The sequence below is a fragment of the Acomys minous genome (assembly GCF_964271855.1).
Source record: "Acomys minous genome assembly, chromosome: 2".
Classification (NCBI taxonomy): Eukaryota; Metazoa; Chordata; class Mammalia; order Rodentia; family Muridae; genus Acomys; species Acomys minous.
Window position 1 is genome coordinate 69,473,172 of NC_140484.1, and position 288,358 is coordinate 69,761,529.

Sequence of the window (288,358 nt, forward strand, 5' to 3'; positions counted from 1 at the left end):
GGATCTCCTAGAACTGGAGTTGCAGGTCGCTGTGAGCCGCCATGTTGGTGCTGGGACCTGACTCCAGGTCCTGTGGAAGAGCAGCTGGTGCTCTTAACCACTGAGCCGTCACTCCAGCTCAAGTAAGCGCTTTAATAACTATTTGCTGGAGTAAAATGATATCCCTCTTCCAGACACTGAAGCCCTTGGTGGCCAGTGGTGCTGCCATCTACTTTATTATTGGCCCATTGTCATTGGCAACTTGGCAACTTGGCTTGCAGTCACTGTGGGAACAAACCTCTGGGTGTGGCTGTCAGGCTGTTCCCAGAAAGGTTTAACTAAGAAAAAAAAAGTCTCAGGCTGAAAGTAGGTGGGACCATCCGTGGTGTGGTCTAAGATGAAAAAGAGAGCTGAGTGGTGGTATTCTGGTATATTCTACCTCCCTTTTCTCTCTCTCTCTCTCTCTCTCTCTCTCTCTCTCTCTCTCTCTCTCTCTCCCTCTTCTCTCCTCCCCTCCCTCTCTCTGCTTCCAGACTGCATATGTCATGTGAGCAGCGGTCTCCTGCTCCAGATGACATGACTTCCCTGCTATGATGCGCCGTACCATCAAATTATGAGCCAGCTGAGTGTGGAGCTCCCTTAAATTTCTTTTTGCCAGATATTTTATCACAGTAAAACTGAGAGAAATGACTAATATAGAGTCAACAGAACAATTCGGACAGTAAGTACAGTTAGAGACGTACCTAGGAAGTGCGCAGGGCTTACTGTGGTGCTGGGGGAGTTTGAAGGCTCTTTGCAGGAGAGGACCACGAGTACTAAACACAAGCAACAGGCAGAAGGATTGCTTTCTTAGCTAAGCCTCTTCTTTGTTGTCTATGGTGCTCAGTGCAGTTAGTGAGCTGGCAGGACAATGTGCAAGCTTCGGCTCTCAAGGGAAGTAAGTCTAGAAGGTGATTCATCCCACTGTTACGACCCAGATGCCCTTTAGTGGGGAACTCCTTTTAAATGTTGGTAGTCTATTAATCAGTTAGTAAGATTAATTTGTTATGCCTCCAGTATATAGTTATTGAGTGTCTTTCATGGGCTCAGGTGCCGTTCTAAGTGGTGAGGGTGTAGCACTGAACAAAAGAGATGTTCCTACCTAGGAGCCTTCATGTGGGAACGACATGATGACATGAGTTTGCAAATAGGGTACCAATGAACAGATGGAAAATAATTTAGGGCAAAACAGAGAATCCACAGGGGCCGCCATCCTGTACAGAGTGGTCGGAAAAGGTCTTTCTACGGAAGCAAGATAAAAAAGGGAGTCTTGAATAAAGAAAGGGCAAGGCATTGCATCTTCTGTAAAAACATCTTCTAGGTGAGCAGAGAGTGCAAAGGCTCAAGAGTAGGAGGCTTCTCTGAGTGGGGAGCAGAAAGACCAGTGATGTCGAGGGTGGGGTAGATGGGGGGGGGAGGTACGGTCCTTTGTGATAAACATGCTTGAAATGGCAACGTAAGCTAATGCAAGACAAGTTAAAGTATGTATGTATGTATGTGCGGGTTTAATGGAAGCAGCTTTCTGGCCATGCAGGGGTAGGGGGAGAGGGAGAGAGACCGGGGAGGAGAAGAAGAAGAGGAGGAGAAAAGCAGAAAGAGAAAGAGAGCAAGAGAAGAGAGCGAGGGAACCAAAAATGTCCGGATTATATAGTGAAGGGAGAGGCAAAGGCCCTGCGCCCAGCTGGGAAGTTCAGGGTAGAGAGCTGGGTATCCCAGCCGTGCCAAGCAGCAGGTAGGGACCAAAGATGATGGGAGAACGTGGGAGGCAAGGTTCACTTCGGTACGTTAAATATGTACCTCAGCCACTTGTCTACCCAGCACTTTGTACCTGTAAACAACGGGCTGCAGAGCGACTTCTCTGTGGCCATGTTTACAAAGCCAAACGTTTCAACATTAAATAGTCCCTCGCACTGGGGTATCAAAAAAGCTGCTTAATTGTCCCAGTTTTGTTTGCTTGATAAAGTTCTACCTGTCCTTCGGAGAGCATAAGCCAAGTGAAGACTATGCGTGACAAAGACTTGTCTAAAACAAAACAACAAACAAAAAAGAGTGAGAGAAAGAAAAAACAAAAGCGAGGGGACACATGCATCCTAACACATGAGCAAAACACAACAAAGTAACACAAGATAGGAGAGCGGAGTGACACCTCCACACAATAGCAACTTCACTAACAGAAGCCGAGTTTCTGAGACGCCTGAGATGCCAGGAAAGGATTTCAGAGTTCTTCTTGTTTAAAAAAAAAAAAATCAGTGAGGTGCTGGAGAGATGGCTTAGTCCTTAGGATTACTTCCTGTTCTTGCAGAGGATCTGTTCCCAAAACCCACACAGAGCTGGGCTTGCCCCTGTAACTCCAGTTCCAGGGGTTCTGACACCCTCTTCTGGTCTCCACAGGAACTGCATGCACATGCTCGTGGTAAGCAGAACTATATGCTAGCAAAACACCCATACTTATTCAATAAAAATAAGTAAGCTCTTAAATGAAATATTAAATGACCATAATCGCAAAGAGGACTCAGACGAACAGCTGGATGAAGCCATAAAGTCAATTCAGGATCTAGGTAAGAAACACAGTGGATGAGGTGAGCCTTGAATGGAATGGTGAGGGGCAGGGGAAGAAAATTCAAAACAGAAAAAAAAAATCATCATGAAAACTGAGCTATGGTTTCTGTCATAGATTCTTTCCTGTTGTTATGATGGAATACCCCATAGACCAGGCTGGTCTCGAACTCACAGACAGCCACCTGCCTCTGCCTCCCAGGTGCTGGGATTAAAGACTTGCGCCTGGTGAAAGGGCCTATCCAATTCATAGTTCATGGTACAGTTCGCCAAGGTGGAGACAGCTGGCCTCATTGCTCCCACATCATTGGGGAGAGGGCAGTGAACTAGTGCGCCCAGCTCACTTTCCCTTTTGATTCAGTCCAGGATACCAAGCCCATAGGAGGTTGGCGGTCCCTATTCAGTCAACATAATCAGAATATTTCCTCCATGACATTGGCAGAAGCCATCTTCCAGGTGACTATAGATTGGGTCATATGAACAATTAACACAGACTGCCACAGTCCAACTTCCTTAAAACTATACATTCTAGCTGCGCGTTAGTGGTGCTAGGAATTGACCAGAACCTTAGTATCTTACACATGCCCTTACACACAACAGTGTGTCCATCTGAAAAAGCCACAGGAGGGAAACATACTGCTGTGTTAAGACTTATTACTACTGGTGATGTCATGGATTTATAAATTTCTTTTTGCTTATCTGTGTATCCTAATTCTAGACCAACAGCATGAGCTATTTTGTACTTTAGTCTTTTAAAATACAAAAGATAGGTTCTTGGAACTGTGTCTTTATCTTTCCCCCACTCTCTAGGCTGGGGCCATCCTTACGACAGTGTGAGCATTTGTGTGCTAGAGTCACACCTTGGTCCCTGGGGCCAGCCTCTTAGCCCTGGCTATGACACACGTAGGTGTGAGAATCCACGGTAGAGACTTCAGTCACACTCTGACTCACCATGTCCCTGCATGTCCCATACCCAGCTGGTGCTGTGACAGTTTTCTCTGAGTCACCACTTCGACATTAGCTTCCTCTTTGATGCCACAGCCACAGTAAGAGCTCAGGTTTTACCCGGTTAGCCCAACTGATGCCTCCTACTGGCTGACTGGACTTCCCGCACAGCTACTGTCATGTCCTCACCACCCTCCCAAGCATACCTCGTAACCTTCCTAAAGTCACACACCAGAAAGTCCTCAAAAGCACTCTATTGTTTCTAATTTCATGTTTTCATTGTGTGTATCTGTGCTCATCTATGTATGGCTCTGTGCACGTGAGCGCAGTGCTCACAAAGGGTGGTGGGTCCCCTGGAGCTGTAGGTACAGGCTGTCACCTGTGAGCCACCCGCTACTCTGACTCCCCAGGTCTGGGATTGCAGGTGGTACTAGTAACAGGAGTCAGGTCCTCTGCCAGAGCCATACTCACACGTAGCCACTGAGCCATCTCTCCAGCTCCAGCACCTATTCTTTGGTCCTTCTCTCCCTCCCTCCGTCCTCCCTCTCTCTCTCTGCCCCATCTCTACCTTGGCAAGCTGAATTTTCAGAAAAGATCTATAGGTCCCTGTCAGGTCATGGTCCTCCCTCATACTGGGTGAAAATACCACACCCATCCCCAAACTCTGTTCACTGCCCACCCTTCCCAAGGCCTCTTCCACCCTTCCCCGAGACAATCTCATCCATTTCCCAAAGCCCGGTGTACACTCTGCTTTATGGTTTATCTCACTATTAAGTTCATAATAACTTGCTTTGTGTGAGTTCTGTACCAAGTGTCCTCCGTGCATAATGGCATTTAACTCATTGTTTTCTTCACTTTTCACATGATAAAACTGATACTCATAAGCTGGGAGATGGCTCACTAGATCAAGGGCTTGCTGAGTCAACACAGGAATCTGAGTTCAGATCCTCGGCACACACATAAAAGAGCTGGGAGCAGTTGCATACCCCTGTAACCTCAGACCTTGGGAGGCAGAGACAGAGAGCTCTCTGGGGCTTGCTTCCCAGCCAGCCTAGCTGAACCAGGCTAGACTATAGGACCTTGTCTCAAAAATGGGGAGGAGAGTGGTAACTCCTGACATTGATTTCTGGCACATTCACACACACACAACACACACACAGAGGCACACATGTGCACACACACGTACACACTTGCAGGCACACACATGCACATACACACACACACACACACACACACACACACACACACACACACACACACACACCCTGACTGGAACTCAGATTGCTTGAGTACATGTAGCTGATCACTCACAGAATCTGGGCTTGAGCCAAAGGCCTTACCTGCTCTGCCCTTCAGCCCACCCGTCACCACCCTCTCCACCTCCCTAATGTCTCTCCCCTCTCATGAGTTAAGTCTTCACAGTCAGAAAGAAGCATCAAGTCCTTCACATCTGATTACACTATTTGCTGTTGTTGCTTAAAATTTCATCTCCCTGCAGAGTGGCAAGATTGTGGATGTGGGGACGTAAATAGGTACAACCGCTTTCAGGAACAATTTGGCAGCATTTTACATACCTTATCCTCAGCAGCTGAGCTCCAAGGTATTTGTCTAAAAGAAATCTAATCACTCTCCCTCAAAATGCTTAGTACAAGACGGTTCCTAGTTTATTCATGATAGCCCCAAACTGGAAACAACCCAAATAGCAATCAACAAAACAGGGCGCAGTACCAATGACAACAAATACAGAATGGATGAATCTCACAAATGCATGTTAAGCAAGAAAACCCCAGAAAATGGGTATTGGTGTACAGTTCTATTTCCATAAGGACCAAACATGCAGACGGTTCCTGGGAGGAGGTCAGACACTGCAAGGACGTGCAAGCAAAGGTTAGGAAGAGCCGCAAGACTGGCTGCAAGGGTGTTTTCAATCGGAAAGTTACACAAGCTGAACCCCAGCCACATAAGCATTCCCTGTGTGTTAGAAGCCGAGGCCATCACTCACTTACACACTTCTACGTCTCCTGCTACTCGTGTGTGTTGTTGATATCCCAAATCTACTCATGATCAAATGCTACCCTATTTAGCACCACCTGTGTTTTTACAAAATGAAAGGGAGCTGTTCCTGTGGGAATCGATGCTCATAGCTTTATCGGCAGCATGTTCTGTCCTTCCTGTGAAATCCCAGGGCCGGTTAGATTCTGTCCAGGGTGCTGACAATCTCTGAGAGTCCTGAGCTTTCACCTCAATTCTTTCTCTAACTCTGTTCCTTTCTATCCACATTAGGGATGTCTCCTGTGGTCCGCCAGTCTAAATCGTAACAGACTGAACAGTAGAGAGTTCTACAAGCTAATGAGTTTTCAAAAATCAAAATCAGCATTGTAATGAAGACTAATATGGCCCCCTCTCCCATAGTGGACCGAGGGCTTGTGGGAAGAGGTTGAAGCCAGGGGAACAATGGAAATGTGATGGGGGAGGGGTGCAGAGAGATGGCTCGGCAGCTAAGAGCACTGGCTGCTCTTCCAAAGGTCCAGAGTTCAATCCAATGCCCTCTTCTGTCATGAAGACGTATGTGCAAACAGAGTACAAATAAATAAATATTTAAAGAAAAAGAAATGTGAAAGAGAAGTCTTCTCAGTTGCTTGAGGGTTATTGCAAAAGTCATTGGTTCATTAGTGTATTAGGTGAGTGGTTTGATTTTATATTGGTTTGCCGTGTTTGTGATTTATGGGGCAAACTGCAGTTTTTAGGAATAGTTCTTGTTATATTGTCTTCAAGGAGTCTTTTTAAAAATCACTTTTCCACACATACATCTACATGAGGATCTTCTGTTGTTAACCTCATCAGTGTCCTCACCTGGGGCTAGGGCTTGTTGCACGTAAACTCCATTTTGCTCCTGACAGCTGCCACATATTGGTTTAATGAATCTAAGCTTAGATTAGGATTTCTCACCTAGAACTGTAATTGCCCTTATATTTTATTCTTTTAGATACATATATCTTGGTTACCTGGTTCTGAGATTCCCCCTTGTCACCATTTTATAAAGGAGTAGTTACATCCCAATCCCCTTAATGACATGGAACGCAGGTGTCATCTAGGATGAAGAGCCTACTGACAGTCTTCATCTGTCACTGAGGCTTTTCTTTGTACACTTCCATTTGACTTAATTGCTTCAGTCCCCTGATGAGAGTGTCCATCTTTATGCAATTAATATCTACCATTTCTGTAGACCCTTCCACACGTGTACCATGGTTTTTAAACACATATCTGAAAGTCTTGACATTCTGATAAAGCTTGAGTATGTCTGTCAATTGCTTTGTGCTGCAATGGCGCTGTGTACACATCCCATAATCTATGGCTATGCAGAAGAGCAGAGACAATGGTAAACAGTTATATATATCCAAAAAACAGGTGACTCATCCTTTGCTGGCATTAGTGTCTATGCGATCAGTAACTGATCCTGGCTAAGGTCTACTGTGTCATTTTTTTTTTTAACTTCAGTGGGTTCCAGGTTTTAAAGTTCCCTAAAGGACAGCATTTTAGGAGCATGTATCAGAGAGGAGAGGTTTCTGCCCAAGTTTGTCACTGTCTGTGCCAGGCTTTTCTGGTTTGCTATTCATTAATGGGCTCATCTCTAGGGGTGCTGTGTGACCTTTCCTGGGGTGATATGAATGGTAGTTGTTAATTCCACAGGGCAAGAATAAGACCACTACCACAAATTGTTAGCAAAATTTGAAGCAAGCTTTATGAAATACTGGTCAGGAAGACGGACACTGGCCAGGCCCATACCCAGGATTCCCAGAGAATGACTACAAATTGTATTAGGCAAACCCACAAGGCTGTGCCTATCTTCATCCAATCAGGGACAAGCATACATCGTTTCATATGCCCTGCCTGCCTACTTACACCTACATCAAGCACATCCTGTGCAGTTGGGCAACCAACCTTGTTTACAGAAGCAAAAACACGTGGCTTGTTATCTTATGTGAACAACAGCCCCCAGCATTCCAGGAAGCTATCTGTCCCCGGGCCAACTGGGGCTTCCGGATGTTTTTGTTTTATAGATCTCGTAAGCAACAGGAATTTAAACTTAAAACTTAAGTTCAGCCCTCACATAGTCCATTTGCCCCAAGTAGGGCAGCAAGAACAGATCAAAGCAACGATTCTAGCTGAGTCTAGCTGGTGAAGCAATGAGTTAGTTAGGGTAAGGGGTTACTGGGGGCAACGGAAGGGAAGGTGTGTCATGAGATGGAAAGTGTTCAGACAAGGCAGGGACCACCCCAAAGCAGCAGATCTGAGAATGTCCTAGCTGGAGCCCAGGAGAATGCTGTCTTTTTGTTTGTTTGTTTGTTTGTGGGTTTTTTTGGGTTTGTTTTTTTTTTTTTTTTTTTTGGTTTTTTGTTTTGTTTTGTTTTTTGAGTCAGGGTTTCTCTGTGAAGCCTTGGCTATTCTGGACTTGCTTTGTAGACCAGGCTGGCCTCGAGCTCACATCAATCCGCCTGCTTCTGCCTCCTAAGTGCTGGGATTAAAGGTGTGCGCCACCACGCCTGGCTATAGCGCTGTCTTTTTATTGTCTCCTAAATGGGCTCCTCTGTTTGGAGGCTGTGCATATGCTATAGGATGTGTATATCCATAGACACACACACACACACACACACACACACACACACACACACACACACACACAGATAGAGAAGGCCCCTGTACCGACCCATTCCCCTCCCCACGTAGCTCTCCAGTTTCTGACATAAGTCTTTTAAAAGGCCCCAGACTAACAGCTTAATGGTACCCTATTCCTAGGACCCCCTGACACTCTAGCTCACTTGGACGGCTCGTTCATTCATCCAGGTTCTTAGACATTTGTGTGTGAGCTTCTGCTTTCTCTCCTCTGGAAGGTGAAAGTTTGTATGTCTGTCTTCTCTGGAGACCCTGCTCTGAAGTGGATTTGACTGCTTTTCAGCCCCTGGCTTGGCTCCAGGAACTTAGAATTGCCTAGCCCTGCTGTCTCCCCCTCCCCTGTCATTTGGTACATCTTTCTACCTCCTAAATGGAAGTTGATTGCACAATATCATTTTAATTCAAGATCAAGCAGGACAAAGCAAGCAAGAGACAGCCTAATTTCCATTTTACAAATGAATTACAAGTATTGTAAACTCACATTTGCATTTGTGTAAACATGTCATCTCAATAATAACACACCAGGTTCCCCCTCACCTTTAGAAGGCTGGTAACCTCTCCTTCATAGCTTAAAGCTGAATGTTCAACAAGGCTTTAAAGTCTCACCTCACCTCACGCTTTTTCTGCAGCGTCGATGTTCAAATTGTACTTTCATTTGGAGATTAACCTGTAGTTGAGCTCCCGGCATAACATCCAAGTATTAATTTAATATCTTCTTTGCCATTTTAATTTAAGGTTCCCACGAGCTTGGAGAGGTAAGGAAGAAGCAAAGGAGCCACTCTTGCAAGGATTCAGGCTTTGCATTCTGGTCACTTTCCTTGCCAGAGGTGAAGGTACTGCAGGAAGCAGATAAAGTTCAGAGCCACTAGGAAAGAGGCAAGTTCCAAAACATGGGATCAGAAGTGTTTGTAAATGGCTCCTGAGAGAAAAATGTTCTCCCTACCACTTGTAGAGCAAGTTCTGTTAAATTTGATTCAAAGCTGCATCTGCACATGTTTTAACTGTGGCAAAAGGGTTGATCTATACACAGCGAACTGTGGCTTTTTTTCTTTCTTCCCATTTTCTTCCCTTCTTTATTTCATGCACGCATGCATGAGTGCACACACACACACACACACACACACACACACACACACACACACACACACACACACATTCACACACACTCCTGTGCGTATGTATGCATTAACCGTTAAATGAAAATGGGCTATGACTTTGAGAAACAGCAAGAGGGTTCATGGAAGAGGCTTTAGCGGGGAAAGGGAAAGGAGGTGATGATGTAATTATAATTTCTAAAAATAAAAAAAGATTTAAAAATGTAAATTATTGTAGGAGAGGACTCTAGGGTGAGTGGCCGAAGGTGGCAGACCTTAGTGTACAGACATATTCTAGATTGATGTCCTCTGAGAAAGAGTGTCAGGTCCAAAGCACCCTTTCCTCAGAGTGGCAGTGCTGGTGACACCATCCCAAACAGAAGGACACTGGCCAGATAAACAAAAGGGCTGTTATCAGGTAAACAAGCCTAGAGGATTCTGGTTAGAGGAAAGGTGGTCTCATAGGGTTCCTGCTTATCAGGAACCTCCTTAACCTTCCCCAAAGGTCAGCTTCCTCTGGGCAAGGGTGGCCCAGATCCCCATCCCGCTGACTGCCACGTTAATCTGCTTTCTTTTCTGCCATGTTGGTCTTGTCTCTGCAACCCACTCTCCCCCACAGGTTAGCCCTGGCAGTTTGATTCCCAGCAAATCTTCCTTTCTGCCCGTGGAATAGTCTAGTTCAATAGTTTCTTAGCGCCACTGTTTATAAAGAGCACCTTTACAGGAGGAATGGATGCTCTGGACCACACCTGGAGCACTCTGGGGAAGACTCGAGGTAGTTACAATCGGGCTGGATTGGTTGGAAGCCAAGGTCATTCTCTAATCACCTTTGCTGCCTCCGAGCAAGTAGCTAACCTTTGTTGTCAAAGAGCAAAGCACAGCGAAGCCCCAGCTTCTGCAGGATGTTGTTGACCATGGAGATGATGTCTGGTGGGTGGGTGGATGTCTGGATGGAGGGACGAGGAGGTATCATTCAGGAAACCAATGCCTCCGTCACATTTCTCATCTTTGTAAGAAAACATGGCTAAATATGGAACCCACCCGCCTGGAGATGGTTAAGGTGGTAATCATAAGTTGTATATCCCAACAATTGCCAGTGTACCCATTTCCCCATTGCATGCACCAGCAGGAACACTTCCTTCTTCAGGACAAGCAGAGCTGTGGACTTGGGTCCAGAAACATCTGAGCATATTCGCACTGGTCCCAAGCACGTGCTGATCTTCATTCCCTGTGGCACGTTGACTCTGCCTTGACCAAAGTCTCAGTTCATCGCATATAGCTCAGAAACACCCTGGCACAGTGGGGCGGGGGGAGGTTTGATTGATGCAACAGCAACTGGCAAACAAGTGCTGGTCTCCATCCCCTGTAGCATGTTGACTCTGCCTTCACCAAAGTCTCACTTCCTCTCATATGGCTCAGAAACACCCTGGCACAGTAGGGTTAGGTTTAATGGATGCAACAGCAACTGGCAAACAAAACTGTATACCACAAGCTACTAGCACTCTGTTCCTACCTACCGCAGAACTGGCTGCACCCCATGACAGTTCTATTCTCTTGCCCAGAAATCTCAGGGTCATTAGTGCCTGGTTTTATTGTGTGGCGGGCTACTGAACTGTAGTTACGCCATCTTATAAGAGTATTCCTAAGAATGCTCTAAATGCTAAAACTACGTTGGGTAAATTGGTTTCTGGACCCGCCATAAATTCCTATACATTGTATCCCTGGTTAACTGTCTGACCACTTAACTGTTGTTTCTCCATCTCCGAAAACAATGCTTGCTTGCTGCAGATGCTCATAGCTGCCTTTCTGTATATGTTACAATTGTAGTTTATATCTTTAAAAACTTGAACTGGAGGCCGAGGCTGCTTCCCATACTTTGCCTGGGACAGTCCTGGCAGTGGTAAGTAATGGCTACGTGTGACCATTCTATGGGTATTTTTTTTTTCTCTTCTGGTGCCCCATAACCATTGTTTTTCCAGGGTGAAGTGAAAATATCAGAGAAGGGATGCAAAGCACAGATGCTGGGCCAGATGTTGACTGCTGGTGGCCAGGTGGCAGTGCAGGTGCTGGGTTCTAGGACTGTTTACCACTATCCTGCTATCTCCCCTGTTTTAAGCCTAGAGGATCTGAAAAAAGGAGCAACCTCAATGCTCCATCTTCTTGGAAATGTAATTTGGTCTACTTGGTCCCTGCATACCCAGAGAGCCCTGTCATCTTCAACAAGTGCGCTAAAGACCCAGGGTACTGGGTTGACAGCCTGGTCAGTAAAGTGCTTGCCACACAAATATGAGGAGTTGAATTTGGATTCCCAGTACCCATACAAGACAGGCACAGGTACAGGCACAATGGTGTGTGTGTCTTTGTAACCCTAGAACCAGACAGGCTGATCTCTGGGGCTCACCAGTCAGCCAGCTTTGCACTCCAGGGTTAATGAGCAACCCTCTCTCCAAAATAAATAAATAAATAAATAAATAAATAAATAAATAAATAAATAAATAAATAGCTGGGCTTGGGATTGCTTAGTGAGAGAGCACTTGCCTAGAATGTGCAAAGTCCTTGGTTTAATCCCCGGAACTCTGCCTGCCCCCAATAAAAAACGTGTAAGGCAATTCAGGAAGACCCCTGATAGTACTATCTGGTCTCCACAAAGGTATGCACACATGATAAAACAATAATATTCTCTTGCTTCTTTCCATCCACAGAGCACAGGCTGTGACTTCCGCTCAGGAAGGGCTTCCTGACAAGGCCCAGGTCCCACCTGCTGCTGCCCAGAGGTTTCTGGGTTCTGACTCCTTAGTAACTGTGAGTGAGACCCCAATCACAAACACTGAATAGATGGAGACAGTGACTCTCAAACGATGATTTATTCCCTACAACAGCCCCAGTGAGTCATAACCCTCCTCTGGCTGCCATGGCTGTGGCAGAGGCTTTCTGCCACCGCAGGGACACCCAGAGTTCACTGCTAGCCATTACTCCCTCTACTGGGATTTATAATTAGTCACTGGGACTACAGTGACAATGGCATGGGAAAAACAGTCCCAAGGTTAAGAGTTGCCAGGAAGAAAGAGTCTTGGCTGGGATGCCAAGGACTCTGTGGTGAGGGAGTCGTTGGGTGGCAGGAAAAGATCAAAGCTGGGTGTGCCACTGGGCACAGATGGCAGAAGTCCTGGTTAGAGGAGGAGAGGGATCCAGGACAAATGGGAAACTGAGGCCCCAACACTTCAAACTAAGGTTTCTTCTGCTCTTGTGATGAAAGATTGGCTGAGGTGTGTGTGTGTGGTATTCTGTAGTATGGATTTCATTTTCAGTGACACCTTTCATCCTTATAGAATTCCAAAGTTAAAAAGACTCTCCACTGGATATGCTGGTATACTCCTGAGATACTCAGGAGACTGAGGCAGGGGTATCACAAGTTAGGGACCAGTCTGGGCTACACAGAAAGACCTCATCTCACAATAAACTGAAGGCTTGAGGATGTAGATCACTAGTAGATCTCTGCACTGGGAAGAGACAGAAGTGAGGAAACTAGCATTTTGAAGCAGAGAAGAGAGGGCTTTTCCTTAGGGCAGAAGACGTATCCCACCTCTGGTTACTCAGATGAACATACATTGAGTGGGCTTGGGGAAGAGAGGCCAGGAGAAGGGTGAACTCCCAAACCAGGCTGTTTCCAGACAACTGAGTGAGCTTCTGCCCAGGTCTAGTGCCCAGTAACCACAGATCACAGAGAAAGATCTGAGTAATCTCTCACCATGAGCTTACCTATGAGGCGAGTTCAACAGATGTTTAGAAACACACGCATAAGCCAAAAGGTGTGGGAAGGGTCTACTCAGGACTGAGCTAGTACTTGAGGTGCGAACTGGACCGTGAGAGGATAGATTAATGTGCAAGAAGTAAAAATAGCTTGGGCATAGCTAGCGGACACAATGTTACTGAAGGGGCCGTGGGAGGAGTTGGAGGGGAAGGTACATACAGGGTCAGATGGAGTAAGGGAAGGATGCCATCCTAGTTACTTTCCTATTTCTGTGCTAAGACGCCATGACCAAGGCGACTTATAGAAGAAAGAGCAGATTGGGGGCTGACATTCTCAGGGGGTGAGTTTATGACCATCATGGCAGGAAAGATGGCAGCAGACAGGCATGCAAGGCTCTGGAGCAGTAGCTGAGAGCTCACACCTCGAGACACAGCCAGGAGACAGAGAAAGACTTGGAATGGCATGGGCTTTTGAAACCTCGAAGCCTGGTCCCGTTGACACACCCCCCTCCCCCTCCAACAAGGCCACGCATCCTAGCCTTTCTCAAATAGTCCCACTAACTGCAGACCAAGCATTCAAGTATACGAGCCTAAAGGGCCCATTATCATTCAAACCACCACAGGAGGCTCCTGAGAAAGTGGGTGCTCTGGGGTGGTCTTAGAACGATGTTCTAGCAACTCCAGGTGGCCTGACTAGGGTTGAGAGGAGACAGGAGGCTAAGGTATTGTGTAGGAAGCAGGAAGCTCGGGTCAGAGGCAGATGGAGGGAGAGACAGAGCTGGCCCAGGACAATGAGCCTACAGGACATAGTCTATAGACGTGGAGACAAAAACCATTGGCTGCTGTCTTAGTCAGGGTCGCTAGTGCTGTGATGAGACACCATGACCAAAAGCAACTTGGGGAGGAAAAGGCTTATTTGGCTTCTGCTTCCTGAGTCCACTGAAGGAAGCCAAGACAGGAATTCAACTCGGGCAGGGAACCTGAGGCAGGAGCTGGTACAGAAGCTCCGGAGGGAGCCGTTTACGGACTTGCTTCTCGGGCTCACCAGCTTGCTCCTCTATACAAGCAGGGCCACCAATCCAGGGGTAGCACTGTCCCCAGTGGGCTGGGTCCTCCCACATCAATCTTTAATCGGGAGAATGCCTCAAATACTTGCCCACAGGCCATTCGGAGGGAGCCATCTTCTCAATTGCAGTTGCCTCCTCTCGAGTGACTCTATTTTGTGTCAGGCTGACGTAAAGCTGGCCAGCACAGCTGCCAGTGTTATGGGGTAAGGGATGGGGATGAGTTGCAAACAAGAGCCTACGCAGGTGCCAGGGCTAGCCCAAGAAGTGTGATGTGTGAGCCACCACAGACGCAGGGAAGTTGGGGAGGAAAGGACGGGGGGGGGGGGGGGGGGAAGGAGCTCTTTTTAACCTTCTAGCACTACAGTTCTCAGCTAGGCTGAGGAGATGGCTCAGTGGATGTGTGCACCGCACACCATAAATTCTGATCATCTATCTAATATGATCACGTCAGCTTCCTGATGACTAGGTCTGCTTATATAGTTTTCTTCAGCCCTTACTTTCGGCCTGAGGCTCTTCTCTAGTTTCTGCATGTGAATGCACGCGTGCGCACGCTCACTCAGTCACTCATGAACGCAGGAAGCACACACCACATACATATCAGGATTAAAAACCTATGTCAACAAAAATCTTTTTTTATTATTTTATTTTTTTTTATGTGCATTGGTGTTGTGCCTGCATGTATGTCCGTGTGAGGGTGTCAGATCTTGGAGTTACAGACAGTTGTGAGCTGCCCATGTGGGTGCTGGGAGTTGAACCTGGGTCCTTTGGAAGAGTAGTCAGTGCTCTTAACCACTGAGCCATCTCTCCAGCCCAACAAAAATTTTAAAACAAGGGTTTACAGCAGCTTTGTTTATAATAGCCAAAACTCAGTGTTCACAGATATATGAAAAACTGTACTATATTGATTCGATGGGGTACAATCCACTAGTAAAAGTAATGCGAGTCAGAGAACTGAAAATACATAGGATCATGTAGACTTCCCTCATGGATTAAGTAAAGGAAAGTTGACATTAAGAATGCATGCCATTAACTTCACTTATATGAGATTTTCATAGCAGCAAAGCTTATCAGTGTTGATGGAAATTAGATTGTTGGTTGCCTGTAGGGTAAAGACGCACTCTTAAGGGGGGTATAAATGACATTTGGGGGGATTAAAATGCTTTAGATTGAAGCAGCAGCTAGACAGATGTATACATTTGTCAAAACGTTATCAACTGTGCACTTAAAATCTGCATTTTATCGGTGTAAATTACACCTCAATAAAGTTGATTTAATAAATCCTCCTCCTACTGAACAGCCTACAGCATGATTATAGCTTCCAAAGAGAAGACAGATGTAATGGTGACATGCCGCCTAGGCAGCCAGCAGCGGCGTGGCGAGCCTCCTCCTCTCAGGCAAGCAGCACCCTGTAGGGCATATTAGAAGAGAACCGCACTTTAAAGAAATGGAGTGACTTGCAAGTGCCTGCAGTTAGAGAACAGACTTTGAAAGGGAAAGTCTGCCTCCGAGATATTCCAGCCTTTAGCCACAGGGGAAGGAAGGCAGGAGCACCCGCTGAGCTGCAATAGTCTGAGAGCCCCATTGTTCTCGGAAACAGGAGCCCAAGTGTCAACGGCAGCAAGCGTGGGCCAGAGATACTGCCTCCCGCAGCAACAGCCTGAGGTGTTCTTGTCCGAGGTTTTTATTCAAGCAAAGCTGGATCTTTGAATTCACCACAGAGAATAATTTCAGAGGCTGCAGTTTGTAGCAGAGCTAGGGTTTACTAAGTGGGGATTTTTAGACCAGAATTAAGTAAAGGGTTTAACAAAGGAGACGTGCTTAGGAAAGAGGACACGCCCAAGAACCAGACCTGAGAAAGTGGGTGTGGGCTCCCCAGAGGGAGTCGCTCTTCTCCGAGATGTTGGTGGGTTCTGACGTTTTTTTTTTGTTTTTAAGGGGCTGCTAGGAATTTGAATAAAATCACAGAGAGGCTCTTGAGGTGAAGCTAGGGCTATAAAAGCTAAGGCAACGACCTCCACCCCCGCCCCTCAGGAGAGTTGTCAGGAGATGGTTTCACCATAAACCAAGTTGGAGGTAGAGTCTGTGTTTGTAAGCCTTTTAGAAGGTATCTGGGAAAGGAGCGGGCCGCAGAGGCCCAGGCTTCTGTCAGGATCCATTGTCATTTTAACATTCTCATTTGAAAATATCTTTATATAAAAGAAATGTTGACTCCCAGCTGGCTGGTGTGCTACAACCAGACTCTGAGGTGAGGCCTCCTTTTCCTTCCTGTGCCCCATCTCTCCTCAGGAACAAATGGAACAGTTTCTTTAGTGAACAGTTGCTGATTTACACTGGCTATCACTGTTAGCCGTGATCCCTAGGCAAGAGAGAGGTGGGGGAACGTGTACCCGAACCAGCATTACCAGCGTCGGGGAAAGGAAAGGCTGGATTGGGAGTCACAGCTGGCGCAGCTTCTTCATAGGCAGTTAACGTCAATCCACTTTTCCCTCACAACCCCAGGTCCAGACATTTTCTAGCTGCATTCAATCCGTCTTCAGCTAAAGAGCCAAGTGTGTCAATACACACCTGGGGGGCCCCCATGGGACTTATTAAACCGGGATTCTGAGAGTCGGGAGTTGCTAAACCCCCACTAATTGCTACAAATTCCATCACAAATTCCATCCTTTCTGATGGAATGCAGCTCTTTTCTGTTCCTTCTGTGGTCTCAGAGAAGCCTCTACAGTCCGCCTCAGCTGCGTCTCAGACTTGCCGCCTGTAAGCAGGGGTGCAGTGAAACCCCTAAACCAGATTGCCCCCACCCCAACCCCTGGTGAAAAGGAGAGCTTTACTGGGAATAGGAAACCACTGTGTCTTTAACACTCAGCTGGAGAGAGCCTTAGTCCAGAGCTGCCATGACTACCTCTTGGGAGGCAGAGAGAATAGCCAGAAGGCTGGGAAGCCTTGCTAGTTACAAAGGAGAGAGAGGGATAGCTTCAGGGAGGAAGGTGAGGCAGCCAGAATAGCCTGGAAGTTTAGAGTATCAGTGTGTGTGGGGGGGGGGGGCGGACTTGGATATGTGCCACAGGTGTGTGCTAATAGAGAATTAGAGGCCCCATTTGCCTGAGGTAGTGGGAGAGATAAGAAAATTTCCTGGTAGACAAGACAGAAACCCATTTCATAAGTTCCGAGGAGTGCTGTTTCTCCGTCTCTCTGTTTGCCCTGTCAGAATCCAGCCTGAGCTGAGGGCAGACTCGTCACGTTGGACGTTGTCAGTGGCGCTGGCATTTTGGGGGTTGTGGGGAGTTGGAATCTAACACTGCCCATCCAGGTAGTTTCCCTATGCTCAGCAGAAGCTTCCAGAGGCCTCCTATGCTGATGTTATATGGAACTCCTGCTCAGTTCGAGGACAGGGAACCCAGCCCAGAAATGAAACCAGAACTTTCCCAGTTATTGGTACGTATGTACATGAGTGTTTTGCCTGCATGTATGCCTGTGCCTGCCAGAAGAAGGGGCTAGATCCTTGACACTTGCGTTAGTGACAGCTGTGAGCCACCATGTGGGTACTAGGAAACAGAACCCAGGTCCTCTGCAAGAGCACCAGGAGCTCTTAACTGCTGAGCCATCTCTCTAAGCTAAAAGACCAAAGCCAGCATTTGCAGCTCTATCTGCAGTGATTAATAGTTACCATGTGACTCCATTTGATTGCTGCTTAGTACGAGCTGCTTCTTGTTGCTCCAGGGCCTTCCCTCAGGCTCGCTACCATGCTTCCTACAAACTTTTTACACCATGCCAGAGAACTTTCAGGTTCTTCCTCCCACCTTGTACAAGACACATGTTGACACTCCAGTGACCCACGCATTTGATGAAGATGCAGCCCCAGGAACAAAATGTACACTGGTCAGAGTTTATACACCGAGGAAGCCTGACACAAACGAGATAAAGCCAGAGCAGAAGCCAGAGCAGAACTCGCTGGCCAGGTGGATGGACAGAGAGGACAGACAGCTAGGGCGTTTCTGGCCAGGAAGTTGAGCAAACAATACAGTTAAGGGAAACTGTAGGCTTGGGATTGAGGGCAACCGCTGGCTACAGACGACTACCTACATGACAATGTTGACCCATGGTTTCCCCAGCCCCTGTCAATCACTCTGACTGGCCTTTCTTGTATGTCCTGGGGTTTCTGCTTTAAAACTACACAGCTTAGAGCCTGAGCCTTTGAGGGACACTGAAGTGCTATTCGTTTGCTTAGCCCCCTCCCTCTCTAGCGCCCTAACCTACAAAGCTATCTCAGTTTCCACAAATCTCAGCCTCTCTCCTCAGCTTGTCAAGACTTCTCTGTTTGCCTTGCCAGGGATGCCTCTCTTTGCACTGAGGTCATCAAAGTGCATGCACATTCTACTTGTTTTCTTCCTGATCTACAGGAAATGCGAACTTGCAGCTAACTGCCATCACAGAGGAGACCTGGTCCCCTGCCCACCATGTCTTCCCTACCCCAGAAACCAAACAAATTTCTCTTCCTTTAAATGACGTATGTCAGATATTGTCTCTTAGTAACTAATACAGTGGTCATGTCATGTGGCTGGCCTTGTTATTTCTTCTCTCAAGAATGATGGTCACCAAGCACCATTCTGTAAACTGTAATCTGTACTGGGCAAATGCATCTGATACCGGTTACTTGGTTGTGGACAGAAATGGAAGTTCTCAGTGCCGTTGTTTCTAGATGTGTGTGTCCCATTGTTGCTGCCGTCATTGTGTTGACAGGAAACGGGCAGTTAAATGGAAAACAGGACCTGGACAATGGGGTGGAGTGGAGATTGCAGCTGGATGGGGAGACTAAGAAAGAAGCCCACCATGAGGGAGAGCAGGGAAGATTCATAGGCAGGGTATGCTCTCATCTTCCTCAAGTAGAACCCTACCCAATATCAAGGCAGAGCCAGCTGGTCCTTGGTACTGATGGGTGACATAAGTGCTAAAAAGATATAATTTGGTCTCTCAGTTCAAGGTGATCTAATCCGTTAAAGCTGAGAAGGGAAGGGATCATATTGTCATATGGCATCTACAAATTGTATGAGTGTGTTCTCTCTCTCTCTCCCTCTCTCTCTCTCTCTCTCTCTCTCTCTCTCTGTGTGTGTGTGTGTGTGTGTGTGTGTGTGTGTGTGTGTGTGTGTGTGTTGTATGCTTAGAACCTAGGGAAAATATACTCAGGCCAGCTTATTTGTTAAATAAAGGTTAGCAGCTGGGGCTGGGGAGCTAGCTCAGCCAGGGAAGTGCTTGCCATGGAAGCTTGAGGAACTGGCTGAACTGACACGTTCCATCTGAAAAAACAAGGGGACCTGCTGACAAAACCAAGGTGGCCAGTGTCCTGAGGAACAGCGGTGAAGGTTGATCTCTCTCTAACTTAACCCTCCACACATAGGTGCACTCTCATACATGCATTCCCGAACACACATGCAAAGAGAGGCATCCTCAGCAAACAGAGCAGTTTTGACTAGCTGAGGAGAGAGGCTGGGATTTATGGAAACCCAGATAGCTTTGCAGGGTAGGGTGCTAGAGAGGGAGGAGCTATGCAAATGAGTAGCACATCAATGTCCCTCAAAGGCTCGGGTTCTAAGCTGTGTAGTTTTAGAGCATAAATCCCAGGACTGGGCTAGAACTCTACCTGCAGCTGTGAGGTGTACGGGCCTCAGCATGCACACCTGGCCGGTCGGTGTTCACTTTTAACCAGCCAGCAGGAGAGACTGTGTTAAATTCCTAGGCCCTGTAGCAAAGGCTTTATGAAGGTCATTATATTGTGGTGAGACTGAATACTGGAATAAGGCTACTGTAGATAGACAGAGTTTAAGAACAAGCCCCAAAGAATGAACTTGATCATCCAATAACTTAACTAGCAGCCCAAATCCAATTCTGTTTAAAGGTGTCAAAATCTAGATGCTCAATAAAGTAACATTTTTTTCAGGGTCTAGGATACACCCTGAGGGGAAAGGAGGGCCAGGAGGCAGAAACAAAGGCTGTGATTCTCAGTCCCGGATTTATTTTTGTCCTTTATCCAATCCTCCTCCTTTTAATTAGCAATTGATTTGAGCTATGTCAGCCTGTCTCAATATGAAGTTACTCTGTTTATTCCCAGCTGATGTTCTTGACATCCAATTAACTAAACATTTACTAAAGCTCCTCAGATGCCTGCTGACAGCCACTACCTTGAAAGAGCCAAGAACCTGGGTATGCCTGGATGAGATGAGGTGTAGCTCTCCATGACGCTCGGGCCTCATTCATACCAGATGATTCCTTCCACAGAGGTCATTTGCCCATTTCCTCATCAGCCGCTGTGCTCCCAAGCCGTGCTCCCCCATTTACCTACCGTGGCTACAGAGCAAAAGAAAGAAAGCTACATACTGACGACCCCCCCCCCCCACACACACAAAAGACAAGAAAGGACAGTGAGCTTCATTTGAATGGTGCTCTGGTTTCCTTGTGATCCATGGGGAACTGTGCTAAATTCCTTCCTCTTCTTTAGTGAGCACATTAAAAAGTGTCCTGAAATTCATTCAATAGCTATGATTTTTTTACTCACAGTAAACAACCCAGCAGGGCTTGCAGAAGGCAGCGTCACATGGCCGGAGAACAGACCGCTCTATGACCAGGAGAATGTAGGATGTGAACCCCATTGGAACCTCTGAGTGGTAGACCGGGGACATATAATGTGCTAAGTTTTATTTTTAAAAGTCCAATTCAAATTGTGCGCACACATACCCACACACACCACAAACAGGTACACACTAAGCCCCACCAAAACACACATGTATACCACCCTTTCCACAAAGACAAACCCCCCTCACACATGCAAATGCATATGCAAACGTACATACAAAAACACAAGCTACACACACACACACACACATGCATGCACACATGCACACATTCTCCACCTCCCAACACACAAATATACATTGCACATTATGTGTAGCCAAGTAACAAAGAGTCTGGGTCACTCTGACTTTGCTGGCACCAAGTTGCAGGACCATACAATAGCTACAGATGTTATTATGCTGTGTACCCAGAGTTTAGTTGCCCCTTCAGACCTCTTACTCATCACTGTGTGGGTGGCAGTGCTGTGGCCCACAATGACCCTGTACCATCTGAGAACCCACAGCTTTTCTACCATCCCGGTGTCTTATCCAGGGCTGGCAGCACAGGCCTTCATGCAGGTGCTAACTAGAAGGGAGCTGGAGTTGTTTGCTGGATGACAAGGGGAAAAGCTGGTGATTTAATTCTGCCCACTCTTTTTCCCTGGGATTTATGAAAGGAAGCAGTGGCCTCCTCCCGAGAGAGCAAGGCATTATCCAGGCAAGTGTTAGCTTGTAGCTGCCACTGTTTCTGTCTCCCCAGGACTCCCCTATGCCTGAGAAGCATTTGTTTTCCCAGTGGCTTAAGCTTCTTCAGGCAGGCCACTAAGGCCGCTGTTCTGTCTACTGGAGTCAACAGGAAGCACAGAATCCAGTTCTGTAGCAAGCTTAGCATCTCCCCAGATGTCTGACTTCCTCTGTCGACATGGCATCTGTGTGTTTGGTCTCTGCCAGCACGGCTCCAGGCAGGAACTCCCCACCTCATTGGAAAGCCCGTTTCTCTAAGAAGAAAGCTTTAAAATGAACCAAGTCTTTCTTTTCTACTTCTTGGTTCTTTCTTTCCTTTCACTGGATAAGAAACAAGTCGATTGGGGTTTCTACAAAGTGGCATTGGACCTGCCACACCCTGCTCCAGTCCCACGCTCCAGCCCAGCCACTCACCACTGGACTGTGATATTGACAGAAAATTCTGATCAACTAGGTTTTTTTGTTGTTATTGTTGTTTTGTTTTGCTTTTTTTCTCCTTTTTTTTTTTTTTTTTTTGCTTTTTCCTTCCTTCTTCCCTCTTTCACTCCCCTCCCTCCCCGTCCCTCCAGCCCTTTCTCCTTTGCTTTCTTCACTCTCTCCTTTGTTTCCCCCACCTTCCAGAATGTTCCTCTCCTTCCTTTTGCACCACCTTCCGTCCTTCCTTTATCTCAAAATACACACAGTTTGGAAATACTGTTCAGGAGTACTAGCATGCAACTCTATGAGTCCCTTAGGTGTCTTTGGAAGTTCTTGGATGCAATTTGCTCCTAGTGAGGGTTTATTTTTGCTTCATAAAATGGAATTTTAAGTCCTGCTTTCCTACAGAGTTGGGTGAAGAGTGTGCTGTGGCATGGTTGTTGCATTCATTGTCGGAATTGACCGCAGTCACCGCACCTCAACTTTCCATTTCATGCACCTCAACAACTTTCCATTTCACAGCACAGCTATTTCTTTTGTGCACAAATTGGATCCAAGGCTCAAGACAGCTACTTGATTGCATGCAGATGACAAACGTGTCCGTTTAAAGCATCCGACAGAGTAACCGACAGGAGGAAAAGCATTCCATTGTCATGACACTTTCTGGCTAGTGTCTCAGGCCCGCACATTGTGTAATGGGCTGACGTCACCTCTGAAGGCACACAAAGTCCAAGGCTTCTCCTCGATGAGTTGGGTTACTTCTCGTTTCATCATTGGGTGTAGGAATCCACATGCCTTCCTGTTTGCCAACAGGTGGACGTGTCACTAGACAGGAAGTGCTCTAGTCAGCTTTCCACTGCTGTGATAAACACTATGGCCAACTTTGTGAAGAAAGGGCTTACTTTAGCTTATTTGTTATGTGCCCATCATTGAAGGAGACCAAGGCACACGCTTTAAGTGGAAAACACGGAGAGAGGGAGAGATGCGGCTTTTTGGCTTGTTTCCCTGGTTTACCCAGCTGGGAAATTCTTCAGTCGAGGTTCCCTCTTCTCAGGTGACTCTCGTCTGTGTCCAGTTGACAACTTACCCAGCACAAGAGACAGCTGCTGCAAGTCTTTCTGAGTAGCTTTGAACGGAAATAATTTACAAGTGGGATTTAAAGTGCCTCACCATTGTGCCATTGACAGTGTATTAACTGGCCGCCTTACAGTACTTCACATCTCCTCCCTCGGATTCCATCACAGGAAAAGTGGGTTTAAATGTACATTTATTTATTTATTTATTTATTTATTTATTTATTTATTTATCAGATACTTGGGGGAAATGGGACTTCCATGTCCCTATACTTTCCAAAATGACATAATGAGCACCAATGACAGGGTAACATCACAGCCGTGAGCCACCAGAGGAAATTGCCGTGGCAGCCCAGCTGTGTGCGCACAGATTCTCTCCCTGATGAAGGCAGGCTCCGGAATGCAAACCAGCGAGCAGTGGCACTTAGCATTCAGCCTGCATCAGCCAGACTGAAAGCAGTGTGCTAACGAGGGAGAGAGCTCAATGCCATGAAGCGCCCGCTCTACAGGGTCTCAAACGAGCTGGTCGCACTGAGCACCACTGAGCGTGCTGCTAGCTTGAGGGCTGGAGGTAGACACAGGAGCCGAAAAGACCGGGAGGTATGGAGCTGTGGAGCGGCCAGTTGGGGTAGGTTCCCAGAGGAGGACATGAACACACTCCTGCCTCAAGGACCCAAAGCTGAAAGAAGTGCTGGCTCAGCTCAGCCCCATGGGATGAAAGATCTAACTAAATCTGACCCAAGAAAACAAAGAATTGCATCAGTTCAAACAGCTGAGGAGCCAAGGTCATAGCTGGCCAGTGGCACAGCTGGGTCCGGGAAACACAAATGAAGCCATATGTTCCTTCTGAGCGCTGACTTCCTTGCAGCAGGCTTCATCCACAGCTGAGAGATTTTTTTTCCGCTAGTGAAGAGGGCTGCAGCTTTTCCCATTCTGGCCTCTGGAACTGAGTCTTAGCAGCATAACCAATCACCAAAGTCAAAGGGATGTGATCTGATTGGTTGGCTTGGCTAGGTCACATGTTTACCTCTGAGGGTGAGGTGAAGTCTGGTCTGCAGTTACTGTCTGGGCACTGGGGGCAAAAATCATTAATTTCCCCTAAGAAAAGCTGCCTTTTGTCAAGGAAAAAAGACTGAGGACAGGAAAAAACATCACAGTCACCTTAGACCAACCAATTGAGGAAGTAAAGACAGCCTATGCATGGCTTGGGACTTGTCAATGTAGCACTAACCCGTGGCTTAGTCACCTTTCCAAATGAACCCTCACAGTCTGAGGACTCCCTGAGACACGAGGGCTCTGTTTCTGCCAGCTGTCATTGTCACAATGGCCGTTGTCGAGATAGCACATGATTATCAAGAACAAACATGGATGAATTTGACATCATTGTCAGTCAGATGTCTTGGGGGGGGGCCCATAATCCCTAATTGCATACAGGGGTTGTCATTAGTTATAGCTTTTATTTATCTCTAAATTATGTGTATATGTCTGTTGGTGGGCTTGTATATGTATGGGTACAGGTACCCACAGAATCCAGAAGAGGGCATGGGCACCTTGGATCTGGAATTCCATGAGCCTTTGCGGGGAAGTGAACTCTGAAAGAGCACTCTTACCCGTTGACCCATCTCTCAGCCCTGCCTTTAGTTTTCTTTTTGTTGTTGTTGTTTTTGTTTTTTGACATCTTCTAAGTGTTTGTGTTTTTCTCACATGCTATGAGCGTGAAGCCACTGTTACAGCTTCCAGTGTGAATTTGAAAAGTTGAAGACAGCTCAAGCTGCAGGCTTTATTAGACATGTCAAGGTCACCGTTTCCCAGTTTCTTGATTCTGATGATGTTCTCTGTACAACCAGGAGAGGGCATTCTGAGCGCCATGGGTATCAAATGGAAGCTTTTTTAATCATGAGTTCACCGAAGACGCCATAGCACGGCAGTGTCTCCCTGCTGCAGTTTCTGAGTTAGTCTGATGACTCACAGCCGTTCTCCCTCTGAGAAGCTTTCAGGACGTAAGGCCTCACTATATGGTAATCTCAAGTGGCAGAAGAATAGGAATCGCGTTCACAAACCAGAGGAATCTGGTGACCAGTGTCAAGCAGAAAAGACCAGACCTGGCCATCACTCACGTCTCAAATGCCTCCAATGAGCGATCATGGACGAGAGATGTCCCCGAAGGCTCCAGTCCTCCAGTGACGCCTCCTCTCTTCTGCTCTCAGTGGTGTGGGGGGTGTTTACTCCAGCAAGATCCCTGCAACCTCTCTGGAGGCTATTGCAGCTGAGAAAGAGTTAAATGAAAAGGGAAGACCATCCTGAGTGTAGACATGCTGTGCTGTCTCTGGGAGAAGGTCATGGGCAAGAAGAAAGCGAGTGAGGCACCAGCACTCATCTCTGCTTCCTGACCATTGACGCAATGTGACCCATTGCCTCACACTCCTGCCTCCGTGCCCTCCCCATCCTGGTGGACTTCACTCTGAGCCCAAACAAGTGCCTCAGTCTGGGAGTCACTTTTGTCAGGCATTTATTTGGCCACAGCAAGGAGAAAAGTAATCCTACAAGGTCTTTGTGAGCTGTGACGAAAATGTTCTGAGTATCTAACTCAAACCCAGCCTTATCTTCTCTACGGCACAAGACTTCATGTGGACCCCCAGATCCTTCTCTTTGAAGTGTAAAATTGCTGAGTTGTTAACTAAATTTTGAAACACGGCTTTCGCTCACCTTTGATCACTGGATTACTGTTCACACACCAAAGACACTAGAGCCCTATCAAATACTATTGTCTATGGGGTTTTGAGAAGAGAACCTCAGAAACCACCAATTTATTTATTTCCAGGTTACTTTATTTTCTTTAAATCCAGTGAACTTTGACCTACAGTCCCCACCCAAATTCCACGGGCCTGTCAAGAAATTCAGGCTCACTGACTTGGGGTTCTGTCTGTACCTTCAGTGAAAGCCATATACAAAGGACATACTAGGATTTGGACATCCTAGTGCTTCCATTCTTTGGTGTTTTACTCACTCCCAGTGATGGCTGGCTTTGTCAACTTGATACAGCCCAGAGTGCAGCATCTGTTTGTGTCACTAATGTCCCTCCATGCTCAAACCAGAGCTAATTGTGAGCTTGGCTGCTTCTGTCTCTGTGCTCCTCCAGCAAATCTAGAGTGATGATAGCTACTGTTGGTTGTCAATTTGACACAATTCAGACTCACCTGAGGTAGAGGCTTTCTGAGAAATCATCTCGAGTATGTGACCCATGCAGAGAATTATCTTGATTCTGTTAACTGAGGTGGGAAGATACACCCACTGTGGGCGGCACCGTTCCCTAGGCTGAGAATTCTAAACTGTGTAAGAAGATAAAGGGAGATGGGCACTGGTGAGCTATGCCCAAGTACTTCACGTTTCCACTGCCTTGAGTTCCCCACACAATGATATCAGGAATCTGGGATTGTGTGGCTCAAATGAGTCCTTTCCTTCTTATGGCAGGGTGTTTATCACAGCAGCAGGAAAGAAACTAAGGCACTCGGCATCATCCCTTCCATGACCTCAGCACACCTGCTGGCCTCATCCCAGCCCAGCTAGGGCTAAGCAGCTGAGGGCCTGGGTTGGGAGGCCTAGAGAGTAGGTCAGTGAAGCTATCTCTGACAGAACTCTCCTCCTCCTTCAGCAGCAAGTGAAACAGAACCAAAATGCCAATAAATTGTCCTGACATCCATGGATCCACTAATGAGGGTTCAGAATTATTTTCCCATCTTCGAGCTATCCGAGGTTTAATAAAAGGCATGGATATAAAAAATAGTTTAAAAAATTTCAAAGGTCTTTCTTACTGAAACGACAAATTTGAGAGGTTCCTCCTTTCTGTCCCTGGATAATGAGATGCATCAAACATACTTCAAGGGATCTTTCTCTCTCCCAAGGGCTCTTTGGTCCACAAAGGAGCTGGGTGTTCAGTGTCAGGGAGGCTGATGAAGTTCCAGAGCAGCCTGCCTAACCTGAAGACACACACACAGAAGGAGATACACTTTCAGAAAGAGATAAATGACCATACAAATCACAGAAACACAGAAATACACAGATTATCAGGGAAAAAAAAATACCGAGCAAACCAATGAAGCTGAAATTGGGAAGGAAGAAGCTGTGTCAAATCTTGCATTTCATATTCTATCTGTCATGCTGCAAACTTAGCTAATTTTGCATTAATGCAGTCGCTACGCCATTTAAATGCTTTAGAGTAGCGATTCTTAACCTTTGGGTCTCAATCCCTTTGGTGGTCAAATGACGCTTTCATAGGGGTCACCCAAGATTATCAGAAAACACAGATATTTACACCATGATTTATAACCTAGCAAAATTACAGCTATGAAGTAGCAGCGAAAATAATTTTATGGTTGGGGGGGGTCACCGCAAGATAAGGAGAGGTATTAAAAGGTCACAGCATTAGGAAGGTTGAGAACCACTGCCATAAAAGAAAGACAGGTTCACTTACAGGCCTATTAAAGGCAGTCAGTCACTCAAAGAAATGTGTTTTAGTTCTGTAGCCACTCTCAATGTCCTGACACATCTTCATGAGCACCTGCTGTGCTGAAGACTTTGATCTCTCACCATCCTCCTTTTCTTAAAAATCTAGAATGACCTCTTCTTTACTGGGTCCTTCTGGAAAATGGTCCTGGGTTTGTAGGTGGGTTTGCTGTTGTGAGGTTTGTGTGTGTGTGTGTGTGTGTGTGTGTGTGTGCACGCACGCGTGTATAAAACAACAACAATTTTAGAAGAGAAGGGCATGAATTTGAAAAGAGGAATGGGGAAGGGGTAGAAAGGGGAAAGGAGGGCTGGAGAGATGGGTCAGTGGTTAAGAGTGCTGCCTGCTCTTCCAAAGGTCCTGAGTTCAATTCCCAGCACCCACATGGTGGTTCACAACCATCTGTAATGTTATCTTCTGGCCTGCAGGTGTACATGTAGGCAGAACACTGTATACATAATAATAAATAAATAAATCTTTAAAAAAAAAAAAAGAAAGGGGAAAGTAAGGAAAAGGGAGAGGTGGAAATGATATAAAAACTACTCACATATGAAACTCTCAAAAATTTCAAATTACAAAAACTCACATACATCATCCTCTAGGACAGGAGAACTGAAAGAGGAAAGCACAGCTGGGCAGAGAATGAGGTCATCACGCCTTCGGAAGGCGAACTCCGACTTCCTGTCTCTGCTCTCACAGGGGTTCTGTGTGCAGACACCGGCGTTCTGATGAAATATATGTGTTTAGCTTCAGAATTTCCTTGGAATTGGATGGCCCAGGTAGGAGGCTGTGGTGGTTTGAACGAGAATGGCCTCCCGAGGCTCATATATTTGAATGCTTGGTCCCCAGTTGGTGGAACTGTTTGGGAAGGTTTAGGAGGCGTGGCCTTGTTTAAGGCGAGGTGTCTTTGGAGGGGTCAGTGGGATTTGAGGTTTCAAAAGCCCATGCTATTCCCAGTTAGCACTCTCTCTGCCCCATACTTGTAAGGATGTAAGCTATCAGCTGCTGTCTCAGCACCATGCCTGCCTCCCTCCCACTGTGGCCTCCACCAAGATGGTCATGAACTCACACGCTGAAACTCTAAGTTTGCAAATTACAAACACTTTTTTTTAATAGGTTGTCACAGCAATAGAAAAGAACTGGACAGAACTCTATGCAGCAGTTAAATGTGTAACTTCTGAGGAGAGACTGTTGGATTCAAACCTGTGTCCTTAACTCCACTGTTGTGTATGACAGTCAAGTTTCTGAATCCCTCTGTGCTGCCCACCTTGTCCACTGTTATACCAGAGATAACAATAGCACTTTTTTCCCCACGCTGACCTGAGTATGACAGGTCACTCTGTGAGGTCCTTGAGGTAGCCTGGACATGGAGAAGGTGTCAGAGTGTAGCAGCTGCTGTTGTTGTCACTTCCCATTCAGCTCAGAAGGCTTCAAGAGAAGTAACACCCCAAAGCCCCACACTGGAGAGTCAGTCAACTCTGATGCCCCTGAGAAGTCCTGTGCTGTTCCTTTGTCCTAGTTACCAAGCCCCCTCCCTTTCAGGAGGATGGGTATCTACTGAAGGGAGCCAGGTGTACGTGGACAAAGCACGGCATGTCCACCACCATGGACTGCATTGGACTGGTGAACTTTCCAGAACACAGCATGATGTGAGGCTGTGGTGGACAAAAAGCAGCTACCAGAGTCCAACCTCACTTCTCCTACTGTCTCTGGGGCACCACTCTTTCCCAGCTGTGGCTTGTATTGGCAGGTCCTGGGTGGTTCACAGAACTGGAGCCACATCAGAGCACCCTCCCCAGGAGGACTTGGAAGGACCCTGGAATTAGGCCAGTGTGTTCATCTTCTCTAGAATGCGGCCTATATTGAGATAGTCCAACTCTGTTCCAACATCCACGGCCAAGACTGGTTGATCTGGGCCAGACTCCTGACTTCTTTGAACACACAGGAGATGTGGCCACACCAGGCTTGACTTCCTGTCTGGGAAAGTCATCCTGGAGCTATGGTGTCTAAGCACCACTTTCCCCAGGCGTGTGCTTGCTGGTGCTCCAGTGCCCATGAATCCTGATATCCCTGGCCACCTTATTCACTGTGGTGCTTTCCCAGTCTCCTGGGATGCCTAATCTGTGACTGCATCCTCTAATAGGTGCTCTGAGCAGGTTACCCAGTAGAGGAGGAAGTCTTATGGTTCATAGCTTCCCAGGTGAACCCCGACTCTCAACCTGAACCCCTCTGGAGAGACTGAGCTAGTGCAGTCACCCCTCATATTCAGAACAGGCCAGGGCATGGGGCAAAAGTGTCCCTCTCCAACCTACCTTTTTTGCGCATCATGATGTTATAGTTCCTTCACATTAATAGGGTGTGAAATTAAACATATGGATCTACAAAAAGCCTTTTGTGAGCTGGCTTAGGCCATTAATTACTTCTCCTAAGGATCTGGCGGTGTGCTTCGTGCTATTACGTCCTTTGCAATTTTAATTACATTCTAATCAAAGCTTTTACAAGGCCTATTTTAGGGCTTTCAGTTTAATTATCGACATTAACAATATTCTGTTGTTGCTTTACAGAGCCCTTCTGGCCATTTATCTTTAAATGTTAAGTATTTAAATAAATGGACACCTCATGGTCCAGAATTTTAAGTGGCCGTCCACTGAAGGATAATTTTCTCTCTTTCTTTCTCACTGCTATTGCAGAACCATGTTAAAGCTAGAATCAAATGCAGCTCAGGGACCCAGTTTTCAAACAGTAGCACTTTCTCTAGCATTCTTATTCTTACCTTTGGTTTTGACAAGCCTAGAATTTTAATTTCAATCCAGATATTAGTTTTTAAGTGTCATGGGAATTATATCTCTGGGTTTAAAATTGTGTTTTATGAACTACAATGATTTTATTGTGAAGTGTCTCATATTCATTTTTCTTTTAAGGCACTTACATATCATTCATTATGTGTGTGTGTTCACGGTGTGTGTGTGAGTGAGTGTGTGTGTGTGTGAGTGAGTGTGTGTGAGTGAGTGTGTGAGTGAGTATGAGTATATGTGTGTGAGTGTGCATGTGTGAGTGCGTATGTGAGTGCGTGAGTGTGAGTGAGTGTGTGTGTGAGTGAGTGTGTGTGTGAGTGAGTGTGTGTATGTGAGTGAATGTGTGAGTGAGTATGAGTGTGTGTGAGTGTGCATGTGTGAGTGAGTATGAGTGTGTGAGTGAGTATGTGAGTGCGTGAGTGTGTGTGAGTGTGTGTGTGTGTGTGTGCGCGCGCGCGCGCACGTGTGTGTATTCCATGGAGCATGAGTGCTGAGCAAGGACAGCTTCTGGGAGCTGCTTCTCTCCTCCAACCAAATAGGTCCTGGGGATCAAACTCTGGTTGACAGACTTGACAGGAAGCACCTTCACCCATGGGCTCTCTCAGGCCCTCAGCTTCACTTTCAAGATTGCTTGTGAACGTAGCTGCTATAATTTTTTTTTTTTTTTTTTTTTTTTTTTTTGGAATCTAAGCTTTGGACTGGATTGGAAGTCCACTTAGGCCTTACCCTGCCTCACCCCACCATTGAGCAAGCATGTGGCTCTGAGCCAAAACCACAGCTGGCGAGAAGAACAGCTGGAGAGGACCACACTGGGGGCCGGGGAGCAGGTGGTACATGAGCTCCACGTGAAACTGGTAACAGAAATGTTATGGTGATGGCTCTACCTGGACCGCTCATCCCAGAGCTGCTTGGCTGATGATTTAGACAGTCGCATGAGCCTCTCAAAACGCAGTCTGTTACATTAACTGCCAAAGTGTGACATTCTGCAGACAGCAAAGACGCATCACCTCACACAGCCACCAGGCCCAGCAATCTGGAAATGCAGAGGGGATGTTCTCAGCTTTGAAAAGAACAAGCTGGCTGGGAGCTGTACTCAGCCTGGAAGAGATGTTACTAGCTGGCTGCCTTTGACAACGTGAAGAGCCCAGGAGAGGCAGTGGTCCCCTTTCTTTTCCTGCTCCTTCTCCCAGGGCCTGCCCTGTTGATGCTTCCTCCTGGCCCACAATTGGACCATGCTGCCATCAAAGACCCCTTAGGACAGAGCTCTGTAACATGCAATCCCAGAGGAGCAAGACACCTCAGCATCAGTTCTTACTCCCACCTCTTCCCTAAGGGAAGTCACAGAGAGCTGACTTGCTCACCTGAGAGACACCTCACTCTGTCCTCTGTGACTTCTTCACAAGGGTAGAATTACATTCAGAACTGGCCCCCCAGCCTCGCCTGCAAGGTGGCAAAAATGCCGTACCCAGGGCCTGTGAGGTGACCTCCTCCCACAGGCAGCCCCTTGCTTCCAAGCCGAGAACAATCCAGGGACAGAGACTGTTTGGAGCCTCACTGTGAAACCCGTCATGGCGCCTAATAACTTTTGCTGCACTGGCAGCCCGCACCACACGTCTTCTGGGTGGGAGACTTTATTGTATTTTACAACATGAACAGAGAGCAGGGTGGGTGCTACAGCAAACACCTCAGGTAAGGGACCCACTGGATGAGCAAGCGTGCCCACCCCACCCTTACACCCTCCTTCCTTGCGCATGGGTCTCTCAGAGACTGATCCTCGTGTCCCAACCTTACAAATCGAAAGTGTTGAAAGGAGACACGGAGAGCGGCAAGAACACCATCCACGGACCGGAAGCTGGGGGCGGGACTTGAGAGTAACTGATGAGAATCACATCACAGAAAATCCTTCCCACTGGGTTATGACATCAGGGCAGAAGAATAATGAATGAGCCAGGGGCTCAGTGTTCATCCTTCTTAGACACCCGTCATACGGGGCCCTCGGTGATCCCCTCCAGAGGCAAGCTGGGCGCGCTGTCGGCTGTAGGCCTTTCCTCCTTCTTCAGTGAAGCGGGCACTCGGAGGCTAACATATGGTTTGTGGCACGCTGTGTTAGCCAGAGGAGGATAATGCTGTCGGTAGCAAATATAGGCAAAAATGAGGCCGATCACCCCGCCAACAAAAGAATCTAGGCAGGAGGAAGGAAGAGGGGGAAATGGTTATTTTTCCTTCACGTGCCCAGCCCAGGTTTCCAGAGAGTTCTCTGCCCACTTGCCTTAGGTGCTGGATTGCTTTTACTCTCTCCACCCCAACCCCCACCCCACATCCCAGGAAGCCCTCTGCTGGAGGTACAAATCATGGCGGTCTCTGAAAAGCGCCATCATTTCTAGCACTTAAATGCCGAAAACTAAGGACTCAGGCTGGTGAAATAGCTCAGCATGGAAAATACTCGTTGAGATGCCCGGTGGCCTGAGTTCTAGCCCCAGAATCTACATAAAGGTTAATGGAGAGAAGATTCCACAGAAGATTCCAGAAGATTCTCTGACTTACATGTGTGCCTCACTCCCATCCAAAGCCCCCAACAGATAATCATTTAAAAAAAAAAGTCAAGGACTTGCTCTTCACTCCGCCCCCTTCTTTAACTCACACCTGAGTATCGCATGAGCTCAGACTTGTATTCTAGATTTTTCAGAGTAACTGATCTCTGGAAGAAGTATCCTAGCCATTGCTCTCACATCTGAATACTCCCAGGGAGGCTGACAATTAGTTTTCCTGGTCCAGTCTTGCTGGAGCCTTTCGATCTCACTGGTGAGTCACAGAGACACCAGCAGGTGTTCCTGCTCTCAGCCTCCCAGTAAGTGATTTCTCAGGGGGGGAAACAAGCCCTCAGAGGCGCATGGTGAATAAAACTGTTAGCGTGGTCCCTGAGACTCCGCCAACTCTTTAGCGCTCTGTAAAAAAGGAGCCTGACCCTTCCAATGAGCCAGTGCTGGTAGAGGATAGATGGGGCTGGATAACTCACCTGCAGGAAAAGACAGGCCCTTTGACCAAACAGGGCGTTGAGCTGCTCAATAGAGACCCCATGAAGATGGCCTACCCATCAGCCCTCAGTGTGTGGTGTGCATGCCCAAATTGTTTCTACAGGTTAGTTCTCCCAAAACATCCTGACACAGTGGGGACCTCCCAAAAAAAAAAAAATCTGGAACTCATAGCGTAGTAACTGCCATGCTCAGCTGGGAGGAAAAGGTTTATTTCAGGTTATAGTTTCAGTCCATCACCAAAGGAAGCCACGGAAGGAACTGGAAGCAGAAACCACAGAAGAACATTGCTTGGTGGCTCAAAGACCTGTGCTTGGCTAGCTTTCTTATACAGCCCAGGACCACCCGCCTAGGGAATAGTGTCACCCAGAGTGGGCCGGGTAGTTCTTCATCAATTAACACTCAAAATATCCCCCACTTTTACATGAATGCAGGTTACTGTGATCTGGGAAATCCTTTCATTTTAGATTACTCTGGGGTCAGTTGGCAGATACAACTGACTAGGACTTGGGGGGCTGGAACACTGTCACTCTGAGCCTGTAGCCTATGCTGGTCCAGGGGCTGTGCAAACCCTGACAGGATAATCATGAGGCTTTCTGAGGTCCCAGCCTTCAAAATGCAACAGGCCTGTGGGATATGCCCACCCTGGGTCAGACAAGGAATAACTGTTTCCACACTTCCCAGGAAGCCAGGCACTGTGCAGCCCCTCAGTTGAAGTCAAGTTAATTGTCTTTTGTTTCCTGGGAGGCCATATTGAGCCATTGTCAAAGCCTTGTACTTTTCCAGAAAATGAACCTCTCTGCATAGCTGCATGTGGTCTTGTTATACTTTGACCTATCAGAATAAAAATTTTTAATTCCCATTTTTAATTTATTTGGTACATGGATGTACATGTGATGCATGTACACACATGCACGCCACAGTTAGGGTGGGTCAGACAACAACTTTCAGAACTGGGTTCTCTCCTTCCACTATGTGGGATCTGAAGATTAAACTCAGGCCGTCAGGCTCGGCAGCGAGTACCTTAATCTACTGAGCACTCTTCCTGGCTCTATCAGAATTTTAAGGATGGGCACAACATGTTGTTTGTTAGAAGCCATAAACCAACCAGTGCTACCTTCAACATTTACAGTAGGCAAAGAGGCAAATATAATCTCCTGTATTTGAAATTATTCCAAACAAACCCAGCAATTTATTTCATGTAATTTTTTACATGTACTTTTTAGATATAATTTTTTTACATGTAATTTTTAGCTCATGTATTGTATTGATCTACAATAGTGAAATGGAAAACAAAAATAAGGGTGCTTGTGAATTCTGGAAATTTCCATGGCACAGCATGACGTCAGGGGCATGTAGCCCAGTGCCCAGCCGTTGCTCCGATGACCAGAGTCTGGAGTCTGGACACATCATCTGGTGACCCTCCTTCAAGTGCAAATAAATAGAACTGTTCTTCTTCTCAATGGGACTGCCACTGTTCCCAATAACCAGAAGGCCCTGTGCCAATCAGAGTTGCTCATGTGGCTCTGCCACTGACTCCAGCCATGTCCCCATCCACTCACAGTCTTTCTGCCTGTTCCTGCTTTCTTTCCTGGTCGCAGTTTCCATCCTGGGGTCAGAATAGGATCCTTCTCACTCCCTCTCCTCTTCAACCCCTTTTTGTAAGTCAGCACTTAACTCAGTATCCTTGCACAGTGATGCCCAGATGGACACCCTAGCAACCCTCCCCACTCCTGTGCAAGTCTAGTGACAATCTTTGCAAGTGTGGATGCACCTGCTAGACTCAGAACTCTACGGGGACAGGGGCTGTGTGTCTTGTTGGCTGCTGACCCCTCAACACTTGGTCAATATCTTGCTGCTAATAGCAGAATTAAGATTGCTGAGGGAGACGAATGCACAGTTAAGTCAAGGGTCAGAGTTGACTGTTGTTCTGTCTACCCTTACGTGAGCCCTCACCCTTGCAGTTCTCTGTCAGCCCATTGGTTACGTCTGAGTTTGGAAAAAAAAAGCACACGGCCATGAAGAGACCTTCCTGTGTGAGAGTTCTGGAAATGTGACCCCTGTGGTGGCTTCCTGAGTGGGGAAGGATAACTTAAGAACAAGTGATTCTGGAAGGACAAAGCAAGATGCAGAGGAACGGTAACTGCTTCAAATCGGCTGCAGATGGACAGAGTGGGGCTCCCTGCGGTCTGACATAAAGGCCAGGGACACATACAAGTGTCTGCTTGGTCCTGGTGAACAGCCGTGAGCATGGGAAATGGCCTGAGAAATGCTAGTGAAATTAGGAGGCCACAGGCTTCAGGAAGTAGATCATCCTCATCCATCCCCAGGGCCCAGTGGGAACACCTGGACATGGCAATGCACCTGTCATCTCCTCTCACCCTCATCACGTCACCTGAGCCCTGGCTGCCTTATCCCTCACATGGAGATTCTCAGCACTCTCCTCATCGGCCATGACAATAATTTCATGCTGCTATTACCAGAGTTGATGCCACAGCGCGCGCACAGCGGGGCCTGAAAGCCGCCACGCTCAGCCTGCTCCTCTCACATCTTACTCCAGTTCTTACAGAGGTTTCTTGAGTCTTTTTCATCTTTCTTCCCACACAGAGAGCAATAGGCGAGAGATGTAGCCCCAGGAACATGGCCCTGTTTTTACAGCATTTTATTTTATTTTTTTTAATGAAGTATTATCTTAACAAAATATTAATTACGTGTGTGTGTGTGTGTGTGTGTGTGTGTGTGTGTGTGTGTGTGTAAGTTAGAAGATTTTTTTTCTCTTCTACCATCATGTATATCCTAGAGAATAAACGTAATTGTCAGCCTAGGCATCAGGCCTGAGCCATCTCACCAGTCCGTTGTAGTGTTTTAAATAAACTTGGAAAACATGTGTCACCAAAGAACCTGTAAAGCAGCGTATACTGTGAATTCTTGACCAGGGCTTGAAGGCACAGTTAGCCTCATGGAATGAAGCAGCCGCTCGAATGGAGAGTTTCCTGTGTGATCTCTGGACACCAGTGCATAAAACACGTTACAACCCTTTCTAGTTCAAGGTCTTTGAGCTGCACCATCATATCGTTTTATTATCTTGTCTAAGCTCAGGGAACAGTCCCACAGGGTGTTATTTTTATGGGCATCTAAAATAAACCACAAAACCTAACCTGTACTTGAGCCATTGACCATCAAACAGACCAAAGAGCTAAGTCTACAAATGACACCGTCTGGCTTCTCTAATGGCTCAGAACTTCAAGAGGAGGGCCAGTGACATCTAACAGCTCCAGGCATGCTTCCTGGGCTCACTGATGTAGCAGTATGTAAGGGAATGGTGATGCCAAGCTAGTCCCTATTTGATGGAGCACGTGAAAGGCCAAGAGGGCTGGGAAGCATGTGGTCTTATCCAAGGTACCTTTGAAGCAAGTCCCTCGGGGAGGAAGGTGTGAACAAAAGATAACTTCCTTTATGAGGGAGCTTGTCATCAAGGGCTCAGGTGGGCTATAGCTGTTTTAATTAAGCTACACTTACATCCTGTTGCACAGGCATGCAGGTCTTCATTGGGAGAAAAAGCCACTTAGGAATGACTTCACCTCAAGTATGGTGGTGTGCTTCTAAAAGACCCAAAAAGGAAGTGACTGGATCTTCGTGTCCCTGGCATCTAAATGCTACTGTCTCCTTAAGTAGCACTGGTGTCAATCTTTCAACACATGTGCTTATTATATGTGTATCAGGGTTTAGGAATTGGAGTTGGATTTCTGACATCAGGCCAAATGAAGCAGAGGAGGCTCTGCTGCCCAGAGTTTACAGCTCCAAGGGCAGGACGGAGACTATGTAATGGTGGCTTAGCAGTGAGCTGCAGTTTGTCATAAGCACCATGAAGGAGAAGTGAGGGTCTGAGAGCTGGTTCAGCAGTGTGGCCTGGGCTAACCTGAGGGTGTGACCCGAAGGCTGATACCTAAGACTGAGCAAACATTACACAGGGGAAGTAGAGGCAAGAAGGGCACCTGCAGTTTTCTAGGAAGAAGGAAGAAAATGCATAAAGCTGCCAAGAAAGGGTGTAAGAGGGCTTGTCAGACTGAGAAATTGATAGTCGAGTCATCTAATAAAAGGGTTATAGGACATAGATCATCCATCTGGTTGGCACAAGGAACATTTCTCATATTCCTGTACAGCTCTGGTGAGCCCTCAACATGGACCAGAGTCCCACTTCCCCTCTTGGGTATCATCTGTGCATCTTGCAGCCTCACACCTTCCATCCTGTTTGGTATCCCATTTCCAAGTCTGTCTGCCTACTAGTGGCATGTACGATCCTAGACAGCTTGCCCGTGTCCATTGCCCCAGAACTTAGTAGTTTCTATTTTGTAAATGTTTGGAAAACAGATATACTGAACAACATCTACAAAATACACTACACGTCAACACCACCCAGCCACAGAAGGCCGTGCATTCCATGGCACCAAATACAGGCAAACCCAGAGACAGAAAGTCAACCAGTGTTGCCAGGAGCAGGGAAGGGTGGCTGCTGGTAGGTTTATGATGGCTGCACTCTCTTGAATATGCAGATAGAACCCACTACACTGTGCACTCCAAAGGGGAGAGCTCTGCAGTACCAAATTAGAGCTCAGTGAAGCCTTTAAAAAATAAAATAAAAACAGAGGGAGGGAACTGACACCAGATGGTTTCCAATGGGACCAGAAACTGTGACTTTGAATCCAGCAACCTGACAACTGAATTGTTCCTTTAAGATGCGCACAAACTCATCCTCATGCTATGAGGTCAAAGGACAGAAAATTACTTCACCAGGTCTTTCACAACCAATATGCCAAGCTATGCTCACCTGCTCTCATAAAACAACAGCATGCACAAGGACTTCCTAATGTGTGTTGGAAGGTTCCCAAGGAAGAGCATATCCGTTCCGGTCACTATGGCTACATCCAACATCATTGAGTTCACTTGACTTGGGAGTTTATGTGCCTTGGGCTTCATGACCCAAGATTCTGGGGCAAAATGGCAAAATTCAACTCTGGAAAAGTGAACAATTGCATCTGATCTTTTTGTTTGTCTGTTATTTTTATTCTTTCTCTAACTAGTGGGATTCCTGCCTCTGTGACTGAGTTTCTAGAAAATAATTTATATGATGCCAACCTACCTAGGACACAATAGGCTAGAAGCATGGCCGCCATATTGCTTTACTGAGCCAGCAGGCACAATGAGGCATGACAATGAATATTTTGAAATGCAGATTTAAAATTTTCACTTTTAAGAGGAAAGAGCTTATAGAAAAATGTGGCTTATTACCTTAAAATTAGTTGGATGAGCTCAAAAGAACTCAGAGTATCTGTGTCACCTGCTATATCCCAGATATATTGGTTTTTGATCCTTAGGGTCTAGTTAATCCCAAGGCATTGATGGAAGGCAGAATTATCTGTAGGGGGAAACTGCTTCTTGCATAGTGTCAGCTACTCAGCCACTGATTGGGATGTTGTCATGCAAGGTGAAACAAGCTAAGTTAATTACATCTGGATATGCAGTCTAACTTAAAACCCTTTCCTTGCAGTGAGTAGGAGAGTGAAAGGGGGACTCTGTGGAGTTGCTCTGTTCTCTTGAAGCCCACAACTTCTGGACCCAATAGCAACATTCCTACCTCATTTGGGCTCCTAGATACTTCCATTCTCTGTTAGCATGTGACAATGAATCTGTGTCTCATGCACAACTGGGACATTTCCGTGGGTCTCCAGATGACTTTCCCTACTGTCCTGGTATAGCTTGGCTGACAATGTTACCCGTGCTAAGAATAAACACACTAGCAGGAGAGAAGCATGCTCTAGGCTGTGTGCACATTTGTAATCCCAGTACTAAGGCCATTGAGGCAGGCAGATCTTGAGTTTGAGGCTATCCTGGGTTACAAGATGAGTTCTAGGGTAGCCTGAACTCATAGCAAGGGTAGCTCAAAAAGGACAAAACAGAAAACAAAGGAGCAGTTAAGTCAAAATCCTTCACTTATTTATCACATATTTATTGGCCAGACTGATGTCCTTTTAAACTTTCTGTCAAGTTCCTGAGCCTCATACACAGCAAGACATTATTAGGGAACTGGGTCTTGAGGCTTTGAATTCACTGTGCCACCAAAGATGGCCTTGGACTTCTGATCCTCCGGCCATTGCTTCCTGAATGTTGGGATTACAGGTGTGTACCATCACACGCAGTGTTTAAGCAGTCCTGGGGCTAGAACCTGGGGCCCCAACTAGCTACATCGACAGCAGGAAATGAATTCTCTCTAGAAGTAGTAACTAATGAGATCCATGGGGTTGGCCTTAACCCAGTATGACTGTTATCTTCATAAAGAGGGGACAGACAAAGGCAGAGGGAATTGATGAGAAAAGATGCAGGGAGCACACCATGGGGGACAGAGGCAGAGCCTGGAACTCTGCTTCCACAAGCCAAGGAACAATTTGGGAGAGACAAGAAAGAGTCCTTCTGTGGGTCTCCGGGAGAGCTGTCCTGATGGTCCCTTGTCCGGTCTCCAGAATAGTAAGACAATATATTTCTGTCATTCTAAACACCTGGTATTTTAGCAAGTCTACGAAACTCCCTCAGTAGATAGCATGTGCCAGGCAAACATCTCCGGCTATGTTGGAGGGGTCAGCTAGTTACACAGATCTGCTCATTTACATATCATAGGTAGTATTTCCAAAGTCCCTCTTCCTCCCCTTGTTCTCGTGGGCAGGAACAGACAATTGTCAGTATGCATTGCATTAATTTTTAACAGGGAGCAGATGAGTCAGGGTAGAGGTGTGGGACATGAGTGACATGATGAGTTGACATTGTTAAGTGTATACCATTGTGATGTGTGGGACAGGGCTGGAGAAGGGCTAAGGACCACTGTGTGCCCACATCAAGGAGACGAGCATTGCAGGCACACGAAGAAGCCAGTGCAAAGGCCCTGTGGAGAAATAGGAGGTGAGTGTCCAGGAACAGCAAGAAGCCACATGGACAGGCAGGTCTGAAGGATGGGATTTTTTGCAGGGTATAGGCTCTGATGTTGAAGGAACAGAGCATCGATGGAAGATGCCTGCAGGAATTCATGGACAAGCCCACAGTCCTGAAGGCTCACTGGCTGCAGCCAAGGGACAAGGAAGAAGACCAGCTGGAAGCATTGGATCAGCGTGGGGGAGAGGAATCGAATTCCAGAAATATATTGAACATGAAACTCGACAGAAAGGAAGCGGAGAAGAGATGCGATCCCCAAGTAAATGAGACAAAATGTCCATGGACCTCAGGAGCAAGCAACATCCTTCCTCAGGGAAACTCACAATGGGCCAGCCAAGTACAGAAAGATGTAAAAGGCCCAGTTGAGGAAGAAGACTCCTGTGAGCCAAGTTCTCCCTGCTTGGTGGGCTCTGCATGGAGAGGGGCATCATGGGGCTCCAGACTGCTCCCACTCTCCGAGCACCAAGATGGGCCTGGGGCTCATCATGGGCAGCTGTGCTCTGCGGCCCTAAGCAGGATGGAATGTTGTGAGTTCAGCCATGCCACACAGGTAGCCAAGGGAGGGGAGATACACTCACTGGGATGACGGATACTTAAAGGGAGGGCCAAATTTTGTTCAGCCAAGAGCTGGTAGGTTTCAAGTGGCAACAACCATATAGTTCTAAGAACTCCTTTTCAAAACCCTTCATTTAGAAAATCAAAGAATTGTTTCTGATAGCCTAAGAGAGGCCTGGTGAAGAGAGAGAGAGAGAGAGAGAGAGAGAGAGAGAGAGAGAGAGAGAGAGGGAGGGAGGGAGGGAGGGAGGGAGGGAGGGAGGGAGGGAGAGAGAGAGAGAGAGAGAGAGAGAGAGAGAGAGAGAGAGAGAGAGAAAGAGAGAGAGAACCTGCACAAGTGCTAATACACCCGGGGATGGAGCAAATCACATGTGCTTACCAGTCCTAGCTCTGGTTCTTCCCTGGCCAGGAACCACAAACTCACAAGAGTGAGAAAAGGCAGAAGCTGGCTTACAGCAGGGACTGTCCTTCTCTGTGCCAATTTTCTCCAGCACGGGGATTCTACACGTTTCAGAGTTCACGTGTTTTGCGTTCATGGCTAATCACAAAGGTGAACCCTGTTGCCAGGCATTGGTCTTTGCCCTGGCACCGCCTGTGAATCTCTCTGCCTTCCAAATGATCTGGAAGCAGCAGCCTAGCACAAAGACAAAGGGAGCATCAGCCACACAGAGCTGTAGTATTGACTGAGCCAGCTCTCCTTCTGGGGAAGTTTCAGCTAAGTATTTGATGTGTAGTTCCATCTATGTCTATGCCCCCATATTCTCCATATTTAGTAAAAAAAAAATCAGAATTGTATATTTAGAGTGGGCTAGGGAGGTTAAAATAACAGAAAACACCCATGAAAACTAACAAAGCAATCCATGTGAGATTATGGGATATTGATTAGACATGCATGTGTAATGAAGTTCAGTTGTATTTCCATATTGACATCATTGTTTAAATCACATTGACATGGAATCACAAAATCCCATAATAGTAATGTTGTTAACTAACATTAATAGTGAGAAGGACCTGGGCTTTGGTGATGCCTCTGGGGTTTGACTGATGGTCCCCGCCCATGGTCACTGGGCAGCTCAATTCACCACAGAGAAACAAGCAATTTGTCTCAATCAGGCATCCTGCCTCCAACATCCACCTACACTGCAATCAAAGGCCTCGCTGTGATGTGTTTGCTAGGCTGAAAACCTTAGAGGCCTTCTCCATTTCCTCCCTAAACAACTGAGTACTGAATAAATACAACTTCTCACTCTTTCCTTATGGCTACATTACTCTGCCACAGAGAAAACGGCAACAAGTCAGGTGAGGGCCAGAGATGGTTGAAAAGGTTCACACCTCACAGCTTACATTGTCAGTACAAGATCATTAAACAAAGATGAATTGGAAAATACATAAATTCTAATAAGTTCCAATTTTTTTTTTAAATTTTGGCACAGGTTCATACATCTTGGGATGAGCGTGAACTCATTGTACAATCAAGGCTGATCTTGCACTGCAGGTCATCCTGCCTCTGCCTCCCTAGTGCTAGAATTCTAAGTGTGAACCACACACCCAGTTTATGTAATCCTGCAGACGGAACCTAGTAAACTTCAGTTATACTGGGCAAGCATTCTACAAATGAGCTACATCTCTAGCCTCTTGAAGGTCTTCATTATTTCCTAAGTCCAAAATAGGCAAATAAAAGTGGCAACTCAGTATTATTTGCTTATAAACAGATCATGTTGCAAAAATCCATCTGCCACCAAGTCAGTGGTTTAGGAAACACTTCACATCCCTCATCAGGAACAGGGACACTGCTGGTTTGCTTAGTGCATTTGCGTTTGCCAATGACATCTGGGTTCATTATTACAATTGCTTTGTGAAATATTCAGATACTATCGTTCTATGGTCAAAGGAGAAAGTGCAGTTCCCTGGGACACAGGAGACACAATCCACTCAGGGCCGTTTCATCCATACTGTTTTGCTGGGAAATACCTTGACCTCTAATCCTGTAGGCAACAAAGGAGGCAGGAAAACACTGCTACAGCCAACACTGCAGTGAAGCCGTGGCCCTGTTGCTCTTGGCTCAGGTACTCAGTTCCTCCTGTCTTCTTATAATGTGGTTTTCATGACACCAAGAACATCACTCAACTTGGTGGTAAAAATAAAGAACGAGGGAGGGCCTGCAGCTACAGCTCTGTGGTCCTTTCCGTTCCTTACCTCCTCCCTTCAGGGGCCACTGCATGCTTCAGCATCTCTTCCATACACTCTACACCTTTTAACTCCAAAATGCTATTTCAGATACATGATTCCTAAGACATGAGCTCCAGGATGGTTGGGCAGAAGCTGGGAGGGAGCAGGAGGAACAGGTTCTTTACTGGTGACTCTCAGAAGTGACCAGGAAAGACAGGCTTGATTGTCAGATGTGCAGACACCTGGGTACCACACCAAACTCCACCCTAATCGCAGACACAGGTCTAGGACTAAGTGGATGGGATGGGGCTGTTAAGGTGGTGTGGGGATGCTATTGTGGGAAGCGCTACCATAGATCCTACTGTTCCTAGAAGCCACACCTACTGCAGCAGTCACTTCTGTCTCTGTTCCCTATCTACTGTGGCAGGTGGTGATTTTCTTCCAGGCCAACCGTGAGCTGCACCTTATTGGCAGAGACATGGGGAGGTCAGTCACACTCCAGGAACAAACTTCTCACCTGTTTGTGGTTTAGGTTGAACGACTTTCCTAGGACTGATGCATAGAAGCAAGATTTACGCCTACCTTGAGACAGAGTAAGTCTCATGTCTGCCTTGTAATAGAGGCAAGCCTTGTCTCAGCCTTGTGATAGAGGCAAGCCCCACTCCAGCCTTATTGTGGCTACCAAAAATATTAGTGCCATGGGCCCCTCAGCTGGACATACCCTGGCACTGCCTCTGTGGTGAGAAATATGTCCTTGGGGACTGGATTTGCAATGGGAAAGGTGCCCATAACAACTTAGCACTGAGATCGAAGACCCACCCAGGAGAGAATTCACATCTGGGTCTGAAGCCAGGGTGACTACAGCGAAGACCTGATATCCTGGAAGGACTTGAGTAGTCTTCTTGAAAACAGAGGAGAAGAAAGAACTTCTCAGTAAGGACAAGATGGACACCAGGACTAGTGTTCTTGACTTGACGACAGCTATGTGTTTTATGACCATATCTCGCCTGGTTTCTGGCAATAGAACCTGAGTTCTTTCTGGTTCAGTGAATGTCCAGCATCCACCCCTGGAAGCAGGAATAGCCATTGTGAGGACTGACCAGGGACTCACCTTGCCAATGATGCTTGTAGTCACACATGCGGGACAGGGCGATCATCATGGCACAGTACAAGGGCAAGATGGCGGCACAGAGCCGCCAGCTCTTCCCCCGCCCACTCTCTGTGAAGCAGTGCAGCTTGCCAGCCAGGTAGAACGTTGTGAAACCAAGGCCCGAGAAGGCAACTGCCAAAGAGAGAAAGCAGGCATTACCCAGCCAGTGAGGAGTAGCAGGAATTTTGTGTATCTCAGGCTTCCTGTCTGATATCATCATGCCCCAAGGCCAAGGCCAAGAGGAACCAGGTACCATGTAGACAATCTGTTCTCCTGCCACAACAATTCGGGAATAAACTATCAACCATGAAAATGACTCTCTAGGTCTGCATGTGCCCAAAGCCTATTCTGTGTCATTATCACTTCACTTGCTCGCTCACTCATTAAACCTTGTTCAACAAAGGTTTAATGATTCTTGTGATGGGTAATCTTGGTAAACTTGACACACATGGGAAAATGCAACCTCAATTAAGAAACTGCCTTCATCAGATTGACCCACAAGCATGCCTTTAGGGCTGTTTCTTGATTGCTAATTGAAGTAGGAGTGCCTAGCCCACTTTGGGCAGTAATCATCTCTAGACATGAAAGGCTGAGCTATTTAAGAAAGGTAGCTGAACATAAGTCAGGGAGCAAACCAATAATGAGGCTCCTGCTTCAAGCTCCTTGGCTCCCCCAATGATGGACTGTAACCTATATGGTGAAATAAACCTTTTACTCCCCAAGTTGCTTTTTATTTCCAGGGTGGCTTATCACAGCACGCGCACACACACACACACACACACACACACACACACACACACACACACAAAACGCTAGAACAGATATCCAGGATATGCTAGGCAGACAAACACTAAATGAGGGAAGGAAAAGATGAGGCCACCATCTCTGCTCTCACAGGGCTTAGGGGCTAATAGAAGGACATGGCCATTCTGAGAGATTATTTTAAAATGTGTTACACTCAATAAGAAAAAAAAAAATGCACCCAGGGGTAAAAATTAGTAAGAACTTCTTAGATTAGAAGGGTCAGAATGTTGAGGCCTGATCTTTGGGTAGCATAACTATAGATATTTTTATGTCAGGCCCCCACTAGCCACAGCATCTCAGCTCATTGCTGATGTAAAAGAATCTCTTTACAAGGTCGGATTGACCATAAACTGTGTTTATGTTCAGTGAGAAACTCTGTGGCCTCATTGTTCCCAGAAACTCCCCAACCACAAGCCCAGCTGCCCCCCAACTGCCAGACACACTTTCAAGGTCAGCTAGAACTTCTTGTTAGCAAAGTAACGAGTCAGAGGTGACCACCCTGTTCCACCCTCCACAGTTTTCACTTTTAAATATGCAATACAACTTCCACTCAGGGACAGGGCTCAGATCCAGAACTGGCTGCCTCCATGAGCTCAGAAAATAAAGCTTTCATTTGAATCTTCTGTGTCTGAAGTGAGTTTTCTCAGCTTCCACCCTGAACCCAACAAGGACAAGTAGGAAGACTGAGATGACCTCTGGGTTTTCGTAGAGACAAAATATACAATGGCAGCCTCTGCTAGGATGATGTCAGCAGATACCAAACAGGAGTGGACTTGCTGGAAAAGCCCTTCATGGCAAACACCTTAAATTATTTTTGAAATATAAAGTTACTGTATCTTAGAAATGCAAAGGCTTAAAAACCATGGAGCTTGGATATAGCATACATCAACCCCAAGCTTTCATCCATTTGTGACAATATGAATGGACCTGGTAGACACAATATTAAGGAAAATATTAAGGAAAATAAATGTGTCCCAGAAAGACTGTTCTAGTTTTGTTTCTGTTGCTATCATGACGTCCTAAAAAAAAAAGCAACTTGAGGAAGAAAAGGTTTATTTACTCAAGGTTCTGGGTGACAAGTCCATTACTGTGGAGAAGTCAAGGCAGGAGAGCAAAGCATTAGATGTATAGCCCAGAGTGGAGAGAATAGATGCACGGAACCTTGCTTTCCTGATCTCAGGTAGCTTTCTCCTCTCACATACTGTTCAGGATGCCCTGCTTATGGAGTGGTGCTGCCCACCAGGAGCTGGATCTTCTTTCATAAGTTACCTATTAAGACAATCTCCCACATTCATACACACAGGCCAACCTATCCTGTAAACCTTTTCTCTAAGAATCTCTTTCCAGCCGGGTGTGGTAGTACATGCCTATAAATGCCAGCACTCAGGGAGGTAGAGGCAGTAGAACTGCTGTGAGTTTGAGGCTAGCCTGGTCCACAAAGAAAGTCCAGGATAGCCAAGGCTACACAACGAAATCGAGAGTTAAAGCTAATAAACACAAAGAAAAACACCAGATGTTTTCACTCATGCAGGATCTAAAATTCTGATCTCACAGCAGAGAGTAAAACAGTGGTCACTAGCTTCTAGAATAAATAATAGAAATAGAGAGAGTTTGGGTTAAAGGCATCAAAACAGCTTAGTAGGAAGGCGTAGTTCTAATGCTCTATAGCATAGCAGAATTTCTATAGCCTATGGCATCTGTTGTGTATTTCAGGATGAACAGAAGTATATGAAGGTTCCTACACAAAATGGTAAGTGTTTGAGGAGATGGAAACGCTACCTACCCTGACTTGATCATTCTGCATTGTTTACAAGTATCAAACTAACACACTCAACCCTATAAATAGGTACAAATATCACAAATATTAAAACTTCTAAAAAGAATTGATGCTGGAAAAAAAACCCACAGTTTATCTCAGTGAGACTTAAGCCTCCTGAGTGCTTAGAACAGCCATGGACACACACACAGTCTCCTTTAATAGATAGGAAACCTAAAACAGAAATCACTGGTATCTAAGTCCAATTGCCTGACAGTCTACCTGTAGTGGTCTGGCATGGTCCCTGGATTAGGTGCGTTTGTTCTTGGGTGCTGTCCTCTGTGCTGTACCTGGATGTCCCAAGGTTATAATGGCTGCCACGACTGAGTGCAGAGGCTTTCCTTGAGGCCAGGTGCTGCAGCTGCTCACCTTCTCCAGAGGGCAGACTTACCAAACCTTCGTCTTGACTGGAAGGTCTGTCTAAAGGTGAGAGCTTCTACACACACAGCCCACACAGTGACATTGTTTTGTTTTAATTTTATTAATTTATTCAAATTATAACTAAATTGTTATCCCATAACTTTTATCCTCCTGTTCCTCCCTCCATCCTTCTTTCACCCTATTCCCCTCCCCTATGTCTAAGGCCGAGGGGGACCTCCTTCCCCACTATATGGTCATGGGCTATCAAGTCTCATCTTGGTAGCCTGCTTTTTTTTCTTCCAGTGCCATCAGGCCTCCCCACCAAGGGGAGGTGGTCAAATATGGGACATCAGAGTTTCTAATGGATGGAACTAGAAATGATCATCCTGAGTGAGTTAACCCAGAAGCAAAAGACTCACACGGTATATACTCACTTATAATTGGACACTAGACCAAAAGGCATGTCCCACAAAAGTCTTCACTTACTAGGAGATTGGGATAGATGTGAGGACATCCTACTGAGACTCTAGGTAAGAGAAATACAGGAGATAGGGAAATAGAAGGACCCAGAGGGTCCTAGAAATCTACATGAAGAACATCTTGACGGATGGATCGGGGCACAGGGGGGTGTGCTCAAACTATTGCACTAACTAAGGACAATACAAGTAGTAAACATCGAACCCCTACTCTTATCTAGCCAATGGCCAGGACATTCTTCACAGTTATGTGGAGAGCAGGACTGACTCTGACACACAGTGACTTTGGGAGAACAGGTCTGACAAATACTTTGTCAGTACACCACCAAGTCCAAGGGATGAAGCGTGAGCATCATGACAGAGTTTCTTATAAATACAGGCTATTAGGCTGGCTCCAGACCCATGAGTGAGGGCTGGCTTTTTACAGTACTGCCAAAAAGGATCTGTATTGCACACTGCAGTGTGAGAAGCCCTGACCTAAAACCCATCCATTATCCTTTTAAGGGGTCTTTAGGTCAATCTCAAGGAGGTAGCATCAACCCTGAGGGGGGACTGGAGCATGCTCTGTGCAGAGTTGTTTACAAAAGTGGAAAATGATTCATCAGAGGCATAAACAACCAAGCTGGGACACCTCCAAAAGTCAGGGGGGTGGGAGGCAATATGAAAACTCAGGTCATGTAACAGTGTTGGATGAAAAGAAGAGACCTCAACAGTAGGCTCCAGGCCAGCATAGCTGTAGTGTATAACAGGATTTCCAAAACATCTCTGAAAGTTATATAGCTACATGAAAGAGTTATGAGTATGAACTTACACCAAAGTAGGTGCCAAAGCAAACAAAGTAGGTCTCCCTCAGCCGCCAAAGCAAACAAGGTCACAGTGGATTTCCACTGCCTTTTAAGTAGACGTTAAACTTGCTTGTTCTTAGGTACCCAAATGAAGCAAAAGTCAGGAAACACAACTGGGAGGTGCAGGTGTGCACTGGACTCTTTCTCATTATCACCAGCATTCCAACAGCATTACACATACTGAATAGAGGATGTGAGGCACGGCACTGCCCAGCACGGCACGCTAGCATGATAGGAGGATATTACGTGATTTCCATAGTGTTCTAAAGGGGAACTATTTGGGTACCATCCAAGCTGGCTCAATGGCTTCTTAGTTCTCACCCACATGCACTAGACTCCATCCTTTTCTGTTTGTTTACATTCTCTCTTGAGGTGTAGGAGTGGGAAGGCTGGACAGCTTGTTCCTATTGCCTCTGGCCTCATCCTGAACTCTTACAGGAAGAACAAAATAGTCTTTATTGGAGCACGATGGCTTAGCAAGTCTATCCACCTAACTACCCTCAGTACGAGGAGGAGCAAAGTAGTACATCCCTGGTGTTCTAATAGGCGATGGACAGCAGTCTCCAGAATCAGAGAGGCGACTGCCCAGAGCAATGCCAAATTGTCTTCTTGCAGGAAGATGGAGTATTTAAAAAGCTAAGGAACACTGGGTGGATGAGGAGGGGGAGAAATGTGTATACAGCCCATATAAGACTGTCTTGAAGACTTCAACACAGATGAGTCATCAGCTCCGGCTACCAGTTGTAACCTGCACTTTGGTACCTTCAGGAGATGGAGAAGAAAGGAGCTGCCTGGGTACCAGCGAGATCCCCAGCCTCCACCTGACTTCTGCCACCCAGGAGAACTCACGGGAGTCCTTCTGGCATCAAGGGCTTTGCATCATTCCCTGGGTTGCAGGAAAGCCCTCTCTCCTGCCCAGTGGGAGGCAGCACCAGGGCACAGCCTCTCCCAAGCACAGAGACTTCTGCCTCTGCAGGGGAGAATTTCCTTTGTAAAGATGGAGTGCAATTGCCCGGAGGCCGGGGAACTTTGACACATGCTACTGGCTCTATGGACAGTATTTTAAAGGTGCTGTATGCTCTTACTTTTCTACATGACAATATAAAGCTTCAATTTCATGCCAAACCATATGCTTGTCACTTTCTTGCTGACATTTATACAGTTACTGAACTGATGTAACGTTTTCTGACAACGGACTTTGGAGGGACTTCCTTCTCGCCTGGCAGACACAACTGAGCATCAGGCATCTCTGGTCCTTCGCATCTTTGCCTTTTCATTAGCCACTGAGTCTGAATTAGACCCACCAAGCTATGGTTATATAACTATCACTCCTTATGAGACAAGGGGTTCGAGACCAGGATGCAATGTTCCATAAAGCTCTCTGCTCTGACACCCTGAATCCTAGATTCAAATTCAATGAGGACAGCAAGTAAACAAGAAAGTCACCAAAGACAGAACTTCCAACTCTTAACCATACTACACCCTACTTTCTTCTCAAACTAACATACTGCTGGGGGCTCTTCATCCCACCTTGGAACTAGTCAGAGGATGTGTGTTTGAAGTGAGAGTCTGTTCTGTGTCTATCTTTAAATGCATCACTACTTTAACCTGATTAAGAAACAAACCTGGGACTATAATGTAGCAAGGCCGGCAGAGTGCTTGCCTAGCATGCATGAGGCCCTGGGTTGACCTCATAAGCCAGGCATAGAAGCATAAACAGGCAGTGATGGTGGGAGACAGAAAGGTCAGAAGCTCAAGGTCAGGTTCAGGTGCCTAGTGAGAATTTAAAGCCACCCTGGAAATCAGAAGACCCTGTCTTAAAAGAGAAAGGGAGGGAGAAAAGGAGAACCCAACTTAAACAGAGAAAACGGGCTTTCAAATATACAGCCAGTGCTCTGTCCATTTTGGAAGATGGGATTATAAGAGAGATAAATATGTATGTTAGCATTGCCAAGAATAGAAATATTAGCAGACCATTCCCCACCCCCACCCCAGAAAAACCCCAAACCAGTGAAATGAGGGGATTCCAAGAACCTGCTTTTTCAGGGCAACAAACTTTCTCACAGGTGTTCCAAAACTTGGAACACACACCCATGTACAGGCGCGCACACAGCCCTTTGCCACAGTTGGGAAGGAAGTGGGCATGGTGATCTGTGAGAAAAGCACTGTGCTTTTTGCTCTCGGAGTCTGCAGGCTTCTTGGCTGGAAACAGTTGACTGTAAATTGACATGAGGATCTCCTTGATGACGGCAAAGATGCTTTTGGCTAGGAAGAAGGCGAAGGTGAGTTTCTCTCCTTGTTTCAAGAACATGGGCGCTCACTTGTTTTCAATGACATGAGCAAGGGAATGGTCCAGGAGGTGTCTGGGAGGACGGGGCACCCAGGGACACGACAGCCTGCCTCCCCACTGATACTGGGTAGCAATCACTTGTTCCTTTCCCTGAAACCCAGATGAGTGAACAGAGACTTGCAGCTCTTCTCTGGCAAAGGAGAGTCCATTTACTGAGCCGCTTAGGTGCATAATGTGGTTTGCCTTTCCTCCTCAGCTGCCTCTTAAACCAGCTCTCATTTTAAAGATAGACAAAGGGAGAAAACTGGCACCGAAGAAGATTCTTCAAAAAAAATAATTTTGCTCTTCTTGTAAGTAGGAAGAACAACCCTAAACTTCAGCTGGAAGCTCAAAGACCCCAGATAGTCAAAGATACCCTGTGTAAATAGAACAATCCTGGGGAGGGGGTGTCTCACGATACCTGAGTCAAACTTATGTTACAGAGCAGTAACAACAAAACCAGCATGGTGTTGGAGCAAAAATGGACACACTAGTGAATGGAATAGAACAGAGGTTCCAGAATGTAACACACACACACACACACACACACACACACACACACACACACACAGCTAGCTACAGCCACCAAGATCTTTGACAAAAGTGTCAAAAACTTGCACTGAGGGAAAAAAAAAGTCTCTATAAAAAATGTTGCAGGAAAGCTGTTATCTACACACAGAAGATTAGTACGAGATTTTCATCAATCACCCATATACACTTTTCTCATAGAGGAAAGCACTTCAACACACAGGTACAGGCAAGCACTTTCTGAAGACACCAGGAGCTTGGGAAATATCAGCAAGCTTTGATAACGTGACATTAAAAAGCTTCTGCATACCTAAGGGAGCAGCTGAGTTCTGTCACGCCTACAGAATGGGAGAAACTCATCGCTGGCCACACCATCTGAAGAGGGTTAATAACTAGGCTACATGGTGACCTCAAAGTCTACCTCCCTCCAAGCCACAAACAACCCAATTGATAAATGGATAGAAATGAACAGACAGTCCCCCAGAGTACACACGGCTAAGAAGTGCCCTGAGATTCTCTCTCACCCCAGTAAGAATGCCTATCACAAAGAAAACAAACAATGCAAAAACTGGTGAGGGCGTGAGGGAAGTGGCACTCCCCTTATAGTGCTAGTAGGAAATTAATCAAGCCACTGTGGAAATTGGTGTGGAAGTTCCTCAAAAACCTAAATATAGGTCTATCAAATGTCCCAGCTTTCCTACTTTTGGTATACGTCTGAAGGACCCCTTAAAGTCATCCTATCATAAAGATGCCTTCACAGTCATGTTTAATGAGGCTCAGTTCACAATAGCAGAGCTATGGCATCTGCCTGGGTGTCCACAGACAGAGAAATGGGTAAAGAAAATGTGGTTTTGATACACAATGGGGGCTTTATTCATCACTAAAGAAGAAAGAAGTCATTTTCTGGAAAATGGATGTAACCAGAGATCATCATATTAAATAAAACAAGCCAGACTCAGAAAGAGAAACATTACATGTTTTCTCTCATTTGTGGATGTTAGATCTCGTATAGATGCATCAAAGTGTGTGTGTGTGTGTGTGTGTGTGTGTCTGTGTGTGTGTGTGTCTGTGTGTGTGTGTGTCTGTGTGTGTCTGTGTAGTGACAAAGCAGATAGGCTACCAGGAGAAGGAAGGAGAGGGTGAGGGAGGAAGAAGAAAGAGAGCATGAGGGGGTAAGGTCCATTCTCATGACATCCTTGAGAGAGATTGTCTTTATGAAACCACGGGCAAGGAAAATAAGAAACAAAAAACAGAGACGATGGCCAGTGGGAATTTGACTTAAGTAAAACTCTGGGGAAGTGAAATATAAGAACCAATTAAATCATTATATGTCACCATGCTCAAGATGCCATTGATTTTAAGATTTATCATTGTTTTGTTTTTGTGCCACATAAAGAAGAAATACTGACATTTGCTTTCTTATCTCATTGACTGCAAGATGTGCTCAAACCTCAGCTAATTAAAACTGTCTTGTAACTAAAGGAACAAACGAGACAAGCATCAAGAAGGAATCATCTTGCCTTTCCTGTTGTATTTTTAACTTTTGCTAATAATAATAAATTTCCCGGGCAAGCATCACTCCTGGCACTGGAGATAGAACTGAGCTTTCATGGGGCAATCTTCATGAATTTTCCATCTGACCCAAAGAGCAGGGGTTTCCTGCCCTAAGAGGAAGAAGGGCATCCACTGGGTATCTAAACGGCAATGCAGCTGGACAGGACCATGCAAAGCCAGGGGCACAGGTGACAAGCATGCTGTCACTGCCTTACAAGGAGCAGTGTGATGCTGGGAGTCAAGGACCTGGTGTCCTTACCTTGGCTACCTTCCTAGAGCTGCACGGTCCTGTTCAGGACACTGCTGTTCCTCTCTAGGCTTCAGTAATGAGAGGCCGGGTGTGTGCACACTCACGAACACACCGACTATGCAAATAATGTAATAAAAAAACCTTGAATGTGCTGTCCTGACACTTATGAGAAATGTCTCCATTTTAAATCACAAACAACTAACCAAAAATCAATACAGCGTACGCTAAATAAAATCCATCCATGAGCAAACACGGCTGGGTCTTGGGCTGCCGCCCTGAGATCTCACTCTGGTCCTGCTTCCAATGTTAACAGTCTTTGGAGAGAGAGAGAGACCTCTGAGCCTAAGCTTTGGTCCTACTCTTCCTACTGAAGAAAGAATCACTCGATAGACCCCAGGTCAGTTTCCTTAAGGCAATAGGGGCCCCAAGTGAAGTTAAGTAGGTGAAAGGGGACTAACAGTGCACTTGTGCCAGGGAACAGTGTGAGTAACAGAGGAGGAACGGGTTTTCATGGGTGGTGGGTGTGTGCAGTACCCAGGTATGACCATGGACTCCTGCATGAGCTTGCCTGTTGGCGCCTTCATGTCCACATTTGCACAGCAGGCTTAGTGATGCTATGTGAGGACCAGAGAACGGAAACTTCAAATCCCGCACAAGGCTTGGCATCTGACGCATGCTCTTTTCTTCTCACTGGCTACGGCATCCATTGTCCACTCTGGGGAGCCCCATTCTGAGAGAGAAGTCTTAATAGAACCTCCTTTGGCAGCCCCCCCCCAGGCTCTCAGGAGATGTTAGCAAATTTAACAAACGTGGAAACAGGAAGAGAACAGGCAATGGAGGAGTTTGTCCTCCTCTCTTTGCAGGAAGCCCGTGGCTCTCAGATGAGAGGGCCAGGCGTGCTGTGTCAAGGGAATCATTTCAGGCTCCTTGGAAATAAATTCTATGTATTGGGGCCTACATTAAACACAACCAAATTCTCTCTCTGTCTCTGTCTCTCTGTCTCTGTCTCTCTCTCTGTCTCTGTCTCTTTCTCTGTCTCTCCCTCCGTCCCTCCCTCTCTCTCTCTCTCTCTCTCTCTCTCTCTCTCTCTCTCTCTCTCTCTCTCTCTCTCTCTGCCCCCCTCTCTCATCCGCATCTCCCTCTGCCCCTTCCCCCACCCCATGACTTTTTTGGGCGCCGAGGTCTTATGTAGTCTAAGCTGCCTCAAACTATGCATCCATAAACAACTTTGAAGCCCTGAACTTGTCTTTATCTCCCAAGTGCTGAGGTTACAGGTGTGTGCCACCATGCCTGCCTTCTGTGACTAGTTTATCAATCTGTAGTTTTAATTCCCTAGTTTCTTGACTAGAGGAGACACCAAAGACCTGGCTTCTGCCCTGGTTAAGTTATGCTGAAGAAAGGGGAACAGAAACAACACAAGAAATTAAATGGAAGAAAGGCCTGGAGGCAGGGCAAAGGCTAAGGATGAGCTTGGCTGCCTGGAGTCCAGGCTTGAACGCGTTCAGCCTTGCAGAGAGTTGCTTCCCAGTCTGGGCACAGGCAGAATGGCCAACAGCTTCCTGCAGAATCACTTAGTCTACCATCACGAGCCTTTTGTGCCTGGGCTTATTGTCACTTGTGCCATGTTCATGTTCGGTTGGTACCCCTAGGAGGCTTGCATTTTTCTGGGCTGGGGGGTGGGGGGTGGGGACGACAATGGGAGGCAGTGGATCTGAGGAGAAGAAAGATAGTGGTGGCATCTACAAGGAGGGAAGAGAGAGGAAGCTGCAGTCAGGATGTATTGTATAAAAGAAGAATAAATAAGACGGTTTTTAAAAGATGCAACAAAAAAAAATGGTGTGCTGTGCAGAAACTGTGAGCCATATGCTAGTGCGAAGGTGGTGAGCCGGGCCCTAAGCATCCTGGGGAAGGCAGGCTGAGCCTGGGACTGCTGAAGCCACTCTCATCCTGTCCTGTCCTGCTCTGTCCTGCCCTGTCCAAAGAGGTGCAGACAACTATCCTGGACCACGGACAAAGGCAGAGTCAAGTGGACTGGTGGATACACCCTTGCCGACTTCCTGTGATACAATGTACTTGGTACTTTGCTAAGTTCGTGCGGCTTCTACTGTACTCAAGCTCATCAGCAAGCTGCTTCACCTTCCTGTGCCTTAGACCAGACAATCCCATGATCCTTTGTTTCCTGTAGCTCCCTCTGACCTATGAATGAGAGAGTTCACCTGGTTCCTTGAGTCTGGCCCAGATTCTGAGCAGTCATCTCTGGAAAACAGAGAGGACCTTGCTCTTTTAGAAGCTCAGAGGGATTCACTATAGCAGACAACAAAGACTCTCTCGTTCTCTCCTTCTCTCTCTCTCTCTCTCTCTCTCTCTCTCTCTCTCTCTCTCTCTCTCTCTCTCTCTCTCTCTCCTCACTCTCCGTGTGTCTCTCTCTGTTTACACACACATTCACACACACACACACCCTTTTCTAGAGGGTGAGATGTGATCAGGAATGCACTCCAGACTCAGCTCCCTCCCTCTCCTAGTTGTCTGGAGCTCCTGCCTTTGCCAGCCTGACTCCGAACTTCCTCCCCTCTGTTGGGTACATCCTTATCTTCTTCTTTTGCTAAACTTCTACTTATCCTCAGGTCCGCACGCTTTCTTTCAATGTCTGAGGCTGCTAAGAATCTAACAAGCACACACACGGGAGCTGGAGAGGTCACTCGGTGGTTAAGAGCAGTGGAAGAGACCTTGGTAACACAAAGACGACTGAGGGCAGATGGTACCCATTCCGTTGTCAGTGTTCTAGAGGCCCCAGACCTGGAAACAGGAAAGATCCAGAAGAGGAAGCCCAAGCAGAGGACTTGGAATTGAGGATTTTGTAGTCCCCAACCCGCCCCAGGGATCATGGGGAAAAAAATGCTTATGAGGATTCTCTCTGAGCTGTGGGTGAGGAGGTGGAAAGGTGGGAAGTGGCTCTGTATATCAGAACACCCCCATCTACAGCAGGTCTAAAGCCCCAGAACAACTGTTCCCTTTTCAGCCTGCATGATGTGTCACCATGATTTGAAGTGTAATATAAGACCAAGCCTTCAAAGGGGAGAGATTACCTTTCCCATTATGCCTTGAGGGGAGCTGATAAGAGCCTGGGCAGGATTCCCGCAAAGATAATATTTTAATGGAAGATGCTTTCATCCCACTTCCAAAGGCCTTGGCATAACATAAATTTGACAATGGGGTCTGAATAGTAATGTGCATGCTTGGAAATGGCTAAAAGGCAGTAGATTTTGACTTGCTCCGTGTGCTTATCTGATTTCTTCTACTTGGATGGGGGAGCTTTGGCTACAGAAGTTTATAGTGACACAGTGGCTGCCATTGCCCGGCACCCTCTAAAGATAGCTTCCACCTACACAGCTTTATGGGATGAAATAGTGAGACAAGAAATAGCATCTTTCTGGCAGTAAGGGCAGGGCTCATAATGGATCATGAACCAATCACACAGCACAGGCCTAATCATGTTACCTCTCCCCTAAATAGATAACTCTCTGGCTGGACAAAGGAGCAGGCATAGAATGTGTGGACTCCTCACTGGCTAAACTCTTGGTACATTCAAAAGTGACCAGTGTCAATTAAGATGACCTCTGTCTCCATTCAGTTCCTACCATAGACCCATAACAAACTACCAGGCACGGCAACGTGGCTGAATTTCTCTCTTGAAACACTACCCACTATCATGGGTTTTTCCTCACTTTTCCTTAATAAAATCTGCACACACTCTGCTTGCTACCTGACTGTGTTTCCTTACCTTCTGGGGCATGGGACCATGAGCTCAGGAGCCATGACTGAGGGTAGCTTTGCTGACCACAATAGTCTGTTACAGACTAGTACACCACAGAGTGGAGAATGGCTCTGTCACTCTCAAAGAACCCACATCGGCAGTATTTGCTGCGTGATTTGTTTGGGAGAACAAGCCTTAGTCCCTGGAGCTCTCAGCCTACCTGGGAAGGGGTCAAAGTAAACTTTGCATGGAGATGTGCTTCCCCTGTGAGGTAAGGCCAAGAGAGACGTCTGCGATGGGTGCTGGCCAGGAACCCAAGCGCATCTCCTAAGCACGGTATCGTGGAAAGAGTCTTGGGCATGGTAGGTTGCTCATACTTAATTTCAGCACTCAGAAGGCTGAGGTTGGAAGAATGGCTTGAGTTTAAGGTCAGCCTGGGATACACAATGCGTTTCAGGCCAGTTTAAGTTTCATACTTTATCTTTTTTAAAAAAAGTGCATAGTGTATAAATGAAAGAGGAAAGGAGCTGGACTCGAAGCCACTCTGTTGTTGTTGTTGTTGTTGTTGTTGTTGTTGTTGTTGTTGTTGAGGAAAATAGTTGCAAGCATTCCCCAGGAATGGTCTAACTTATATGGTAGCATCTGGAGACTCCCCAAACTTCCCTGTGTTTTTTCCTATGAACATAATCTTAGGATACCCAAACTTCAGCCATGATCATCTCTCATATTCTAAGAGAAATATGTCAGAGATATATGCCTCTGTCACAGGAACTATGACCATGTCAGAGACCCTGACGTCTCTGGCCTATGTAAAGGATGCCTCCTCTATTGCTTGCACCTAAATTTAAATAGATGAATATTTTGTTTATATAAAAACTGTGAGATTGTTTTTTAAGTCTGCAGGAGCATGTTAATTTGGGGAAAGAAAACATTTTGTGCTGTCATCTCCATGACCTTCGAAGATGATGGCTAATTGATCAAGGGATTTTATCCAGAAAGCCAGCTTCAGGTCCCAAAGCTCAGAAGATACTCAGAAGATACAAACTGAAATCCACTGCTGGCTTCTCTTAAACTATCTACTCTGAGCTAGCCTTGTCTCCCAAGAGTTTGAAGACTTGAGTTTGAAATCTGCCTCAAGCAGCATGGTATCTCTCACAGAGATCTTGTCTATTAGCCAAATGTGGAATTTGTGGGAAGGCACTTTGCAAGCAGAACCCAGCACGCAGCTGTAAGGTGCAGTCATTTGTAGAACTTAGGAAACAAAAGACCTAGAAATATTGACTGTAGATCTGGGCTCGAACTCAGACCTCTTCTAAGCTAACTTAAAACACAGAAGCTTACCAGGCATGGTGGCACCCACCTTTAGTCCCAGAACTCAAGAGGCAGAGACAATTTGGATCACTGTGAGTTCGAGGCCAGCCTGGTCTACAAAGCGAGTCCAGGGCAGCCAAGGCTACACAGAGAAACCCTGTCTCGAAAAAAAAAAAAAAAACTAGTAACAAACAAACAAAACCCTCACCGATGCTTTTTCTCCATCATCTCTACTATTGCCTTGTCACTTTAGAGCGCAGGTTAAACAACTCTTAGGTCCTCTCGCCCTTATCTGTGCCTCTCTTTATCTTTAAATTGGTTTCCTTTTCTTTTTCCCAGCATAGACATAGCCAACAATTCCCAAACTCAGGACTTCAGATCTTATAATTGAAGGTGTAAAATAACAACAACAATAATTATTATGAATATTATTAGAAATAAGAAACAATTGTGTTATTTAAATATAAAAATACTAAACACATGATTATTATTATAGTTATTATGATTATTGTGTTTAAAACAGTCAAATGTTGATATAAAATTTTTTAAAAATACCCTTAGGTACATCACTGCATTGAAAGAAGAATCAATGCAACCAAGAGAACGAAGAGATGGAAGGAAAGAGTCAGGCCAGGGTGTGCCTGAGTATCATGCATGAAGGCTCCTGCTCTGTGCCCATGGACACGGGTACATCCACACGGGGGTGTGGGGGCGGAGTCAGCATCTCAGGATACTCAGGGCAGAGACTGTGCTACAAGAGAACTGAGTAAGCCACGGGACCCTAAGATGATACAACCTTCCCAAGAAGAAGGACAGCATAGGCCTTTTCCACCTCCATCTGGGCTGCGAGGACAGATGTGAGAACCGCCAGGCAACTTTCATGGGCTTGCTGCGTAGTTTATGCTTCTCATATGGGCTCTACGTGTCTTTAAGTGGAGAATTAACTTCGAGTGGTCCTGAGGAGGCCGCTATGATGCAGTTGGCAAGTCACTGAAGAAATGACTCAATGGAGAAGAAACAGGACTCAGGTCTATAGCATCTAAGGGCATCTCCAAACACTGAAAGACATGTTCAAACAGCCAAGCAAATCCCAAGTGAGACATGGGAAAGAAAACCTAGGCCTAGAAGTATAATAATAAAACCTCAGGACAAAAATAAATTAAATTAAAATGTTAAAAAAAACACCCAGCAAAGAAGAGAAGAAAGATTTGGTATGAAGCAGCAACAAGACTTATAGATAGATAACTACAAATGGACCCCAAACTAAACATTAAAAGATAATAAAATAATATTCTTAAGATTTGGGGAGACAAACTGTCAAACTAGAATCCTACACCGAATAAAGCTGTCTTCTAACAATGAACGCAAATAAAATTTAGAAAGTTAAAACCACTTTTTTCCAGAAAAAAAGTAAAGAAATTAAATTTTTATTTAAATAATTTATTCAAATTACATCTTGACTATTGTCCCCTCATTTGTATCTTCCTGTTCCCCGCCCCCTTTCACTCTTTCCCTTCCCCTAGGCCTGTGACAGAAGGGGACCTCCTCCCCCATCCTATGATCACAGTCTACCAGGTCTCATCCTGGTAGCCTGTTTCCCTTCCTCTGAGTGCCACCCAGCCTCCCCAGCAAGGGGAAGTGGTCAAATAGAGGGCACCAGAGTTCATGTCAGAGGCAGTCCCCGTTCTCCACAGTTGTGTGTAGAGTGGGGACAGACTCTGAAAAATAAGGAAATTTAAAGCATGTATTTTATGTGGGAAGTAGTAGAAAGGCTGAGATGGAAGAAGAAAAGTAAAGCTATTGACAACTATTCCTGTGTTGTTGGATCTGTTGGAAAGATGGGAAAACTAAAATCAGGCTTAGAATTAAAACACCAGACAAAATTAGTAAATTATATTATATCCATCAGACCCAAAGCATTTTTTGCCTTTATACTGCTCAGAGAAAAGTTACTCACTCAAGACTTTGTTAACCGTGTGTATTAACATGAAAGTTTAGAAAAATTTCAAAGGTAAAAAAGGAAAATATATACACAAGTGTGAAAATAGTATAAATAGAAGAAAGAAATAGATAAAAGATACTACAAATAGAGTACTATGTCAATAAAGGCTAGAAATACAATCAAAATTACTTTCTTAAAATTGAAATACATAAAGCAGGGTATATACAATAGAAAATTACTAGACAAATATTAATAACCACTAGACATCTGGAATCAACATTAACATAATATTATTACTTTTTATTAACATCACTATTTTATAATGATAATTATAGTCTTGAAACCACACGGACATGTTTGCATCTGATTTTGTGCTTACATCTCACTATTAGTTAAGCATCTCTGAGAAATAGTGATAAAATGCTGTGGAACAACACAGTTCAGGAGCAAATGCAGAGCTAGAAATATCATCAAGTGCTCAACAAAGTGCAGCTACCCACTGGGCCGCCAGGCAAGTCAGACCACGGTGTAAAGGACATCCATGTTCAAGTCTCTCACCCTGCACCTCCTTTCGCTGTGACAGCTCCATCTTTACAGGGCATGCCCGCTCTTGTGTGCCAGTGGGAACAAGACACTAACAGCCAGAAACTGCTGGGTTTGGTTTTTCAGAGACAAATCCATACTATAATTACAGCGCCTTTAAGTTGCGTTTTTATGATGATAGTGATTTGGTTAACCAGAAAACAGAAACCATGATCCTCCAGAGAAAGCAGAGAAGGAAGCCAACCGGAACAGCAGCTCATTATTCAAGTGCAATGAACTTCAACTAATGCTTAATTATGAGAGGCACAGGGAAGATCAGAGGAGAAAGAGACACGAGACACGGCGTCTCCCGAGGCACTTGATTGATTCCTCAGACTACAGAATTCAGCCTGCTGCAAATTCTGAGCACACAGGCTCTGCCAGAAAGGGCCCGGGGAGCACACACGGCTTGTGGTGTAAATAAAGGCAAAGTAAATTAAACTAGGTGCGCTGCCTGGTGCAGGTCTCAGATGAGAACATATTTCAGGTCACTACTATTATGCTTTTCCAATGAAGCTGTTTTTAATGTTGATTTATTTTGGAGGGTGGGGTGGAGCGGGGAACACTTGTTGAGCTCAGGGGCTGGCCAGCTAGTAGAAGTTGATTCTCTCTACTTCCACCACACAGGTTCCGGAGAGCGAACTTAGATTCTCAGGCCTTTACTGGGTAAGCCATATTCCTGCCCCAAGCACAGCTATTTCTTAAGGTGACAACAAAGACTTCATTCCATCTCCTCCCCATGACCTGTGACTCTGTCACTGAGATTTGGCATCAGAAAAAAATAAAACCTCAACCGAAGACTTTGATTATTTCTTTAAAAAAAAAAAGATAAATACCAATGAAATGTACTCTACACACATTAAAATAAAATTATTTTGGCATAATGTTATTTTGAGGAAGAAAACAGCAGAATGAATCATCAATGGGAGATTTGGTTGATGTCAATGTCCTGACGTAAACTCAGCTGGCCCTCCTCGTCAGTGGCTTTTGCATCTGTAGAGTCATACAACCAGATGAGAAACATTTGGGAAAATATAGCATTTGTACTGAACACAGATAGACCCTCTTCCTCTCATTTTCCCCTAAGCAATAAAGCAGAATGGTTGCTTATATATCATTTATATTGTTCTCATTATTCCAGGGGATCACATTGGAAGTTTGAAGCTCATGTGAAAATGTACACAAGTGACATGAAAATAGGATGCCATTTTATACAGAGGACTTGAGCCTCCAAAGATTCCCTGTGTGTAGGAGGTATTGAAACCAATCCTCACAAAGACTGAGTGATGACTGTGTAAGCTCAGTAGGTATTTATACAAAATATTACCTCCCTGTTTGGAGCCTAACTTCACTATTTACTGGCCATGTGACTTTGAACAGGATACTTAATCCTTAATTTTCACCTGCAAAATGGGTAAAAATGTCTATGTCCCTGTGAGATTTAAATAAGATAATGCTTGTCAAAAACTCACTGTATGCTAGGCACACCACAAGGGCTCAGTAAAGTGTGGCTAAAACATAGTTGGAAACATCTGTACACAGTTTAATATTCTCAGTAGGAGACTGGACTTACCCATGGCCTCTTTGATTGCAAGTGGCAAACTTACCTTTCAAGTCCACTGCTTTGCACCCCGCCCATGACACCTGAAACACCCAGCTCTAAACAGACGCACGGGGAAGAGACAATTTAGTGTAAGCTTAACTTTTCCATTCCCACTGTGACTTTGAAAAGTCACTATGAAAAAGAGAAAATCAAACATGAGAAAAATTTTAAAAATGCCAACCAGAGACCTGTCAGATTTATGCCGTCTGTAGGACTGGAAGATGTGCTTCCCAGGACACTGAGAGAAAGTTTCATCGGTGTGATAAAACAACAACAACAACAACAACCAAGTATTTCCAAGAATCTTTGCAAAACATAGACACCAGAGAAATGCTTGGTGAATGAATGGAGGAAAATTCTTCATTGGTTTATTGGAAAAATATTATTTAAGGGAGAAAACAAATGAACTATGGATGTTAAGGAGCCAAACTGTCGCTGTCAGTCTCTGGTAATGTCCTCAGAGAAAAGTGTGTAATCTCCTAATGGCTCTCGTCCTTCCGCTAAAGCAGAGAGCAGATGGACAGCCCTTCCGGCCACAAGTCACAAGGCTGAGAAAACAACAGATTCAGACATAACAGCACCTATAGTTTGGTCTCCCAGGAGACCGAGCCAGCTAGGCTCCCGTGTAGTGTGACGCCTCCTTCTGTTGTGCTTCTTCTGTCCTTCCCAAATGAAACTTCTATAGGACGTGTGTCACCTCGATGGCCTCTGGACCCTCCAGCACTTCCTTTAGTGCTTGGCACCAGGGAGGCAATTGAACAACTTCTGCAGAGTGGATGAGGCTCCGTGTAACCTGGTAACTGGCTGAGCAGCTAGCCGGAGGATGCGCAGATGCCACACTGCTCGGGGGCTTCTGCCATTCTCCATTCAGAGTGCTTCCATATGACTGAAGGGAGAATGAAAAGCCAGGTGCTGAGCAGAGTCCCAGCGATGCTGATGAGAAGTCAATGCCCTTTGTAGCTAAGCAAGTCCCTGTGCTCTCCTCACAAGGCAGAGAAAATTAAAGTGTGATTCTAGCACAATGAAGGGAAGCCTAGTGGGGCCAGCCCACCACTAGAGAGCCTCTCCATCCTTCATACATATCAGGCGCAGAACAAGGAGAAACAGTTTCTGCTCTGCCTCCTGGGTACACATGTTCCTCCTGTCACTTCTTCAGAGGCATTGCCTGCTGGAGTTGGCTATTTGCTTGCCCTGTGTTGGTATTTTCTCTGCTTTCTTTCTATTGTACTGCCTAGATCTACCCCTGTATTTCACCTGTATGCTTGGGAGATTGTCAGCATACCTCACACCCCCCCAAGGCAGGTTTGGGATGAAAATGATGTAGTCTAGGGTGGTAAGTTTCCATTGTCTGAAGAATTACCTAGGGAGGGCCTCAGTGGTATACTGTCCACATCAGGTGAGCTTGTGGGCATGGTATCTCTATTGCATTAATTGACGTGGGAAGACTGGCCTAAAATGGGCAGCATAGCACCGTCCGTTGGCCTTCATTCTGTAGAATTGTGGCGAAATCAAGAAGAGGAGTGGTATATAGGCATTCGTTTCTCTCCAACTCTTGATTGTGGCTATAACTAGCTGCTTTAAGCTCTTTCTGACTTAAATGCCCAGCGTTGATAGACTGTAACCTGGAACTGAAAGATAAAAATAAATCCTTTCTCTTCTAAGCTCCTTTTAGCCAGGGTATTTTATTACAGCAACATAAAATGAAAGGAATATATAGACCTATGCTGTCTGTCCAAGGAACGGCTGTCCCGTACCTTGTGGTGGAAACCCAGTACAAGAAGTCAGAATCTTTCCAGCCACAACTAAAGAGTTCTATCTACTTGGAACAAAGGAGAAATAAGAAGTCCTCGGGAGTGCGAAGAAAGTCACCTGCTGGGGTCTGAATGGTTATGTTCTGCTAAAATGTCTGCGTCTCACGCATCTCTCACCATCCTTTTAGAGCTAATTCTGTTTCATCTGGAGAATTCTAGTGGCCTCCTCCATGCCACTCCAGATGTGGAATGCCAGCAGTTCTGCTACTATTTTCTTTGACTTTATGAACTTCTGCATATTTCTCAAAACGAGCAGCCTTCCTTCTTTATTGCCGTGTGAGGTGCTTGCCGTGTGCGGCTTGTTGTGCACGTGGGATGTTGCTGTAGCAAAGTGCTGTAAAGTGTAACTTACAAACAATAGACATTTGTTTCTTACATTCCTAGAAACTGAGGAATCCAGGACCAAGTCAGGACCAAGTCAGACTGTAGGACTAGTGAGGGTGCTTTCTTAGTTCCGAGATGGCTCTTTCTTGCTACATCCTCTCATGGTACATATGGCAAAGCGACAAGGTAGCTCCCCCGGAGCTTCTTCTAGAAGGGTGTTAGTTCATTCGTGAGTGCTGCCTTTGTACCTGTCTCTTAAAGTCCACTTCCTTAGACCATCCTACTTGTGATTACTTTAAAAAAATATTTTATTAATTTATTCATATTACATCTCAATTGTTAGCCCATCCCTTGTATCCTCCCATTCCTCCCTCCCGCTGTCCCCCTACTCCCCTCCCCTATGTCTGTGACTGAGGGGGACTTCTTCCCCCTGTATATACTCATAGGGTATCAAGTCTCTTCTTGGTAGCCTGCTATCCTTCCTCTGAGTGCCACCAGGCCTCCCTATCAAGGGGATGTGGTCAAAATTGGGGCACCAGAGTTCATGTGAAAGTCAGTCTCCACTCTCTATTCAACTGTGGAGACTGTCCTGACCATTGGCAAGATCTGGGTAGGGGTTTGAAGTTTACTGTCTGTATTGTCCTTGGCTGGTGCCATAGTTTGAGCAGGACCCCTGGGCTCAGATCCGCCCATCATAATGTTCTTCTTGTATATTTCTAGGAACCTCTGGATCCTTCTATTAGCCCATTCTCCCATGCTTCTCTCACCTAAAGTCCCCTCTGACCCACTTTCCTGGTAAGTGAAGACTTTCATGGGACATGTCCATTGGGCTAGTGTCTAGATATAAGTGAGTATATACCATTTGACTCTTTCTGCTTCTGGGTGAACTCACTCATTATGATCATTTCTAGTTCAGTCCATTTGTCCACAAATTTTGGGAATTCCTTGTTTTTTGTGATTACTTTTTTAACACATGAATCAGGGCCCAGGGACTATATCAATAGTCATATTAAAATATCCAGGAATGAGGGAGAACTGAGCAAGGGTGAAAGGTTCCCCCCTCCTAGGACTTGGCAGGGAAAGATGACACAAAGCAGGTTATTGTTAGAAGTGGCTTGTGCCATGCCATCTTTGGCTTTCCCACACCATCTCCTAACTGCAAGAATGAGACTGCCAGTCAGGAAACAAAAACTTGGGAGAATTTCATTACTTTGACCCTGTGTACAGATTATGTGTCCCACAGGTGCACAGTGTTGTGACCAGCTGCAGAAAACCCAACACCTCTGTCCCTTCTTGGTTAGAGTGAGCAATAAAAAAAAAATCAACCAACAGGGACCATCTGAGAGAGCACCCAGTTCCTTCACTGTATCCTTTCCGAGAGACCTCTCCCTGCCTCCATTCCATCAGCTCCAGTCTTGTCTGCCTACCTCTTGAAAAGATGTTGAAATTAGCGTATGATGTGCCTTTCCCATATAACTAATGCAGACCTACAACTTTGAGGAGATGAGTCTCAGGGACAGCAGTTGGTCTATGCACTGCTGTGCCAAAGTAGGTCATAGATTCACTTGTGAGGCCAGTTAAAATGCTCCATCTGGTCTACCAGCCAGACTGCTTTTCTGCAAATGAGCACAGTATTGTGCACATGTGGAACACAGTATCTGCACATTGAGCTGAAACAACAGAATTCCCTAGAGACTCCTCAAGACACCCTTTTTGACGGCCAGGGGAGGTGGAATAAAAATTTCAATACTTCAATATCAAGACAGAGTTCATGTTTCCACTCGGAGAAAGGTGACAGCCTCAATATTTCCACTGCATAAAGCAGCTATGATCCATTAATGAAAAGTCATCCTTATTAGTTACTTTTTCTGTTGCTGCGAAAAAATATCCTGACAAGAAACCACTAAAGGAAGAAAGAAAGAGTTTAAAGTTGAAGTCCATGCTGGTGGGCCTGTCACAACAAGGGGGAGCTAGGAGCAGCTGCTTACAATGCATCCACAGTCAAGAAGCATAAAGAATTCTTATGTTGAGTACACTTTGTTCTTCCACAGTCCAGAATCCCAGTGCAAGGAATGATGCCACTTATGTGAGTGGGTCTTCCCACCTCACTTAACCTAACCAAGATCATTCCCTCACGGGCATGCTCAGAGGACTGTCTCCCAGAGGACTCTAGATCTCAAGTTGACAAATGAGATTAACCACTGTACCATCCTGTACTATAGGCAGCAAAACATTGAGTCTGGAGGAAGTGCTTTAGCTTTGAGCCCCCGGGTGATGCAAAATTGTCAGTGTCTAGGGACACTGAGTCTTCTGGGATTTTTAGGAAGTTCATAAAACACACAAACAATATACACCATCCAATTATCACAGTTACAGAACCAACACCTGGAACTGTAGGGTGAGAGTTATGAGGTCACTGAGATGACAAGTATTTGTTTAGATCTTCTCCCTTCCTGGCTAGTATGCTTGATTCTAGGAAACAAATATCAGACTTGGTTATAGGCCCAAAGGATTTAGAGATAGAAATCATTATCAACATTGTCAAGTATCAATAAAGAAACAAAATAGGCTCTTGGAAGAGAGGATGCTGGGTAGAAACAAGTGAGGGGCCCATCCACCCTATATACATGACCATCAAGGAAAGGCTATGTAAAGAGTACTAGAAAGAGTGGCCAAACAAGGATATCAGTATGGATCCGTGAAGAGGAAATACAGAACATAGTTAAGGTAGCACCAGATGCTAGTGTAGGGCTTGGGCACAGAGCTGAGAGGCACTGCAGTGCTTAGATATGCGGATCCCTAACTTCAATCCCTATGAAGAAAAAAAAAAAGGCTTCCGGTGTAGCTGGAAGGAAACAGTATGCAGGGCTAGAATTTTATAGGGCCTTTAGCAAGTCATAGTAAGTCATTCAAATTTTATTCAAAATCAGTTTTAAAGGATAGCAGGAAATGAACTGAATATGTATGAATGTCTGGGAGGTAGTTAGGAGCCATAGAGCTTCGGTATCTCTAGTTCCTTTGGAGGCTTCCACAGTACTTTCTGGTGCCATGAAAGTTAGTCCACGGGGAGGAAGTATTCAGATAGAGTGCAGCTTTAAGGTCTCTGGGGCCTTTATCTGAACTGCATGTGTCTTCAGCAATAGGAGCAGTACCTTCCCACTCTGGGGAGCAACCAAGGGCCACGGCAATAGGCTCTATGTTTTGGGAGCTCCTTGAACAACTCTGGGCAAAAACTTGAAGGAGGGCACTGCTTATGTCTGATATTGGGTTTTTGCTAGGTGGTCTCCAGCTCTTGGAGGACAGATCATCAGCCCAGGTGAGAAAGGTTCATGAAAACTATATCTGGATATTTATAAGAAGAATTATGTGTATTATGGGCTTTGGAAAATAGTGAATAGTGTGATTCCTTGTTGCCTTTTCAGACAGCCTTATTGTTATTTTGCCACCTTTTTTCTTCTTTATTTACTTTCCTTCCCCACCCTAAAGAGCCATCTCTTTCCCCATTTCCTCTATCAGATAATTTCATACACTGTATTTTGATTATCATTATCCCTCTTCCCCAACGCCTCCCAGGTCCACTCTCTTTTCCCTTGCCACCTGATTTTTTAAAGCCCTATTAGTGCTGGTGTGTGTGTGTGTGTGTGTGTGTGTGTGTGTGTGTGTGTGTGTCCACTTACTGAAACTTGTTCAACCCATTCGTTCAAATTTTTATTTATATTTACTTTTTAAAAATTTATATGTGTGTGTACCTGCGTGTGTGCATGTGCATGGCACACAGGCAGGTGTCAAGGAGGCAACAGAGTCTCTGGAACTAGTAGGCAGCTGTGAGTCACCCACCTCATGGATGCTGGGAACTGAACCCAGGTCCATGGCAAGAGCAGCAAGTTCTCTGAGGTGAGGAGTCATCTCTGCAGCCCCAGTGTTTTCCTTGTAATTGTTCCTTATTCTCTTGTTGATAAGCACTGGTATTGTTTCTGGTTTGGGCTTATTAGAAAAGCAACTACTATTTCATTTTTACAATTTGTACCAATTATTTTGTGGACACAGGCTTCTATTTCTCTTGGTAAATACTTAGGAAATGGACCTGCTGGGCAACCAGACAAGTATGTGACTGAATTTTATAAGAAACTGGAGACCAATTTCCAACTTGGTCGTTTGACTTGGTAATTCCCCTCGCAGTGTCTGAGAGTTCCACTCCAGGGCATGTCCAACACGTGATGCAGTCATTTGCTTTAATCTAGCTTTGTTGGGAAAGCCTGTCGTATATAGGTTTACGTTGCATTTCTCTGTGAGTCAATAACAGCACCTGCTCACGTACTTCCCTGCAGTGGCCTTGCTCTGTGGGCAGTCTTCTGCCCACAGTTTTATTGTATTGGCTTTTTTCTGTACTGGGCATTTTATCATCTTGCGTGTTCCACCTCTCAGTCCTACCTCCACATCCCTAGCCCCTGGCTTCTCTGTTACAGTCACTGATCAGTGAGAAGCTACTGAACCTCAGTTATCTACAAGAGCAGTAAGTGTTCTTAACTACTGAGCCACTCCCCAAACCTGCCCCCTCCCCATTTTCCATTTTAAATCAACTGTTTAAGTGTAGAATAAATTCAAACTCTTTTTTTGCTAGACCCAACTTACTACCTTATTTAAGAATTTTGTCTCTGTCCTTTAGTTTTGTTATCAGGGTTGTTTTTATGACCTATTTGTTTCGTCTTAGAAAACGAGTTGAGAAGTGATTCCTTCTCTATTTTGAGTGATATTTATATAAATTCATTACATGTATGCATGAAATTCAAGTTTCAGTATTCCCATGGAACATCATCTAAATTAACCCTTCAAATATAACATCAGCTGGTCATTATGTCCATGCCATTATGAGGTTCAATCACAGAGTGTTAAAATAAAGATATTGGCATAATTGGAAGGCCAATGATATTCTTCTTATGATAATACTATAAAGTATTTCTATACTTGCTTGAAGATGAAAAAAATCAAGGCTGAGATTATCAAAATCCTCAAAGCTACTTTCGACTCACACTTCAACCTTCCACATTTTAATGCCTGTAAATTTTCCACTACAGGCAATGCCTGAGCAGCCTACAGGTGGAGGGGACTACACCTCATGGACCTGAGCAGCCTACAGGTAGAAGGGGACTACACCTCATGGACCTGAGCAGCCTACAGGCAGAAGGGGACTACACCTCATGGACCTGAGCAGCCTACAGGCAGAAGGGGACTACACCTCATGGACCTGAGCAGCCTACAGGTGGAGGGGACTACACCTCATGGACTTGAGCAGCCTACAGGTGGAAGGGACTACACCTCATGGACCTGAGCAGCCTACAGGCAGAAGGGGACTACACCTCATGGACCTGAGCAGCCTACAGGTAGAAGGGGACTACACCTCATGGACCTGACCGGCCTACAGGTAGAAGGGGACTACAGCTCATGGATCTGAGCAGCCTACAGGTAGAAGGGAACTACACCTTATGGACCTGACCGGCCTACAGGTAGAAGGGGACTACACCTCATGGACCTGAGCGGCCTACAGGCAGAAGGGGACTACACCTCATGGACCTGAGCAGCCTACAGGCAGAAGGGGACTACACCTCATGGACCTGAGCAGCCTACAGGTGGAGGGGACTACACCTCATGGACCTGACCGGCCTACAGGTAGAAGGGGACTACACCTCATGGACCTGAGCAGCCTACAGGCAGAAGGGGACTACACCTCATGGACCTGAGCAGCCTACAGGCAGAAGGGGACTACACCTCATGGACCTGAGCAGCCTACAGGTGGAGGGGACTACACCTCATGGACTTGAGCAGCCTACAGGTGGAAGGGACTACACCTCATGGACCTGAGCAGCCTACAGGCAGAAGGGGACTACACCTCATGGACCTGAGCAGCCTACAGGTAGAAGGGGACTACACCTCATGGACCTGACCGGCCTACAGGTAGAAGGGGACTACAGCTCATGGATCTGAGCAGCCTACAGGTAGAAGGGAACTACACCTTATGGACCTGACCGGCCTACAGGTAGAAGGGGACTACACCTCATGGACCTGAGCGGCCTACAGGTGGAAGGGGACTACACCTCATGGACCTGACCGGCCTACAGGTAGAAGGGGACTACAGCTCATGGACCTGAGCAGCCTACAGGCAGAAGGGGACTACACCTCATGGACCTGAGCAGCTTACAGGTAGAAGGGGACTACACCTCATGGACCTGACCAACCTACAGGTAGAAGGGGACTACAGCTCATGGACCTGAGCAGCCTACAGGTGGAAGGGGACTACACCTCATGGACCTGAGCAGCCTACAGGTGGAGGGGACTACACCTCATGGACCTGAGCAGCCTACAGGTGGAAGGGACTACACCTCATGGACCTGAGCAGCCTACAGGTGGAAGGGACTACACCTCATGGACCTGAGCAGCCTACAGGCAGAAGGGGACTACACCTCATGGACCTGAGCAGCCTACAGGTAGAAGGGGACTACACCTCATGGACCTGAGCAGCCTACAGGTGGAAGGGGACTACACCTCATGGACCTGACCGGCCTACAGGTAGAAGGGGACTACAGCTCATGGATCTGACCGGCCTACAGGTAGAAGGGGACTACAGCTCATGGATCTGAGCAGCCTACAGGTAGAAGGGGACTACACCTCATGGATCTGACCGGCCTACAGGTAGAAGGGGACTACACCTCATGGACCTGAGCAGCCTACAGGCAGAAGGGGACTACACCTCATGGACCTGAGCAGCCTACAGGTGGAAGGGGACTACACCTCATGGACCTGACCGGCCTACAGGTAGAAGGGGACTACAGCTCATGGACCTGAACAGCCTACAGGTAGAAGGGGACTACACCTCATGGACCTGAGCAGCCTACAGGTAGAAGGGGACTACAGCTCATGGACCTGACCGGCCTACAGGTAGAAGGGGACTACAGCTCATGGACCTAAGCAGCCTACAGGTAGAAGGGGACTACACCTCATGGATCTGACCGGCCTACAGGTAGAAGGGGACTACAGCTCATGGATCTGAGCAGCCTACAGGTAGAAGGAGACTACACCTCATGGACCTGAGCAGCCTACAGTGGGAAAGAGGAATACAGAAGAAGAAAAGATGCTGTGCTGGACAGATTCATGTCAATATAATACAAGCTAAAATCATCTAAGAGGAGGAGCTTTGATGAAGAAAATGCCTCTGTATCATCTGGCAAGCCTGTATGACATTTTCTTAATTAGTGATTGATGGAGGGAGAACCCAGCCCACTGTGTGTGGAGCCATCCCTTGGCTGGTGGCCCTTGGTTCTGTAAGGAAGCTGACTGAGTTAGCTATGAGGAGCAAGCCAGTAAGCAGCACCGTTCCATGGCTTCTGCAGCAGCTCCCGCCTCCAGGTTCCTGCCCTGTTTGAGTTTCTGCCCTGACTTCCTTCAGTGATGGGCTGTGATGTGGAAGTGTAAGCTGAATAAACCCTCTCCTCCCTCAGTTGCTTTCAATCATGGTCTTCCATCACAGCAAGAGTAACCTTAATTAAGACAGACAGTCTTGGTCTTTCCATGTGTGTCAAGAAGGGTCTCCAGGTGTTCAACAAAATACAGTTGGTGACAGAAAGTAGCTCCTTGATCAACTGTAGATAGATGAGATAGATCCACATTGAGTGACTGGAAACCTGTCCCACTGGGACTTCCCTGCACATGGTCAGCTGCTTCTTTCAAAAGCTTAGAAGCCCCACTTTTCATTCCAAAGGTGTGACTGAAGACCGTGATGAGTCTCCATGGCTGGCACAAAGTGTGCTGTGTCTAGCTAAACCACAGCACTACTAATTCCCAGACCCTTCTTTGAATGGCTTTTAGTCCTTCTTAGTCCAGAAACACGAGGGCTAGACCACACATTTGTTTGGGGCCTATCCTTATTGTGTGCCTCTTATCTTAGAAAGAAAGCCCTTTTCTTTTTATTTTCCTTCCTCACCATTTAAAAAATAATTTTACAGTTAACAAAAGACTGATATTTCAGGGACATCTACTTTAGGAAAAAAATACTCTGTTAAGTATCCCTGATTCTTAGTAAAATATTGGACACACACGTTGGACTTATCCCTGGTAAATTTATATTGCTCATTCCATTTGCTAATTCTATGCAGTAAAAACAATCAATAAAATTAAAATTAATCAATAAAATAATATTAATCATCAAAATAAAATAATAAAAATCAATAAAACAATCATCGGCCTGTGTTTTAATTCTTTGGTGCGTTCATATTTGCAACGGATGGAAGACGACATTCGAATCTCTAACACTCTCATCAGGACCACTCTAGAAGGGAGGTGACCTAGATGATACAGAATTCTAATGAGGACCTTGATAACCACAGAAGAATTCCAGCAAGACTGGAAACAGGAGCCCATCCTTGACAGAGGTGTAGGTTGTGGATTTATTTTTCTCAACACTTTCTGTACCAGTCAAGGTGAGCTCTGGAGCATGACTAGGAAGGTACTGCCTGGGGAAGGTGGAGGCTGAGCTGCGGCCTGAAGGGTTTGCATGCAGGAGAATATAAACTTTCTCTTCTCAAAAGAAACAGAAAGGGAGCTCAAACTGGCTCAGGTTCAATCCCCAGGTTGGAATTCCCCCTTGCATTATTGAAGTAAATTGATGAGTTATTGTGAACGGGGCAGATTCTTGGGGGCTGAGGCCACAGCGGCAAGCTTAGGACTTCCTGGGTTATGGTGGGAGCTGACGAGGATTGCACAGCAGGCAGAGGGGGCTGGTGAGGTGCAGGATCCAGGTCAGCTTTTCATTGTCAAGAGGGTTGAAATGAGAAGCTGGAGGACAGCCAAGCCTACCTACCCTCCTTTATGATGCATGGTTACTTCTAGCACAGAGCAAGGAACAAAAGCAGCAATCTGAAGCCACTTCTCCTCCTCAGCATGGCAGCAATATAAGGTCCTGATCAGCCCTGGGGGATGCATCGCCACAGCTCAGGGAATCCCAGTTGAAGTAAGTAAAGGTTTCTTTTAGCTTTGCTTTGGTTTGGTTTTAGTCAAGTTTGTAATCAGCTCCTCCTTCATGATCACGCTGTCTCTTCCACTTCTGTGTCACCCCTCTGCCCTGCTCATCAAAGCTCTCCTGGACCCATCCTCCCCTCCATGGGTAGCATCATATGAAGCCGCCCAAATTCGGGAGAAGACCTTGGGTGGGGCCTTCTTCTGAGGTTAGGACTGTGGGGATAAAATGAACAGAGGCTAGAAGCATGTAACATTGTCCCAAGAGGGAAAACAGAAAGCCTCACCCCTTAAGACCTAGACTTTGTGTGACTTTCCAAAATCTGGTGAAGATTAGTGATCACCAGACATCACTCTCATCAGACTAAACTACCATCCCAATGGAGGTCTCCTTTCAGCCACCACCTAGGACTGAAGTCCCTGGAAGACCAGGTAAAGTTATAAGCAGGTGGACTGGGAGCTGACCACGTGGCAGGTGTTCACGCCTTAAATGGTAGTTTCTAAAGATTTGCCGCAGTGTCTAGCTACTGTTTTAAGATGATCTACATGCTCTGGCCTCTGCTCCATCTCCAGGGCAATCTGTGTCACTGCCCTCTGTGTGCACCAGGGGGAGGGGAAGGTGCTTGGAGGGTCGCCCACTCATAAGCACTCTTGGTCTGGTCTCACCTCACTCTTCAGAAACTACTGTTCTAGATGTCTCTGACTGCATGAATCCATAATTATGAATGATGCATTTTCCCAACTAGTGTACTTTGGTATTATAATTAAGTGGCCATTTGCATAAATATTTATTTAATACCCATTGTTATCCATCACAGCTGCTAAGGAAGGTTGTTTAGGATGTCCACTGTCCATGGGTGCCCAGTGCAAGAGGGAGGCCTGTTTCTCATCACTTGGCTCAGTGCCCAGTGCTGCATTTGCTGGAAGGAAGGGACACATTTGCTCACATGCTATAGGGCACCTTCTGTGCTCACACTGGTCCTACCCCATGAACTCTGTGAAAGTGTAGACTGTGGGAGTTTTGCACCACTGTCTCCTTCTGCATCAAACCCAAGCCAAGTACATAGAAAATATTTAATAACCATATGTGGAATAAATGTTCTCCCTGTATGCATGTGTGCAGTGTGTGTGTGTGTGTGTGTGTGTGTGTGTGTGTGTATGTGTGTGTGTTGTGTGCGTGCATGTGGTGTGCGTACACACACACATATGTGAAAGCCAGATATTGATGTTCAGATGTCTTACTCAACTGTTTCTCTATTAATTTGTTTGTTTCGGATGCAAGGTCTCTCCCTGAACCTGGAGCTTGTTTGTACTAGACTGGCTAGCAAGGAAGTTCCCAGGATCCACCTGGCTCCACCCTGCCCCCAGTACTGGGATTACAGACACAGGCTGCCACATCTAGTTCTTTTGTGAGTGCTACAGATCTGATTCCAGGCCCTCAGTTTGATGAAACAAGCACATTGCCCAACAAGCCACCCCCCCCCAAGGCCAATTGAATGCTTTTAAAATAGTTTTCAGAGTATTGGGAGTATTACCAAAGACAGGAACTAAGCAATGGGTTCAGAGGACAGAGGCACAGGGAGAAGTAGGCAGTGGACATCAGATCTCTGTCTTAACTGTACTCATCAAATGCCACTCAGTTTTCCTCCTCTTCAATAGAAGGTGCTCCCGAGTAACAATCAAATAAGCCCAAGGAAAGCCAGGATCAATCTCCTCCCCTACTGGTCTCCCCCCCCCATACACACACAAGAAGAAAGTCTTGGTTCATTCCTCATGATCCAGAAAGCTGGGATGCTCATCATCCTATGAGAAAGAATAGCCTGTAAGGGTCTAGGTTACTAGCTGTGCGTAGCCTGGAAGCCACTGAAGACTTTGAGTTGAAGAGCTAGCTTCAATAGTCATCCTGGGATGTAAAGGCCTTCAAAAATATGAATCAACTTTCCCTCTACATCTCCCATGCTAAGACTGATGATGGCAGAAGATCGAAGTGGTAGTTTCTGGCTTCTCTGAAGACTCAGTTATGTCATGTGAATATGTTTTCATTTTGGTCCCAAGTATGGGATATAGGAGTGCTTTTCCACCATTGAAGACAGCCTTGTGACATTTGTTAGCAGAAAACAGACCAATGAGAGGGCATGTGATGTTTTGCTGGAAGCTGTCTTGTGAGAGGGTGATGTTGTCTTGCTCAAGGGGCGTGGCTTTTTCCAGCTACAAACACTACCTTTGTGGACTCTGAGAGGAGGCATATAGAAGCCCATGAACAATGAGACAACACTTTTTTGCAGTGCTACACCTTACAATGATTTACATCAATTCACTGGTCTTTGTATTTTGACACTTCACTTTACAGAAAGAAATGCTCCAGAGAACAGCTTGTGGTACTCTGGCTGGGTCTGGCCACTTCCACTGACTTGTTCCGATTCGGTGGAGTTTTGCTGTTTCTGCTGGATCTTGGTGCTGCTGCTACTGCTTTGTGTTGCTCTTTGGTGTTTGTTATTTTATTGGACAGCTGCTATCCTGACAACACAGAGTGGAATAGCCCTAAGGAATTACCTCTAAAAAGGTCTGCATGCCCTGCCCCTATCGGCCTTCATTCTCCCTACCTCTGGTTGGTGGGCTAGGAGGAAAGTAGACACATTTAAGAACCCTAAATAAAGTAGATTTTTAAAAAAAATCTAAACCTACCTTGGATAAAGGTGCAGCTTTGCATTAAATAACTGGAGTCCAAAAGCTGATGGAAGGAAAGATACATCGGTCCGAATCATCCTAAGATGTCCTGAGTTGGCTATGGAAGGATCTGTTTCATTTACCTTTGGCAGATGGAACTCCCTGACCATGCTGACTGTGGCTGCCATCCAAAAGAGTTTACATTTTCCAAGTAGCTGCCAAAACTGTAAAAAGTGTTCCCTAAAACTACTGTGAGTCATAGTGAAGCAAGCTTGGAAAGGAGTGGTCGATTTGGTGGCCATGGAAATATATGTGTGCCAATGAGTTCTACTCAAAAGAGAAAATAAAGTACTCTTCTATGGAAATTTATTCTAAATTTGAATGAGGAATACATGTGCATGCACGCACGTCTGCACACACACACACACACACACACACACACGTACGCACAGAGACAGAGATGGAGGCAGATAGAGACAGAGACAGAGAGTGACAGAGAGAGAGTCATTCATCTCAGAAATAGCTCTATTTCCAAACAAGGTAATTATGGAATGTGGTCGGTCTGGATATCTACCTTTTTAATTATTTTTCAGCCTTACTGAGGTATGATTGACAACAAAATTCTATATATTCAAGATGTATATTGTGGGTTAGATCTTAAATGACCCCCCTGAACCTTCATGTGTTGGTGCCCTGGTACCTCAATGAATGGCACCAATGATGATTAATCTTGATTGAATGATGATCATCAACTTGATTAGATTGAGAGACACTTAGGACATTAGCATTAGATCAGCACACTTTTGGGTGGGTCTGTGATGTGTGATAGTGTTTTCAGAAATGACTTGAATATGGCACAGAAAACTGAAACCAGAAGATACACTCCACACCTGGGCAGCACAGTTCAATAGGCTGGGGGTTTGGAGGGAATCAAAAGAAGTGGGAAGCCCACCAGTATGGGCCAATTTAACTCTTTAGCAAGTGTATCTACTGCTGCTGTATAACACACATTCATGCGCGCGTGCACACACACACACGCACATGTACATGTACATACAGACAAATATACATGCATGTGCGCGTGCACCTCTAGAGACCCTGAACTAAAAAATCGGTGGTAGAAACTACAGGAGGTAATAGAGGCTTTGGGGGTTTTGTCCTTAAAACTCCATTCCACCACCACCAGCAACCTCTAAATCAGGTAAGCACCTTGTCTTTACCACGTGTCTCCTGTCATGAGCCTCAGCATGTTTCATCATAAGCCCAAACAAATCCAGCCAAATGACAATGTCACAACATATTGAAATGTCAGCAAGAAACAGAAACACAAAAGAGAACCATATGGAAAAATTAGAGTTGAAAATACAATAGCCGAAATGAAGAGTTCACCAGAGTGTTCAGATCAGATACATGAAAAGTCAGAATTAGTACATTCATAGATATTGAATATAGATTGTATCATCCAAAGAAGAACAGGGGAAAATTAACAAAATTAAAGCGAGAGAAATGAGAGGCATCCAAGCCTACCAATATATGTGCAGTGGGAGCCCCTGATGACGAAGTGGGAAAAAAAAGGAACAGGAAAGTTATGTAAAGAAGAAATGGCTAAAAACATCTCCATGTCAATGAAACACATTAATGCAGACATCTAAGAAACTTGACAAACTACAAACAGATAAAAATAAATAATACTCATAGAGATAAATCTTAACAAAATAAGGAAAGACAAAGATAAGGATATACTGAAAGTTGGCAAGGGAAAAATTACTTGTCACATACAAGGGAACTTACAGGAACAATAGCTGCTGCTTAAAACAGTCCCAGGAGGAAGCAGCACCACAGATTCCCACTGCTCAAAGAAAACAACTGTCAACCGAGCCAGGAAAATTAACTTTCAAATATGAAGGTAAACAAACTACAGATATACTCAGAGAAATTAAGTAATTCACGCTTTTTTTAATGCAAAAGGGAGTCCTCATGATGAAATGAGTAATTTTAAGTAGTAATTTAAATACTCACAAAAACAAAACACTCTTAAAGAAAATACATATGTAGATCTTTGTATTGTTTAAACTTTTTTTTTTAGACAATTGTGGGGAACAGTATGTGATGGACTTGTATTTCCTGAACCATGCTCCAGAACAAATCTTCCTGCTTTGAGGTGTTTTTTTATCACCTCAGCACTAACAACAACAACAACAACAACAACAACAACAACAACAACAATAACAACAGGGGAAATAATAAAGGAAATGCAAAGAAAAAACCACAAGCAGACACCTGTTTACACCCCCTAGGACAGCCATAGTATATCCCAAAAGATGGCGTGTGGCTAGTGGTAAAGATAAAGAGTTTTGGAGACTTCATTTACTTCTGGTGGAAATTTAAAATAGAGCAGCTGCTGTGGAAAACCGGAGTGCAGCGTCTCAGGGATAAGCACAGGGCTTCTGTGTGGTCCCTTGCCCCATATGTAGTTATTAGCCCACCCCAAGAAACCTGAAAGTACCCATCCCCACAAATTTATACACATATTTACGCAGTGTTATTTCTAACAGCCCAAACCTAACAACAGCCCATGGGTCCATCAGTTGATAAGCAGAGAAATAAGCTGTGCCATACGTCCATACAATAAAGCATTATAGAGCTGTGGAGTGCTCGGCTTCTGATGGAATATCGACAATACCACCCCGCCCCTTCCCCGCACCGCACACACAGATGAGGGTGTGGAAAGACAGACACAGCCAGTGGTAGGAGAGGCCTATAATAATATCTTCCAGACACAGCAGGGCAGCTGCACAGGTGGACTCCCAGGATAGCATGTGCAAGATCACACGAGATCTGTGCAAGATCAACCCAGACGAAACCCAGAACTAAGGTGGGGAGGGAGACATAAAGTCAGCCTCCAGCTGAGGGACAATTGGCCATTGATAGCCGTTGGGAGAGGGAGAGTCAGTTTCCTTTCAGATTGACCTTGTCTGGTGGATGGTCACAAAGTCAAGAATATATGGGCAGCACAAACAGGACTTGATAGGTTTAAAAAAAAAACACACAAAACAGTGAGAGCACCAAGTTTTGTGAGTAGAGAAAATGGGGTGGCTCTGGGGCAAGCTTGGGGGTGAAATGATCAAAATATATTATATGAAATTCTCAACAAATCATAAAACATTTTAAAATGAATTACTTATTCATGCTGCAACATTAATGGACCCTGAAAACATTACACTACATAAGATATGGCAGTTATACAGAACTGCATATTATATGACTTAACTTATTTGACTTGCTCAGAATAGACAACTATAGACCAGGCATTGACTGCCTCCATGGCTAGTGAGAGATGGACAAGTAGGAGTTAATGGGCTCAGGCTTTCTCTTATGGACAACGGAAGTGTCCTAGGCTGTGACTGAGCCCATAAAAACCCTGTGAATGAACCATCATAAACTACAAGCTATAAACATATACCACAAAAATATTTTAATGGTTGAACTGTATCGTAAGTAAATTTCATTTCGGTAAAAATATTCAAAGACTAGTTTTTCAAAAAGGCACAAGCTGTTTATAACAAAACTATAAAAAATATTACAGAGGAATAGAGCTTTAAAAATAAATGGAGAAATAGACTGTTTATGGAGCAGAACATTGGCTAGTGAAGAGACGGCCACTTTCCCTCAGGACAGTCTATTGACTCTACACAGTCTCCTGCCTATCCCTGGCAGGCTTCAGAGAAACATATGAGCCCATTCTAAAGTATGTGGAGAAGAAAGAGCTTGTGGTTGCCAAAGGCAATCTTGATAAAAAAAAAAAAAACCAGAGATGAAGGGCTTAAATCGCCTGACTTCAACGGTGAGATCAGTCTACAGGGAAGAGCACGGACTCTCAGACAGCATACACACTGCAGAAACAGAGCCACTCTTTAGCCTAGTAACTATGAACCTTTGCAGAGGCTCTAAAGCAATCTTAAGGAGGATGGAAGTCCTTTCAAGAAAGGAAGCTAAAAAAAATTATATCTCAATATGGATACAGATGAGCTTCAAACTCTACCTCACATTATGAACAAAATTGATTTGAGAAAAGCTTCTGAGTAAAAGCGACACTCATCTAGTTTTCTTTGAGAGATTTACTTTTAATCATGTGTGTTCGTGCCATGTGCTCACCACATGTGTGGGTGCCCAGAGAGTTCGGAAGAAGGCATCAGATGTCCTGGAGCTAGAGTTACAGAGAGCTGCCTGACACGGGTGTTAGGAGCAGGCACTCTTAACCACTAAGCCATCTCTCCAGGCCCAACAATAAGATTTTAAAAGGAAATGATGAAGGTATCTTTGCAACTTCAGGGTAGCAATGGATCTTCTACCCAGTACACAGTAATAATAATGAAAGAAACTCATATAATCAAATTCGAAGATGACCTTTCATCAAAAGGCACCATCAAGAAAACTAATGAGCAAACAAGCATCTCCGTCACAACAGGAGAAAATATCACAAGGCATTTGTTTATCTGGCAAAAAGTTGGGGGGGGGGGGAGAGGTAGAAACAGAATGTGGGAAACACTACCAACTAACCATGAATAAAGAGAGAAAATGAGCTTAAGCAGATGATATGAAAATAGGAAGATATGTGAAGAGTCAGCATGCAAAAGATGAGGCTACACAGTGTCATCAGTCTTAAGGGAAATGCCAAGGGAACCCTTCAAGAGGTACCACTGCAAACTCACCAAGTTGGCTAGAATTAAAAAGACTAAGAACGCCAAACGTCAGTGTGATGTGGAAGATCTAGAGATATCTTACAGTGCCAGTGAGCAAGTAAACTGAGGCAAATGTTTTTGGAACAGGAGTCAGAAGCTTCTTCTTTTGTTAAAAAAAAAAAAACAAACCCAGATAACTTTTGACCTGGAAGTGTTACTCACAGACATTTAAAAAACACATAAAACAGCAACACGAATCAATGAAAAGAGCCTCCTAAGAACTGGAGAAATCCTTGATGCTATCAAGAATGGAATGAACAAGCCGCTTTGTAGTGCTCAATAGGGTGACCAAAGAAATGTGGATGGATTAGACGACATTACACTGATCAAAATCTCCCATGCACCCAAGAAAGCATGTTGTATGATTCCCTGTGATACTGAGGCTTTTTGCTTTTTTGTTTGTTTGTTTTGAGACAAGGTTTTTCTGTGTAGCCCTGGCTGTCCTGCAACTTGCTCTGTAGACCAGGCTGGCTGTGAACTCAGAGATCCAACTGCATCTGCCTCCTGAGTGCTAGGATCAGCCTTCGTATATGAAGTTTAAATAGACAAAGCTAAACTGCTGTTCAAAAAAAGAGAAAAAGAAAGATGGTACAGGAGAGCTGGGGACTGGCTGCAAACAAGAATAACAGAGTACTGGTCAGATCTTTACCTCCATGACCAATATCAGGGAGAAAGCTTTTAAAAAGAGGAAAGACATACTTCTGCTCAGGCTTTCAGAGGTTTCCTGTTCACAGTCCCTTTGGCTCCATTGTTCCTTGGTTATAGTGAGGAAGAATTGCTCATGTCATGGTGGTCAAGCAACAGAGAGAGTCTCTCAGAGGATGTCTATGTTGGGCTAATATCCACTTATAAGTGGGTATATACCATGAGTGTCTTTCTGGGTCTAGGGTACCTCACTCAGGATGGTCTTTTAGTTCCATCCAATTGCCTGGGAATTTCAAGATTTCCTTGTTACAGCTGAATGGTATTCCATTGTTTAAATGTACCACAGTTTCTTTATCCATTCTTTGGTTGAGGGACATCTAGGCTGTTTCCAGATTCTGGCTATTGGGCAGATGCTGGGACTCACAGCTGGACTCTGGATAGAGTGCTGAGAGTTGTATGGAAGAGCTGGGAGATGGGAGGACCTGGAGGGGTCAGGAGCTCCACAGGGAAGTAGATCTGGACCCAGAGGGCCTGCACAAACTGATGCACCAACCAAAGATAATGCATGCAGAGAACCGAGGCATCCCTCTCATTCATATACAGCCAACAGGCAGCTCATTTTGTATAGTTGGAGGGGGCACCTGGACTGCCTCTGACATGAACTCTGTTGCCCGCGATTTGATCACTTCCCCTTGGCTCGGAGGCCTTGCAGACACACAGAGTAAAGGGATGCAGGGTATCCTGATGAGACCTGATAGGCTGTGGTTAGATGGTGGGAGGGGGAGCCCCCTCCCCCGCCAGAGGTCTAGGGGAGGGGAATAGGGCAGAAGAAGGAGGGAGGGTGGGAACAGAAAGATACAAGCAAGAGGATGACAATCAGGATACAATAGGAATAAATTATAATAAAGGAAAAATTAAAATTAAAATAAAAAAGATGCAGAGAGGGAATATGCCTGTGACTGTGGGCTTCCAGCTTCCATGCTTGTCCCATCCATGTCACTCACATTCATGGCAGGCCTTCCCCCATGTGGTCAGTGGCCTCTGGAGACCCTCAGCAACACCACAGCTGTGTTTAACCAGTCTCCTAGGTACTTACCAAGCCAGACAAGTTGATGAGGCAGGCTGTTACGACCGGGGCATGGGGACTCCTTAAGCACTGTGGTGGCTTGAATGAAAATGCCCCCCATAGGGAGTAGCATTATTGGAGATATGGCCTTGGAGGAGGAAGAAGTGTTTCACAGGGGGCGGGCTCTAAGGGCTGAGATGCTCAAGTCAGGCACAGTGCCACACTCTCTTCCTGTGCCCTGCCACATCCGGATGTAGAACTCTCAGCTCCCTCTTCAGCACTGTGTCTGCCCGCAGGCCACCATGATTCCTGCCATGATGACAATGGACTGAACCTCTGAACTGTAAGCAGTCCAATTAAGTGTTTCCTGATAAAAGTTGTCGTGGTTATGGTGTCTCTTCACGGCAATAGAAACCCTAATTAAGGCACTCACTTCTCACTTACATGTGTGAAACTTTTATGATAAAATGTTGTAAGAATAAAAGAAAGTGGAAGAGAAGAGGGAGGAAGGGAGAGAAGGAAATAGGGGAGGAGGTGAACACGTGGATACAGGAATCAGATGGAATCATAAATCTGACTTTGGTCAGTTTTGGTCCAGTCAGTTCTTTGAGATGGATTATTTTGAATCAATTAAGTAATGACCATTTAAAGTATTATACCTACTCAGAGCAGGGACTTGGGGGAATGGGTGAGTTTAACACATGAACAACCAGCATCTTCCCTTTCCTACCTTAGTGCCCTAGCCCAGGTTTTGCAGCTGGGACTGGACTAGACTGACATTTTATTCTGCAAGGCACACAGACATACACACCAACACACACATGTACACATAGGCATTCAAATGTACACACATACATATGCTCACAGACAGACACACACACTTATACAGACACAGAAATATACACAGAGAGAAACATTGACACAAACACAGATGACACACATTCACACAAACATACACATGTGTACACAGACCCAGACACAAATGTACGTAGACACATAGAAATATAAACACACCCAAATGAACACAGATACATAAACACATACACACAGATAAACATAGACACATAGATGACACACAGACATGCTGGCACACATATAAACAGACACACAGACACACAAACACATAGGCGCACACAGATACAGAGAAACACAATTGCATACACACACAGATACACAGCAAAATACATGTGCACACTTATATATACACACATACCAGACCAAACTGTCTCCAGACATTGTTACATGCCATCGTGTAGGGACAAAGGGCCCTTTTAAGAATGACTGCTCTAGAATGTACATTCCTGATGGAGATGCCATCCCTTTAGGGAATGACAATTGGCTCCTGGGAAGATGGAGAGTCTTATGCATTAAATATCATTGGAGGGGAACCGTGAGGAACTCTTGCCAAGTTTGATGATGTCTTTTGACATGTTGGTGACACTGAGAGCTTTTATCCTTAAAAGATATATAATCCGTGGCATTAAAATTTCATAGTGGGACTTAAAGAAAGTCTAACCAGCTCCATGGGGGCGGGGACTATGATAAACAGAGACCCATTGCTCCACAGACAGAGTGATGCTTGCCATATTAGGAGTTAGATGCTTGCCTAGCATGTGTGCGCAGGCCCGAAGCCCTACGTTTAATTCCTAGTACAGAACTGAGCTTTCTCTCCCTCTAAATGTTTATGTTTGCCTGCTCAAAGCAAGCCACCCAGTATGGAGGAGATTCTTCTCATGAGTAGAAGCATGTGACTAAATAAACACAGATGCTCCTCAGAATCTTCCCAGTTGTTCTGGGATGGAGGATAATAACGTGAGTGGGGGAGAAGACAACTATGAAGGGCTTGTGCTATGCGTGTCTGCTGATGTTCCTTGAACGACAACAAAAATGGAAGCTTTAGCGTTTACGCTACAAGACAAATCATATAACATGTGACCTCAAATCACCAGCAATTTATCCTGGTTGAGCCACTGACCTGTGTAGCTCATGCCCTTTAATTCAATACTCAAAGAAGCAATTGTCAAGTTTTCTGTCCACCAACAGAAACCCATGATAGCAACTGTGTTTCATAGAAGAAGGAGGCACAACAACTGCGTCTTGCCATCCCCCTCCCTCTCCCACTTCCTCTTTCTCCATGCAAAAGCCAGCCTCGCCATTTAAGCAGCAGCTGCTTTATGACATTGAATATTCATGCTTGATGGAGTTCAACCTGGCATGGATGAGATCTTGCGATGATTTCCCAAGTTGTAGCTAAAACCTGTTTAGATCCTATTGCCAAGAGCAAATACCAGACGCTCAGCTTGAGAAGGCAGACATGCTAGGGTACACTCTGCTTTCAAGGACTTTGATGTCAGAAACATCACTGAGGCTGAACAAGAGCCCGACAAGAAGTGGGTCATCTACACTGAAGGGCACTGGAGCATCGTGATGGTGTTTCTGACTTCAAAATGGTAAAGAAGTGGAGCAACAGGATGCTGGCTAACTTTATGTCAGTGTGGCGCATCGTAGTTTGCCAGTCACCACTTTGTCCAACCCACTCTAAAAATTGCTGTGTCTTGGGGAAGTGACAAAGTTTTTTTTACAACCAGCTGACTTTAAACATTCAAACCTCATGTCACACAGTGAGCAGGCCTCATGCTATACGTTGTAAACCTTAAGGTGGAAGACTGGGGTTTCCTCAATAAGAAAAAAATTGTCTTCTGAAGCATCACATGGAGGGTTGAGAACTCAGCTCGGGATTCAGTCATTTGCTACCATGTTTGAGGACAGCACAATTTCCAGCTCAGACATGGAGCTCAGCAGTAAAGCACTTGTCTGGTGTGCACAAAGTTTTGGGTTTAATGCTCAGTACTGTATAAACCAGGTAAACTGTATTACCAGCTCTTCTGAGGTGGAGGCCAGAGGATCAGCAAAGTTGTTTTTGGCTATACATGTATACATGCACATACAGTTAATATGCACGCAAGCACACACATACTCAGCCTGGGTTCAAGTCAGCCTGGGCTACAAGAGTCTCTGTTATTGAAAAAAAATCAATGCTAGTTAGTAACCTTGTCTGAGCATTCACCCTGATGATCTGTCCTATATATTTTGGATTGAAGATGGTAACATCCAGTTTTCCTTGAAGTTCTAACCTGCCAGCCTGCCCTACTTAGACTTGCCAAACTCTCGCTGTCTCGTGAGCCAATTCCTTCAAATAAATGTCTTGAGAGAAGAGAGAGAAGGACATTCTAATAGTTCTGTGCCTCTGGAGAACCCTAAAAAATCCAAACAGAACTTAGATTCCATCTGGCAGTGCCTGAGCTCTACCTCAGCAAAGAAGAAAAAGGGAGCAAAACAGCTGCTGATTTACCAAGCTGAAGACAGCTCATTCTTCCCACCTACAGAGAATAGAAAAGACAAGAAGCAAACCTTTCAACCTATGGGACCCTGAAGACTTTGGAGCCACTGGCATCAGGTCCAGCGAAAGGCAGATGAGCCATGTCATCAGAAACAGGCAAGCAGAGGGTTCCTGTAAGAAGCCATGTTTCCCGCTCTCCACTCTGTGAAGCCTGGAGCTCACCCACAACCTAACACTAGATGCTTTGCACTTTGGGAAAAGAGGAAAGTGGAGGGTCCCATGGATGACTAACTGAAAATATGGTGATAGGCAAAAGTGTAGCGGGTAATCCAAGGACCACCATGGCCTCCTGAACAGCATCTGGGCTCTGGTTCACACCTCTGGAAGAAACTGGAGAGCCTTCTCTGAGGAGGTAAGAGACTCCAGGTGAAGGCCAGATGCTAATAAGCAGGGTCACCCACTAAGCCCAGGTCCCTCCAGTCACTCTCAGCAAAGTCCAGTTAATAATGTGCCTTGTCCAGTTAGCTTTACCCATCCATCCTTAAGCTAGAAGACAGGGCTAAGAATACCAGCTGTTAGAACAAAGCAGCACATGAGGACACAGAGAAGGTAGGGAGGAACTCACAGACAGAGGAATAAAGAACATGTATTTATTCCTCTGTCTGTGAGGAGAAGAGCAAGGCATTACATCTATTAAAACTCCAAAATTTTAGAAAGCTCCTAGAAATTAAAAATAGGAAAAATAATATAATGAAGATTCTATAGAATTCTATGTGAGTCCATGCTTTTTAAATCCCCAGGAGGTGATTATTAAGCAGACAAAAGGCAGACAACAGGAGAGAAGAGATAATGATAGACTCAACATCTCTCTATCAGACCTAGAAAAGAAACAGGGGGTACATAAATAGGAGTGACAAAGTCCCCAATTAAAAAGGTACATCCAGTGACCAGGACAATGAACACAGAGATAAAGTCCAGTGAGGCATGTCATTGCGGTTTCAGATGCCCAGAGGTACAGAATGGGCCTTTACAAAGTTGACAGAGAGAGGGGAAAAAAAGAAAAAAAGAAAAAAGTAAGTGTTCTTTTCTTTAAGCTAGGATCTCATGTGGCTCAGACTTGCCTTAAACTCCCTATGAAGCATTGGTTGACCTTGAACTTATGCCTCTACCTCCTGATTCCTGGGATGCGACACCACACCCAGTTAATTCAGTGCCGGACTCTGTGTGTGCTACAGTCCTAGCCTGCAAACCAAAGCCAAAGAGAGCACTTCTGCCACACAGCTGCCCTCAGGCACACTGCAACCTGGAGAATCTCGTAGGAATGACTGATAACCTAGACTTCCACACTAAGAGCATAAAAGTCTCAAGACCTGTGACTCATGTTACTCTCCAGTGAGAAACTACAGAAGTTTCCCTCCTGGAGGCTGTCCCCCCAACTCCCACCACTAGAGTTTGCTGCCCTCATGCTCAAGGAGGACACAGAGTCAAGTTTGTCCTTGCTCTCCCCACCCAGTGCTTAACCCAGCACCCAACTAAACATTCAGGGCCCACAAAGTCAATTATAGTCAATATGCCTTTATACCTTCTCTGCCATAAAATTGTACCCCATAAACAAGAGTTGCCCCATTTTATATGGTGCCATAGCTGCTTAAAAGCAAGAACTCCAGGGCCTGATGCAAATCAGTGGTACAGCACTTGCTTCGCAGTACTGAGGCTTTATATTCCATCCCAGCACCACTTAAAAAACGAACAAATAAACAACAACCAAGAGCATCCACTTGTACGTCTGAGTGCACTGGTCTTGCTTTAGATGTTTGCTTGCTAAAAGGGTTGACCTGTATCCTAGTTTGCTTCCCATCACTGTGGTAAATACCATGACTAAAAGCAACTCAGAAAAGAACCAGTCTAGTGGGCTTAAACTTCCATATCACAGCCCATCCCTGAGGGAAGTCAGGGAGGAAACTTAAGGCAGGATCCTGGAAACAGGAGCTGAATCAGAAGCCATGGAGGAGTGCTGCTTACTAGATTGCTCCCCGTGGCTTGCTCAGCCCATTTCCTTATGGCACCCAGGACCACCCACCAAGGATTGGCACTGCCCCAGTAGTAGGCCAGACTCTCCCACATATATCATTAATCAAGAAAAGACTTAACAGATTTGCCTCCAGGCCCATCTTGTGGAGGCATTTTCTCAAAAATTCCCCTCTTCCCAGATGACCCAAGCTTGTATCAAGTTTACAAAACAAAAGCTAACCAGCCCAGCTGGTTTAAGACGAGAGCTTCGCTATGTCATCTATACTACCTTTAACCCCATGATTCCTTCTGTCTCTGCCTCCCTTCCTCTGCCATTATAAGTATCCCGCCTTAGTAGTGCTTTGTGATACTGCTGCTTTGCAGTATCGGTTCCGTCAAGGCTGTTGATCTTTCTCCACAAAGGACAGACCACAACTATAATTCCATGGGCCCCATGTCCTTTTCACAGCTATTCAGCTCTGCCATTGGAAAGCGAAGGACACCACAGACAACAAGCAGATAAAGGGGCATGTGTGACTGTAGACGGGGGCAGTGGCTGGAAGGGCCTCGTGTGATGACACCTAGATGCTATTGTTCTCATCAGATGTAGGAAGGAGTTCCTGACTCCCACCGTTTTTGCAGGACAGATGTTTCTTTATAGCTTGACAGTGCCATGATTTGTTATCTCCTATCTCATATATATATATATATATATATATATATATATATATATATATCCTAGAAGTTTAATACCCAATAAAAATTCCTTATTCCAAGCACTCTCATATTCAGCTCCTGGAGAGAGCGCAAAGCTAACTCTTCTTTAACTCCTAAGTTGAAAGCCACTTGCTCTATGCAATTGTGGGCTCTACTTTTCCAGTCAAGGATGCTAAGGCTGTCTCGCAGAGCAAATCCCCAGAGAATGCTGCTACAGGGCTTTGTTGCTTGCTGCCTGGGCACAGCACACTGGAGCCATTCCGCTACTTAAGGGAGATTCAGACCAAGCTCTTTTGTTTTCAAAACAAATTGATATCTGTTCTTAAGTTTGAAGAAAAACTGAGTGTTCTAAGGGATAAAGTGAGGATATGGATTACATCCAGCCACCAGCGACCTGTGAGCAGAGGAGCCTGGCCCACGTCTCCTTAGCCTGAGATATGCCTCATCCAGACATTCAAATCTAGACCAAAAAGTTAATCCGTTTAAGGAACATAGAGTATTTGTAACAAAACGAGTGTCCGCTGAAGTCCCGCTTTCTCAGGAGCAAAAAGTCACACCAATCATGAGGTGTCCTAACAGTGACAATAAGAATCCTACCACACAACATTGATGAGCTTCTTACTGGATAAGGCGGCTCCCTTCATGCTAACACTGTCTTGTCCCAAGTTGGGGAAAGAGCACAGATGAAAACAACATCTTCAAAACCCAGAGGCTGCGTCGGACAGCCTGTCTGCCAACAAGAACAATCGTTGACGTCTTAAGGAGCATCTGAGGCAAGAGGTAGCAACAGCTTCTGCCCTGAAGCCTGCCGAACACAGGTTCCTGCAGCCAGCCACCTACAAGAGGCAGCCTGTGAGAGAGCCAGCTTCTTGGTGGTGGAGGGGAGAACTCACACCTAAAATGAACATTTGCTTAAGGCTTGGCCACTAATCTCTGAGGTCCATAGTCTGCCAGCTTGAGGTTTTCACATGAGAGCTACTTCCTGCCCAAGTTCAACTGAAGCAGCAGACACTAACCTGGGAGCGTGTCCTCAGTCAAATTATTCTAAAAGCCAGGGTTAACATTTTCTTATTTGAGGAGAGGTTTCCTTTTCTAGTCATCTTAAAATTTTAAAGCCCTTTAAAACTCAGAACTTGCAGGGAGTCCTTGAGATGCTCAGTCAGTAAGAGGCTTGCCTGGCAAGCATGAGAGCCGAGTTAGGATCCCTGGGTCCGCATCCCAGAACAAAGAAAGCTGGGTATGGGGAAGCGCACGCTGAATGCCAGTCCAGCCAGGCAGAGACAGGTGGATCTCTGAAGCCTGTGCACCAACCAGCCTCGCCCACTCAGTGAGGTCCAGATTCAGTGAGAGATGCTGCCTCGAAGCATAGGGCGAAGGGTAACTAAGGAAGATACTCCATGCCAACCATTAGCCTCGACACGTGCAGCACTCACACATGAATATATACATACACCCATGTGTATGTACACACAGAACACACATATGCAAGAAACAACACAACACCAAAGACAGAGGACATGAGTAAACCTACCTACAGTAAAATAGGCAGAGAACCTTAGGAGCTAACCCTCACCTTTAATAGTATCCCAGAGCCCCCACAACATTACAGCCTTAGAACCCTTGACGATAAGGGCATAATAAGTTACTATAGCAGAAAGCCCTCCTGCTGGCACCTAACCCCCCCCCCCCAAAAACATGTGCTCAATTTTAAGTGTGACTTGAGAAAAATAAGATTGGAAGGAAACGCTCTCGAGTTCTGACTGAAGACACGAACAACCTTGGGTCATATCTTCTTCTACCACCATGCCCCTGCTGTAGGCAGCTCAGTGGCATTATAATAAGGCAGTGCATGGCGGCTCTGGGGCCAACTCTTTTGTACTTATGGCTCTGGCTCTCTGTTTGTGCACTTCCTAGGCTGCTGAGAAAGGCTATCACTAATTTGGTAACATTAACATGTACTCGTTCCCTTAGAGCTTTGGAGACCAGGTGTCATAAATTGAGACTGAAGACATCAGCAGGCCACGCCCCCTCTTGGCTCTACAGAAGAAGCAGTCCTTCAGCACCTTCCAGCTCTGGTAGATCCGTGTTTTCCCTTGCTGCCTGTGGCTGCCTCACTCCGCCCTGCTGTGTCTTCACTTAGCCTTCTCCTCATCTCCATCTCTAACCCGCTCTGCTTGTCTACTACAAGAACATCTGTCACTGAGTTTTAGAATACGCTAACTTCAAGAATTTTTCTTAATAGTCTTAACTTGTGGGTTTGTTTTCGTTTGGTAGTTAAACACTAACTTTTTTTTTTTAAAGCAAAAGCATGCATAGAGAATGGTTACTGCAACCAATCTATTTAACATATCCAATTGTGTGTGTGTGTGTGTGTGTGTGTGTGTGTGTGTGTGTGTGTGTGTGTGTGTGTTGAGAATTCCTGAAGTAACTCTCTTAGCAAATTTCCAATACTTGTTATGGTATTAATAATAACTACAACATTTTAAAAAATAAAGTCATATTTGTAAGTTATACAGACTACGATACTAGGGCCCCGATCTATTTAGGGTAAAGAGTTCAGTGTCCCACTTACTATAATCTTCAGAGCTGTAGAGAAGAAAATGAGGCTTTTATTTAACTGACATGGAGTGTGAACACTCCATGCACTAAAAGGCCGAAAACACCATCTCGCCAGAGGCTGCCTTCCTCAGACGAGTAACTGTTCCCGCTGGAGCCTCCCTGTCCTGTATGTAGAAAGAGATCAGCCCCAACTCGGCAGGCTGCAGTACTGCAACAAGAGTTGAGAATCATCCCCTCAAAGTGCCCCCCCCTTGCCACGCCTGTAGCTTGTTGACAGACCCTAGTTTCCAGTATCTCTGGGCAAAGTGATCATACACAGAAGCTTTCTGACGCTTCTCAGTTCAGCCACCACCTAGTAAGGTGCATCTTTGGCACAGGATTTGGAAAAAGAAATCCCATTAAGATAAGAGGCTTGCCGAAAGTAAATATCGATTAGACCTATGGGGAGCCAAGGACTGCATGGTCTGACAGGAGCCTTTTCCCAAGTGTGCTTGGTCACCTGCAGACGTAGACAATCTCCAATTACCCCAAGAGTCATAACATCACTGACAACCTGCTACACCCGTGGGGCTCCTGGAGCTGTGTTTTGTCTTATTGATCTTTGGATCCCTAGCACCAACCCCTGGTGTCTGAGTCGTTCCTTAAACACCGCTGGAGGGAACGGAAACACCAGCTCTGTGAGTACATAATAACAGGGAGAGCTGCGGTTGTCAGTCCAGATTCCAAGTGCCTTATACGTGAGGGATTAAATAAAGCAGTGACCCTCCACCTTCTGGCTTGAAGGGCGCTCCAGAAATGTTAGTCATTATTACTGTCGGCTTTAATCCTCACTCCCGCGGAGAACGGAGGCATTCCTATTTCTATTGAGCACAGTGGGACCTGAGGCTCACAAAGATGAAATTAAAGCGCAAAGACCTGGAAGAGGCAGGATGTGGCACAATTCAGAGATCTGTGTGGGTTTCTCCTGCTATGCTATACTGCTGCTGGGTAAAGCTGACCTAGGCTCCGGCATCTGGATCTTGGCTCTGGCATCTATAGCAAGACAATTTATTGATGTGTGAGAACGTATCTATTTTCATGCGTACTGTGCATATGCATACATGATATACATTTGTTCATATGCATAACATCTTAATTTTTAAAAATACTAGACACAATGCCGAATTGAACATCTGGTCCCCAGGAGCTTGGTAAATTCCCTTCGCACTGTCAATTTCTTGAATCACACCATCCAGGGGTGAAATGTCACATGCCACACTCTTCCAAGCTCACAAAAAGCAACCTGGACAACACAGGGTAAAAATCTGGAGCCTTGGTCACAGGCTTTCATGACTTCCTTCATAACACTATTTTTCCTGAGCCATCTGTCCATCCCACAGTGAAGGAAACTGCACCGTGCTAACACTCAAGTACTGAAACCATTCTCTCCGCTTAAACACCCCAAGAGAGTGAGCGGGAGAACAAAAATGTCCCCGCCTTGAACTTACAGGAAGAATGGATGCTGGGGAAGCTTTTGCGGCCCTCGGACACCAGGTCAGGGTCACCTGTGCAGTGCATCTCTGAGTTCATCACCCCATCTGGAAAGCAGCGGTAAAAGAAATCGGGGCGAGGTCTACAAAAGACACCATGGACATTTTCAATATACAACGCTGCCATCACAGTGAGCCCCAAGCTGATCCCTCCAACCCCACAGCCCCCACCCCTCTGAAAGCCCCCTTTGTCACCAACAGGAGATCCCCACCCCCACCCTGAGAGCCCCTCGGAAAAACACAGATGCGGGGGAAATGCTCGGGCTTTGGGGTTAGAATGCTCTGAATGGGAGGTAGTTTTGCAGCCTAAGGGTGGTCTCAGCCTTCCCTAGCCTCATTTCCACATCTGTAAATGGGAGAAATCAATACATGGCCAAAGGTGAGGTCTTGAGCATTAGGTAGTGGACTTCCTGGAGGCATCTAAGCGTGCTACTAGCAGAACAGAGAGGACTTCCTGTCCTGATCTGCCAGTCTATAACCTGCTCCCATGTTCTGAGAATCCAACCCATGACATTCCTACATGCCAAGTTTTGGTGGGCAGTTGTCTTTGCTCAAGTATCTGCCCTCAACCTGGCTGGGAAACTCAAGAACTCAGCCACACAGTGTGACAAGTTCAGTGACCCAGGCTGGTGTCTCTGGTTTACAGCAGGAGTGAGACAGAGATCTCAAGAGGGAAGAAGGGTGACCCTGGCCCGGAAGCCAAGCCTTCCAGAGCAACTACAGCTAATATTAACTTATTTTGGGGTGTAGATCCAGTGCCAGGCACTGTGCAGCCACCATGCATATAGTGCCTATGAGAATCCTGGAAGCAGGGCTAGGGTGCTGAAGGAGATGACACTGCTGGCACGGTCACTCATGGTAATAAGTGGCAAACATCAGTGTGGTTCACTTCACCACTTCACACTTTACCACACGTCTGAATGCTCTGCTCAAGTAGGGATTCTAATGCAGATGTGTGTGCCAGTCCACTATTCCATAACAAGTCAACTAATATTGCTGTATGCAAACCATGGGTAGGCTTGCTACTGCTGTAAACACACCTCCCTTTCACCATGCATATCGGGTCACAGTTGTCACATATGGACTCAAACACTGATCCTCCTTGCTCTGGAATCTAAGTAAGGTGGCTCTGTGACCGATCGGTTCTGCTGCTCTGCTGTCTTTCCCACACCTAGCCTGTGTTTCTCCAATGTGGTTGTCCATCTACTCAACCAGGACCTCAGGGCGTGAGTCCCAAGAATCAGCACTTTATCTGGGCCCCAAGTGCACTAAGCATGGAGATTCAGAGGGACATCCCAGTAGAGGCTCTTTCATTAGTCAAGTTTTATCCACCGTCCAGTCCTTGCTGCCTAGCCCAGCACCCTGCGCTAAGCCGATAATCTATGAATCCTGGGGTTGTAAATGGAATCTCACTTGTCCAAAGCCAGGAGCTGGTATTAGGAGCTCAAGTGAGCTGTAGTACTGAGGCCTTCGGGCTTCTCACCTCTGTAGAGATTGACTCTACCAGAGAAACCAGAGGAGAGGGAAAAAGCAAATAGGGATTAGAGATCATTTTTCACGAGCAGTAAGGGAAGTGTGTCGCAAAGCCAGATCTGAAATGCCAACCCATACATCTCATTCCAAAGAGAACAATACATAAGTGATCTTATTAATTTGTTAAAGGCCAAAACTGACAAATGAATAAGCCTGCCCAGAGCCTGGTATAGCAGTGGATGGTTCTGGAAATGCCAGCAGCAGGCTTTGGCCAAAAGAAAGTGTGGTCAGCCAGACAGTGGACACTCTCTTACGAGTGAACTCCTCTCTCAAGTAACGTGTTCGTAATTTAAAGGAGAGAAGAGATCTGAACTGAAGGTCAGAAGTCTCAGAAGAGCAAAATTTTAGGGGAAAATCAGACACACTGGAGTCTGCCCCGCCCAGTGTCCTCTGGCCGTGGTGGCCATACAGATAAACTTTGTGGTATAAACCATCATTTGTTTCTTTTTGGAACTTACCTTCCCACTATCAATTTAATAGTGTTTGTGCAGACTCCATTCAAAGCAAGAGCCAAGGACACCGCTATAAAACAAAACCAACAGACAGAAAAAAAAAAGTTGGATCTCAAATTAAAAATCGTCACTGTGACCACCATCACTACCATCACTTCCATTATCACCATCACCATTAGCACCATCATCACCATCATCACCATCACTACCATCACTTCCATTATCACCATCACCATTATCACCATCACTACCATCACTTTCATTATCACCATCACCATTAGCACCATCATCACCATCATCACCATCACTACCATCACTTCCATTATCACCATCACCATTAGCACCATCATCACCATCATCACCATCACTACCATCACTTCCATTATCATCATCACCGTCATCACCATCATCACAATCACTACCATCACTTCCATTATCATCATCACCATCATCACCATCATCACAATCACTACCATCACTTCCATTATCATCACCATTATTACCATCAACCACAACAATCATTGTCAGAACTACTATATCATCATCATCATCATCATCATCATCATCATCATCATCATCGTCATCACCTACAATTAGACTTAGTTTATGACCGTGGAGTTGTTAAATATTACTTTAGAAACAGAAAGGGAAGGTTTGTTCCTAGGGCAATATATGATTGGGGCAGGATTATGGAGGCTGTCCCATAAAATCCCACATTCCTATGATGTGAAATTTATCTTTCCTTCTTGACCAGAATTTTCAGTCTCACAAACAAGCCCATCTATCACTTTCCAGCCTGGTATAAACAGATTTAATACAACAGCATGTAGAATTTCTTTTACTGGGAGCAAGACCCATAACTTTTATTTCTTCCTGGCAACCTCCTCAGATGTAATTCCAGTCAGAGAAGCTGCCAGAATCTTTCTGAAGAGAAGGGCAGCCTCACCGGGCCTGTCTCATCGCTGACCCACCGCTGGCCAACAGCTGTCCATCACTGTTTCCGACATGGTGGAGAGTCCAGGAGGTGACTTTTGTCATCTAAACCAGTGAGAACTTCTGGAATACATATTGAAAATATACAGCCTGGGGCCCTTATTCAAGCGGCCTGGAAACCTCCTGGATAAGGGACAGACCAAACAAAAGGGGCGGCAACATGAGCCACCATCTCTTCCCTACAAAAACCTGGACCCTCTCTCCTTACAGTTTGTTATGGAGACTTAGGAGGCACAGTCATCATCATCAATGGGATGAAGGTCAAATAGCTGGCATAAGCCCAGAAGCCCAGGGAGGCCCTCCTTCTGCTTCGTTGAGTAATAAAACATGTAAGCTACCATTTCTCTTTGGCAAATATTAACTGCTTGATGCCAGCCCAGATTTATATAAGATGCGAGCAGTGGAGGGGCATTTTCGGGAAGAACCTTCCTTGAGTGATCCATTATCATTAAGGGAGACGGATGAGTCGTTCTCCAAGCAGAAAGTGCTGTGATGTAGCCATCACAGTCCCTGGGGCACATACTACCAAGACGAAGAGAGGACCACCTGCTTTTAGCAAGTTGTAAGAAATGGAAAGACTTGGGGAAGGCTGGGGTGGATACTTAGGAAAAGGAGAAACTAAACACCTGAGTGGGGATGGGAGGTTCCTGGCCACATACAAATGGAGGGGGAAAGAAGGGACAGATGGAGAGATGAGCCTGAGTCCGTACCGTGGAACTGCCATCAAAATGTCAAGTGTGTGACCCAGTGCATAGATTGGATCTGAGTCTAAGCAAACATGGGAGGATCCAACAACTACAGTCTTTCCACACAGATTTCCCTGCATGAAGTGCCAGCATCCTTCCCTTCCACAAGCTCAGAGCAGAGGTTGAGAGGCCTTCTCGTGGAATAATTCTCTGAGGGTCTTGACAAGGAACAAACTGAGAGATAGCACGGAAATGATGGTGGTAGCCTTTTCCCAGTTAAGGTTGGCCCCACTGTGCTTTCTAGGAGAGCTCTGCTCACTCTCATCGTGGGGGCATGGCCTCAGTGCACATAAGCCATCTGTGAGCAGGTGTCACTGGCTGATCTCTCACTGTCCCACATTAATCTTAGTGAACTCCATATACGGCTCCATTGAACCAGAGCCCAGGGCCCATCACCTACACACTCCGGGGCTGAATGGGCTTTGCCATAGCACAGTACAGCGTCTTTGCAAAGGTTTGAAGTAAGTGAGCTACAAAAACCAACGACCAGCAAATGCACTGAATGATCCAAACGCCTGAAAGAGACAGAGGAGGATAAGAAACAGGAGTGATGACATTTGGGTGCGTGGGAGTTGCCTCAGCATTCTGGACATACCCGGGGCTGATTAATTATTATCTGAATGGTAAAAATGTGACAGGGTGCTGCTGAGAAGGCGTTAAAGTGACAGGGTACTGATGCAGGGACCTCTCATGAGGAATCTTCTCTCACCATCCTCACCCTCTAGGAAGATGCTTAGCGGCTGGACAGGCAAGAGAATGCATGGCCCCAGGCAAGAGTTCTTCCTGACTTACAAGAACCACACAGGTTTAGCTCATATGGTGTTTTAACAGCATCTGACAGCACCGTTTTGACGGATGGATCAGAAACACAAACAAGATGGCCTGAAAAAGAAATTCTAAGTGGCACATCCTGTGAGTTGACTTGCTAGGGCCTGGTATTGAGGATACTGTAGGATATGAGCATGCCAGAAGATTAGAGAGCTTTCACTGTTATTTTTTTTTTTATAGTTTTAGGCAGTCCAGCACTCCAGTCTTTCAATAACATAATTCCTGGCTATTCTATAGCCTGAATGCCTATCAGTTAGATGTGGCAGGGGGCAAACACTGCCGTTCTTGTATGTCTACAGCGGAGTGGAATACTTGAGACTAAGGTGCAAGTGCCTGGCTTAAAATTTTCTAAAGACCCTGATGGGCACAACAACCAAACTTCCCCCTTCCTAAAAGAGTTCTGAATTCCAGGCTTAGTGAGAAATCACCTAGTTTTCTGACCTTGGTGTTTAAAGTCACCTTTGCTAGCTCCAAACCTTCTTTGCAAGCCCCATGCACACTGCTTGGCTTTTCATCATTTTCAGGACAGGAACTCATTGATTTAGGCAAACAGAACAGCCAATAACTCCTTCTTAGTTACCGTATAGGAGGCAGAGTATGGTGCTCAATTTTGAAGCATCACTCTAAGGGAGATTTAGCAGAGAATGAAATGTCTGGAGGAGGTATCCAGGCACTGCTTACAGGCATCACAGGAACGCACCTCCATGGCCAGCAGCAAATTATAGCCACAACCACGACAGACCATTCTTACCCACTGTCATTTATCTTGGAACTCTATGTGAGGGAGCTACTACAGTATAAAGTCAGGTGAAGGGATTTTTAAGCCATCAAAGAGGGCCCAATAGGATGCTTCAAGGACCACAGTAACTGCCATTCAAATATTGCCTTGTCACTAAAGGCAGATATGGGAAGATACCAATGCCCTCCCTCAGCCTCCATGAACACACTTAAAAAGTTCTGTCATCACAACCAAAGACCAAGGCCATGCAACCAAACCCTCGGTCTACAGGTTAGCAGTCCGGAGAATACACCTGACCAGAGAGATGAGTGTGTCACCGCATGCTGGCCAGAGCCATCGCTTTGCTTTCAGCCTGGAGAAGCAACTGAGTCAAAGTCTCCACTGAGGAGACTAGAACCAAGAAACGGAGTGAAAGTCATGGGGAGTCATTAGAGGTGAGCAGTCAGATGTGTACGTGTAGGGAAAAAGCGCCACCATGAGTCTAAGCCCTACAGGAAGCCAAGGTCTGGAGGAGGAGAAACCAAGTCTAGGCAGGAGCAGAGACAGGAAGTAGAGGGGGATGAGGGAGGGCGTATTTCAGACAGAGTTGATCATGAGCTCTCTCCCCACTGCAGCCCCGTGGGGGGGGCACTGCTGTGTTGTCTCCTCCTTTTCTTGGAGTTGATAAGATTGCTTATTTTAGCTCTGTCTTTAAACCCATTATTTACTTGAGCTAATTTGAAAGGGGGAACTTAACATTATTCTTTCCAACTAGACAGACCTGACTAAATCTTGCTTATGTAAAACCAGCCTCTACTGTTCTTCACTCTTCAGACACACTCTCCCTCATTCGTACCCCCTCACTAAGAAAGGAGAGGAGGGTCCTGCTACGTTTTCATTGCTAAAGCCTAGTAATTAACAAACCACATCCCTCAGTGAGCAAGCTCAGTTTCCAGACTTCCACCCCATAGGATGGCAAGCCCACAGAACATGCTAAACCCGAGCTTGGGGGTGAAGGTGTATGTAACTTATTTAAAGCACATACATGTTAAAAAGCCATCCAGTTTGGTTTTCCAGAGGATTAAAAGGCTAGAGATCCAAAGATTCAATTACCTTGGTTGCTAAAATAGTAAGATTCACACACACACACACACACACACACACACACACACACACACACACACATACTCTCTCTCTCTGTCAGCTTCCCCCTCCTGTGTGTGTGTCTGTCTGTCTGTCTCTGTCTCTGTCTCTATCTGTCTCTGTCTCTCTGTCTCTGTCTCTGTCTGTCTCTGTCTTTCTCTGTCTCTCTTTTTGTCTATCTCCGTGAGTGTGTGTGTGTGTGTGTGTGTGTGTGTGTGTGTGTGTGCTTATCTTATTTTTTCACAGTTTAATTTTGATCAAAAGAAAAAAATCAGTTGGCTGCAAATGAGATTTTTTCCAAATTATCAAATTATCTACTTAAGATCATCCACAGCCCCTAAAGGATGAACCATGAATACTCTACCTAAGAAGGCTTCCTTAATTTCAGTCTTGTCTGTCCGCCGGATAATTTTCACCACACAAATAACAGCCAAGGGTGTGAGGAAAGAAATTGCCTGGAAGAAACAACAAATAATCCCGTATGAGGACACTGATTTCCTTCAGACATGACAAGTCATAATTAGTCCCAGTTAACTTCAACTCACCAGTCACACGACTTTATTGAACTGACCTTAAACAAAGAAGGGCAATTTGTCTATATGGAGGGAAAACACAGACTGGGAAACTGGAGGTCTGATTGCAGCTTCTAATTGGTTTGTAATTGCCAGGAGCCACATTTAAAGTGGGAGTTTTTAAATGAGTAAAGAATAGTGTCTAATTATGATAGTTCATCAGCACCAGTAACACCCTGGATTTCCACCAACCAACCTCCTTCCCCCCCCCCCCCCCGGTGTGGGGGGCGCAGGTGGTGGGGCATGGCTGTAGACTCCCTAGCAACATGAGAAGGTGGGCTTTCCTACTGAGAGCCAATCAGCTCATTTCCTTTTGGAGTTCTTCTGTCAAATATCCTTTTTTTTTCCCTTCAGGTTAGAAGTGAGTCCCTTTATACAAAATTTTCCCTCCCAACTTCGGAAGATCTAGAATCATCTGGAAGCCAGACCTCTGGATAGGTTTGTGAGGGAGCTCCTAGATAGGGTTAATTCAGGTAGGAAGACCCAACCTAACTGTGGAGAGGGTCCACGAGAGAGTGACAAAGAGAAAGGCAGAATACCAGCACCCCTCTCCTCTCTTTCTCTGCTTCTGGACTCAGATGCAACAAGGCCATCCACCGCCCACTTCTACTTACATGACTCCTCACCATGATGGACTGCGTCCCCTCAAACTGTAAGCCCAGATAAAAATCCCTTCAGTTGCTCCTTGTCAGGTATTTGGTTATGGCAACAAGGAAAGTAACTAAGGCCTCATCTGCCCCCTTTCCTTCACACAGATGCTCAGTAGAATGACCCTGGTGGGGACCACATGCAACCAGACTCATCATAAAGAACTCTGAGGCAGTTCATGCATTAGGAGTAGTTAAAGCTTATGACGGCTCTCAGATGACTTCTCGGGTTCAGTGATGGGCCTGGGGAAGAAAACAGCTTATGAGTTTACAAGGGTAATCTTCTTAGGCTAGTTCTCTGCCTCCAATATGGAGTCTCTAACCTTGCTTTCCAAAATTAATAAGGTAGTTTTAATTACTGCTGCCACCAAGAGGGAAAAGCATTTGTTTCACTCTTGTGAAGCATCTCAGAATAACAATATCTGGATGGACGTTGCACACACAAATTAGTAAGTGATGAAAAAGGGGGTGATGACCATGGGCCATTTATGTCCCTACTTAGGAGTTCTTTAACTGTGCTCAGATGAGACGTCACTTTTTGCAGAGGGACTTCCTGATGTGATGAAGTCATGGATGGAAGTCATGCAAATCACCATGACCTTTCAAAGTGGCCTCGTCCCATTTCAGCCACATTAGTTTGGGGACTCCTCTTTGGTTTCTGCTACAGAGAGTGCAATGAAAATTTTGGAAGTTTCACTTCTTTAGAAGCACAGAAATATTATAAGAATATGTTTTCATTTTAGTCCCAGGTGTGGGGGTATGGAAATGCTTCACAGCAGCTGATGATGATTTGCCTCGTGCTCTGGCAGGAACATGATTTTGCCAGCTGCAGATAGTTTCTGCAATTGTGTGACATCTGGAATTCTAGGGACTTTTGAGAGGGTATACAAACGCTAGGGCCCCAAGAGGTGTGGTGTGGGCTGTTGGCTGAGGTTTGTGAAGTAGTCACACAAACAGAAGAAACAAGAAATTAGATATCCTGGTGGTGAAGATCAATCTTGCTCCAAGGAGCTCAATGCTCCTAATAAGCAGGAAGTAGTCTAACGATGATGTCACCCCTTTTCTGACCCCCGACTTTATTCAGGGATCTCTTTCCCTTCTCTCTATCCTTTTTTCTCTCTTATCTAGTGTTATGGGGTTGAGAGGGTAGAAAGTAGGGGTGGAGAAGAGTGGAGGAAAGAGGAATTCACAAAGTAGCAACATCCAGTTACAACCGATAGCTTACGAGACACCAGAAAACCTTCCTTTTTATTTGTCATCATGTCTTTGTGACCATGAGTGACAGTAACTGGCTTGGGGTTGTCCCCTTATCATCTATGGTTCTGAATGACATGGGCTATTTGAAAATCAGCTCATCAAGTCATTTGGAAGGCAACTGCTCATATCTGTATAACTGCGGGGCTTGCTGACATACTTGTATGACCCGTCTGGAGACTGAGGATAGTTCTTTTAACAAGTATCTCAAAGAGTCATGATACTGGTGATTGAGAAACACATCTTTACATTCAGATGCTGAAAACCAATGTCTAGAGTACCTCCAAGACCACAGGTGAGGCTCAAGGACCCATTTTGTCTCCAAATGCAAACATCAAGTTCACCAGCCTAGCTGTTTGCCATCCCTTAAAGCTCTATGTATAGTTCATACCATATGCTCCTGAAGAGGAGAAAGCAACTCTCCAGAGAGTGACCTTTAAGGGCACCACTACCAAGCCAAACCTTAAGAGAATAACAAGATAGAACAGAAGAAAATGTTAACAGACAACCCCAACCAACATGCTCCTACATGTGTAAGCAGAAATAAAACTCCAAATGAAATACGAGTGGGAAAGACTTTCCCATGAGACCTCAAAGGCTGGTAAAAGGGGATTTTAGAGCAGGATGTTTTGGCCCAAGTAGAGGATAGAGTGTCAAGTGAGAAACATACGGCTCACAGCCAAGAATGAGAGCTAGGAGAGTCATTGGGGACCTGATGGCAAAGGGCTTCCTTTAAGCATTGTTCCCTGACACAGATCTCTTGTTCTTACTTATTCTCCTTCCCCTCTGCCTCTGCCAAGACCGGCCTTCATTGTACCCACTCTGCAACTTTCCTAAGTAGATGCTATTTAGGGTCATTTTATGACTACCATAAAATTTGTGCATAGGAACTGCTTACTGAGCCAGTGCTAAGCACCCCCCGAGGTGGGACACAGTTTCTTCACCTCAAGGGCTCCTTAAGAAAAGGGCTGCAGCCTGACAGAGCACCCAGCTCAGAACAGAAGCATTTGTGAGCATCTGCAGGATGTCATTTCTGTGTCCTATCAATGCCAGAGGCACCAGTCTCATGCCTTTGTCCTGGCCATGTATGGTGGTTTGGATGAAAGGTCCTACCTAAGTAGTTCTCAACCTGTGGGGTTTGACCATCAGAAACCTTAGCCATGGGGACACCACTCAGTGGCAAAATTACAGTTCTGAAGTAGTGACAAAAATACATTGATGGTGGGGGCTTCCTAAGACCATCATAAATATGTGCTTTCCCAAGGTCATGACCCACAGGTTGAGAACCACTGTCCTATGCAGTGGCCAGCATTTGTCCCCAGTGGGTGGCAACATCTGGGCAGGCTTAGGAGGAGTGATGGAAGAAGTACGTCAGCGGGGGTGGGGTGGAGGGACAGGGCTTGGAGTTTTCAAAGGCTGAACATCATTCCTTCCTTCATTGTGGTTTACGAGGCAAACACTCAGCTCTAGTCCCCAGGCCTGACTGCTCCCACACTTCCCCACTCTGATGGTGATAGACTCATATCGCTCTACAGCCATAAGCCCAAATAAATCCTTCTATAAGGATTTGCCTTCTTTGTCGTATTTATCACAGCAACAGGAAAGTATCCCCCACATCTCTGGGAAGCAGAGAGCTCAACACAGAGCAGAGGTATATTTATCCTCCCCATTCCCTTGTCTATTACCTGATATCTCACCATATCCCAAAATGAATGTGACATGTACTCAAGCTATACCCACGGAGCACCAGGACCTCATACAGGATTAACACGCATGCCACACAAACTCACCTGACCTGAGTAGAGGGTGCTGGGCAAAGGAAGAATGCTGGAAATAAGACATGACCAGAAGTTTCCAGGCACCTTGTCCAGGCAATGTATGGCCACTGTCTCCAAGTGGGTTTCCACCTTTCTGTCCTCATTGCCCCTACCCCATCTAGAAATGGGGACTGCCTCAGGACTGCTGGAAAGCACTGGACTGTCCCAGATGTATCTAGGAAAGGGAATGACTTGGAGCAGCCTATCTGAAGAGGGAGGACATGGCCACAGCAGGGAAGTTGGACAACAAGCCAAATCCAAAGCATCCCATGTCAGGATTCTAGCTGGGGAGGAGGTCACTGAGGCTCCTGTGTCTTACAACATAGAGCCAAAGTGCCTAGAGCTCTGGCCCCTTACATAAACGTAGGCAACAAAGTGATTTTAAAGATGACTCCAGCACACAGACATCCAGCAAAGGCCCCACTTTGGGTAAACAATGGCAACCTGTCACCAAGGAAAGGGCTGTCAACGACATAAGAAGAGACTACAAATTAAACTGTCTATCACCAGCCGAGTTTGTCTCTTCTCCTTCCATCCTCTCCTCGAACTGACTAGTTCCTGTCTTTCTTAAAAGCATCCCAGAATAGGAAAGCCTCCTAGCGAGTCATCACAGTGACAGGAAGATTCTGAGAGATGAAATCAGATGTGCTCTGGCCAGAACCAGAAGAGACAAAGGCAATGAATCTTGAGTGGATATTTCCTTGAAAGGCAGGGGGAAATTCTACAGAAGTCTCCTTTCAGGTCCTTATTTAAGTCTGAATTGCTCATCAAAGGTCTTCCAGCAAGGCTGAACTTCCCAGCTGGCATTTGTACCTGTGCCTCCACTAGAATAGAAGCCACGTCATAGTCAGCCTTGTAGCCCTGCTGTCTAGCCCTGGGCTTGGCTCATGGCAGTTGCTTCATGACTGCCTGGGTAGTAAGTAATAAAAATCATCATTAATCTGAAGACATCCACCATCTGGTTCTATCCCTGCTTCCTCTGAGCCCTCACCCTATAGATGCTCCCAAATAAACTCTGATTCAGTGGGCCTGCATGACCCTGTTCTCCATCTTTGGAGTCTTTATGTCTGCATTTTCTATGTGTGACATGCTGGCACCCTCTTTCCACCTCACCCAAGTCTGAAAGGTGGCATCACAGCATAATGGCTTCTCAGTGCTCTGAGAGTGTTTAGGCTAGCTTCTAGTAGCTGTAAGACCCTCTTAAAGGTGTTTCACTTTTCATCCTAAAATTATTGAGCTGATGAAAAATGGTGCCATCAGAGATTCTGAGAAGATGTTCCTTGCTATGCGATTAGCACAAGCACTGTCCTCGAGAACCAGTGGCTGCTGTGATAGTTCATGATGATGGTAGTGATGAGGATGGCAATAGATGATGGAGACGAAAATGGTGGTGATGAAGGTGATGATAATGATGGCGAGAAAGGCGGCGGTAAAGATGGTGATGATGATGGTGGTGGTGAAGATGGTGATGGTGATGCTGACGCTAATGATTGTGATGATTGTGGTAGTTTAAATAGGAGTGGCTCCCACAGACTGAATGCTTGGTTCATATGGAGTAGCACAATTAGGAGGTGTGGCTTTGTTGGAGGAAATGTGTCAATGTGGAGGTGGGCTCTGAGGTCTCATAAATGCAAGTCTGGCCAATGTAACACAGTCTCTTCTACTGCCCTGTGCATCAAGATACAGAACTTTTGGCTCCTCCAGCCTGCATGTCACCATGCTCCCTGTCATGATGATAATGGAACAAACCTCTGAAACTCTAAACCAATCCCAATGAAATGTTTTCCTTTATAAGAGTTACCACGGTCATGGTGTCTCCTTACAGCAATGATGATGATGATGATGATGATAAAAGTGATGAAGCTTCAGAAAAGTTTATGTGAATCTCCTCTCTGATCTTTCCAGATCCTATTTTATATTAAAGTATCTATACAGGGTCCCTGAGGGGATGGCCCATGCCTGACCTGACTTCTTATTCTCCACGTGGCGCCTTTATGGTCTCCCCTACCTACAACATGTTCTTTGGAAGTGTGCCCTGGATGTACAACATACCATTAACAGAGTGATCACTAAGCAACATTCATAACCAGCGGGCATGGCTTACACCAACTTCAGGTGTTTAGCCACGCTCTGATAAGCCCCACACACTCAGCAAGAAATGGTGACTAGCTACTTGGGGGAGAAATATTAGGTCAAGACTCAGTGCTTTCTGAAAGAATCCCTGGTCTGTTTCTCTGGTGAACAGGAACATAGACTCATCATGGAAAAAAAAAACAACAAGCTCTTGGCATTGAACAGTCCCACAACACCCAGACCCACGGTCTGCACTGAAAGAGCCAGAGGCAGATAAGATGCGAGTAGGGGCTCCTCTGAGGATGTCACTCCTCCTCATTCTCCCTTTGCCTGCACTTGACTCAATCATCAAACCTTTATGCTACTAGTTTTCTGGTTACATTTGGCCAAGGGATTTTGCTACACACAAACACAGAGGCATACATGCATGCACACACGTGCATACTCATGACTCATGACTGACTTGGGGCCACTAATTACTGGATAAGGGGGCATCTGGATCAATGCTGGCTCCCTAAAAAAAACATTTTAGTTAGAAAGTTAGACAAGTCACCTTTAGATGGAAACACCCCAACCTGTGTAAAAGACTCAAGAGTTTGTGCATGAAAGAAGGACATTTAGGCCAGTGAGGTGGACAAGCCGATAAAGGGACTTTCTGTCAAACCTCCACTTCTTGAGTCCCGTCACCGGAATCCACATAGACTGAGGAGAGAACCAACTCTCACAAGCTGTTCTCTGACAGTGGCAGGCACACCATAGCATGCATGTATGCATGGACATATACACCTACACATACAATAGACAAATGAGTAAAATTTGAGCTTCTAAGAGAAATTGACCTTGGTGAGATATCAGCAAGACTGTGTGCTCCACTCAACCGTCTTCTGCAGACCTGGGAAAGCTTTCAAGGACCCAAAGCTAACAAATGCCTGCTCATGTTAAGCTCTTAATTAAGTCTAGGAGAACAAATCTCATTGTGGTGACAACATATTTTCCACCTTTGAGTTGCTGGTATTTTAAATGGAGTGTCTGCTCTCCGGTTGCTCTTGTGGACTGCACCGAATCTTGCGGCCAAGTGCGTGTACTTCATGAGCTACTATTAACAAAGTAGAAGGCTGAACTTGTTCCTTGGTAAGATTAAAGAGTGAGTCAGTGCATGGAGCTGAATATCCTCCTATGCTCCAAAATCATGGCGCTAGATGAACTCTTTGCATCTCCTCCCAGCCACGGGCAATATGCAAATAGTTTCATCTCACTTGTGTCTCTAGCCAGAATATCTGTGGCATCTGTATCTAGTCTTCAAAACAATGCACCATTCATAAATCTAGGCCAGAGCTGCAAATTTCTCTCAGTGTCCCGTATGAACATTCATCTCCAAATTGCATTTTATGGCGCACGAAATGCAAAGCCCTAGGAAGAATGGGTTTGAGTGATAAACAGATGTTTCCCCCTAATTGTGCTGCGAAGTCATTAGCCACACACTGGTTCCTTCATATCTAGGATTTATTGAGTTAGGAGAGAATTGAAAAAGGATCTTATTGTAATACATGAGTATTTGTTACGCCCTATTGCCAACCCAACTCAATATTTCACTTTTCCTAAGATTTACAGAAATCTATTTTTTTTACAAACTGAAAAGTAATTATTAAAAGCAACTGTATTAACATCTGAATGTTCATGCAGTATAGCAGGCATTTCCATATGACTATCTTTTCGACCACCGTTACTTAAAAAAGCTTTCCTCTGTGAAATAACGGTATTTCTTTCCGTCTCATGTGTGTTGTAAATGTTCTGGAATAGTCACTGCAGTCCCCAGAAGCACAGACATAATGGTGGGTCAAGAGAAATCACCTTCAAGCCACTAGGCAGCCCATCTGAAAGTTCTGTTATTGTTCCCAGTGGAAGGAGCACATGACGGTCGCCTCTGCTATAGAATGGCTCTCTGGCAAAGCTCCAAGAGTGACGGAGCATCTTAAGGAGTCCCCAACTCTCTGGAACATCCAAGGCAGTGTCGGTGGACAGCTGAGCCCCATAGTTCCTTACTCGGAGAAGACACTGTCACTCACTAGCTGTGTGGCTTCAGGAAAGTTCCCTCATATCTCTGGGAGGCACTTCTGACCTGTGGGTAGTAATGACCCCTTCCTCTCTGACATTGCCTGGGACTATATGAGGTAGCCTTTCCATACGCACTGGCACACAGGAAGGTAAAGGTAAAAGGCTGTAATTGCCATGTGCTAAGAGGAGGTAAAAATAACCCCACTGTACCCACCATCTGCTTGCTTGGGTGTTTGCTCATTCATTCTAGGAGAGAGACACATATAACATCTGGTGGTCAGGCTATTATGGAGTAAGTTTTTTTTTAATGTGTCTGGGTATATGGTGTACACATGTGTATTTCTGTTGGTATGTGTGTGGGCATATGTATGTGTGTATGTGTGGCATGTATAGAGGTCTCTAGTTGAAATTGGATGGCTTTCCCAGTGGTGCTCCATTGAGGAGGGCCTTATCTTTGAGCCTAGAGCTTACTGATTTGGCAAGTCTAGCTAGTGTGCTTGCTGAGGGTCACTTGTCTCTACCTTCCATGTGCTGGGATTACAGGCTGGTCATCACACCCACTCAGCATTTCCATGAATTCAGGGGACCTGCTCTCCAGTCCTTGCACTTGGGTGGCAAGTACTTGACCTAGTGAGCCACTCCCCAGCCTACCACAGGGTCATCTCATCACCAGACAAGTGGTTAGCAGAGCTCCCTACATTGCCCAAGTTTGGAAAAGTTCAGACTTATTCTGAAAGGAGAAGAACAGGGAATTCCTGTCACTGGATTCACTATGTGGAAACACCCAACATAACTCAAGTAAGCAAGTCCAAAGTGTTGGATATTCATAGTTTCCCAACTGAGCAATTGGTGCCTGCCATGGTCTGGAAGCAAATTTTAATTGGATGAGCTGGTACCCACTTTATGTGAAGATGTCTGCTGTCATCACTTAGAGCAGCCAAGGTCAAAGTCCATTTGGTTCATAATTTGGATAGTGGACACATTGGCTACCAAACCATGGTACTTACAAACATGAGGCGGGTTGGGATGTTGTCGGATTGCACCAAAGGATTTTTATAGAGCCATATCTCTTCTGGCTGGATGACTCTCTGGAATGGATCCAAAAACTCTGTAAAACTGAAACAAAACAGAGAAAAGGACATGAGAGCTGAGTATTCAGGCGGCTGTGGACAGACCCGGGGAAGCCACTTCAGCATGCCCACAGGAGAATCTTCCCGACTTCTGGGAAGGGGAGAAACAGACAATCAGCCCCTAGTCCTCAGCCAGTTCCAACCAGAGAATGACAGAGCAACACTGAGACTCTAGCATCCTATGTCACTCCTGGCAGCAAAGACAAATTCCCTGGGTAAGGAAATGGCGTTGAAGCTGCTTTGCAAAGACTCTGTCCCTTAACATGAGCTGAAAGGCCAAATGCCACACAGTAGCTCACACAGGGTCAGGGCCAGGCTGGCAGCATAGTGTCTGAGAACAAAATGGGTCTGAGACAGAAGTAGAGACTCAGCAGGCTCCCTTGACCTAGCAAGGGGACAGGAAGTGGCTTGCCCTCCCTCTCCTTGCCCAGATGAGGAGCTGCCGCTGCCACTCCGTCCACTAGGGGGCAGAAAGAGGGTGAAGGGATGAGGCCATAGGATGTCGCCATGGGATTATTTGAGCCTGGCTAATGGGCTAGCTCTAGGCATCCTCCCTCTTTGTCTTTTTACTCTCTGCCACGGGAACCCACCACACTCCCTAGTCTGGGCTTTATCATCATCAGTTGGATGACTGAAAGCAATCATTAATGGGAAAAAGGTGGGGCTGTAAGAGACAGACAGTATGAGTTTACCTTTTCAGATTTCAGCTAATAGCCTCTGCCCCCCATCTCAAACCCCACCTCCACCTAAACCTCATTCACAGTGTTTTCAGGCATGAGTGGCCAGGAGCCAGAGCATCAAGAGGTTCTAGTCATCCGTTACCAGGCTGAGAAATTTTGATCCTGAGTTAATAGGATGGGATGTGCCACTAAAGTGATGGCCCTGGCAATGAAATGCTTGGGACTTGGAGAAGACTAGAGAAATTAAAGGGAGAGGATGGTCCAAAGTGTACAACTGCCCCAATAGGAGATGCTTGCAAAGTGGCCAGAAGAAGGACAGCTGGCAAGGCATGCAAGTGGGCAGATGGGAGAAAAGTCCAGTCCAAACTTCTGGTTTGGGGTAGTGTGGACCAAGATGAGGAGCATGGGCAGCTCTTCTAGGTACTTACTAAGGTGCCTAGCAGCCTTGGTCTTCCCACAGGCACCCCTGTTTCAGTCTTGATCCAGAAAGTACCCCAGTCTTAGTCCAAAAATAAAGGAAGGGGATAGTCATCCAAGAGCCTCATCAAGTTGTGAGATGGGACCTCACATATCTCAATATGTCTCCTAAACTTGGGTATCAGATGATCATGGTCTCTCTGTATTTTCATGGACATTTTCAGCAGTGGCCACACAAGAATTCTGAGCAGCTTTACAGTAGTACCACCAAACGGGCCAGCCTCAGTCGGTTCTACCATGCATCTGAAAGAAGTCCAACTCCCTCTATCTGTTTCTACATGCTTTCCTTTCATTCTCTCTTCTCTGCACCCTCACCTCTAGCTGTGGGTAGGGTTTTAAACGCTAAGAGTCTGTGTACTTAGGAATGCCAAGAAGAAAGGGGTGCCTTTGATAGTTCTGCTTAGCCCTGCATCCACAGCGCCTCCACCTGGACCATAGAGTCACCTGGCAAATATTTGCCAGTATAGTCATTATCACAGAGACCAGCCAAGCCCTCACCAACCTGAGCCCAGAGTGTGTCTGTTGCAGAATGCAATCCCCGAGTGCATCAAGAACCTGGTCTGCAAAACACTGCTATGGACCCTTTGTCCTTTCTTCAACACAAGGGTATGCTGAGCACCTACCTCCCTGGGCATCAAAAACCGCTCCCTGGAACAGCCCTCCCATGAGGCTGCTCTACACTAATGAGTAAAACCCTGACCCTTGTGGGGCTGCAATGGGGCAGCTGGAAATCAGAGGCCACAGATGGGGAGGGGGGAGAGATTTCTAGAAACTTCTTAGCCAGATGTATCAACAGTACAGATAGGGCCTGGGGATGCGATTTTAAACCATTCTCCAGGTGTCATGCTCCAGCTCTGACCCCAGTAGTTCCTTAAGGGTCCTGCGCTCTTGACTCCAAGAACCTTGGTGACTTAATTTTCTTCACTGGCAGTTCTGGAGTTCCGATCTGGCTATGTGGTGCAGGGAAGGGCCTTTCCTTACTATCTCTAACCCTCAGTTTCCTCATCTGTGAACTTAGTATATATTTACTGGGATGGAAAGAGCACACATGGAGACCGCGGATAAAGCTCAGCTGGTGGATGCTTCCAGGGCCACATGAACTGGGTCCGATGGTGCACACCTACATACAGCCCAGCTTCTGAAAAGTGGAGGCAGGAGGATGAGTTCCAGAGAGTTGAAGGCTAGCCTGGCCTATATGAGAAAGGAATAGAAAAGGAAAAGGCAAGTGGGAAGTAGAGGGAAAAGGAAGTGGAAGGGGAGAGAGAGAGAAAAAAAAAACAATGCTGAGAGAAGGAAAGGAAGATTTTGAAATATATAGAATGCCCAACTAAATGTGGGCAGAAAGAAAAACTAGTACTTTTTCTCATTTAGCACCGTACTCCAGGTCTCTAGTGTGTGTGTGTGTGCTTTCACCAGTGTTTAGTATTTTCTTTGACTGTGTCACAGCCTACTTCCTGCCTCCAGGTGCTTTAAAAAGGCATTTTAGACGAAACGAAATTCAACAAAGCGTGTTTAAAAGATGCTTTCACACCATAAAAACTGCTTGTGGTAACTGAAACTTCTAGAATATTCCAATTACTGCGACTCCACAATAAGTCATCCAAAAATACCCGATTTTGCTCCTGAGTTTGTGGCTCAGGAAATCCTGGGGTCCAGCTGGAGAGCCCTGACTTAGAATCTTTCCTTCAGCACCTTTGAACATTGACTGGACCTGAGGTTTTCTGGGAGCTGCATTAGGCTCCCTGCCAAGATGGTCACCCACAGCCTGGCTGGAGCTAAATTGGAGTACTGTTCCCACCAGTCCTTGGTTACTGAGACTTCCATCCTGCATCCTGGGAGAAGCAGACAAAAGCTAGACGGCTTCTCCTGATCCCACCCTGACAGTCACATGATGCCATTTTCATAGTTTGGATGTCGATTACCCCCCCGCTCCCCGCCCGATGCTGCTGAGGACTCATGTGTTTGAACACTTGGCTCCTAGGAGGTGCTGCTGTTTTGGCAGGCTGTAGAACCTTCAGGAGGTAGAACCTAGCTGGAGGAAATGCGTCCCTTGACCTTTATAGACCCACCCTGTTTCCAGTCCCTAGTTTCCTAATCTGTCCAAATGTAAGTGAGTAGCCTTAGGCTCCCACCATATCTTCCCTGTCTTCCCTGACATGGTGGATTGTGCCCTCAAACCATGCTCCAGAAAGGGCCCTTCATCCCTTAACAGCTTTTTTTGGTCAAGCATTCGGTTACAGCGATGAAAAGACTAATGAAGACAGCCAGTGCTTGCACATCTAGGGTGAGTCTTAAAGTCAGCTTCAAGGAAAGAAAACACATGCTCCCCTCCCCACCCCCCCACCCCCACCCCCGCCTTGACAGGCAAGCAAGATCTGACTACAGAAATGCAGGTGGGCGCAGAATATGGCTTCAGTCACCCATGGGGTGACACTAACTGTAATGGTTTCACAGCTAGAGACCCTAGAACCTTGACTCCCATTTCTTCCCCCAGAGAGCAGGCCACAGGGCCTGTGGTGGTATTCATGTACACGTGTGTGTGTGTGTGTGTGTGTGTGTGTGTGTGTGTGTGTGTGTGAAGACCAGAGGTCAATTAACTCACCTATTGTTCCTAATATATGATGCTCCCTTGTTTTTTGACACAGGGTCTCTCAATGAGTCTTGGAACTGGCCCATTAGCCTAACCACTAGGCTTTCTGGCCAGCTAGCCCCAGGGATCCACCTGTTGTATCTCTCTGACACTGGGATTACAAGAACGTGCCACTCTCTTCTTTTTAGGAGGATAGTAGGGATTGAACTCAGGCCCTTCTGTTTTCATGCCAAATGTTTTTACTCAAGTTATGCCCCTAGTCCACAGTTTCACTTTCTAAAGGTCAGGTACAATTTTTCTAAAATGTTACCAAATACTGAGACTTCCAAACAATCCCTCACTGTACCCTGAGTAGCTGCAGCCAAAGCACATTGATCAGGCAAATCGTATCCCCTGGGAACAATAGGACTAAGAAAGATAGATGTCCCTTCTCCAGCCACTGGCGTCTGCCTCAGAGAATCCAGACAGGAAGGCAGCTGCTCAGGGAACCCAGGGTGTATAAAGCAAATGGGGGTCAGAAAAGGGCATGCAGAGGGTAGCAAACCCTGAAGACATCAACAGCGCTTCCAGGGGAGGGCACACGGACCCCTGGAGACATCTTTCTAGAAGCTCCTCAGAAGGAAGTGGGAACTCTTGTTCTGTTCTGGGGCTGGGGTGGTCGTTCAGTCAGGAAGGTGCCTGAGCATGGACATCTGAGCTCCACCCTCAGACCCTACATAAAAAAGCAAGGCACAGGCTGGGTAGGAGTGAGCATTCATAACCCCACCACCGAGGAAGGCAGAGATAGGCGGGACCCCTGGAGCTCAGTGACTAGCCATCTTAGCCTACTTGGTGTGCTCCAGGAGAGTGACAGATTCTGTATAAAGAAAGAAAAATAACCAAGGTTGATGACCCTCTGAAAACAACTGAAGTCCAGGGAAAGATCCAGTGGTCCTCTGGCATCTGCACACACAAAAGTGTACCTGCATATACAATAACATGCACACACACACACATGCATGCACACACACACACATATACATACATACATACATACACACACACACACACACACACACACACACACACACACACACACACAGAGAAACTGTGGTACAGAGCTGTGGAGGGACCGCCTCTAGCTACCACATCACCAGGGCTCACTCCACACCAAGGACATACACCAGTGTGTCACGTGCTAGGGTCTCACACTTTGATGTACCCAGAAACCACAGAAGGGTCTTGTGACTCCAGATCTAGGTACAAGAATGCCTGGGAGCTGGCATGTCTAGCACGCTTCCTTCCTGGCGGTGGCATGATGCACGCTTAGGGCACATGACCCGGGAAGTCTGTCTCAACATCAGGCCTGCAACCTGGACCTTCGCTTAGCAAATCCCAGGGGACTGGCGGTATGTGCTGTGCGTGAAGACTAGAATTGTCCTCAGTAAAAAGCCAGGGTCTCCCAACTCTGGCCATTTGAGCATCCCTTTGGCTTACTTATACTATTATTTTCCTGTGGACAGTATCCCTTTAGGAGCTGCTCTGATTGATTCAGAAGAAATTTCATATCGCTTCAATTATGAAATCAGCATGCCCTCCAATGCACCTGCTAAGCATAAAAATAAACACAATAGGATCCCGGGGCTGAAAGCTGGTCCTCCACAGTGACCATAGAACTCTGTCCTCTCTGAGAAAGGAAAGAAAAAGTGTCCAAAGAGGCCCTCCTATGCAGGGAGGGAGAGAACAGGAGAGGCCACTGGACTTCTGCCCTGGTGCTGTGAGGGAGGGCGTGGCCATGTCTAACCACACTCATCCCATAAAGCCTCGACTATCACGTCAAAGCCCACCTGTGTCATACAAAGGGGAAAATATAAAAAATCAGCACTGGACACTCAAAGACTCAGCAATATGAGTCATTCTAGTTGAAGGAAAATGGCTCCAGCTGTGTTAGCAATGTCTGTGGGCATCAGCGTATGCCAGGCCAGTACGGTGGCCGCATTTGCAAAAAAAAAGATGAAGAGCATGAGGGTGACTCATTGATGCCTGGCAGGTGTACAGAATTATTTAGTTTACTTTTATTTCCAATAAATACAACGCAGATGCCAACATCTTAATGCCTCAAAGCTCTGACAGGGCTAGCCACCTGACTAAGGATGGAGGCTGTGGCCTCCACTTTGAAGGACATTTCCCAGGCTCTTCTTGAAGAAAGATCAGAAGTAACTATGTGTGTAAACACGGGCCCTCTGCACACAGACTGCATGGATCAATGCCAAGATCTTCTTTGTATACCACGGTATTCTTTACACTCGGGTGAGGCTCCTGAAACATCATTAAGTTTGATGACAATGAATGAACAGAAGAAGAAGAAGGAGGCACAGAAATCTAGCAGGTAAAAGGTGTCAGTTACTCATCACTTCCAGGAAAAAGATGTTATACATTGAGAGTGGTTAAGTGAAGATGCAGCATTGGGTTCACTGTCCCCAGCAAGCCCAGCTTCAGCAACGGGTATCAACCTAACCTTCAAATAATGAAGTCCTCCCTCAGTCTAAGCATGCCTAAGATGTTAACTACAGCCAACCTCAGTTCACTGAAAACTGAAGGGCTGAACCATGTAAGTGAAATGTTCCTACTAGTGCTACTAAGGTAAACATATGTCACAGAGGCTAAAGTAACTATGTATATGTATCGTTTTCTTTCATGAAAATTATTAACTGTCAAAATTCAAGTGGCTTGTTGGGCTAATCCTGAGCACACTCCCACTTCCCACTGTCTGAGAGGGAGCAGCCTCAGAGTCCACACTGCCTTTACTTTCCCCTCAGCAAAGGGGGATGATGTCCACCAGCTTCTCAGGACAGTTTGAACAACATAGTAAACACACAGAATGTATTTTCACAGACACGACCCTAACTTTATGCTCAGAAATTCACTCCTCGATTCGCGCATAGTTCATGCAGAGTATTTGTTTAAATCTCCCATAAGTGCATCTCTCTCTCACACACACACACATACACGTATACAGCATGCACAAATCCAAGTGCAGGCACATCTGTCAAAGCTGATTTTGGTGAGAGGGAAGCATGCAAAAGCATGCGGTATTTTAGGATGCAGAGAGAATCCACTAAAATTTACTGGAATAGAAAACAGACAAAAGAGCCAAAGACAACAAAGAAGGAGGAACAGGCAAACCACTGAAGTAGGAAGGAGTGAGGCCAAAGCCAAGTGACGAAAACCAAACACCTTTTTCTCTGGGTGAACCGCTCCTCCCCCTGCCTTCGTCCTTCAGTCACCTGATTTGTCCATCACCAAGCAACGGGGCTATATACACCACCACTGTGGCTTTTCAAGCCCATTAACAGGTTGGCCACTGGGAGAGTATCCCAGATGAGGCCAGAGTCTAGACTGGCACAAGATGTGCCACTAACCTCACATGTACACACACACACTCTCTCTCTCTCTCTCTCTCTCTCTCTCTCTCTCTCTCTCTCTCTCTCTCTCTCAAACACACACACACACGCGCACACACACACACATGCACACACACACACACATACACACACACGCACACATACACATGCTCACACACACATGCTCACACACACACACACCATGTGTTCACACACATGCACACTCCCATACTCCCGGTGGTTAGTCCCATTTCCATAGCTTAACTTGATGTCAGCACCTCACTGATGCATACCTCATTCTGTAGGAAGGGCACTATAGGTGACAGTTTTTCTAACCTTTTCCATTCATTGATTGAGTGCACTCAATCAGTGCACTGTCTACAATATGCCTGGGAGTATCTTATAACGTCAGTGACACCGCTATGTTATGGGATCCCAAGCTACAATCAAATGGAGCAAGGAGGTCAAGGTCTTTAGTTACAAGGTTAAGAACACCGTTTATGCATTAGAGCTAATGTCTAGTTTGAGAAAGCTGCGTAAGTGGATATCTGAAGTGATTCCCACCCCAACACACACACACACACACACATACACACACACACACACACACACACACATGCATGCACGCACACCAAAACACAGACCCAGGGTGATTCCCTGCACCTCCAGGAATATTTCATTGAGTATGACAATAGATTCAGCCCAAGGCTGGAAACTAGAAGAACAGCTCATTTCAACAAATATCACTAGGTAAAACTTAGCAAGTTCCAGGCCAAGGGATGTGGGAAAGATTAAGCTTTGTCACAGGTGGAAACAGAACCAACAAAGGGACACTAACATCTCTTTTTAACACAAATTGCCAAAGCCCCCATCTCCCTAACAGCCAATAAATACATAGCTTTTCCAATATGTTTGTCCATGGGCCTCTCCCAAGGACAGTGGATGCTCGGGGATAGAGAAACAGCACACATTTAAAAGGCATCCCTCCCACCCCTTTCTCCATCATCAATTACTGCTCCAATTATGCAGAAATACAAACTTGCAGATTTTTGGCTTGCTCCAACTCTCCGATTCAGCACTTGCCTGTTGGGGAGCGTGAGAAAAGTCACTGACCCTCTTCTGAGATTTCACACTCCTCTCAGTCCTCAAGATGACCACACCTTCCAGGGCCACTGTGGATATTTTATTCACAGCAATCAATGTTAGGTTTGGCATGGAGCCCTAAAAGTCACCCAGTGAGAGGTGGCTGTTCTTCTTGACCAGAAGAGCAGTGACGTCCATGGGAGGAGGCCTGGGTCTGAGACATGTCCCCTCCTTCCAGGTTCTTCTGCAGACAGTGGGGCTGTGTGCTGGGGAGGAGCTTAGACAGACCAGTGGTCACAACCTGACTTTGATCATTCAATGAGCCAAGAGTGGCCAGAAAGCTGTTTTCAAACCTTGAGCTCCATAGGAAAAAGAGCCAAAAAGGGCTCTGCAGGTGAGAGCCAACACTAAGGTGTGTTTCCTAATTGCACCGCTGACTCTCCCTCTCCTGTGGGCCCCTACAAACAGTCATCAAATGTGGCCGGCAGAAGAGGCAGGCCTATCAGATTTTTTTTTCATTAGTCCTGAGAACAAGGCGTGGGAGGTGGTTGTGGAGAGAACATATTGATGGGTAGTCACTGAGCCGGTAAAGCAGTACCCGGACTCCAGATGGGTCTTCCTTTGAGCCTGAATCCTTGGAGTCCCCCAGGTACAAAGGTACCAATTAGAATCACAAGCAGAACCAATCATCACGCTGGGCACTGGCCTGTGCCAAGCACTTGGCACTTTCCAAAGTAGCTTCAGCAATCCTTAGACAGACCTTCAGGTGGGAACTGACAGTGTGCAGTTCAGAATCCAGTGCACTGAAGCCACAAGACATAGGATGCTTGTCTAGGTCCATACAGATTTTAAAAATGAGTTAATGCACTCAGAGGAAGGACAGCAGGTTACCAAGAAGAAACTTGATACCCTATGAGCATATACAGGGGGAGGTAATCCCCCTCGGGAACAGTCATAGGGGAGGGGAATAAGGGAAAAATGGGAGGGAGGGAAGAATGGGAGGATACAAGGGATGGGATAACCATTGAGATGTAACAAGAATAAATTAATAAAAAATAAAAAAATAAAAATGAGTTAATGATACTATTAATAGCATTATTATTGTTGTTGTTGTTGTTGTTGTTGTTATTATTATTATTATTATTATTATTATTATTATTACATGAGTACATGGATGTCATGGTGTGAGTGCGGAGGTCAGCGGTCAAGGAGACAATTCAGGACTGGGTTCTCTCAGGTCATCAGGCTAGTTTGGTGAGTGATGTACCAGTGAACCATCTCACTGACAGTCCCCACAGCTCAGCCTGTCAGAATCTGCTATTCTTTGGGACATATTCTGCAAGCTTAAGGAAGTCAGAGGTCTCATTCCTCCCTCTCTCCCTCCCTCATGTCTCCAGGCTCACTCAGTGTAACTGGCAGGACAGGTTCCTGCAGAGGGCAGTTTCTGTGTTTACTGACAGGGCCTGGGGATGATGGGGCGGGAGACCTAAAACTACAGGGGAGGAGCTGGCACAGTGGTTCTCAGCCTTCTTAGTGCTGCAATCATTTAATGCAGCCCCCTTGTGGTGATCCCAAGCATACAATTAGTAAATTAGTTTTTCTTTCTTTCTTTCTTTCTTTCTTTCTTTCTTTCTTTCTTTCTTTCTTTCTTTTTTCTTGGCTTTTGTGGACTCACTTTGTAGACCAGGCTGGCCTCAAACTCACAGAGATCCACCTGCCTCTGCCTCTTCCAGTCAGCACTGGAATTCCAGTATTACAGGCGTGAGCCACCATACCCAGCTCATAAAATTATTTTCATTGCTCCTTCATGACTGTAATTTTTTGCTTGTTAGGAATTATAGTATAAATATTTTTGGAGATGGAGGTTTGTCAAAGAGGTGGCCTACCAGTTGAGAACCGCTGACCTAGGAAGAGGAGACAAGCAGTCATCCCCAGTGCCTTCCTGCCTGTCACTCAGAGAGCAGCTTCCCTTGCAGCAGGTGACTGCCCTCCCCTTTGCTCTAGCTCAGATAAGGACCAGCTCCAGGTGTCACCTTTTCCTTTCCTTCTGAGATCACAGGTGTAAGTGACACACGCTCCACCCCTTGCTCTTTTTAGCTGAGGCTACAGACTCTGGGGACAAAGGGCTGGCTTAGATATCCATTCTTCAATGATCAGCCATGTGGTCTTGGGTTTTTCGTCCCTCATGCCTTGTTTTCCTCATCTGTAAAGATTCTAAGAGTAGCACCTACCTCGGATGGTTGGCATGCCTATGGAGTGGGTCAGCTTGGGGTGGTGCATTTGGATGGTGGGAAGCAAAATCAAGACTTAGCACCATGTCTGAGCACAGCATCTCACTCTAGAAGGCCTTAGAAACGCTACTCACAAGTCTTATCTCCGTCTCTGCTTCTAGGAATCATGTCCCCTGGACTCCCCTTCCCCCCACAAAAAAAGCCCTAGTGAGGAGCCAGACAGTTCCTGCTCCTTCCCGAATAGCAAGCCCTGGTTCCTTGTCAGCCCATATTCAGCTCTCCTTGGCTGCGTGCCCCAGCCCAAGGCCATGTGCCTTTGTTCTGCGTGGCTGTGAATAGCATGCACTGTCCTCTTCCTGGGTGAGAGCATCTGTGACGCATAAACTTGGTGCAGGGTTTCACATCACCTATGGTTACTCTCGAACTCCGTAGTCAGAATTCCCTCCCTCAACCCTCTAAATCCCTAGATCAGGAATCCCTTTCTTCATGCTGGATGGATGATGTACAAGTAACACCCCACTACGGTGTTCTCCTAAGCACACCATCATGGGCTGGAGTAATTGTGGGTGGGTGGGAGGCGGGGTGGGGGGTGGGGGGGTGGGGCGCGCAGTGGCAAATGTGTTGCTAATCCTGGAAGCTGCTGCTTCTCTGTCTAGCTCCTGGGTGTGGGTAATGGAGGGAGCAGAAGAGAATGGACCAGAAACACGCTGAGTGAGTGAAGTGACACTGCTGGTACAACCCTTCTTCAGATCCCGGAAGCTCACTAACGTGCATTCCCTCCTTGTAGTCACTGACAGTGGTCCCGAGAGATGTTCTCTCTCCACCCCATGTGATATGAAACATGCATGTGGCATCTTCACTATCAACCTGACTGGACTTGGAATTGACCAGGAGCCATAACTCTGGGTGGATCTAAGGGAGGCTGCAGAGAAGTTTCACTGCAGACAGAAGACATACCCTGAATATAGGTAGCACCTACCTAGTCTGGAGTTCAGAGCCAAACAAAAAGGAAGAGGAGAAAGTGAACTGAGACGCAGCATTCCTCTCTTTCCTCTTCCTGACTGCACATGCGCTGTGGCCCGCCGCTTTACACCCCTGCCTCCATATCTTCCCCCATAACAATGGGCTGCATCCCCTCAAACCGTGAGCCAGAGGAGATCCTGTCTTCCTTAAGGAGATTTTTGTCACTCATTTTGTCACAAGAATTTTGTTATCCATGTAGTGTTCCCATCAATCTCCCGAAGCACTTGAACCCCAAACCTCACCAAGACTCTGGACCCAACAAGGACAAACCCAAACCAGACAAGCAACAGTGAGAAGGAAGCAGGGGCAAACTAGTAGTAGTAGCTCAGTGACCAAAGACCAAAAAACACAAACCAAGCCAAACCACCTCCACAAATACAACACGCATGCTTTGACTGGGTGGTCCTAGGTTTAAAAAGATGTAGGCAGCAACCTCAAGGATGACTGGGTGAACTGTCGCATGAGAGACCGCACTGGACATCAAGTGAGAAAGGAAGGGCAGGTGTCCTTCGCTGCAGTGAGGGTAGGGCCATGTGGAAGGATGCTTCCTGTATAGAAGCGGTTGAAACTTCCAGGGTGCTCAGGAGCACCCCATGTCAGCTACTTACCCATGCAGGTGCTCAGAAAAACAAACGCCAAGGCGTGAGGTGAACGGGATAAACACCAACAATTGATAACTCTAATTGGGGCACACGGGGACCATCCTACTCTTCGATTGTTCTGCGTGCCTGAAGTACTTCAGGATAAAACACTGGCACAGAAAAGCCTAGAAACAGCACCTCGGAGGTGGAGGGTAAGTAGTGGGCACGATGGCACAGAGCGGTAACCCCAGTACTCGAGAGGCCAGGCAGGAAGATTTTCAGTTTGAGAACAGCCTACATAGTAAGTCTGTGACTCGAAAGAAAATATCAATGGGAAGGAGAGACTGCATAGAAGACAAGAGTTTGTAAGAAAGATGGCGGGAGCTCGCCCTCCGAAGCTGAGAGCCTCCACACCCTTCCTTCCGCTTACTGCCGACAGGGCTTTGGGCAAGGGGCTCATCCTCCCTGAGTCCTGTAAACTGAAGCAGGGAAAGGCGGAATGGATTTCGCTCAGGGCTGCGCCACCCTCCTCCATCCAAGTCCCCTCTCCCCGGGGTTTCATCGCCAGCAGCAAGACCATGTCGCAACTGACCAAAGCGCAACACACACTCACGTATGCTTGCGGGAGGCCAAGCATGAGCTCCCGAAGCTGAGCTTGCACAGACACAGTATGTGGAAGCCGTACAAACTGCCAAGACATCCAGACACTCAGGACGAAGCTCTTGGCAAACGTTTCCACACTGGGTACCCCACAGAAGATGGGAAATGCATCCTTGGCATGGGTCCCAACAACATCCCTGGTCTTCAGGAGCCCAGACTACAAAGGCTGATACAGGAGGGTCTTCTTAGGTTTTCATGACCTCTTCTCACCAGATACCCATGTCCCTCATCTATAAAACAAGCAGAACACCCACTGCAGGGGTGACAGACATTTAGCCCAGTCGGCAAGACCCAGGAGAGGAACCCAACCACTGTATTAACCATACTAAGTTCTGGAAAATTACAAATTACAAACACCCCGCTGCTGCTGGTGCTAGGGGAGGTTAGTTATTTTGTTGACTGTTTTAATTGGCTTTGTTTTTGAAGTTCTTACTCATTAAAGTTACGTAGTGAAATACTTACCTACAAAATGGTGCCGTGTCTGGGATTTGCCTTAAAAGATTCCACGTGACAGGGGGAAGAAGGAAACAGATAAAGTGAGTGGGCTGGCTGCAGGTAGAGGGTGTTGGCAAATTTCCATGATGAGTTTCTTGTTGTTGTTTGGGCTTTGTTTGGTGAATGGTGTGTCCAAGGATGACCTCAAGAGCTGGGTGTGATGGCGCACATCTTTAATCCCAGCACTCAGGAGGCAGAGGCAGGCGGATCGCTGTGAGTTCAAGGCCAGCCTGGTCTACAAAGCAAGTCCAGGACAGCCAATGTTACAAAGACAAACCCTGTCTCAAAAAACCAAAAAATAAAATAAAATAAGTAAAAATAAGAATGACCTCAAACGTGGTATATATGAAGGATGGCTTTGAGTCCCTGATCCTCCTGTCTCTACCTCCAAGTGCTGGGGTCACAGTTATGTGACCATCAGACATGTTCAACAATGTTTCATAGAACGCTTTTGCTAAGGCCCACTGGGGCACTATAAAAATATTTATATATGTCAAAGCAACAGCTTACTCTTGGGAACCATTTAGTTCCAATTGCATTTCAGTATAATATGATACTGTGAAGAGAAATGGAAGAAAAAATAGGGAAAGGTGGCAGGAAGAGAAAACCAGATGGCAACAGGGGAGCCAGAAAGATGCAGAGTGTGCATAAAATGAGTCACCTTAAACAATGCAGGTTCTGCCTAGGAAGGTGGCTCTGTAGGTACAGTGCTTGCTGTGTAAGCATAGGGACCTGAATTTGATTCCCAGAACCCATACAATAAATAAATAAATAAATAAATAAATAAATAAATAAATAAATAAAAAAAAAGATGAACCTGGTTAATCAAGCTTATAATCCCAGAGCTAGGGAGGTAGAAACAGGAGGCTTCCCGGGGTTTACTGCCCAGCCATTCTAGGCAAAATCAGTGAGTTTGAGGTTTAATGAGAGACCCTTGTCTCAAAAAACAATCTGGAGGACAACTAAAAACAAAACCTCATGGGACAGGGGAGATGGCTCAAAGGTTAAGAGTGCTGTCTGATCTTCAAAAGGTCATGAGTTCAATTCCCAGCAACCGCATGATGGCTCACAACCATCTATAATGAGATTTGGTGCCCTCTTCTAGCATGCAGGCACACACACGGGCAGAGTACTGTATATATAGTAAATAAATAAATCTTTGAAAGGAAGGAAGGAAGGAAGAAACCTGACATGGACTTCTGGCCTCTACACACACACACATACACCATACCTGGACTCTGGAGTCTGCGTGAGGCTAAGGAGTCTCCTCCAGGGCTTGAGCACTCTGTGGAAGGCCATGAAGGAGTTGCCTAACAACCAGAGTGAGGAGGGGCTGGCAAAGTGAGCCACCTAGTGGCAGGGGCCTAAGGCACACCCAGGACAGTGGGTTTACAAAGACTCAGAAACCTGAAATCAGATTCTCAGAGCCTGGACCTCAGCCCAGTAGAAACAGGCTGGGATTCCTCGCCAGCAGGACCCGAGCAGAGTGGAATTCCCCTCTGAGGCAGACAGGTTTCCCAATGATGGAGGCTGCTTGAGCCACCTGGGTGTGTATGATGCCCAAGAGAGCAGGAATTCACCAGAGAAAGAGCCAGCAGGAGACAGATAAGGGAGAAAAGTGTCCACGTCCTTCCAAGAGTCACTGTTCTCCAACAACCCTCTGACCACAGTGTCCAGTGAAGTGTCCATCCCTGTACCAAGTGGGGCATTCTACAAATACACCTTGGTCCAGGCCACAGCACGAGCTCAGGAAAGGCCACTGAGCAAGACAGAGCTTTGTGCAAAAGAGAACTCCACTCGGCAGTCAGAGAAACACGGTGAGGAGGAAACTCAATTTGAAGGGGGTTCTGAGCCAGTTTTAATGAAAGCACAGCCAGAGTGCACCATCTCTGTCCAGCGGACTGGGCGACATATCTGAGCATTTCTTCCACTATAACCTCTGAATTCTCCTGAGACCACTGGTCAGCGGTGCAGGGGGCAGTAGGTCTTCATACTCCTGACCAAGATCTTTCCGAGGTGCCTGAACCCAATGCCACCATGTCCTCAGCCTGAGTGTCTCTCCATGACTTGTCACCTCTCTCACCCATGGGAGGTTAAGGCTGTGTTCTCCTAGCATGGTCTTCGGGATAGTACAGCAGGAATAGCCGCAGGGCAGAGGGACCAGGCCTGAGGACAGCCCACAGTCCCATAGGAGGGTGGGGCGGGGCCACACCAGTTGATAATAAGCAAGTGGGAGGCAAGCCTTGTGAACCAAACTCTCTACCTGAGAAATACCTACACTTGTAGTTTCTAGGTGGGGAAAGGGACCTCACACTTGTCCCTCACAAAAAATTAATTTTGCTTATATTAAGCATCACTCGTTTATTATAGCCACCTTCAGGCAGACTCAACTCCTCAATGGGACAAGAAATGGAGACATGGGTGTGTGGACCAGGACTTGATGGAGGACAGCTGGAGACACCACCCTGCTGGGTGTCTGTGACCCAGAGCCCAAGTCAAGGCTGAGCAATGCCTACAAGTTGACACAACTGGACTCTATGGCTGAGGCTGAGCGGCTCACTTGAAATCACCCAACGTGGATAGGAAATCACAAGGCCACTGTCGTTGCTGCAAAGATTCAGAGTCATGGAAGAACAGTACTTCCAAATGGGTGTTTACCTGTATGTATGATGTATACATGTATGTATGTATACCATACACATGCCTTATGTCCACAGGGGCCAAAGGAAGGTATCAGATCCCTTGAAACTGCAGCTACAGATAGATGCGAGCCTCTGTGTGGGTGCTGAAAACCATGGAGGATTCTCTCTAGCCCATTTCCTGCTTCTGACTATAGCTGCACCACTATTAATTAGCACAATGCCCAAACCATAATAGGTGCTCAGTAAACAGTTGTTGAATCAGCGCCTTAAGAAATGAGTCCGTTCTAGGCCCCCCTACACAGATGCAGCCAATGGGAAGCCCAGGCTTCATGTGGGTCCTCTAGGAAGGGGAGCGGAAGCTGTCTGTGATATGCATCTGACGTCAGCTTTTTGATCATTGCCCCATGGTAGAACTGCCTTGCCAGGCTACAGGGGAAAAGGACACATACAGTCCTGATGTGACTTGATTATCTGGGGTAGATGGAAAGGGGGGTTCCCCTTTTCTGAGGAATAGAGGAGGGGCAGAGGGAGGGAGGAAGGGACTGGGTGGACAGGAGAGATGGGGCAATGACTAGGATGTAAAGTGAATTTTTAAAATGGCAAAAAGGGGGGTGGGCAGGGAAATGAATCCATGGCAGCTGTCTCGGTGATGATGCAGGTCCCTGCTACATGAGTTTTAGTTGGAGGCTGCTGGCTGGCAGCCTGGATGCAGCCCGCTGCTAGATTAGGTTTAGGCTGCTCAGTGTTATAAAAATGTAATTCATGACCAATATTTAAAAACCAGGAATTTTTACACGAAAACCTGAACTTTTGGCTTTTGTTGAAGAGTCTGGTCTGGTTACCTTGGGTCTGCACCCCTCTATGTCAAACAAACGCAGAAGCAGCTGCCTACCATGCACAAGGTAGATGCCTACCCCCCACTTGTGTTGGGGACCTGCTCTCATATGGACTGTGCTGAGGGGCAGGCAGGTGGGCTTCTGTGAGAGATCATCTCGGATTTCAACTTGACAGGGAAACATCACCACGGAAACACCTCTGGACCTGTGTCTGAGGGAGTTTCTTGAAAAATTCAACTGAAGAAGAAAGACGCACCCCGAATGTGAGTGGCGGCACCACTGGCAGCCAGGGGTCCCAGACTGAATAGAAAGCACAGAGCTAGCTGAGCACAGCATCCGCTGCCCTCCTCTGCTTCCTGACTGAGCATAGTGTGGCAAGCGACCTCACTGTCCCCAGTGAGCAACACTGGCCCACTGAGCTCCACGAACCAGGTTTGATAAACCAGAGTCATCCCACACTCCTCTTTATCCACGCAGTAAGTGAGCCCTCAGCACAGACGTCTAGGAGAAAGAAAAGCAGGGAGATGGGGCAACGAGGGACCCCATGATCATCTGCTGACTCTGCCAGACACACCTGACCCCTTACCTTGGTCTCTCCTCACACGTGAACGGTAGGCAGTTCTCTCCATTCTCCACAGAGAAGAACTGAGGCTCAAGGAGGTTTTCTAACCTGCCTGGGGCATTCTGCTAACAGGAGTAAGCTGGGTCTTTGGAAATATGAGAGAGGAGCACAGGGGGCAGTGGGTGGGCTGAGTGGAACTATGGGGGACACGGAAGATGAGCCGGACCACCCTGGCAATATGAGGCTGCACACCCATGCTAGGGGAGCTACGTTGCACTGACTCACCTGTGGCTGCCTTGTTACTGCTTGAAAGCCACCACCCTTCAGGGATGTTATTCTTTGATGGCTGAAATGGGCATTATGCTACTTAGGGACCCATGCACTCACTTGAAATATAGCAACATATTAAAGGCAAAGCCTGGGCCCTGAGACACACCTCCTTCTCTTGGACCTTGGCCAAATCATCTCATGTCTGCGTGTGTTGATTTACCATCTGTTAAAAAGGGTGGGGGGAGGGGTGGAGAGTTGGCTCAGAGGTTAAGATCAATGGCTGTTCTTCCAAAGGTCCTGAGTTCAGTCCCAACCAACCACATGGTGGCTCACAACCATCTATAATAAAATATAGTGTCCTCTTCTGGTGTGCTGAAGGCAGAACACTGTATATATAATAAATAAATAACTATAAAAAAAAGAGTTCTAACCAGTACAGCAATCAGCACACAGGAGGCAAGTTTAATGATAGCAGCTGCTGTTTGTCCTTTACTTATTCTCTTATTAGTTTGGCTCACGATGATCCTCACCCATGTGCCAGTGCATGATAAACATGGAGTCATTTAACATGCTAGGGTCCCACAGAAAGAGGGCCAGCATTACCCCAGGCTCCTTGAGCACTATCATCCTGTTCTTGGCTCCCTTCTCTGCTCATTTGCTCCTCGGCCCATCTCCCCTCCATCCAGGCTCTTCACGAATAATGCCACGCCCACCTGCATGGCATGCCATCTGTGTTCCGCGCAGACCACCTCTGTTCCAGGGAGCCCCTGACCTCCATGGCTTGGTCCCACCCACCTCTAGGCTCACAGAGGGTTCTCTAGGGGTCCCCTAGGTTCCCACTATCTTTTTGTATTGGATCTCCAGTTGTCTTTGGGCCTCTAGCTGTGGACCCAAAGGTTTCTGATTAAACATGACGTTCCTACCAGAACTGGGAGCAGGTTGCTGAAGTTCTCCTCTCTAGATTGGCTTCTAATGCAAATAATTGTTACCAGTCAGAAAAATAAAACAGTGCGAAATACCAGAGGAGTGTCTAATACACTGCATGCCAGCTCCATAGAGTTGCCTTCCCATCTGGACATGTAGCAACCTTGCTGAAAAGTACCATGGATCACCCTGAAACACAAAACAGAAGCAATAGCCTTTTTTTCTCACTGCTCCCCACTTGTTGCCAGACTTGCTGGACTTTGGGGAGATTTCCCGAGACTCTGCAGTCCTTACTGGAAGGGCCTTAATTGGCTTCTAAGATTTTTGTACGGCATCGCAAATTTAGGTAATCAAGTTTGGGAAAGAGCATAATCAAGCGGGTTCATCCACAATTACTTTTCTCTATTATCCTCCTTGTTACCCCATTCTGCAATTACTTGCATGGAAAATTTTTATGTATTGGAGACAGTGAAGGAGAAGGCTGCTGCTGATACTTGGTGAGTCCCAGAGTGAGCCAGGGCTCTGCTCTGTGAGTCTGGACCCCTTACAGGAAACATCTTGGGTAGGCTGCCTTCCAGGCAGGCAAGGTAAGTAACACATAAATGTTCTGTAAGCCCCTGTTTCCAAGCTAGCAAGCTCCTTGTACCTGCCCCACTTGGGGACCCACTGTAACCTGGCCCTAAGTGAGGACTTGCTTGCTGTCTAATCAGAGTAGACAGCCTGACATCCCCAGTACATCCCCAAGGAAGCTGAAAAGCCGCTGTGAAAACCACATCATTCCATGTTTGCTAACAGCTCTGAGACCCAAGGAACTATTCTCCTCCCTATACCAACAGGACATCAAAGCAATATTACACATAAAAGCTTCCATCTAAACATTGCATACTAGTCTGAAAACTTTAAATGCATATGCCTTTTCGCCTCTCAACCACTATAAACTCTGGGTTAGTATTGGCCTATTTCATAGATGGTCAAATGGAGGTTCTCAGACAATAGGTCTCATGCCCATAACAGTTACTTGGCTCCACTATTGAAAAGAAGGCAGAGGCAGAGTGAGAGGTAAAGTGGGCTTGAGTTTTGTGCTTCTTAAAGGAGCACTTTGGAAGAAGCAATGGAAAGAAATTTACTTCCTGATGGGACCAGCCTAATACAGCACTGCTGACAAGCATCCACCAGCTCTGTGGTGGCCACGTGAGACCCACAGGAGTTGGCTCTGGTGTCAACCTGGCCACCAGGTATGACATGATCTAGAGGTGACAGTGGCCTCTCTAAACCCTCATGTTGACATAATCAGACTAGGAAAGGAGAGGAAAGGCCTCTATGCCTCCATCAGAGACTCAGCTTCTGAGCAGATGCAGAGTTTAGCATCTTGTTGGACCTGAAGGTCATGCCAGGCACTAAGATCCGGAGTGAACACTGCATAGTCCCCACTCCCAGGAAACTCCAGTCTAAGGAGCAGGCACAGATGTAACAACGACAGCATGAGTTTGCTACTGCTGCCATAAAGACTCACCATCGTCCTTGATTTCAATTGTAAGATGGGAAGTGGAAAATATAATGCAGGTTTCACTGAGCGAAAGCCAACATGACAACAAATGAAAGTTCCTTTCTAGTTTGTCACGCACCATGAGCTGCGCCTTTCTGGGTTGTAGTTCATTCCAGACGTGGTAAAGTTGACAACCTAGAACAGCACCACAATCCACCCCACGTCAACTTGACGCACATCATACCTCCTCACGTCCAAATGAAAACAAAAACCAAGTCATAATTATGCCTTACATGATATAACTATTCCTTGTACAACCACAAACACATTGTAAATTTAGAATAGGGAGCAGTGGCCCTTGGGGAACGTCCTTTTCACAAGCTGGCTGAGATCTTGCCTCGAGGTCACCACTCCCCTAATTCTATTAACATCCTTGAACACACAGGATTTAGCTGGATCCTACTTCCTGGTGCCCCTTTAATCCTTGAACCATACATTTTGCATTTTTCTTGGACAGCTTGTTCCGTTTGCAGAACACTCTCTTCATAAGAGTGAACCACAGGACAAGATCCATACTAGGCTGTTTTGAGATCTCTTTTGCCAATGTAGTCAGTCTAAATCTCTTCACCTTAGCCTCAAGTAGACTCTTTGGACAAGCAGCCACATCAGCCAGCAAAATATTACAAGAATGAACTCTGGGCAACGCTCTAAAGTTCTTTTCTTTTGAAACCTCTTGAGCCAGGGCCCCCACAGTTTCAATCACCCTCAGCACCACTGCCTCCATGCTTCTGCTAGTATGGCCTGTTAAGCCCCACTGCTTTCTTATTATTATACATATATAAAATAAACCACATAGAATAAGAAGAACCGTGAAACAATCAGGAATTATATTAATGTTACCTTCATAGTTTTTTGGCTATTTGTACTTGGCAACCTTGAAGAAAACATCTTTCCTATCTTAGTGAGTCTAAAATTCTGAATGTAAATCAATATATATCACATCTCATCTCTATCAACTCAAAACATCTATCTAGTCCTAAAAACATCTTTCTTAATTCAAAGTCCCAAAGTCCACATTCCTCCAAACAAAAGCATGGCTAGGCCTATCACAGGTAACAACTTGTCATAGTCAGGCTCTTTCTTACTGTGACAAAACACCACAACATGACTAAAAAGCAAGTTGGGGAGGACAGGGCTTATTTGACTTTTCATAGTCCATCATTGGAGGAAGTCAGGACAGGAACTCAAGCAGGCTGGAACCTGGAGGCAGGAGCTGACGCAGAGGCCATGGAGGGACGCTGCTTACCGGCTTGCTCAACCTGAGTTTTAAGGAACTCAGGACTACCAGCCCAGGGACGGCCCCACCCACCATGAGCTGTGCCTTCCCTTTCTGGATTGTAGATCATTCCAGATATAGTTAAGTTGACAACTTGGAATAGCCACCACATAGATCTAAGGGATGGTCTGCTTCCTGCCCCTTTCCAGTTTCTACAGGAAACTGCATCTCAGCTGGGACTGTGACCCTTGCCTCCAAGGATTTAATGTGAGATTAGGAGTGTAGGGGAAGGGTGTGGCAAGACCTGGGTTCTTCTGTTCTGTCACTGGAAGATGCCACTGTCTTCAGACTCCAAACACACAGCCCTTCCTGAGTCCTTAGCTTGCCCAGCAGGTTCCTCTGTCAGGAATTGTGCCCTTATTGTTCCTCACATGGGATGCACCTGGAACACTGTCCCTATCACCATGTTCCTGCACAGTGTGCACTTCACTTCCTCAGGTCTCTGGTCAAACAGCATTTATCTGCCAGGATCGTTTTGGCTTTTCTGCTACTAAGTAGCCACACTCCTTGCCCACTCCAGTACTCCCTCTCCACCTCACTTCTAATGTCTGTGTCTGTGTGCTGACAGTCACTGCACTGTGGGTTAGCTGTTGCACTTCTGCGTAAATGTCCTTCTCACCAGATTAGAACAGAAAGTCCAAGAGGGCAGGGGCCTCATTCTCTCTGTGCCCTGATGACCATCCAGGTCTGTGTAACTGACTCATCTCACTCTGTCATTTAACAAAGAAAACTCAAATACATTTATGAGGTACCTCAATAAATGCTCTACAATCATTTCTGGTTACAGAAGAAATTTACAGAACTCTCATGTGCATATATAAGTGTGAGCGCGCGCGCGCACACACACACACACACACACACACACACACACACACTCATATGCACATGCACACCAGAACTGCCATAATAGCTGGAAATGATGACAAAGACTACAAAAATCACACACACACACACACACACACACACACACACACACACACACACACACTCAAATGCACATGTATACCAGAACCGCCATGACAGCTGGAAATGATGACAGAGATGACAAAAATCCTCCCACATAAGCAAGAGGCCAGGAGAACTTGTTGATTTGAATAACCCCCAACCCCCACTCCTTTCTCTCTGATCCAGAATCTTATTATTAGGGAAAGTTTGCTGGGCAACACACACTTTAGGGAGACGATGAGTCAGTCAAACTCCCTGGTAGAGGAACTTGATGAACCTGAGTGCCTGATCCTCTTGCCTCTACCTCGCTTGTACGAGGATTAGCGGTCTATTCTTCTGTGCCTATTTTATGGGGCGCTGGAGATTAAACCTAGGATTTTGTGTATGCTGAGCAAGCACTGTACCAGCTGAGCTACACCCTCAGCCTGGACAACTGAGCTCCAACCATCATGACAATGAGCAGCCCACTGAGACCCGTAAAGGAGCCATCTTTTGTCAAGAAAGCACCTGTGAGGAGTACCTTACAGAACCGGAGACTGGCCGCACTTTACAGTCTAGGTCAGGGAGAGTCGATGTGTGGACTGTCACCACACCATCGGGAGCGGCGAGGGGCTGAAACCAAGTGATCTAAGTTCTGATCGGGAAAGCCCTTCCATCACCATACTTCCTCAGAAGTCCGCTTGCTATCCCTGCTTGACTGGCGCTATTTTTGGGTGAGTCATGCCTGAGACAGTGAAGAGTCAGCTGTTGACCCAAAAAACATGGCTAGAGAGGGCAGACAAGGTCTCCACTAATAGACACAAAGTCTACAAAGGCCGTGAACTGAAGTTTCTCCGCTCAGATGTTGGACAGAGAGCTGCTAAATAGCCCAGATGGCAGAATCCCAGCCTTAGAGAGCCTTCCTGAGGACAGCTCCCTCATAGGCTTTCCAGAAGGTTTCAGTGTCCTCCACCTTCCTGAGACAATACAAGCACTAAGCCTGCTGGGAGGTTACATAAGCTCAGGAGTCAGTAATGGACGCACACGTCTTTTATCGCTGTCTTTCAATCGGCACTTCCGCTTTCAAAGCCCTCTCCAGAGGTCAGCGCTGGAGGTTGGCAGCAGGTGGCAGTTTCAGATGCCCTGATTGTTCTAAAGCTCTTTCATTCAGGAAACAAGCTGTCCCTTCCTTCTCCGTGATGTCTACTGAGTTTCCCAGAAGCCCTTCAGAAGAGTCCACACAACCTCTTCAGTATCCTGGGCACAACACAGCCCTCACCCACGTCTGTCCCCACTCTAACTACCCACTGGCCATCCCATCGCTGCAGCCCAGTTCTAAGAAGAGGCGTGGCACCAACCAGCTTGTCCCCTGTGCCAGTCATGATATCTCTACCCAGATAAGGCAGATCCAGTCCCTGCCCTCAGGGGCCCTGTGTCCAAAGGCAAGACAGACCATTAGACCCAGGCCATAGAGTGTGCAAACACGAGTGTAGGTGAGGAGTATTGCCCAAACACTTGGAAGGATGACAAAGTGAGTCTGTTGAGCAGGTCTGGCGAAAGCTAGAAAGGAGGAAGAGGCCAGTTAACTAGAGCTCTTACAAGTTGAGGAGGAATAAAAGGGACAGAATGATAGAAGGGGGGCTGTCTCTCCAGTCAAAGGAGAGATGGGAGCAGCTCAAGGGCATCCGAGCATCTGTTGACCACATTTAGGCCATAATTAAATTAAAATTAACATCTGGAAAGCCCACAGTCTTTCCTAGGCCCCCAAATGCCTATGGTTCTCCCATGGCAGGCAGGCACCGGCAGCTCTGCCCAAGCATGCTTCAGATTCCAAGTGTAATCCTGTTAGGATTTATCTTGTTAGTTAGAGCCTATCACTCCTGTCAGGATTTTTATGAATCTTGATTTTATTATCTGACATATTAGTCTTCCACCCCAGTTTTGTGTCATTCATAAATTCGATAAGCCTGCCTTCAAGTTGCTGACAAAAAATCCTTACACAGAAGAGACCCGATTCAGAGTCCTAAGGCCCAACTCTGGATAGTAGCCAGCTGTGCCCCAAATGCAGATTGACAGCTGGCACATTGTCCTACCTGTAAGACCTGAATATACAAGATTGTGGCTTTTGTACTCCTGGAGCCAACCCACAAAAGAACCGTGAAACTTGTCTCACATGGGACTCACCTACCCAGGCCATCCTACAATTACAGTATGATGCAATCCAGCAAGCCCCCAGGCATGCAGAAGACTCAAGCACTGAGCACAGGGAGCCGCTCACATACACAGGCTAGACCTGGGCTCCTTAAACATTTCCCATGAGCAACCTCTTTCATCTGGGGAATCTTCATGGGACCCAAGGTATACAGGTATATAAAGCAAGTATGCAAATCAAACAGTCACTGGTGATAAATCTCATACAGAAATTTCTATGAAACAATTCTCTGATAGATATTATTCTACCTGATTAAAGATTAAAGCAAAATTTCACATTAATAAGATAGAAGTTCTTATCTGTCTAATGCAATGCAATCCAAAGATATACTGATTGGATTCTTATGTGCAGATGAATAGTGGACAGCAAATATTAAAAGCCTTTGTTTTCTGTAATTAAACAGTTATGTTTCTTGGTATGTACAGTAAAAAGCATTACAGCTCCTAACATACAATAGTCCCAAATTGGAGCTGAGGTGTTTGGGGCAGCATTCACTGGCACTATGTGACACTTGTACATGGCAAAGCATGTGAGCTGTGTGTCCAGCTATACAATGCAACCATAATGGGAAAGCAAGCTCAAGCCACCTCAATTAATCAGGCACTTGGTTTTGAATTCATGATTGGGTCTGGAGCCTTTGCAAACTTTTTATTCTGTCAAGTTTCTTCGTCACCCCCATATTCAGTTACTTAGCCCCCTTAAGGGGCTGTGATCCACAGTCAAAGAGGCTTTAGGCTAGCCTAGCTGCTCTTCCTTAGTACAGTTTTAACCAGGGGCTGTATCTGCTCAAGGCCTTGGCAGATTATCAGCTGCCAGTCAGAAGTGGAGGCATAGCCTGCTTTGCACACCTGCTGTCTCAGCCGTTCAGTAAAGGGGAGAGCTCTTAATCCAGCGCTTCTCAGCCTTCCTAACGCTGCGACCCCTTAATACAGCACCTCATGTTGTGATGACCCACCCCCAACCATAAAATTGCTTTTGTTGTTATTTCATATCTATAATTTTGGTACTGCTGAAAGTCATAATGTAAATATCTAATATGTAGGATATCTGATATGTGACCCTGTGAAAGAGTCATTTGACACCCATCCCTAGCCCCCTCATAGGTTGAGAACCTTTGTTTTAAGCTATAAAAAAAAACTAATAATTACAGTCCCTGGAAAACCCCTGGGAAAGGGGCCTCACATCTCAATTCTAGAACTAGCTGTGGGCTGCTCATCGCTGTTCTGTGGCCTGTCGTAGGTTACGTTTTGATTGGCATACCCTTTTTTAGAGCCTGAACTTTTGAACGTAGAGGCCTTGTGTGTGAAAGGCAACCCTGCCATCACTGAGCTATATCCCAGAGCTTGGTTTTGAAACAGCATCTCACTGCACTACTCAGGCTGGCTTTGAACCTGCTATGTAGCTCAAGGCATCATTGAACTCACCACCACCATGCTTCCACCGCTAGAGAGCCAGGTGTTGGCATGTGCCACCATGCCTCACTGTTAATGGCTTTTGAGGGTGTGATAACAATAAGTGTCTCTGATGATATAAGTAGCTATTCATACCCTGCACACCAGATGAGTAAAGTATTTGGGGACAGTCAATGTTGGGGGGGGGGAGGTACTGCAGGGCAGCAGTGACCTCAGCAAGCAGGATCCCTGCACCCACAGAGGGTGCAACCTGCTGAGCCAAGGCATGGTTAGCAAGGATGCTGGCAAGAGACAGATGGCATCATTTCAGATTACATGCATGAAAAAAAAGAGTTCGGAAGATGGCTCACACACAAGATGAAGGGTCCAAGTTTGAGGCCTCAGAATTTACATAGAAGTCAAGAATGGGTCTGAGTCCGTAACCCTGGTGCTCCTGGGATGAAATCAGAGGTGGAGATGGGGAATTTTCAGAATCCTGTGGGCCATCTTGCCTTGTGTGAACGGTGGAGAACAACCAAGAGGCTCTGTCTCAAGGAAGGTAGAAGATAAGGACAGACATTCAAAGCTGCCGTCTGACCTTCTCAAGTATGCTGTGGTACACACACACACACACACACACACACACACACACACACACACAACCATATAAGGCAGAAGTCAAGATGTAAAGGCACCTGGCAAGGTATGCTAACTCTTGTCCCCTCTCTTTCCTACACACACACACACACACACACACACACACACACACACACACACACACCACAAACAAACAACTAAAAATAAAAGAGCAATGCTATAGTGAGAGACATAGGCATGGGGCATTGTATAGCGTGTTCTATGAAAGGGTGCCCACATGGACCATTTAAGCAGGGCAGATGGGGAAAACCAGTCAGATCAGGTGGAGAAAACAGGGCATGGATTGGCCTTTCTAAAGGCAACTTGGCAGGAGTAGAGGGGGACTTTTCCACAGAAGTCCCCCTTGAAGGAACTGAGTGAAGGAAGACAAGATGTTTGCAGTGATGGTGACCAGGATGTCCGTCATGGTGTGCCCTACAGCCTGGGAAAACCAGAGACAGCCTCCTCGTTTCCAGTACAGGTGACCTGGCTGTGTTCAGCTTTTTGCCTTCATTTAATGGGCTGTGTCATAGTCTTGCAAAAAAAAAAATTCAGTTGAAGGAGAATATCCACAAAAGGCAAGCAAATAAGGGGGTACAGTGTCAAGTGAAAAGGCATCTAAGGGACTTTATTTCAAACTACATCTTTTGTGCAGAAAGATTTTGTATTATGAAAGCAGGAGGGGACAAAAAGCTCAAAAGATACAATCAAAATGTTAACTTGTTTCCTCTTGGTGGTAGGATCATAAATAATTTCATTTTCTTTCCAGTTTTCCTTATGTATTATATAACTTTCCTATATTTGTTTCATAAGAAATCTTTTATTTAAGATAAAAGAAAAAGATTCTAGCAAAGAAAACTCGTTTCAGAGATGTGGCTCTGCAAAGAGGGTGCTTCAGTTCTGAGGAGGAAGAGCCTCCTCCCTGGGAACCGGACACCTGGGTTTCAACACGCACCTGGAAAATTGGGCTGAATTCCACCAGAGTCCCCTTCTCAAAAGGTAGGACAGAGCCTCAGCTGTGTCACATGCCTACACCTCCACCCCTGTTTGTCATCCCTGAAACAGCATCCATAAGGCTAAAGGCTGTGGAGAGAGGGCCAAGAGTCACCTGTCCAGAAGTGTGGGAGAGTTAAAAACTCCACAGAGCATCTTGAAGGCACCCCTTCCCTCAGCGTGTGTTTCCCTGGGGAAAACTGGTGAGCCTGAGACTCCAGCCTTGCCTGTCCTCACCTTGCACTCAGGCAAGAAGATCTGAATAGGGGCCATGGCTTTGTCTAGTCAGCAAAACTCTGACCTGAAGCCACTCTGTTCTTGTCATTTATTCACTCAGTTCCTATTCCCGGAGCATTTACAATGGGCAGAGGGATGGAGGGGCTGCACCTAGCAGATGTCAGGACCTGAAGGCACACAGGCCAACAGGATGACTGTCCTACTCCAACGCCACAAACAAAAAGGACATCCAGGCTGGGTACCAGACCCTGACTGTCCAGGGTGAAACCTCACCCATCCCTATCTGTCCAGGGTAAGGCCTGCTCTCTGAGTCCCTGCTTGGGGGAGGTGGAGGAGAAATCCAGATCTGCAGTGGGCACATTGACCACAGCCCTCACCAAATTCTCTTTGTATTTAAACCCGGAATAACTAACTTTAATCCCAAAGCTATTTGACAAACCTTCAGATTCACAGAGAGGAAAGAGAAGACCCGGGGTATGAATTAGAAACGCTGACACAGCAGTTGGGAGGGTTTTTTTGTTTGTTTTTTGTTGTTGTTGTTGTTGTTGTTGTTTGTTTTTTATTTTTTACTGTTCTGGATTTATTCAAAACAGGTGCTCGAGTTGCTCGCAGAAAAAAATAAACGCCATGACTCACTCTTGAGATCAAGAAGACTCAGAAAGTTCTCCCGGCTCTGGATGAGGCCCTTGATACACTTCAGCTTGGCTACTCGAAAGAAAACATTGTTCTCACGCAAGGTCTCCTGATGTGCAAGGAGACACTGTACTTGTTAAAGAAGATCCCAAGACTGCGGTTAAACCAAGACAGACTAGCACTATAAACAGGTGGCTTTCACAGGCAGGACCTGGTCCAAATGACAAGAGGACTAGTTGGGGAGTGACACAGAAGACATCCGGGGCTGAGACGACGGCTCAGTCAGTAAGAATGGTTGTTGAACAAGCCCAAAGATCTGAGTTTCAATCCACACAACCCATGGGAACAGCGAGCTGCAGTCAGTGCTCCTGTAGCCCCAGTGCTGAGCAGGTAGAGACAGACGGCTCGATGGGGCTTAGTCACCAGCCTGGCTCCGGGTTTGGTAGAGACCCTGACTCAGGGGGAATAAAGCAGAGAGTGTTAACTCAGGGACACCTGACACCCTCCTATGGCCTCTGTGCCCGCACATAAGCACCACATCCCCACCCCTACACACATATGGAGCACATATATACATACATTAAAAAAAAAGAATATATCTGGTGTTAAAGATAGGGGCTTAGAGGTCAGCTCTCAAGACTACAGAGATGTCGGGCACGGTGGTGCATGCCTGTAATCTCAGCAATCAGGGAGGCAGAGGCAGGCAAATATCTCCGTGTTCGATGCCAATCTAATCTACAAAGCGAGTTCAGGACAGCCAAAGCTACACAGAGAAACAACCAAAACCCAACCCAACAAAATCTATAGAGATAGTGGTGATGTATGTGGCATGCCCCCTATGTACCCGGCAAACCTCTCCCACCGTTTACACCTGAATGACTCCCACCCATAGGTATAATCGTACCTCTTCTCTGAAGATTTGTAAACTGAAGGGGGAGGGGATGAAGGAACCCAAAGGAGGATGGAGACCTTGATTCCAGGCCCTCTGGCTCAGATCCTTGGACCTTTGCCATAAGATTCAAGTATTATCCAAATACTGGTTTGTTAGATGCAGACGCTGAAGTGTGGGAGACTCAGGAGAAAGTGCTCCATCCACCTGCAGCAACAGAGCCATGGCCATGGGGCAATTTTAGAAGAGGAAAGAGAGCCTACTGGCAAATGACCACGAGGAAGTGATCTCTCTGTAAGGTCCGGTTTCTCACGGATGAGATGATCGATAGCATCTATGCCATGGCGGTTTAGACAGTTGCATTGCACATAAGGAGAAGAGGTTCACATGAGAAAGGTGAAGGGAGGGGGAAGGAGAATAAGAAGGAAGAGGAGGCAGAGGAAAAGGAGGAGGAGGAAGGAGGAGAAAGAAGTGAGGTGGAGGAGAAGGAAGAAGTGGAAGGGAAGGAGGAGGAATGGAGAAAAAGGAGGAAGAGGGGAGGAAGAAGAGAAGGAGGAGGGGAGGAGAGGAGGAGAACCAGAAGGAGAAGGAGGAGCAGCAGCTACTGCTGAGATGCCTGGGAGACACCTGCAGAGCAGGTGGCAGTAGCCACAGCCAGGGCAGTGCAGAGGAGAGCGCAACTAGCCACGGATGAGGGCTTCCCCCGATGCCCACAACCCATTTCTTGCTCCAGCTCTGCCCATTTTCCTCTCCTCAGTCCCTAGCTCAACTTTAGCCCATCACTGCTCTGGTCAAGTACCCTATGCAATGACTGATTTCTCAGGCAAGAAAGGTTGACTTCACAATCTAGGCTCTCAGGACCCAGCTTTCCACTAATGGCACCACCAACATGCCTTGGTCCCAGAGCCTTGTACAGTATCAGACACAGGGAGTTCAGTCATATCTGTATAGGGCAGCACAGGTAACACCGTGGATATTATCTTAAGTGAGGAAATGGGCTTTTCATGCTGTTCTTTGTATTCTTTTTTTTAAAAAAAAAAGTGTCACCCCCAGTAAGCCTTAGGTTTCATCCCTTTTCTGAGTAAAGGCCCATGGGAAAGCTCATACCAGGGAGACCAGGAAGTGGAGACATCACCCTAGAGTGTGGCTCATTCAAGCCCCTATTTTGCTATGTAGGCCTGTGACACAGCTTTTGTGCATCCTATGGAAGTGTGATAACAAGGCTGAGGGGAACGCCAGGCCTTCCTTTAGCGAGAGATCTGCCTTTAATGAAAAGGAGCTCTCCCAAGGTGCTTCCCTGAGCTCTGTCCAGATATTTCAGTACTCAAATGAACCCAAAAAGGAGAGGAAAGGAGCTAGGCTGATGGCTCAACAGGCAGTGTGCTTGCCACACAACCGTGAGGACCAGAGTTCGGAGCCCCAGAACCTATGAATGGGCAGGGTGGGTGTGGTGACCCGGTATAGGACACAGAGGCAGGAATCCTCAGGCCCTAGCAAAAGCAGTGATCTCCAGGCTGTGGAAGAGACCCTGCCTTAGTGTAGATGGCAGTAGTAGAGAAAAGAACTCTGTAACTTGGGCCTCCACATACACACACGTGACACACACACACACACACACACACACACACACATACACACACACGCAAGCACAAATACAGGAATGTATTCAATCATATACACATACATTCATACATACATGCAAACATATATACAAACAAACATATATACATACAAAGAATTAAATATAGGCAAATGAGGGAGGGGAGGACAAGCCCACTTCTTGAAGGACAAGGAGGAGAATCAAGGAGAGTCCCTACCACTGAACATTGTTTTGACAAATCCCCTGTTATAATAATAATAATAATAATAATAATAATAATAATAATAATAATAATAACAACAACAACAACAACAACAACAACAACAAAAGAAGAGGAGAGGAGGAAGAAATTTTGAATGGAAAAGGTGCACGATGCTCTCCTGGCTGGGACACTGGGCATAAGATAGTTTTCTCTAGCACCCTCTGGGGATATCAAAGCTCCATTTGCTCAGAACATGTCCATCTCTTTCATTTCCATGGCTCCACTGAGGTCATCAAGGTCACTTAGCTATCAGAAAGCCTCACACCGGTGCCACCTCTTCTCCTTCCCACATGACCTCATATACACTGTCCCGTCACAGGAAACACTCGTGTTCACGTTCCTCCGCAAAGCACTGACCATCTCACTTACTGGGATGGAGTGCACTGTTGGGCCTGGTCATTAGCCTGTTGGAGCCATGGATCCATGAACAAAGGACAAAAAAGAAGAAAGTGTAAACCTCCTGGGAGAGTTTGGAGGAAGCACAGGGAATGTGGAAATAATTAAATTATAATCTAAAAAAAAAAAAGTGTGTATGGGGAAAACCTTCTTAACCAATGGAGCAAGTTGAAGACTTAAACAAAAATTATTCTAAAAAAAGACTTTGCTATAAAAATTTATCCTTGGGAATTTAATAATGCATAGAACAAAATACAATCGTATCTACTCCTCATTTCTCCCCTCCAATTTCCCCCAGATTTTCCTCAGCTTGTCTCTTTCCTATCTTTATGTCCTGCCCTGTCCTGTCCTGTTCCTTTCCCTTCCCCCTCCGTGTGTGTGTGTGTGTGTGTGTGTGTGTGTGTGTGTGTGTGTATGTGTGTGTGTGTATGTGTGTGTGTGTGTGTGGTGTGTATGTGTGTGTTTACGTGGGAACCTTCTTCCAACAGCTGCATGCACCTCCAAAGAAGGAAAATCCTCCCTGCCTGTCCTAGTTTGCTCCCCCATCACCGTGACCATAGGCTGACCAAAGCGGGAGGAAAGGGTCCACTTGCTTCCAGCTTACACTCCATCGTCAAGAAAAGCCAGGCCAGGAGCCAAGGCGGGAACTGAAGCAGAGACCATGGAAGAACACTGCTTACTGGCTTGCTCAGCTTTCTTTCTCACACAGCCCAGGCAGGCCTCCCTTCTCAGAGACAGCAGTGCTCACAGTGGGATGAGCCTTTTTATACCAATTAGCAGTTGAGAAATGTCTCATACAAGCCGAGTGCAGTGGCACATGCCTGTAATCCCAGCACTCGGGAGGCAGAGGCAGGCGGATCTCTGTGAGTTCGAGGCCAGCCTGGTCTACAAAGTGAGTCTAGGACAGCCAGGGATACACAGAGAAACTCTGTCTTGAAAAAAACCAAAACCAAGCCAAGCCAAACCAAACCAAACCAAACCACCACTAACAACAACAACAACAAGAATGAAAAAAAGGGAAAAAGGAAGGAAGGAAGGAAGGAAGGAAGGAAGAGAAGAATGCCTCCCACATGCTCATAGGCCACTCTGGTGGAGGAAATGCCCTGACTGAGGGTTCCTCTTCCCAGCTATGTCTGGCTTTATGTCAAGTTAGCAGAAACTATGACACTCCCACAACAGCTATCAACCAGCAACAACTGGTCAGTTAGGGCTGGAGGCAGGTGAGCTCCTCCCTTATCTATTACATAATTTTGGCTAGCTTGATCTTGCACAGGTCTAAAGCGGGCAACCTCAGCCGCTGAGCCTCCCTCCCTGAGAGCAGCAGCCAATTGCCTTATCACACAGCCAGGAACACAGTAAGACCCCGGAAGTGACTTAACGCTATTGTTTTCTCCTCCCACCCCACTCCCCTCCTACTGCTTGTTGCTTTTTAGCAAACACTGAAAGGATCTCTTGTGTAAGGGAAAGGCAACCTATTTCTCTTTCATATAGGTTTTCTTTTTTTTTTTTCATATAGGTTTTCATAAACAAGGTGTTAATATTTAACCGTCTAATGCTGTACCTTCTTGTTGCTTTAGTGAAGGGCTTGTCGCTGTCTTCCAGGAGCTAAAGGTGAGCACATCCAGAAGACAAGCACTTCAGTTATTTAAACAAAAGCATAAGCATGAGAATTTTTGGAATTCTGTCAGCAGTGTTATGTTCATTAATTTGAGGCTGTTACGGGGAGGCACATCACCACAGATAAATAAAGTCTGTGTTGAATTTTGGGGGGAAACACAGAATTTTAGATGTCAAAGCAAGACCATTTTAAACCGTGACTCTAAAACCTATAAATTCATGATAAAAATGAGAACTGATGGCACTTTTGTGGTCGGTGTTTAGTACGGTTTTTGAGGCAGCATCTTGTGGTCCAGGTGACATTAAACTGGTTATCTAGCTAAAGCGACCCTAAACACCTGCTCCTCTGCCTCTACTTCCTAAGTTCTAAGATTGCAGGTCGGTGCCAGCCTGTCTGATTCATGTAGTGCTGGGGGCAGGACCAGTACTTGCTAAACAAATACTTTGCCAACTGATCCACACCCCCAAATCCTGATGGCTTTTTGTTCAATGAAACTTTGTGTATGAAACACATGAACTGTGTCCAAAATGTTGTTTCTTTTTTTTTTCTTTTCTTTTCTTTTCTTTTTTTTTTTTTTTTAGGGCTCAAATCCAGACCCTTGCAGCTGTCAGGCAGGAGCTTTGTTTCAGATCTCTATGCTTAACCCTTGTAAATCATTTTAAAAACTTAAAATTTCTTAGACTTATTTTATTTTGTGTGTATGAGTGCTGTGCCTGCATGTATGTATGTATGTATGTATGTATGTATGTATGTGTACCACAAAGACGCTTCATGACCACGTGGTGACAGAGGCCAGAAGATGGCGCTGGATTTCCTTGAACTGGAGTTACAGATGGTTGCAAGCCACCTTGTGGGCGCTGAGAACTGAACCCCAGTTCTCTGAAAGAGAATACAGTAAGTACTCTTAAATGCTAAGCAATCTCTCCATCCCCTTTGGCCACTTGAGGAGGCAGAGGCATGTGGATCTCTAAGAGCTTGAGGCCAGCATGGTTTACAAATCCAGGCCAGGACACCCAAGTCTACACAGAGAAACCCTGTCTTAGGGAGAGAGAAGGAGGGCGGGGAGGTTGATCTAACTTTACTTTTTTCTTTCCCTGCAAACCACTACTGAGAAGAATAAAGACAAATACCAGTCCCTACTCAGACCTGAAGAGCCTCAATAGACAGTAGTCAGTAAAACAAAACAAGGAAAGGAATTGAGGGAAAGATAAAGGCCAGAGGGATGAAATAATGACTAACGTAATAAGGAGACTTCCCCTTTAATGAAGGAGGTTAGCCGCACGAGGGATTCAGAGTTATGCATAAAAGTTTCCTACCAACCATTGGTCACTAAGGAGTTGCCCTGTGCAGGTTACTCGGAGGATCCCAGAGGGAAGGGACAGTTGCAGTTTGAGAGTCCAGCAGAGGGTTCAGCAGCTAACCAGCGTTTCCACTGAAATCCCTAAGAGACAAACCAGGGGACAAAGCCTACCCCAGGATTAAAGCGTACAACCCAGGACCAAAGACAAAGCAGGCACCTCAAGCACACAGAACCATGGCTCTGAGGGCGAAGGGGAGCCAACGGTAAATTAAATGCAAGCAAGAACACTCTCAACACTGCTACTGGGGAGTAGCCACCCCGAGCCTCTTCAACGTGAGAGTCACAAGGCCGATGTAAGTAAAACAAAACATGAAGGTCTGCAAATAGAGGAAAGAGATGCTACCTGTAACAAGAGGGGAAAAAAAATCAAAGCTATAGACTGACTTGATGCCTATTACATTGGTTAAAAGACGATAAAGAACACAAGAAGTGAACAGACAGGAAACATCGACATGGAAACTAAAGCTCTAACAAAAAGAAAAACCCAACTAGAACTGAAAGGAACTTCTGCAATTAAACACTCATCACCTCACCCTGCCTCAGAGGCAGGATAGACGCAGCCAAATAAGAAATTAGTGAAAATGAGGACCAGTCTAGAGACAGTCCCGTAAACTGAATCAAGAAGTGGAAAAGCCCAGAATAAAACAGGGCTGGCTACCTAAAGCTTATGATACAATAGCGAACCGCCTAACACAGAACCAGAAGGGAGGAAGCAAGGGGCATATGGACGTGGGGAAAGCCATTTTCGTTGAACCCAGAAAAAATGCAAATGAGGTAAACACAAGCACATCACAGTCAAACTGCTTGGAAACAAAACGCAAAGAGAAAGTCTCCAAACTGTCAAATATAACAACGCACAGTATTTAGGACAGTGGCAATGACAGCAGGAACGGCGGAGCCCACAAGACAATATAGAGACAGCCTCAAAACGCTAAAAGAAACTGACAACCTTGAATTCTGTATCTGCCAAAACAGCTTTAAAAGTGAAATCAAAATAAAGACAACTGCAAGAAAGTAAGAGCCAGCAGAACTCATTCCCAGCAAACTATACAAGAAATGTTAAAGGGAATTCTTCAAGCATGAAAGATACAATCCCCAGACAGAAAAATCAAATCTGAAAGAAACAATACAAAGTGTTAAAAAGAAAATATTTACAAAGACTATCAATTGGCTTAATTTTTGACATCCAAGGCAAAAATTATTGGAATGTTTTATGGGACTTACAATTTAAAACAAAATCTAGGGTAATTTACCAAAGTCTGAAAAGGTAAAAGAACGTATGCTATCTTAGGTTTTTACATTGCATGTGGGGAGCTGTGATACCGACCTAAGAATGATGGTGATTAGCAAAAATACACTGTGATCTCTAAAGAAACCACTAAAATGTATTAGAGAAGTGTAGGTTAAAAGTAAATAAAGGAGATAAATGAGAATATCAACTAGTATATTTGACGAATCTAAGAGCCTGTAGTAAAAGAGGGAGAAAGAATAGATGGGAAAAATAAAATCCAAATAGTAGATTTTTAACCTACAATAGACATTTTGCATTAACTGTAAATGTATTAGCATTTCTAATTAATTACAGAGACTGGCCAGATGAATAAAATTAAAAGAAAGAACTGTATGCTGTTTATAAGAAACATCTTTAAGCTAGGCATGGTCATGCACACCTTTAATCCCAGCACTCAGGGAGGCAGAGGCAGGAAGATCACTGTGGGTTCAAGGTCAGCCTGGTCTAAAAAGTGAGTCCAGGACAGCCAAGGCTACACAGAGAAACCCTGTCTCAAAAACAAAATAACAACAACAAAAACAAAAAAAGAAAAGAAGTATATTTAAAAATAAAATGAGAGAAGCAAAGGAATGTTAAGATTAAAGGATAAAAATTATATTTTGCATAGGCATTAGTCTCTAGTAGGGAATACAGAAATATATTGTTAGATAAACTTCAAAATAAAGCAATTCACAAAGAAAAATGGAAATTTTGTTAGTTTTATCGGGTTAATTAATCAGGAGGCAAAAGTGATGCATTAAATAGAAATACATTGACATATAAACATATACCTCATTTATGGAGAAAAGGAGTGGTAGCAAAAAAAACACATTATAGTTAAAAGCAACACTCATGAGATTGGGAGTATCAGTCCAATTTGTGTTTCTATAATATAATACTAGGGATTGGGTAATTGGTTAATAAACAAAACTGTTTTCTGGGAGGTCCAGTGGAAGTGCTCCTGCATTTACATCCACTCGGGATTATGCTCCATCGTTCCAAGGAGAGGAAAGACAGGAAAGCAAGGAACTGAGCTGGCAGCTTGGAGCTCTCTAACAGCCGGCGTGAGGGCGAAGTCTTGTTTCCTGAACATCTCCCATCCAGCCCACCTCCCAATACTGTTACGCTGGAGACTAAGTTTCCAACACACACTTATTGGGAATGTATTCAAAGTACGGCAGGGGAAAAGCATAAAAATATAAAATGGCACAAAAGGAAACGCGAGAAATGTTGGCAGCAGTAAGACAAAACAACAATTATCTCAACAGCAACAAGAAAACAGCCCAGAGGCTCTAGTTACCCTCTTCTGACAAAGAGAGCCTGCCTTCACTTAAAAGGGTGCGCTGAAGAACGGGCTCATTAGGGTTTGAATAGCTCAGTCCACTTGCACTGGTGTATTTAGCACTCTGCACCCACCAAACAGAAACTGCTCACTATGTTCAAGCTATGCTTATGTACTCTTAAGATTCATTATATATGGCCACACAGAAAATCATAATCGTAATTATGTGAACGGAACAAACTGTAGTTTCTTTTAAAATATCTCAATACAATGAAGCTACTTTTATATCTTCGTTGCATCTATATTAATGATTAGGTAACCGATACGCAGAAAGGGAAAGTAACCTGTCTACATTTGCATAGCTAGTTAATAGCACACTAGCACTGGGGACCTTGACATTCTGAACAGGAAGATAACAGCACTAACCACTGGGCCCTGGGCTATTCTGCTTCCCCTACAGGTGAGGGATTTCCCCCCCACCCCACCCACCCACCCCTCACCCCCACCCCCACCCCCACCCCCAGTTTAGAGAAACTTTAATCCAGCAACATGGCTGCTCTGGCAAGGGATCACATCCAAAGACCTTCTACGTCTCTGTGATCTGTCTGGAAGGCAGGCACGCCCTCAATATACATCTTTAATCTTAAACAATGAAGGCAAGGTTAGTTTATAGAGGGCATCAGCCATGTTTAAAAGTGACAATGTCTAGACTGAGTCAGAGATAGGATATGCCCAACTCTCACAAGTACAAGGCAGGAAAGAGAGGCTACTTAAGAGCATCACGTGTGTGTGTGTGTGTGTGTGTGTGTGTGTGTGTGTCTGTGTGTGTGTGTGTGTGTGTGTCTGTGTGTGTGTGTGTGTGTGTGTGTGTGTGTGTGTTTTATGGAGACAGATTGCAGAGAGAACAAGCTACACAGAGGTGAAGACAGAATGAGGCAGAGCATGAGAAGAAGGCAGAAGATTAAACCATATTGCCAGAATTAGTTTGCAGGCAGGCAGAGCAATTCAGTGAAAAGCTAAGAGAAGTCAGTTTGAATCAGTCAGCTGGGAGAGGAGTTTAGGCCAGAACAGTTGAGTTAAACCAGACAGCAAGAGTTCAGAAAGAGCTATAAAAAAAAAAGGCTTGAGAATAGCTCTCATCCAATCCACACATCTGAGGAAACAAAAACATTTATATTCCCCAATATGCAGTGTATGTGTATATACATGTATGATAATATGTGTGTGTATACATGTATATCACAATAGTAAAAAAGATGCGGAGTAATTGAAATGTCAATTAAATCACAGCAGGTTAATAGAAAATATAAATAGGATCCAGCTGCAAGCTCACAGACAAATGATATTTGCCTCTGATAAACGTGTCACTGAAAAAAACTAGAGTCTCTTCATAACAGGAAAACCATCTGACTGGGAAGGGCATGGCCAGAAGATGTCTCATTTGGTAAGGTATTTGCTGTGTGAGCATAAGGACCTACTTCATCCCAGCCCCCAAGTAAAAAGCTAGTTGCAACAGGGCACACTTGTAATTCCAGTGCCGCAGGGGCAGAAGGCTCCTTGGTGCCTCTGTGCCAGCCACTAAGAGATTACTGAACTCCACATTCAGTGCGAGATCTAATCTCAAAAGCTAGAGTGGATAGCACATAGGGAAAAATGCAACCTCTGGCCTCCTGAGTATGTCCTCAACGCACATGTGTGCTGTATGTATGTATGTATGTATGTATGTATGTATATGCAACCATGTATACAAACACACAGCTAAAAAAAATAACCAATACACTACATTATTAAAATTAAACTGTAAATACCAGACATTACAAAGAATATTTCTGCTTTATATGGGAAATGACCTTCTAAAGAAGAATAACACTACACAGGAGGAAAACGGCAGATCTAACTAAACGAAAACCAAAAGTTGTGTGCAATAACAGAAGTTACAAAGAAACTCCAAAGCCAATCACGGACATATAGACAACATCTGTAATATGTGAAAAGTGTATAGACATATAGACCACATCTGTAATATGTGAAAGGTGTATGGACATATAGACAACATCTGTAATATGTGAAAGGTGTAACACCTATCATACTGGATACCTAGCGCATGGCCAAAAAGCAGAGAAAAAAAAAACAGGACATAAACTTTCACACTTCTTCCCACCCACCATGCCAAGATGAGAGTCACAACCCGGGCGGTGGTGGCGCACGCCTTTAATATCAGCACTCGGGAGGCAGAGGCAGGTGATCTCTGTGAGTTCAAGGCCAGCCTGGTCAACAAAGTGAGACCAGAATAGTCAAGGCTATACAGAGAAACCCTGTCTTGAAGAAAAAAAAAAAAAGTCTTTCTCTTCCAGTCCTAGGCACATGAGCAGCTGGTTCCCGTGCAGCAATGGCCAAGTCCAAGAACCACACCACACACAAACCAGTCCCACAAATGGCACAGAAACCCCGGTCACAAAGATATGAATCTCTTAAGGGGGTGGACCCCCAGTTCCTGAAGAACATGCGCTTTGCTAATAAGCACAAGAAAGGCCTGAAGAAGGTGCAGGCAAACAATATGTGAAGAGGCCATTGAGGCCCTTGTGAAGCCTAAGGCCATTGAGCCCAAGATGCCAAAGGGCCCTAGCCGCAAACTCAGCTGGCTTGCTTTCATCTCTCATCCCAAGCTTGGGAAGTGGATTCGAAGCTACATGGCCCAGGGTCGTAGGCTCTGCCAACCAAAGCCCAAGGTTCAAACCAAGGCAGAGGCCGCAGCTCCAGCTAAGGCCCAGGCTGCAGCCCCAGCTCAAGCTCCCACTGGTGCCCAGGCCCCTGTGAAGGCCCCATAGACAAGGCTTCTGCCAATGTGAAGACAGATGGACTGGTGTGACACACCTACCTGCACACTATTTACAGATGACCAGTGTCCTATGCTGTTTTTACAAATAAACCTGAGGCAAGATCTGTTTTGAAAAAAAAAAAGAAGGGATGAGATTCACTTCTTCTCCCTAGGGCACACATCCTGAAGGTTCCATTAGCCTCCCACAACAGTGCCACCATCTGGGAACCAAGTGTTCAATCACATGAGCCTTTGGGTTGGGGGTGGTCATTTCACTTTCAAACCGTGTTGTCCACCAAGCAGAGAGCACTCCTGCATATCAAGAAGAGCGAACTGGTGGTCCAGTTGAAGCATGAGCTTCTACTGAAGACAAAATGTGTGCAGCTGAGAAGATGCTCAACACTGAACACAGGGAAATGAAAATCAAATGCTACATTCATTCCCCACCAAACATATCAGACCGTCACATCCTGCACAGGGGATGGAGATGGCTCGGGGGTCAAGAGTGCTTGCGGCTCTTGCAGAGGACCTGAGTTCAGTTCCCAGTACAAGTTGGGTAGCCTCACAACTGTCTTCACCTCAGCCCCAAGGGACTAGCTGCTCTCCATCACCAGGCACCTGCACACATGCAGCATTTATTTGCAAGAGAAAATACATATTCATAAGATAAATAACAAAAAGAAGCCAATTTAACACCCAGCATTAGACAAAAACAGTCATCTTCACATCATCAGTGGACATGTTGTCAATGTGCACATAAATATAAAATATATGAGGGCTTTGATTCAGAAGAGTCCACTGTGAAAGTTTCTTAGGCAGCTATATGGCATAGCTGCTTGTCATAGAAAAAAAAAAGGAAAATATTCTAAAATTCTATGCCTAGACTAATAAATTGGGGATCCATACAGCCAGTAGAAAGAATCAGGCATAATTTACATACATGGAAAACATCTTCAGGACAAAGAATGAAGAGAAAATTAACCTGTCCATACAAGGTAACCCTTGTGGGGATATCAGGGGCTGAGAGTGGTGCCAAGACAGGCCCTTTCTCTAGTCTAGGCTAGCAACTCACTATGTGACCAAAGCTGGATGCACATTCATGGCAATCCTCCTGCCTCAGCCTCTCAAGTTACTGAGATTACAGGTGTGCTTCCCTATGCTTGGCTCATGTATGCGTGCTATGTAAAAACATATATTAAAATGTTTACATTTGAGAAGTGAAAGGAGTGATCCTGATAGAGACGGTGGAGGGATCAGGAAGCACTTCATCTGTCTTTGGGAGGACATGCATTCCTTCCACCACACACACCTTACCATCCTTCCCAGCATATGTCAGATCGAATATTCTAATAGCTGTAACTCTGGGATAGCCACATGCAATGTTTTTATCACGTGCGTCATAAAAATGTACCTTGTTTTTAGAAGATTTTGAAGTGAGTCTTTTAATAGTGACAATACATTCTCTCCGTGTTCATAATGCAAGCCACCTTCAGAGCAGACAGTTTGAGTTTTGATCTGTTTCACTGTCCTTAGATGTGTAGAAAATAGCCATGAAAGCACTACGGGGGAGGACGTTTACTTCCCTTACTTAGGTGCCTCAATATATCCACCACCACCACCAACAACAACAACAATAACCTGCCAGAACTCTAGGTCAAGGGGCCAATGTACCACACTGCTCCTCAGGAAGGGCCATGACCATCTCTAACTCTACCTGCAACCTCTGGTGATGCCCCTAGTGGTGATTTGAATGAAAGTGGCCCCATAGGTTCATAGGGAGTGGCACTATTTGAAAGGATTAGGAGGTGTGGCCTTGTTAGAGTAGGTGTGGCCTTCTTTGGGGAAGTGTGTCACTGGGGGTGGGATTTGAGGTTGTAAAAGCCCAAGCCAGGCCCAGTGGCGTTCTCTCTCTTTCTCTCTCTTCCTGCTGCCTGGGACTCACTCTTCCTGCTGCCTGGGACTCACTCTTCCTGCTGCCTGGGACTTCTCATAACAGAACTCTCAGCTCCTTCTCCAGCACCATGTCTGCCTGAGTGCCGCCATGCTTCCCGCCATGTTAATAATGGACTGAACCTCTGAAACGGTAAACCAGTTAAATGGTCAGTTTTAATAAAAGTTGCCTCAGCCATGGTGTCTCTTCACAGCAAGAGAACAGTAAGAAGTTGGTACCAAGCAGCAGGGTGTTGCTGTTGCAGGACCATCTATGCTGCTTGAACACTTTAAGCAGGGCTTTGTGGGTCATACTAGTAGGATCCTGGAAAGCAGTGGTGCGGAGTGCAATGTAAATTAATTGTGATAGCCTGGCTCAAGAAGTTTCCAAGAAGAATATGAGTAAGTGGCCTGGAGACTGTTCTTGTAATGTTTTGATAAAGAAAGTGGTTGTTTTCTGTCCTCGTCCAAAAAAATTAAAAAAAAAATCTGTCTGAGGCTAAATTGAAGAGTTGTGGATTAATAGATTTGGCAGAGTAGATTTCCAGGCACCCCAGTGTCAACTCTGTCCTGTGGTTTTTAGTGGCCACACTTATGCAGATTTATAATGAAAGGGAGCAAAGGAAAAATGCAAAATGTACAGTTTGAAGAAAAAAACAGAGCTCCAGAAATTGAAATGGAACTAAATCCAATGGTCAAGGAGATATATAGTTTATAGAGAAAAACCTAATGCTAAATGGAATAAGACCAAGACAAGACCTCACCCAGCTAAGCTTCCAACTTGTAGAAAGGAATTATGGGAAAGCTTAAGCTGTAAAGGAAACCATCAAGAATAGACAGCTGTCACAAATATAATAGAACCAGAGGAGCCAGAGGGCCATATTCCAGCCCTAGCAAAGCTCAGCAGCTTCGGCCACATGGCCCTGGAGTTAGAGTCAAGGATACAAGAAAGGAGTTATAGAATCTCCCCTTATAACTAAGGAAAGCCATTGAGGCCAGGCGTGTGTCAGGGGTGTCCCTGCAGAGAGGCCCAGAGAAGCCAATGTAGGAAGCTTTGAAGGAGAAGCCTGGATTTTATTGGAGACCCCAAGATGTTGGAGATGCCAGAGTCATAGAACACCTGCCATGGAAAGCTGCAGACTAGGTGTGGAACCAGCCCAAGAGAGAAAAGTGAGTTTCAGTCAATAAGGCTGGAACTAGGAGATCTGACAAGCACTTTGCCATCCGACGTGGAGATGCAGAGTTTGGAGTCTACCCTGCTGGCTCTCACCCTTGTCTTGGTCCAGCATTTCCTCACTATGGCCACTTTTGGAATGGCAATGCGTATTCTGTTCCACTTTATATTAGAAGTGTGCGATCTACTTTTTGGTATCAATATTATAGTGGCTACAGTTAAGAGAGACTTGCCTTGGGTCTCAGGGGAGACTTTAAACTTTGGACTTTTAAACAGTGTTGAGACTGTGATAGACTATGGGGACTTCTGAAGCTGGACTAAATGAGATGTGCATTGTGATATGGCTACAGGCCTACAGGGCCAGGGAGTGGAATGTTCTGGTTAGAAAAAAAATGGCCCCCATAGGCTCATAGGAAAGGATTAGGTGATGTGGCCTTGTTGGAGTAGGTGTGGCCTTGCTGGAGGGAGTGTGTCACTGGGGGTGGTCTCTGAGGTTGTAAAAGCCAATCAAGGCCCAGTGGCTCTCTCTCTCTCTCTTCCTGCTGCCTGTGGATCAAGATGTAGAACTCTCAGCTCCTTCTCCAGCACCGTGTCTGCCTGCGTGCCGCCATGCTTCCCGCCATGATGATAATGGACTAAAGCTCTGAACCTGTAAGCCAGCCCGAGTTAAATGGTTTCTTTACAAAGGTTGCCTTGGTCATGGCGTCTCTTCCCAGCAATAGAACACTGACCAACACATCCCTTCCAACATCCATTGTAATCAGAATATTAGCCTTTCGGCTTTCTTAAGTGTTTCACGTTATGTAAAATGCAAAAAGATTGATTTGAGGCACATTTCTGCTTCAAATAATCCTGTAGCAATCACCGAAGAAACACCAGGCTCACATTCCGAACTCTTGGAGATAGGGGGTTGCATGCACATGTGTGTGTGTGCATGACTATGTGTGTATGTGTGTATGTGTGTCTATGTGTCTGTGTTCTGTGACAGGAGACATCCATGTTGATTATGTGTCATGCATAAGAATCATACACCCTCACTCTAAAATGATTTAAATTGCAAGTAGCATTAAGCAGAAACACCAAAACTCTATTATCTAGTCTTGTTATCACGCACCATCCCTGCCCAAGGAAAACACCCTTAAGGTTTTTCTTGTGGGCTTCTACAGGGATTCTGTCACAGCTATAAGAACAGATTGAATGTACCACATCACCACATGAAATCATTCTCACGAGCACTGCTGGCGACTCTCTTGTCACTTAGCAATAGTTGTCTGATGTCTTCAAATCAAGAGAGAGTTAGCTGGAATAACCAACTTCAATGGATGCTCATGTCCCTTTACTGCTCCTAGAAAGCTGTGCTCATCTGCATGCACTGTCATCTTGCTGTTCTCAGAGGCACGGCTTGTATTTCTACAGAAGTCACACGCCGAAAGGTAGATGGGTTCCTTGTGTTTTCCTCAGAGCTCTGTTCATAGTCCTTGCCCGTTTTTCTACTGAAGGCTGCTTCGCTTTTCCTATTGATCGGTAAGGGCTCTCAGAATATGAAAGGCATTAAGCTCTTCACTCTCTGAAATGAGGATATCACTTCCTGCCTGAGTGCTTCCAAGACTCAGTCATCTAACACATGGCGAGTGACACATAGGCACTAAAGCTCTTCCCCCACTAGCTCCCCCTTCCTATAGCCACCATATATACATTAGGTCAGTTAAAGGTTACCTACATGTACCAGCATTTTCTCAATGACTTCTTTCAACCCTAAGCTTTCTAACCAGTAATAATCAACATAAATGTATCCTGTTAAAGAAATGTATATATATATATATATGTGTGTGTGTGTGTGTGTGTGTGTGTGTGTGTGTGTGTGTATCCATATATATATATCCATCCTATGGTCCTGAGTGATGCACACTCTTATTATTATTATTATTATTATTATTATTATTATTATTATTATTATTATTATTATTATCACCCTGGGGTTTGGGGGCATCTTTCACTGGCTTATATCACACCTCAGTCACAGAAAGGATGGGAAGTGGGCATGTTGTAGGAAGCTCATCAAACGGGAAGGTGAACAACTCAAAATAGCTTCAGGAAGTGCCTGAAACTGACCAGATTCCCTAGGCCCCCTCCCTGCCAGAGTAAGCCATAAAAGCTGAGAGTACCCCCTGTCTCAGATAAGGGAGCTGAGCTGCAAAGAAGATTCTGAGGCCAGTCCAACTACCCACAAGAAGCAGAACCTAGCCAAGCTGCCTGGAAGAGGTGTAGACCAACTGGGGCACCTGGAAAGGGCACTCTCTAATCTGTTGAGCTGCCCACAGGCAGTGGAACATGCTCCACGTTCCTGGATTTTGTGAGCTGTCACCCTTGTTCAGGTGGGCTTTGGTGATGCAGCTGCCTTTGAGTCAGGTCTGCTCCTGTAAGTAACCACAGTGCAACTCATTGGTTCTCCAAGCTAGACTCTGGTGGTCTCCGTACTTTGGTCTGTCGTGGGCTCCCTATCTGAGTTGAGTAGACATGAGTGTTGCACCTCCTCAGGAAGAGCTCTGTCACACAACAAGGGGGATGAAGAGATGAGCTTGAACACTAATTATATGCTGTCCTAGGTGAGGTCACACGTTGCATCAACTCACACTTAGAGCACTCTCCATGGGTAAGATCACATCCTTTATCCCTGAGTGAGGATTAGCTATGTTACCATGTGTCATGATGCCCATCCTTCTGCAGGGTGGGATGTTGCTTTAGGCCTCTCTGGGCATCTGGTGGAGGGGTATACAAAATGTGGTATACAAATTGGATTGCATTTTCAGAGTTGGATGAAGAGAAGCCAAACACTTTGTTTAAAAAAAACAAAACAAAACAGTGTGTTCACGCAGGGTATAGCTCTCCCTGATTACAAATAGATTCATCAAGAATCACAACAGCACCACACTTAATTGTCAAAACCATTAATGACAGGCAACATGACAAACTAAGCAGGATTCCAGTCATACGTAGAAAGCTCTGTGGCAGCGAGAATGAACAAGTGCTCAGGACGATGTGGAATGAGTTGTCACATGTGAGGACAAAAGTCCCACGGAAGCACACACACTGTGAGCCCATTCATGTTAAGTCAAAAAACTTATGTTAGAGAAGCCGAGGGGTGGGGGGGGGGGGGAAGGAAGTAGGCTCGGCAGGTGGAGGCTGCTGTGGGCAGCTGCACAACCATGAACAGGACATCTCTCTTTGTGTATGTTATTTTGGGATTGAACTAAATGGAATTTCCGGTTTTGTAGGTCAAGATAGTCAAATACCAACCATTTCACATGGCTAAAACTCCCATTTCAATGGAAATATACTTTCAAACATGCTGGCAAGGCAGGAAGGAGCATTCAGCATTGGCCAGCAGAGTCCCGGCTTTCTGGAAACGGACCTAAGCACCCCTATCGAGCCTGATCCCGCTTTCTGCTTATCCGTTTCCGGTAGAAACTGTAACGCCAGCCCCCAGCTTCTATGGAGCCACTTGTGAAGAAGCTGTCCACAGGCTTCCCTGTAGCTTCTACCTACAGCATCCTCTCACTCAGTCCCCAGCACCTCAAAGTCCCCCAAGTCCCCATCATGGTTCTGGCTGAGCAAGAGGCGCTGTCTGTAAGCAGGGTTTGTAGTCCTTCCATGCATAGCGCCAAGGCGATCGTTTTTTTAAAGAAGTAATATTACAAAGATAATTTTTATATTTACAAACACTGTCCCAGAAAAGTAGAAGTGCCAAGCTTTTATAAGCCTTATGTGGCTCATAAAAGGCATCATCTTTATAACTAACTGAAATAACTGTATCTACCAGTTCTGAAACTGATGGTCGCTTTTTGTCATCTCCCTGTGGGAAAGTACCATCAATTCTGAGAATTCTGGGCACAGCTATCTCATTTCACAGTGGCCAATAATATTTCAAGCAGAAGCACTACTTGTCAGCCAGTCGAGAAGACGCACTCCCAGGACAAGAAGAGACATTCAGGGACACTTACTTTTGCATGCACAGGTGAAGGCTGTGGGGGCGTTTGCTGGAAAAAGCTCCTGGTTGTGGCTCTAACTGAACTACATGACTCTGAAGGTAGTAGGAACAGACTGTCCTCTTTAACACGTTGCCTGATACAGTTGTACTGGTGACATGTCTGAGCCACTGCCTTAGGGGTTGTTATTTCAAAGGGCTCATAGGCTAAGTCCCCACTAAAAAGTCACTGGGCTGAGCTCTCCACCCCATCAGGTAGCAAGACCCCAGAGCAAGCTGTGAGAGCTGGACTCGCTGTGCTTAGGGAAAACTGACACTCTGAGCAGGCTACAGGAATCCCTTGAAACACACTTAAAGGGCTTTATCCTTTGCTAGAAATCCCATACTAAGTAATTTATAATAAGGATACCATTAGCAGCAGGATATGGTGGCACAGGCCTTTAATCCAAGCACTCAGGGAGGCAGAGGCACATGGACTGCTGTGAGTTCAAGGCCAGCCCGGTCTACAATGTGAGTCCAGGACAGCCAAGGCTACACAGAGAAACCCTGCCTTGAAAACAAAACAAAAGGATGCTATTAGCTATCTACAGTGTTTCCCTTTACATTACAGATTTGTTTTAATAAAGGAGAGTAATGCCATTAGCTTTTTTTTGATCACCTGCAATGAGATAAATACTATCCCACTCAATAAACGCAAGCCTGATATTCATGAATATGTTCTTATTAAACAGATGAGAACACAGAGCTTTAAGCTGGATAAATGATTTGCCCAAAGCCTCACACACTTATGAGGAGCAAAATCGGTATAGAAACTCAGGCTATCTAAGGCTAAAGGCCACAGTCATACAACTTTACTACAGTGCCGTGCACAGACACTACATGCCTATAATGAGGATTAATGACAGCGAGGAGAGGAGAAGACAGTTAGTTGCACCTGCTGTAAGCACTGAAAGCACCTATTCTAATCAAATGCTATTATCTCCACTTCTCATATAAAGCATCCGAGGCTCAGAGATCCAAAGCCATTTGCTGATTAGCGCCAGAGCGAAAATTCAAACATGAACCCTTATAGCTCCGGAGCCCATGGCCTTCTGTTATACCACGTTGCCTCCAGTACATCCTTTGAAACTTGTTATAAACGGCAACAAAACTACAGCAGGTATGCTATCACAGAGTAGACCAGTGCTGCTGTAGATAGCTGACCCCAACGTCTGAGTTAGCAGAGGACTGCCTTCTGTCCTACAGACCACTTGCAATATCATGAGTCTTCATGGCAGCCATCTTGGTGGCCCTATCTTAAAGCAATCCATAGGGAATACAGCTTCATGCTCTCCCCTAAGGAAGCTCATGCTGCCTCGACCCAGTGCTCCATATGCAAGAGTCCTTGTCTGGCCTCATTTAATCCCTGAGCAAAGCCAGGGAAGGCAGTATTTTTTCCATATGGCTAAGAAGGAAACAGCAGAGGAGACCATACCCACTTGTTAGAATTCACTATGGCCTAGTGAATAAAAAAATATGCTCAAAATACAGACAGCAGCATTTCTTTTTCATGTCGATCTGCAGGTTACAAAGAGCTGAACCGGACTTTGGGTAACTGTACAGGAAGTCATCAGACCACCCTTGAAAGCAGCTCCTTTCTGCGCTGATGCAGCACGGGCAGACTTCTAGGGACAGGCCCACCAGACATCAGCTCAGCAGGTGACAATCGTGTTCATGGAGGGTCACATGGGGAGCAAATAAGAGAAGCACACGTACACTTCACTGCTCTGTGGTGAAGCTGAGCCACGCACTATTACCCATGGAAGTGAACAAGACCCATGTGACCAATAGCATGGTCCCTTAACACCACTGGGCAAACATCTAAGCAGATGGCTCCTTGTTTCATAACGTCGCAGCCAGGCTGCAGAGATGGCACAGTCTGTAAGCGTGAGGTCCTGAATTTGATCTCCAAAGCCCAGGTTAAAAAAACAAACAAAAGCCGGGCATAGTGGCACATGCCTGTATTCCCAGCAGTGGCAAAATGGAAACAAGTATATATCGTGGACTCACTAGCTAGCTAGTCTAGCCTACTTGGAAAGTTCCAGGCTAGTAAGAGACACAGGTTTTGTTGTTGTTGTTGTTGTTGTTGTTGTTGTTGTTGTTGTTGTTTTTAAGTGAACAGTGCCTAAGGAACAAAACCGAAAGCTGACCTCTGGCTTGCAACCACACAGACACACAAACATGCAGACACACAGGCACACACACAAATACAGACAGACAGACAGACGACAGACAGACAGACACACACACTCCTACCTACAGGGCCTCCTTCCATTCTTATCCTAGGATCATTTCCTGTCAGAAAACGCCCCACTTTGCCCATGAAGCCCACACCTGGTGAACTGTTCCCTCATCCAGACTGTGTCTCCAGGCTGCCAGGCCTCTACTCTGCAGGAATGTCCTTGAGCCCAGGCCTGCCTCATACACCTGGCACTGGATGCTTAGGTGAGCAGTCAGCTCTGGGCAGCATTCCCTGACATCTATTCCCACCTTCTCATAGTTCCCCGGGGTTAATTATCTCTCCTTTGCAGTAATCTGAGCCTTTTGCACAAGCAACCACAACCAGCCCAAGCTAAATGTCATATGTGATGTATATGCCTGTATATGGTGTGTGCTTATGGGAGTGCAGGTGCCAGCAGAGACTTGAAGAAGGCATTATATGTCCTGGAGTTAGACTTAAAGATGTTTGTGAGATGCTCGATGTGGGTCCTCTATAAAAGTAGTAAGTACTGGTGACCTGTGAGCCATCTCTCCAGCCCCAAGATGTGATAGCGTTTCCTGCTTCCTCACATGTAGCATTCATATTGGCAACAATACTAAAAGTCACTAGAATATTGGCACTAGCAAACCTGGTGCCCAGGAGCTCAGAACTGGTGAGCAAAGTCCAGATCTTACTGACCGTTGTAGAAACACCTGCTGATTGTCTCCTAGAGTCCTGGGTGACAATTTGTCCCAATCTCAGGGTAAGATCAATAGGGTCCTTGAGGCCCATAAGCATCAGAGCACTAGCTGTAGCCTCAAAGCTGGATGTGGCCCTCTTAAGTCCCTTACACATGGAGTTCCCATGAACATCTTTCCCTCTGTTAAGCCAAAATTGATCTGCAGCCCCAGTAGCCACAGTTTACTGTTGTTCTTCTATTATTGTTGTTGTTTACTTGTTTAAGTTTTGAAGCAAGGCTGCCCCCAAAGGCACTGAGTATGAGACTGTCTGCAGACCATCCTCTCTATGTCTTAAATACACAAATCTTAAACACCATGCTTATTAGCAAAGGGCTGTTCCTCAAGAGTCGGCAAGGGAAAGCTTACACGCCCGCGGGTCCAAAGCATATTGCCTCAGCCCTTATTTAAAGTCTACAGGGAGTAGTCTGTGGATCAGCTGAGGTGACATGCCTGCTTCCAGACAGGGAAGTGTGACCAGGGACAGGCATATCTCCAGGAGAGGTGGCTCTAGAAAAGTGTTTCTCAACCTGTGGGCTATGACCCCTTGAGGATCAAATGACCCTTTCTTGGGAGTCACATATCACATATCCTGCATACCATATAATTACATTACAATTAATAGCAGTAGCAAAATTGTGAGGCAGCAACAAAGATTTATGGTTTGGGGGCGGGGCAGAGATCAGCATAACACCAGGAACTGTATTAAAGGGTTGCAGCATCAGGAAGGTTAAGAACCACTACTCTAGACATGAGCTAGCAGAGAGGGGAGATGCTCTCTCTGGTCTAAAACTAGCTTCCCATTCTAGAAAATAGGGCAGATATGCCAACTGCAAATGGGGGGAGAACTATATCGCTGCCCGGAGGGATTTCTGGAATATTCCAGAGTGGAGACCACCATGATCATAGCAGTGGAACTGCACTCAGTCTGCTACTCACCACCGTGCTGCCAAAAGGAAGAAAACTTCCTTGCCTCTGCCAAGGCGCCAGAAGCTCATCTGAGGAAACAAGGGGTCATCTGTGTCCCCGATCCTCCTAGGCTCTCCCGGAAGCTGTTATCTGCCCAAACTGCCAGCCTCAGCTTGCCTCCAGTGCCAGTCTGATCTTTGTAGGTAACATCTGCAATTTCATATGAAACTCAAGAATCATGCCAAAATGCTTTCAGTGTCCATACGTGTTTTGCAGTGGCAGGTGATTGCACATCCCTCACTGAGTAACACAGGAGGAGACTTTGGAGAGATGACTGAAAAGTGTTTTGTTTTGTTTTGTTTTGTTCTACATAACATTCTTGGGAGAAGCCAGACACAAATAAACAAAATCTGGCAAGTTATCTAATTCACTACACGAGCCATTGTATATTTGTAAACATCTCATAAGTGTTTGGAAGAATGTCTGAAGGGAAATGTGAAAACATATAAATATTTTGTTGAATGTGGTTAGACCCTTTTAAAGCAAGTATTCCTGAAAGCAACTGAAGCACGGAGCCTAAAAGCATATTCCAATTTATTCCTGCTTTTTTTTTTTTTTTTGCACAGCCATTCCCCCCACCAAATGTTAGACACTGCCTTGCACTAAACACTAGTCTATCATTTCTACCACATACTACTGAATAGGGTTTTAGCCTATCTGGCAGTGGGAAACTGCCCCCATGCAATCACCCAGCAGCCAGTCCTTGGGATGCTTACTGCAAAGGTAGAGCACTAGAACGAGAGGAGGGGAAAGGGCTTGCTTGTTTCCAAACGCATCAAGACCCAAATGAAGTTCCTGCTCCTTGCTCCCAGTGAATAACACTAGTGTTCAGTCAGGAGGGGGAGGGGCTGGCCCGCATCTGGGGAGCTCCAAGTCTTCTCTGATGCTATGAATGAATCCTCAGGGTGAATTTAATCCCTAGTTCGCACACACACACACACACACACACACACACACACACACACACACATATGCACAAAAATAATTTTAAAGCATCACTTTCCATGTGTATACCCCGAGGTGCAGAAGTGGTCTTTGATGCGACACACCTGGCCACTTATCATGGTTGGGGTAGAAATTCAAAAGGGGCCCTCTTGTTTATCTTGATGGGACACACACACACACACACACACACACACACACACACACACACACGCACACACCAAAACCCCAGCAAATTCCAGAAAGTCCTTGCAACTTTAATATTTTAAAAGCCAGCCGTGAGTAAGAAGGAGAAAACCTGACCTACTCCTGGAGGGACAAGTGCAGATGTGCCAGGCTTGGTAACAAGCACTTAAGGCTGCCTACTAGGTGGGTTTGAACTAGAGAGACTAGAGAGATGAGAAAGCTCCCTGTGGTGGGCCTTAGGACCAGTGAGAGGCAGTCCCAGGTGCCTGAGGAAGCGTAGACATCTCTGAAGGAATTGGACCAGGCTCCCTCCTTTTTCGGAAATGGCTATTCCCAGGTACAACCTGGACAGTTCAATGCTACCCCGTTAAGGGCTTCTGCCCCTCACAAGAAGACACCCACATGTGAAAGGAGCTCCTGGCGCTCCCAGCCCCGCAGCTTGCTGCAGCTCCTGACATGCCCAACCCTCCATGGCAACAGTTTTCCAGTCAGAGAAGTAACGCAGACACCTCTTGGGAAGATGCTTTGTAGGGTTGTCACCTCAAGAGCCAGGGACATCCAAGGAGACCTAGGCTGACCCTAGATGCCCAGGCACAGCATGGGGTGGGGGAAGATGAGGACAAAAGCCAAAACTGTCATCTTCAGCTTCAAAAGATCACGGGAGAAAGAAACTTCCCTTAGGGCACGGGCCAGGCTGCCCATCCTGGTCTTAAGGAGCAGCCTAATATCTCAGGGACAGGTGTACAGGGCTGGCAAAAGACTCAGATTTGGGGCACCACAGCCAGAAGCAGCTGGACTTGTTTCCAGACTAGGGGCTACTACACGGAGACACTTCTCAGTCCCAGCCAGGCATGCTAGGATCACTGTGCACCAAGGGTCCCAAGAAATGGAGAGGGCTTCTTTTGATCCCGCAGGGAACATTCCAGGCATCAATCAAGGAAGGAACGTTGAACCCAGGCCCCCGCGGGAGGCAGCATCACAAACAAAGTTGGGGCTCCCAGGGGATGGGTCTTTGGATCCCCACCCGCGGTGCACCACTACTTACACGAAGACCCCAAAGAGCAGGGCTCGCACCCCGATCTCGATGGCCAGCTCCCGCATGGTGCAGCCGGAGTAGCTCCCGCAACGGCAGCTGGCGCTGTCCGTGGCTCCCAGGGCTCGGCCGGAGCGGTTCGCCAGAGCCTGGGCGGTGAGGGAGGCTCGCTGCAGGCCCCGGGCGGGGGTGGGAGGCGGGCGCTAGGTGGGGGCGGCGTGGAGGGCTCAGCCCCAACCTCCGGTTCTGGGCTCCTGGACTCCCAGACACTCAGACACTGCACTGCCTCTTCGGGTTCCTCCACTCGCGATTGCGCCTATCCGGGGCGCCTCCGGGACTTCCTGATCACTTGTGCTCAGTGCCGTTTCCGTGTCCTGGGCTTATGCCCGGCGCCTAGGACCGGCTAGGGGAAGCCTGGGGAAGCCCCGCTGTCATTGCTGCCGCCTCCTGGCGCGCTGCGCGGCTTCCCAGCTGCAGGTCGGTCCCTAGGCTCGGCGCCCAGCAGCACGCTCTGCCGGCAGCCCGCCTCTCCAGCCGGCGGCGGTGACTCCTGCTCTTCTCAGCTCTTTCCTCACAGGCCCGCACGTGGGCATGAAGTAGACGGGCGCTTTGGGGATTCTATCACACTCAGGATAGTCTTGGCATCCTCTAGCTCTGCTTGAGAGCGCTTCTTCTTTCCTGATTTCTGGCCTCCCTACACGTTACCAACCTCAAATGCTTTGTTTTCCCACCCCAGCCTCTAGGACGTTCCCATTAGATTGCTCCTAATCTTTGCTTTCTCTCAGAAGGTCCCAGACCTGCATACAGAAACCTTGATGCTGACTGAGGGCAACAGTGAACCTGGGTCCCCTCCCCCACAGTGGCGTAGTATCTGGGGACCCGCCTCCCCTTTTCTCGTCATCCTCCCTCCACCCTCACCTCACTAACATCACTCCCCCAACCCACCCACCCCCTAGGCCGACCCAGGTGGTTTGGGGCTTCTGTGCTTTGCATGTAAAAAGCAGTTCCCTAAGCACACCTGCCTGGACCACGGGCAGACCAATCATTAAGCAGCCAGGCATCAAGTAGAAGCGGTAGCCTCAGCCTCAGCCTCAGCCTCAGCCTCAGCCTCAGCCTCAGCCAAAACTTCAAGTATAAATAAATGGTGGCCTGGGGGTGGCGACTACAAGCTTGAGGCCAGGTAGGTCTTGGCTTTGCTTTCCCAACGTCTGTAGAAGTTATTAAGCATACTCTTATGGCTGCCTCTGGGGAACTTGGACTTTTCCTCGATTTTAGGAAAGACCTCACCAGGGTGTTGTGAATTAGAAGTTGGCTGCTGGTCCTGGGGAGCTACAACTCCAGCTTGGACCCAAGTAGGAGTAGGTAGAAAACAGGCCTTGGGGGGAAAGCTTTGGGCATCAGCAAAGGGTAAGCAGAATCCTGCTCCCAAGGGCACATGCCAGACCTCAGACAGCTGAGCCTAGGTGCCTCAGGGAGGGATCCAGGCTGTGTGGAAGGGACACCATCCCAACAATTGAAGACCCAGGAGCCCGTGTCTGCTTTGTCCATGGTGTGCCCTGGCATACTGTGAGTGTGTGGTAAGTATTGCTAAACACACAAATGCGTGAGTGACAGTATAGATAGTCAGGCACGTGGGATATCACATACAGGAGACCAGAAAGGCCGTGGAAGGAGAGGAAATGGCGCTGTCTCCTCTGTGACTTAGGCCTAGCAATTACTATGAAGGCAGCTTTCCTCCCATGGCTTGACAAAGTGGCACAGGAGACCCAAGGTGAACTCCAGTGGCCTACGGCTGAGTCTGTGGAGTCAGCTGTGTTCTGGGTGGGGTGCTAACAAGAATAGATGTTGAGGCATCACTGAACTGTAAGCATCAATTGAACAGCTGTGCAAAGTGGGGTGCTGGACGCCAGGATCCGTAACCCACCTCCGCCCTGGAGAAGAGGGGTTCTACCAATCACACAGAGGAGCGAGACAAGGTTAGGTAGGTGGTGGGGACCTCCCTGTGGCAGTCCTGCTCGCCAGGGTCTGTAGTGGAGATCATAAAATGTGAACCTTATGATTATGTTTGTACTTGTTGCCTGTTTGAGGCACTGTCTTGTGTAGCTCACGCTGACCTCGAGCTCTCTATGTAGCTCACGTCATGACAAACATGTTTTTTTCATCTCTTATTTGTAATAGAGTTACCTGGAGAGAAAAGATGAGATGGCATGTGACTTTGTTGCTGTAGTCATTAGGAAGTGACGCTGAGCCAAAAGAGAAGTGTAAGCCCCAAGGCAGCCACAAACCCTTTGATCTGTTACGGTGTCCTGCCTGCAAGATATGCTGGGCAATGGTGGCACCGAGGCTTGTGGGAGTAACCAACCAATATCTGACTTGGCTTGACTTAAGGGCCACACCACAAGATGGAACACGCACCTGTCACTGCTTGGGTGACCAAGAACCTGAGACTAGATAGCCCAGGAACCTAAGGCAAAACCAAATATCACCGTCATTTAAAAAGAAAAAAAAAGTAGCAGTAAAGTGACTCCTAATGACATTCTGCTATGCTGATACAGTACCTTGGTCATCCATCATTAGAGAAACTTCCTCCTGCAGCAGATGAGAGCAAATATTATAGAGACAGATATTATGCAGAGAATGAGAGACTGAGGAACTCTCAGCCCTAAGTGGAATGTCTCCGTCAATCCTTTGCCCCTGCCCTCAAGGCTCAGAGAACCCTAGGGAAGAAAAAACAGAAAGGATGCAAGATCCAGGGGGATGGAAGACACCAAGAAAACCAGGCCCTCTAAATCAACATGATCAAAGCTCATATAAACTCACAGCCACTGAGGCAGCTCGCACAGGGTCAGCACGGGTCTCTATCAGATCCTTGGCCCATATATACATTACGGCTTCCTGTCTGGTGTGGTTATGGGATTCCCGAGTAGGTGAACTCGTTGGCCTCTGTTTCTTGTTCCTTCTCTTGGGCTGTTTTCCTGCTGTTTGTCTGTTTTGTCCAACTCTAATGTGTTAGTTTTTGTTTTACCACTTTATGTTTTATTTTCTTGTTATCCCTTGGAAGTCTGTTTGTTTTCTAAAAAGAGAGAGAAAGAGGGTGGTTCCAAATGGGCAGGAAGATGGGGAGGAGCTGGGAAGAGTAGAGAGATGGGAAACTGTAATCAGGATATTTTATGTGAGAAAAAAAAATCTAATTTTCAATGAAAGGGGAAATGAAGTGACTTTAAAGGACAAATCTTCAAAGACCAGCCTGATTCAAGCCTCACTCCTCATGTGAGGCTTGAATGAATGCTGTGTCTTGTCATCTAAGACTTTCTGTGCAGACTGCCCACCCTGGGACAGGAATGTCCATCCCCTTTGAGAGAGCCTGTCTACCCTTCAGACAGCTCCATTGAAAGCCCTGCCTTGGAGGATTACCCTGAAGCCTCTGCAGACATTCTGCTGGCTCTGGTCCCGTGTGCAGCCACTGAGGCCAGAGCGGCCTCACAGCAAGCAACGGGTGTTTCAACCTAAATTTGTTTAAGAAAGAAGATTATCAAAGTGACCATGGTCCTACCGGCTTCAGTTTCCGCTTCATTCAGAGTGCAAACAACATTATCAGGACTTGATTTCTTTCCCAGATTTCAGTTGTAGCTGCCCTGTAGGGACTTATTTAAAATTCTGACACTTCAAGAATTCTGGTACTCGGGTTCAGTTTGGGAGTCAGATCCCTGCCTTGATCCCATGACTCCCAACAGAAGTGCCACTAGTGAATGGTGTTCTTGCTTCAAACCCTGAACCAATCATCATGGCCAGAAAATCACAATGTATTGCTTGTCCCAGGCCTGGACCACGGCTTCATCCCACAGCCCCCAACTGTGAATAGGGCCAAGGTGAATCCACAATAGAGTTTACATTTTGGAGGACAGTGCATGTTTGACGAAGTAGTGAACAGCCTTCTCTGCCATGACCGTGCAGACCCGAAGGCAAGTGGGCGCTTCTCTGTGTTCTAGCCAACCAGTGGTACCTAGTAAAGAGATGTGTTCTGGGTGCTCTGTGATAGGCTGCCTAGTTCCTGCCTTTGTCAATATTGACTTTAGGGAAGACTCAAGCAAAGCTGGGATGGCTTTTCTGCAGCCTGTCTTCAGCTGCCGGGTCCCTGTCACTTTGGCCCTCAGCACCTTGCCATCTGCCCTAGTGGTCTCTGTAGGCTTAAGGCTATTGTGTAATTCCTATGCCTAATTCTGCACACACACATACCCATATCCTGTTACAATCTTTGTTCTGAGAATCTCCTGTCTCAGTGTTGTGTAAACTCTGCTCCCCAATTGGCCCCTGATATGCCAATAAAGCAGCTTACAGCCAATTGCTGAGCAGGAGAGAAATAGGGCTGGACTTCCTGCCAGCCAGGGGAGGAGGAATTAGACAAGGAAGTAGGGGATTCAGCCATGGGAGAGGTCCAAGAGACATTAGCAAGGAGCTGGAACAGGGAAAGCTATAAAGTGCAAGCATCACTGGCATAGCCAGGTTCAGAGAGAAACTGAGAAACAAACACAGTTATGTAAAAATAACTTGAACAGATTTCTTCTTCCACATTCCCAAGTCTTATATTGAAAGAAGACTCTAGTCATACACGTTATATAAACCTGGACCATGGCTTCTCAGTGCGCGCACTCTCTCTCTCTCTCTCTCTCTCTCTCTCTCTCTCTCTCTCTCTCTCTCTCTCTCTCTTTCTCTCTCTCTCTCTCTCTCTCTCTCTCTCTCTCTCTCTCTCTCTCTCTCTCTCACACACACACACACACACACACACACACACACACACACCACTTGAGTCAGGTCCCTCTTGAAGGGCAGCCCTGCTCTTTCTCTTCTAAAGAGGACTGTAGATGAAACCCTCGATGCTTCAGAGCCCACAGAGCAGACATCTACCCCCATTGTTTGTATACAGCTGGATCAAGCAACTGTGCAGCTGTGAGCATTTGCCAAGCAGGTAAACTCCAGAAGAGCCATGCTGCTGCACCATCAGACAAATGGTGGACAAACATGGAGAGCAAGGGCAGGGTAGAGAAAGCCACTCACTGGTGTCCCCAAGACCAGTGCTGGCAAACCTGTTGGGTCTTCATAAGTCTACGATGGGATGTAAGGCATTCTAAAGAAGGGAGAAGCCTGGATCTGGGCTGCTAACAGGCCCAGAAATTCTCTGCTATGAGAAATAAAATTACCCACTCCTGAAGTACGCCTGGACGCTGGAGCTGTAAAGGGCGAGGCTGGTCTTTACAAAAATCCTTCCAGACCTGGACACTTGGGGGACACAGCTTCTTCCCCCAGTGCTTTCTGACTGCACACATCTTCCAGGTGAGATGTGTGAGTTCACTCCAGTATTTCACACTGAGCTTACAGACACACTGAGGAAACCAGCCTGCCCACTCCACACTTACATGGCTGTTATGCTCATCTTTTACAGCTTTCAGCAGAACTGTCCAGCATGATGACCCCAGTAAAGGCCTTGGAGCTAGCCTCCAAGCCCAAATCCACCTCCTAAGACCAAGAGCTACAACTTCTTAGCATCTCACTCCCAACAGTTCCCCTTTGTGTGCGAGTGGCACCTGCTTCACCGCTCTCAGAGTGGATCCCAGCAACAAGCAGCCAGCACAGCCAGCCTCACTGACAAGGTCCCACAAACCCTGCCTTTCTCTTGGCCCAGCGTGCCTAAAACAGCAAGGATCCAAGAGAAATTTCAAGCGAGTCATCAGCTTCAACCCCTCTCGTCCACTTGACACCACTAGGGATGTAGAATTCATCTGAGGCTTGTTCTGTTCCAAGAGAGATCTACTGTTTGAGTAGAAACAGATTTGCCTGAAGCCAAGCTCCATGGGTCTGGATTATGCTTCGGAGACAGCACAGAATAAGTGCAGTGTCTAGCCTTCTACACGGCAGACCTTTAACTACAGCTAAGGGGGTTAGTCAAGGAGCGGTGGAGACGATGGCCTCTCTCCCTAAGAGCTCTCTAGCCTTCGCTCTACCTGCTTCCCAGCAGTAATATATAGAAGACCTCTGAGACCTTAGCACCAGACATGCCACTGCTGTGCACAGAGCGAAATCCGTGTGAAAAAAAAGCGGTTATCCCACTTACAGGAACAGGGGTGAGACGCACATAAAGTGAATGGGCCCCTTCACAGGTCCAGAGGGGATGCTGGGCCACCAAAGGAGAAAATGCTTGACCAGATAAGTCAATAAATGTCATTTCCTACCAAAGCTGAGGATCTTTCCTTTCCAGTAGGATTTTCTTTTTTTTTTTTTTCTTTTGTTTTTCAAGACAGGGTTTCTCTGCGTAGCCTTGGCTGTCCTAGGCTAGCTTTGTAGGCCAGGCTGGCCTTGAATTCATGAAAATCTGCCTGCCTCTGCCTCCCTGAGTGCTGGGATTACAAGTGTGCGCCACCACGTCTGGCAACTCCAGTAGGATTTTGTCTATTACTTTCAAATAATCCTTTCGTGCGGACCGTCAGGGTACCGCTTGTCCAAGTTCACCCGCAGAGAAACCTCTGTGTGGGAGCTACCAACAGTCTCCTCTTTGACATGCATCAGAGTCCTGCAACGTCCATGGTAAGCGGCTTTGTGCTTAACACACAGCTAATTCTGTTTCCAGGGAGCCAGGGCAGGGTCAGAACCCAGGCTCTATCATTCCATCCTGTCAGCAGCTCCACCTTGAGTGACACTTCCCTCATCTCTCTGCTGGCTGCTGCTGCTAAGCATCTTCTCATGCTTATTCTCGACGTTTTCTCACCATTCTTCTCCTTTTCCTTCATGGGTCTGAGGCATCTGTTCATTTCTCTCAGCCATTTTTTGTTATTGGGATTTTGCTTCTTATTATTGGTTTGAGGGAATTTATAATACATTCTGAATATATCCCCTGTTAGTTTTATAAGTTGCATATGTCTTCTTTAGATCAACTTTTCATTTTCTAAACAAAGCCTTTTGAGAGGAAGATTTTTAATTATGATGAAGCCCAAATGTTCAATTTTCACTCTTAAGATTGTCACTGGGTGTCCAGAGACACCTTTGCCTACTCCACACTCCTGAAGGTTTTTTTTTTTTCCTTACATTTTTCTCTGAGAAATCTTATCATGCTCGCTCTTCTGTTTGGGTCTGTGTCATACCTAAATTGAATTTTGCATGAAGTGGTGACTGAGGTTCTATTTTTCATAAGGATATCCAATTACTCTGGAATTGTTGGTCAAAAAAAAAAGACTGTATTTTTACCTTGGAATTGTCTTGATACCTCGGTGAAGAGTAGCAATTGGATTATTTTTGCATTTTCCATTTAGACGTGCAGTCTACAAACAGGACACCTAGCACTGCCTCTCAAACTAAAGCCCAAGATCATGTGCTATTTTGACATCATGGAGGCAGTGAGGACCTGGTATGACCCCAATATGACGTTTCTTTGTATGGCTGGTAAAAAGCAAAGGGGCCATATCTCAGTGGTGACCTTAAGCTCATGTCTCAGACATTTTCCATTTTCTGGGTGTTTCATGTGCCCCCCTACATTGGTTAGTTTTAACTGTCAACTTGACAAAGCCTAGCATCACTTTAGGAAAAGAGTCCTAATGAGCATCTAGATTAGCCTGTGGCCGTGTCTGTGGGTGATTGTCTTGATTGGTAATTGAGATAGGGAGACCCACCCAGAACATTCACAGCAAAGGCACCAGGCACAGTATTTGCTCTTCTGAGTATTGGGCTTCAATTCTATGCCCGCCGGAATAAGTATTCAAGGAACTCAAACACATCTTCCAACTCTCTTGATGCTATGACGTTTGCCTCCTATCAACCCTCAAATACACTGTCATCTTCACCAGGCTGTGAGCAGATGGGACTAGTGAACCACATTCAATCTTACCTGCAGTGTCAGGAGCCATCCATCAGCCATCCCTGAACCCTGGGCCAGGAATCCCTCCTCCCTCATCAATGGTTAACCAAGATAACCACTGCAGCAATGCTGGCCCCCTTATAGGCTCAGCAGCATACATTTGATTTAGACTTGAGCAGTTAAGGCCAAGGTGATTGGTGCAAAGGTAAACACATGACTCGGTGAGAGCCAATGATTGACAATATAACTTGCTGCTGAGGAAAGCTCCCTCCTTTTTAGTTAGATTTAGACCCCGATGATGAAGGACTAAAGGAGTCTTTTTTTTTTTTTTTTTAGTCTTTAGATTCTGAGAATTAATGTGGAGAACAGGGGTGATATGGAAGCACTGGGCCCTGTTAATGCTATATAAGGTCCAGAGCCCTCCTGTGCTTAGAGCCAATAGCACCATACTACATGAGAAACCACATCACTGGCTTAGATGAGAAACTACGTGATTTATATAGGAAACTGAATTTCTGATTTTGTTTAAGACTTTTTTTTTCTTTCTGTTTCTGAGACCTGCTTGAATCATTAGATTGATCCATTCCAGACAGCCAAACATCCAGCACATGCCAAACGTGATGCCACACTAAAGGACTCACAGGGGGTACAGGAAATAAAAGGGTACAAAGGATTTTCAGTAAAGCAAGATCAACATCCACAGAGCAAGGCGCTAATGACCAAGACGCACTAAAGACGCAGATACTGACCTAGTGAGAGTGGCCATTCTCCCCAACCCTTCCCGAGAAAGTCCCTTCCTCCCTGCCCATGAATGTGGCCAGAATCGGTCCAAGGAGGACAATAGGAGAAAGTGATGTCACCAGGACAGAACTGGTCCTTTCCCCAACTTACCTGAAGCTCATGTCTTTATCTAATTCGCAGGTCTGTTTTGTAACATTCCAGGACAAGAAAGATGTTCTGACACTTGAGTAATAGGTGATATTCACAAGATGTTTTCCCCTTCTCCACTCAAAGGGTGCTAATGAGAGCAGGTGCCACGCCTCCCCTGCTACCCTTTGTCTGAGGAATAAGAAAACACCCATCCCCTTTCATGTCACCACCAGGTCCAAAACACCAATGGCATCTACACTCTACGCAGGGCGTGGTAAACTCAGTCCAGGCCAACAACACCCAAGATTCTTTGGTTGCATTCTGTTGAGTTAAAACAGAAATGAACAAATGCGAGGGCCACTAGAGGAAGCAGTCAGGGAGCCCTTTAGTCACTAGCAGCCATCTCTAAAGCTTCTGTGGTAAGAAATACACAGCTGGAGCAGCCCCAGGTTACTCACAGAAGCAGAGGAGGAGCCAACCCTACAGCGTCTTTACTAGCATCTGTGCAGATCAAATCATCCAGGTCTTTTCCCCTCCAACTTTATTTTATTGTTTAAATTTTGCAGAACAGCATAAGGAACATCTATATAGCCTCACCTGGGTTTCCTGAGTGTTAGCATTTGCCACTTGCATTTTATCCCCTCTTGTTTATAGCTGTAAGTAGGTAAGGAGAGCAAGAAAAAAAAAAAGGAGAGATCAGTAGATATGTGTGTTTATGTCTGTATACAATTCTTCCCCGAATCATTTGAAAATGTTTAAAAACATCCGAACACTTCACCCTGACCCCTTCAGACTGGGTGGCCTAAGGACATTTTCCTACATGATGACTACAATAGCATTATAAAATCTACAAAAACACCTCCAAAGCATTGTCCAACATCTGGCCAGTCACCAAGGATCTCCAACCACATCTGACAATCCACAGAGACTACAATCAAGCACAAGCCAGTTGTCTGTCTAGCTGCCATGGCTCTTCAGCCCTTTCCATGACACAGAGCTGTTGAAGAACACAGGGCATTTTGGCTTGTGGGATGCCCCGGGTCAAATCAACATAGTTTCTATAGCTGAAGACTGCTTCCTTGTGGTGTTTTTGAACTTGCTTCCCTAACCTGCAGCCCTGAGTACCATCTATGTGCGAGATCTGTTTGCTTACTTGGTCTGCTGCAGGCTAAGCAGGCAGAGCAATACTACAGCACAGGCGAGCCTCTGTACTTTGCATTACCTCGCGCCAGGAGCCCAGGACTCCAGCACTATTGTCCTTTTACGGATGGTGCTAAACTTGACTGCACAGGATAAGTGGCAACCAGCAGATCCCTCTGCAGTTATTGCTTGTATTTAGTAAATTCATACTGTTTCTTTGACTGACATCCAGGTCCTTCCCAGCCTCAGGTGCTAAAGATCTTTATCTCACAACTTTTGGATGTGGCTGTGAGTTAGTGTTAATGTAGCCGGGCAGCAACACAACCCAAAGGCTGCCATGACGAGGAAGGCAAGTTCGGATGGGATGAAATTAAGTCCATGGACATAAAACTGATGAACTATAAACAGGTGTGAACCCCAAAACATTTATATCAACCTATATTGATCTTGAGCCCTGCCTTTATCACGAGTGCTCAGTTCACCATCTCACCTTCAGTACCGTGCTCCAACACCCCTTCTATGACTAAAGCCCCCCTATGACCCCAGAATGTTAGACCAATGGCCCGAAACCCCACCCATTCAATAGAAAAATAGAGGAAGCTGTCAGAGGCCGATAGATAGAACAGGATTCTTAACGTGCTTATTAGGAGAGTTCAACTATGTTCCGGGGTGAGCACCCACTTATGTCAACCTTCTGACACTAGACGGGACCATTCTTAAATCCACAGCCAATTCTCCTCCCCTCGGGGGCTGGCCAGGATAAGCGCTGCCCAGACATCACTGCTTCACCTGGAGGCCAGCTCAGGCCTCTTAGCCCCCAAACCTCCCAGTGATCCATGACAGCCACGTGGAACACTCAGGAGTCATACAGGAGTCTTCTGTTCTGGCTTCAAACCCTTACTCTGCCATTACTGTGGGCCATTGGGCACATGACACAACCTTTCCTGGTCTCGGGTTTTCTACTCAGGATGTCAAAGCACTATATTCTGGGTCTTAATTTCAGTCCTGGCAAATGATGGCTTTGCAGCAGGAAATCCACTAGAAACATGAGAGAGCAATCTATCCCTTCATTGTACAAATCTAAAACCAGGAGGAAAAACAAGCCCCTGGACCAGTTTGCAGAATTCTCAATAAATGCCTGGCCCTCTCACAAGCTTATCTTTGCTATTTATACCATGAAGTCCCGAAGAGTTGTAATAACAGCAAATTCAGGGAGGAAGCCGGCCCTCTGTGGGAGACAGATGCTGAATATTCCAGGCATGGAATAGCTTGTTACACAAATAAGGACAGGAGGCTACACACTGCTCACCATTATCAGAGTCCCGTGAACTGCATGTAGACAGAAAGATGCCACATACCCATATGAAAATCTTTGCTTTCAGCCTTTTTTCTCGGTGCCCTTGGGTAGGAACAGGTAAGGAATGAGTGAAGGGCAGCAGCAGGCAGAGCAGCTCCAGCTGTGCCCAGCATTGTTTCCACCAAGGCTGTGGTTTTGCTGTGGTCTTCGGAATCAACAGGCAGCGGTTTGAACTACATCTCTGCCCCTTCTCTACCAAGTGACCTTGGACAAGCGGCCTAACCTCTCTGTGCTTTGGTTTCTATGGAACAGTGATAGTATTTATACCTGCCTTGCAGAGCATTCAGGGAACCCCCTGAGGTGAGGTATGTAAGCAGTGGGGCACACAGTGTGTGGCAACTGGCCAGCACTGAGGGAACAGAGCAGCGGGTTTTTCTTTTGGAAATAATTGTGTTTCCAGGGTGGGATCGATTGGTTGTAAGCCTCTGTTCTAGTTTGATTTTTGTTGCTGTGATAAAACACTCCGGCCAAAAGCAACCTAGGGGAGGAAAAGATTTATTTACCTTTTACTTCCAGGTCACAGCCCATCACTGAGGGAAGTCAGACAAGAACTCAAGCAAGAGCTAGAAGCAGAAACTATTGAGGAACGGGGCTTGCTGGCTCTATTATCAGGTATATGCCTTAGCTGGATTTCTTACGCAGCCTAGGCCCATCTGCCCAGGGAATGGTACCGCCCACAGTGGGATTGGCCCATCTATATCAATTAAAAATCAAATCACCCCCCTAAGACATGTCTACAGGCCAATCTGATGTAGACAAACCCTCAATCAATAGAAACCCCTTTCTCAGATGACAAGCTAACTAGGACAAGCTTCTCCACAAGCTGCCTTGGTGAGTGTCTTCTGTGGTTTGATTTTTACCTATGTCCATCTATCTCTGCTGGAGCAGGAAGAGTGAAGGAGGAAGGGGCTGGCCTTCCTCCAGCATGTATACCGGAAGTGATGGTTTCAAATTAGCTTCCAGAGTCTCAAATCAAAGTATGGCTGTGAATAATCCTGAAAGGAGGAGCAGGCTCTTCCCTAAGGTAGCACACTCGGTGCATCGGGGATCCCCAGTAAGTCATCCCGTGCTGCAGGGTTTTTTCTGTAAATGTTAGAGGAGGCTGCCACCTTCTGCTCTTGCCTGGGCCTGGCTTCTGCATGAAGGTGACGATGATCACAAGTGGTGCCCTCCACGCAGGTTATTTTAGCATTCTAGCATCTGACTATCTCTTCACATCCAGTGCGTGAGGAGGACAGCGCTGTTAGTCCTGTGCATGTCCTTGTCACTTTGAACCTGTCAGCTGTGTAGTGACACGTTTGGACACTTACGTGAAATGAAATGTGCAGCTGGCCCATCAGAATAATGCTCCATATTGGAGGCACAATTCAGTCCTCTCAAAAGGCCCTGCTGCTTCCTGCTGCCAGGGATATGGAGGAGGGAAATAGTTATTAGCTTTATAAGTCACTCATTCTGCAAGCAGTTGCTGTCCCTCTCTCGTGCTTCTAGAATAGTTTGGTTGAAACATACTGTGTTTGCAAAGCAAGATATTTAAAAATCCACTGTCAGTGTTCTGTGAAAAGGCTTTTTCCCCCGTTCCACATTGTGTTAATCAGTTCTGCATTACTCCAACAAAATATCTGAAGAAAATAATTGTATACAGGAAAAAGTTGGACATGGCTCATGGTTTTTGAGGTGCATATTTTAAGGTTGGGTGGTTTTACTGGTTTGGCCTCTGGTGAGAATGGCAGATGCCGGGACACTGTGGTGATGGAGACGCAGCTAAGGACCCAGGCATGAGTGAGAAGGACCAAGTCCTGAGACAAGTCCTGTGTCTCAAAGAACTCCCACTAGGACCTGCCTCCTAAAGTTCCATAGATAACAGCTTCACTCTAATGACTAAGACTTAATCAGAGCGGGCCCTTGTGCCCACCTCTAAATTATAGCCCATTTGATCCAGAGAGAACGCAGAATTAAAGGGGTCCAGCAAGGAAAAGAAGGCCATGCTAATGTCTTAGTCTGGGTTTCTACAGAGGCTGACCCTAAGACATGGATACCGCGATTATAGCCTGTGGGAGACAGGCAAACGAGAGAACAGTCCAGGTAGGGCCACTGAAGCACAGTGCCCCTGAGTCACCTTCACCTTCTACCCAGATCACTTGAGGCCAGTGTTTGCGTCCAGCAACATCTGGTTCCAGAGCCGCCGCAGGGGAGGGAGGGCAAGGATATAACAAGGAGCACATCTGGCTTTCCTGGAACTCTGCCCGAGCATGTGATGGGGCCAGAAAAAGCCCTGGCATGGAGGAGGTGAAGGTGCTTGCAGGCAGCAACAAAAAGCCTGCCAGAACGAAATGAAGGACACTGGGGAGCGTGGTGGTGTTGCGGGGAGGGGCAGGGGACAGTGCAACAAGGCTCACGTAAGGATGGGCAGGTGCAAAGAGTGTCAGGCACCCTCTCTCCTTCTCTCTCCATCGCTGGTAATTTTATGCATATACCTTCCTGCATTGCCTCGAATTTTCACAACTACTCATGAAGAATTATTTTATCCTCCCCTCCCTCTCCCTCTGTGTGTGTGTTTCTCTATTACTCTCTACCTTATTGTGTTTTGAGACAAGGTCTGCTATGCGCCTGGAGCTCACTGGGTGGCAAGAGTAGCTGTCCAGAAAGCCCCAGGATCCTTTGTCTCGGCCACCCCAGAGTCGAGGTTGCAGGTGCAAACCACCGTGTCCTGCTTTTATGTGGGTGCTGAAGAGTAAAACCCAATTGTTCGCGTTTGTGTGGCAAGTGCTTTACCAGCTGAGCCATCTCCTCGGCTCTCTCTTTACCTTCCTGGTACAGATCAGGAAACTGAGGTTTGATGGGGTTGAGTAACTGATTTGTGATGTCCCCAGTAAACTCTAGATTCACCACTGGATTCTGTTGTATTATCTGTCGTGTATAATGCTTGCCGTCACATCATTTTTCTACCCCATTGCAGATTAGAGGCAAAAAAAAAATTTTTTTTAACTAAACCGTGGCTGCAACTCAGCTTGTAGGGTCCAGATCCTCATGCTTCTTCCACTGTACTACCTAGGGAGAGACTCAGAGCCAAGGGTGCTCTCTGGGAGATATCAGCAGGAACTGCAAGAACACTGAGGTTTGCCCTTCAGAGGAGAGCATCGCAGGCATCAAGCTGACCCCAATCCCTGACTGAGCGGAGTCAATGAGGCTTCCTGCTCCTCATTATAGAGGCTCAGACTTGCTAGATTAGCCTCGGTGAAGAGAAATGGCTGGGGAGGGTGGGTGGATTGTCTTAGAGGGAGGACAACGGATGAGGTTGTACCCCACAGAATTTCAGCCTTATCATGTCCCAGAGTCACCAGGGGAGGGGAGGCTGCCTTTAGGCAGAGGCTGGAAGACCAGGGTGAATTAAGAGACTGACTCAACATGAAGAACACTTCAAAGCCCTTTTCAGAAACTGAATTCAAAAGCAGCCCTGGGAAGCCCTGCCTGGGAGGGCACCTCCCTGTCCCCTTTCAAGATGAGAAAGAGGCTGAGGCGCGAGCACAAACAAGCAGACATCATTTAAAGATAGTGTACTCTTACCAAGAAGAGACTTGATACCCTATGAGCATATACAGGGGGAGGTAATCCCCCTCAGGAACAGTCATAGGGGAGGGGAATAAGGGGAAAATGGGAGGGAGGGAAGAATGGGAGGATACAAGGGATGGGATAACCATTGAGATGTAACAAGAATAAATTAATAAAGGAGAAAAAAAAGATAGTGTACTCTGGTCTGGCCACACTCCCCTCTTGTGGAGAGGTCTACAAGTTTATAAACCCGTCCCTGAAAAATAATAGATGGACAATTGTTCCCCCCAAATAGCCTTGCAAAAGGAGAAACAGCACCACGCTCATCTGTTTTCCTGCTTCTGAACAGTTGGCATTGGTAGACGGAGGGGGGATTCCTGCCAGTTGCACAGAACGGGCCCTGCATCTGTGGTTCAGACATCTTTACCCAGCAGCTCTCTCTCTATAGAATAATTAGTCTGTCAGACGATTAATAAGCAGAGTTTGTCTTTCTCTTGAATATCAAACAAAACTCACCAGGAGCTCGCCTCCATTCTGCTGGGCTTGGTGAACCCTGTGATCACAAACTGTAAACAAAATGCAAGACACACGCAGAGCCTGATAGCCATAATAGTGCCCTCTGTCCATGGCTGCAGCAGGAGCCAAGATTTCCATGGTTCCCGATAGTCCAAGGCTTAGGTCTTGTTCAATTAAACACTAATAACAAAACATGTATGAAGTATATAAAGTGACATCTCAGCGGAGCAGGGCAAATAGGAGTCCTTCCTCCAAAGTGCTGAAAATGAGAAAATTCAGTCTCAAGAGAAGCTATGAAGACCTCCGCTAGAGATGCTAGGCATGTAGGAATTTGCTCAGAGCATCTCCTGTTGAGTGTCATACAAGCCACGCCACAGCCACTAAGAGCTCGGGAACATCAGCCAGATGTGGCAGTGGTCGGTGGGAAGGGGTCATTGCTTGGTGTTACTAAACAAATATATGCGCCCATGTTCACAGTAACAATATTCATAATAGCCAAATGGTAGAAATAACCCAAGGCCAATGGATGAATAAAATTGTATATATGTATGTATGTATGTATGTTTATATGTATGTATGTATATGTATGTATGTATATGTATATATTTGTATGTGTGTATGTATGCATGCTTGTGTATGTGTGTACATATATATAAGTATACATGTGAACATGCATATACATAATATGTATATATAGATATGTAATGAAAATTACTTTAAGAGGAAAGAGATTCTGATACAAGTTACAATAGAGATTAGCCCTGTGGATTCCCTTATGCTAAGGGAAATTAGGCCATCACAGAAGACAAATACTTAAAAATCCACTTATAAAAATTACTTACAAGAATCAAACACATAGACAAGAGCACAGTAGAAATTGGCAGAGGCTGCAGTATGGGGCATCAGTGTTTTCTGGACCAAAGCTTTCTGGAAGAAGTGCGTGATGACAATGGACAGGCAGCGTTGTGGAATTGCACACTTAAAAATGGCCAAAATGGTAAGTGCCATGCTATATATGCTTTGGCCCAACAAGAAAAATCCTCTGCTGCAAGAATGTCAATGCTGCTGCCTTTCCAGCACTAGCCTGTGAGTCACAGCATCTTACAAAGCTCATGCCATGGACCATGCTAGGCTAGCTAGCATTTGGCCACTTTCTTCTTTCTTGTTTCTGTGGCTTACACAGTGTAACTGTTTGGCAGCTGATTGAGGCTAAGTCGGAAGCCACATGGAGCAGACTTTGAGCAGGAGGTAAGAAGTTCGGGGTAGGGAGGCTAGACAAACACTGGGTTATAATAACAGAAAACGTCAGGCTTCCTATTTTTGAAATGTGGCACACACAAAAAAAAGAGCTTATATTAGGATGGACTTTTTTTTTAAGGTTCACTTTATTTTTCTTTATGTGTATGTGTGCATCTAGGCATGTGTATGCCATGTGGTGCTTTAGAAGGCCAGAAGTGGTATCAGATCCCTGGAAGCTGTGATTCCAGGCACGGTGGCGCACACTTTCAGTCCCAGCACTCAGGGAGGTAGAGGCAGGTGGATCACTGTTGAGTTTGAGGCCAGCCTGGTCTACAAAGTGAGTCCAGAACTCACAAGGCTATACAGAGAAACCCTGTCTAGAGAAACCAAAATATAAATAAATAAATAAATAAATAAATAAATAAATAAATAAATAACTGACTGACTGACTGTGAACCCCCAGCGTGGGTGCTGAGAAGTGAATTCAGATATTCCAGAAGAGGATCAAGGGCTCTTAGCTCCTGAGCCCTGCCTGCCTCCAGCTCCCTAGAAAGAGAGCGTTTCAACTCTCTCTTTTTACACAGAGAAATAAAATAATGTGAGTGTGTGTGTGAGAGAGGTGCGGGGCATGGGGGGGGCGGTTGGGGGGGACTTTATAAAGGCACACACAAGGATCACCTAAGAGCAACTTGGACACTTCTTCGTAATACCTAAAGAATGAAAGTTCAGATGAAGAAGGCTAGTGGACTCACTCTTGGTTGGAACACTGTCATTTGTATCCAGCTGGTGGCATTTTCCACTCTTCCTCCCAAAAGGGACTTTCGTGGCAATGAATAACAGCAAGCAGGATCCTCAGTGAAGCGGGAGGTCACCTCCATTCTGGAAGAAAGGAAACAAGGCGTCTGAGAGTGTGTTTCACAGGCTCCCTGCCTTGGGGTCGCTAGTGCACTTCTTAAAATTGCAGATGCCCCCCACCATATGGTCTCTCGGTCTTAGACCTAGGGGAGGGGAAAGTGGGAAGGAGGGAGGAATGGAAGCATATAAGTAATGGGATAACAATGGAGTTGAAATCTGAATAAATTAATTGAATAATAAAATCAATCAATCAATTAATTAATTTTTAAAAAGTGCAGATGCCCTCCTGACTCATTGTCTCAGGGAACACGGGCTCTAGGTCTGCTCCGGACTAAATAAGATTCCTGGTCACAGAAGAGAGGTCTGCTAGAACAAGATGGTAGGGGTTAAGAGGATGTAGTGGCGCACGCCTGTAATCCCCGCACTCGGGAGTCAGAAGAAGGTGAATTGCTGTGAGTTCAAGGTCAGCCTGGTCTACAAAGCTGGTCCAGGACAGCCAAGCCTACACAGAGAAACCCTGTCTCAAAACAAAACAAACAAACAAATAAAAGGATGAAGCTCCTTTCAGGTCCGCAGAACCTTCTGTCAAAGGGTTGGTTTATTAGGAACATGGGTACAGCCCCAGATGAATCCACATACTGCCACGTCCTTCCGAGTGACCCATAGCATCTGCTTTATAGCTCCAGCATCCCCATTCCCCTTATCTTTAGACAGTCCCTGCCCACTAATGGCTTCAGGGTGACACCGGACCACTGTTCTCCCCTAGAAGCCCAATGGCTGAAGATAGGAAGGCAGTGGCTAGTCTGGTATTGGAGCCTTGACTAGTGCCCTCAGTTTCCATGCCTGCTTCTACTCTGGCTGCTTGCCCGGAGTTGTCCATCCACAGCCTTTCTGGGCCTGCACCAGAGTAGCTGGACCAGGCAGGGAAAATGGATCTTGGTCCTGAATGCTAACTCTGAACCACCCGGCCTGGGGCTGCAGCTCAATTGGTGGAGTACTTGCTCACAATGCTCAAAGCCCTAGGCTTGAACCCAAGGCTCTGCACAAATAAAACAGATATGGGGGTGCAGACCTATAATTGTAGCAGTTGAGATGTAAAGGCAAGAGGAAACAGAACCCTAAGGGCCTTTCTCAGCTACATAGCAAGTTTGAGGCCAACTTGATCTACATGAAATCTTGTTTAAAAAAAGAAAAACAAAACACTGCCAGCAGCTGAGTCAGGTGTGCCTTCATGGACTGTAATATCTGTCATGGACCAGGGGAATCCTCATGGAGGCAGAACGTTCTCTCTGCACGCTAGTTGCTTTTGGACAATGTGCTTGACATTCAATGACCCATGTATTTACTCACAAGTACTTAAATAGCATTTCCTATGTTCCAGATAATCTTCTCATGGACTCGTAAATACTAACTCACTTAATCTTATAATAACATTGATGAAGACTATTTTGTCTAATATATTCTTATTTATCCTTTGATCATTTCCTATATGTATACCATGTATTTTGATAATAATCACCTTTACTCTCCCTCTTCAACTCCTCCGAGATCCACCCACATCCTCCTCCCGACTTCTTGTGTGTTAATGGTGTGTGTACACGGCAAAATAAAACACCAGTAAAGCACCCATCTATTACACTCTGGTTACTGTATCCTGTCTCAATACCCAGGTACACCCAGGAGAGATGAAGCAGTAGATTTTGTGGGTATGAAAGAAAACAAGCACAAAACAGAACCTTCCCTACCAACATCATTAGAACTAAAAGAGAAGTGTGAAATAAGTCACTTCCTGGCCTTGTGGCCCAGTGTCACAACTGGGAACCATTATGGCTTGTGTGAGGCAGAGTGTGTGCTGGTAAGTTACTGCTTTGTACTTCTAAGTACCAGTGGGGCATCTGCTTCTCACACTTGAACCTCATCCAGACAACCTGGCATGCAGCTGGTTTGCTGAGAATATGGTATCTGTTTGTGCAAGCTGACATCTTAGCCCTAGTCACATGACCAGACATAACCCGGATCTAAATAAGATACATTCTTCTGGCTGGAGTTTCCAGTCAACACGCAGTCAGTAGTTCCTGTCTGTCTAGGACAGTCGTTCTCTCCCCATGGCCTCTGGAGCAGCAGGAACATCACACCTGAGAGCTTGTGAGAAGTGAAAAGTCTGAGCCACCAGGCACCTACAGAAGCAGATGCTGTGCTGTGGGATCCAGCATACTGTGTCTACAAGCCTCTGACTTTGAGGAACCCAGTCTTGAAAAAGGAGGGCAATTTACTACACATCACAATAAAACAAACTCTCTATTCCTTGTCTTGAATAAGATTTTTGGGAGTTATCTATGTGACCACAGGCAAGCCATCTAGCTAACTTGCCTATGGTCAGGAAACCTGTTTTCTTGTCTGTGCTATGAGCACAATGAGACCTAAGATGTATGGTGTTGATGGAATTTAATGAAACCACACATCAAATATACTGGGCCAGAAGGCTGAAGAAGATGCTCCAACATAATAGAGAGTTTTGGGTGGCTATTCAGGTAGAAAACCATCTTTGTCATCTTCTCATTTGGAAAGCTACTAACCTGCACTCCCAGCATACTCAGGTAATCAATTTTATTCCTTCTCAAGTCTCTGATAGAGTTGAAGACCAGGCAGCTTCGTTTTACAATGAAGCTTAGTTGCTTAGGGGTTAAGATGTTTTTAGGTCTAGATGGATGTTTTAAGTTGATAATGACAAGAAGTGATAGAGATTGATTTACATTCAGAATTTTAGATGCACCAAGATAGGAAATATGTTTTCTTCATAGTTGTCAAATACAAATAGCCAAAACACGAAGACTGTAACATTTATATAATTGCTTAATGTGTCATAGTTATTCTTGCTATAGGTAGTTTATTGTATATATGTGGAATAATATAAATGTATATGTAAAAAATTTAAAAAATGAAACCATACATACAGAATGCCAACAGGATGTGGCATGTTCAAGATAACACTTGTCACTAGTGTATGCCATTATCCATGCTATAGCATTGGATAAATAGTTTATGTATTTAATAAATATTTAACTGTTTTTCAATTGTTTGGTGAGCTAAGAGAGAATTGGGAATCACCAATTCAGTGGGTAGCCAGGTAAGGGTGTAACAGAACCAGTCTTCTTTGAAATAAGTGGCTACCTGCCCCAACTTTTCTTCCCAGTAGCCATCCTACTGTTAAAACCTATGACCTCCACATTCCTTACTCTAAGATCCTTGCAGTGTAGAGACGTCCCTCCACCCAGATCCCCTCCAACCAAAGAAAGAGCGGAAGAGGACATTCAGGGCAGAGACATGAAATGGCAACAGTGAATGACAAGACCATGTGCAGAAGAAGTAGCTGGTGAGCTATCCAAGAGGGGGGAAAAGATACCATCTATGGGGACCTGGCTCAGCAGTAAGGGGTTTATCATGCAAGCCTGAGGACCCAAGTTCAGTCCCCAGAACAGAAGTAAAAAGCTGGGTATGGTGGCACATGCGTGATTCCCCAGTGCCAGGGAGGTGGAGACAGGCAGACCCCGGTGGCTTGCTAGCTAACCACCACAACTAAATCAGTGATCCCGGGGCCACAGTGAGAGACCTGACTACATTAGGAGGACAGCTCCAGAGGAACATACTCAGTGTTTAACCCTGGCCTCCACATGTATGTGCACATACATCTGATAACATGTGTGAACACACACTAACACATCCACACAAATAAACAGGTGTTAGATATCCTAGATTTAGTGATGTCTACTCTCCAAGTCTACCTCACTGGGGATTAGGACAGTGTTGCCAACATTGTAAAAAGTCCCTTCCTTCAAGAGGACTGTGAGGTCCCCGTGCCGTTCTGGTGACAAGGTCCTTGTTACAAGTGATGGATGAGCCACTGCCATTGAGGAAAACCAACTCTCTCCAGAGGCTGGAGGGTGGAGCCATCTCTGTAGAATGTGGTGGTGAGCACACTGTTTCTTTGAGTGACAGACCTCAGAGGAAGGGTTGTGGGAAAGTGTGCTCCACAGGGGGGGGAGGTTGATGCCCCTTCTGAACTTCTATCAGCAGCGGCCACTGTGCTTATGGAGCTTGTTTTCCATCTGAGAAAGGCTGGCCTTGAATCTAAGTTGCCTTGCCTATCTCTACACTGTGTAAACCTGAAGACAGCTGCGCGGTGCCCATCTTTTCCTTACTTATGATTGGACCTCGAAGAGACAGTGTCTCAATGAGCAGGGTGCTAGGTACACCCTGGGTGCTTCACAACAGGGGCAACAGAAGTCAAGGCAGAAAAAAGCATATAGTGGGGCCAGAACCCGAATCCCGCAGCTGATGAAGAGTGAGCAAAGGAAAACTTTCTAACGGGGAAATCTAATTTCAAAGGCAAACACCCATGCGACATTAGGAAGGCAGTAACTTGATTTATCATCTGCGTGTGAGTAGTTTTGCATGAACACACTTAAGCGTTTATAAAAATTATTATTAATCCATTATAGAAGGGTTTACAATTGTCCGATGGTGGTGCGTAATTAAAAAGCTACTTTGAACACTACAGGACTAGGCTCCATTCAATACAATGGTGTTGAGTGAATATGGAAGATTAATTAATAAGGCTTGAAGTCTGTGAGCCAGGAGCCCTCTAGTGGCTGTGGCACACAGTGCTACCAACGCCTTGCCCTCTCACCCCCATCTCCCACCCTCTATCCCACCACCCCTCACCCATGCACCCTTCCCCCCCCCGCCCCCAACCCCCCGAGTCCTGAGGAAATGGCTAGCGAGTCCACAGTGAACAGGTGAGGTCCATTTCTTCCTCCCAGCCAGAATTCCTGATTTGAAGAGAAGCCCTGGGCAGGGAGCATGGAGGTACACCAAGGAAGAGCAGGAAGAGTTCCCGGGATGGTGGCCCCACAGCAGTGCCTCTGCAGCTTTATGCTTTCCCTGGGACAAAGCATTCAGTCTGTGAGACAGGCCCTATTCATCAGTGCTACACCCAAGCTCCAGGACACTGTGACTTCCCGAGGGTCCTTCATCCTTCTGATCCTATTGGGGATGTCGCCTCTTCAGGAAGGCCTTTCCCAGCCACCATGTATAAAGTTACATGACCCGCTCCTCATATGGCCCCATGGAACACGGCCATGGCCAGTGTTTGTGTGTGTGTGTGTGTGTGTGTGTGTGTGTGTGTGTGTGTGTGTGTGTGTATGTGTGTGTGTGTGAGTGTGTCTAAGGACTGAACCTAAATCCTCATGCATGCCAGCTAGGTAAATGCTCGGTCACTGAGCTATATCAATATTTCTATTTATTTATTGACCCTCTTATTTTGAAGACAGGGTTTCACTGACTTACCCAGGGTGGTTTTGTTTGTTTGGTTGGTTGTTTTGTTTTGTTTTGTTTTGCTTAATCTGTAGCCCAGGCAGGCCGTGAATTTGTGATCTTCTGGCATCTGCCTCCCGGGTGCTGGGACTACAGAACTGTACATTGCAGCAGGTCCACATCTGTCCATGCTCCACACACTTCTGAATGAAAATGACCTGCTAGGGTCTGGAGACGAAATCTCAAGCCAGGGCCCAGATGCAGAGAAACACTTGGTCTCTCAGGCCTTAGCTGCTGGAACTCCAGGACATCCACTCCGGGTCAGCCACAGCCACCTTATCTCCGTACCCATAGCCAAAATGCACCTTGGCCACAAACACCTTTCCCTTTGGGTTAGTCAACACTTCAGATGAGGGACCTCTTTCTCCAGCCAGCTACATGAGCCACAAATCAGCGGATCTCTGAGCTCTCCTGTATCTCTCACTACAGCTAATTAGCATGAATCCTGCTAATTGTACCTCCTGAGAAGCCTCTGGGTGTATCTGCTGCCCTCCTTCCCAGCCTCTCTCTACTACACACAGGTCACAGTGATGACTTATCAGTATCATAGCCAAAGCCTGCCAACGATCCTTTGCACTCCAGGCTCCAGCCAGGCCATGCATCCAAAGAGACAGAGCCCAAGATGTCCCCTCACCTGCCCTTACTGGGACTCCTTATTATGTTTAGGGAAAGTTTAAATGAGCAGTATATCCTATGCCCAGTGCCTGTATGATCTGGTCCTGATGCGGCTCCACCCTCCCTCCTGTGACCTGTCCAGGCTATAGGTCCTTTCCGGAGAGGTCCTTGGTGCCAGCCACTCCCTGGCCATTCTATGAACATTACTGCACCAATCCACGTAACTCTGCAAGCATGATTCCTGTTTTTAAAAATGAGGCAGGCACACAGAGGGAAATGTGACTCACCTGCAGCCTTGATCTCTGTTGTTAATTCTACCCATGGCTACTGCTTGAACCTTCATTGTTTAGTTGACAGTGTGTGTTAAACCACATGTTCAGGACACCTAGATCCCAAGATACCCTCCCCCATCAAGAACCCACTGAGCACGTTATGAAAACACCCTGCCTACCAACACATAGTTTGTGAGGTACTGACAAATAGGTCATTGTCCCCAGTACCTGGAACCCCTGAATCTAGAATAAGATCTGGCACATAGCATGAGGCTTAATAAACATGTTTTGTTTTAAATGAGTCCCCAGCCATGAACCCCACTCACACCTGGCTCTTCATGTAGCATGGTTCTAGGACCTTGTTTTCAGCTTCCCTCCTGGAGAACCACCTCTACCATCTGCAAGTGTCTTGCCCCGCTGGCCAGGTCTATGATGTTGCTGAGAACTACCTGCTGTAGGGATGCTAAGGTAAGCCATGGATGAACTGCCCCAAGGTAACATGATGGCATGGTGCATTGAGGTTGGAATGCAGACTTTAGCTCTTACACAATCCCGGTAAGGGCAAGGCTTTCCACATGCAGAGGCAGCCCTAGTGAGAGGAGGATTCCAGGAGGCTGCTCATCCTGTGATTCCAGTTGTCTGTTTACATTAGTTGCCATGGCAACCTCGCCCTTTAAGTTTGAAAAGTCTTATGAATAAGATAGTCCTGGTGTTCCCAATTTCATGAGAAAAAGAGGCACGTTCATCACCCTCCTGGAGAGTGCAATTTTTTTTTTGGAGGCCTTTTGAAATCTGGTAAATACGAGCAGAAAAACAGTGACACCGTTAAGTTCCATCCCCGTAATACAGGCTTTGTAAAAATCCAAATTGTATGTTTTCCTAACCTTTGTCCTGGTGTGCAATTAGTTCAACAATATTGTTTTAATTGGATAAACGAAAGAGATTTCTGCTTTTTGTTTTTTAAATTGGCTTCTCCTACACTGAATTGCTCCACACAACTGTCTAGGAAACCAGAGTGGCTCGGATGTTGACTTTGTTAATACAGGATCAAAAGACCAAGTCTCTTGCTGATTTCTCTGCCTAAAACCACCTTCCCTCCAACTATTTGTCAGAGCTTGTGCCTGTTCTGGCACCTGGCCTTGGCTTAGAAGATTCTTGATCAAGGAAGGCCCCCTGCCCGCAGTAGGCAGGGACCTGCCCCTCTCCATGCTGGGCTTTGTCTTCCTTTATGCTGATGCGAAGCTGTAATTAGTTATTTATCTCTTACGGCCTTTTGCTCACCCTCTCTCTCCTGAATTCCCAGTCCTTTTCACAATGCCTGGTCAGTAAGACACAAGAGGTAGAATCTAGTTAGTACGTGCTGTGTGCTAACTGCCCTTTGCCAGCGGTGTCATCACAAACCTATGACGAAGGTGCTAATAGGGACAGAGACGTTGCAATGCATGATCATATTGTTAAGAAGATACGAAGCTACATTTTAAACAAAGGATGCTTACCAGTATCTTGCCTAGTCCAGCACTTAATTTGACAGTCTTTGAATGAATACAAAAGTGAATAAATGAAACTTAGAGTCTAAAGTGAAGACAAACATTAAAATAGAGCATTATTTCACACCTACAAGACTACAGAGGACTGTGGGCCATCAAGCTGTTACCTGATAGAAAGCTGACACCTACTTCTCTGCATCAGAAGAGAAACAATGGGACTTCTTTCTGTTTGCTTTTTTGAGGCATAGTGTTACTCAGTAGCTTAGGTTGGCCTGGAATTCACTATGTAACCCAGGCTGACCTTAAACTCACTATGTAGCACAAGCTAGACTGGAATTTGTAGCAATTCTGCTACGTCAGCCTCCCGAGGACTGGGATCAAAGGTGTGAGCTGACACACCCTACTGAAAGTGACATTTACTTATGTGACAGTGTGCAGTCCGATGGGTGTTAGGGTTCTCTCCCTGGAGACACGGAGGAGTCAGAACTCAGTGATGCCCCCTGTTGGTGATGTGTAAAATAGAGCATTTCCTCTTCTTGTCTACAGACTTTTGACAGTCTACAGACTCTAGAAATGAAGTGGATGTGCTTGTCAGCTCCTGGTATCAGAGCTCAAGAGAAAGAAAGGCAGCCCGGCACACCCACAGGTGGAACAAGGGCACACTCCACGGCAGTATCTGGTGATGGGGTTTTCAAGGGAATCTGCATCGGAATGCCCCCTTCCCCTCTGGAGGATGCTGGATTGTTCTGGGTTTTGGTTTCCTTTCAAAGACTAAGTGAGCCCCATGTATCCGCAGGGTAAATCATCTTTAGTTGGTTGAATTTTATAGGCATGATGATACAATAGTGTCTTGACTAACTGAGAGGTCATTCTCCCTGGGTGGCCTGGTTCTTGGTGTGTTCCCGGCCCTTCATGTGCCTCCCTAATATGGTGACCTGCCCAGCAGATCACACAAAAGAAAAGGAGCAGAACCAAGACGGAGCAGAGGTTCACTAAGCATCCGAGTCCCATAGAAAAGGGAATACACATTTCAGCTGTCATCCATTTGGGGATTTTTTTTTAATATGAAAAAAAAAACCCAATGTACCATTATACTTCCTTTAAAACATCAGCTATTTGCTTTTGATTTTGTTTGTTGGTCATCATTGCCACTGTTGTTATTTTGAAGATTCAGGGTTTGAGTATGCTGTCCAATGGCTTTCTCTTAGAATGCTGTCCTCATGAGCCCCACACTATAGCCTCTACCATCTGCTGCCTCTTGCCATCTGTGCCTCTGGATGGGGATCAGGATATGGCACTTTGGCAAAAGGGTTTTTTCCCCCCTGAACTCACTTGAGAGTCAACAGAGGGAGTGCTCTCCTCTCCCTGTCCTACCACAAAGCAAGCCATCGATTGCCTTTTGTCAGGGTGACACCCTGTCACACTAGGAAGAGAGTGATTCTCAACACAAGAGCTTGAGGGATGATCAAAATAAGCAAGTCATGTAGAATGCTCACACATATCTCATAGCCAGCTTCTTACAGTTTTGGTCCTTCGAAGCCCAGATACTGTTTCTTTGTTAACATGGTATTGCAGCTTCCAAGTCTGCTTCCTGGAGCTTTAATTCTTCTCTATAAACTCTCAGCTGCATAGAATATTAATTAAGTATATATTCCTTTTATTTCATACATCTGTCTTTTCCCCCATTAAGTCCAGAGTTCCCAAGCTGCAGAACCTAAGATGGAAAGTTTTTTTTTCTTCACAATATACTTCCTCCTTGCCAATTCTAACCACCATGACCAGATAAACTACCCCTGTCTCATGCCTGAGACAACTGACATCCAGGTTTGGGATTAAATGCAATAGGAAACCCTCTTTGATAACCTCCATGACAATTTGTGTCCTGGGTGTTTCTCAATGCATGCAGTGTTGTCCAGTTTGAAATGTGGGTCTCTTGGGGCTAGCGAAGTCACAGATGTTGAAGAAGAACCTACAACCACTGTGATAAGTGTGGTCCTCAATCTTATCAAGGACACTCCTCTTTGCAACACACAGAGACCATTGCAGAACACCACAACCAATAAAAATGCAGAATTACGGAGCCCAGTACCAATGGGTAAATCTACAACACAATTCCTGACCCTAAGGCTCAGGAATCAGAGCAAAAGACAGAGCAGAAAGAGTCTAAGAGCCAGAGAAACCAAGGTTGGCTGTGAGGCTGTGTCTCCTAAAAATGTCAGAAGCTACACCCATGAAATATAACTAACATGGATGCCTCAATGTGACCTGAGTAAAGATGACAGCAATAGACATGCTAAGATGAATTATGGAAAATTCACGAGATCTCAACCCTAGACAGAGAACTACGGGTAACCAAGGAATGTTGAGATCAGAAGACATAGTTATACCCAGGGAAGAGCCCACCAATTGGTTATCCAATACTAAACTGCCAGCCCTGAAGACATACACATCCGAGTAATATTATGTCTACTGCAAAGGTTGCACTTATATATTTATGCACACGTGTGCATGCACTCACACACACACACACACACACGCACGCACGCACGCATGCACACACACACACACACAGAGAGACACAGACACACTCACACAGTACATGGAATTGTTTGAAGAAAAGAAAGGGAAGGGTCAAATTATGTAATTATAATATAAAAATAATAAATTTTTTAAAGAATTTGGGGTTCTTAAGGACTGGGGGCAAGTCTGACATGCTGATCACATCACCCCATCCTCCAGCCCAACAGTGGGGACACAGAGGGTCCTCAGGTGCTGTGCTGTTGAGAACATGACTGCCCTAGATCAATGGTTCTGGCTTCTACCACATTCCTTTGATGATGAAGGTCCCAGGCTCCTAGAACCAAGTGATCAGGTCCACAGGCTCAAACTAGCTTTATCAATCCACAAAGTGGGAGTTTTTCTTCCAAAAAAGGGGAGCAAGGGCAGCAACACCCCACTTCATCGAGCCTATACCCCATCACTGGGGATTGCCCGCAGAGTCTACCAACTTTACTCCATAATAATGGGCCAGAATGTTTCTTAGATTCTGATCATTGCTACCTAGGAGTTTCTTTCTTTTGTAACTTTGCTGAGAAACACACAAACAAACTCTACACATTTTAAAGAGATTCAGAATTCGCTGCCTCGAGAGGCTACATAAAGCGAATTAATTATTTAGCTATTTTCCGTAAAGCTGCTCAGAAATACCTCAGAGGCATCTGTGTTTAATTCTGCTAAAAGATTAGCAGTCAGCCTAATTTCTCTTTTTCATATTTTACTCACTTTTTTCCTCCTCTGTTTACTCCATTAAGGTCTATAACCGCATAACAGATGAAAGAATGCATGCGGTTGTTTTAAAATGCTAATTTCACCAAACCTGTGGTGTCTGATCAAGGTGATTTCTCCTTCACCAAGGTAATGACTCTCTGTGCTTCTGCGTCCCAAGGTAAGCGTTCAAGTTCTGAGTTTCTGTGATGTATGTGTTGATGGGATCCTGGAACTGTTTACATTGCAAACCTGCGAAAGCAGCACAGAGCAGCTTAAGAAAGCAGCACTGACAGCTGTGAGGTCAGCGCTCGCGCCTCTCTGGGATAGTCAAGAGAAGATGCTCGAAACCATGCATCGGCAGCCACTCTGTGTTAACAGAAGCCATGAGGACGGGAAAATGATAGGCTCAGGAGAAACTCATGGAGGTAACAAACACCGACAGGAATCCATTGTTTCCCTTGCGGTGGAAGGCCAGGGCAAGAGAGGTGAGCGAATGGCCATCACAAGGCAAAGATGTGACACACAGCCTTGAGGATGCTGATCAACTCCAAATGGGTTTCCAGGATCCCTCTGAAGTCTGATTCCACTATAATCTCCACCTTCCTGCTTTGGAGAGTACACATTTAAGATATTAGCCCTCATCAATAGGCTTACTGAGTGGGTCCTTGCAAACGAAAGATGCAAGCCACTAAGTAGTATAGGCCCAGTGAGCAGACTAAATGGGGATATTAGTTAGTTACTTGTGGTTATGATAAAAAAAAAAAAAACCAGAAAAACAAACAAACAAACAAGTAACTTATGGGAGAAAAGATATACTTTGGCTCGCCATTCAAGGATAGTCTGCCATGGAGTCACGGTGACAGGAGCTTGAGGCAGCTGATGTCATTACATTTTAGTCAAGACAAAGAAAGGTTTGCTCTCAGCTCACCTTCAGCTTTTTATACCATGCAGCATCCTAGTCCAGCAAACAGTGCCACCCACTGTGGGGAGCTCTCCCCATCTCCGTGTTAACATAAAGGTAACCCTCACAGGCATACCTGGAAGCCCACTTCCCAGTGGTTCTGGATCTCATGAAGCCTTTACCCATGGAGACATCTGCCAGCCTGCCGTTTCTAATCTCTAAAGGCTCACAGGTACTCTTTGGTTCGCTCCCCACCCTCTGATTTTGATGCTAACAATATGACACTCCTCGCTCTTTTTGTGGAGACAAATTGCTTTTTTCTGGCTTTGACCCACCCACTCCCTCTCATCCTTGTAAAGATGCCTTAGGTCACCCAAAAAGACCCAGCACAATCTCCATTGCTTAAGAGCCTTAATTTGATCATCAGTTATCTCCGTGCTCAAAGCACACAGAGTTCATCTACCTGCAGGGGTGTAGTCGGCACAGATGGCGGGGATGAATCAGGGCTGGGTTACCGGGTGTGTGAAAAGCAGACAGGGCCACTATAATACTAAGGTTTATTCTAGGACCTCAGATGAACCTGGCCTTTGCAAGTCTTGAGAGTCTTGCAAGTCTTAACATTTTGCGGTGTTCTCTTTAGGGAAAGGTTTATAAGCATAAACCATAAAAGCAGTTGCTAGACATGGTGGTTTGTGCCTACAATCTCAACAACTCAGGAGGGTGAGGCAAGCGGACTGCCAGGGATTTGAGGGCTGCCTGGGTTCCCAGGTGAGTTCCAGGTCAGCCTGGACCACATAATGAGACACAATCTCATAGAAGCAACCCCCAGCCCCAGGATATGAACAGTTACATACATTGAGGAGATACAACATAGCACATCACAGATCTCAAAAGCCAACATGTGCCACAAACACCAGTAAATCCAAAAATCAACCTAATTCTCTTAAGTAACACAACTTGCATTATTAGTTTTCTCCTTTGCAGCCTCTGTATGCCAACGATGTTTGTGATCTTTTTGGAATGCCATGTTACATGTTAGAATGGCCCTCTAACAAGATTGGTGTTTGGAGTGTTTTCAACAAATAAATTTACTTCACACAGGTGTACTTGCTACTTGCAATATGCTGTAGGCTATGCGATCTAAGTATAGAAATTTTGGCAAAGTCTAATGCATGTGAAGTACATAACACAGACAGACAGATAGACAGAAGACAATCAATTATATAAACTGGCAACTTTATGCAATTTTGGAGGCTGAGAAGACCCACATTCACCCTCTTGCAAGCTGAAGAGCCAGGAAAACGAGTGGTATAATTCAGTCCAATATCAGAACCTCAAGAACCAGGGCAGCCCCAAAGCCCAAAGGCTCAAGAACTAAGCGCTCTGGTGTCCAAAGACAGGACAGGAATGTGTGGATGGCCCCAGCTTCGAAACATAACAAAACAGAGGTGAGGGAATGGCACAGCTGTAATCCCAGCATCCAGGACATGCAGGAAGAAATGTGTGTGTGTGTTCAGGGTCAGCCTGGGCTGTACAATGCTATACTGGAGAGAGAAGTACTTGAGCCAGCCAGATTGATAAACCACAGTGACACAGCATCTGCTGATGCAAACGCCAGTCTCCTTCTAAAACACTCCAGTGGGCACAGACGGAAATGCTTAACCCTGTAAAGCTGACGTATAAAACCAATTACCCGAGGCAGCTGCACAGCCAGAAGATGGGGGCTCCCAGAGGTTTAGTGGCAAAAGTCAAGTGATCCTTTTGTTTGGTCCACCTGCCCACCTACGTGCTCTGTTATTACTCATCCACCACTAGCCAGATTCCCGCCCATTCATCTAACCATCTATCAATCCAGCTGTGCACACACCCACCTGTTGGCCCCTTTGTCCACCTCCCACCCACCCATGTATCCATCCACTTGAATACTTATATGACAAGCCTTTTTGTTTCTAATCCAATTTTCTCAATTTCTCTCTACAAAGCTGTACTTTATATAACAAAATAAATGTAAACCCTTTGTCTCATTTATAACTTCTTCTTCCAGACTGCAATTCAAGTCTTTTTTTTACTCCCTGTAGAGACTCCTTCTCCTCCGTGCTATTTGAATGGCTTATGCATGACTAATTAATGTCTCTAATCAGAATAATCCTCATTTCAACACAGGCAAGAGCATATCCCAAGCATTGCAGTGTCATTTCCTAGAACATAATAAGGAAACAATAGTTGGGAATTATCCATTTTACTAACAGTAGAAGCATTTGTTTGGGGATATATATATATTCCAGTTCAACAGCTGGTATGGGGAGAAATGTTCCAACACAAACGTGAAAATACAGGAATGAATTGAAAATACAGGAATGAATGGCTTTCTTTCTTTCTTTCTTTCTTTCTTTCTTTCTTTCTTTCTTTTTTTCCTCTGCTGCTGTGATAAAACACCACCAAGAGCATCTTGGAGGAGGAAAGGTTTAGTTCATCTTACAGACTATAATCAATCATTGTGGGAAACCAACACCAGAACTAAAAGCAGAAACTGAAAGAGAGGCTATGGAGGATCGCTGCTTACTGGCTTGCCCAGTCTGCTTTCTTACACAACCCAAGATTATTTGCCTGGCGCCTGGGGAGGGGGAGTAACACCCACAGTGGTCTGGGCCTTCCACCATCAATCACTAATCAAGAAAATTCACCACAGACTGCAGGCCAGTCTGATGGAGGTATTTCTCAACTGAGGTTCCCTCTTCCCAGATGATTCTAGCTTGCGTTAAGTTGGCAAAACAAACAACAGTAACCAGGACACTGAGAAACCATGCCTCAAAAAACGTGTTTGAGAGTGATGGAAAAACATGGACCTCGGGCCTCCATGTGTGTACATGGAGTGTATGCCTGCACAGGCCACACACACACACACACAATTAAAAAACAAACTCCATAATACTTGGGCACTTCAGGAATGCCCAGTGCTGTGGTTTTGAAATAGTGTGTACCCCACATCTCTCTGTGCCACTTGAAAGAGTGAAGTTCTGAAAAGCTGCCCCATAGACTTTGCACATCATTCATGACTATGTTCCTTCCATTTCCAGGAAAATGTGTGGTTGGTTTTTTTTTCCATTTTATGTTGTAATATAGTTTAATAACTCCCAGAGCCAAACAGCTTGGCCCAAAGATGTTCTTGTCTATCAAGAAGGCAGTTAAGGGGACACCAGAACGCAGCATTATTGTCCCATGTGTCGTTGATGAGAGAGTGAAGACTGCACCTCATGATGGTGTGAATGCAGACAGCTCCACAGAGCTATCCAGTGCCACACACAGCACGAGGGATAGAACCTCTCCACCTGGGACCCACTTTGCTTTAAGTTAACACTCTGCAGCTGTGAAACGCACAACAGATATGTGTGCAAACCAACACTCCCCACACATGCTGCATTTTGTGGAAATGACTGTGTTAAGATGCAGGTGAGGAATTCTATCATGTGTCCTATTGGAATGAAATGGACAGGGTATTCCCAAAGCTGCAGCCTCGGCACTCAGGCTTTGCACGCTCCAGACTGTGGCTGCCTCACGCAACCCCAAGTCATGAGTTACTGCAGCTCCTTAAACCAGGCCCGTTGCCATACTGTCCGGGCTCAGGAGAACTCTGCAAAGCCTAGTTGCAAGGCAAGGGAACTTCCACCAGCCTCCCTGCTCCCACTCACCTTATTGTTATTTTAATAATGTCAACACAATCACAAGGAGCAGGGAGTGGGGAAAAAAAGATGTCATCAGAGAAAGGTTTGAAATGAAAAAGAGCCATTCCTCTCCAGCCTACTTCTGTACCTTTTAAAGAGAACCACTATTCTAAATAGTCCACATTAAAATATGGATGCATTGTATTTACATATGATTTTGAATATTTGGCTATGGCATCCTTACCCATCTGTTTTCTACCATCTACTATCTATCCATCCATACAGATTTTCACTTTTTTCTTCATATGTGTTGAAGATCATTCCATATGAAATATTTTTTTACTTTATTTTACTTTTTATTATGTTAAAATAGGCATAACATTTTCTGTAACTTGGCACTCAGATTTAGCTCAGTAGTAGAACACTTATCTAGTATGCATGATATTCTCAGTTTTATCCACAGTGCCATAAGAAATAAATATTTTATATATTATATATATATATATATATATATATATATATATATATATATATATATATATCCATTCACACTGTTCCTGAACTACATAGCCCAGTAGCTTTAGAACATTGTCAATTTTGTTATATTTATGTTAATTTTTATTTATGTATATATGTACTTACGCACACATATGCACCACACACATGCTTATTGCCTGCTGGGGTCAGATGAGGGTGTTATATGCCCTGAAACTGGAGATATAGATGTTGTGAGTCATCACATGGGTGCTGAAAACCCAACCTAGGCCCAACTTTGTTGCAGGAACAACCGAATTGAGATTCCACCCTTGTTTCTGGAAGAGCTGGGGGGGCAGGAATGCACTGGTCTCAATGTCTCGAATGAAGCAGCCTTGTTTCAGACCCAACCTTCACTCTGAGTTGTCTTAACAGAGACTTAGAGGCGTTTCAAGGGCCCACAGCAGTTCGAAAAGGCTCACCTGTGATAAATCCCTTCCTAGCATCTAGGGACTAAGGCCAGGCCAAAAGGAGTCCTAATTAGATACGGTCTCTCCATGCCTCCTTCTGACTTTCCACCTGTTTTCCTGAGACACCAAGTCAAGTTGTCCCAGCTCAGTGCAGGATCAGACTAATAAGCCATTGACCTAAGGACACGAGGAGAGCGCCTTGGAGAAGCTTCATAACGGGTTGTTTTGGGAACAAGTGTTAGGGAAGCCCTTTTCCCCACAGATGTTTATGAGGCCTTGAAGCAGCTTCATCAAATAAAAGCTTCAGTGGCTGGGATACAGAAGGCCAGGTTTCACTTTTCACTTATTGACTGTTAAAAGGGAGAGAGAGAGAGAGAGAGAGAGAGAGAGAGAGAGAGAGAGAGAGAGAGAGAGAGAGAGACTTATATAATTCTGATGGAAAAAATAAATATATCCACGGAACACTGTCAAAGTTGAGACAAACACATTTGTCAGAATGTGACAGAGAGTGGAGAGGGAACTTGGTGCTGGAGAACATATTTCACTAAAAATGACATCATCTTTTTCAAGTAATTGAATCTTTTCTTCAGTCTCCCCGTAAGAATGGCAAGACTGTATTGATTAGGTGAGGTTCAGGCACACAGCTTCCTAAAATAAATTAGGTAAATTTGTTTTAAGAAAACACACATTACTCTAAGGACTCTAAGTAGCTGAGGACGCAAGGGGGGAAAAAAGAAAGAAAGAGTACCCTTGAAAGATTGAAATAAAGTTTCATTAAGAAAAAAAGACAGCCGGATATAGGAGACGGCCTCGTTCTTCATGATCATATGGAGGCGAACACACATCACACAAAGAAACGGAGAAATCCCACTAAATTGCTGGTACCTGGAGACAGGCATTTTTGACTCAACCATTCTGCGTAACATACATGCATGTTTAGTTCATAAAGGAAGTAAATAAATCTTTTAGAAACAATCGAGCAAACAAACGGTATGTCTACTTTTGTTTGCAACATAAACACCTCTCTTTCCAACTTTTCACTCCAAGGAGAAACAAAGAAGGATGAGGCATTCCTTCAGGGATGCACACTGGCTCCTCCAGCCCTGAGGCAGAGGGCCCCTCAGGCTTGATTAACAGGCAGGCTTTGGGCAGCTGCTTCTCACTGTTACACTAGCCTAAGACCACATGCACTTTTCCCTTCAGAACTTTGAAGAAGCAAGAAGTTCTTAGCACTCCAATGATTGGGCGGGTAGGAAAGATGAGGAGCGAGGAAGACCGCAGAGCAAAAGGCAGACATTGTGGGTAGCAAGGCCCTGTTCTGAATTTGGCTCTAGGGAGTATTTTACAGTAGGTGAGATTAGGGTGCAAACACTACAGTCACACACCCTTGTTCCTTTGTGCACATGGATTGAAAGTAAAATGAAGGGACGAGCAAGGCAATGGCAGAAAGGCAGGGCGTTGCTGGGCAGCTTTGCTAGGGGTCAGATCTTCCAAACTGCGTGCCATTGAAGGGAATGAGTGAGTAGTCGTTCCTCGCAACAACCAGCAACCCAGGGGTCATGGACCAGAGAAGACAAAAAGTGATTTGATTTTGTAGTATGTCTGTGAGGGGGTTAGTGCATGTGTCTGGGAGTGTGTGTGTGTGTGTGTGTGTGTGTGTGTGTGTGTGTGTGTGTGTCCCGTTGCATTTGCACATGGACCCAGCGGACTGCTTTGCTATCATTCCTCAGGGGCATCTACCTTGTTTTCCTGAGATGTTAGCATACCCGAGTGGAACTTGCCAGTTATGCTAAGCTGTCTGTCTAGGAAGTCCCAAGGACCCTCCTGTTTCTACTGCCCCATTGTGGAGATTACAAGGGCAGATCTCCAACTCCGGCTGTGGCACCGGCGCCATCGAGGTACCGAGTCAAGGGCGAGGGACTGTGGATTTAGCGGGTCCTTCGTGCTAAGAGAGCACCGACCGTTATTCATCGTCCAAAGAGCCTTTTTATTAGGCAGCAAAGCAGGAAAATGGAAAAAGAAAAAAGAATGCCACTCGCAGGTGAAATCCCTCAAGAGGTGATTGCGCACTCGAGGGAAAGTCCCAAGGAAGGGAGGGGTGCGTTCTCAGAGCGGTAAACATGACTAGCTAACCAACATAAGCACAGACACGGAAGCTGCTAAAAACCGGACATGCAACAGCAAGACAGGCAGGCAGCCCAGTCAAGTCTGGTTCCCACATCTGGCCTCTTTTTATGCGGACTCTGGGGATTGAACTCAGGTCTTCCTGCTTTCAGTACAACCCATTTCCCAGCTGCGCCAAGCAGGAGGGGTTTCAGTGTGTGTCTATAAACACAGGAGACAGTACGCACTGGCATTTCCATCTTGATTTGGTTCCCATAAAAGTTTAAAAAAATATGCAGGTGTATGTGTAAAACTGTTGTTCGGATAAAATTTAAACACTTGTTTGAAAACTAAAGGCGCTCCTCAAATTGTCCCTTGCATTCTGTCATTGTACTTGCTCCCAATCAACAGCCACCAAAAGTACCCGAGACACAGAGTGGAGGTCTGCTGATACTTTTCTTTGTTAAACTGTGGTGTCTCTTGCCTTCCCAGGCTTGGGAACTGATGGCCAGTTCACAGGTTGGAGTGCCCAGCAAGGGAGATTTACTCAGAATTCTAAACATTTACCTAACTCAGCTGAGCTAAAGATTATGCTCAGTGCCCACAGTGACCGCTGAAGGTCCAGGCCATATTTGCTCTCCTAGAGATACAATTAACTCTGCTTGGGAAGATCTCTGAAGACTGTCAAACCAAAACACTTGAAGTAGGAAAATTTAAGGTTTCTTCATATTTTTATGTGCGTGTGTGAGTGTGTATGTATGTGTGCATGCACGTATGTATGTATGTATGCATGTGTATATATGTGCATACGTGTGTGTGTGTGTGTGTGTGTGTGTGTGTGTGTGTGTGTGTGTTACACAAGTGCCTGTAGAGAGCAGAAGACAGCACTGGATGTCCTGGAGCTAAAGTTACATGGACATTGGGAATTGGACTTAGGTCATCGGCAAGAGCAGCAAGGTAGGTATCTTTCTAGCTCAGAAATGGTTTTTAAAGCAGTAATTGATAAGGACATCATGAGGTCTGTGATGTGAACGAAATACAAAGCTAACTGTTCAACAAGAAGGACACGGGAGGTGGTGTCTTGTTCATCCGGGAAGCGTGTGCACTGCCTGCCCTGAGGGCGCCGAGCTATAGAAACAACTTTGCTAAAGGCTTTGTGAGAAAGGGGATCACAACTGGCAAGCAGACCCCGTGCATCCCACCTGTGAGTGTAGTCAGCAGCTACGCAAGTGAGAAGGCAGCAGACCCCCAGTATGAGAAGTAAGGATGAAGGTCCTGGTAAAACTAGAATCCAGAAACCAGGGACAATGGCCTGGAGGAAGCAGCACTTAGCCTGGCTATCTGAGACCATGTCACATCTGGCACAACAGCATATACCTGTAATCAACACTCCTCTACAAGAGGAGTGATGTGGGCTTGGCTACATAGAGAGATGCTGCTTAATCTCTCTCTCTCTCTCTCTCTCTCTCTCTCTCTCTCTCTCTCTCCTTTCTTCCCTCCCTCCCTCCCTCACTGGCTCACCATACTTGCTGCTTGCTCTTTTGTCCTGTAACTAACACTCATAGCAGTCTATTTCCCAATTCCTTAGCTTTTATGGGCTGAGGATGGTAAGACTTCTATTCCTCCAGTATTGTCATGGCCCTGACCAAAGTTGTACTGTGGATGCCCTCATTACTTTACTTTCTGTCCAATGCCTCTTCCCAAACTCGCAACAGCCATCTTGTATTCTCCACTCCAAAACTCCCCACTCAGCTAAAAAACACCTATAGACTGGACCTCTAGGAATCTAGCTGTTGGGAGATCATACAGAGGCACAAGCCGAGGATGCCCTAGACTTGAGAGGTAAGACCAGGATTACCCTCACCCATTATCAGTCCAGATCAGTTGGGGCGTGGCCCTGAGTGATTCCTACTCAGCAGGTTAGAGGTAGCTTACTGATGCTAGGTCCTTAGAAGATGCTAATGTGTAAGAGAGGCCAAAACCAGTCAAGGGGCCGGAAAATGGCTCCATCAATAACGTGCTTGCCGCAGAAGCAAATGGACCTGAGTTCCAACTCCTAAAACCAATGTTAAAATCAGGTGTCGTAAAGCCGCTGCAATTGGAGCCCTGGAGCTCGCTGGCCAGCCAGTTTAACTGAATTAGTGAGCTATAGGCCCAATGAGAGACCCTGACTCAAACAACAAGGTGGAGAGCAATAAAGAATGAGCAATAAATTCATCCCAGTGATGACTTCTGACCTCTATATGTGTGGACGGGGTGGGGAGACGGAGTGGGTACAGGGTGGAGACGGAGTGGTACAGGGTGGGGATGGGGTGGGTACAGGGTGGGGATGGGGTGGGTACAGGGGTGGAGATGGGTGGGGAAGGGGTGGGGATGGGGTGAGGATGGGGTGGGGATGGGGTGGGGATGGGTGGGGGATGGGGTGGGGATGGGGTGGGGATGGGGTGGGGATGGGGTGGGGATGGGGTGGGGATGGGGTGAGGATGGGGTGGGGATGGGGTGGGGATGGGGTGGGGATGGGGTGGGGATGGGGTGAGGATGGGGGATGGGGTGGGGATGGGTGGGGATGGGGTGGGGATGGGGTGAGGATGGGGTGGGGATGGGGTGGGGATGGGGTGGGGATGGGGTGGGGATGGGGTGAGGATGGGGTGGGGATGGGGTGGGGATGGGGTGGGGATGGGGTGGGGATGGGGTGAGGATGGGGTGGGGATGGGGTGGGGATGGGGTGGGGAAGGGGTGAGGATGGGGTGAGGATGGGGTGGGGATGGGGTGGGGATGGGGTGGGGATGGGGTGGGGATGGGGTGAGGATGGGGTGGGGATGGGGTGGGGATGGGGTGGGGATGGGGTGGGGATGGGGTGAGGATGGGGTGGGGATGGGGTGGGGATGGGGTGGGGATGGGGTGGGGATGGGTGGGGATGGGGTGGGGATGGGGTGGGGATGGGGTGGGGAAGGGGTGGGGATGGGGTGGGGATGGGGTGGGGATGGGGTGGGGATGGGGTGGGGATGGGGATGGGGATGGGGTGGGATGGGGTGGGGGATGGGGTGGGGATGGGGTGGGGATGGGGTGGGGATGGGGTGGGGATGGGGTGAGGATGGGGTGGGGATGGGGTGGGGAAGGGGTGGGGATGGGGTGGGGATGGGGTGAGGATGGGGTGGGGATGGGGTGGGGATGGGGTGGGGATGGGGATGGGATGGGGTGGGGATGGGGATGGGGATGGGGTGGGGATGGGGTGGGGATGGGGTGGGGATGGGGTGGGGATGGGGTGAGGATGGGGTGGGGGATGGGGTGGGAAGGGGTGGGGATGGGGTGGGGATGGGGTGGGATGGGGTGGGGATGGGGTGGGGATGGGGTGGGGATGGGGTGGGGATGGGGTGAGGATGGGGTGGGGATGGGGTGGGGGTGGGGTGGGGTGGGGATGGGGTGAGGATGGGGTGGGGATGGGGTGGGGGAGTGGGGTGGGGATGGGGTGGGGATGGGTGGGGATGGGGTGGGGATGGGGTGGGGATGGGGTGGGGATGGGTGGGGATGGGGTGGGGGATGGGGTGGGGATGGGGTGGGGATGGGTGGGGATGGGGTGGGGATGGGGTGGGGATGGGGGGGGATGGGGTGGGGAAGGGGTGGGGATGGGGTGAGGATGGGGTGAGGATGGGGTGGGTACAGGGTGGGCATGGGGTGGGGATGGGGTGGGGAAGGGGTGGGGATGGGGTGAGGATGGGGTGGGGGTGGGGTGGGGATGGGGTGGGAAGGGGTGGGGATGGGGTGAGGATGGGGTGGGTACAGGGTGGGGATGGGGTGGGGATGGGGTGGGGAAGGGGTGGGGATGGGTGAGGATGGGGTGGGGGTGGGGTGGGATGGGGTGGGGAGGGGTGGGGAAGGAGTAGGAAAGGAGTGGGGAAGAGGTGGGGATGGGGTGGGGATGGGGTGGGGATGGGTGGGGAAGGAGTAGGAAAGGAGTGGGGAAGAGGTGGGCCAGGAGTGGAGATGGGGTGAAGACAGGGTGGGCCTGGGGTGGGCATGGGGTAGAAACGGGGTGGCTATAGGGTGGAGACAGGGTGGGAAAGGGTTGGGGATGGGGTAGAGATGGGGTGTGGATGGGGTGTGGACGGGTAGTGGAAGGGGTGGAGATGGGGGGGGATGGGGTGTGAATGGGGTGTGGACAGGGTGTGGAAGAGATGGGACGGGGTAGGGACAGGGTGGGGACGGGTGTGTGGGCATAACTTAAAACCTACATGAGCTCTCACATCACACACACACACACACACACACACACACACACACACACACACATGCACATTCACACGTGCTTGCTCACACATGGGCACACGCATGCGTGCACACACACACACACATACACACACACACACACACACACACACACACACACCACACACACACACACATACACACCAGTTTAGATGCTTTTTACTGCAGAAGGACATTACTACATTTCACCATCCCAAGCCCTCTGGAAGAAATAAAATATCACAAACACCAAGTTTTCTTTCTTTTTAAAAAGCAAAGAACAATTTGAAAAAGCGACTAGCCATTCGGCAAAATTACACTCAAGTCTGGACAGCATATTAGGCTCAGTAACTCCAATCTTTAGACAGTTTGAACCAAGCCGAGGGAGTGAGGAATCTGCAATTATCCCAGGCTGCCCGCCTCAGCTTCCGCACTGCTTTACCCACATTAAATTCATGAGAAATAAATCAGAAGTGCGTTTTCACTGCAGCAGACCTCAGCTGTGGTGGCAGGGGTGATGTGCCTCACAGGAGAAAGCCTGAACCAAAGCGAGAATCAGTGAGCTACATCTTTAGAGGACATCCGTGCTGTCATTTCCCACCAGCTTCCGGTGGATGTGCGAACTTCCTCATCCATCTCTAAAAGGGCAGAATGGAGCTGTCCCGTCGCACCCTCTCAGAGCTTCCGCACACCCCTCCCCACTTACCTTTCGCCCAACTCCTTCAGAATGAAAGAGGAAAGCAAAGAGACATATCTGACTACTTTGTAATACTTACGGTTTTAAACAATATTTTTTATGAGATAGAGTATTTTGAAATACCACCCAGAACTCAAATATTTTAAACTGTTATACTCTCACTATTTAATTTTTTATGTCCACAAAGCATTAGCCAGCTCCTAGTGACTCTAAGACCCATTAGAAACAGATCTTTTTCTTCTAACCTTCCTGTGAGCACATTCCTATTACCACTGAAACTCAGCTAATATCATAATGGGCTGTCTACTGCCAACTGAAGTGATGTATTACGAAGCCAAAGAACTGAGTAATTTTCAGATTATGGGACTCAAATCTATTTTTAATCGGCACCTAAAACTTATATTTATATAATATATTATGCAATGAATCATAGAAATGGCCCAGAAGTTTTAAAGTACATACTTGAAAACTCCGAATGCCTTCAGAAATCCCAATATGTCTGACTGTAGAAATTAATATGTAATACATCATTTGATTTATTCAAGGAAATAAATAAGTTCCCTATGTCTATGGACAAGAACAGCAGCAATGAAATGCCATTATGTAATGCTGTTGGCTCCATTTGTCATAGAGAAAAATAGGGCCTGGAGAGACAGCTCCGTGCTTGAGAGCATTTGTCGCTGTTGCAGAGGACCCAGGCTCAGTTCTCAGCGCTGCTGTGGCCACTCACAACCATCGTCAACATCTTTTCCAGGAGATCTGATGCCCCTTCTCTTTTGACCTCCATAGGCACCAAGCACACACACAATATACTTACATACAAATAAGCAAAAGGTTTAAATATGTGTATTTGTTTAATTCAATAAATAAATCTAAGAAAATTTTGTTGCAAAGGAAAAAAAAAACAGAAAAAGATGCCACTATATTATTGAAAAGTCAGCCGATACAATCCCTTTCTCAAAAATAATATAGTTTATAAAAACAAAATAAAAATGTGATTTGAGGACAAAAATATCTATTTCTAAACTGGTTGTATTATGTATCTGAAAATATGAGATTATTATCACTACAGGATAGACCGTTTTGGATTGTTTGCACAACACAGTCAACCTGAATTGTTTTTCCTGTGTCTCTGTCACTCTGTGCAAGGATTAACTCTCTTAATTGTGGTTCTACATTTGGGCATTTTCTTTGCTTTCCAAAAGAATCCTAAGACTCTTTCCCCCATGAAAAGAGTGAACTTAATCCTGTTGATTAAAAACTAGAATTTGCCGTGTGGAAATTGTCCTTAGCTGCTAGTGGGATTTTTCTATGGTCTGGATTCAACATCCAAATCTCGAGGCTCCTCTACCAGGATGCTGTCTAGGCACACCTCTTCAGAAGGCCTTCAGCTTGGAGCTGTGTCTCCTGACACATGAGATCTGGCCTTTACACTCTGTGATGCATCCATCCAGCAATGCATAGCACCAACCGGACAGGGAGAGGCAGAGGCAGGAAGCAGTTGGCGAATGAAGTGGAGGTGACTGTGCTCCTCTGCTCCTCCTTTGTGCTTCAAAATTGGCCTGGTTCCCTTCTCAAAGTCCATGTCCCAGCGGCAGGACCTGCCTCCAGTCTCACCACCTCCTGCCTCAGTCAAGAAAGCACCACCCTTCATGTCGCCTTGAGCCAAGGGCTGTAGTGAGACGGGAAAGAAATTGACTTAAGAACTTTGGGTGCTCCGCCGCCCCTCCACCCCACAGCCTGCTCCTGTGGCGCAGACCGTTTGCGGCTGTAACACACATCCTTCTATATGTGGAGTCCTTCCCCCCTCTCATGAGAGCCAAAGTGAGTGGTCCAATATCTATGCACAGACTGCCACGGCATCCCAGAAGGCGTGGCATTAGCAAGCAGGATGCTGTGAATGTGTGAGCCCAAATTTTGTGCCCATGGAAACATCACACCTCTCACCCCAAGTCATTCTGGGTAATATTCCTTTGTACGTACTGCTCCCCCGTGGTGTGAGTCCTAATAAAGCATTTCTGGGTCAGCTTTACTTTGCCAATCCGTTGTTTCTCTCTCAAATACAGCAGGTTAAAATAGTTGTTCTCAAAGCAGTCAGTGCAAGTGGTCTGTGGACTTAGTGAGGGTGCCAAGGGTGGCTAGCAGCCAGGAAACAGCGGAGAGCAGCAGGAGTTGCTGGAAGCTGCTAGTCTTGGCTGCTGAAAGACTAGTGAGAAAAATCTGCTAATGACAGAAACTGAGAGCCGCTGGCATTCAAAGCTCGGGGATGCGAATTCTCAGAGAGCGGCTTTTCAGTCATGTTTGAGTTTGTCTCCTTTGCCATGACAAAATATCCTGACAAAGGCAACTTAAGGGAGAAGGGGTTGATTTTAGCTCCAAGTCCAAGAAAGGACAAAGCCCTATCATGGTGGGGCATGCATGGCAGAAGGAGGATGAGGCTAGCCCATCACATTGCATTGGCAATCCGGAAGCAGAGAGAAAATAGGAAGTGGGGCTAAACTATAAAATCCCAAAGCCCGTCCTCATGACACATCTTCCTAAAGTTCCCACAACCTTCCCTAACAGCGCCACCTGCTGGGAACTCAGTGTCCCAACACATGACCCTATGTAGAATGTTTTCACAAGTGAATGACAAATTTGAATTTGTAATTTCTACTGCAGTCGAGCCAATGGCTCCCTCTTTGTTAAACACTTTCAATTATCTGTCATCCTAATTCCCGCTGGCCCTGACCACTCTCTTCTGTGACTAGGGGCAAAAGGACCTTGCCAGATACAGGCTTCATGCTTATAATCTTCCCAGCCTCCAGAACCATGGCTTAAGCCTCTTCCCTTTACAGGTGACCCAGTCCAAGGTAGTCAGTGACAGCAGTGTAAGCTGGGCTACTTAACATTATGAAAATGTTTTAACATTCAAATATTTTCCCATCAAGACAGAGAAAGAAAATGAAGGGGAAAAAAAACCAATACTACAAGTACTTTGGTATAACATAACTGACCCTACCTGTCACGCATCTCAATTCTATTCAGAGAATGCTCCCCCAAATCTACGGTCATCCCAGAGCCTCAGGATGTGACCTTACTTGGAAACAAGGCCTTTGCAGATATGACTAGCTATTGTGTGGTTATACTAAATTATGGTGGGGCCTAACTAATGTGAATGCCCAAATCTTTATATGGAGAGAAAACAGATAGACACAGAGGGAAGGTGGCCACACGGAGACAGAGGCAGTGACAGAGTGGTGAGTCTGCGAGCCAGAAAGGAGATGTCCCCAGGTCCTCTAACGGGAGCACAGCTCTATTGACAATACCTTACTTTTTGGATCCTAGGCATCAAAACTGCCAGAGAATACCTTTCTTCTGCTGTAAGCCCCTTAGTTTGTGGACGTTTGTTCTGAAAGTCACAGGAAACTGATCCAGGGGTGAGCAGTGTCCCAGTGCATGATTTTTTCTGTTCTTGCTCCCCATCCACCTGCCAACACTTTAGCCACGTGAGCGTGCGTTCCAATTGGAAATTGCCCTATTTTTGACTGCCATGTCTTCTCTCTGAGACCTCTCAGTGCCTGCCCCCCAACAGCCCCTGTCCATCTTTCTGCACTCAGTTTCTCATACCACCCTCCTCCTTACCCAAGATCCCTTTCTCCGCTCCCTGGGAAAGAACAAACAAGGGTCTCACGAACCTTGTAGAAGCAAGAGCACTGTGATAAAAGGTGCCGTCATACTGGATTACTGGGGTCCATACCCAATGACCAGTAATTTTCTCCATGGGTGATACCTACCTGGCCCATTGAGCCACAAATAGTAGCCTGTACAAGTGTCAGCCCCTAGGTGGGCACAATGGCACATGCCTCTAATCCCAGAACTGGGGGAGAGGCAGAGGCAGGTGGGTCTCTGTGACTTTGAGACCAGCCTGGCCTACAACAGTGAATCCAGGACAGCCAAGGCTACACAGAGAAATCCTGGCTCAAAAAAAAAAAACAGTGCTACCCCTGTCACATGTCTCAGAACTCCCCCCTTGCCAACAGGTCTGTGAAGCAGAAGCATGGGAGATTTTAAGATGACATTTATCTTAAGCCAGTAGGTGATGGTGCATTTTATTAATTTAGTACAGGAATGTGCTGGGCCAGAAGGCGACCAGAACTCAGAATCCCTTGATGTTTGTTTGTTTTTTTCAAATCCTGACTTTCACAGAGTTAGTCAGAGCTTAAGGAAGGACAATTCCAAGAGGCAGGAAGAGGCCTGAGGGTCGTCCTAATTTAAAAAAAAAAAAAAAAAGCATCCTGAACTGGGAAGAAAGCTATGGGGCACTAGACAGACACAAGGAAGGACCCAGAAGAGTAGACCAGAGGCTCCGAGGTAGGGTCCCGGACTCCCCAAAACATCTATGTCCCAACCATAACAGAGAAAACCACAGAGCAGGAGCAGACAAGTTCTGAGTCTCCTTCACCTATGTTTTCATCAGATAATTGGCCTGGAGTGGACTCTAACAAGAAATAAACGAGCTCCCTACATCAGGGACTAAACTTGGGTTTAAATTGAACAATAAAGCAATATTCTTTCTATACTCTAGCTTATAGAATAGGCACCATCCACCTTCCTTTCATCCCAATGGGGTCTGGACTGGTTGACAATGGGTAAAATTTATAATTAAGGTCACAGAAAATGAACATTTCTAAGTCCATAGGCAACAGGAAGGTGAGCATAGTTTCAACAGATGACTTAGTCTGTCCAGAAGACTCCTATGATTGCTCACCATAATCAGATGAAATTGGGAATTTCCCAGTGGCCATGGGTATGGATAAAAGAATCAATCATTTCTAACTATTCTAAGCTTATCCTCTCTCTTCTGTGTTATCCTTCAGGGAAAAAAATAGAGTAGAAACTGGGGAGATGGCTCAATTGGTAAAAGGTTTGTCATACAAGTGTGAGGATAGGAGTTCAGTCCCTGTCACCCAGAGAGAAAAGCAGTGCATGACAGTGCACACCTGTAGTCCTAGTGTCGGGAAGATGGTGGAGAAAAAGATCTCGGGGGCCTGACTGGCTAGACACTCTAACCAAATTATTGTGCTCCATGTTCACGGAGTGCACTGAGACTCTGTCTCAGAAAATAAGGTGGAGAGGTTTTGGTGAGATATCTCAGTGGTGAAAAGCACCGGCCACTCTTCTATAGAACCCCTGGTTTGGTTGTCACCCCCCATTTGGCATCTCAGAGCTGTAACTGCAGAGGCACCCTCCTCCTCCTCTGGCCTCAGGAGGCACTGCCTATATGTGGTACGCAGACATGCACATAGGCAAACATCCATATACATGAAGGAAAATCCCTCTCTCTCTCTCTCTCTCTCTCTCTCTCTCTCTCTCTCTCTCTCTCTCACACACACACACACACACACACAGAGAGAGAGAGAGAGAGAGAGAGAGAGACAGAGACAGAGAGAGACAGAGAGAGACAGAGAGAGACAGAGAGAGAGACAGAGAGAGACAGAGAGAGAGAGAGACAGAGAGAGAGAGACAGAGAGAGAGAGACAGAGAGAGACAGAGAGAGAGACAGAGAGAGAGAGACAGAGAGAGAGACAGAGAGAGAGAGACAGAGAGAGAGAGACAGAGAGAGAGACAGAGAGAGAGAGAGAGAGTTTACAGGAAGGAGGTTCAGAGTGAACAAACAGAAAAGAGACAGAGATAAAGACCAGTGGGGACAGCTGGAAGCAGGATACACAGGAATCAAATTGCTTCTCTCCCCGCCCCCTTACTCTGTAGATCAAACTCAAGTTCTGACACATTCTACCTAGTGCTCTACCACTGACCTACAGCCCTCCCCTAAGGCTCTATCTTCCATAGGCATCCCACTTTCTCTAAAACCATTTGATCACATCCATCTTGAGTGGCTAATACAGCACACTGGTTTGGGAGAGGGAAGTACTGGAGAGAACGTTTGAAACTACTCATGTGGATAGCATGGCAGACAGCAGACTTCCCACAAGCACATCTCTCAGCCTATCCTTCCTCTTTCGCCTGCTGACAATGTCACTGAAAGTTCTGAATTTTATAATGAGAGGAGCTGTGCAAACTCTCATAAACACTCAACATTAGAGGGAAAAAAACCACCCATAGCCGGGGATAAACTTTTTGCATCACTTGTTCCTGTAAGTGGTGAAATATATAGCTTGCTGTGTTTCATGTGTGGAATGCTGCCCACTCATAAGTCACTGAAACTTAATGACTATTATAAATTGCTATAAAGGTTTTTTTCAAGAACCATAATATCGCTGGAATTGTAGAGGGGCATATAAAACTGTGCACATGGTGATTTCATTTTGGAAAGCTGGGCTAGGGAACACCCGCCCTCCTACTTCTGAAGAGTTAATCAGCATCCAGTCCAGCCAGTGCACGGCAAGTCTTCACTTCTAATGTAAATACTCACCATAGTTGTTGTCCCCAAAGCCCACAAGATACACTTTTTACAAGGGAAGTGTGAGCCCCCAGAGGACAAGATCATAAATTATTAATTGATGGTATTAATTTATACCAAAAGATTATATATTTGGACATGACCCTTGTTATTTCTCAAGTATTTTCCACTTGATTTATTATTCTCATGTACGCGAATGCATGTTCATAATCTGCATTACCGGTCCTCTAATGGTGCCGTGTCAGATCCAAATGTCACCTCATTATTTTTGACACTCACAGAACCCACAACAGTAAAAGGCAATTATAGACTGGAGAAATCCCAGGAGGCCTTGACTGTTACAACAGCTAATAAGAGCCAGTGTTGTTATACTGAGAGATATTAGCCATACACAGTGGATGCCTTGTGTGTCTGTGTCGGGCAGCGGGGCCCTCTGTTTATAGGTGAAGCCATCTAGCTGGGAAGGTTGAGGAAAAGATGGATGCCGAAGGCCATCCTGAACATCTTGGCAAGAAGCCACAGGATGCATTAGCAGCTCCTGGACAGAAAGGCCTTGATGGGTTTAACCCAACAGCCATCAGGAATCTGTTTCAGATAGTGGTTCATGGACAGAGTCATTTGGGCTGAGCTGGGACCACACGCCCTAAGATGCCTTCTCATAGTTGAATCCTTCTGGTGTCTGGTTGGCCAGAGGGGAACTGCTTAGCATTCTAAAGTGCTGAAGACAAAGTAGGAGAAAGCCATTATTTCAGGAGAGGAGGGCACCATGGTCAGGCAAGAAGGAGAACCTGCTGGTGCTGGCAGATGCCCTCTTCTCCCTTTGGTGGGTATCCAATTCCTCTTGCTGATGCCTATCTGCTTGCAAACAGAACACTCCCACTTTCCTGAGACAGGAGGACAGCCTCCCACAGATCTTCTCCATCACACAGTGTCTGTCTCTCTGTCTCTCTGTCTGTCTCTCTGTTTCTCTCTCTCTCTCTCTCTCTCTCTCTCTCTCTCTCTCTCTCTCTCTCTCTTTCCCTCTCTCTTTCTCTCTCATGATGGGACCCCCTTCTCTGTTGCAAGATATTTGATCCCATTGTGAACCCCGGACACTGTGAACTGTAAAAACCTGTTTCTTGTTTGGTGTGGCTCAGTCCCAACACACATCTTTAACCCAAGAGCTTTCTGTACACAGAACTGAATAGAGGTGACCCTAGGTCAAGAGGCAGAGCAAGAAACCAGCTGACATGGAGTAAACAGAAAGGAGGGGCATTGAATTGAAGGGCATTTGACACAGCATGGAGAAGGAAAAGGGGCTTTTGGCTTTTTCCTTCTGGGATGTTGACTGAGTAGGAAGGTCAGCTGGGTGCTTTCTCTGTGTCTCTGAGCTAGCAGGCTTTCACTGCAGCGTCTGTCTCTTGAGGCTTACTGGTAAAATTGAACTATTGGGATTTTTACTGTTTTTTAAAAAAAAAAACAATACTTTTCAATGCTCACTTTTTGGCCTTGCCTGCCCGCTTGGCCTCTTCCACTTGGCTTGTATGTAAGAAGAAAGCTGGAAAATGACTGAGATCTACTCTCTTCCCCTGAAACTTCTCTTTCCAGTCTGAATCACTGCTGTGGTCCTGATGGACACTGGCCCATGAGCTCAGTGCCAGCAGCAAGTAGAAACCCATCCCTTCACCACTCTAATGAGCCACGGGCTGACCTTGGCATAAAATAGCAAGAAGACAGCCAGCATCCTGCCCCCACTAAGCCTGCATCCCTAGTAAGGAAATACAAATTCCAGTTGACTGGAGTTCACAGCATGGCAGGTACTGAGCTAGGTGCTTTGTAAGTCAGCTAACCTTACATGCAGCCCTTGGTGGTGTAGCAGGATCTATTAGCACCCTCATTGTCAGGTGTCAAGCTGATTGATTTCACCCAAGTCGTACATGGGTGATAGAATTTAACCCAGATTGGTTCTGCGTATCGCTAACTAAAACCTAATCAGATTGCAGCCATTCGTCTATGAGATTCCTGAATCTCAGCCAAGCGTAGCAAAAGCACTTCAGCCAGTACTGGCTGTGGGCTAACGCTACCATAACCAGGCAAAGCAAATGCTGCCTGTAGTTAATCAGGATTTTTTTTTCTATGTCACTCTCTTTTCTCTGGCTACAGGTAGAGCCTGCACACGTGGTAGGGAGGTTATACTGTGCAGTTTTGGCCTGGGATGTTGCCTGGGTCGAGAGCCTTTTCTTGCTCAAGCAAATTGTGCTAAATATAACCAATCTGAGATTCCTTAATGCAGGTAAAGAAACAAACTTGCTGCCTGAGGTCAAGAAACCTGGACTCGGCTCCAGTTCCAAATCTCGTGGCTCTTCCTCTGTTGGGTTTCCCTGGCAAGAAAAACAAGTAACGGGGCACCAGGGACAGCAGATAAGGTGGCTCTTGATTGAGCTTGTCTGGTGCCTGAAGTTTTTAAATGACTCCAGTTGAGAATAATAGTAACCTTGAGAAGATGTTCCGTGCCATCCTAAGAAGACCTAATAAGAGGACAGTGGGTATGGGGGAAGGCCAGTGCTTTTGAGAACATCGCTAGACAGCGAGGCAGGCCAGGCCCATGTGGAAGGCTTTGTTCTGTCTTAATGCCCAGAATGATGAAGCCATGAGTCAAGCTTGCAGTGCAGTACTTGGTCTTTTCTCTAATGATAGGATGAGGCCAGAAAACAACACTAAGGACATTTGACTTAACTTACCCACATCCCTCTGTGGGAGAGGGATAATGGTTCTAGAATATTCCTTGGACAAGAATTTGTTTTTTTTTTAAAGGAGGACTGATCTGCCCTTGGTCACCCTTTAAGTGAGTGTGTATGTGTGATGTGCATGAACGTGTGTACGTATGCTCACATGTGTATGAGTGCACATGTGTGTGCAGGTGTACATGTATGTGCATGTGTACATGTAGAACCTAGAACACTGGGTGCCCTCCTCTGTTGCTCTCCACCTCATCTCTCAAGGTAGGGTTCACTTGAACCCAGATCACACTTGTCCAGCTAATCTAGCTAGCCAGCATGCTCTGCCCATCTCCATGTCTTGTGCACTGAGATTACAAGCAGGCTGCCATACTTGCCTGCTATTTACATGGAGGCTAGGAATCCTAGCTCCAGTCCCCAAGCTCACATGCTGAGCCATCTCCCCAGCCCTGAGCAGTTTAGCAGTGCGGATATATGTTTTTGCCACCAGGAAAATAAATGAAGCTTCTAATAAGACCGATAGCTTATGTTGAAGTAGTATTTCAGTTGGACACCAAGGCCACAGCGAGCTCCCTTATGCACAGATAGGCAGCTTCTTTCCTTCCGTTTCCCCTTCATATGCATTCAGGGAACAGCAGTGAATTTACTGATTGCTCGTGGTGATGAAGTCTAAGTTCACCCTTAATTGATCCTGCCTTATGCCTCTTTCCCAATTCGAATCCAGACCAAATCATTAATCGTTCTAGCGGCCCCCTCCAAACTGCACCCAGCAATCTTCTCAACATTATCGCCCGCTGCTCGGGAAAGATTGAGCCAGAAACTTGACGGTGGCTTTATTGCAATTTGGAAATATCATTTCTAAGTCTTTTGTGGTCCTGTCAGAAAACGATCAGTAAATACATATTCTTCAAACGGTGTTGCTAATGAAAAGGACAGATTTGAATTCGCCAGTGTTCTTCCTGGATTGATTTTGCTGAAAAAAATAGTCAAAGAAAACAGCGCAAGGCTAAACTGAAACTCTACAAAGACCCTTCTCCTCAGTGACAGCATGGCAGGGCAAGAGTCTAAACCGGGCAGCCTGGGGCCAGGAGAATCAGCATTCTTTACAACAGTAAGGGAACTAGGTCTTCTGGGTTTCCAGATCCATGGTATAGCCTGAGATGGCGGCAAACGAAAAAGAGATTTCAATCACAAATTCACCTCATGGTGAAGAAAGTGATCAAAAGGCACACACCACAGGCTAAGAGCCACACCAGAAAGTCCATCTAGTGGAACCGTAGTGGGAACATTGTGAAGGTTCCATGAGGACAGAAAGTAGAAACGGTGCATGATGGTTAATGTCAACTGTCCCCTTGGCAGGATCTGGAATCATGTAAGGATGGGTCCCTGAGAGCTGACGGAGCTGATGAGAAGACCGCCTGTCAATGTGAGTGGTGTCACTCCATCAGCTGCCATCCAAGACTGAGGAAGGAGAAAGTGAGCTGACCCCTGTCATTCATTCTCTGCTTCCTGACTGAAGAAGCTCAGCTGCCTCCCTCTCCTGCAACCGTAACTCCCTGGTCATAAACTACAAGAGTAAATAAATTCTTCCTAACTTGAGTTGCTTTTGTCGGGTGTTTCATCACAACAGTAAAATGAGTCACCAAAACACCATGCAATCAAGCAATCACACCACCAGGTATGCCCAGAGGAAGACAATCAGCGCTTACTTGTATTTTCTTTTTGTTTCCCCATTTGAGTGTGTGTGTGTGTGTGTGTGTGTGTGTGTGTGTGTGTGTGTGTGTTGCATGTGTAAGCGTATGTTGCATGTGTGAGTATTTGTGTTGCATATGTGAGTGTGTGTTGCATGTGTAAGTGTGTGTTGCATGTGAGAGTGTGTTGTGTGTGTAAATGGATGCTTTTCATGTGTGTGGGCACATGCGTGCACACATGTGGAAGCCTGTGGAGGCCTGAGGCAGATGTAAGGAATCATCCTTAATTGCTCTTCCACTTAATTCACTGAGGCGAAACCTCTTGATAAAACCCAAAGCTCAGTATGGCTAGTCTCAGTAGCCAGCTCCCTGTGGGGACTCCATTTCCAAGTCTGGATTAGCAGGCAGGCTACCATGCCTACTCAGCATGCACATCAGCTTTGGGATTCTAACTCCGGTCTTTACCAACAAGCACTTAGCAAGTGCGCCACCTTCCCAGCCTGCCACCTTCCCAGCCTGCCACCTTCCCAGCCTGCCACCTTCCCAGCCTGCCACCTTCCCAGCCTGCCACCTTCCCAGCCTGCCACCTTCCCAGCCTGCCGTCTGTGTCTGCGCATTCACTGTAGTGCTGTTCACAGTAGCCGAGAAGGGGAAACAGTGAAGGTGTGTGTCTGCTGAATGGGCAAAGAGCGTGTGGTCCACACAATGGGGTACTCTCCACCCACAGAAGTGACGTGGGTGGAACGTGCATCGTGTTCAGTAAAATAAACGAGGCACAGAAAGACAAGTACTACATGACCTCATTCATACATGGACTCTGAAAAAAAATATCATAACAGCTGAGAGTCGGATGCTGGTTACCAGAGACTGAGGGAAGAAGGGACGAAGAGGCAGGGACCGTTACATTTTTACTTTTTTAAAGGTGATAATAAAACTGCCAACCCCCAAAAAACCCATAGATCCTAAAGCTTCGAAGCATAAAAAGAGCCACACTAGATTACTGGTAGCTCCCAGGACTCGGGTCATCTGGACTCTGTTTTTGCCCTCTGTTTTCTGAGTCTCTGTTCCCACCAGCCCTATTTCACCGGCTCCATTCCTCTTCTTCCCTCCCTAGGGAACATCCCCACGCTGAGAAGCAGTGCGTTCCACACTGGTGGCTGATCCCATGGTTGTACATAGTCTACGCACTCTGTTTCCCCTGATGTAGAGAGCTCCAGAGAGCTAGGGGTGGCGTCTGAAGCCTCTGGCTGTGGGAGACATGCCATACTCATCCCAGACAGACAAGCAGAGCAGTCAGTGATTTAGACCCGGTGTGCAGACCCACTGCCGCTGCTGCATGCCGAGGAAGCCACTGACCTCGCCGGACTACTGTCTCCTCATCTGTAACAGAGGGAAGGCGCTCAGTGTCTTCAGGACTCAAGGAGAGACCCAAGGCTGGCACAGGTGCAAACAGTCTGAAAGCTGTAAAAGGATGCATGGATTATATGTTTCTGTGGTGCTCGGTTCAGAGAAGGGCTGAATTTAATCTTAGAGGAAGAAAACAAAAACCTTGCTTCAGAATCTTAATTCTAAATTCCTTCTCATTTATTAAAACCGAAAGAAAGATTCATGTAGTTATTCATCCTTCCTTCCTATATGTGAAGTTAAAATCTTAATAGATTATCTAAGTTTTGTCTGTGAAAATTGCTCCCCATTGCAATCTCAGCATGCATACATATACATATATATTATATTTGTAATATCTACTGCATAGAAATTATATATAGTATCAAAACATAGCATTTTATTGAAAACCTGTGAATAAATGAAAAAAGTCATAAGCATTATTTTCTTTAAGAAGAAGAGTAATTTTTATCTATTATCTTATTCCAAAGTTGCATTGGGAAATAAAATCTAATATCCCTGTAAAATTATTTTTAATATATATTTATATTTATATGCACGTGTGTGCAAGTGCACGCACACACACACTCCTTGGTGAGTTTACCTGTTGCACATGTGTGCTGGCAACTGTGGAGGCCACAACAGGGCATTTAATCTGAAGTTATAGGTGTTTGTGGGCCGCCATGGAGGTGTTGCTAACTGAACCAGAGTGTTCTGCAAAAGCAGCCATGGCTCTTGACCACTAAGCCCTTTCTCCATGCCCGTCCCCCACCTCCTGCAGGGTTTCTAACAGATCTACTTTGAGGAAATTTTCTAGAACATTCCCACTCCGTCTCCCAGTGTTCCCTCCTCTTGCTACTTTCAACCAAAAAGCAACTAATGTGTTTTACATACTCATTATCTCCAAAGTTTAAATCCATCCCAAGGCTTTTCCAGAGGACAGGCTGAAGTGGGAAAAGCAGGGCTCATAAATGGCTTCTGGGCAAGCATCATGGAGAGCCACAGGACTCCTGCATTGTCCAGGCTGTGGCTTCAGGATCTATACCACATTCTTAAAGTCATAAACAAATCCAACTGAGGGACTGGAAAGAGCAACTGTGGAAAGAGAGGGAAGTGGGGCATGCTGGGAACAGAAGAGCAGAGATCAGACTTGTGGCGGGATCTCAACTATAATGTCCGGCCCCCTCCAGGTGACATAAGCACCGTGGCTTTTCTACTCATATCTCTCTCCTGTCATCTGTCTAGAAATATTCAGGAATATACACAGTGGCATTCAGTGTGACAACAGGACCCAAGGACCACATAAGAATGAAATTTCCCCACAGGCCTCTGATTCCTTTGTTGGATGCAGCCATTGTACTATTTTGGAAAACAGCGTTGCATGCCTTTTGGTTGGTGGTGATAAGAGATGCGTTTCCCAGTGTGAGAACCACAGCTTTAATGGGAGTGATCGCGGCACCCGCTGGGGCTTGTTAGTACATAGCAGTGTCAGAGATGATGGTTAACAAAGTGACAGGCTATTTTTATTGCTTGCAAATTAAGCCATTCTGCTTCCCCTCTTTTCAAGGAAACCAGTGAAGCAACACCAGAAAATCCAAGTTAGAACGATCCTGACAATCTGTGTATCATCCTTAGAAGTTAAAAGACGCCTGCTTCTTAGGCTGCATGGGTCCGTTTTCTGCTGTAATGACAAAGCACCCAAGGCTGGGTACGTGATAGAGAAAACAGGTTCGCAGTGGTATAGATTGCCAGTCCAAGATTAGGCAGGCCCATCAGTTTGGTTTCTGGCAAGAGATCCTTTGGTTATATCACATCAAGACAATGGAATCATAGTGGGAACACAGAAGAAAAGAACACCAACAGAAGAAGATGGACAGTCAGGGTACCTAGAGCAAGGACTTTTTCTTGTGATGCTCACCCTGAGAGACACATGTCAATCCCTTCGAGAGCGATGTCCCCAGGGACCTGACAACCTCCCACTAACAAACACTTCCTCAGAATCCCACAACCTCTTACGTCACTACACCGAGGATCAGGCTTCTGACACCGTAAACCTTGCGGGAGACCCTCAAGGCACTCCCAAACACAGTGGCAGTCTTTCCCCGTGCTCAGCTCCTTATGGCCGGCTTACTCTTTAAGAGACCTCCAAGAATACAGGAGAAGAGTATATTCCATTGAATTTTCTATTTTTGATACTAAAATTACAGCTCCAAGTTTTCTAGAGAGTGTCAAAGCAATAACAAACAAACAATAACAAACCCAGATCAAGTACTAGAGTCAGAACAAAGACAGCCCTGGGCTTTCAACCACCGTGCTCAAATTTCCAGACTTTGCCTGGTGCCTTCAGCAACTTCCCTGCCCCATCCCTGAGCACCGGGGACTCCCTGAGTGATGTGATCTTTATTAAAAACCAATCTATAAAAAATCTTAGCTCCAAGAAACATCAAAATAAAAACTCAGCTGCTCTGGTATTGTGTTGAAAGGATTATGGGGCTGTACCAGAAAGTTTGGTTAAGAGTGGAGAAGTAATTTAGCAGTGTCTTAAACAACGCACAGGCACACATGCACACACATGCACACCTGCACACAGTATTAGCATGTAGAGCTCTCACCTCAAGTAACTGCTGAGATTCTCAGAGGTCTAAAGTCCTCACAGAGTGTAAGCTCTGTTGTGCAATTGATATTTTCACCTCATCTGCTCCAGATGCCCAAACCTAGGCACAAAGGACAAGAAAACTGCAGTGGTGGGTACTCATCTTAAGATGAGATGCTGTTACTTCTAGTCACAAGGAGTTCTGAACAAAGAAGCCCAGAGGACCAGGGATGGGGCAGGCAGCAGACAGATATAAGGGGTGTGGAACAAGATTTTCTTGGGGGAATCTCCTGCAAATGTATCACCCTAAGAATCACTCACTTTAGCAGCAAGATTACCTACAGCAGGAGACACTGCAGAAAATGCAGATCCCACAAAAGCCCTCTGTGCTCCTCAGCTTTGCTTAAAGATTGCTCTCTCAATCACCAGAGAAAACTCTAGGCTTTTACCAGCCCAGAGATGACACCAAGAGAAGTCTCCCACATGAACTCCATCGCCATCAGTTTGTCAACGTATCGACCTTATCGTCTGCCACCCTTGGAAGCCTGAACAATTTTTCTGTTGTCCCCTTACTACAAACATATTTTTTGTTAGGTGCCATTTTCTCAGGCCTGTCTTAGTCAGTATTCTTTGGTGGTGAAGAGACAACCACAGCAGCTCTTATAAAAGAAAGCATTTAATTGGAGCTGGCCTACGGTTTCAGAGATTTAGTCCATTGTCATCATGGCGGGAAGCATGGCGGCATGCAGGCAGACACTGTCCTGAAGAGGGAGCTGAGAGTTCTACATCAAGATCCAAAGGCAACAGAAAGAGAGAGACTCTGGGTATAGAAGGGACTTCTTGAGATGTCAAAGCCTACCCCCAGTGACACACTTTCTCCAACAAGGCCACATTTCTTAATCCTTTCCAATAGTGCTGCTCCCTGGAGACCAAGTGTTCAAAGCTATGAGCCTATGGGGTAGGAGTGTGGGGAGGGGATTCTCTTTCAAACCACCAGAAGGCCCAACTTCTAACTCTTATGGAGTTGTCAACCCTTGGTAGTTTCCTGACAATATATATAAAGCATATGCTTAGAAGATGTGTGTTACCCTCCTTAATCTGCCTTTTGTCTGTTTAACCTCTAGGCCAGGGTTCCAGCCTAGAACATAGAGTGCAAAAGAAACATATGTTTTGCTTTTTTATCCCCTGCCCCCACCAAAGAGCATCCTGCCCAGCATCAGGAGCTCTGTTCTCTTGCTCAGGCATCACATGCTCACTCAAACCTGGACTAATTGTTTAGTCTTAAGGCTGTTATGTGCAAGGGCTAAAAATGCCTTGGGTTTAAATGACTGCTGTCCTGTGCATAGCTACAGGCTCAAAGTAAGGGTTATTATATCCACTTGCTGACCCCAACAGCGATTTTTTTAAAAACCTCAAAAAAAAAAAACAACAAAAAAAAAGCAGACAAACCCATCCTGGGCCACAGTGATATAGAAGGAAGTGTGGTCATCACCTACACTCTGAAGGTGACCAAGGGAAGGTAGCCTATGTTGCCTATGAGTTTTTGTTGTTGGTTTTTGTTTTGTTGTTGTTGTTGTTGTTGTTGTTGTTGTTTTTTAAGAAACAACAAAACTCGGAATCCTCCCAGACTTGCTGAATCAGGACCTTTGGAAGTCCAGCCCAGCCATTATCTGGGTTTTAAAAAGCCCTCTGAGGGATTCTGATCCACCCACAGGTCTGAGGAACACAATTCTAATTAATGCTAGGCTTTAGGGCGCCTCCCCTTTATCTAACTGGATGATCCTGCAGTTTAACAAATTAAACTATATCAGCTACAAAATCAACCCCCAACAGGGCTTGGAGTACGGTCACACAAAAGTTTCCCTGGTCTTCATTTATTGGTTTTGTAGTTGCCTGGGCTCTGAACCCAGCAAGACCACAGTTTTAAAGGTTTATGTATGTTACGTGTATGTGAGGATGGGGGCGTAAACACGCATGTGCCACAACACTTACATGGAGGTCAGAAGCAATTTGCCAACTGTATTTTCTCTTTCTACCATGCGGGGTCTGAGAGTCAAACTCAAGTGGTTAAGCTTGTGACAAGTGCACTTCTCTACTGGGCCATATCTCTAGTCCCCCAAAACAACTTCTCAGAGAATCATGCATAGCTCACTGGCAGAATCTACTGCACCTTGCCCCACTGGGAAACAATCACACTGAGTGGCATTATGAAAACTCAAGAAAAGACCTCAGGAGGCATAAGGAAAGAGCAAGGAAGCCTATCTTAAAATGCAGAGCCTTGGGCCTCGTCCCTAGAATATGCTTCGTGTTATCTGGGTGAGTTCCCGGATATCTGCAGATTAAACCCATTCTCCAGTGGTCAGGTTGCCAGTGGTACAGAGGACCACCTCTCAGGGACTCCCTCTCTATGTGATCCATCCCGAGGAAGGACCTGGAGTGACCCGCCCCACCCCCACCTTCCCTGAAAGCAGCTGAGAGCCCGTTCCTGTTTATGTCTGATGATATCCATCAGACGAATTAAAGCTAACCACGAATTAATGACTTTTAAGCATTTTGCGTAGGTGGCTGCCCATGTAATCAATCTTAATTCACAAATACTGCTGAGGGCCCACGCGAGGGTAATAATATGCCCAACCTCACACATAAATCTCTCCCGTGGAAATTAAGCAGGTAGACGGAACATTCTGGTGGGCATTATTCAACGTCCCAAGGGGGTGCTGTTAGGTTAACAGGGCTGAAGCTGAGAAATCAACTGTAAAACAATGACCAAGACTACCTCCCCCACCCTGCCCTGTTCAGAGCCAGCACAGATCCGAGGAAGCAAACCCTCTCGTCTGCGAGGCAGGTGTCCTGCAGGGCTGGAAACCTTGGCAAAAGCTGAAGATGCTTTAGACTAAGGATTCCCCGTCCTTATGCCTAGGTGAAATGTCCTCGTCCTGTCTCAGATATCAGAGGCACCTGCTGCTTCTGCAGACAGACCCAGACAGATCAAAGGTCACAAGTCATCTGCCTGACACTTCTTTTATAAATGTGCATACTTTGCTGGCTGCTCCGTGTGCATCTATGAACATCATCCAGGATGTGTTAGGTCACATGTTGGTTATGTGACTCCAACAACCAATCAGAATCCTCCCATCATGCTTCATACCAGATTCTTAGGACTGTAAGTGATGGTGACAATGGGAACTAAGAGATGTCATTGACTAGTCTAACTGCCACTTGTAAAGACCCCACCTAGGATTAAAGCAAAGGAAGGAGCCCGGCTGAGAAGCTAGATCAGCCCAAAAACTTTAATGCTGCATAAGCTGATTCATCAATTTTAAGTTTTGGTTGAATAACTCCTCCTCCTCTTCCTCCTCCTCCTCCTCCTCCTCCTCCTCCTCCTCCTCCTCTTCTTTTTCTTCTTCTTCTTCTTCTTCTTCTTCTTCTTCTTCTTCTTCTTCTTCTTCTTTTAGACAAGGTTTCTCTGTGTAGCCCTGGCTGTCCTGGACTCACTTTGTAGACTAGGCTGGCCTGGAACTCACAGGGATCCACCTGCCTCTGCCTCCCAAGTGCTGGGATTAAAGGCGTGCACCACCACACTCAGCTTTGAATACCTGTTCTTCACAACCTACAGAGTCAGTTGAACTGACACAGTAACACTGCCGCCATATTTGTACTTGTTCAGTCCAGGCTGAGGCAAACACCTGGGATAATGTACTGTTGGTGTGACGAGCAGAGCTCTCATCTTAAAGGGAACAAAAATCACTTATTCTGGAGCCATTTTGAGTGGTCATGGCCCAGGAACACAGATTTAGCTTACCTCAAATTCCATGCTCCAACCTGGAAGTCGTTTCCTAAAGTTTCATAGCGTTACATAACAAAGAACGTCATGCGTCAGTAGAAGTTTAAAAGACATTGGTGGGTACATCAGAGAGGCGGTTACAGAAAGATGGAGGAAGCTTTTCCATAGGTCTGAAATATTATCTAATGATATCCTTAGATTTTAGGTTGGGGAAGCAAGTGGTCAGCATTTCAAGTTAATAGATTTCAAAGGATTTTTTTTTTAAATCTATTGGTCATGAGATGTCAGTTCTGACACAAAGCTGGGCAAGACATGGCTGTTCTGGAGGGCTAGAACTGGCCCAAGATAGCCGAGATAGCCTGGGGACCTCAGCATTCCAATCTCTCCACACCCTGTAGTTCTAATCAATCCTTCTCTGTAGACATAGCTTTTTTTTTTTTTCAGGCGTTCTCATTCACACTGCAATGTGGCAAGCTGTCAAGCTAGCCACAGTGAGAACATTCTTCATGCTTTCTAGGGTGGCAGAAGTGTATTTCTAGCTGGGGATGAAGCAATTGGCAGAGTGCTTGCCTGTGACACACAGAGCCCTGTGTTTAATCCCCAAACCACAAAATACTGGGTATAGTATCATATGCCTGTCATCGCAGTACTTAGCATGTGGAGGCAGGAGGGTCAGAAATTCAAACCCATTGCTAGCTTGGGTTACTTGAGGCCTTGTCTCAAAATGCATTTCTATGACGTTTGCTATGGCTAGGTTATTTTACAGAGAGTCCCCCCCCCCCACCCCGGTTTTGCTGTTTGCATGGCTAGCATACCTCATACCCTCATAGGATTTAGGACACAAACAACTGAGCAAAAAGGTAAACATGAAGGTTTTAAAAACAGAGGGCTCTGACCAAACAAAGGAGGCCCTTCTGGCATCAGGAATCAGAGGGTTTATGTATGGGAAGCACCACTGCAACTTCCGGCACATGTGTGGGGAGTGGCCGAGACTCTCCATGCCCTCGCTCTAAAGGAACAGGCCTTCTTCATGCTGCTGTTTCTGTGGCCTCTGGGATCTCCTGCCCCGATGGCCTGAACATTGTTCATGGAGCACTTGAGGTCACAACAGTTTCAAGTGACATTGAAAGGATGGTGTTGGGATGTGTCAACTGGGTTTGGGAGCCAGTGGGTGGGCACTGTGTGGCTCCTTCTACACTTGAGACCAGTTGCCTGGTTTTAGAGATCAGGAGGGGATTTGTCTTATCTTGGGATAGGTCCAGCTCTCCAGAACCGTCGTGTCTTGCCCACCTCTCTGTCAGAACTAACATCTTTGGGGTAACATGGCTGGGAACCCACTGAGCGATGCTCCTTAACAACCTTGGGCTCTGCATACTGAGGAATCACCTTCAATGACTTCAGACATGAAATCTAAAATCTTCAGCGGAAAATCGAGACCACACTATCAGTGCATATACCCTTTCTCTTACTGTCCCTTGTAAGACACCATCTGACTTCAGTGATGCTGCTTCAACACCTCTCCCCCATCAGATGAGTCACCCACTCTCACCTCTGTTCCCTCTGGGCCAGCATTAGCACTGCCTCCATGGTGCCTTGCACCATAATGAGTCTTGTGGCGCCATCTCTCCCAATAAATCAGCAGCTCCTAGAACTTAAAGGCTTCTCTTTAGTGAAGCTTGTTCCCGTTTCTCCATATTCCATTAGACTACAGCTCAGAATGTACAGGCGTCCTATGTGCCTGTTGCATAGAAAGGGACGACTGAACCTTTTAACCAGAGCACCGGGACTCACACGCTGAAGAGCTCACGCTGGGAAGTTTTGAACAGGTAGGACAGGGAGCATGCACAAAGAAGAGACCTGTGATCCTCCCACACGGGGGGGGGGGGGGGGGGGGAGGGGGCAGGGGATGGGGGCTGGGGGCTGGGGCAGGGGGCGCTGCAGTGAGGACATGCTGTCTTCTCCCAGGCACTGGTCTCCAGGAGGGCTGGCCTCAGAAAGCTGTCTGTAGAGAGGGGCGAGTATTCTTCTTGCTGTTCCTCACCCACACCCAACTCAGAGGTAAGAATAGGAGGCTGACTTCCACATCATTACATGAGCTCAGATCATCTCCTTAGCTCTGTGAAATTGGATTTAAAGGGAGAAAGGCTTAAAGGGAATCATTAAACATAAATATCCTAGGAAAATTACCCTAAGACAATACATTTTCAGCCCTGCTGGAAAAGATTCAGCAGCTGATACGACCCTGAGCACTTTACTGACTCAGAGTGAATGTCACCATCCTCCCCTGGGCATCCTCCATACCTCAGGAGTCATCTCAGACGAAGCTATTCTAATTCCGGGCACAGGGGGTGCAGGAACCTGAGGTCGAATCCCCGGTGGATTCGATGCAGTTGGCAAGAAGCTCAGAAGCACGGCGACACTCACCTCCCTGGGGTCCTTGTCATATGGGGGTATAGCTCTGTCCTGATTACTGTTGCACCCAGAAACTGAATTTTGCAGAGTGGTGGGGAGGCCCTCATCTTACTGAAAGTCTATGGACATCTAATCAGGCAGAAATAGACCATGTGACAAGGAGGACAGAGCCGGGTCAGGACAGCTGCTGGTAGCACTGGGACAATTTTGTGTTTGTAAGAGATACCTGACAAAAGTAACTTAAAGAGTGAAGAATTCATTCTGACACCAAGTTTGAGGGTACAGTCCTTCATGTTGGGGAAGTCAAAGCCACAGGAGCTTGAGGCAGCTGGTAGCATTGACTCCATAGCCAGGAAGTAGAGAAAGAGATGAACACCGATGCTCAGCTTGCTTTCCCCTACTCAACTCAGGATGCCAGCCCATGAAAGGATGCCACCCATGTTGAGGGTGGCTTTTCCCACTTCAGTAAACATACACTAAAAACACCTTCACAGATGTGCCCAGGGGTCTGTTTCCGTGATTTTCTAAATCCCATCAGATTGACAATCAACAGTAACCATCATATACAAGGACTTGGCCAATTCAACAATGGAGAGGCAGAGACTCAGGTATCCAGCTCAGAAAGTGGGACCCTCCCCCAGCAGTCCCGATCCAGACCTGAAATCCTGGAAGTTCCCCCAGAGACTCACTCACACTTGATTTACACTAAAAGGCAAAAGAGGATGGCTGGTGGAGCAACAGTAGGCATAGTCACTCAGAACAAAAGGGGCTTGCAGGCACACAAACCACCTTACTCACCTTCCTTGTCTTGTCAGCCAGCCCACTGGAAACTGCTGCCCACATTCAGGCTAGGTCTTTCCCTCTAGTCGCTGTGCCACATAGTTTCCTTTGTGGGGATGCATTCACGGACACATGGTGCATTTCCCCACTGGATGTCTTCTTAATCCAGTCAAGTTAATAACTGAGACCAACCCTCACAGTGGTTAGCAATTCTCTTCACTGACTGAAGAAAAGATTATCGTGGGTACTGCGGGTGCCACATCTAAATTAGCAGAATGCCTTGGAGCAGACACAGAAGTGTCTTGGAGGAAGAGAAACTCACTTAAAGCCTATAGCATCAGCTCCTGCTTGGGAGCCTCAGATTTGCCAGCCCCATACCATTAAAGTACGTGTGTGTGTGTGTGTGTGTGTGTGTGTGTGTGTGTGTGTGTGTGTGTATGAGTGTGTATATGTGTATATGTGTATGCATATGTGTATTGATTCATTTTGTATTATAAAAAAATTCCCATGACTAGGTGATTTAAGAGACTTATTTCTTATTTCTAATAGGTGGGGGACTAGGAAATTGCTGACTAAGAAACCCATATCTGGAGAGGACGTTGGTGTTGGTTGTGTCACTCTATGGTAGAGGGGCTGAGAGGCAAGAAAACCCAAACCATCTCATAATGGTGACATTATTTTATTTTATCCATGATAAATGATCATCTCCTAAAGGGTCTATCCCTCTACACTTGCACTGGGATTAAGTTTCCACATACAAACTTTGGAGGATGTATTCAAATCATGCACATACATGCAGCCACACACATACAAATATACAAGCATACACACACACTATTTGTTCTGTTCTCCAGGGATCTCAGACCAATAAAGGCATCTCTCTCTCTCTCTCTCTCTCTCTCTCTCTCTCTCTCTCTCTCTCTCTCTCTCTCTCTCTCTCTCTCACACACACACACACACACACACACACACACACACACACACACACGCACACTGTGGTTTCTCTTCAAATTGTAGAACTCTTATTACAAGGATTCTGTTCCTTCTCAAACCAGGACAGCTTTGTAACGGAAGCTCCAGGTTTCAGGAAGCAGAAAACAAAAATGTAAATATATGCCTAGAAGGGATGGCTTGTGGGAACTAAAGAATCAGGTGGCCTTTTTTCCCATTCAAAGGCAGCAGGACATGGGTCTCCATGGCTTCTCAGCCCTGCTGAGCTGGCTGCCAGCCTAGGCCTCACCGAAGTCTTCAGCCCTCCAGAAACAGCCACCATCTACTGAAGCAATGGATCCCTCTCTCGTTGAACCTCAAGCAGGATTTTCACTAAAGCTCTTTCTGGTGCCAACTTGAGACTTAACTGAGGTCCTAACTTGAACCCATAAAGCAGCATATGGCTCGGCCAGGTGTTTTGCCTGTTTGTGGTAGATCTCACAGGACTGTCTGGGCTTCTTCTGGGTGTTGCTCTCTGTACAGTGTCACAGAAGAAGTAATTGACCTTGAAGTGAGCCTTTTAAAATTCATTGATGTTAATGGAGCTGGGTGATGGTGCTGTCAGTAAAGTCCTTTTCTTGCAGGCATGATGACCTTCATTCTACACCATCCCTGTAGCCCACATTTTTGTTTTTGTTTTTTTAAACCTGATATGGCAGTGCATATCTGATATATATATATATATATATATATATATATATATATCAGATGTATATATATATACATATATAATTCCAGGTTTACTTTCAGCCAGCTAGTCTCAATGAGCAAGCCCCAAGCCAAAGAGAGACCCTGACTCAATAAACAAGGTAGACACGCAAGGCTGTCTGGCCTCCACATATACACATGCACATACATGTACACACATGCACACACACACACACACACACACACACACACACACACAAACACACTTTTCCATTCCAAGGATGCTCCAAAAGAAAATTTGAAATGTTACTGCCAAGCTGGCAAGAAAAAAAATGCACATGGGCTTTATTCTGATGGGGGAAGAGGGTCACAGACTTCCAATAATAACAGAAAGCATGAAAATAGAAAGAAAAAATAAGCAGAAACATGTCTATAGTCCATTTGAACTGCCATAACAAAACATCTTAGATGGGGCAGCTTATAAACAACAGAAATTTACTTCTCACCAGTCCAAAAGCAAAGCACTGGAGATGTGGAGTCAGGGGTTGTCAGCTCTCATCCATGATACCTTCTTGCCACTTTCCATCATGACCAAAGAGGCAGGGCACTCTCTGGGACCAGTTTTATAGTAGCTCTAATCTTATTTATGAGGCTCCAATTGCATGACCTAATCACTCCAAAGGTTCCCGTCTCCTAATGCCCTTGCTGTGGGGACACGGGCACTGTGACCATAGCAGAGTTGTAAAGAAAACAGAGGGAGTCTGTTATCAGAGAGGGACTGGGGATGAACTAGATTCCAGGACATCTCTGAGAAGTCACCATTTAGGACGGTAACCACAGAAATGTCTGGAGGGAGAAAAGGAAGAAAGAAGAGAGGAAGAAGGAAGGGAGGAAGGGAAGGAGGAAGAAAGGAAAAAGAAGGGAGGGAGGGAGGGAGAAAGAAGCTAATGAAAAATTTGAAACAAGTGGACAGAAACCCATCGCTGGCAAACCATGGAAACCAGGGTTTGTTTGGATAACTTCACAGTGGGCAAGGAGATGATGTGGCGAAGTCTGTCGGTTCATCCTCCGAACTCTGTGATCACCCCCAGTGCCTAGCATCCTCTCAAGAGGCAGTGTATCTAGCTAACCAAGAACTCTGTGAGCCAGCACCTCAGATCAGCCACACTCTGCTTTTGAGGAACTCCATGCTGGTCTGTGCCACAGAAGCAGGGAGGGGTTGTGGGACAGATGACAGGAGCAGGGAATTCTGAGAGTTTCCTAGAAAGGAGGTGGCACAGTTGGAGGAGGACGCAACTGAAGTGCCACCTGTGTTCCTCTGGTCCTTCCCTGGTGCTGGGAAGGAGAGAGCTGGCTGTGCTGGCCCCAGCTCCAGCAGCAGGCCTGTGATATGAGGAAAACCCCACTCTGAGGACAGAATAGAATATGCAGGACTTTCTGTCCCCTACTGTCACATGGCAACACCACCCTACCCCTAAACTTTATACTGATAGAGTTCTTCTTAGAGGAGAAAAGAAATTCTTTTACCAAGACACCATCCATCCGACTGTTAAACAGATAAACTTAATGTCTTATGCCTCCTCCCCTTAGGCAGTGTGAGGATCAGTCCCAGCATCACAGCTGGAAGCTGTGTGTTCTCACAAGCCAACACCTGGCTCCTGTGCTCTCCCTTGACACTTCTGCTCGTAGACCTCACTGCCTCTCTCCCCTGACAGCCATGGGTAGCACAGGGCATGGCTTTCCCCTGTGCATGTGTTCTGTATCTGCACAGTGCCCTTCCTGGAGGGCGAGTGCCTCAGATCCTTACACTACGAGAGTGACCAAATGGAATGTTAAAAAAAAAAATCACACGGGAGAAAAACGTAGACATTTCATTTGTTTGTTAAACATTATCTGGTGCTCAGGGGAACTGATTAAAATATACGCGTTGCTCTTTAGTGGGTTTCAGATGTGCTCCAGAGAGGTCACTACTGTTGGGTTATGGGATACACAACATGGCCAAGGGAGCAGAAGACAGGAGGAGGTGCCTCCAGGTAGAAGAGGGCTTTCTCTGATCATTAGACCTAAGGTGGCCGTCATTAGACCTTCATCACGTATGACATGACTAAGTTGTGTGCCCACAAGCCTGTATGTTAGAGCCTGCGGCTGTTTAAATGAGAAGTGTCACCCATAGGCTCAGGACCCTGGTCAGGGATGCTGTTTGCGAAGTTTAAGAAGGTTAGGAGGGATGGCCTTGCTGGAGAAGGTACATCACTGGCAACAGGTTTTATGAGTAGAAGCCTCTGAACATTTCCAGGTCTCTTCTTCTGCCCGCCTTCTCTCTCCTTCCCTCCCCTGCCCCTCATCTTTGTGTTTGTAGGGGAGTTGTGATCTCTCAACTTCCTGTTCCTGCCACTGTGCCTGCTGCTTGCTGCCATGCCACCGCGTCAGGAGGGGGCTCCCATCCCCCTGGAAGCAAAAGCCAAAACAAATGTTTTCTGTAAGTTGCCTTGGCCGTGGTATTTTATCACAGTAACGCAAGCGTGACCGTGCTTGGAAATAGGGCCCTTATGAAACCAATTAAGGAAAAATGAAGCTGTGGGGATGAAATCCTAATCAGACACACACACACACACACACACACACACACACACACACACACACTATGGAGCACACACACACACACAACACCTACACACATGTGCATATGCATGCACATGCACACAAGTGTGCACACACATATACACACACATACAGACATGTACAAAAATAATAGGTGGGAGGGAGAGAGGGAGAGAGAGAGGGAGAGAGGGAGAGAGAGAGAGAGAGAGAGAGAGAGAGAGAGAGAGAGAGAGAGGGAGAGAGAGAATGTGTATTTATTCTCCCCAACTGGAAACACACAGCAGGAAGGCACAGCATAGGCACCACTAGGAAGGAAGCCTCAACAGACTAGGTGGTAAAGTGGCCCCTGACCTTCCGGAACAAGCATGAGGACAGCAGGGCCTATGGTGGAGGCCTCAGCATAGGAGAGCTGTGTATGGATGGCCTTGTTCCCACGTCCCGCCTGAAAGCCAATGGCCAGGCAACTCTACATCTTCAGTAGCTGCAGTCAGCAAACAACTACTTAAGTTGCCAGCTGGTCTTAGGTCACTTCTGATAAAGCCCATCCTCTCTTGTTTTTCTGGTATAAACGTCTAACAATGCCCTCACCAAAGAAGGCCCTGGCATATTTATGCATTTTCATTGAAAACAACATGGTTCCTGATATTTCCTAGTGCTGTGCATGGGGGGCCTAATTCATGCTCAGACCACATCTCTCTTCTCTCGGAAAGCAAACCCCAAGAATTTCCAGCTCTGGATCTCTGGAGAAAAAGCCATGCATGGTACCTCAGCTGCTGCTTCTTTAATAAAGCCTGGCTTCTGAAGTCTGTTCCCATTTTAATACTTGGATTTAAGTGAATTTAAGATTTTTTTTAAAAATATGAGCCAGGTGAGGCTACTGAAAAGTCATACTCAAATCAAAAAAGTGTGAGAAAGAAACAGTATTGGCCAAGATTCTCAACAGAAATGGGCCTAGTAGGACACACACTTCACGGTTAGTTTCAACCATCAAGTTGATGGGATTTAAAGTTACCATGGAAACATGGTGCACGCCTCTGGGAACATCAGTGAGGGTGCTTTCAGAAAGGTTTAACTGAAGAGGGAAGACCCACCCAGACTGTGTGTGGTCCCATCACATGGGCTGGGTCTACTATGGGTTAAGTCAAAAGGAGGAAGTGGGCTAGGGAGATGGGCTCAGGTGATAAAGTGCTGGCTTTACAAGCACAAACATGAAAAGTTGGGCTCAGTAGCCCAAATCTGGGGGTTGGGGATCAAGGCAGGTGGCTCTCTGGAGTTCACTGGCCAGCCAACTTAGCCAAATCAGTGAGCGCCAGTCACCCAGACTAGCTGAACCACTGAGCTCCAGATTCTATGAGAGAGACCCTGTCTCAAAAAATAAGATGGCATTGAGCAAGAGACTTGACTTTGACCCATGGCCTTCACATATATGCCCACATGTGTACATACATGATCCTGAACACACATGCACATCCCATATGGACACATATATGTACTGCGCACATACAAATAAAACCACACGCATGTATACAATTGCATGCACACACAAACACATGAGAGAGAGAGAGAGAGAGAGAGAGAGAGAGAGAGAGAGAGAGAGAGCACTGAGTGTCAACATTCATCTCTGCTTCCTAACTGGGGAGACCAACAGCCTCACACTCCTGTTATGTAACTTCTCCATCCTGCACTGAGCCCTCAAAGTGTGAACCACAAGAAACCCATTTTTCGGTAAGTTGTGTTTGTGGAGCGTTTTGTCTCAGCAATGACAAAAAATAACTAATATGGAAACAAGTGTATGTATGTGCACACTATTCCCAGGTTCCCACGAGGCTATTGTCTCCTGTGAGTGCGGGCCTTGGGAAGCCTACAAATGAAGCACCATCGGCCGGAAACTGGGCAGGAGCAGGCCCTGCAGGCAAAGCCTTTGGGAAAGCCTCCCTGGGAAAGCCTTTGGCTCTTGAGGCCTCCAACCGGTCAGAGCTCCTCTGTTCCTCAGTCCCTGGACTGTCAACTTTGAGGCCTCACGGATGTGGTTCACAATGACAAATGCCCGTACAGAAACATGCAGATGGCGGCTGGATCAATAACCGGACCCCCTTGGCCTGGCCATGTCATCACATAAAACCAGCTCTGGAGATAAAACAGAGCCTGGGATTAATTTCAAAATTCCTCCATGCTCCATAACCCAGAAAAGAGAATTATTTGACACTTCTCATAAAGTAACTTTATTCATCTTACCTTCCACTTCACTTATTTTGCCTATACACTTGTATCTTGCACGTATGTGTGTTTCTACCCACTTACATGTGTATGCACAATACATATTTATTCAGGTTCATATGTGACGTGAGTGCCAAGTCTCACACATACACACAGTCTGCTGCCACACTATGGTCAAATGTTTTCCAAATATACTCAAAATGGGTATTCAAAAACCCCAGTCCTCTTCACGTCTCACCCCCCCATCCCCAAGCTGGCTGCATATGAAGTGAACATTTTCAATTAATGTTTTATCAATAATGCTGGTAGGGTCATCACACCTCGCTCATCTCATCGTGATGCTAACACGTATTCTCATTTCGAGCCACTGCATGATTACGTTAGAGCCAGAAGAGGGATCCTGCCTCTTGGATTTCAACTATTGTACCAGATTATAATAAAGAAAAGAACAGCGGGGTGTGGTGGCGCACGCCTTTAATCCCATAACTCTGGAGGCAGAGGCAGGTGGATCGCTGTGAGTTCCAGGCCAGCCTGGTCTACTGAGTCCAACACAGCCAAGGCTACACAGAGAAACCCTGTCTCAGAAAAAAAAAGAAAGAAAAAAAAAAAGAACAAATGTATGTTATTTCATATCTAGCTTTGGATATAGCATTAGCTTGTTATTTAATCAGTTTGACAAATGTGGTTTTAGAAAATAAAGAAGGAAATCGATTCTTCACAGTGGCCAGGAGTCCAAACACTGTACTGTAGCTATGCTAAGAACAGGCGCAGGAGATTCAAGAGCGCGTAGTGTACCCTCAGGGCCGGGCTGTGTGTGTCTGGTTTGCTTTTGAGGGGAGTTTCAATGGTTTTTAAAAAATATAATTAATAGTTGAATGTGTATGGGTGTTTTTCCTGAATGTTTGCTTGTGTACCTGGCATCCATGAAGGTCAGGAGAGGACACAGGATACACTAAAAGTGGAGTTAGAAACAGACGGTTGTGAACCACCGGGTGGTTGCTGGGAATTGGGGCCAAGTCCTCTGGAAGAGCGGCCAGTCCTATTAACCACCACGCCCCCTCTCCAGCCTGTGTTTGGAGGGCAGGCTAAGAAACAAACTTTGTAACATTTTTTTTATTTCATCCCCTCCCCCACCGCATCTTTTTCCTGTATTGCCTAGGCTGGCCTCCCATTTTGAACATATTACCCAAGGGTCATCTTGAGTTCCTGATCTTCCTGCCTCCACTTACGGAATGCTGGGAGTACAGGCCTGAGTTGGTTTAAGCAGTGCTGGGGATTGAACGCAGGGCTTCATGCATGTTAGGCAGGTGTTTGTCCTACCAGCTGAGCTAGAGCCCCAGTGCACAAGTTCATTTTTTTGAAATGGGGACGCACTGGATCTATTTGTCCATCCAATCATCTTTTTGTTTTCTCAAACTTTCAGAGGGCCACTCTGTTAGATAAAGCTGCAACAAGCTATAAATCAGAATTATTTAGTTACTTAATTAGCTTTAATAATAGGGCATGCCCTTGGAAGATTCAGCGCAGCATGAGGGCACAAAGCGGAGCGGTCCCACAGTAGGAAACGCCCACTCATCCCTAGACTCAGAAGCAGCCCGGCGTCTCCCTCTTCATCCGGCCATGTCAAGAAGGCAGCAGCACTTCTAGTCCTGAGGACGCACACCAAAGCAGTCTTTCCTCTCAGAAACAAACGAACTTCCATGGTTTTTCACAGGCGTGTCTCTCTCTCTCTCTCTCTCTCTCTCTCTCTCTCTCTCTCTCTCTCTCTCTCTCTCTCTCTCTCATGTACTGCCATTTTCATGTGTCTACACCATCAATCTGGTAAACCAGCTTGCCCAGTCACCATTTAGATCTGAGCTGACTCAGGACTTACCATGAAGGAGAACTGAGTCTGCCTACCTCTGACTCTGAATGGCCTTTTCACTTTTTGTTTGGTCAGGGACTTTTTTTTTCCGAAGTAATTTGAATTGTTTGTTTGTTTGTTTGTTTCAAAGTTACTATTGTCTTAAACAATTTGGAGCTCTTTCTATTGAGTGGTTTCTATTTAATTTGGAAAATAACTCATGAAAGTTTTTATAACAAGGCAATATTTTTAAAGGTCTGCTGATTTACACAATCTTTCCAATTTTAAGGAATTAAATGGTTGCAAGATAAATTTAGTAATGGGGTGAGTCCAGACTGGTGACACAACCTTAATCAGGAAAGACAGCTTGTGTGTTTCTTAAGCTATGAGTATCATGTTTAGTGCCTTCACCGTGCACAGGTGTACAACAACACTAGCCGCCAAATATCTATCTCATCATTAACCTTAATAAGAGATTTGAATATGAGGGTTCCTACAGATGGCTCTGCAGGTAACCCTTCCTCAGGTTGTCACTGTTTACTTTATTTTTTATTTACCTTTTGTGTGTGTATGTGTGTGTGTGTGTGTGTGTGTGTGTGCGCGCGCGCGCGCGAGCCAGAGGTAGGATATTTTTCTCCTTAGTTTTTGAGTCAGAATGTTTCTTATTGAACCTGGATCTTACTGATTCTGCTGGGTTGAGTGGGCACAGAGCATCCTGTCAAGTGGTTCTCAACCTTCCTAATGCGGTGACCTTTTAATGCAGCTCTTCATGTTGTGGTGACCCCCCAACCATAAAATTATTTTTGTTGCTATTTCATAACTGTAATTTTACCACTGTTACAAATAGAAATGTAAATATCTTCTATGCAGAATATCTGATGTGCATCCACTATGAAAGGATCATTCAACCCCCAAAGGGCTCGCAACCCATGGGTTGAGAATCATTGCTCCTGTCTCTGCTTTCTCAGCACTGAGACAGAATGTGGGTCACCTGAGCAATGGCCTGCATTTCCTAGATCACCTCTGGTGTGTGGCTACAAAGCACAGAAATCTTGGTTCCAGGGACTATGAATAATGAATTGCTAGATTTCAACAGTTGAATTAACAGATATAAATAAATGAAAACATCAGGTATCACTACAATTTCTCTGTAGAATCCCAGCCAAGCCATAAGCAGCTGCCTTAGGAAGGAGCTCACACAGTATTGAATGTGTAGGACTGGCCTTCCTTTAAGGGAGCACAACCCATTTTTTTAAATCAATCTACCTTCTCTTGAGAGAGAGAGAAAGAAAGAGAGAGAGAGAGAGGGAGAGAGAGAGAGAGAGAGAGAGAGACAGAGACAGAGACAGAGACAGAGACAGAGACAGAGAGACAGAGAGAGAAAGACAGAGACAGAGACTGAGACAGAGAGACAGAGACAGACAGAGACAGACAGAGACAGACAGAGACAGAGACAGAGAGAAACAGAAACAGAGAGATACAGAGAGACAGAGACAGCAAGAGAGGGAGAGAGACAGAAAGATACAGAGAAAGAGAGAGAATCAGACAGAGAAACAGAGGCAGAGAGGTTAAGGAAAGGAAAGAAGAAAGCAAGGCAAAGGGAGAACAGAGAAGGCATCCTAAGAAATGAAGGCAAGAAAGAGGAAAGGACTAAAAGGAGGAGGGAGGGAAGAAAGGGGAAAGACGGAAGAGGGGAGGGAGGCAGGAACAAAAGGAGGGAAGAAGAGAGCAGGAGCTTCTTTTGCACAGTCATGAGAGGAAATCCAACTTAGTTCAGTATTTCAAACAAGCTCAAGGATCACACACACTGAGAAAGGAGAAACATCTTTTAATTAAAGAGAATGCAGACTCCCCTGGATCATCAGCCATGTCTCCCAGTCTCAGCCTCAAGCTAGACCCATGCTGGCTTCAGAAAACAGAAAAAGGGAAGAAAAAGTGAAAGGGACTAAGATTTAAAAGACCCAAGGAAGTGTCAGAGCCACTCCACATGCACCTGATCAAATCAAAGGAAGTGAGAAGTTCTACGGAAAATAATCTAAGACTGGGACTGAGTGCCGGTTTCCAGCGAGTGCCGGTTTCCAGTGGCTCTCTTCTAGGCTTCAAAGAGTCAGAGCTTAGGAGCTGTAAATGGGATGTTGGGTAATGGCAGGTGGGAAGGGAAGAAGAGAAAGTGGCTTGGCCGAATTGGATGTTAAAGATGCCGGTAAGATTAGAGGCTCATCCATTGCACACACAGCCTAGCACACCTTATAAAAACTGAGTTTAATCCAAATCCTTTACTGCCCCTTCCCTCTAGTTTGAAGGCTCATACCACGGATGGATAGAAGTTGCCCATACTATCACTTACTCTAGATTTTTCAATAGCTCACTCACGTACTATGCACTGCCTAGTCCCAATGCTATATTGAGATGTTTCCCAGACGAAGATCAGAATCACATGAGTCGAGCGCCCTCTCCTGATATGCCTACATGTGACTCACATGACCGGTCACTCGCTGACCCGTGTGGGGTCTCTGTTGGCCAAAGCACCAAGGAAAATGGAGGTGGGAACATCATTCTCACTTGATATTCTGTCTTGTTCCAAAAGAAGACCAGCTACCAACCTAGACGACTCCTCAGCCCCTGTTCTTTCTGAGCAACTAAGACCTGACAATACTGTCTTCTTCTTCTTCTCCATCCTTTTTCTCCAGCCCCTGCCCCTGCAGCTCGGCATCGGTTCAAGCCTTGGTGGTCTCCCAGAAACCCACTTACTAGGCTTCTTGCCTCCAAGCCTTCCGTTTCCCATGCTGGCCAGGCTGTCCAACTGACCGTTGCCACTACCCAGGAGAGATCACACATGCATTCCCTGGTCTCTTTCTACGCTTTCTGTTCTTGTGATGATCACCATGATCCAAAGCAACTTGAAGGTAGATATAGGGTTTATTTGGCTTATACTTCATTTCATGGTTCATTGCTGAGGGAAGTCAAGGCAGGAAATCAAACAGGAACCTGAAGGTAGGAACATAAACAGAGACTATAGAGGAACACGACTTCCTGGCTTGCTCTCCATGGCTTCCCCAGCTACCTGTCTCACACAGCCCAGGCCTATGTGCACAGGGATGTCACTGCTCACAGTGGCCTTGGCACTCACGCATCAATCATTAATCAAGAAAATGCCCTCAGAGGCGTGTCCAAAGGCCAGTCTGATGAAGGCAGTTCCTTGGGAGTCCCTCCTCCCAGGCGATTCTAATTTGCGTCAAGTTGACAAAAGCCAATCAACACATGCAGGAAGCCTCTAATTTGTGGGCTTCCTGCATGTGTTGCAGGACACTCAACGGTCCTGTGGACACTCAAGAGTTATGTCAAGAGCTATAGGAGACTGAAGAACGAATAAGCAAATTGTTTCAAAGCTGCAATGATACTCAACTATTTGGCTGGGAAAACTGCCAGTTCAATGTGTCTGTAACAGAGCTACTTAGAACCTTCTGATTGGTGTTGGGGAGATAGCTCAGCTGGTCAGGTGCTTGCCACATGAGCCTGGGGACCTGAGTTCAATCCCCAGAACCAGTGGGAAAGTGTTAGGTGTGGTGGAGTGAATTTGTAGTCCCAGTGGAAGAGGTAGACTCAGGTAGCCCTCAAGGCTCAGCGGACCACCAGGGAGACTACTGGTGAGAGGTGGGCCAATGAGAGACTCAGTTCCAGATAAGATGGGTAGCACCTGAGGCACAATAGCCAAGGTCAACTTCTTGCCTCCACATGTGCATGCATGTGCCTAACTGGATTGCAAGCGCACACACACACTTTAAGTCCTTAGAGTTTAAAATAACATTGTGCATGGATGGCCACACTGAAGTCAGCTCTCAGAACCCATTAATGGCTCTGTGCTGTAAGTGTATTTCAGAGATGAGGGGGGTTGAGTATCCCTGAAGGTCTGCTCTTTTTGTTCCTGACCTTTGATATACAAAAACTCACAGAAACTTGAGTTTTTCCTTATGAAAATGAGCCGTCTCATGCCAAAGCCAAATGCAATGAGTGATTCATCAGAACTGCTTCCAACAGGAGGTGGTGACAACGTGAGTGATACTGCTCGATTCAGTCCACACAGGCAAAGAATGTTCTTTGTACCATGAGGTGGGGTGGAAATGTATTATTAATGTAAAAATATGCTTCAGATTCATCATAAAATGGGATGGCTCGTTAGAAAGCAGTGTTTTATTGCTGACACATACAAGAAGAAGAATCAAGGCTAAAAGTGACCATGGTTGAACAGGAAGGATGGGTAGTAATTTCTCATTGGTTTTGTGTGATGAAGTTTTCTATAACAAATAGGCATTATTGTGTACTAGACAGAAATAATAAGCCAGATCTGGTGGCTTAGCCTGCAACATTAGATATTCGGAAGGCTTTGGGCTTCAGAGCTTAAGGCTAGCCTAAATACTGTCTCAAAACAAAAGTCAAAAAAGAAAAAGAAAACTGGGTTATGGGTACAGGGGGCAGGGAGACATGGCTCAGCTGGTGAAGTGACTGACTGACACACAAGCATGAGGACTTGAGTTTGGATTCTGTTCTTGACTGGTTTAATGTTGTTGTGACAAAACATTGACCCAAAGCAACTCAGGGCATCAAAGGGTTTAATTGGTTTACAGGTCACAGTTCATCATTGACAGAAGCCAAGGCAGGGACCTGAAGCAGAGCCCTTGGAGGAATGCAGCTCACTGGCTTGCCCTTCTTGTCTTGCTCAAACAGTCCAGGCTCACCTGCCCAGAAACAGCTCCACCCATGGTTAACAAAATGTTCCACAGATATGGCCTACAGTTCCTCAACTGAGGTTCTCTCTCCCAAAGTGATACTTTCAAGTTGACAAAAACAAAACAAACAACAACAATAACAACAAACAGAAAAGATCTCTAGAATCCATGTAAAACACCAGGCATGGCAGTGTGGGAGGCAGATATCAGTGAAGCCCTGGAGTTCACTGGCCAACCAACCTCTGGATCACAGAGTTCTAGGTTCAGTCAGAGAGCTTGACTTAAAAAATTATGACAGAGAGAGATTGAGGATGACACCCAATGTCAACTTCAGACAACCCATGCATGTATGCACACATGCATGTGCTCGTTTGTGTGTGTGAGCACATACACACATGTTATACATACACACTCACATGAACACACACACACACACACACACACACACACACATATATATATAATGCATACATATACAGGAATAACAACAATAGATAGATAACAGATAGACAGACAGACAGACAGACAGGAAGGAGCTAGGAATATTGCTCAGTGGGTGATCTATACCCAGCATGTGTGAGTCCTAGCTTTGTATGTGACATACATCTTTAGTGAGTAGCCCCATCCTCATCTTCATTTTCTGTTACCTCTACCCTGGACCTTTGCCCACCAAGAACATTGCGATCAATAATGGAAGCTTTTGAGGCAAAAGATATTCTCTCACTCTTGTGCTTTGTAGATGCCTTTCCCCTAGTCCAGCTGTATGAAACACAGTGGGCCAACATGCATGATAAACCTTAACATTGTAGATACAAATGAGCTTGGCATTGCTTTTCCAGCTGAAGAGATAGAAAATGTAATCCTACTGACCTGTTCAATAAAGACATTCATTATCTTACAATACAAAGGTAGCGCACAAAGCTTTGGGGCTGGTTGATTCAGAAACCTGGTGACATTCTCCAAGGTCTCTGTCTGCTTTGCCAGCCTTAGCTTGTGGGCTCATCCTCTGCCCGAAAGTGCATTCACACAAATCAGTATCCAAAAGTAAGCAAATGAACACCACTACCTCTTTCATGTGAGAGTAAGCTGGTTGAAAAGAGAGGCCCAAGAACAATATTTGATGGCTAAGATTGGACCTGAGCAAGTAGAGAGCCACAACCCAGCATTTAAGCTGCTGAGAGTTTTGTACTTATCAGCCATGGAAGATTCTTTATAGGAGTTAAGTAAAGGTTGTCCACAGTTGTTGAAGTTCACAGATGACAAGGAAAAATGAAAGACTAGTAGAATATGAACAGCGCTCAAGCCCTCTAGGAATGGATCATTATCATAGCGATGGCTTCAGAGGAAAGTAGGCTGGATGCTCTGGCTCCAAAGGAGATTCTATCTTGGTATGTAGAAGGGATGTCCAAGGACCCACTGCTGTAGATTCATGTAAAACAAAACCACCCATGGGTGGAGTGGGGATGTCTCCATCTAAAAGCAAACATCCAGGATGATCAGAAAAAGAGGAAAGCCTCCTCAGTGAGGGTCGGACTCTCTTGAAGTGAGCAGCTAACAGCAATGCAAAGTGATGGAAGTGTTTGGAACATCGTGTGTGGATGAAGAACATGCCAGTTTGGTCCTGAGCAATAAGCCATTTGTAGGGCACTCTCCTCTAGTTCCAGATGCACAGCAGTGTGAAGGACAGTAGTATCCTTGAGTGGCTTCCTACTTAGGTTCCTGGAAATTATCATCTCCACATTAAAAATCAGATCCTTTGGTCAGTGAAATGATCCCATTGCCTCCTGAAATCCCTGGCCACTCTTCCCTAAAGAGTGACATTTGCTTCCTGGGATTGCCTTAGACTGGCTCATGTGTGTGGTTACATATGCACACAGGACCAAATGTGGTACCTTTGTAGATAACTCTAGCATGTTTAGATTGCTTATGAGATATGCTTGAGTGCACTTTTACCCCCAGAACAGCCACAATAATGTATTCAGAGAAAATGAAAGACAGATATCTGTTTCCTTGGTATCCATAACTTTAGTAGAACCCTCTGGATGGGGGCTAGAGGAATTTTCTAAAATTCCATATGAATAAGTTTCACACAGTGCCTGTTCATCCACTTAAATGTTTTAATATGATTCCCAGTGCTAAAATTGGAGTTGGGCATTTCTTGATTTTAAGCTGCCTACAGAGCCACTGTCTCAGTAGATTAGTGGTGTGCCTCAAGGCTTTGGGGCATGTGTAGAAATGCTGTCTGGTAATGGATCAGTTCACTGAGATGTGGATTTGATCCTGGTGAAACTAATAGCATTATTACTCTTTTTGCAAACAGATTTTATAATGTGCTTCTGTGTGCAGCCTTGCTCCTCAGTCATGGTTTACATACTGTGTCCTGTACCCACCCACTCTCCAGCCTCATCTGGCTTCTTAGCTCTATCTACCTCAGTAAGTCATTCCCCTTTCTGTGCCTCAGTTTACTCAATAATTTACTACTAAACTGAGCTCCATGAGAGACCTTACCATAGTCATTGCTAGAGTCTCGCTCCACACCTAGTCTATAAAAAGTGCCCAATAAATGGCTAGCACACGAATGTGGGGGGAGTAGCTGGTGGGACTGATGGCAGCTGACTTGAAATAACTAGTAACTAGATTTAAAGTAGGGATCCTAAATTAAAATACTCTTAAAATGTAACAATGTCTAGCGGCTCGTATTCACACAGCCTGAACCCAGCAGCTCTTGGTGGCTGCACCTTCTGCTGAGCCCAGCAGCCTCTGCTGGTATATTTCAAGTTCTGTATAAAAACTGTCATTTGAAAATAGCCAAAGAAAAGCTCTGGGTGATACTCTGTTTCCTCATTGGACTTTTTGTTGAAATGCTTTGGCAAGATAGGGACACAGAGGAACAAGGAGGGTAAAACTTACACTTGGCATGTTCTGTGGAAGAGAAAGCTCTGGCTTCTGTGTGTATAGAGGTCAGAGCTCCTGAGAAGAGCTGGGCTTTGTAAAGTGCACTTGAAAAACGTGGTTCATGTATGATATTTTAAACTGTACGAGACACAAGCTCATCTTATGAGAGTGTCACTGAAGAGAAGGAGCCCAGGAATAGCCAGGTCTGGAGAACAGAGATGAAAGCCCTCAGCCCTCGAGAAAGAATGATGGAAGTAGAAAAAGCTAATGGTGGAGTCCCCGATTTGAAGGAAACACTACCAAAGGCGAGTAGCAGTTTCTGACCTGTGGGGTATGACTGATACTGCTCTACACCGTGATCTGCTGGCAAATGGAACCCTCTCAATGAGGATTTTTCCAGGCTGTAAATGTGTCTAAATGAAGTATCTCCATCACTGGAAGAGGAAGAGATGGAGGGGGGAAGAGGAAGAGAAGGAGAGGAAGAAGAAGAAGAACAAGAAGAAGAAGAAGAAGAAGAAGAAGAAGAAGAAGAAGAAGAAGAAGAAGAAGAAGAAGAAGAACAAGAACAAGAACAAGAACAAGAACAAGAACAAGAAGAACAAGAACAAGAACAAGAACAAGAAGAACAAGAAGAAGAACAAGAAGAAGAAGAAGAAGAACAAGAACAAGAACAAGAAGAAGAAGAAGAAGAAGAAGAACAAGAACAAGAACAAGAACAAGAAGAACAAGAAGAAGAAGAAGAAGAAGAACAAGAACAAGAAGAACAAGAACAAGAACAAGAAGAAAAAGAACAAGAAGAAGAGGAACAAGAACAAGGACAAGAACCAAGAATCAAGGATCCTGATCTGATGCTTCCTGGGGCTGGAGTCTCCTCTCCTGAACACAAAGTTTTTGCTCTTTTGCAAGATGGGCCCCAGTATTTTTGAGCTGTGGGCAAAGAAATGTTAGTCAAGTGCTTTTAATAATACAGAGACCTGAGACCGGAGAGACGGCTAAGTGGTGAAGAGCACTTGTTGCTCCTTCAGAGGACTCGCTGCGTTTAGCTTTTAGTCCCCACCTGGCAGCTCACAGTGATCCACAACTCTAGTTCCAGGGGACCCGAAATCCGCTACCGACCCCTGAGGGCAGTGGGGACTCATATGATGCACACACATGAATGCAAGCTAAACGCTTGTACATAGAAATCTCAGAAAATGTGTACAGAAATTTATTAACTTCTACTTTTAAAAATATATGAGTAAAAGACTCCAAATTAATTGATTCATGTATTCATCTTAACCATGACTGTCTAAGTGTGGCCCAGGATAGCTATAAATATAGGGCAACACAGATTCATAAATGCATTTGAAAACATTTGAGACTCTTTGCAATGTTTTATGTTTGTAGTGTGGTTCTTCAGTGTGCACTGAATGGGTGATGGGCTATGTGAGGACACCAAAGGCTGGAGTCGAAGCTGTAGGTACATCTTTTCTCACTCTCTGTTTCTTGACTTTGTCTCTGTATATGTGCCTATTGCTCTGTCTCTGTCTCTCTCTTGTCTGTTTCTGCTTCTGTCTCTCTGTCTCTGACCTTCTATGTCTCTCTGTCTCTGTCTCTCTCTGTCTCTGTCTGCCTGTGTCTGTCTGTCTGTCTGTCTGTCTGTCTGTCTGTCTGTCTGTCTGTCTCTCTCTCTCTCTCTCTCTCTCTGTGTGTGTGTGTGTGTGTGTGTGTGTGTGTGTGTGTGTGAGATGTGAGACCCCATGTAGGTTTTAAGTTATGTCCACACAGTCTTTGCTCCTTTTCTCTAGGCTGTACCCTCTTTTTGGAGATGGGCTGCTGTTATTGTTTGCTTATAACAAAAAGAATGTAGCAGAAATGATGGTGTCTTGTCAGTCTTTTGAAATTGTATTATTAAATACACTGTGATTTCCTTATCAACACACACACACACACTTCTCCAAGGGAAGCCAGCTGCCCTGATTTCAGCACTCAAACAGTCAAACATCCAGAGGAATCCCCTTTCCTCTGGGTTTTGATTATTCCAGGTTTCAAAACAAGATTCCTTTCCCTTTGGGACTTCACAAAGTGATATTATTAACCACCTTGAGTCAGTCCAGGGCACAGCAGCACCAAAGGCCAGCGAACAGTCTATTTTTTTTCAAAGTGTTTTACTATATTATTTTTTGTTGTTCCCTTTACCCAACCCTTACCCCTAACCCCTTTACACTGTCTGTACATGCTTTCCCACCTGTATGACATTATTGACATTTGGGGTACTGTCTACACACATGTTCCCACCTGTATGACGTTATTGACATTTAGGGTCACTGTCAACACACATGTTCCCACCTGTATGATGTTATTGACAGTAGGGGAATCCCATAACATGTCACTCATCCAGAGATGTTTTTCCACAATTGGGATTCTCCTGAGTGTTTTGTTTGAAGTTTTACTTATTTCCATTCAGTATAATCTGTTGTAGATTTATCAGTTCTCAAATACAGAGAGTATTGGGGCTAACAAAATATGATTGATCGGTTACCTACTACTCACTGTAGATTACTAATGTCATTGAATCCCCTAAGGTGTCTCACTATTTTACTCACCCCACTCCCAAGTAGGTAGGCAGTATCTCAATTTTTTTTCATGTCCTTACCCTTCCATATATTAATGCAGATATAAATGTATCACATACGTCACACACTCAGGTATATCACTTAGTCTTGTGTTTTTAAACTTTACATACATGCAAATTTTTGACAGTTCAACAAAATGTGTGTGTCTAGGTTACTGTTCTATTGCTCCAAAGAGAAACCATAGCTAAGGCAACTTATAAAAGGAAAGAATCTAATTGGGGGTTAAATGGGGGTGAGTCCATGTTCATTATGACAGGAAATGTGGCAGCATGCAGGCAGGTATGGTGCTGGAGCTGAGAGCTACATCCTGACCCATAGGCAGAAGGAGAGAGAGAGAGAGAGAGAGAGAGAGAGAGAGAGAGAGAGAGAGAGAGAGAGAGAGAGAGAACACCATGAATTGTCATAGACTTTTGAAACCTCAAAGGCCAAGCTCAGCGACACACTTCTTGCAACAAAACCACACATCCTGATCCTTCTCAAACAGTTCCACCAACTGGTAACCAAGCATTCAAGTTTATGAGCCTCTACATGGCAGCTCACAACTCTCTGTAACTCCAGTTCCAAGGGACCTAACACCTTCCCACAAACATACATGCAGATAAAACACCAATGCATATAAAAATTTTAAATAAACTATTTTTTAGAACATATGAGCCCGTGAAGGGCATTCTCATTTAAACCACCACAGTATGTGAGAGTCATTCTGTCTGCCATGTTTCCCTTTTATAGCTGTGCCATTGTAGTTGCCTCAGATTGTTGCATTTTTTCCAATTTTACCATAGTAGATAAAATTGGCATGAACATTCTTTAACATACAATTAGGAGTATGTTGTATGTACATCATGAAGGATAATTGACATTTTCAGCATCAATAAGTGATACTGAGATTGTTTCCCAAAGCGTTTTTGAGCCATTAACTCTCATACAAGCATAGAACAATTTTTCTTGTGGCTCCAACATTCCCCAGAACTCACTAGCATCAAATTCAAAAGACTGTCAGTACTATAGTTAAAACACGTCTTTAATTTGATCATTTGGGAAAGAGATGCCTTAAGTCTTTGCCCTTCTTTCATGTTGGGCTTTTTGCCCTTTGCTTTGTCAGTAAAGAGGAGAATATATCTGCCTGTTGTGAGTGTGCTATATGATTGCCACGCTTACCCATTCCTCTTACTGCTCCACCTGCTTAACTTGTCTCCAGCCCTTTGTTGTTGTCAACAACGGTATGATAGCTATCATAGCCCAGACTCTGTGAGTACATTAGACATTCCCATCAAAACGGAGTTGCTGGGCCTTCGGGTATGTGCATATTCAGTTTCCCCCAGGGAGAGACAAAACAGCGTCAACTTATGAGTCTCCTGGAAATCGATGATGTTTCTCCTTCACTCTGCTGCACAAATTGCCAGCACTTGGTGCCATCCACAGAACAACTGTAGGTAGACAGTATCTCACTTGGTCTATAAATAATTCTGGAATGTAGAAATGAGAAAGCACCAACATTTTTTCTAGTACTTTATAATTTGCAAAGCACTTCCATTGGTATTTTGTCTCATTTATTCTTAAATCTTGTCACTCATTGCCTTGAGAGATACACTCAATCAAACTCCAATGTACTTCATTCTCTGGCTCTAAAGAAGCACTTTACATTTGCATGTTAATATAGGCATCCAGTTCTCCTCTTTGAGTACCCAGAAAAACATTTCCTATATCTTGTTTATTTATGGCTAGGGGTGGACACGTATGTGGTGGGTAAGTATGATTATCAGTGTGATGAGATTTAGTATCATCATGGAAGCCAACCTCTGGGCACATCTGTAAGGGATGCAATTTGGTTCTTTGAGGTGGGAAAACTCACTCTGAATTTAGACAGCATCATGCCTTGGGCTGGAGTCCCAGACTGAATAAAAAGAAGAAAGCAAGCCAAGCGCCAGCATTTACCACTGTCTGCTTCCTGTCTGTGGGGCACCATGTGACCCGCCGCCTTAAGCTGCTGCTGTGGCCGCCATAATGGACCACACCCTCCAACTAAGCCAGACGAAGTTCTTTCTCTCTTAAGTTGCTTTTGTCAGATAGCATGGCATAAGCTAGAAAAGTAACAGAAAAACAGGAGTGATGGATGAAGCCACAGGGTTGCTTTGTTACTGGGATCCCTAGGAGGAAGAATCAGGCTCTATCAGGCCCTCTCAGTAGACTTTACTTTCCCCTGTTCCCCAGAGGGTAGGGACTTGGATGTTAGCTGGCAAGAGATAATCACAAGGTACATAGTATAAAGGGTGTCAATAATAGGTCATTTAAAGAAACTTTACTTCTGGTCTCCTAAACATTTGCTATTCTCCGTATTTCTCCTCAGCCAATGTTTTCGGGACAGGTGGAGATAAAGAACACAGCAAAACATTATCAGTCAGCCATCGCTACCCATGGGGGCTTGCCCATGAGCTGTTGATTTTTCTAGAGCCCTGTGACCGCGCTCCTTATGTTGGCAATCTGTCATCCTAATGATCTCATTTTAACAGTAATGAATTATGACTCCATTCCACCACAAGGCATATGGCATCCTTCTTCCATCCCAAGTGAACCAGTGTTGTTGTAAGGAATACTGACTTCGTCGATAACTTAGAAAATGTAAAATGGTGTTCTCTGGGCACCATCATCTCTTTATGAAATCTTCATGGTCTATCATTTTGGCTAATATTGTCTAGATTTAGCTTCTTTTTTATTTATAAAAGGTTTGTGCATGTCTGTCTGAATCATAACTTCCTGGTTTCTACGTCATTAAGAAGTTTTGAACAGCTCTGTTGGGCTTTATTGATATAAGACACCCACTGGAGTCTTGCTTATTTTCTGTGTTTTCATGTGTGGGGGTGCGTGTGTGTGGGGTGGGCATGAGTATGCATGTGTGTATGAAGGCACAGCATGTGTTTGGAGGTCAGAGGACAACCTCAAGTGTTGTTCCTGGGGGGGGAGGGGGGAGGGTAGGGTGAGTGGGTGGAGGGTGGGGTGGAATCTTCTACCTTTTTTCTAGACCGGGTTTCTCCAGGCTCCCTGGTCCATGAGCTTCCAGGCATTCTGCTGTTTCCACACCCATCCCAAAGTGCTGGGGTTACAAGTGTGTGCTACCACAGTTGGCTTTTTATGTGGATTCTGGGAATCCGAACTTGGCTTCTTACTCTTGTAAAATAAGTGCTGTACCTGCTAAGCCATCTCCTCAGCCTAAGAAACCTATTGTTTATCGGGAAAATGACCTAAGCTCAGGAAAGGAAAACCTTTTGGCCAAGGTCATGGGATGGTTCTGTGACTTGACACTAGAACTCAAAATATGGTGCTTTTCCTACCATGCACATGACACGTTTTCTTTATTTCTGTCATTTAACTTTCAGGCATAAGGATGCTTGAATCTTCAATTAACATTTTCTAAGGCATTCAGATTGTTCCATACCATCTATGTATTTGGATCCCCAACATGAAAAGTCAAGCCAGCTTTCCAGGTGACCCGAGATGCAGAGGGGATGTTGTCCCACTCTGCCCCCCCTACCCCCCCTCACCCCCCTCACCCCCCACCCCACCCCCCACCCCCACCCCCCGTCACAGCGGAGGGTAGTGAAACCGCCGCTGGCACTCTGCCCTCCCTGACCTTTTTATCTCCTCTCCGCAGTCTCAGTCCATCTGCGTCTCTCTGGTCCCAGCTTCACCACTCTGGGCTCACAGCAGCAAATCTACTTCGTGCTTCTGACTAGCTGTGTGAAGAGACCCTTACACGTTTTCAGCTTCCACGGCTCAAACATCTGAGAGCAACGGAGGTTGTCAGAGCAGCCCTGAGTCAATTTCACAATTTCTACAAAACATCAGACTTCGTGAGAATATAATGAACCATTTAAGATAAGGAGTCTGAGAGTCTGAGGACAGATACTAAGATGTCAGAAAAGTGTCATTGTACCAAGTGTGCTTTCTTACGTTCACCCTCCCAGAATCCTGTGCTTTTGTGATCGTTGTCCCCCTCTACCAGGAAAGTGGCCCAGTCAGTTCCTCCCTCTCTTCATCCTCCATCTGTCAAGGAAACTCCCAGCTCAGAATCCAAATTTTAATATGAATCAGTCCCTTGTGACAGTCACTGTCCACCCCCCGACTCCATGGCAACATGCATGCTCATGCATTCACTCAAGTACTCCCAGATTCATCCAGCAAATGCGCAGTGGGCCTGCCGCATTCAGGCACGACTCGCTGTGCGGCGATGCCCCCGTGAATCAACAGATGCAAGTTCCTGTGAAGGGAGAGGCTACACTTCATAAGCTAGGAATGGCATCCAGCAGACATGACACGTAAATGGGATCCAGGCTGTGAGATGAGGAGAAATGTCATGAGGGGAACTAGGTCAGGGGAGGATGAGCAGTGGGTAAAGAATAGGCGCTATGTTCCAAGCAGGGGGGAGGGGAGTGGGAGGAGGGCGTGTCAGTGAAACCCAGGAGACCACAATGCGTCATTTCCACACAAGGGTAAACGAATGGGAGAGTCGCTAGCACGGCAGAGGCACACACCACAGACATTACTTTAAGGCAGGAGAGCGGATGGCTGGAATGGAGGGAGATGCAGATCGGAAATAAGAGCACTGGGGGCTCTCTGCCTTCTGCCTGCAGATCAGGACGCAGCCCTCAGCTACCTGTGCAGCACCATACCTGCCTGCCTGCCAGGTGCCATGTTTCCTGCCATGATCATGGACCTACCAATGAAGCTGGGGGCAAGACCCAAATAAATTCTTTCGTTTATAAATTGCCTTGGTCATGGTGTCTCTTCACAGCAGAAGAACAGTGATTAAGGTGCCTGTCTCAACAGACTACCAAGAAGAGACTTGATACCTTATGAGCATGTACGGGGGAGGAGGTCCCGCTCAGTAACAGTCATAGGGGAGGGGAGTAAGGGGAAAATGGGAGAGAGGGCAGAATGGGAGGATACAAGGGATGGGATAACAATTTAGATATAATATGAATAAATTAATAAAAATATATTTTTTTAAAAAGATGCCTGTCTCCAGGCTGTGTATTCAGGGCTGTGATTACAAGATGCACTACCATGCCCAGTTTCTTGTGTGGGTTTTGGGGATCAAACTGAGGTCCTCATGATTGCAAGGCAAGCACTTTACTGACTGAGCCGCCTCTCCAGTCCTGTCTTAGTTTTATTTTTAAAGAAAATCTTTAAGATGCCATTTTAACTCCAGCATGTATTCTTTATCTTTAATTTTGAAAAAAATGAATTATCATTACAGTTTAAAATTGCTCTTATGCTAAAACATGTATGCTAGGGCAAGCTGATGAGGGACACTCTGTAATCCAGTCCCATCTGCAAGCCTAGAGGCTCCCAAGAGTGGTGCTATTGTAAGTGACAACCCCCTTCACCAGACTGTGAAGAGAAGTTCCCCACATGATAAGCTCTACAAAATGTCTGGGTACCAGGGAGGGCTCCTCGCTGGCCTGGGAAGCTATGCACAGTCCGTTCCCATGCAGCCTGGCCTGGCCTCTCACAGCACATCCATAGACAAGCCACGGCCCCAATGCTTGGCTGTTCAGGGATGCAGCCTCCTGGTCCAGGATGTGGGCATGATCTGCTCACAGGGACCACATCAAGCCCAGGCAGAATGGAGATGGTCTGCTCACCTCCATGGGACTGAGCACTGGGGTTATTTGTGTCTTTCCTGCATTCTTTAAAATTGGCTTCACTGTACAGCCTTCACCTAAGCTTTCTGAATCAGGAAATGTACTTGGCATTCTCCCTGGGTTTCCTCTGACAGATGCTGACTTGATACAGTTGTTTTGTTTTCTACTGATTTTAAACAAAGCCTTTACATTTTTTTTTTTACTCTGATCAACCAAGAGGCAGGGACACGTGACAATAATTGTGCGTGCTATCCTTCCACTGGGGTTCAGCTAATGCACGGGCAAAGACTATATGTCCTTAGCATTGTTGTATCAAGTGTAGGAGGCTGCCTCCATCCTAGACAGTCAAGACTAGAATGGCTAATCATGGTGGCCACCTTGTCTAGACTTGAGCATCACCTAGGAGATTAGTAAAGCACATCTCTGGGTGTATCTGTAAGGCCATTTCCAGAGTCAATTACATCATGAGAGTTCACACCTAAGGAATGGGCTACCGATCAACACATTCATAATACAACATCATTACTCTGAGGTGGTGGAAAGTAGGAGTTGGGTCCTACCTTGGATCATCGGGGGAGGGGTGTATATCTTGCCTTAGGCCCTTCCTGTTTTCCCTTTCTCTGTTCCGTGACTGCCAATGATGTGATGCATCTGGAATTAACTAAACCCAAACAGCTCAGGCACACTTGTGAACCTGATCACGTGAGGTGGGAAGACTCTCTCTAAATTCAGAAACTCTGAGGTTGGAAGACCCACCCTGAATCTGGGCCACAGCTTCTGGTGGCAACCAATACTGAGGACACGAGGAAAAGAAGTTTTCACTCTCAAAATGCTTGCCTTCTCCTGGACAAGTTCCTTCTTTTTCTGGCAACAGAGCCGACATCTTAGGGATTCCAACGTATACTGAAGACCAGCTGAGACATCCAGCCTCGTGGGCGTGGACTTTCAGTAAGGAGACAGTCAGTGTTGGACTAAGCAACTCACACACATATATAAAATCTTTTATCATCATGTTAGTTCCGTTTCTCTAATACACATAATATGAAGCATTATATCCAGAGCCCACAAACTAAAAATAATCCCTACCTTGAAGTTGTTTCTATTGGGCAGTTGGCCCACGTAGACTCGTTGCCGTTCTAAATGGCAGTTGCAATCAAGAGACAAAGTGGAGTCATTCAATAATCATTATGAAACCATTTCTGATGAGGGCAAACATCTTAACATCAGTCTCATCGAAGTTGCCTGTACATCGCTGTGAATGCCGAGAGAGCTGGCTCTAGAAACTAGGTTAATCAAATGCAGGTTGCTATTTTAAACATATGACAATTAAAACATCACTGACCCCTTGAAGAATTAACTTCCAGAATCAATATTGCTAGGCTCCTAGACATCTGGTTCTCTGTGATAAAATGCTTGTATATAATATTCCCTGTCTGGTTTTTTTGTTTGTTTGTTTTGTTTGTTTGTTTGTTTTTTCTTATCACAACAGTTAAAAAGCTGAACAGGAAAATAAATGACTGTGTGATGTTTGGCCACAAATAGGATCACACCCCTCACCATGGCCCAGGGACCATCTTGAAGAGGGGTTAGGAAGACTGTAAGAGCCGGAGGTAGGGAAGGAAAGGGCTGTAGTAGTAGATTTAGTTTCTTTAAAAACTCAGTTATGTTATGTAAACATGTTTTTTGTTTTAATCCCAAGTGCAGTATATTGGGAGGCTTTAGTTTGTCCAGAGTTGTCTATGCCAGCTGTTAACAGCCTCCTGAGGCTTGGAGAGGGGTGTGGTCTTTGCCAGCTGGAGTTGGTGGAAATTCTGAGGACCCCAGGAGAGTACAAACACCAGAGGAGAGGTTTTTGAGGAGACTGATGGAGGAGAAAGAAGGCTGCTTGTTCATCCTGATGCATTTGCCATTTGCTGTTGCTGGACTTCTAGATCCTGAGGACTGATATTGGCATTTTCACAAAGAACCCAAAGACCCTAACCAGCCAGAATTAAAGTCTAAAGAGGTCTACGTCCCCTGTCCCTTCTAACCTTCTTTCTTTCCTACATAGGGTCAGGGGATTGGAAGAAACATAGACGCATTAAGGAAGCCCAAATAAAGTTGAGTTAAAAATAGCACCTACACAGGGATGAAACATCCAAGACATGACATGACTGATGCTCACATGAATTCACAGCAGTTAGCACAAAGACCTGCACAGGATCCAGCCAGTTGTACTCTGTCATGAAGTGGGATGCGGTTCTTGAGGCTCCACCCCTAACTGAGGGTCCACTGACTGTTGGTGGCTTCCAGAGGAAGAAGAGTCAGTTTTCTTTAAGGGTATTGCTCCAAGCAGGTCAATCGTGCTCCAGGGACTGGTCCCACACCTGGTAGTATATGGACAGCAGAATTCTGAGTCAGTGGGTTAGTTTTTAAAAACTGTGGGAATGGATCTAGAAGAAGTTAAAGAGGGTGTTGAGGTAAACACGATAAAAATGGAATTCTCAAAGAATTAATAAAAAATAGTATTAGTTAAAATAAAATCTGAACAAGAAGTCGTTCTGTAGCTGAATTCCTGTCACATTCTCCATATCTTTTGCAAGGACTTGCCAAACTAGCAATTTGATTAGTTTTCATTTCTTTAGCCAAACCAAGGAAGCAGTAAGATGTAAATTTTTGTAAGTCACTCAAAACTTTTATGACTTTCATTAGTGACAGAAGTGAGACGTTTTTCTGGTTTGGCATCCTTTATTCTCATGGAGCTAGAGCTGCGGCTTTTGTAACACCAATTACTCTGGCTAACAAAAATCCATTAATCAGCTCTCCTTTCTTTAGACTATAGAGGGTGTCTGTTGACCTCTAAAGCAGGCAGCAGCCCAATCCTCCATCCCCACCTCCACCCACAAACATAATATTTTTATTAATTGTTTGGGAATTCCATACAATACAGTCTGGTCACACTTGCTTTCATTCCTCCCAGGACCACCTTACTCCATGCCCCCAAAAATGAAACAATACAAAACTACCAAGTTCAGTTTGTGTTGCCCATACCCTCATTGGAGCATAGTCAAACTGTCATATTTTATGTCCAGTTTCTAACAAAGTTAAGCACGTCTTCTCTCATGTTGTTCTAACAGCACACAATTGTTATTGAATCTTTGCCCTTTTTTCTTTAAATAGGGAAATGACTGCTGGTGACAAATAGCCTGAACTTGTACTTTGGATCTATAATAGATTATATTTCCTTGGGATCGATGCCAAGGTCAAGTGGGTTAACTGGTGTGAGAGGGCGCTGCATGGTGAATGACTCGGAAAACACAGTGATCAGTGAAATCACAGCCACCCTCCACAGCAGACGCCATGATGTTCCAATTACCACAGGAGCAGATTCCAGCTTAGTGCCATGGCTCCTAGACTGTTTTCAGGTTCACACTCTCTTTTCCTGAGAAAGAGCCTTGGAAATTTCTGCTAGCTGCTCTCTAGCCAGCCCATGGATTTATCAAACTAAGGAATTCATTTTTATATGTATTATCCTGTAGTAATCTATAAACTGAAGATTACTTAAAACCAGATTTCAAGAGCTCCTGGGATGTGTGGAAAGTCCTTGGTAGCATACCCAGCAGAGCACAATCCTACAACAGTTAGCCAAAAGAGGTCTAAGAAAACAAAACCATAGCAACAAAGTAACAAGGAATAATAAGTATTATCCAATAATTCTCTAACAAAAGACAAGGATTGTCTTTGGATTAGACACATTGGATTAGAAAGCAGGACCCATATTTTTGCTGCTTCCAGCATAGGCACTAACTTAGGGTGAAAGGATGGGAACAGATCAGAGTATCTTGTGACACGTATCAGAGAAACTTCTCCTTGAAGCAGATGGCACAATATTTCTTTTCCATGTCTTTTTATGTAGGCTTCCACTAGAAGAAAATTTCCCCATTCATGTCTACATGTTGACCTGTGTAGTCATGTGCACCTTGTACAAACCACCATATTGTTGGGAATTCATGAGCCCAACATCCCTGTCATGTCTAGAGGACACTATCTTATAGCTGTTGTCTTGGTCATCTGGCCTTACAATCTTTCCATCCCTTCTTCCTCAATATTCCTGGGCAATGGTGGATATGGAGCCTGGAACTGGCCATGTCTTGTAACCAGGCAAGACTTCCAGTGGAGGGATTGGGACACCATTCCAGCCACATAATCTTCAAGCTACAATTTATCCTGCCTACCAGATATGCTGGAGTCGAGGTGGCACGGAAACTGTGGGGGTGGCCAACCAATGACTGGCCCAGCTTGAGACCCATGCCATGAAAGGAAGCCTACCCCTGACACTGCCTTAAGGGCCAGGATCCAGAGGCTGGATAGCCCAGAGATCTAGGAAAGAACCCAACATAACTGTCAAAAAAAAGCCAATGAGATGATTCCAAATGATATTCTGCTATACTCATAGGTTGGTGCCCATCCCAATTTTCATCAGAGAGAATTCATCCAGCAACTGATGGAAACAGATGCAGAGACCCATAGCCAAGCTTTTGGCAGAGCTTGAGGGATCCTGTAGGAGAAGGAGAGGAAGGCTTGTAGGAGCCAGAAGGGTCAGGAACAGAGCAAGAACATCCACAAAATCAACTAACCTGGGCTCATAGAGGCTCACAGAGACTGAACCAGCAACCAGGTAGCCTGCATGAGACGGACTTCGGCCCTTTGCATATATGTTACAGTTGTGTAGCTTGGTCTTCCTGTGGGACTCCTAACAGTGGGAACGAGGGTTGTCTCTGACTCTGTTGCATGCTTTTGGGACCTTTTTCTTCCTACTGGGATGCCTCAACCAGCCTCAGTATAAGGGAAGCTGCCTAGGCTTCCTGGAACTTGATATGCCATGTTTGATTGATATTCATGGAGGCCCACCCTTTTCTGAAGAAAAATGGAGGAATGGATGGGAGAGACAGAGGAGAGGTTGTCATGGAGGACGGAGGGACTGGGAGGAGGAGGAGAAGGTGGGGAAACTGTGGTTAGGATGTAAAAACAATAATTTTAATAAAACATAGTCCTGGACATCAAAAACACAGATCAACCCCGATTTTGTAATAGTTGGTGATTTAAATACCCAACTTTTGAAAATGGAGGGATCATCTGAATAAAAAAATAAATAAACAGAGATATGTAGGAATCAAATTACTTCGTACACTAAATGGACTTAACATATATCTACAAATATTCCACCCAAATGCCAACAATGCTCCTGTGTTCAGCAGCCCATGCTGCCATGAAACACTGTGACCAAAGCAACTTGGGAAGGAATGGGCTTATTTGGCTTACATATCCCAAGCCACAGTCCACTGAGAGAAACCAAGGCAGAAATGAAAACTGGGCAGGAGCTGATGCAGGGGTCGTGGAGGGTTGACACTTACTGACTTGCACCTCTTGGGTAGCTCAGTCTTCTTATAGAACCCAGGACCAACAACACAGGTGCAGCATCGCTCACTACGGGCTGGGCCCCTCCCCCGTCAATCACTAATTAAGAAAACGCCCAATTGGCTTTCTCGTCTTATGGAGGCAGCTTTTCAACTGATGTTCCCTGCTCTCAAATGACTCTAGCATGTGGCAAATTGACAAAAATACTAACCAGCACATAGACCCTTGTCCAAATTAACCAAAAGAAAGAAAGAGGAGACACATATTAATGAAATTAGAGATGAAGAGCATTACAAAGAAATTCAGAAAATCAAAAGGTAATGTTTTAAAAACCTATATGTCAATAACCTAGGAACTGTAAACGAAATAAATGAAGTTCTAAATACATCTGAATCTCTAGAGCTAAACCAGGAGGAGGCAGCAACGTAATAGACCCATAACAAAGAAAGAGACTGAAACAATAACAGACCTCTGAAGAACAAAGCCCACACCCAAGTAAATTTATAGCAGATGAGCACTTCAGGGGAATGAGCTACACCAGGAAAGGATGTGTCTGCGGCTCCTACCTGGCATCAGTATGGAGGGCACCATAGGGCAGAGCCTGGAGCAGACTCCCCACTCCAAGCTGAACCTGCAGGCAAACGCCGTCTCTTACTCTCAAGCCTGAGTTGCTATTTACAAGGCTTAATTACATTCTGAGTTCTCACAAGCTCTTAATATGACAGGCTCCCGTGTTAATGACAAAGGTCTTATAAATAAACTTCAAGAGGCAACAAAAACTCTAGAGAAAGAACACCTATTAAATCTGGAGTCATGAGGGTATCTTGTTCTTTTAAAATATTGAAGAGAATAAAATTAAAATCAATATCATCTTAAGAAATGGAACTCAAGCTGCTGAATACAAATTAGAAGCAGTTATTAATTAAACAATCTGTATGTGGTGATAGATTCATTTCATCTTCTAAAGGATACGGATGGTTTTCAGTTCACATTGATACACATTGATAGAAATGAATGCCTTTTTTATTGAAATGAAAATTCAGGCGGGGGCAGAGATCAAACACTTGAGTTCTCCAGAGAAAGCAGGAGATACAACACATATTTGTGATAATATCTTAAAAATGTAACAAAACAAAAAATGGAGTCTCATTAATTTCATTAATATTTTAATGATTTCCTTAATTAAAACTCACCAAAAATTTCAAAGAATTCTCTTTCTGGTTTTTGTCAGCACACTTCCAGTTCAATTTTACTAGTGATTCGTAGGAATCTGCTCTCAAGAGAAGCATTGCTTCAGCTTGTGTGAAAGTAAACAAACAAACAAATAAATAAATGCTTTTCCCTTTGGCATGCTAGCAATCAGAACCACTACCACTACCATTGCTCTAGTGGGCATCTTTCGTGTGCCAGCAACTCAGCTAGAAAATTCACATAATTAGAAGGAAATGAAATATGTGTGTGTGAGAAGCCAGAGATTGAGGAACATAATGAATACTTAAGCAGCTCATTAAGACAGAAGAGCAAAAGTGGAGAAATGTGTTTGGAGACGGGAATTTTAAACTCTGGTTTGTTAAAAGGCAGAGCTGCTCCTAACAAGTGCAAGGTGGTTAGTATGTATGAGCTGGCTACTGCTGCTGTAACAAACGAAATGACACAGCACAGCGTTGTTATCTGGCAGTTCCTTAGAGCAGAACTCTATCACAGGGGCAGGGATGACGTGAGGAGCTTGGGGCTGGTCCTTTCTGGAGGCTCCACAAGGAAACCTGCCTCCTGGCCCGGTTCAGCTTCTGGAATTGCTTGCTTCCCTAGTGGCCCCTGGGAAACATCAGGGCCGAAGGATCAAGTCATCGGGTCACATCACTTTGGTTTCTCTTGCTGCCTCCCTGGGATGGTTAATGCTACATCAACTTGGCAGGATCTGTGTTGCCTAGGAGATGGACCTCTGGTGATGCCTGTGGGGGATTATCCTGTTTCTGATTGACATGGGGTGGCCCATCTTAATCTCTGGAAGGACCATTTTCTACTGCAGAGGATCCAGTCCTAGAATGTACAAAATGGATGGCAGGGGGCTGAGCATGTATTCACATCTCTCTGTTCCTGGTTGGGCATGAAATGTGACTGGTTAGTTCAAATTCCTGCTGCCTTTACCTCTCTAAGTGTGGCCGACCGCACCTTGCCTTGTGAGCCAAAATAAGCCCCTTTTCCCTTAAGTTGCTTTTCTCAAGGGTATTTTATCACAGCACCTAAGACATACTCTACTTTTTACTATAAGAAACTTGTGCTGACATTGTGTCTAGCCAGACAGCCTAGGGGGAAAAAATCTGTTCCTTAAAATCAAATAACAGGAAACCTGACTCCATTTCCTACCTTGACTTCTTTGCTGTGAGTTGTAATGTGTTTGCAGGTTTCAGGGATCAGCATGCAATGGGTATCTTGGGTTGAGGCATTTTCTGCCTACCAAGCAGGCATGCCCAACCTTTGGCATTTCAACACAATGTTGTAATAGACAAAGTCCACAGTGCCAGGGAGTGAGGGAGATGGCTCCACTGGACTTGTGTTCAGTCCCCAAAACCCACATAGGAAAAATCAAGTGTGTTGGCACAGGCTTATAATACTAGTGCTGGGGAGGTGGAGACAGGCAGATCCCTAGAGTTCACTGGCTGGCCAGCTAACCTTGCCTATTAAATAAGTTCCAAGCCTGTAAAAGACCATATCTCAAAAAAAAAAAAAAAATGAAGAACAGCATCTCAGAGTCAGAAACCACACCTGAAGTTGGCCTCTGGTCTGTACATATGCATATGCACACTTGCACATATTTGTACACACACATTATGAAAGAGAGAGAGAGAGAGAGAGAGAGAGAGAGAGAGAGAGAGGGAGGGAGGGAGGGAGAGAGAGAGAGAGAGAGAGAGAGAGAGAGAGAGAGAGGGCACAAACTGACCAGCTGTCATCTTGTCTCCTTGCAGAACTCCATGCCCACTGCTGGAATGACTTGCTTCCAGTGAGAATATGAGGTTTTGCCTGCCAATGGGATCCCAGCAGGCACACGGGGTCTCCAGTTTATTGCTAGGATTGACAGAGGATAGACAGTGTACTGGTCATTAGCTGCCAATCAGAAGTTGCAGGTGCTCTACTCTGACAGGCTAGGAATGTTGGGGCTTAGATACCTGCTGTTAGAGACAAGATGGGCTGTTTATGAGTGCAGCTTTGGGATCAGATGCCAGTACAAGCTCCAGGGGCCTCCTCAAAGGTCAACAGTACCTCTTAGGCTGTCAAAGGGGAGTTGAGGATGCTCCGAGCTTAGAGGCTGAGGCACAGCAGTTGGGAACACAAGCTAGACTGTTCGGGAGCTAAGAATCAGACTGAAGGCTGGGAAGTGGGAAACATCAGGTCCCCAGTTTGCACTTGTGTTGCCCATGGCACCTGCCCAATCATTAGTTGTCAAGCCACCCCAAAAGACTGGGGTGCTTGTTCAGTTGTCAAGCCACAGTCACCGCCTTCACCTTTGTTCTTGCTCCAGCAGCTGCCTCTGCCACTCTCTGTCATTTCTGCGGCTACTTTCTTTCTGCCAGCGCTGTCTGCTCTGCTGAGTGATAAGGAACAGTTCCTTCCAAGAAGCTTTTTATCTGGCCGGATGCTGCAAATCAGTGGAGGCAGCACAGGCGAGCACCTCCAAGCCAAGCAGCCTGCTTACAGAGCCTGAAGAAAGATGTTCAGGCGATCAAAGCCTTGCCTCTTAGTGCCAATCACACCATTAAGACTGATGTATAAGATCAGTCACCACCCTGCCCCTCAGCACAGTCACAGCAGTCCTCCATCTGGGGATGTGCTCCCCTCTGGCTAAGGTACAAGGATGACAAAATTATGGTACAAACTGTTTCAAGCATGCATGGCTGGGACAGTGTCTTCAGGAGCCAGAGCCAAAGACTACAATCTTTAGGTAATTGTCTCAAAGCCTCAATGGGAGTTCAAGGTGGCTGGCATAGGCCTGAGGGTGGCCCAGCTGCCTGTGAGACTCTCCTCAAGGCAGTTTGAACAAAAAGAGAGGGCTCAATGGCTCCTAGCTGTGGTCTCCAAATGCCTCATACACTCATCTTTCCTTAGTTACAGGAAACGCAAAGAGTTCGTCATTAACTAACAGTGATTTTGAACAGATTTTAACAATGCTTAACACCTGCCCAGTACCCAGGGAAAAGTAGGTTCCCTTCACCTGTGCTCAGAGCAGGTTCTCAGAAACAGAGCAGAGTTGACTAAAAAGGAGCAGCTGTGTCTATAAGACACCAGGGATTGACAGGGGTGGCACCTGCTGATTGGGATGCAGTTAAGTCAAAACTGACTTCTGATGACTTTCATTCTTCTTCATGGATAGCCTAGTCAATATTTGCTGCCCGGTATGTAGGGAAAGAGACTTGATCTACAGAGTTCACCAATGCCTGTGGTATAAGTATTCAGTTTAACATGACCACACGGAGCTTGCTAAATGCAAAGTTGGGAAACAGTCAGCGGACACCAGTTGTGGCATAGTACTGTTTTTTTTTTAATTATTCTTCATGATAATGGCCTTTTAAAACTTCTGTGTCCCATCAAGCCAGGCTTCCAATGGGACCATGAAGAGAACCTGTGACTCGTGGACCTGCCCTGTCCAACCTTCTCCTAGCTCCTCAGCAAGCGAGTGTCTAACCACAACACAAAGAAAAGAAAGAAGAGGATGAGATGAGACTGGCAAATATTTGGCCAGATACTGAGAAGAGTGGTTAGCCCATGGTGCAGTGATGAGAGCAGACGGCGAAGGGCAGCTCACCGCAGTGTTTAGACTAAAGATTCAGAAACCAGACCACCTGGAGTTATCAGTTTCCCCGAGCATGTGGCTTTAGCCCAGCTACAGAATCATTAATTGCCTCTGATCACAGTCTGGAAAAATGAGAATTTCTTAAGAGACTATTGACATTTGTGTCTGCCACAGGAAGAACCTTCCCTGAAAACTACCAACAAGGCAATCCATCAGAAGAGGTACCAGAAACACATTTATCCCCAAAAGCGGCAGCGAATTCCTCTCCAAAATCTGAAGTGACAGCTAAAATGTCTTCTCTAACTTCATAAAAAAAAAAATCAAATGTCAGCCTTGTAAATATTTATGACTCTAGGCAGGCAGCTCATATTGAACACCAATTGTTTGAAGATGATTCAAGGGCTTTCTGACAGAAATTTGATATCCTCCGCATTCCCTGTACACAACGTTTAGAAAACACACCTTTATGATGTTTTCCCGGATAAGGTCAGAAAAGCCTTGAGTCTCAAGTCACTTAGAGGGAGGGTATAGGCTCATACAGAGCTTCGCTTACCCTGGCTGGGCTTTCATAAAGGTTAGACACAAAGCAGTCTCATTGGTCACGACGATGGCTCCTCCTGGTTATAATGAAATGTTGCTGGGGCTAATGTTTCCATTTCTCAGATGAAAATCCTCGTAGCACACAACAGGGAAATGAGAGGAAAGGGCAGAGGAGGTACTGCAACTGTAACAGGGTTTCATTACGGCTGCTCCAGGGAGGAAGTGGGATGGGGAGGACGGAGCGTAGAATAGGCTTCCACCATGGCCTGACATTTTGCTAAAAAAAAAAAAAACTACTTGTGATTTTAAAGCAATCATCTGAGCTTCAGTTCCCCTAGAGAAAAAAAAAGTTAAAGACTTCATCAATATTAAACATTTTTCACATACTCCTTATTGCTCATTTAGAAACACCTTGGGAATCCTGGGTGCTCCCACTTCTGAACTGCAGTGGCCCTGTGAACTCGGCAGTGGGGGGGTGTAAGAATCGAGAAGGATTGATATAATATTTTCTTCAGCCCACCCAGGACAAACCCAAATGGTTTCTGAAGGTGCGTGCCTCAAAAGCCTCGTTCTACCAACACTCTGGCGAGAACCAGATGTCCGGGCAGTTGTTCAGGGCCCGTTTGTTTCCATTTTCTTCTACTCTGTCAGAAAAAGCAAGAGCAAAGGGAAACAGGAAGTGGCTTCAGAAACAGTCCATTAGCTCTGCTCAAGAAGACACAGCTACCTGTGCTGTGGCAAATCAAAGCCTAACATGACCATACATCCTACAATCCCCAGAGGGTGGAGGCACAAGGTTCTCAAGTTCTAAGCCAGCCAGGGCCACACAGAGAGACCTTGTCTCAAAGAACTAAACATAAAGCAGTCTGCAATCTTTGTGAGCCAGTGTCTACTTTCATGAGTACTTAGTTGATAGAGAATTGCTGGAGGCCAAGAGGCTCTACTAGTGAACATTCTAGAAACCTGATACAAGACCTTTGATCCTTAGCATGAGGGATAGAAGGGATTCTAAAACATGTTATCTATTTTCCAGATGTTTATATTAAGAGTAAGAGTATCAGCCAAAACATCTGCCATTCAGGCTCGACATTCTTGAACGGTTTAATATGGTACCGGAAGGCAACGAGAGTCAGAAACCCTGCTCGCTGGTGTGTCCATTCTCCCAGGTCACCTGTCTCCTTGCTGTGAGGTCACCTCTGCTGTCCCAAGGGAGAATGCCAGGCACTAGCTGTCCCAGATTGCCTTGCAGCTCTGGTCTGTACATGTGACCCAAATTTGGCCAATTTGAGGGGGTTGGGGCAGGGATAATATTTTGTTAATCTTAATACAGACACTTAAGAAGAGATAAGGAGAAGATGGTGACTTTCCTTTGCTGCTCTGGATAGAGCTGTGTCCACTGCTGAATCAACATGACCATGGCAACCAGGAGGGAAACCATGGTGACACATGAGGACTGAGATTGCCCGGATCTTTGGTGTCACTGAGCCAAGTTAAACCTCAGTAAGAGGCACATACCACATACACACATCTCTCCTTGGACTTCCATATACATGGAAATTGAATGTCCTCTTGTAAAGTCACTCTGGTCAAGATATTGTCCACTTGTAACTAAAAGGTCCCCTTTAAAATCCAAATTGTGGGTCAGTCTATAAAACAGGTAACTTGGTGAATCTTCTGAGTGTGTCATGGCATGAGGTGATACTGAGGAAGGCCTTTCAAAGATGGGGGAATGTAGCTGAAAGGGAGTGCTTGTCCAGTTTTCACTAGGCCCTGGGCTCGATTCCAAGCACTGCACAAACTGGGTGTAGTGGTACACACTTGTAATCCACATCTCGAAAGGATGGCAACAATGAAGGACTTTTACTGGGTAGGAAAGAATGAAAGATGGGAAAGAGAGGCAAGTGATGGTGGGGCACAGCATCTAGGTGGCAGGACAGAAGATGGAGCGTAGCTGTGAAGGGCTCCGGCTGGGTCGAAAGCCCAGCTCCGTCACAAAGCAGGACATAATGGTATCTGTGGCACATGTCTGTGTGACACTAAGTGTATCATTGTCTATAAGATGCATCACAACCGAGATGCATTAACTTGGGTAGGAATCTGAACTCTTGAAAAGTGGGGTACATTTCCATGTGTAATCAGAATGGAAGGCAGCTATGCTCACTGCTGTCTAACCAACAGAGTGGTGCCTAGCAGAGAAGGAATCAGAACTTAGAAAAAGGACTTTAGGGGACCTGGCAGAGTGGTCTGTGTGGTGTCAAGAGGTAGCACACTGGCATAGAGCCCAGTGACCTCAGTGCCACCTGCATTTGGAGACAGCAATAGAAACCAGAAATCAGAGTCAGGTGGGGACAGATGTGGCAAGATTACACAAGCCCGGGGAGGGTGCAAGGCTGATAAGACCTGGGACAGTGCATAGGCAAACGCCATGCATACAGAGGCAGGTGGAGCACTGTGAGTTCAAGGCCAGCCTGGTTTACAAAACGAGTCCAGGACAGCCAAGGCTACAACAGAGAAACCCTGTCACAAACAAACAAACAAACAAACAAACAACAACAACAACAAAAGAAGGTAACTAACTGCTTTGCAAAGGTCAGAGATTCCCAAGCAAGTGCACATAGCAAGTACCAAAAAAAAAAAAAAAAATGGAGACAGGAGGGAAAACTAGGGCATTTGAAGGTAGAAGTAGGTCTGCCATAGCTTCAGGGAAGGCATGCAGAATGCTCCACAAAGCTGCCAAAGAATCCTTTTGATTTTTCTACGCCAGGACTCAGTCCTTTGCATAGACACCATGATCTATATTCCAGCAGCTTCTCTGGCTACAGGGGGAGAATGACTCTGGAAAACAGAAAAGGAAGCAGGAAGCCCTCTGTGGAGGTCTGCAGTCCCCTAGGAGTGAGGACATAGTCATCAGGATCAGAGTGGTCATACTGGGATGACAGCGGGTGCAAGGATCCTAGAGATGTGTGGGGAAGCAGAGGTGTGCCGCTGGGTAGGCGTGTGTCCACCAGAAACCATGAAGAGAACTCCAGCGGATTAGAGCTGCAACATGGTGGACAGATTAGAATGTTGCAGGTCCAGAAGCTAATTATCTTCTCTTGGGCGAATTTTGTAAAAAAAAAAAAAAAAAGGAGCCAAACTGATGCCATTTTGAATAGGGGTCAAATAAAGCTTAAGTTCCCAAGACCTCCCTGGATAATTGACATCCTGCTTGGCAAAGAGAGACATGACCATGGGTGACTGACATACTGGTTGGCAAGTTGAGACATGAATGCTAGGCAATGCCAGCCAATGAGAACAAGTGCAGCCCTGTGTCTACATCCCCCTCGGGGTAGCCTAGCACACTGAACTGGACTGGAGGGAGGGAAGCTTAGCTGGGAAACTGGTTCAGTTTATTGGTGGGGAAGGGAAATGTTTTTGCACCCTGGAGAAGTGGCCAGGGTCCTGGAACAAGGTTGTGTGGCAGTGTACCATTGGCCAGGGCAGGGGTGTTGGAAGATGTTTCATTTGCATACTCACGGGATGTAGGGTGAGTGAGGAGGGTCTTATAAAGTCAAACAAGGAGTGAAGCCTAAAAACTGTTATGGTAATAAATTCTTACTAAGGCTGATGGCAGGGGAGGGGGGCCATGGGGGGACAGCTTTATGGCACCAGGTTGGGAGGAGGAGATAGCCAACTCCCGCCAACATCCTCATGTTTGGGGTATCCTGGGTTGAAGCTCCCTTGACCTTTCATCCATAACCTTGGCCTGTTACAGTCCCACAAACAGGATCAGTGCACCACATAGGGAAATGTTTCTCCCTTATCCCTGAATCCTGGTTGACGAAAAATTGTAGCTTGGCACAGATGTTTATGTTTTTCAAGCTTAAAAGCTCTGTAACATTCTGGCTCTGGGTTGCAGTTCAGCTTCAGAGTCTGTTCTATGCCCCTGATCAATCAGTAGCGGCTTGATTACAATAAATTCTTGTTATCTGCATTGACATGGTGTTTGAGTTGTGTTGGATCTAAGCAGACCCCATAACAGTTTTAGTGTTTTCCATCCCACTACCAAATAATTTCTTATCTAACTCTGTCAGAGCTAACATCCTGTGAATGATAAAAATCTTCTGCAATCGCTTCTTAGACGACCACCAGCTTCCACTAACTCAAAAGCTAAGATCATCATGAGACAGCTTCTTAGATCTAAGAGCACTGACTGCTCTTGCAAAGGTCCTGAGTTCAGTTCCCAGCATCCACATGGTGGCTCATACCCATCTATGATGAGATCTGGTGCCCTCTCCTGGTGGGCAGGCACATCTGCAGGCAGAACACTGTATATATAATAAATAAATCTTTTTTTTTTTAAAGAAAGAACGAAAAAGGAAAAACTCCCTCATCTTGATGTAACTGCCCCTTTAGTGTACCCACAAATATACTTTAAACCTCCCTTAACTTATGATGTTCTCAGTTCTGTAAAACTATACAACTTCATGAAACTGTTTCCGTGTTGGAACATGGAATTTGAGGAACCTAAACCCATGTTCCTGAGCCATGGTCACCACGATATGGCTCCAGAATAAACTCTTATTTTATTTAAGATGAGAGCTGTGACTTTTGTGTTGGCAAAACCTGTATCCAACATAACAACCCCAAAACATCTGTAGATATGATTTTACCTTAGGAATAGGATATTTACAGATGCAATCAAGTAAAGTTGAGGCTGTAATAATTTTTTATTCCTAAGTCCAATGAACAGAGTTCTCACAATAAAAGAAAATAATATAAAGACACAGACATGCAATAAGGACTAACATGTTGCAGCCCAAGCCAAGGCGTGATGGCCAACAACTGGCAGAAGCTGGTAAAAATGAACTCTTCCTTGGGACCTCAGAGAGCCATGACACTGATAACCCCTTGATTTTAGACCTCACTGCTTTAAGCACCCCATCTTATTCATTTGTTCCAATACCACAGGGATGGAGATGAGATGTCAGAACAGTATAAAGATTTACAGAACAATAGTAAAAGGGACACACACATTTGAGTGATGGAATGAGTCTCTCTGTTCAAGAGGCCACAAATCACTTCTTCACGTGAGATACCCATCTCTATTGTAGCACCCATGAGGTGAATGGCAATCCTTGATATTGGGGCTATTGATTGTATGACCAAGTCTACTGCACATGGCCATGACCCTCCCCTTCATCACCTCTGCGCTCGCTGCCACCAGCTACACTAAACTGACATCCCTGGTGCTGGAGATGGTGCTAACAAATCCACCCAGGAACCTGACTTGCAGAACCTCATCTGAGCTTTGAGCAAGGTCCCTTGAGAGTCAGGAGATAGTTAAGACTCTCTTAGGGGGAACCTGTGGATCGGTGCTTCAAAGTGAGCTGATCGCCAGTGTGGGCTTTACACGGAATTGCCAAAGAAAGCTTTGCAGTGTCAGACTTTCAGAAAACCACTAAAAGGAAGGGACCCTTCTTTGCCAAGTGGCTTCTCCTGACTGTGGACTATGGGAGTCACTTGTGTGGCTCTCAGTTCATCCAGGGATCAGCTCCTTCAGGACAGGGATTCCGTCCAGTTTATCTAAAACCAAGTATATTTATGCCACCAGCTAAGCTTAGAGCATCTTTATAAGTATTTGTTTAGTTGATTATATTATATTCCCTGGTGGGAACAAAATAAGATCATAGGGAAAAAAGAGCAAAAAAATAATAATAAAATTCAATAAAATAAAAAGGAGAGAAGGAAGGAAGGTTCTTCTTTTATATGCTAAAAAGAAGAACAAAATAATAGTAGAAAGGACTTCTGGGAAAGGCTGTAGGGTCTCTTTGCCTGAGGAAGGTTGAGACAAACCCAAATTACTGATAAACTCACCTCGCAACAATATGCGCTGGGCTAACCTGGAACTCTCAAAGCTCCACCAAACTCCAGGCTATGCTGTACCTCTGAGGGAGTGAAAACCTACAGGTAAGGAAGGCATTCAAGGATACAGAGCTCAGAGCTATACATTTGGACCAAATCAGAGGCCAGACGGCCATGAGCTCCTTGTGATCCTCTCACTTTTCCTCCCGGCACTCTGGACACTGCCTCCCAAGTCCTCATTCCCACACTGAGCATGTGTGCTTAGGTAGCGGTGTCCTGCTCTTTATTGGCCTGCTGTACTTGAGCCACAGGCTCATACTTCTTACAGGGTGCTCATCACAGTACATCCAGCACCGTGGCAGACGTACGCAGACCAGCAATATTAAGTTATTTTGTTTAATCTTCCTAATCCTTGTTTTCTTTGCAAGGAAAGCTGAATTGATAGCTGTATTTCCTAGAGCTAATAAGAGGCTAAATGAGCTAAGTGTTTCAAGTGTTTCCCTCAGAAGAGACCCTCGGTGGATGCTGCTACCAGTTTATGATTAGTACCTTTCTCAGTGATATTTTTGAGAACATCATCCCCCAAGTGATAAAAATAAGTGGTAGGATACAGTTTAAAAGACAAACTACTGTACAGAGACATTTGGAAATTTTGGTCAGTGTGGTGGAAAGCCAGCCAAATTAAAATGAGAGCCTTAAGATTGGATAAAGGGCATTTCTCTTTGAGTAGGGGATAAGAATGGAAAACTAAGCTATCTTATCACCAGGCTGTCCCGGGCCCACGAGCTTCCGAGTAACGACACAAAGACATATTTATTTATGAAAGCTTGGGTCTTAGCTTGCTGCCTCCCAACTAGCTCTCATAACTTAATTAAGCCATTTATTCTAGCCACATTTGTCAGGGGCCCTTTACCTCTCACTCGGTCCTAGCACTGATTCCGTCCATCTTCCTGTCAGGTCGGCAAATCTCCTGCCCCTCAATTCTTCCCACCATTCCTATCTCTGCCCAGAAGGCCCACCTTTCCTCTCCTGACTAGATAGATATAGGCTGTCAGCTCTTTATTAAGCCAATCATAAGGCGAGGGAAGTGTGCTTACAAAACACTGAGGCAGGTCATGCTTCATAAAAATAACAATAGCAAAGTCCAGCCTGTATTCAACTCTCAACTGGTGCAGAAATCAGCCATTGAATAATGCAAAGACAAGCTTTCCGTGGTGCACAGAAAGAGCATCCCAACGTTATCTGAAGTGGTAAATGAGATAGCAGTCTCTCCTAGGTACCCCACTGCCTCAGACTCCACTCCAAAGGGCTGAGGATGCAGCTTAGCTGCTAAGATGCTTGCCAGAGCACACACAAAGCTTTGGGTTGGAAGTTTGATCCCCAGTGCTACATAAAAACAGGGTGCAGTGACATATGCCCGTGATGTACTCCAAAGATAGGGGCATCTAAAGTTCAAGGTCATTCTCCTGTCTAGGTCAAGGCCACCCAATCTCAAACAAGCAAGCAAACAAACAAACAAACAAACAAAAAACAAAGAAAAAGTGCAAAGTAAGGCAGCAGTGGCCACTCTTCATGGAAATCCAGCTGGCCTCCCCTGGAAGCCTCATGAGGATTACTCCTTAAGACTGGAAAGACCATGAAAGTATCAGAGTATTTTTCGGAGGCCTGGAGCTATGACTCGGGTGGGGAGGTGGGGGGTGGGGGGGGCAGATTTTAAAGTACTAGCTGTTCTTTCAGAGAACCTAGGTTCAGTTCCCAGTACCCACACGATGGCTCACCACCATCTGGAACTCTAGTTCCAGAGAATCTAATTACCTCTTTTGGCCTCTGACAATACTGCAAGCACATGGTACAGACATACATGCGCATACACTTTTTAAATTTTAAACCTTTTTCTGAACCATGGTATTTGCCACCTAAGCATTCTATCCCTTCTGCTTCTCACGAACATTTCCTGGTTAACTCTTTGTCAGAATTTAGCTTAGAACTCCTCAATAGTTCCAGCTAGCCCAAGAAGCAACCGTTCAGCCCACAGTGAACATTGTCACAACAACCTGCACCGAGATCTTGGTCATAATTTATCCTCCTCAGTTGAAAACTTACTTCTTGTCAGGCCATTTGAATAGCAACTCAGACTTGAATGCATTTAGCCTGTCACATCTCTGGGTGGGCGCTCACTCTCAATCTGGGCGCTGATTCTCTCTCAGGAAGGCAGGTGTAGATATTGCCCGAGGTGGAGGAATGGGCAGATAAATGATTTCTTCATTGTAGATTCTTTCACTGTCTGTCAGCTGATCCTAGATCCATCACACATGACAGTGTAAATTATGCAGGTAAAAACTGTCTCACGTCTTTAGTTCAAGGGTCAACAAATATTCCATAAAGGGACAGACAGTGAATACTTCAGGCTTTGTGAGGCGCATAGTCTTTACTAGAACTACTCAACATGGCTATGATCATACAAAAACATAGAAAAGTAGCCAATAATAAAACAGTAAAAAAAAAAAAAAAGTAAGTAGCTGCATTCATTATGTACATGAATGAGCATGATTATTCCTTCGTAAAACTTTATTGACAATCAAACGCTTACTAGAATTAGCACCAGGGATATAATTTACCAACTCCTGCTTAAGGCTTCTGACTGTCCCAAATTTAGACAGCCAGAAGACCAATGGATTTGTTATCCTGAATTTATTCTCTGGAAAACAACTAGCTCACTGTGGCTAACGAAGGTATAATTATCCATCATTTTGCCCCATAGTGTATGGACCTCACTGTCTTGTTGTTTGTTTTGATCATTTCTTCTCAGTACCAATTACATGGGAGCACAGAGTGAAGGACCTTTGCAAATGCCACTCACAGAGAATCTGACATAGAGCCCAGAGAAGGGACACAGGAGTTCTCCAGGTGTTCCACATGCTTACAGGCTTGAATGACGTCTTGAGCATTTGGAAGTGGCTGCTGTCTACACAGCCCAGGGCCTAGTTAAGAAGCTCTGGCTTAGGGCATGGAAGGCAGCCTCATAGCTGGAGAAATGAACTGTAGGCAAGCTGTGTCCAGATCCTTCGCAAGGGCAGAGATGAGAGCCATCCCAACATAGAGCTCCGAGAGGATGAGGAAGGTAATTCAGACCCAGCATACCAATTCCTCCTTTGGGTCCCTGCAGATGCTCAGCTGGCCCTTCTGCGGCCTCTGTGCAATTTTCCTCCAACAAACTTCATTTTGTCTCCTTGTTAGCTTGGCTGTGCTTATGTCCATGTGACCAGACTATCTCTAAATAAATCAACAGTGGAACTGGATTTAACTACATTTCAGTCCTGTGTAGTTTATGCTAAAAGAGACGTCAAATGGGCCAAAGGAATCCTGTAGTATAATTTTATGTTCAAATGGCCAAGTGAATAAAATCTTGTCTTCCATGAGACAAAATTCAAGTGTGTGGAAGGAGGTAGGCTTTAGCTTTTATAGATGCTCTGTAGTTATTCGTAGCTTACATTCTACCACTGGAACAAAGGTAAACCTGAGAATACTCAGCATTAAGGCTGTGTGTGGTTCAAGGTGCTGGAGACGTGGCTCGATGGTTAAGAGCACTGGTTGCTCTTTCAAAGAAACCATATTGGATTTCCAGCACCCACATGGAGGTTTACAACCATCTATATTTCTAGTCCCAGGAAATATGATACCCTCTTCTGGCCTCTGTGGACACCAGGTACACACACACACACACACACACACACACACACACACATACATGCACACATGCAAGCAAAACACCCAGACACATAAAATAAAATAAAAATAAATCAATAAATAAAAGACCGTGGGTTCAAAGTCAAAAGAGTATGAAATCAGAGATCAGAAAATTAAGGCACTACAGTTTAAATCCAGTGGCCACCTGCTTTTGTTAATAAAGTTTTATTGGACCACAGCCACACCTACTTATTGACCTATGTTCCAAAGCCCCTTTTGTCTCTAGTGACCCAAGTTGAGCAGTTACAAGAGTCTGTAAGTCCTACAAACCCTAAAGCAATTACTTCCTGGCTGTTTACAGAAGAAGTTGGCCAACCCCTGCACTCAGTATTTTTTATGACGTCTCTCAAACTTTCTAACTTGCCTGCATGCTGCGCAGTACCAAAAAGCTTCCAGATCAAGAATGTGCATGTGTGTTAATTGAGGAAGAAGCCATACCAGTCTCCTTTAGAGTCACCATTTATAAACAACAGGCTTGAGGCCAACTTCGGGAAACGATGATTCCTGGGAAATATAGCCAACTTCATGGTCTCTGGTGATCCCAGGGAGAAAATTAATCTGTGGCTTTCCTCTGTAATACACACCCTTTTCATGACACCTATCAAAGTTTGCATTTCCTCGAATATAAAAAGAACCTGGGCCCATGATCCCTGCATCTCCACAGAGACTCTAAACTGAGACTATGATGTAAACAGTCCCCCACACTCTGTTTTGCTCAGTCACAGGTTTGGCCAATCCTCCCTTTACAGGATGATTTCCATCTGGCCACTCAGAAACGGAGATCTCTAGTCTTCCCAACAAATGCAATTTACAAAGAACAGCCTGCCATGGGAAGGGTGGACCATTTCCATTATATTTCCCCTATTGTTTAAGATCATTTCTTATTAGACTAGCCTTACACACTGATGCAGGAGGATGTTTGTCTTACAAAACAATACAGGGAGGAAGAAAGAGCCACTACTGTTATCCCTGCCCTTCTTGTCTTGGTGAAATTGTGGGCTGACAGTTTCTGCCAGCTGAAACTTTTCTGATTCGGGCCATTCATCATTTTGACAGGAGGTCTGGAACAGCATTGAATGCTAGCTTTAATCCAAGTGACCAAAAAGTGTTTGAATGAAAAATAAGTGTCTGTAATTAAGCTCCTTAGAAAACAAAAACAAAAGAAGATCACACACACACACACACACACACACACACACACACACACACACACACTAATACCTAAAACCTCACATCTATCATGAAATAATCCTCACTGAGTAATTAACGAAATCACAGCCAAGTTCTAAAGCTACTGTTCACATCACCCTGGTAACTTCTTCCATTCAGCCATACCCATCTGGCAACCAAATAGTGAGGCCTGCTGCAGGAGGCTGAATTCTCCCTGCTCCTATCCCTTCTCCATCCCAGGGAAGATTCTGAGCATCTTTACTCTATGCTGTATGAGAAAAAGAGCTGACTGCCCAGCATGTGACACCCACAGGTGACAGGAATGGGGTAAGAGATTCTGAGTGATCTTTCTCCTGGATGATAAACAGTACAGCAGGTTCCCCAAGAAACAGAGGCTGTCGCTGCCATCACCACCACACCAATGATTGAACATCAGACGTGATGTTTCTAAGAGTATCATGGGCACAGGAAGGGGAATCAGTCAGTATCCTTCAGGCAAAACAAGAGAGAATGGAGCCAGCTTATCTTATTGATGTCAGTGAGATGCCTCACCAGTGGTTAAGTGTGTGGCCATGTCATCACAGAGCAAACTAGTGCTCACTTTCTGTGTCATGGATATATGTGGGGTAAGGAGGGTTGGCTTTTACTGTTTCCTAGCTTGTCTGCTCCTCAGTTGTTTCTCTTGCTCTCTCCTGCCACCTCACCCACCTAATTCTTTCCCTAATGTCCGTGTTCTGACTTGTGCAGTTCAATCAAACAAATACTGGTCTGAGGCAGCAGACAGGTCAAGCCCTGATGAACTGAGCCTTGAACAGCCACACAGAAGGACATTTATGGATTGCTATACAAAATGTGCTACTTGGGTAAAGCAAGCTCCTTGCACGAAAAGTTCCTAATCTAATCCATATGTTTCAGGAAGGGAAACTCCACGGCCCTGCAGCTTTAGTTCTTACTGTTCAGTGTCTGCAGTACCCAGTAATCCAAGATATTCCAGCTGTGCCCGGACTGCCTTGTGACTGAAGTCATGCACAGGCTGTAAAGCTTCTTCAGAAAAAATGACTCTCTAGATAAGGGGAAACAACCATTGTTTTCTACAGTGATTTCTTCAAGGTCAAAGTGCTTCAAGAGAGCTATTTCCCTCTACTGTTCCCCCTAGGATACAACGATTGTACTAGAATCCCACTACACCCAAGCAATGGATCCAGTTATCCAGCAATCTGACTGTATCCAAAGACTCAAGGAGTTTCAGGTTATTTTTTCCCAATTCGAGTTTTTTTTTTTTAAGACTACTATTGCTGGTCAAAGGTCACTCTGCAAAAGATTTGTTCAACTCCTGCTTCTGGTGCCCCAGAAGGCTGCTTGAGAGGCTAAGTAAGTCATTCTGAAACCCGAAGAATTTCAAGGTGACTTTAGCCCCAGTCACCCTTCCCTCAAAAGGGAACCCACTACACAACCAGGGAGCGCAAACTTCCATCATACCCCGTGACCTCATTTCTCGTCACAAAGAGCGCTTTTAAGCACCGGAACTGCTCCCCCAGAGCTTGCCAAGCACTAGTCTCTGATACGAAGTTGTTAATATTCTCTGACCTTTGTTCTCCAGCGGGGCATTCCCTCCCCATGTCCTGTTTACAAAGATTCTGTTTATGCTCAAATCCTTCAACAAAGCAACGGTACATTTGCTCAAACCTGATTTCAGTTGACCCTGCCTTGTGCCTTTTCAGTCCCTACTTGACATTATTATCCTAAATGTATTATTTTAGCATTAAGCGCACCGGCAACTTGGGAAACACAATGTTCAAATGTAAAGATCTCAGCTGGACTGAGACAGAAAAAAAAATTCTCATTCCAAAGTGACTTAAGAACTCAAAGGCTTTGTGATAAGCACATGTGGAGATTTGCCTTCTAAAATCCTAAAATATTCTCCGCTATGCACAAAGTTTCCAAGTGCACATGAATAAAACATTGTGCTTTCTCATGGGAGCCATGTGCAAGTGTTGTCCAGACAAGAACAGCCATTTGGAAACCACCGAGGTTGTGGGAGCCCACAGCCTCACTGGCCAGGAGACTTTGAGGGGGTGTTGGGGGTGACAGTGATGGGTCTCACGGTTCTCTGCTCTGAGGCAAGACAGCCTCTGCCTTAACTTAGCCTTCCTCTTGCTTTGCCAGGTACACACAGAGTGCCATGGCCTCGCAGAATGATACTTCTACTGTGTAAGCTCAAACATTTGCATTTTATTTTAGGAACCTTTCCACACTCGGGTTTTAGAGCTTCTCACACATGCCTTCTCTCAGTCCTCACTGCCTTCATGTGGTGATGCAGGAGTCTCCTTGTCTCTCACTGCCTTCCTCGGGTCCTCCCCAAATATGTTCCCTGGGTGAACCTTCTCAATGCCCAGGTGTGGGCATTGTTCCCTTTCATGATGTTTCTGCTCTGCCTATAGATGGAGTTTAAACTTTGTTGCCTAGAAACTCCACTTCGATCAACATGTATTAGCAGTAAGATTTACTCTCCTATCTATGCCAATCAACAATTGGGCAAGAGATGGGAAATAATTTTCAAGTCACTGGATGCCAAGCAATGAAGCTCTGACAGCATACGCACATGCACGCGCGCGCACACACACATACACACACACACACACACACACACACACACACACACACACACACACACACAGGAGGAGCCTTACCCTTGTTGTCATTTATTGCTTGGGGTGTCCCTAGGCTACTGCATAGGCACAGGAAAGGAGACACAGCCTAGCAGATTCCATGACCTGCAGAGATGTAGGCGAGAGTCCAGAAACATCAGAACACAGAGAGTTAGTTCATATGACAGTGGCAAGGGGAAGACTCTCACGGGCACCGATGAGGACCTGTGCAAACAGCAACCCCCCAGGGTAGGAGAAGGAGCCAGCAGAGAGAATGAAAGATACCGGGGCTCACACGTGCTTGAGGATTTATCTGTCCCCTCTGTCAGACTGCAAAACCCAGGATTCAAGGCACATTGTATAGAGCACAGAGAAAGAAGGCGTTGCCTTAGGAACAAGAGGAATGTAAACCCCAGAGTGAGCATGGCTCACCTGAAAACGTTCTAAAAGTAGGATGTGCAAGATGAAACTTTTTCCAAGTCAGTTAATTTTTTTCATTATTTTTTTTATAATTTATTCACTTTACATCCCAATTATTACCCCCTCACTTGTGTCCTCCCATTCCCACCCTTCTTCCCTCTTCCCTTCCCCTAGTCATGTGACAAGGGGAGCTCTCCTCCCCTACCATATGACCCCAGTCTATCCATCTCATTAGGATTGCCTGTATCCTCTTCCTCTGTGGCCCGGCAAGGCTGCCCTGTCAGGGGGGAAGTGATCAAATAGTGGGCACCATAGTCTGTGCTAGAGGTAGCCCCTCCTCCCCATACTAGGGGATCCACGCGGAGAATGAGGTGCCCATTGGCTACATCTGAGCATTGCCCTTGGTTGGTGCATCGGCTTCTGCAGGCCCTCATGGGTGCAGATTTGTTATCTTTGAAAGTCTCCTGGTGGGGCTCCTGTGGCCTCTGGGTCCTTCTATCCCATCACCTTTCCTTGCAACTCTAAGTGCTCTGCCCAGAGTTTGGCTGTGAGTCACAGCGTGTTTTGATCCCCTGCTGGGTGGAGTCTTTCAGAGGACATCTATGTTGGGCTCCTTTTCTGTTCCCTTTCTTCAAGCGATTCCAATGTCTATTTGCCCTTCTGAATGAGAATCAAGCATCCTTCCTAGGTCTGTGGATTGTGGTGTGGTTATCCTGTATTATATGGCTAATATCCACTTCTAAGTGAGTACATACCATGCATGTCTGTCTGGGTCTGGGTTACTTCAATCAGATTGATTCTTTCTAGTTCCATTCATTTGCCCACCAATTTCATGATGTCTTTGTTTTTAATAGCTGAGTAGTATTCCTTTGTGTAAATGTACCACAAAACTTTATCATATCATAAACACTCAATAAAATTTATAGAAATCCAAATATGTCTACAATAATAACCATGCCAAAAAAACCCAAAACAAAACAAAACAAAAAACAGAAAAATGTGACAGTAAAGGAAGAGAAAAATAGCCTATGACTGAAACAAATGTTAGAACCATCAAACAGTAGTTGCACATTCAAATAGTGAAGACATTTTTTTAAAGCACTCAAATAGAACTCAGGTGGGGCAGGCATATTGAGACATCTGGGATGAAAAATGCAACAGATGGGTGAAGATCAGACTAGAAACTGCAGGAGAAAACATCAGTGAAGATGAAGACATCACTGTGAAAACCTTTTCAAAAAGAACAGAGGTTTTAAACAGCTGACAAAACATCAGTGAAGAGTGGGAAAGTGCATCACGTGTCCTTCAGGACCTTGAAAAGAAGAAGGGAAGGCGAAGATGCATCCAAATCTATAATGACTAAAATCCTTCAATATAAAAACTGTCCAGAAATCTCAGTAAATCTCAAACAGGAAAGTAGGTGAAAGGGAGAATTAAGTCATAATTGAACTGACCCTAACTAGAAATAAAGATAGACTCAAAATTAACTAGAGGAGAAAAGATACAGTAAATATAAAATAGAAAAAATTTATTATAGTAAACACTATAAGCAAGCTCTTAACAATAAAGCAACATCTGTAAAGTATAAAGTAAGCCAAATAAAATAAAAGTTAAAATGTCAATATTTTTCAAAAGCAAAAATTAAATAAATTTGAAGACACACAAAAGCTGAATGAATATATAGCCAGCAAAGGCAAACTGTGTAAGAAATATTACCAGAGGCATTCAGGAATGAGGGAAAAGAATTCACAAACAAATACAGAATACCAATAATAGTAATGGGGGGAATTATTGTTTGTCTTAGACACCATTGGTAAGTTATACAAAAATAATACTATACTGAGGGACATGATTAAAATTAAAATATATTACAAACTAGCAATATGTATACTTTAAACTTTATTTTGTAAAGTAAATTATAAGTATAAGGACAATTTTATTAGATTTAAGAGGGGAAAAAAATCCCATGGTGGGCCAGCTGTAAACCTCGGCAGATGCCCAGAAGTTTTTTTATTAATAAACATTTACTGCTACTCTAACCTATCTACCCTCTCCCATCAAACCTTCTAATCTTGTGTTTTCTTAGAAAATATTTTTCCTACTATTAGTCTTACCAGATTTCTGTTAATCCTTCAGTACCCTTAAAGTTGCCTATCTTCCCCAGAGTTTATTGTCTCAAGTTCTACACACTTTTACCTACCCTATGGGGGTGTCATGAATGCTAAAAGATTTAATATCATAAAAAACACTAGTTACTGTTCTTTTGTTGTGTTAAGACACAATGACCAAGGCAATTTATTTTTAAAAAACTGTTTATTTGGAGCGTACAGTTTCAGAGGGTTAAGTCCATGGCTATCTTGGTGAGCAGCATAGCAACAGGTAAGCAGGCATGCATAACACTGGGGTTGTCTGCCATAAACTTTAAAATATTCACTAGGAAAACAAAATAATTATATTAGGGTAACATGAAAGATAGCTAGTAAAAATATACAGCTAACTTTTCAAAAGGTAAGGAAACAAAGGAACAGAAAGCAGTTGAAACAAATAGACAAAGACAACAAAGTGACAAGTTCAAACCCAGCCAGTTGAGTGATCACATTAAAGCTAAATGGCCTAAACACTCAGTGAAAAGATACAGGCTATCAAGCTAGATTTTTAAAAAGTAAAACACAAAAATATAGGCACAAAAAATTCTTTAACTATCGAGACACTAAATGGTTAAAAGTAAAAGAATAGGACAAGTATATAGTAGGCTAGACTGGCATTATTAATATCAAAGTAGATTTTGAAGAAAAGGATGATGCCATAGATGAGGAAAGTTATTTTATACTGGCAGAGAAACTAACACATCAAAAAATATATTAAATCCCTGGGGAATACTGTTCTCCCTTTCTCAGCAGCCAGTAATTACCTGTAGCTCCATCTTCTTCAGGTAAGAGCTCCCCCAAGAGGTTACCCAATCCCAAGTGGTGAGCCCTAAACAGATATACATGCAGGTAACCCTAAGTGAACCCAATGGATTGTATTTATATATTCATATGTACATATAAGTAACAATGATTGAAGAAGTCATGAGAGTGGGAAGGGGACATAGAGGAGTTTCATGGGGAGAGGAAGAGTAGAATTTCATTCAGTTTTCATTATGACATTCTCAAAATCAATTTTTAAAACTTTGAGTAAAAAAGAAGATAAAAATAAAATCTTAGCATGATTACCACCAAAAAAAAAAAAAATCAAAGACTGAAAACACAGGAAACAAAGCCTGGTAGAACTTGTAGTAGTTACTGTACTCAGTATTGTGGTTAAGTGTCTGAGAAAGCAGCGTAAGGAAAGAAGGGTTTATTTGTGCTTACTGATGGTGTAGCTCATGATGGTGGAGACGCCATGAAGAAGGAAGAGCTAGTTACATGGGAACCATATCAAGAAGCAGTGAAAGATGCTAGAGTTAAGTTCAATTTCTCCCTTTAAAATATTTTTGTGGGTTTGTGTATATATGTATTTTGGACAGGGCATTGAAATACTGGTTGGTGTATTGAGGTCAGAAAACAAATTTTGAGAGTTGGTTCCCTCGCGCCACCACATGGGATCTGAGATCAAACTCCTCGTATTGGGCCTGTATGTAAGCACTGTTGCCCACTGAGCCATCTCTTGGGCCCATGGTCTCCTTTTCATGTTGTCCCAGATTCCACGCCCCTTTAGGGTGGGTACTCCCACCTCAGTTACGTAATCTGGATAACCCTTCATAGACATGACTAGAGGTGTGTCTCCTAGGTGACTCTAGACCCTGTCAGGTTGACAATATTCATCATCTTGGGTCTTGAATGAGAAATACTGTGCGCAAGTCCACAATTGTTAGAGACGTCAGTTATACCACCAAGCCATAGGATTTGACTGACATTTCTAGAACTCTCCATTCATGACAGAATATGCATTCTTTTCAAAAGCTTCTGAAACATGTTCTAATATCCTCAGCCACAAAACAAGTCCCAGCGAGTTGAAAAGGATTCAAGCCGCTCATGTATACAAAGGGAAATGACATTAGACATTGAAGACATAATGTTGTAATGAAGGTTGCCTGTGTTTGCCAGCTCTCCAGGCTGCTGTTTGGTCCCTTGATGATGCACCTAGTGTGTCTGCATCACACCATTCTGCTGCTGCAATCCTGGGAAAGTTTACTTGTTCCCAACTATGTGCTGGATCTAATACTCATAATGACAATATAATGTAGGTGACCCTAGTCTCATCTTATTAGGAAAGAAACAGAGCCATAGAGAAAGATGGGGATTTGCCTGGGTCACAAAGGTAGGGAGTGTTAGGGCTGGGTTTCTCAGAGCAGTTTTCTCGGGTACTGCTCCTCAACGTCTCAACCCCACAAGTGCATGGTGGCTGTTTCAGAAACAAGCCACACTCCCCTCTCGGTGTCTCTGCTCAGATGGCTTTCCTCTGTTGTGTTTCTCTTGCCTTTGCTGGTAGTTCAACACAGGCTCTGAGTATAAATCCCAGCTGGGAATTTCTAAGTGCTCAGCTTGGAAGTCATCTGGACTTCATTCTACAGGAGTACCCTGCCTCCCGTATGAATGAGACAATCCCTCTTTGGAACTCCTGAACACGCTTTAGCAGTAGCCAGTACTATTGTTGTCTGCGGTGACACCAAAGAATTAGACCCACAGTAGGAACAGCAGAGATTGGAAGAGAGGTAGTGGAGGGCAGGCCTCGGCTTCCCTGAGGTACAAATTAAAACATGGATTGAAAAAACCAGTGCTCCTCCCTTCCTGCTTTTTCCTTATTTCAAGACGCAGGCAGCATTCCAGTTACTTACAGAGTGTGAGGTGTTTCTACACAAGTACATATAGCTGAAGATCCAATCAGGGTAATCAGTGTATTCAGCACCCCAAACATTCAGCCTTTCCTTGTGGTAAAGGCATTCAAAGTCCCCTCTTCCAGCCAGTTCAGCATGTAGAGTGAAATCTGTGAGCTCCAGCCACCCCACTGATCAGCAGAACACCAGAACTTACCTCTCCCATGATTCCCTCCCACTGCGCCATCTCTCTCCACCACTTTCTCCTCTCTCTGCCTTCCCCCAGGCCTGGTAACCAATATTCTTGGTACTTCTGCGTCAACAACTTTAGGCTGTACAATTGAGAGAAATTGCGAGGTATTTGTCTTTCTATGCCTGGCTTATTCCAAGTAACATGTCTTGTGAATTCATCCACGTTGGCAGAATTCACTCTTTTTGACTGGGGATAGTATTCCACTGTAGACATAGCGCACACTTTCTTTATTCATTCAGCTTTGCTGGACATTCAGGCTGTGACCATATCTTGGCAATGGTGCAGAGTGTAGCTGTCTCTTTGAAATATTGATTTTATTTCCTTTGGATAAATACCTAGGAGTGGGATTGGTGCAACAGATTTAATGCAATTCCTGTCAAAATACCAGTGACATTCTTTAAATATATATATATATAAATAAATATATATATATATATATATATATATATATATATATATATATATATATATATACTCAAAGGGCCAAATTGCCAAAGCAATCTTGAGCAAAAAGAACAATGCTAGGGGTGTCACAGTGACTTAAAGCCCTAACTACAGAGCTTAGTGGTCCAAATGCACATGATTAGCATAGAACAGACAGACACAGGGACCAATGTACTAGAACAAATAAAGTCACACAACGACAGACAAAGGTGCCAGGAACATACATCACAGAGAACACTGTCTTTTAATAAATAGTTCTGGGAAAGTTGCATACTGGTACTGCTAGAGAATACAAAGTCTAAACCTCTCTAATCTGGATAGTGTATGTTTCTCAGACCTGTGTCCCTCTTGGATGCCTCCTGAGCAGGCACACCTGTGGAGTTTCTAATTGGACTCACTGCTGCTTCAGGAGTAGGTTAATTTCCAGCCTCACATGCCCTGCTCACCTGCCCTGTTCACCTGCCCTGCTCACCTGCCCTGTTTACCTGCCCTGCTCTCCTGCCTTGCTCTCCTGCCCTGATCACCTGCCCTGCTCTCTTGCTCTGCTCACTTATCCTGCTCACCTGCCCTGCTCTCCTGCCCTGCTCACCTGCCTTGCTTACCTGCCCTGCTCACCTGACCTGCTCACCTGACCTGCTCACCTTACTTGCTCTCCTGCCCTGCTCACCTGCCCTGCTCACCTGCCTTGCTCACCTGCCCTGCTCACCTGACCTGCTCACCTTACTTGCTCTCCTGCCCTGCTCTCCTGCCCAACCCTGGCTGGGGTGGCTGCTCCTGCTGCTCCTGCTGCTCCTGCTGCTCCTGCTGCTCCTATTGCTCCTGCTGCTGAATTCTCCTATCTGCCTGTACTCCTCATGATCAGCTGTCTGATCCAGTACACAGGCTGTTTTACCAGCCCACCATTGCACCTCTCATAACACAAAATAACCTTTCCCAAGTGGAAACCTCATTGTAACCTGCCCTGCTTAAATTCCCATAATTAGATAAAGGTGAAACTCTGCACTTGGACTCCAAGACTCTGTCATGTCTGCCTGCCTCTCAGCTCCATGTCACAGAAAACTCAACACTTTCTGAACCCCAAACATGCAACCCATCTCTACCTGACCCTCAAGCCCCTCTCCTGGTTAGCCAAACCCTCCTCAGTCTCTGCAGTCATCCCAATCTACTCGGTGATTCTGCTCCCCAGTTCCAAAAATCTAGATGTCTCTTTACCTCCACAGCCACCCAGTATTTCCTTCCCTGGCTTTCAGGTTTTATTAAGGTTGTTCTGCTCCATTGAACCCTAAATTCTTTGGGAACACACACCCTACCCACCTTCACATCTGAGTTTGTAGTCTAAAGCGGGTCTCCAATATCCATTTGTACAGCAAGTAGCAGAAGGTGGTCAGTTGTCCAGCACCCCCGGTGTGTAATGAGCGATTGGCTGTGGACTGAATACTGTTGTCTTCTCTCATCTTTCCCTGGGTCATTATTTTCCCTCTCTCCCAAAGAGCCTCCTGTGTGAGTCTGAGGGACTGAAGGCCTGAGGCCAAATCTTCCAATCCAAGTTTCCAAAATGCATTTTGATTATGGTTTCTTTTAGCGATTGTTCTTTGCCTGCACGAGAAATAGATCCAGTGCTGCTCGTCTGAGGCCCACTGCTGATCCCCTGATGCAGTTTCAGGTGATGGTCTCATCTGCCTCTGCAGCTAGGCGGATTCACAAAGCATGTCCTCCCCAGGGCTGGAGATTTGTGTACATGAAATTGGACTGATAGAATTACTGATGAGTGACAGAGCACAAATAAATCAAAGTGGTCATTGCAAACAAATGTAAATACATTTAGGAATTGGGAGGGGGGAAAAGGGTATGCTAGCTTGATTTATGGCTCAGCTACATTGAAGAAAATGAGAGACATTTTCACGTATTTAATTATATCATCCCCCAAGAACTAATGGATCAAGAGCCAAATATAGCTGAGGTAAATATTTTCTGCTCTGCACTTCCCCTAAATCCGGCTGTACCATCCAGTCTTCCTGCCCTGGGGTAAGATGAGTGACAGGCTACGAACCAAATACTATTGCCTTCCTCGTCCTTCCCTGAGCCAGTTTTTTCCCTCTCTCCTAAAGAGCTGATGACATTTCATCTTGTTGCAGCAGCTTTCAGGGCTTGGGGTCAAGTCTAAGTTAGCTTCCTCTAGTTGACTTCTGTGTTTTCCTTTTTACTCTTTTAATCCCAAGAAATTGGTTTGTGAGTTTCTCTCCCTTTCTTCTAACATTTAGGTACTTTACATCCTAACGGGGAGAGAAGAATAAACTGGGAGCTTATTCTCTATAACAATAGAGAGTTTCTGAGCTGAAGAAGCAAAGGAAGTGTCCTACACAGCCTGAGCTCAGCAGCCTGGTCCTTGAGTCTAATGGGGACTGTGACAATAGGAAGGCAGATGAAAGTTTCTCACATTCGCCACTGCTCTGGAGATGTCCCAGAGAGCCCACGTCTCACAAAACTTCATCCACGCCAACATTTGTGGTGAGACCCACACCAGAAGGAACTTTCTAACGTGTCTCAGAGCCCTGCCTTATGCCACCGTGCGGCAGCGTGCCTGCTTATCACAAGGTCCATGCCACACTCCTTTTCAGCATCCCAAGGTTCCATTCTTTAGTATTCACCTCTTTCATATCTTTTCTTATTTGATTCTCAAAATACATGCAGAAAGCAGGGCAGGCATCTGTGCCACTACCCAGAGCCTCAGAAACCATGGCCTGGGAAGACATTTTCTGCTGCTTGCCAAGCCTCTTCCCCTATCCTTCTCCAAGTGATGGCATCATCCTGCATCCGTCTGGTGCTGATGGGGCTATTGACCACAGACGCTCTGCTGCCGCTGCCATCACAACCTCTGTCAGCCCAGAGTGTTTGCCTGAGTTTGATGATTCCTCTGCCTCCCAAAAACTTCAAGCACGGACGCTTAAAGCAGAAGGCTACTGGAAGCAGAGGGCAAACCACCATGTCTACTGCTGTGAGCGTTGGTAGCCGATCCCATCTAGTTCTGTAATATTCCTGCATTTCTTTTTTTTTTTTAAATCCCTTTTCCCCTTGCTTAAGCTAATCAGAGATGGTTTCTGTTGTTTTTTGGTGGAAGCATCCTACAGTGGGTTTACAGTTTGTCCAAGCATCCGGTCTCAGGCACGTGTATCTTAGTTTACTCTAGCATTTATGGTATGCCGTGGAGTAAGGTCGAAGGAATATTAATGTCTTATTCAGCATAAAGAAGAAGATGATGGTAGTAATAAACTAATGACTACAAAGTTCATTCATGAACTAGGAGTGACTTTGCATGCTAAGGGACATGTGAAAATGTCTGGAGCCGGTTTTGCCTGGCACACGCAAAGGTGAAGGAAGGAGCATGTTACGAATATCTAGAGGACAGAATTCAAAGATGCTGCTAAATACCCCCACAATGCATAGGGAAGACCCCCACCAACCAATAAGTATTTGTCCTCAAGTGTCAATAATGTCACAGATCAAGGAGTGGGGTATTCAGGTATTCAGGTATTCAGGATAGCACCAGGCAGTGGTCTGAAAGGTAAAAACTTTAAAGTTCTCAGTTGTTTACATTGATCTCATCTAAGGATTGTTAGTTAGCTGATCCTGAGTCACCGGTGGACTGGAGAGCCTCCTTTCTATAGTGACTCAGCCATCAAGATTGCTTGGGCACGTGCCATCACTGTCTTGGACTTCTTGGTACATAGTTTCCAGGTGGTCAGAGAGGGAGGACGAGAAATGGAGGCCTAAGCTTTTAAACGGTCCACCTGTGAGATGTCATTCATGGCCCCTCCGTGCAATGCGGTGAATATGCAACAGTGAGTGACTCTGTCACAGTGCTCATGGAGGGCAGTGCTGCTGTACCACTGGGCCTGGGTCACCCGCACACTGCACCCACCGACATGCCCAATACCTGAGCAATATTCTGTACAGGGCATTATTAGGTTATCTCCTAAAACCCAGGTTTTAATTTTGGTTTTAATGTTTATATTTTAAAGCTTTATCCATAGGGGGAGGAATGTTTGCCATGGTATGTGGGAGGGGGAGTCAGAGGACAGCTTGCAAGGGTCAGTTTCGTTCTTCTACTGTGAAGATCTCAGGGATCACGCTCAGATCACCAGGCTTTGTGGCAAGCACCTTTACCCACTGAACCACCACGATGGCCCTATTTTGACATTTTGAGGCAGGATTTCATAGCCCGGGTTGGTCTCAAACTCACTGCATAACTGAAGATGGCCTTGATCTTCGGGTCCCCTTCCTCTACTTCCCAAATGCTGAGATTGCAGGCCTGTGTCTCCACACCTGGTTTGTGCTGTGCTGGGGCATGAGCCCAGAAACGTGTGCGTGATAAGAAAGTACTCAACCAACTAAACCACACCCCCTGGCCAGTCTTATTTTACTTTTTAAGACTAAAAAATTAATTTGATATAGCACTCCTCCTGAAACCAATAATTCATACCTAGGAGCAAGTATATCTGAGGCCTCTCTTTAGCTTGTGGTGACCATGAACTTCAGGCCACAGTCAGGGTAAGTCTATTTATTCAGGGCATTTCCTTCTCAGAAGGACAGAGTCATGTGAATTAAATTGTTTCTCTGTGCCTGATGTAAAAGAAACCAATACATTTTCATTGCAAATAATTTATTGAACTCTATAATATGCAAAGCTGTCATATTTTGATGAGGAATCTTTAAATACACATGAGGCAGTTTTCCTCAATCATTCTGGGCAGTGTTTCCTGGTCAGGGAAAAGAGTCATGTTAGCAGCCTTTTCCAAATATAAATATGCCTCCAAATTTCTAATTCAGCAAAGTATAATTATAAAGACTGTTGTGGCTGCCAACAAGGAATCTGATTGTAAATCATCCAAAAAGCAGGGGTGGGGAGCAGGGAACCAAGAGAATTCCTGCAGCATGGGCCTGGGAAAGAGTTCCAGAAAATGCAGCAGCCAGAATGTAAGGAGTCAAATTAAGGAATGAATGAATGAATGAATGAATGATGCTACTATTAGTCTCATCAGCCAAGAATGCAGGGGGTGATCTACACAAGTTGTAGCCACTGTACAAACTACTCACGGGCCAGTGTTCCACTGGAGACTTAGACCCTCTATATGGCCAGCACCTGTTTGTCAGGGAAGTGAAGCTTGCTTCTCTCAGAGGCCACCTCTAGTGCCCCTTGTGGTGGCCCCTCTCTTCATAACCTTTGTCCCCATTTTCCAAGACCAGATTCCACATGGAAGCATAGAAGAGTCATGTTTTCTTTGACCTCACAGAATTTATGTGCGTGGCCCAGACTCAACGCCAAAACGAAGCAGGGATGCATGCAGCCATGAGCCTTCGCATTTCTGTCCTCTAGGAACTTATGCAAATTGTCATCTCTCTCTCTCTCTCTCTGAGCCTCGGTTTTAACATCTATAAAACTGGTGTGGAAAATGATAGATCACTCTGCAGTTGAGGTGTGGTGATATGAACAAATGCATGGGAAACATCACAATCCTTGGCATAAGGTAAGGAGCCGACCAACGCCACCATGGATACGGCAGCAAAACATGAAGAGAAAGCTGGCAAAGGAACAGCCTTTAATCACCGCTGCTGTTGGTGATTCCACAGCCGATGACGGGAATAAACAGAGTGAGCTAATCCTACAACAGCGATGGGCTGCGTTTTCTCTGTTTCTTTCTGTGAGATTTGTTACTTAGCCTCAGCCACAGAACATGGGTTCTGGAACTAAGTGGCTTGAACCTGAATTCGCCACTGACCAACTTTTTGGATACGGACAGGTTTCTTAAGCCAGTTTCACTTCAGTCCCCTCACTGTGAAAGGCAGCCATGTTTGTACTTGACTCTCAGAAAGCAGAGTGGCAGCGCTCCATCATAAATGCTACTTCAGTTTTCTTATAAGATGAAACAAAGGGGCCGGAGATGTAGATTAGCTGGTGGAGTGCTTGCCCAGCATGCAGGAAGTCCTGGGTTTGAGTCCCAGCACCATAGGTGGCGCACACCTATAATCCCAGCACTCAGAAGTAGGGGCAGAAGGACCAGAACTCCAAGGCCACCCTTGGCTACATAGTGAACTTGAGACCAGCCTAAGCTATGTGAGACCCGGTCTCAAAAAAAAAGTAGTAAATTAAAAAGTGAATGAAAAAAATGAGAAGGGATTTTGAGTCAGTGGGTCTAGCAAGTTATTTGCTTTTCAAATACTATGATTTCATCGGGTTTCCAGCTGGCCGAGGTTTACCCCACTCTATGACTCACTGTCCGGATTGCATTGCAGATTTGGGTTACATAAGATGCTAAAGCTGTGCTGCAGTTGTCACCCCAGGTCTAGTCAACTTGATGGCAAGTGATTTGTGTGTGTGGGATCGGTAGGAATCAAAACGCCTTGAAATGCTTTGATCATCAGGAACTGCTGGAATCCAGCTGCATCCAGGCCTCAGTACAAAGAAGGGACATATATTTCCACTTGGCTTGGAGACTGTGAGAGTCTTAGGGAACAGAGAGCGAAAGGGCTTTGGGAGCCAGCAGATGGTACCTGGTAAACATGTCCTTTGAGATGAGCAACAGCTGGAGCCGGGAGGGGCACGCCCCAAAGCATGCTGCTTTGCATATGAGCAGTTATATTTCTGATCATGTTTCCTCCCCAGGCTTACTGAAAGGAAGGTATCAAACTTTTCTTGTAAGTCGATTCTGTGAAGAGGAAAAATGTTTAGTGAATACTTTGACCTTCTCTGGAAAGTTGCAGAGCTTTGTGGAGAGTGGAGAAGTCCCCAAGCAACCAGGGAAAGCATGTGTTGACTTCATAGCCCTCCTCAGCACCCTATCTCAAAGCTGTTGCTAGGCTACACATCAACCCTATCTCTGACTGTCCCCATCACTGGACCTCCACCTGCGTCAGTCCAGCCATCCTGCAATGGAAAGCCAGCTCTTTTTCATTTGCTTTCTAAGACATCTGAGAAAATTCTCCATCACCCCACAACCAGCTGAAGCCAATTTCACTTGCCAAAACTTTGCTAGCAAAGTTTCATTTCATCTTCTGGGTCCTTATTAATTGGAATTAAGGCTTTCCTTTTCCTCATATATGGCCGACTCCAGCAGAACACTTTGAAGCACTACTCTGCTCAAAGGTTCATTTCGTTTGTTCATTTAAATTCTGTTTCTTTACTGAAAGTGTCTGCAGCAGCTTGATGTTTAATGATTCCATCTCATTTTCTGAGAGGTTGTAACCTACTTTAGCTTAGCTAAAGCTGACAGAGTTGAAGCCACCACTAGTCACACCCCTTGACAACTTGTCATCCAGGCACACATTTTTCTTAAAAATTGTATGCACGGGGAGAGAGTATATATTTGTGTGCTCTCTATGCATACTTGTGTCTTGGCACACAAGGCGGAAGAGGATGGGGTGGCTTTAACACGCCCTGTCTTAGCCTCTTGAGACATGGTCTTTCACTGAGCCTAAAGCTAGGTTGGCAGCCAGCAAGCACAAATGATACTCCAGGCTCCCTCTCTAATACCACTGGGATTACCAGCAGGCACATGGCCATGCCTGGCTTTTTATGTGGGCCCTGGGATTCAAACCCGTGTCTTCATGCTTGTACAGAAGGCGCTCTTACCGGCTGAAAGAGCTCCCCAGCTCCATGTCTCAATTTGGAACTTCTAAATAAAAGTGACAGCAAAAAAAAAATCAGACTTTCACCTCAAAGACCTGAAAACATGGTTTCCAAAAGCAATCCCAGAGTTCTTTTTGCCATCTATTCATTCCTCATCTAGATATTTCACTCCCCTTTTGAAGGTCTATGCCTTAAATATTGAAATATAAAAGTAAGTGCTCCCTACACATTTTATATAATATGACAGAGTGGGCAGAGGGAAGAACACAGTTGGCACCTACATAAATATGTGCCTATCAACATCAGGAATAGATGTTTCTCACTATTATAGTCTCTTCCACTGCTCCCCAATGCCACCTTCCTGCACTATTTGTGCGTGTGCCTTCCACCTTCAGGGAGCCCACCAGTTAGCCATCACTCCTTGCTTTCCTTGCTTAGTGACATGACTCATACCTCCAGTCTACATGGTCTAGCCCATTAGTAGTACGACTGCAGCTTGGCATTGACTTCTGTCACAGGACACGGGGGAAGTCAAAAATACCTCCACTGGACAGGAGCCACCACAGGTGGGCTCAGTCAAGCAAGTCAGCACCAGAGCTCTGCTTTTCCAGGTGAATTCATGGGCATGAAAAGTCTTCAGTGATTCCTAGATTGCGGTCTTAAAAAAAAAAACAGGACAAGAAGTTGGGAGAGGGTGGCCATACAACTCAGTAGTGGGGTGCTGAAGGACATTTGTGGACTCTGAAATTGTGACCTGTAGAAGTCTGTTTCTAGTTGTGGAGTGGCTCAGCCCTAACACACACCTTTAACCCAAGAGCTTTCTATCTACTGTAAATAAGTACTGGTGGCTTTGGCTCAGCCCTAGCACACACCTTTAATCCAAGAGCTAGGTAAAGTCAACCCGAGGTCAAGAAGCGGAGCAAGTAACCGGCTGACAGGGATAAAACAAAAAGGAGAGACACTGAGAAAAGGGGACTGAAGACAACGTGGAGAAGACGGAGCTTTGGCTTTTTTTTTTTCCTGAGATGTGAGAAGGCTTCTCCTCCTGCCCCCCACCCCCACCCCCCGGACATCAGTGGAGCAGGAAGGTCAGCTGGGTGCCTTCTCTGGCTCTCTGAGCTGGCAAGTTTTCACCCAGGCATCCGGCTCCTGATTCTTTATTGGTAAAATCAAATGCTTGGGATTTCCTTTTTTATAACAACTCTGGGGGTGCTTGCCTAGCATACTGGAGGCCCTAGTTACTGCCACCCCATGAGGGAAGATATTTTGGGCTGGGACACTACAGGGATATAATTTGCTGACATAGTTGTGCCATTCATTTTTTTAAAATAACTGATTTGAGGTATGGACTATTCTGGCTAATCAATAAAACGAACACTTCATTCTAGTACTTTCCAGCATCTCATATATTTAGCAAATACTGAAGAGGACAATTGTAATGTCTATAAATCCAAAAGAAAAGTGCAAATCAGACTGACACAGGACTTCAAGAAAATGTCCAGCGTACCTGCTTTTCTAAGTATTTTTCAGTCAAGCCTTCCGAGATCGCATACGTAACCTTCAATCAGAATGAATGTCAGAAATAGGGAAGTTTTGTGAGAATTTACACTAGTGAAATAAACAAAAGTGGACAAGTAAATGGTTATGACAGTCGTATCCTAATTTTCTTCTTCATGGGAAGCCATTCTGAAAACCACACTGGGGTGCCCTGTATACAGTCCACTTGGTCTTGGGCATGGCACATGGACATCCATACCATGGGAGGTCAGGATCCTCAGTCTTGAGTTCTTGCTGACATTCGCTGCATTGTGTTGGAGGTGGATTCTTCTGGCTCCACTGTTACTCCACCAATTTCCCTTAAGGGCTGAAGCTTTACAGCATGTGTCCCAGGGTGGAACCAAGTAAAACTGACTCAAAGTACCTCCCAACTCTCACCCTAGTAACAATGGATTATCACCCAAGTAGCTAATAGCCCCCAGGCTGTGAATGGTAGCTGCTGTCTTCATAAATTAAGGAGATAGACTCATTTTGCAGACAAAGGCTTTGATAGTGAAGTTTAAGATTAGACCATATATTGCAGAAATAAGTAAGCTGAGAAGAAACATGGTATTTGACACCATTTAGGGAACTGAGGTAAAAGCAAATCTATTGCTGGTGATCTGAAAACAAAAACAAAAACA

At 45.7% G+C, this 288,358-nt stretch overlaps 1 protein-coding gene across 5 annotated transcripts; it reads right to left on the minus strand.

Annotated features, from left to right (window-relative positions):
* Nucleotides 1-31,851: 31,851 nt before the first annotated feature.
* On the minus strand, nt 31,852-178,918 carry PLPP4 (phospholipid phosphatase 4). 5 transcript variants are annotated; one of them, XM_084767001.1, is made up of 7 exons: nt 178,895-178,918; nt 108,532-108,640; nt 99,471-99,561; nt 94,685-94,748; nt 92,652-92,776; nt 44,085-44,255; nt 31,852-32,418 (listed from the first exon to the last, which is right to left on the minus strand). In XM_084767001.1, exons 2-7 carry the CDS (start codon nt 108,535-108,537, stop codon nt 32,219-32,221), a joined length of 657 nt encoding a protein of 218 aa, XP_084623127.1. In that variant the 5' UTR covers nt 108,538-108,640; nt 178,895-178,918; the 3' UTR covers nt 31,852-32,218. The 5 variants fall into 5 exon arrangements, with proteins under 5 accessions (XP_084623127.1, XP_084623126.1, XP_084623128.1 ...); XM_084767000.1 differs by lacking the exon at nt 178,895-178,918 and adding an exon at nt 161,641-162,365; XM_084767002.1 differs by lacking the exons at nt 44,085-44,255; nt 178,895-178,918 and adding an exon at nt 161,641-162,371.
* Nucleotides 178,919-288,358: the final 109,440 nt, after the last annotated feature.

Excerpts from the sequence above, each read along its gene's own strand:
- PLPP4 (XM_084767000.1), bottom strand. The coding sequence starts at position 161,696 with ATGCGGGAGCTGGCCATCGAGATCGGGGTGCGAGCCCTGCTCTTTGGG. Across the intron at positions 99,562-108,531 it reads TCCCAACCCGCCTCATGTTT|GCAATTTCTTTCCTCACACC; the intron begins GTAAGTACCATG and ends TGTTTCTTCCAG. Across the intron at positions 32,419-44,084 it reads CTACAAGCATCATTGGCAAG|ATTCTTTTGTTGGCGGGGTG; the intron begins GTGAGTCCCTGG and ends CCTCCTGCCTAG.